The sequence below is a fragment of the Eucyclogobius newberryi genome, unplaced genomic scaffold (assembly GCF_026437365.1).
Source record: "Eucyclogobius newberryi isolate DKJ021-1_F unplaced genomic scaffold, fEucNew1.0.hap1 SCAF_16, whole genome shotgun sequence".
Taxonomy (NCBI): domain Eukaryota; kingdom Metazoa; phylum Chordata; class Actinopteri; order Gobiiformes; family Gobiidae; genus Eucyclogobius; species Eucyclogobius newberryi.
The window spans coordinates 14,253,186-14,510,501 of NW_027315790.1; the positions used below are offsets into that span (position 1 = coordinate 14,253,186).

The following is a 257,316-nucleotide window of genomic DNA, read 5'->3' on the forward strand; positions in this document are numbered from 1 at the left end:
AAAGTGCTGATACCTGCTTTCAACAGTACATTTTTGTGCTTCAACTTTTAGTGAAGTACAAAATGTAAAAAGTATCCACTCTAAAAAATATATTAAAGTAAACAGACACCTACATAGTTTAGTACATAACCTTTACTTGTGTAATAGGATAACTTTATGCTTCTAGGTTTCTTTGATGGGTAAAACATCCATTGCATTCCATTAAACACGGTGATGATCCCATTCTAGTGTTAAAACATTGAACAGTAACATTTCTGCCACTTGTCTTCATGTAGGTCACACAGTGAGTGCAGGAAATCCTACAATCCCCTGTCAGGAAGTGGTAATGATTTTAGATAATTGTTTGGACAAGTGCTTCTTGATGGTGTTGAGGTCACTTCAGCAGTGCCTCACTACAATATTTCGAGCTCACGTTACACAATGCCCACAGGCTAATTTTGGTGGACTTCATTCCCATTATAGCCTATCTGTACCCTTCCATTTTCTGTCCGGGGGGCGGTGAGTGACATGCCTCTGGATCACAGGAGCGCTCAGCAGTTCTCACGTCACACTTTCCGTTCCAAACATAAACACTGTGCATGCCTCCTCCTGACAGCAGGGCCATACACAGAACAGAACACATACCAGGACACTGCAATGGACACACCAGCTGCTGCAGCCCAACACTGTCACACCAGCACACATAGGTCCAAAGACCACCTGATGCATGCTGGGCACAAATTAACCTGCACTTAATGATCAATAGGTGACAATGGTAGTAGTTAAAGCATCAGTGTACACAGTTTGACCTGTAAGGCAGTCCCAATAACCTTCAGAAGTCATTGGTGTGTGGCATTACAAAGCTCCACCGTGTACACTCATTCACTACTATATTGTGAACCAAAATAAACAATCTAATCTCATTTTAAGTAGATAAAGGCGTAATTAAAATCGCTTTTATTGCTGGTGATAAGATAAGCGAGTGTTTGATGACAAGACTGACTTTTGCACCAGATTTGAGAAACTAATTCGAAATGTTCCGTATTCCTAACATACGAGTGGACTTTGGTCATTTAGTCGTAAGTGATTACAATTTAACTTGTGAAGAAGTGGTACATTTCCACCACGTGTGTTGAAATTTGAATTGAGCATTTTAGTACCAATAATAATTCCACGCCTTAATTAACCTTATTAATGCATGAACAAAGACTTAATATGTAATGAAAAAATGATTCAGGCTTAGTAACTACTTAATTAGGGTTAGGTTTTTTTTTTCATTATGAATTCAGTTTTTCATAATGAATTCAGTTTTTGTTCATGCTGAACTGTAAGCTTACATGAAATATAAGGTTAATTATGACGTGGTATTATTATTATTATTATCATTATTATTATTATTATTATTATTACCAAACAGTCAAACTTTATTACGGTTAATTAGATGTAGTTATTATAAAATGGTGCCAAACATTATTATTTAATGTAAGGCTCAGGATCACATTCAGAAGATTTTGTCCTCAAAAGCACAGTTACAGTGTCAACATTCGCACTAAGAACTAAGTCCCTACAACCCCCCAGTCTTTGTTCATGCTTTATTAAGGCTAATAACATGTATTAAGTTATTAAGCGTGTTATTTTCTATTACACTTGAGAGAAAACATAGTTGAACTGTAAGCTCACATGAAATATTACAGTTTTGTTACATTTTTATTCATAGCACTTCAGGCTTAGTGAAGTTTTTGGTTATGGGAAGTTTTGTATCAAATTGTATGTTTGAATTTAGTTAATTATATGCTACAGTATCTTGTGTTGCCTTTTGCCTGTTTGTTCCACACATGAGAATACAAACAGTGATAGGAGCCACTTGTCCTCGTCCCAGACAGTCCCTCATAAAGACACACTCAGGTACAGTCTGGATTGGGTAAATAGGTAAATATAACATGTTTAAGATAATGACTGTAACTACTACAAGCAATTATGAATGAAAATAAATGTGATACTTTGTAAGAGAAAGTGCCTTTGATATTCTCCCATGTCAGTGAGATGTTGTTTAAGGATTCTCTAATTTGAAACATCAAGAACATTTTGATAAAATAAAATCGTTATGGAGTTTTTATCACTTTGATCCACGAGCCAAACATGGACCACAACAAACCAATAAACAATTCAATCAGATACATTTGGAAATGAAAGCTAAATTAAATAAACATTTACTGTTGAATATTTAAAGGGAAATTGTAATTGCAGATGTGGGTGAAATGTCTTATTTGTTTTTCTTGCTTCTACACGTTATATTGTTCTGTGCCAAATAATGGGCTGTGCAAAGATTTGTTTTTTGTATTTCCACTTTTGTTGCTATGCCGTTTTGTGCGTTCCCTTGGGCGTAGTGAATGTTGTTCAACGAAGCAACAATGTTTCTCACAATTCTCCTGTTCTCATTCTTTTCCCACTGCAAATCTCCCGAGCATTCAGATCTAGAGACACTGTACTGTTGATGATAAGAATACATGGCTTGTGTTACACATATCACGCTGTCTCTGTGCAACCTGCAGAGGCTGACCCTGTTCCCCTGTGCTCAACTTTACTGTACATTTCTGTCCACCATCAATTGAGTTAAGATGACTTAAGTTAAAGTCTAGATACAAGAGCAAGAATTACTCAAGTAAAAGTACGACCAAAAAAATCAAATTAAGTAGATGTGTGTACTTTTAGAGTACAAAGTAAAAGTATCGCACACAGATTTAAAAACTACTTTTATGCCCATTTTTGTTTAACAGAAAGAACACAATCCATTACCTTATTGTTCTTGCTGTTTCCATCTGTACCATAATGTTTTTGCTTGTGTTTTCAGACCTGTTAAAAATGTATTGGAGTAGAAATAGAGATACCTGCTCTCAAATGTAGTGACGTTGAAGTGAAAAATATCCACTGTAAAAATAAAACACAAATACTTAAAATTCTACTTAAGTACATATAATTCTTTTATTTTGTACTTAATTACTTCCCACCACTAGAATTAAGGCATATCAAACAGCCACTATAAAATGATGTGCAAAAATGATGTAGTATTAATACTTGATCATTTATTTCAGTTCACAAAGCACTTTCACCCCACATAATACATAATTAACATTTTGAGATTGAAATATGAACAGTAAAACATTACAAGAAGTGCACATTTCACAAACTGTTTGTACCGGTCTAAACTTGGTCAAAAAGTTACAGGACATTTTGTATTTTGTATTTTGAGGACAAACCATAATTTGAACAACTTAAATATTTGTGATTTTACGATTTCAAATATTAAAACTGCATGATTAATTGTGCAACTGCAGTTTTCTGAGTCATAGCAAAGGAGTTCTAGTGTGACACTCCCACATTTACCTGAACTTTAAAAATGAATGGAAGATTTATTTCTTATGGATACAGTTCAAGGCCACCTTTACCCAGAAATAAAACATGAAATATAACTGATCAGTCGTTATTCCAGATAAGTATAGTCATTTGCTGGTTAAAGGTTGTGGAGATCAATTTAACGCAGGTCTTCTCAATGTTAGTATGAGCAGACAACATAAACACAGTGACATCATCAGTCTGTCTGGACCAAAAGTCACTGGGCCAACAAAGTCAGTTCAATCTGATCTGATCGGTCAGGTTCAATGTGCCCCACATTCCGCCACACAGACAGGAAACGTGGACTTTGAACTCATGGCCCCAGCTTCATACACAGAGCGCACTATGTGACTTTTCTGGTGTTATTCAATGTTATTACTTGGCCTGTAACATTACACAGTATCACATCTATTTCTCTGGAGACAAGCAGCATCACCAGCAGTCTTGTCACAATTGTTACTTCGTCAACTTTTTGCTCAAAAGTTGGAAGCTGAAACAATCACTTTTTATATTTCTTATATTTCTTTGCGTTTCCGTTTTTCTCTGTTTTGTAGTACAATTAGATTTAGTTTTTTAAGTAAATGGCCCATTATCAACACTACTCTATTTGCTACTTGTGTGTTTTATTATGCTATTTATTTATTGCAGCTCTTTTTAACCGTAATGAACATTTGAAAATGGCTTATTGGGAGTGTCCTTCTTTTGGGTGAATAGATGACTGGACGAGTGACTTTGTACATATTGGCTATATTGTATTTTATAGGCTTCATGTACACTATTTCATGTTTTTCATTACATGAACCTGTCCAGGGTCTGTAGGTGGAATGAGAAATGTGGCTATAATCTGGCACAAGCATATATCCTCTTTTATAGATAAATAAAATAAATAAACTAAACTATTGTGTCAGTGGCATCAAGCAGTTTCTTTAAGTGTTCAAATTTTGTTTAAAAGAAACTGTAAATGAATTGTCTAAGTCTGAATTAGAATATAGTATAGGTTTAATGCCTAACTTTGGAACATTCCAGCTTCAATAAGCTTCTGCAATATTAAAATATTTATTTCCATCCAATGTTGCATTATTTTTCACCAGTTGATCTTGTATTGATGATGTGAGAGTGTGACCACTGCACAAAGCCTTCTCCAGCTTGTCCCAAACACTTCTCCTTAGATGTTTTCTCTGCTTGAGGCCAATGATTTGACCCTTCTCAAACACACTGACATCTTTTCCATGACCACTGGATTTGTCTTTGCACCTGGTTGTTTCAGAAATGAGAAGCCGCTCACTGCATGAGTTGGGTTTAAATACTGTGTTGCAGCTGAAAGTTCATCAACTCAGCAGTTCTCCAGTATGAGGAGAGGACCTACTGTACTTGCTTTGTTGAATCCAAATGACCTATGTTTGGGCAGGCAGTAGGTGTCTTCAGTGCGTGTGACTGGCTGCTGCACACACCAATATTAGATGTGTACAATACTGCACTGTGCAAATATTTATTTGCCAGTACATAAAGGTGTATCAGGATATGTGCTCATTTTATAATTGGTCCTTTAGGCTGTAAGGCTCAGTGACAGGTGACAGTCGATACAATGCCAAATTCAAGTGGCACCAAACATAATGATAGATGGAAGAATGGAAGAACATAATAATGCAACATTAATAAGTGTGTGAGTAGACCTTTTATCGACATTTTTCCTGATAGCATATGCAAATTTACTGATATTAAATAGTTGGATGATAACTTTATGCTTAACTTTATACTTAACTGGACTGAAGCCATAACACAGAAGAGCCATACAGAAATAGCCAGAGTAGGCTCTACCTCCTGAGGAGACTCAGGTCTTTTGGAGTGACAGGGCCACTCCTGAAGACCTTCTATGACTCTGTGGTGGCATCAGCTCCTGTAGGTGTGGCCTGCTGGAGCAGCAGCATCACAGAGAGGGAGAGGAAGAGGCTGGACAAAGTCATCAAGAGGTCCAGCTTCGTCCTGGGCTGTGCTCTGGACTCGGTGCAGGAGGTGGGGGACAGAAGGGTCCTGGTTAAACTCACATCTATGCTGGACCATGAGTGCCACCCCCTGCAGGACACTGTCCGCTCTGGAGAGCAGCTTCAGTCATCCACCCTCGCTGTGTGAAGGAGAGGTTTCGCAGGTCTTTTCTTCCTGCTGCTGTCAGACTCTACAGCGAACACTGTTAGCCCTGAACATGTGTAACTGTCATACCCATGTGCAATACTGACTTTAACCATGTGCAATACTGTAACATTCATGTGCAATTACTGTCATACTTTACGCAATAATGTCACACTCATGTGTGTGAGTGTGACATTATTGCGTATTGCATCTGTTCCTTTCTTCTGTATGTACTTGAGTTGCAGCACCGAAATTTCCCCATGTGTGGACAAATAAAGCCATATCTTATCTTATCTTAAGTGCATACTTTCGGCCTATGACTTCATTTCACTTCACCACTGATTTTTCTGACAGGCATTAGATTGGTAACTTGTGTTTTAATAGTAGTAGGGTTCTGTTAACTTCACATTTACATTCCAGGGGCATTACATTTGAGAGAACACTCAAATATGAACTATTAAACTAAGAAGAAATGTGTTAAGTTAAGAAAAGACACGTACATGTCAGAACAGGTTAGTGAAAGTTAGCAACAGGTTTTAAACAGGCTCACGATTCAGGACTCTTCTTGCCTCATGTACCTTTATGTATTTGGCATGTATATTGAAAATGTATTATGCATGAGTTAAAATATCTTACTGAAGGCTAATTATTCCCTCCCCTTCAGAATTTCCATGCCACCTGAAGCTGTACAGTATGTATCCTAAAGCTCAGATGACGCAGACAAACCTGGACCATGTGAACACCCGCGGCATTCATGGCATTGCAGTACTCTCTGCACCTTTCACACCAGCTCTGTTTGGAAACAAACACTCTGCTGTGACCTTATGTAGTCTGTAGACGCGAACGCAACGGCACAATTCCATATTTTATAGTCAGCCATTCATCAGCTTGTCAGGTGATATTTGACAACAACTCAAGGAGATTCAGGGTCGCATAGTGCCAGCACGGTCAGGTGGAACTATAAAGACAACACAGGCAAATGCAACTTTTAAAGCCTGTCTTTTCCACTGTCGCTGTGACCCATTTGTTTTTACTAAGACTGGAAAGCACTGATGAGTTAAATAAAGGCAAAATATCAGTCACATGCACGTTGCTTAAAAGCTCTGTTTGTAGAGTGTCCTTGAGTATTTTGTACAACAGCAATGCAAACCTTAACATTACAAGGAAACTACAATTGTTTTACTTCCTTGAGTACTACAGTTGCCACTATTGTAGCTATTACGACTACTACTACTGCTTATAATTAATTTATAGCAAAGATTCCACCTGGAAGACTACTCCCCGTGCAAAATATATCCACTGCTGAACTAAGAGAAGGCTAAGCTCGGCCTTTCATCGCTCAGCCAACTTGTTTTCAAATCAGTCCTCAGCTTCTCCATTCAGCAGTTGAGCTCTCGCAGCCCTCCTCCACCCCAACACCACTTTTGCAGACTTTTTATTTCATTTTCTTGCAGGGTTTTGCCACCAGTTCGCTCGTTCTGCACTTCCACTGTATACACATTGTTTATTATTCATTATCTGTAATGCTTTATGTCTTCATTTCAGTCTCTCCAGGTTGAACTAGTACTACTACGTAAAATATATTTCCTTCCGACAAATGTATTCCTTAAGTTAAAGTATCTTGGAACTTTTCTCTAAATTCTAAATACAACAATTACTTATATATAATTATATGTATTTAGAATTTAGAGAAAAGTTCCAAGTCAAGACTTCAACTTCAAGTCAAGACTAAAAGCCACATCCAGGGCATTTTATCACAAAATTAGGGAGCTCATTCACTCTCCACTCAAGCACTCCATAACATTTGCGCCGCCCTTAAAGGGGTCCAAAGTAGGACAGGTAAAGTGATCCATGAGAAATCTCATTCACTGATTGTTTGGGATCAAGGTTGAGTCTCCAGAGAATCTCATGCAGAAAGATTGGATTTCTGTGCTAGGACAAGGGTCTTCTATTTGAATCGGCTTTGGACAGTGTAGAGACGATTTAACCTTGGAATGGTTATCTAGCTCAACATGTAAAAGTTGTGGGTTTGATTTCTTGATTAGTCTTCAATGGTGTGTCCACCTGAGGGGAATCTACATATCCATCTGTGTTAAGTCTTCCAGTCATTCTAAGTGTACTCCAAGAGGTAAAAAATACCTCTAAGTATTTCTTCCTGTGTGGATCCTGTGAGCAGTGACATTTCTGTGACTTGCTCTCCTTTGTTCAGGAAGTATCCCAAAGCCATCAGAGGCCCAGACAAAGAATCCCATCACATAGAAATGAATAAGGAATAGATTGAAAAGCAAAACACACATTTTGTTTCTATAAACCAATGCATAAAAATACATAAACAATACAACCTTACCAACTATATATTAATGAATTGCTCTACTGTCTACTGCCTATGTGCATCCATGGGAAAGAAATTTCCAAAATATAAACTCACAAACGTTGAAACTTCTCATTATTCATTAGGGATTGGCTCCACAAACCTACAATATTCTCATGTCTTAAAATGAATTTCAACTGACAACAGCCACCACGCCTTTGGAATATTTGAATACTGTAGTTGTGGAACAATGGTGCCAAAACATTATTTAACTTTGGTTTATTTAAGCTGACAGAAGCTATTGAACTTTGTCCCAGTTTGTGTTTCCTGTGAATAGGCCCAGGACCACAGAGATATTGCCTTCCAGCTCAATGTTATGAGATTATCTTCTGTAGTGTTGTTTTTAGTAGTTTAGTGTCATTCACATTAAAAGACCCAAAACTTGGGTCATGAATCATATCTAATCCAAGACCTATTGACACATTGATTTGTTTAAACTATTCAAAATGTTCAGGTCGTACAGTCGGAACATGATAAGACTGCACAGTTCAAAAGAAGGTTAATTGTTATGAATATAATGAAAAAAATTCTTATCAAAGGTAGGATGATTGGGCATGACAGTTTGAACTTGACAAATTGTTAATAATAAACTTAATTTTCTTTGGGAGTGTAGAATAATTTGCGTAGTTTAAACATATTTTCATTATCATCATTATCATGTGTTATTGGACTACTTTATTGTTCATAAATACTGGACTTGGATTAATGAGACACTGCAGACTGTCTTCAATGCCGATATTCCATTGTATGTATCTCGGATGTAAATCGCCTACAATGGAGATGATTGATGGATACCAGGGGAATGTACTGCACTTTTGGCTGCAGCTAAAAAGGAATAACAAGGAACTGGATGACAGGGATGGAGCTGACTGTCAAGGACTTGAACAACACTGAAACAACATCAGGTGTTTATCAAATGGAAAGACATACTTTGCATAGGATTTGAAAATTGACGAATGTGTCGGACATTGGCACAAACGGGAGAGGCATGTTTTTGTCATGTGGCTCTCTGTGTCTTGTTCTTATTTTGTTTGTATGATTTTAAAACCATTAAAAGGAAACAAAAAACCGTGTTTTCCAACTCTGAAAATAGGAAGTAGATACATAAGTCTGTCTAAAAACGTCTAAACTTTCACAAACGTACACGGCTTTTTCTAAGTTAGTGTTAATACAATGTTGGGGAAAACTTAATTTACCTATTAACAAGAAAAAGCAAGTTGGGTAATACAGTGTTTACTTTGGACAGTTGAAGGTACTGTTCATGTCCCGACAAACATTAGTAGATCGATGTAGAGGGAACTCCACATGTGTACACAGCCCGGGGTGGTGTGTATGCTTAACTTAATAAAGAACTTATACATTCCCAACCGGGCTAAAAAGGATCACAGATGTAGAAAAACATCAATGAGTCAACAGTCGCAGGCAAAACATGTAAGAAAAACTATTTGATTTACAAACCATGATGGATATTCTGTTTGCTGCAATTAACCAGAGAAGTTAAATATTGTGGCTAAATAAAAGTAAAATCAAGTTGTCTCACTTTGAAGGCCAGGACGGGAGGACTGGTCACTCTGAGAATGCAGGATCTGTGAAGATGTTTGATAAAAAACACAACAAATATTTAGAACTATTTACTTGGACCTCAAAACTCCAGCCATGGACACAACGTATAACCATCGTTAACGTATATCTTTGGAATATACTTTTGGCTGCAGGAAAAAAGGGCATCACCACGAAATGGCTGATACAAACCTCACCAACAACTAAGGACTGGACTGACATTGTGACAGACGTTACACAATGTAAAAAATTACATTCAGACTTGAATTGGAAATGGACAAATTTGACTATGGACCGAGTGGGATTTTTATTATAATGAATCTGTTCTATGATTATGTTTCTTATGTTGGTTGATGTCTAATTGTAATTGTATTTTTTCATTCTTAATTTCGCTCTCTGGTCTTGTTTTATATCTGTTATTTGTTTTATGTTTTAATCTTAAAAAAGAAAAATAAGAACATTTAAAAAAACAAAACACAACGTTTATCTCGCTTTTTTTCCTATTCAAAAGCCAGCCAGTCAGGAGTGTCAGCCAAAGACCACTGTTACCCGGACTTTTTTCGGTGAGGATGACCCCATGATGTTGTCACGCCTTGGCTCTGGTCAGAGAGTAGTGTGTAGTGCTCGTCAGGAAATTATGACACTGAACAGATACATATTATGAAGGTTAGTTTCACCTTTCCCAATAGTTCTTGTTGCATTTTGTCATTATGACTCATACAGTATTTCACATTTGCCAATGCCACATTCTTTTTGTCTGATAAACCAACTGACTTATTTCTCCTAGCATTTCTTGTGATTTTTGTATGGAATAGAAGAAGAATATAATTTTGCTGGCCTGGCAAACATTCTTTTGGTCAGTCAGTGAAATGAGTTGTATCTATAATCTGGCTGCAGATTTGAAAAGTCTGATGTGTAAGATCTGGCTGCAGATTTGAAAAGTCTGATGTGTAAGATTAGGCAGAGGGAAAATCTGGTAGACTTGAACTCTCGTTGCCTCCTACAATTACAAGCCCGGGGCATGCCAAACAGTTTAGAGGCAGTTTAGAGGCCACCTCTTTTTTTACCCTTTGTGAAATTGTGACAGACGTTTCACAAATGTAAAAAATTACATTCAGACTTAAATTGGCCTTCACTAAACCGCCTTCACGGCGTCTATGTTTTCTGCTGCGTTTTGTGGCATACCAAACGAAGCTCAGTAATTCACTGTTGATGATTGCGTAGTTTGTGATTCAAACTGTAGTTTGTCCTGACAAATTGCAAGATTGTGCTGAACGCAGACCTGAGCAGGGAGAAAGGTAGAGAACCTCGGTGACCCGTGACTTTTCATTTATGTTCAGGGGGTCAAAAATACCCGAGTTGTGGCAGAAAGAATAAAGTCTAAAGAATAAAGTCAAAATAATTAAGTCTAAAGAATAAAGAGGTAGATACAGAAGAAAAGAACAGGTAACTTACAGGAAGTCTGAAAAACACTCTCAGTAGAAGATCTCTTATAAACAAAAACTCCTATAGACAAAACCTCCCATTTCCCCACAAGGGATGGAGGGGAAAAACAACAAAGATAAAAATACATAAATAAATAAATACCATTGCATGTGATCACGACAGTAATTGCACATGAATATGTGTCCCGACAGTAATTGGGTAAGTCCAGAGCTCAGCCCAGGACGGAGCTCGACTTCTTGATGACTTTGTCCAGCCTCTTCCTCTCCCTCTCTGTGATGCTGCTGCTCCAGCAGGCCACACCATACAGGAGGGCCGATGCCACCACAGAGTCGTAGAAGGTCTTCAGGAGTGGCCTTGTCACTCCAAAAGACCTGAGTCTCCTCAGGAGGTAGAGCCGACTCTGGCTCTTCCTGTACAGTGCGTCTGTGTTATGAGTCCAGTCCAGTTTGTGGTTCAGATGAACACCCAGGTACTTGTATGAGTCACTCTCTCAATGTCCCGTCCCTGGATGTTCACTGGTGAGGGGGCAGTGGGGTGGCGTCTGCGGAAATCCACCACCATCTCCTTGGTCTTCCCCGCGTTGATGAGGAGGTGGTTCCGCTGACACCAGTCCACAAAGTCCTGCGCCAGTCCTCTGTACTCCGCGTCATTGTCGTCCGTGATGAGTCCGATGATGGCAGAGTCGTTATGCAGAGACCGTAAAGAATATCAACATTCTTTTGAATATTTATTAAATTTCAATGTCTTTAGATGCAAAAGGTGTGGTTTTGAGCTCGATCGGACAAAAAACCTAGGACAAGTACGATTTTGAAAAAAAAAAGTCAAGCGTGGCCACTTTGATTCGACATGGCTGACTTCCTGTTTATCATAGAGCGATGCTGCCAGGGGCGTTTTACTCCTCAAAGGTAGCTCTATCACTGTCCCAAGTCTCATGTGCCTAGGCCAAAGATTAAGAGTTTCATGTTTTTTCTTTTTTAACTAGTCGGCACTGTTGCGACGGGCGTTCTCGCAACCTCCATTTTATTGGATTTCGGGCCGAGCCGATCGCATCTATGTCCCCATGTGTGACATTCATCAATGTTCAGGGGGTCAAAAATGCCCGAGTTGTGGCAAAATTTTACCATGCAAAACTATAATAATAAGAAACCTGGCGAGAACAATGTCGAGCCAAAAATACGTTTAAAATTTTTGGGAACACACTGAAAATGTTTATCTCGCTTTTTTTCCTATTCGAATTTAAAAATGGGCCATTTGTCTTAAAAAAAAAAAGAGTGAATGCTCATCTTAAATGTACATGTACACATGAATGAAATTGAATAATATTGATATGCTATTTTAAAATTTTCAACGTTAGTAAATATTAGGCCTATCAAAACGGAAATGTATTAAAGGTCTCATCAGTAATTAACATGCCCTATATTTTTTGGATTGGATTGGATTCAACTTTATTGTCATTGCACAGAGTACAGGTACTAAGACAACGAAATGCAGTTAGCATCAACCAGAAGTGCAAAACAGCAGTTAAAAGTGCAGAGTATGTAAAGTGAATCAGTACAGAATGTACAGTAGGGGGCAGTATGGGGTATGAGCAGTTGTCCACAATCACTGTGTGTGTGTGTGGCAGTCTACAGTCTCTGTATGTGCATGTCTGTGTGTGTGTGTGTGTGTGTGTGTGTGTGGGGGGGGGGGGGGGGGGGGGGGGCATTGAGGTAGAGAGTTCAGCAGGATGACCGCTGCAGGGAGGAAGCTTTTCCTGAACCTACTGGTCCGGGAACGGAGCACCCTGTAGCGCCTCCCGGAGGGGAGGAGGGCAAACAGTTGGTGGCTGGGGTGAGAGCTGTCTCTGACGATGCTGCGCGCCCTCCGCAGACACCTCTTGCTCTGGACAGTCTCAATGGAGGGGAGCGAGGAACCTGTCATGCGTTGGGCGGTTTTCAGAGCAGCTGCCATACCATACTGAGACACAGTTGGTAAGGATGCTCTCGATGGTGCAGCGGTAAAAGTTCACCAAGATCAGAGGAGACAGGTGGGCCTTCTTCAACCTCCTCAGGAAGAATAGACGCTGGTGTGCCTTCTTGACCAGGGTTGAGGTGTTGAGAGACCAAGAGAGATCCTCGGAGATGTGGACACCCAGGAACTTGAAGCTGGTGACACGCTCGACCTCCGTCCCGTCGATAAGGATGGGGGTGTGTGTGCCACTCTTCTTCCTGAAGTCCACGATGAGCTCTTTGGTCTTCTTGGTATTGAGAGCCAGGTTGTTGGCGGCGCACCACACTGCCAGATGCTGAACCTCTTCTCTATACGCCGTCTCATCGTTGTTGCTGATGAGGCCACCACCGTTGTGTCGTCTGCAAACTTGACAATGGTGTTAGAACCATGTACAGGTGTGCAGTCGTGGGTGAAGAGGGAGTAGAGGAGAGGACTCAGCACACAGCCCTGTGGGACACCGGTGTTCAGGATGAGTGTAGAGGAGGTGTGGTTTTCCAGCTTAACAAACTGGGGTCTGTTGGTTAGGAAGTCCAGAACCCAGTTGCAGAGGGAAGCATCGATACCCAGGTCACTGAGTTTGGTCATCAGTTTGGAGGGGATGATGGTGTTGAATGCTGAGCTAAAGTCAATGAACAGCATTCTCACATAGGTGTTGTTATTGTCCAGGTGAGCAAGGGCGGAGTGTAATGCCGTAGAGATGGCATCCTCCGTGCTCCTATTCTGGCGGTAGGCAAATTGGAAGGGGTCCAGTGTGGGTGGTAGGCAGGTTTTGAGGTGAGCCAGGACCAGCCTCTCGAAGGACCAGCCTATATGCTAATTGCAGCATTTTGATATTCAATAAACATAAAAATAAAAAGAGATACTCTACATCTGAGCTAATCTAAGACATGTTTAGGCTGTGTGTACCATGGATTTATTAAAAGGAGCTGTGGGTGATTTCAGATATTAATTAGCATTGTCAAACTTCCTCTCGTTCCCATCCTTCACTCACACTGCTGTTTACATCATCCATGGCAGACTACGCTGCTACTGCATTTAAACCGTCAACATTGGCTACTTTATTCCATGGATCTATTTATTATCGCTTTATTCCACATCACGAGGCGTTATCTGACCACGCCACCGGCAGGGCTCACGTGACAGGGGGAGGGGGGCGGGGCCTATATGGTCTCAATGCACGTTGGGAAAAAGGGGCGGGCACCTCTCAAAATTACTACAACCCTTTTCCTCTCCATCGCATCCTCTCAGTTTTCGGATCGGAGACTACCGCGATTCATCCAGGACGTGTTCACCCGAGGCCATTCAGTCACATCGTCATCTTCCTTTTTTACAAATCGATTTCTATATCAAGTTCAAGAAGCCTCAGACGTGATATGGCCAAAGGAGAAGGAGGAGAACAATACTCCAACGCCAGTTTGTTGGATAAACCGAGCTCAGATGGCGTTCAGCTGGCGAGGAAGGTACGTTCATTCAAAAACCCACAGACTAGACGAAACTATATCTGCTTGAAATGCACAAAGACCTTCGTTTCATTAAAACTTGAAATGAAGTGTATTTTTTTGGGTTTAAAATACTTGAATGCAGCTGAATGAATGAGACACGACGACGCCGGTTAAGTGACATTTGTACAACGTGAATCACTGGGGATGAGCGCGCGCCTTGTTACCATCGTGTTTATTTATAACACGCAAGGCTAAATGAATGATCATGTATAATCCGCAGTAGTACACGTAAGCACAGTTAAATATAATGAAACACGCAGCCAAGTTTCTGTTTTAACACAGCATATCATTTTGGACCAAAATATTATGTTACTTGTAAATCAGCAGATGCTCATACATTTTCAAACGTGATAAAAATGAAACACGTTGGTAAAGCCTGTTGCCGCCAAGTGACTCAAGACGACGGTCAATATTCGAATCTATTTTAAAAACGGACTGTCGCAAAACGGGCATCTCGTTTTTTGTGGCATTCAACGCGAGCTTCCTTTTTTGAGGCGTGTCGCACCGTGAACTGTCGGCACGTTATTAAAAAAAAAAAAAACAACCACAGCCTTCAATGTCGTGTTCATTCAAGACTATCATTAAGATTCGTTGTATTTGATTTGTCAGGGAATGTGGATTATTATTTTTTTGTGGTCCTTTTTCAATTGCATGGCGCGACACCCAAATTTCCCGCAGACGTGAACGCAGCAATCAGCAACACCCAGGGCGAAGGCGACGTGTCCAAAAAGCCGGGTGCACGCGTGATGGATCGTAACCACTGTTCGGTTTTACGCACCCCAAACATGACACAAACGCGTGCATTTGAACGAGCCGAGAAAGCACAGGCTGTATCTGTATCGGATGCGCCTTATCAGTTCACAGCGCGGGTCAAGTCCTCTCTGGCGGTGATGATAGTCCCGTACTCTGTCTGGACTATCATCGTGCCAGGGCCAGTGTTTCGTGTTCGCGAGATCAAACTGCTGGGTGTTTGCCTGAACACGCGTCTCTGACATGTAAAAATAACACCGGACTTTCTCATAACGCTCAAGTGCAAAGAGACAGTGATCCTAAAGTCCATTTTTTTTTTAGACAGAGAACGTCCGTGTATGTTGTCTAATCCACTGGCACAGGCATTTTTTTTAATCGGATACAAATGAAGGCTATTCATTACTGCAGTATTGATATAACTGCAATGTTGGAGTGTACTTTTTAACATACAAGTTTGTATTTCAAATTGGTTCATGCCTGCTTAATATATTTGTCAATATCTGTCATAACCAATACATAATCGAGGCTAATTTAGATGATAACGATTTGTCTGTTTCAACAAATTATTGCAATATAGCATACATATATCTATCTTTCCATCTCAGTTATAGAGATATTGATACTTAGTATAGTTATGATGATACATCAAGCAAAAACTTGTCAATGTCAATTTCTTGCTCAACTTGTTTGATAAGGAAGGCAAAATGTACATGTGGGGCCACCATAGTTCAGTCTATTAACAGGAGAAACTGTGGAGTGTGTTGTTGAAACATGTATTAAACATTTCTATGGTGACTGATTTGTAGTCACTACTCTCACACACTCTCAACTTCTGGGAACTCGTTGTAAGGTTTGGTTAGGTGCAGATGTAAGCACAAGTACACCAGGTACTTGCATCATAATGGCTACTATTGTGTGGGTCAGTTGTTTGAATGATTGCGGTTCTGTGTACAACCACAGAGCTGTTGTGTCACCTAAACAAAGAGTAGGTTGGGTCTATCAACAAGACAGTGGTTGCTTTATTCTCTGTTTTGCATCCAGTCTGTGGTGGCATGCATGTCATTTGGGGATGAAAAATAAATAAATGGGTTAAATAACAATAATAAGCTAATTGCCAGAAGTGCTGTTTTTTCTTCTTCTGGCCATAGGATGTAAAACAAATGAGGCCAGTGTTGAATGCAGTGTATTGATTGGTCAGGAGTAAGGGTGGGGAGTTAAGACTTTCTGGTCAGAGTTTCTATCTGACCGCAGCCAGTCAGGAGTGTCAGCCAAAGACCACTGTCACCCTGGCTTTTTTCGGTGAGGATGACCCCATGGTGTTGGCTCTGGTCAGAGAGTAGTGTGTAGTGCTCATCAGGAAATTATGAGCAGATAAAAATTATGAAGGTTAGTTTCCTTGTTGCATTTTTTCATTATGACTCATACAGTATTTCACATTTGCCAATGCCACATTCTTTTTGTCTGATAAACCAACTGACTTATTTCTCCTTGCATTTCTTGTGATTTTTGTATGGAATAGAAGAAGAATATAATTTTGCTGGCCTGGCAAACATTCTTTTGGTCACTCAGTGAAATGAGTTGTATCTATAATCTGGCTGCAGATTTGAAAAGTCTGATGTGTAAGATTAGGCAGAGGGAAAATCTGGTAGACTTGAACTCTCGTTGCCTCCTACAATTACAAGCCTGGAGCATGCCAAACAGTTTAGAGGCAAGCGGCCACCTCAGCAAAAAAAAGTAATGAAACTGTTGAATATCGTTTGTTAGTGTTGTTTAGTTATGTTTGGATGTCAATACTAATGCTGTCTTTTTTCCCCTCTTCAGCGTGACCGGAATAGATTGTCCATCTGCAGCAAGTTGTGCTATGCAGTTGGAGGTGCGCCCTACCAGATCACAGGATGTGCCCTGGGCTTCTTTCTGCAGATCTATCTCCTGGACGTGGCTCAGGTGTGTTTTGGCTGACATTATCCATAAACCTGTTTATGATCACACACCTGTCTGCACATTCATTCACTGTCACTCTCTGCCTAATTATAGTGTGCCCTACCCAAACTGCCAAAGGGCAGCGGGGACATGTTGCACATATCACCTTTGCGCTTTACTCCCTCGTGCCTCTGCATTGTCAATGTGCGAGCAGACTAGTGGAACACCTCACCTAAAGACCCCCAACGTACCTCCCCAAAAGCGGTCAAAAAGAAGTGAAAGCTTAGCTACTATACTGGCTGCTTTTTCGTAGTAGGGGCTCGCTTTAATTGGATTTGACTGTAAGCTCATGGTCATGACCATGAAAAGGTTGTAAGTCGGGGGCTTCCGAGGGTTCAGCTTTGTCCAGTTTCTTTGAATCTTGATTAAGTGACACAGCATGAAGCAGATTGTACAGTCAGAAGCATTCAACAGGCTTGGTGTCCATTCAGGCGTGCCCCCTTCACACAAAACACAGAGAAATGAGGGCTCCATCTAAAGTAGCTTTAACAGGCTGAAATAGTCCTTTTGTCAGTCAGAATGTTGATTTAAAGCTGATTACATCAGTGCTATTGTCTTTATTAACAATGCTGAGTTTCATTTTTTGTTATGTTTTGTTTTTTGCATTTTAATTAAATTTTTTTATAATTACAGCTAATATCCTCAATTTTTGCTTCTACAGTTGGACCCATTCTATGCATCTATCATTCTATTTGTGGGACGAGCTTGGGATGCAGTAACTGACCCCACAGTGGGGTTTCTGGTCTCTAGAAGCCCCTGGACCCGTTTTGGACGCATGCTGCCATGGTAGGTCTTTTAAAACAATGTCCATGTTCGAATAAAATTAATATACCTTGTTCTGTCAGTATTGAAAAGTTCATGGTAGCAACTGTCACATACAGTAAGTGACTCATCACTGATGCGGGAGTGTAGGGACACGTAATTGTTTGGGGGAGGGGCCTTGTGGTGACATCACTGGAGGTTTACCTAGGGTCAGTCTGATGCAATTGGTGCCATAACTCCATTGACTATTCAGCCACGGGACTCAACTGTCTGTGTGTGATATTTTCCTCATAACAAAACTGTTAGAGCTAGAAGTGCTGCTGCTCTGCACCGTTCCCACAGCATGGCATTTGGCAGGGCACTGATAAATGTGACTTGAGCCTGTGAACTGCCCGTACAGTAGACTTGGCAACGGGTTGTACTCCTTTTTCTGAACTTTATTTTCCTAAACTGAACAATCACATTTTTATTTTATAATATTCTATTTTATAATTCACTACTCTCTGTGAAAGACTTCTTAAGTCTTAAAATAATGTCAATATCAGATATACAAGGCTGGCTTTGTTCCTGTAGCAGTCGAAGGGTCTTTTTCTTCACACAAAGGTGAATGGCTTTTCTGAAGGACCATTCTGTCCTTTCCCATGATGCTCTATTCATATTATAATTGCAGTATTTATGTATAATGGCTGTGATAAATATGAGTAATTAATGTTTGTTGAGGATCAAATCTATATGGATAGTTTACAGTAAGACGTCCCTTTTGGTTTGACAATCTCTTATCAACATTAGAGCTTCAGTTTAAAACAATGTATACTTTGAATAAAATGTAGTAAGTTGCCGTGTGTTAAGTGCTGCAGGGGAGTCTGTTAGCCTCAGGACTTTTGGAACCAGCACCACAGGGAGCTACAGGTTGTTGACTGCCAATCCTCATTTAAATCCATTATTTAAAATATGAAATCCCTGTAGAAGAGCTTGCAGCCATCAGGAGAGTGTAAGCCCCTGTTGGGTTCTCCATCTGTTAATATACCCTCAGGTGCATGTGGAAATTATGTGATTAATTTAGAGAAGAAAACATTTTGCTGCATCAACGTTTTGAGTCGAAGTAAAGGTGTGGTCCATGAAAATGTATAACAAAGCTCTATGAAAGCATTTGGCAGGAGGGAGCGGTTAGTATTTTAATTGAATCCAGGGCTGGGATGAAGAGTGCCGACTTCAAATATAGAGCTCAGTCTTGGTGCAAAATGTTTCTTGATAAGTCGTAGTTTGGGGCATATTATGATATTTCCGGGACAATGGTGAAAGAAAAGAATGCTAGGCATGTTTGGTCACATTCACACTCAAAGAGACATTAAGATTTGAAGGAGCCCCAGGAGCCCCAGAAGTCCTTCATCTCAAACTATGTGTGTAGGGGATGGGGGAGGGCCCAGTGCGCTGTGATTGGTCCAGCCTACAACACACCACTAGCGCGAGCCAATAGAAAGGCTGCTCTCAGCTATGAACACTCAAATGGGCGGTGAACACTTTAAAGGGTTTACTCCAGGCTTTGTAACACCAAAGCAATGGAAGGAGTACTTTTACGGACTACGACAGAGTCTGAGGACTACGACGACAGAGTCTGAGGACTACGACAAAGTCTGAGGAATAAAGTCTGGCGGTAATGCAACACTTGGATGCCAACCGCCATAAAACAACAACAACAACAACAAGCTGTGAGAAGCAGCAGAATGACTTTGACTTTGTCTAGAGGAGTCACACAAGATTGGGCCGGTCCCAAACCTTCTCTCATAAGGACTCTTGTTTCCAGTGAAAATGGCTTTATAATTTGATATGCATACTAAAAACAAAAATGTTTAAGAAGTTGTACATTTTATAAAACTCTAGAAAAAAAACTTCTATAACAGTTTTTCCTTCTAGACCAGATTATGTTTGTTATAGTTACTTCAAATGGATAAATATAATATAAATAATACTAGAATAGAATATGTTTTAATATTTACATATTTCTGATAAGCTCTAAATCAGGGGTGGGCAAACTACGGCCCGAGGACCACATCCGGCCCGCCCCTGCTCTAAATCCTTTATATGTAACTTTGCCTATAACCTGAAGAACCAGTACATTTGTCATAGTAGCTCAGCTGTCACAGGCTTGCTGGATATAAGCTCTGCTCCCTTGTCAGCAGTTTTATTTTAGACTGTTTAAATATGATTCCAGTGGGTCATCAGCAGTGTATAAGAACCAATAGCACTTGTATAGCCACCGTCAGAGCTGAAGGACTCGACCAGTGCCTAATGTGTCCAGAATCAAGACCCTTAGTCAATTGCCAATAAAATGCATATTGTGACTTCCATGTTACTAATTCATTAATATCATTTATATTTATTAAAAAAATACTACTACTGTGCATTTATATAGCACGTTTCCACCTTCAAGGCACTCAAAGCACTTTATCAGGCAGTGCTGGTGAGCAATAATGCTGGTTGCCTAAGAACACAACGGCATTTCCTTCAGCCGCTCCCACTGTGTTCTGATGGTGGCCAATATTACATCTTCACATTGAAGATGCAATACAGCCTTAATGCAAAAAGTGATATGGCACATAAAACATTATAAAACATTGTGTTAATACTACTTCAGACCTCCCAGACTAAACTTTTCACTTTTCATTGAAGTCTTTCTAGATAAAGAAATGTTCATAAATTCCGGACTAACTAACTAACTAACTGTAACTGTTATTTAAATATTGAACTCTAGATACACTTTTAATGTACGTATGATTCATTGGCCCCATGATGTGTTTGACCTGGTTTTCCCTAAGCTCGTGTTTATATTGTGCAGGATACACTGACATGACTTGCATCCTGCCTTCCGTCACAGGCGTGGTTGTTTTAAAGGCTCTGATTGGCTTAAGGGAATCTGACCATGGTAGAAAGCGGACAGTTAGAGGAAGTGTACTAATGCTTCCCATCACTGCATGATGTCACCCAGTGATCACCTGATGTTGAATATGTAAACAAGTGAACTGGTGTGTAGGAAAAGGGTTTGTTGAGATGATTAAAATAAGAATGAGGTTTTGTATTCAAATACAAACATTTATAGGTACATAGGCCTTATATACTGGGTCTGTGCAGTACAGTAGACATTCTAGACGGGTTTCATTCTGGCTTTACCAAAGTCCTGCAAATATTAAAATATATTACATTTGTATATTCAAGTTGGACAATCCATGTTAGACTAGTAACATATTAAACCTGAAACTGTTTAGTACACATTATTTATCAGTCGAGTCCTAGTGATACATTTTTGTAATGTCTATATTAAAAGTAAAAGTCACATAAAACTGAAAAATCTCACTCCTAACCAAGAAGACTCTAGAGGCACCCTTTTCATGCATGCATGCTCACACTCGGAACATTGTGCTCCAGTTGCTGCACGTTTAAACTTGGCAACAACAAACAACCAGGGTCCTGAAAATTGGCCTGACATAAATGAAAGCCAGTCACATTAATTGGTGTGTGGTGCACCTTGCATAACGACCGGTGCCTCTCTTCATAACGACTGTTTACAACTTCACACTGGTGAGCTCACGTTGTCCGTCCGCTCATGCTTGGGTCTGTTCCTTGTGTCCACCTGCAGGATCCTGTTCTCCACCCCTTTAGCCGTGCTCGCCTATTTCCTCATCTGGTTCGTGCCCCCCTTCGAGAACGGCAAAGTCATCTGGTACCTGTTCTTCTACTGTCTGTTCCAGTCCCTCCAAACAGTGAGTGTGGCAAAAGCATATGTGCAAGCTACTAACAGTCTTTGGTGCAGATTTGTTGAATTAAATGGATTTTTAATTGTATCCATGCATTGGAACTGAAAACCTTCTTCTCCAGATGACTTTAAAATGGCTTTCTCTATTTGCAGTGTTTCCATGTGCCATATTCTGCCCTCACAATGTTCATCAGCTCAGAACAAAGAGAAAGGGACTCCGCTACTGCATACAGTGAGTATTGTGTAATGTCTAGTTGAAATCTAACCATGTAATAAGACTTACATTATTTAAAACGCACAATCCCGTACAAACATAAGATGGAATGTTATAAAAGGTGTCTTTTCTTTTCTTTTAAAAATGTAAAATTCTGGCAAACTACCATTGAAGCACAATTTGACAAACTGACCCCTTGTCCTCTTTCAGGGATGACTGTGGAGGTCTTGGGCACCGTGGTTGGCACAGCGATCCAGGGTCAGATAGTGGGGATGGCCAATGCACCCTGCCTCCCGGGACCTAATGACATTTTGGCAGACTTCGGCAACAACTCGGTCAATTCTTCAGACTCCGGCATCTCTATTGAGCACACGGTATGAACACACGCACACAAAGAATCACTCCTACAAAGTTTGGTTGTATAAATTATAATTGTGATTGTCGTTTTTATAGAAAATTGCATACATGATTTCCTCTGGAATCATCTGCGTAATCTACGTCCTCTGTGCCGTGGTTCTCTTCTTTGGTGTAAAAGAGCAGAAAGGTAAGAACATATTGAATAAAACTTTTAGTTCTTAATGTTGAGCTGCATATTGGATGCAGATGAATGGCTGTTTCTGGCGTGTTAGGCTCAGTCTTTGCTGGTGTCGAGTGGCATGACTGTGGGCTGACAGTCTGCCTGGGACAACAGAGGCTACTGTTAAGTCTTCTTCGAAGTCTTATGATCGGTCCCTTTTTTAATTGACAAGATAACAAAGTTCAAGCTCACACTGTTGAACCAAAAAGCAAAACAAATTAATATATCTACGTTCTATTTGCTTTCAGATTCATGTCGTCCAAAGTCCGAGCCAATGTCGTTTTTCCAAGGAATCCGGCTGGTGATGGGCTATGGGCCCTATGCAAAACTGGTCATGGTTTTCCTCTTTACCTCACTGGGGTTTATGGTGAGTTATGAAAATATTCAGACATATTATACACAGTTACAGGACCATTCATATACATTTCTATATTAACACAGACCATGGTAAAAGTATTTCCTATTGTCAGAATTTGTACTTGACACAATCATGTTTTTTAGTTAAAATACTAAATCAGAAATGGTTTGTTGCCATGAACAGACTTCACAAACATAACTTGATTTGGTGAGTATGTCAAAAAAAGGGTTAGACATTGTTTTTTTATATAGATATAATATATATATCTGTTCATGAGATACATTTGTTTATTTAAGTTTCCAAATTTACAATTTTGATAACACACCACACTCTATAGTATATATGAAATATAGATGAACTCACCCACCTTGTTTGTTGTGTGTGGCTTTTCCGTGGTATGTGCCATGTGTACTTGAAATGTGTCTTTGCTACCGTTTAATTAAATTGATTCCTGATGCTCTCGTTTACAGCTCCTGGAAGGAAACTTTGCCCTTTTCTGCAGCTACACGTTGGGTTTCAGAAACGACTTCCAGAATATCCTGCTAGTCATTATGGTGAGCACACAATACTGTATACTGTAACTAGCCCTCCATTGGCTCTTGAAACGACTCCTGGCTTGTTTATGGGAAATAATTTAGGCAATGAGACAATGGAGCTTGCACATAAATTCACTGTAGCTTCAAGACTCCACTGTTCTCAATTGAAATACAGTCTCTCCTCTGCCAACTGGAATGATATGTGTCCATTCTTGCGAGACAATTTAAATGCCACCCCATTCCCTCTGACAACACTAGAGACAGTGTAAGTTGGCCATAGTTTGGTCGACATTTATTGAATTGGCTGTAGCCTGTACATCAAAGTAACAGCCAAGCTACTGTTGCAGGTGAAGCATGACCACTGAAGAATTCTCCGTTAAGTTAAAAAAGATTACAAACTATAATCCTGTGCGTCATGGAAAGAATTAAATAACCAAGTCAACACTAAGCCTGTACAGAAGTAAAATTATATCGGACGGTAAATGATCCTAATCTGTAATTTAAGGGATTTATCTCAGAGCTTTTAAGATGTTTTTCAGAAAGACACTTGGCTTAGACTGTATGTTATATAATCTCTTCAGATGTATGTTACATCATGTGAAAGGCCAAATTACAAGAAACATTGTCTCAGAGCAGCAGGGAGTTAATTAACAGAACATAGAGGATCTTTATGTGACTTCTTACTCTGGGAGGAGTGTCTGTGATCCACGGTTACACTTTCACTGCTCACTAGCTTGAGCTGGAAAGCTCACTGAAAACTAATCTTTTAGTTTATGCAGTTCAATCCAATTTCTAGCATAAATGCAATTTGCTGAATGTAGTTGAGGATATGTGATCAATGTTTCGAGTTATCTTATTGTTTGTTTCTTATGATGAATTTAAAGAACTCTGTCACATATCAATCTAGGGTCAGCCAAATTTATTTTTATTATTCATATTATTCTCTCTCTCTTTTCAAAGTAAACTCTATGTTGAAATCTTACGTACTGTTTGTCAGTTCCCACCATGAATACATCGAAAGTAATTAGTCAGAAACTCATTTAAACCAATATTAAATGCTTGGAGGTAGACAATATACTGTGGTAGCCTGTTTGCTTGACCACATTTTTACTGTATCGGAGCAGGTGGGAAAAGCACTGTTCTTCTCAATATTTATGTATCCTTTTAGCTTGGTCAAACAGAGAGAGGTTAAGGGCCACGCTCATACCAGTGAGTGAGCAAGGCCTCGGCCCTGCTCTATTGAGCCACAGAAACCCGCTGGACTTTTCAATAACATTAGTAGGATCAAGTTTGTTTTGGGAAGAGCCTTGAAGCCACACGTAGACTTGTGCAATGTTGTGCTTGGCCAATGTGCTTCTGCATCACTACACTTAACGTCACGCCAAAGCCAAGAGCACCCACTCTTCATCCACTGTTATGTAGTATCAAAGCATTTTGTTTCTCACAAAAATTCTATTAAAATGTAGGAAGAGAATGTGATCACTTTCACTGAGCATTTAATACCCTCAAAATAAAACCGCTTCTTGACCACATCCTTATTTTGCCCACAGCTCTCTGCAACACTGACCATCCCCTTCTGGCAGTGGTTCCTCAGTCGCTTTGGAAAAAAGACTGCGGTTTATGTCGGAACCTTGGTAAGACCACTTGAGCCTGTTTAAAAATGCATGATTGACAACTGAGTGAATGTGTTTTTGGAAACCAATCTCTCCTCCGTGTTCTAGTACTAATGTGTTTCTGCTCTTTACAGTCTGTGGTTCCTTTCCTCATCCTCGTGGCACTTGTGAAGAGCAACCTGATTATCACTTATGTTGTGTCGTTTGCTGCTGGAGTGTCTGTTGCCGCGGCCTTCCTTTTGCCATGGTAAGAAACAAACCAAGCTGTCACGTCTCTATTTGCTTATATTGCAAGATTTTTTATTCATTTATTGTCGGTTGCATACTTAAAGGTTGAATGGACGATTTTTTTGGCACAAATCTAAGTCTTATTTCCTCGTGGCGTGGACTGCCGATTAGTCCTGCCACGTATCAATCATAAAACGCACCTACCGCTCACCTGCAGCCGCGTGTGGCTCGTCCCCACGTTTCCGCGTGCCTAAGCGCATGGATCTATCATAATATAGTTCCCTCAGTGTACGGGGCAAAATGAAGACTGTTCGAGCTGACGCAGAAGTGGACGGAAATCTACCGGAGACGAGAGATGCGATTCGTTTCGCTAATAAACAAACGCACGTGTGTGTTGTATCAGTCCGCACGGGGGAGTGTGCATGCTCAAATCGCCGAAAAATCGTCCATTGCGCCTTTAATATCTACTTATATCTGCACACTAATACTGACCTTTTTAAAATGAAATTATCATTATTTTTTTTCTTAATTCCGTCACAATTTTAGGTTTGATTTTAGCCCAGATGTTTACGAAAGCGGTATCTTAACAGGCGTAAGTAACAAGAATATAAAGACTTTGCTTTTTTTCCCTGTAGGTCTATGCTTCCTGATGTCGTGGACGATTTCCAAGTGCACAATCCCGACTCCACCGGCCACGAGGCTCTTTTCTACTCCTTCTACGTCTTCTTCACAAAGTTTGCATCCGGGATTTCACTAGGCGTCTCCACTCTCAGTTTAGAGTAAGTTGTTCCACTAAACGCTTTCTTTTTAGACTGCAGAGCTGAACTAGTTTAGTAGGACGGAGTTTAAAAACGTCAAAACGTGGGTAAGCCAAATCTCATCGAAAGCAAATCCTGCTTCAAAGGGAGACATTCTTTGAGTCGTTCCTTCATTAGGTGCTGTGTGGCGTCTACATCACATGACTGGGCTGATGTCGCTGCACTGACTCATGTGACCGGCTGCGAAGCAAGATTTTATTAGCATATAGCATTATTTCTACCAAGCTCGATACAAACGACCATCACTCTTGTCAAATCATTGCTGAACTTTTTTAGTTAAATGTGTGTATTTGGTTTTAGTTTTGCTGGCTACGTGACGAGGGGATGCTCTCAACCTGCTGCGGTGGATTTAACCCTGAAAGTCCTGGTCTCCGCTGCGCCCATCGTTCTCATCGCAATCGGGCTTTGCATACTGTACACTTACCCAATCGACGAGGAGAGGAGGCAAGGCAACCGCAAACTGTTGCAGGAGCAGAGGTGAGAGTGCTAATCTATAATTGTTCATCGTAATTGCTGTAATGTTCCTGGCTTGTAATTGACACACTTTTTTTTTTTTTTTTTTTTTTTTTTTTAACTACAGGGACAATGAGAGTGATTCAGAAACGGACTCCACAGAACTGGTCAATATGGTGTAGCAACGTGCCAACCCTTGGACAAAGTGGCTGGTATTCTGCGCTGGGTGGGACCAACATACCTGGGCCTGTTGCGTAAGACGTGCACTGCCTTGTCCAATCACAATGCTGCTGTTTGAAGTCTACAAAACTTGAGTGTCAGCCACTTGAGGCCTTTTCTTAAAAAAAAAAAAACCCTAAAAAAGTTAAATCTACCATCGATACATTCTATAAGCATGTTGTTCATCCTCTCCTTTTGTCAGTCACACCTCAAAAGCCTTAGTTTACCAGCATGTTACTTTTGAGTACTGTGGAAATTTCCTAACGGTTTCTATGTGAGAAATTGCACAAAGTATTGACATGTGTCGCCAAAGGATGCGTTTCCAATGCTGCCATTCATGGTGCTACAAACCCTACCTTGAGTTTCCATTTACAGTATGTCCTTTTTAAACTGTGCAAAAAACAAACTTTTTCCTCAGTTCCGCAGACACCAATAGAACCCTGTATATACTTGCTTGCAACTAAGGGACATTTCACCTAAAAACACTGGAAAAGCTGCTCTCAAGTCATTGACAGTGCTTTATAAAGCACATTTATGTGTGATGTACAGAAATCACATTGTCTCTTCAAAGTTTACAAACATCTGTCAGTTTGTCCCATCTCAGCCACCTTGTCCCATCTCGGCCACCTTTGGCCTTTCTACGTAAGATAGTCACGTGATGGTGGTGTGTTTTCCAGCAGCAGAATAAGTCCCTCGTCATAGTATTTAAACCACTACAACAGTAAAGAAAAGCTGTTTGCACAATTAAAGGCCAAAAAGGCCAGTATTCAACATTATACTATTGGTCAAGACTGGAGAAATTATTTTCTCTAATAAACTAACTTGGTTTATATCAATTTACTTATTTAAATATTTATTTCTTATTGAAATCCTGTTTGCCATAGTTTTGCAGTATTTAACGTCTGTATGCATGTTCTGGCTGAATGGTGAAAGTTTCAAAGTCCTGAATGGGGAAAAAAAGCCAAGGTGACTGTAAATTCGGTCACGTCACAACAGCTGTTTTTGTTCCAGAGGGCATTCTAAAGGGAAATTACCTTGAAAGTTGAAGATGTGAATGTGGTAAAGCCTCGCGTGTTGATTTTTGTTGTAAATATCTTGTGAAGGAACAGAATGCTTTGTGTCCTTGTCATTTAAAAATGACAAAAGGCATCATTCATATCCATTGATATGAAAATTTATAGGATCATATGTTATACATACTGCTCCATCTGCAACGTGTTATTTTTGATAACTAGGTTGCCAGATTTCATATTTATTCCCCTTTTTGTTTATTTATAAAACAGAATGAATTCCATTCAGAGGGGGATACTGCACAATGAACACTGTGCCATTTCTACTTAAAGCCCTAAATGAGTTGTATATCATGTAAATGTCTTGTTTTATTTTGTTAAGTGTATTAACTTCCCAAATGACCGAGGCTGTAGCCAAATGTGTGACCCACAAATGCCTTGTGTACAAGCCTCTTGTATATACTGTATGTTTACCTGTAAATATTTTTGCTATTTGGTGATGTCAACTATGTGTATTCTACTGTATTGTAGTTATTTAAAGAAAAAGAAGACATTGTGAATAAACATTAATTTTACTGTGAACCGATGTGTCGTGTTGTGTAGTGCATTACATTTTCCATACAAAACAAGTTCTGGATCTTTTTTACAACACAAGTTCAATTGTATCGTTGCATTATTCAAGATGTGAAAAGCCAACTCTGGAAAATGTCTTGCCACTTGTAAGATACTTTTTCCAGCACAGTATCATTGCATTTTTGGTTCATTTGCTAATCCAAAGCGCCATCTAGTGGCTTATAGTGGTATAACTACTGCAGGCTACATTATTATGTTTTATTTTATAGCAGTGATGACTATTGGCAATTTTCGGAAAAGATTGTCCAGTTCCTCTTCCCTGAACTGGAAGAACGAGCTTCATAAAAGTTTTCGATTGTTTGTGCGAGTTCACTGGCTACTCCTGTGGCTCAGGGCCATGGTCAGGGCTCCAGAGCGACACCAACGCAATTCAGGAGGAGCTTCATAAAGGAAAAAAGCACTTGTTGCAGCGCATGTCTGTGACCAGTCCCGAGGCGAATACGATGCGATTATTTCATTTATTTCATGTAACCTCTATTAAGGACACAAGTGCAGACACAGATTACATAGCAGTTAAAGACAGTTAAAGACTAGAAACAAATCTTTAGGTGGGCCAAATCAAAACGGGCCGAGGGCCACATCTGGCCCCTGGGGCCACAGATGCCCAGGTAGATCCATGTACCAACCGCCACAAAACACCAAAGAAGAAGAAAAAATAAAAGACGTGTAAGTGGCGGTTGTTGGAGCTTTAGTTCGCCAGCCCTAATCCTAACCCAGTTTAATGTTAATAGTTTTGTGAAGAAAGTTTCATGTTTATTTTTATTAAAACCTGTAAAATCTCGGACCAGCCAAATACATGAAATATTACACTGATGTTAAAGATAAGATAAGATATTCCTTTATTGTCCCACATGGGGAGATTTCATTGATGCAACGCAGGTAGATACAGAGGTAGCGCCCCCTACTGGACACCCCACTAACTACAAGCGCATGGAAACAGGAGTTGCGGGGCCTTTTGTACAGATACATTACCCATGTCTATTTCTAATGCCAACGTCTATTCTCTGACAAAGAAAGCAAATCAGCGCAGCCAACCAAAAAGTACTGTGACTATAATTTAGTCGACTCCTTTTTCTAATAAAATGTCTGTGCTTCTCAGCGCGCTCCGATCAGTGGCCTTAGTGCTAAAATCACCTATTTATTATTTTCCGCAACATGCGTTCTTTACATTTATGCCATTATGATGCATTATCGACCCTGACTGTGCTGGGAATCACTGCTGTAAAGACAAATGTCTCTGGGTTACAATTAATGTGCGTGTGAGACGGTTTTAATCAAGGCTCATTCAAACTGCATCGGTGGTTGTAAAATGTGACTAATACTGCTGGGTGTATTGAGCCTTGTCCACTGCAGTGACTACCCATGGACAGTGTGACCGCCGACGGGGCAGGGCTGGCACACTCGCTCCTACTTTGCCAATAAAAAAAGAGGCCTATTGTGACTTGGAAGAGGACAAAGATCCAATATCAAATTTAAATGATTTACAATTGTCTGTTTGGTTTTCTTTTCTTTATTTATTTATATAAAGCATAACATTTGTAAAACATATATTGAATTAATCAGACAGAAAAACGTAAACACCATTATATTATTTGTAGTCGTCTGAAACAGTAACAAGTTCCATGTAGCGCTGGGCGGTTGACAGATATTATAGATCACAATATTCTTGACAGTAACATATTAGGTCAGTCCAACAGAAATGTGTTAAAACTTGTCTTCAAACGTATTAGTTGACGTTTAATTTTCAGACCAATGGAAAATGTCTGTAAAATGCATCTCAAAAGCGCAGAAATAGAACATAAACAACAAACAAACAACATAATTTTTTTCATATTTTAACATTTATTTTTGTAGTAACAATAACCAGAGTAAGGCCTGGATCCATGCTGAGAATATATCCGACTCTCTTCAATCTGGGACGCCCTCCACAGGTTCTGCAGCTGATTGATGATTGCATCAGCGCCTAAACCTGGGCTTGGGCAGGGGTCCGGTCCCTCCTGATGCGGTTCATCCTGGTACACAGAAACTGGGATGGAGTCCGGTTCCGCCTTGATCTCAACGAGTCCTGGAGGGGGTGGTGACCGGTTCTCTTCCTCTGCCGTAGGATCTGGGTGGGGGGAGATGAGCAGCCGGCTCTCCTGGAGGTGGAGTAGTTGCAGCATTCGGACTTCCCAGTCAGCCAATCTTGCTGTCACGGGTTCCTGGGACTGCTGCGACCGGCACATTTTCTGCTGTAGTTCTTGCTCCGCTCTCAACGTTGCAGTGTAATCCTCATCGCGGGGTCGAAGTCCATGACTCTGAGGGCGTGAGTTCCGGATATCATCCATCTATATTGAACCTCACAGGTACAAGCTGACTGCTTTCTGATTCGGAACCCTGGCAAAGAAGAAGTAAATCTGGAGGACTCGTACAGCCTCTTATATACCTGATGCACATGTGATGTCACAAAGCACACGTGATGTCACAAAGCACACGTGATGTCACGAAGCACACGTGATGTCATGAAACACACGTGATGTCATGAAGCACACGTGATGTCATGAAGCGCACTTTCATGCAAAGGCGGAAGCGCCCTTGAACAACGGAAAGGAGACTTATAGGAAGTTTGAAAAAAAACACTCTCACTAGAAGATCTCTTATAAACAAAAACTCCTAATTTCAATCCAAGGTTCTTTTTGTTCGGGTTTATTAGCGGTTAAATATTTGTGTTTTCGGCGTTTTAATATGAAATTCACATGATAAAAGTCATATTTAGCGCGTTGGATGTAGTTTGTCCACCTGCGTGTTGCCGTAGTAAAAGAGTTGGAGTTGCACATGCGCAGAAGCATCTGGGCGGCGCAGATTTCATTTTGATGCAAATTTGGCACTGACTCATATAGATCCATGAATCACACGCCTCGTAACTTACGAGTCGTATGTAGCCTAGATCCACGATACATGCTCGAGCCAAGCGTGTAGTCTGCCGGGAATAATTAGAAGAAGAAGAAGAAGAAGAAGAAGAAGAAGAAGAAGAAGAAGGAGGTCTGTGTAGTCGAGTGCAGAGCTGAGCTAATGCTGATGCAACACTGACAGTTCAACCCAGCCGGCTTTTTACAGCTCATAACAGCTCATTCTGTTTGCCTTAAGTAAGTATTTACATTATACGCTGTTATTCTATTTGCGTGGTTTCTTATCATATCCTTACAGTAAATACAAAACGAAGGGAGGATTATTTATAATGACGTGAAGCCAGGAGGCATTAGCCACATAGTTTTGGAGCTAATGCTAAGTGCTGTGTTTTAGCTGACGCTTCCGTTCATCCTGAACACAAACTGGACAGATCACTGCTCCTTACTTATCCGACATATCTGTTGTACCGGTTGGTTAGCTTTAATCTGTTCTTGTTAATGCTGCCATCTGTTACTAGAATATAAGCCTTCCAGACAGGTGACAATAGCAGTGTGTAACTATTTATACATATGAGCAAAACATACTGAAGCAAAACTCAACTATTTGTTGTCAATTATTTCCTCGTCAAATAATGCAAAAGTGCCTTTCCTTTTAAACTCGTAGGTCAATTGTAATGGCAGGCCAGTTAAGTCCAGAGGAGAAGATTAATCTCATCACCAGAAACCTTCAGGTAAGAGATATTTACAAGTACACCTAAAAACACATAATTTAGCTCAGTGTAAAACTGGTCCGTGTAAACTTTGCAGGAGGTTCTTGGTGAAGAGAAGGTGAAGCAGGTCTTACAAGAGAGGGAGCTCCGAGTTTACTGGGGCACAGCAACTACAGGCAAACCACATGTGGCATACTTTGTACCCATGTCGAAAATTGCAGACTTCCTGAAGGCTGGCTGTGAGGTGAGTAGAAGTCTTTGGAGTATTTCTTTACAAAGGGAAAGTACTTTCATTACTGCTGCCACATCATCTGGTTACAATATAGCAAGTCTTCTGTTCATCTATAGAAAAAAACATGTTGTGCTTTCTCTTTTTACTAGGTCACAATTTTGTTTGCTGACCTGCATGCCTTCCTAGACAACATGAAGGCCCCCTGGGAGCTGCTAGAGCTCAGGGTGAAATATTATGAACAAATCATCAAGGCTATGTTGGAGAGCATTGGTGTTCCTCTTGACAAACTCAAGTTTGTCAAGGGCACAGACTTCCAGCTAAGCAGGTTAGACGTTTGGGCAGTGTGCCTTTACATGAAGTATGCAGTTTATAACGGTTATTATTATATCTTGTAACAGGGAGTACACACTGGATGTGTACCGGCTGTCCTCTATGGTCACCGAACATGATGCTAAAAAAGCTGGAGCGGAGGTGGTCAAACAGGTGGAGCATCCTCTTCTTAGTGGTCTGCTGTATCCTGGACTGCAGGTATTTAAGAGAAGATATTCCTTTATTGTCCCACATGGGGAAATTTCATCCCCCAGTGAGAGTTTACTACTGATAATGAGACATTTGTTTATGATGTAAAAATGTATGTGACTAGTTACTATACTTGTACTAATAATAATTGAAAAAGAAGGTTAAATAATGTACCATCAACAGGCTCTGGATGAGGAGTACCTGAAGGTGGATGCTCAGTTTGGAGGAGTTGACCAAAGGAAGATATTTACTCTTGCAGAAAAGGTTTTTTTTGTACAACATATGTCATTCATATCTCATGTGGTTTCTATGTTGAGAAAGTATAAGGAAGTTTTTAATTTGCCCAGTACCTGCCTTCTCTTGGCTATGCTAAACGTGCCCATCTAATGAACCCTATGGTGCCAGGGCTGACCGGAGCAAAGATGAGCTCCTCGGAAGAGGTAGGTTTTCAACTATTGAGATGGGAGAAAAACAAAATATTAAAGTTTATAATTTTGTCCTCACCATTTTACTTCACAGGAGTCCAAGATTGATTTGCTGGACTCAAAAGAGGATGTGAAAAAGAAGTTAAAGAAAGCTTTCTGCGAGCCTGGAAATATTCAGAATAATGGTGTCCTCTCCTTTGTCAGATATGTCCTGTTCCCTTTGCATGGAGGTAAGGTTGTAGGATGTAGCATGTAATTTTCACCTGGATTGTGAATTTCAGATATAAATGTGTATTTGTCCCAGACTTCTGCGTCAAAAGAGACTCTAAATGGGGCGGCGACAAAGTGTATTCTGTGTTTGAAGAAGTGGAAGAAGACTTTGCGGCTGAGGTAACGGCATCTTGAAAGTTATCTAATGAATTCCATACATATTTTAAACTTTTCTCTTTGTTTAAAAACCCTTAGAAAATTCATCCTGGAGATTTGAAGGCCTCTGTGGAAGTTGCACTAAACAAACTGATGGAGCCAATCAGAAAAAAGTTTGAGACCCCTGAGCTTCGCAAACTTACCAACTCGGCCTACCCAAACCCTTCAAAGAACAGTCTGTATTTAAATGTGGGTTTAGTTCCAGATACAAGGATCAAATCTGATGGACATGTTTGTTTTGCAGAATCGGGAGGAAAGGGAGCCAAGGCTGGAGGAGGAGGAGAGGATGACGAACTAGCCCCATCCAGGCTGGACATACGAGTGGGAAAGGTCGTCAGTGTGGAAAAAGTATGTTTCGATTGATTCAATTCAATACATGAAAGTACAAAATAATGCTGCCTTTTGAGTAGTTATGAAATGGTGCTCCGGTTTGTCAGCACCCAGATGCAGATTCACTCTTCCTGGAGAAGATTGATGTGGGAGAGCCAGAGCCAAGAACGGTAGTGAGTGGCCTTGTAGCGTATGTTGCACAAGAAGACCTTCAAGACCGAATGGTGTTGGTACTGTGCAATCTTAAACCACAGAAGATGAGAGGAATCGAGTCACAAGCCATGCTGTTGTGTTCTTCTATGTAAGTTTCCTTTATATTCATACCACTTCATTGATGTCTTGTTACAAAGAAATGTAACATTTCAGTGAAGGGGATCCCAGGCGAGTTGAACCTCTGGATCCTCCTGAGGGTTCGTCAACAGGGGAAAGAGTCTTTGTAGAAGGCTACGAGTCAGGCAAACCAGATGACAGACTCAACCCAAAAAAGAAAGTGTGGGAGAAACTACAGGTGGGGATTGCTCAAACTGATATTTCGAAATAAGTTTCTGTCATCGTGCTCTGGTAGTAAATAAAATGTGTTCTCTTTTTCCACCTCAGGTTGATTTGAAGGTCTCAGACGAGTGTGTAGCCCAGTGGAAAGACAAGCGACTATCAACCAAATTAGGACAAATCACATGTAAGACACTGAAAGGAGGCAACATCAGTTAACTGCACACACCAGGACGGGTGCCTCTAAACATCTCATCTACTACCATGACATCAAAAGCAGCAGAAGTCAAAGAATCTATGGACAATGAAAAGAAAACCAGTTATGTGAAGATCATCTTTGGTTGCGGTATCATGCTTGTCATATAAAAGTAATTTTCCATATTATTCCAGATTACTAATGTAAAACATTTTTAACTACATAGCACACAGTACTGAATTCTTTCAAAGGAAATTAATCTTGATACATGAAATCAATTCATTGTCTTGGTGGCCAAATGATCAGTGAGAGGTTTTATCTATATTTGCTGGGTGAATCTATAAAATGCATTACATGTTAAATAAATGTACAAAAAGCTTGCCAGGTTTGTTCTTTCTTCAATACACTGATTTTTATTTAAAGTAATAACTGTACATATGAATACTTTGACTTGACAGTCTGAATATTCCACTCAGCTTTCTTGAAGAGGAAAAACATTTGTGCAAATGGGTATAAGCTAGATTTTTCTTTATTCACCCCATCTTCTCTTCTCCAAAGATACTATTTGCACATGGTTTACTTGTATAAAAACAAATTTCTGCTGATTTATCTCCCTTGTGTTTAACACATATTAAACATTTTTATATATTTTAGCTCTGCTGTAAATGCACTTTTTAAAAATCTACTAACCATTAAAACCATTAACTGATTTATGTTACAAAATAATTACACAACACAGATATTTCACAGGAAGTCCTTGTCAGAGCTAGAGGATTACCTACTACTTAACTCGGCCACAAGAGGGCAACAAAGAGCAAGCCACATACAGCGTTTACAGTCCCAAGCCTCTCTGGGATAGGCTTTAATAGAGATAAATAATATAGAAAAATACTCCAGAATAAAGCTGTCATAAGAAAAAGGGAGGCTTACTTTTTGCATAAATATGTAAGGCCATTACAGGCTAAGGCTTTTGGAATACTTAAAATACTTGTTACGCAGCAATATCCAATCATACTGTCCGTAGAAGTATTTGCTTGCATGTCGGCTTTGCGTGTTCTTCTGGCTCTTCGGTTTGTCACCAGAATGTCGCTCAGAACAGTGTCTCAATTGTGTCTGGTGTCACTCTTGTAGCTGGAGGGGAAAGATGAGCGCAGGTTAGACATAATGACATCACAATAATACAGTTACTTATGAGTGCGCAGTAATTGGATTTAGCTGCAGAGACATGATCATGAGCTTTAGGTTAGGCAGGCACATGCTTACACATTCATCTAAAACCCTTTGTAAGCAGGCATGGTTCCTATTGTATATTGTACAATGCTCTGCTCTATGTTAGTGTCAAGAGAGTACAAAATATGCTTGCTCCAGTATTACTGACTAGATATTTCTTAGCTCTTTGTAACAGAAACTATGTTCGGTTGAATGTCAGATTTGGTGGTAGATGCTGTTTAAGTCAATGAGGTCTTTGTTAATTAAACTGAATGCAAATGTGGTCCACTGCTCACACACTGTCAAATGTCAATAATTCATTTGTTTTATGGTAATGAAGGCCTGAAAAGTCTATTTTCAAAAACAATTACGTGCCATTTGTTGACGGCAACATAATTTACAGTGTTTTCAAAAGCCAAATCTATTTTAGTGCTATAAAATATGATTCCACCCCTTCTTTAGCAATTATACTATTAATATGAATAATAATTAACATTATTAATTTTTTTTTGAGATATCAGTTTTGGAAAATTAACTTCATCTGATTATGATATATTTCACTATAATCACTCTGATCTAGTCTAGAATCTAGATCTCTAATTAGGCATAACACTTTAAAAATCCTGTTAATTTGTTTTATTTATATCAAGCTTATTACAAAAAATTAACTAAACAGAAAACAGGGCGGAAAATAAACTAATCAGAGGGGGAAAAAAATGCTTACTTTTTGTTTCAAGTGGAGCGATTTGATGCTGAATGCCAACATTTCCTGGAAACGTCTGCAAAGGTCCCCCACTGTCATAGCTTGGTTTTCTGGCGACTGGTGGAGGAACAGACTTGATCCCACCGTTGGAGCAGGCAATGCTCTTGGACTTTTCTGACAAATGCACAAGTTCTGCTGCCAAGTTCTGTGTCAGGGTTATCTGGGCTTCAGGAGATGGACCCACAGTGTCAATGATCACCTTTTTGTTGCTCCGCGAGAACACAAAGCTGGCTGTGGAGGCTGTGGACTTGTGTGTGTCGCCTCCTGGTTCACCTGTAGCATTGTAAGGAGGTAATCTTGCTACCGGTCTGGCCAGAAGACTCTCCTTTCTGGACATTGCAGCGGTTTTCATGCGGATAGCTTCATGTAGCCGCAGAGAAGGTTGAACCACTGTTACAGAACGTTGTGGAGATGACGATTTAACAGATAGTGACTTGCGAATTGGCTTTTGTGGTATGTTTTGTGCAGTTTGGACAGCTACAGGACAGCTTTCTTGCAATAAACCTTCCCCATTTGCTGATTTCTCCTCTGAAGATGCGTCGTCTTCTCCTTCCGCCATGCTGACTGACCTGAGCCGCACCATTTGAAGCAAGGAGGGAGTGACTAGCGGTATGTTGGCATCCTCTTTGGGAATAGGCACGCTTTTGTGGCGGGTATGGAACTCTTTGGCCCTGCTTGCGCTGGGCTGTCTTCGGAAATTAACAGACGAGGATTGGTTCTCTACGGTTTGGAGGGCGGCGACGTGGATGGGATCTTCAGCTTTCAGAGAGTCTTGCCTTGAAGAAGTTGATAATAACGATCCTGTGCTTACGGTTGCTAAAATATCAGCTTGTGTGCCTTTCTGTAGAGTAATATCTTCGCCCGAAACCGATGTTGAGGAGCTCTCTTGCTTTTGCCTCTGCAGTACATGCTTGGTTAAATTAGTAGGGTTGTTTTGATCAGTTTTGTCGCGTTTTGTGTCTACGGCGTTATCTACCGGCAGAGGAGGAGGTGGCGGGAGAGGGAAGTCCGTCTCGTCCTCTGCCTCGTAAGCTTCTTCCAGTGGTGGTGGAGGAGGCGGCCAACAAGATTCTGGAACTTTACTCTCTTCTTGTACCTTCTGTAATTCGACAGAAGGCAGGAACAAAGTGGATGGAGGTGGTTTTCTGGACAGGGGAGGTGTTGGGTGGTAGGTGGGCGGAGGAGTGGCCGGGGGAGAGTCTTTTGGAAACTGAGGCAGCTCTATCGTAAGCGTGTCTGTTCGTGGACATCCATTTTCTTCTGAGTCGGTGTTGTTTTCTGCGTCGCAACATTCAATGGTTTTTGGTTCGTCTTCTAAAGGTTTCGTTGGAAGTTGTTCTTCTGTCGTTGTTACCGTTACAACTGGAAGATTATCATGTCGTTTTCCCTCACCAACTTGGTCTAATCCCTCATTCGTCCTCATTCCTTCGCCAACATTATCTTGAATTATAAGATTTTCTTTCCCCAATGCCATCTTATTTGGATCATCAACATCACGTTTCTCGCTCTCTGATAATTCCACCTCATTTTTCATCATGTTTTCTTCCACCGGCCGCTCATTCTCTTCAGCTTCTTGCTTCAGCGTCCTCGCCTGCTTCACCGTGTCCTCCAGCGGTTGCGACAACTGCACGTTTCCATAAGATCCGAAAAGAAGTTCCACAGTGTGCCTATTGTGAGCCCAAACCTCTGGAGGAGGCGGACACGGCGCTCGGACGTTAGGGTACGGCGGTATGTTAATAAGACTTTTGATTTCTATTGAAAGTTCTGATGAGAGGGCGTGAGACGTTGTGCAGTCCTTGAAAGAAAGGTCGTTATGGACAGGTTCAGATGCACCAGAGGACAGCGACGTGAGCGAGGAAGATGGGGAACCCGCGGAAGTCGACATGCGGGATATCGACCTCTCCGGTTTGACTGGTGACTTCTTCTGTTTTTCCGGGGACGTTGGGGAGAACTCTTTTGGGGACAGCGTTGGAGTGCCGCTTTGACTGGAGTAACCACTAGATGGAGAGATGGTGCGTTCCATTTTGTCCCTTTGCATAAAAGAGGCCTCAGACTTGGTTGGTGTCCCTCCATTCTCCATGACAGAATTGGGCGTGGATAACGTAACTGTTGTTCTGCTGGCATCAGCCGTAGTCGGGCTAACATCATTCTCTAGCACAGTTTCCTGACATTTAACTAAAACTGCAGAGCTATTTCTGATCTTATTACTATGAAGCGAGTTTGTTCTACGTGGTGGTGCCGGCGGTTGCTTTGTTTTTGTAACCGACAAACTTCTCCTTTTGAGGTTTTTGTCCTCCTCAACTCGTGATATGTCCGTCTCGGAGCCATCTCCTGCAAGCAAATCCTCGTTTGGACTCGTAGGACAGCTAATAATGCTAACAGAGCTATGAATGCTAACGAGATCTTCTCCAGAATAGTCTTGCTGGTTCTCTCGCCCGCTCACGCTCAGTCTTTGTGAATCTGAGCCGCACGTGCTCCTTTTGGACGAAGCAGGGGACGAGATTAAAACAATGGTCTTTGAAGACTGGGACTCGCTCAAAGTTGATGCTGAAGTTGAGTCAGACAGGAGCGTGGAGTTGTTCAGAGATGTGTCATTTTGGGAGCTCGCCGTGTCAGATCTTCTGGAGAACAAAGGGCTGATGGGTGAATCTCTAGATCCAAGGCTGCTTTTGCTCACAGTGCGAACGCTGCTGCCTCGAGTGCGGCTCAAACCGTGGTCGATCTCTATGACGTCCACAGAGGCGAGCAGCACAGCGTTAGGGATGATCGTGGACATGTAGGTGGCCTGAGGAGACATGGACATCACTGGACCCTAGAACCATCAAGAAAAGTCACAGTTTAATAAAACAACATAATCATCAAAAAGGAAATGAGTCCAAGAAAATTATAGTATTAACCATAATCCTAGGACACCACATTTTACTACACAAAAGGTAAATAGACAAAAGATTGTGCTAGTGAACAGTTATGTATTCTATTTGTATTTTTGTTGTTGTTCAAAGGAATAAATGACCACAAATGTTCATTGTGTCTCTGGTCATATTTAAATATCAAAATGATTGTCCCTTTTAACAATGTTTTAAAATAATGAAATGGAGAAAATGTACTACTCTTCTGAAGAAGCCAAGTACAAACATCCACCAGAACTATTTTATAATACAAGTAATATATACTTTTCAACAAATGCATTGCTTCACATTCTGTTAAGATTAATATGATCTAAAAATATTCACATAAGTAACATGCAGGCATTTGCAGCTGAGAGTTGGGCTAACCTGCGGCTCCTGTAGAAAGCTAAACATTGTGGCTGGAGAGGAGAGCGACGATGTCATCCCAGGAACTGCGACAGATTTGGGTCTCAGCGTGGAGGTGGGGCCCATGTGATGTCCAAAACCCTGGAAGCTAAAGTGCTGCTCATCTTGGTACATTGCCTGGAGATGCTTCTGCAATAGCTTATCCTCTCTGGAAACCTGCTTTGAATAGCAAATAATATATCGATATAGAACTGTACTAGTAATGTATTAGTGATTGATTCAGTGGTGATTACCTCGAGCTCAGAAAGGTGCACTCGTGCTCCTTCCTTGTTTGCGACTGGGGTCCCTCCGTCGACAGTAGGGATGATAACTACCCCTGACTGGCTGTCACTAGTATCGTTATTTTCTGGAAGCTGTTGAAACGTTGAATGTCGACGTAAGGCTGTAAAACAATTCATATTTAAATAATTTCAAAATAGAGCTATGCTAACATTTATATGTGGTCTGTGGTTCATTTAGCATACCAAGCTCTTTTTGGACCTGGCTGGGAATGCCCATGATGGTCGTCCGTCTGCTCCTCTTCTTATTCCGGTCTATGCTTTTCACGGGATTCAAGGGTTTAAATGTGGTCCCTAAGGTATAATTCAAAAATATAATAACATTTTATGAAAAAAATACTTGGTTTGACTTTTAAATTAAGTTGAATCAAGAGAAGAAACATTCATATACTACACTGAATACAAATGGGAGTTAATGCATGCAAGTCTGTGGGTGCTCCCTCACATACTCCACTTTGTACTGATATGCAGACAGCCGCATTGCTTCTAATAAAAGTGAAAAAGTTCTCCTGTCTATATTAAGAGTAGGTAGTGTGTGTATGGGTCTTCCTGTTTGATTTCACACCAGAACTGTGGCACGTAGCAGCTGCATAGAGGCTCAATGTGCATGACAAGGACTCATAACACTGGTTTAAAACAACAAATATAGGCCCAAGAGTTTTTTTGTTGTTGTTGGCAACATTCTCTCCAAAACATGATGCATATTCCAAGTATGAATGCTGGAAGAAGTTTTGTGTTTTTGTGTGTGTCTCTTTCTGTCTGGCCTGAAGCATAAATCAATTCTAATACAAAATTTCTTACCGGTACTAACCAATCCGTAATTCTTTAAAATTAATTATTACTGGATATTTAGATGAGATACTATTAGTGTAGTTTCATCGTCTATAGTTCCTGTCCTAAAACAAACACAGGCCCTGAAGAAGCTTACCTTGGCGTGTTAGCCCATGTTTTGTTGACCCAGCAGAGAGGACACTGATGTCAGAATTCCCTGTGGAGGATCTGGACTCCGGACAGCCATCTTGGTCCTTAGAGCTGACGTCCTGCTCCTGCTGCAGAGTGTTGGTGGACTGCACACACAGCATTGCATTAGACTTGTGCTTTGTCTATGTCTCCGGCAGTAAAAGGTTCAGAGACAATTTAAAAGTACTTACGGCAATGCTCTCATCATCAGGGAAGGACACTTCACTTCTGTGTTCTGTGGACGACAAATGGGGAAACGCTTTAATATATAGTAAGTAACTCTGACCCCCAAGAAATATTTATCAACTAAAGTACTGTAAGAAGAAGAAGCATGCATCATAGTTATTGAATGATTTGAGCAGACATTGCCGTTGGAAAAGTATAAACATTTTTACTCAAGTAAAAGTACAGTTACATGGCTAAAACAAAAATTGAATTAAAAGTGTAAGAACTGCTTTCAAAATTGTACTTAAAAAGGTACACTATGTAACTTTCAGGAAACCATATTTTGGTACATTCTCCATGCAGATAGATAGATTTTATGCCATACTGTGGAACATTATAGATAAAGGAGCAACATCTCCATGGAAACCAGAAGGAGGAGGCTCTCCCAGGCCAAGTAAAAGTACATTTTGTGGAGCTGCAAGCAGACTCACAATAAGGCCACAGTTATTTTATTACTTGGTTTACGGATCCGCCGCACTTAGATTATTGATTTCTACAATATAAATAAAATAATTTATTATATCATGTTTTTTTATAAAGTTCCGCCGACAATGCAAAATAGCTTTAAATGAAATATAAAAAGCGGTATTAAGTCAAAAGATAAGAGCGCGTGAAGCTATTTTTCGTCAAAATCCTGCGTGAGTCTGTGACAAAGGCGCCGTCCCGGCCGAAGTACTTTTTTTTACACATTTCTAATGCAATAAAACTACAGGGTTGAAAAGGAGGTCTCAATTGGTTCTACCTGGTTAAATAAAGGTTACTAAATAAATAAATAAATAAATATATATATGAGTGTTTTACCCAATATCTTCATATGCATTGAGTTTTGGCCAGTCAGAGTAGGTTAAGCTGTTCTGTATTATGTATTTGTGGGTAAAGTAAGGAGCAGAGACAGTGATGAGACAACTAATGATGTTAATTATACACAAGCACATGTTTAAAAATCAACTCAAAAAAGTGAAATCACCCAAACGCTCTACTCAATTACAGCAATGTCAGCGTTTGTGTTTGGTTACTTTCCACTTTGCTTCTACTTTTGGGATTGACTGGAAGTTGTTATTGTGATCATCTGAATCACACACAATATCTTTAACATTCTACGTCGTCGCACATCACATCTGACCTTCCTGTAGTATTTTGAGTCCCTCCTGCGCCTCGGTGTGCAGGTCCTCCAGGTACTGTGGTCTGCTGCCTTCAATGAACACATTCTCCTGGTGATGCTGAGAGGCCGAGTAGTGCACCGACAACCTCTTCTGCTCCTCTGTCCGCTTCGGCCCAGCTGTGAAGACAAAAAACACACTAAATGTACACGTAGTAACAGAAAACAGGAGAGTAACTAGTTCAACTTCCCACATGTTATCAAAGGTAAACAAAGTGGACAGGTGTTTCAGTCCTAAATCTTTTATCGGCTTGGAGTGAGGCCCTTAGCGTAAAAAGTGCTTATTTTAATTAACTCAACACACTCTCCCAATCTCTCCAGAGCAGTTCGGTCGGGCACTCGTCCAATCCTGTCAGGTGCCCCACACAAAACCTATGGCTAGTCTGCGGGGGGTGGGATAATCACATTGACCACATGTGAAGATATTGGTGACTCTACCACATGAGAACTAGAGTAGAGTTTCCCTAAAATTTGTTATTTTCAAAGTGGGCTAAATAATCCGATACGACATTGACCAAAAGAAGGGACATTTTCAGATTTAAGTGGGTGTAGCTAATTAAAAAGCAGCCCTGAGGTGTCCGTTTCTCTTCCTTTGTTGTTTGTAACACAGTGGCTTTGAGTAGCAGCTGGTTAGGTAATCTTGTGTGCCAGTGAATAGCGGCACACTGGATGCAAGTGTTCTCAACAGGTGTTCAAATACAATCCTGCCCCTGTCTGAGTAAGTCACAACCTTGTCTTCACTCTTTAATATGTTCTTAACCTGGAGCATCCACACATCTGGAGTATGGAAAGACGGATTTGTAAGGTTTCTACATCGATGTAAACAACCAGATTGTATGGGGGGGTCACAGGGGTCACAAGACTTTACTGTGGTGGGTCAAAGCTTGGTTAAATGGGGATTATTCTCAATAATAAAGAAAAAATGAATGAAAGAAACATGCAAAATTCTAGATACTTTGACATACGTGATCACCATACTGCATTTCTTATCAGATTTGTCAACAATTAGCTGTTAAAACGTGACTCCTGATGCTTGAATATGACATCTTTTCCATAATCTATTCAGCATCAACAAATATACTTCACATCATAAGAATGCCAAATTAGAAATCTATAATACCAGCATAAGAAGCAGGTACAGGCAGATTACTGCGGGAAGTTATAGGCTTTAGCTTAATCGTCAAAAAAGTCAGATAAGCTCTTTATGTCATTAGCGGGGTCCAATCAAAGAGTAATGTGCCAATTGGTTGAACATTGCTTAAATATAGAAGATCGAACATGGGTTACAATCAGGGACAATGAATAATACAAACACTACATACACTTTGTGAAAAATTATGGTGTAAAAGGTGCATACTATTCCCAAAGCAATGCAGCACTCACCCTTCTTTTTGAAGACAGACAGCAGAGAGTGGATGCTTTTCCTCAAGTATACAACCATGCCTAAACAACATGACAAGCACCAAACTCAGAGCAAAGAGCAGCAAGTCCCTGTTGTATTCCTCCAGATGAAATATGAAGTGTAACCCTATGCACAGAAGTGTTGCTCTGTCGCCTATTGACGTGTGGAGTAAGTGACTTGGTATAAAACGAGTGCACAATGAGCTCTGCCTCCAGCCGGGCGTCCTGTCCCAGCTGCTTTATCCCCGACTCTGATACTCTGGTCCCTCCCCCCTCTGTGTCTACTTCATTCTGTGGCGTCTCAGTCTTCATTTGGATTCTCGGCGTGGAAAATCCTGTGCCTATTGTCGACTGTGGAACCCCCCCTTGTGCAAAACGGCTGTCAGAGTTTGCCTTTCAAGAGCAACCCAACCTCCACAGCACTTCAGGCACGTGTGGGATCATTCCTATATGCAACAGCCTGCTGAAGCTCTACTATGTAATTTCATGTAAAACTATGGTTCAAATTCACCCACACAAAGTTCAAACAATTCCTAAAACTATTCCTTTACCCAAACTGTTCTGCACAAGAGAACAAATGCTTTTCCTGCCATTTTTGTTTTAATGTTTAACAGCTCTTGAACTTTTAATTGAAAATAAAAAACAAAACCAGAGTGAAACAATTCATCATAGCAATAATTGTACTGAAAAAAGATCTTGAAAACGTCCTTGTCTTTTGTAAAAATGTAGAAGCCTTCAGCATCCGTCAAACTCATTATTTAAGGACTACATTGATTGCTTTTGACAGCAGAGGTTGAAAGCAGAAAATCGTAATGTAATTTGCCACATATAATCTATCTTTTATAGTTTGTTGCCACTATCTCTTTCCTGCCACTGTTGCCTCTGTATGCACTATGGCCTGCAGAAGTTTCAGTTATAAATAGCTGACGGCGTTTCATCATCGCGTCTCTAATAGTGCTGTACTTGGCGTTATCCCAGTCTACTAACGTTTCCTGAAGTACAGAGGCCGTGAAATCCGACACGCATCGGGACAACGGAATAGCTGATTTCATGGACAAAAAGTGAAAAACAATGCTGTGTTTTTCATGTATGAGGTAGAGCGTACTTAGAGCCACTTGCACTGTGAATGTGTGACTGTTTCCAATGACACAGGGCAGCGGGGGTCTACAGCTGCACCATACGCTCGGTCCAGCTGGAGGGACACGCGGCCAACACAATTACCTTCAAAACATGAGCCCACCATTAATGGCCGTGCTCTTGGTTAATAACTGCTCGATATTATTTAAAGTAGACATAGTGTGCTTTTTTACAGGTATTCAGTATTGAACTACAACAAAAGTAGATCATTTATTTACAAAAGTAGATCATCATTTTGCAAACTGTAATATTGCAATGAGCCATTCGCAGTTTCACTGTACCGGCCGTGTGTACTTAGACTTGCATGGCTTAATCTTTGAGACAAGCATATGCTACTGGCAGGATCAACCAGGTTGACTTCCTGTTCAAAACTGAGAACTGATTTAATGAGCCATTCGCAGTTTCACTGTACCGGCCGTGTGTACTTAGACTTGCATGGCTTAATCTTTGAGACAAGCATATGCTACTGGCAGGATCAACCAGGTTGACTTCCTGTTCAAAACTGAGAACAAGAACTGAGAGGCAGGCATGACATTTTAGAACTCTACATGTGTCCTTTAAGAGTCTCATTTTTCCAAATAATAAGAACTAAGCACAAGGATGTGGGCGGGGATAGGGGGTAGGTCAAAACAGGAATTTTCTGAGCACTTGAGCTTCAAATGCAGGATGATACAGAATTATTCAAACATGCAGGAATCAATTAAAATACAATTTTGAGTAAACTAATGATGAGGAAACACAAGGTTAAAAGCTCATTAAAGTTGATTTTGCATACTGTGTTCCCTTTAAAGTATACAATTTGACATTACACAATGAGTTTCAAAAGGGAGCAAACTTGTTCTGAATATAACTTTTGAGAGGCAAAGAGGGAGTGAACGACCGTCTAACTTCTGCGTCGGGCGCGAATTGGCCGCCGCGGTGTGTAAGTAGCTTAAGCTATTGGCTCCATCTTGCAACGCTCACAAAAGATAATGTGCAGACCAATTAATCCATAGAATAAACTGATTCCTTTAGTGACCATGAAACTACATAGTACATCCTTCCTTTGCTCATTTCCGTCTTAAAAATTGAGTTGACATGTAACGGCTTGCCAATGAAACCAACACAATAATTGACAAATGGACAACGCTGGCAATATGACAGGAGCTTGGAGACCGTCTGAAGACCACTTGTTGAGACATACAAACATTGCAGTGTTTCGTCTGGCTCAGAGGATGAAGAGCTTATCCTTGGCCTTTCCACAGACTGTAAACAGAGAAAAATGAATGAGCTGCTAGTTGCGGTACATGCGTTTATCTATTCAGAGCATAATTCTGTTGTGAACATGGGCTATCTCTGTGTTCAATCAAAGTGGGTCAGAATACAAATTGAACCCTCCGTGCAAAATTACAGTGTGTGTGTCTAACCCATTATTATTCAAATTGGGTTGTGATAAATTGCCGATCTTTCAAGCGTGCAGTTAGCATGGTCTGACGGGTCAAGGCTGCCAGCTCTATTTTTGACCATTAGTATCATCTTAAGTTTAATTTGTCCCTTTATTTTAGTAAATAAAATGAACGGGAACTGTTTTGGCGAATCGTTTTTCATCTATTCCTTCCACGCCCCACGTTTTCAATGCACACGTATACTATGCACGCACCCGCTCGTCTGGCCTGACTGTTGTTAAACCAAGACCCCGAGTATCAATATTCATTAGAAGGTCTAAAGAGACACCATCTGTTCTGGGGGGAGAGGGGAGAGGGGAGCGGAGCAGGACATGGCTTTGATTCCATACCAAACAGCACGCCATTCCTTCACACAAGCAACAGAAAAAAAAATACAAAAAAATAAGGAATTCATTTCACAATAAGCTTCAAATAAAAATGGAGGGCTCAATTATTGGAGTAGTCAGTTACGAGCTTATGTGTGTGATTTATTGTGGTCTTTGTGGTTCATGGCCATAAGTCAGTCACTTTTGTTAAAATGTCAAAAACTACAAAAGCCCGACTTCATTGAAACATCGTCAGGGTGAAGCTAAAATCAATACAGCTGGTAAAATGTTGTCTCTAGTTTAAATTAATGGGTTGGAAATATTGCGTTTATCAAGTGTTTCCTTGTAGTTTTACTTTAGTCAGCTTTAAAAGACCCTATTAAAAGAACTGACCTCTATGTTCTGTGAAGGTTAGTGAGTTAGTTTATGCTGTTAATGATCCCGAAAGGAGCAAGAGTTCATGATAAGGACATATATAAATCCAGATGTTGAGAGTCATTACCGTGGAACAAAACTGTTACATTAGCCATTTCTAGTAAACCATTAGCCTCGTACACACCCATGTATTAGCTCACTTCACCAGAAATCTTCTCCTCTCTGACTCTGCAAGCGCGAGACTGTAAAAACAGCCGTCATTCGATGAGGACAGTTACTGTAGATGCACAAAAACACTTTTCCCTCCGGACTGTCCAAGCCCTCGCGCCGACAAACATCACACACACACACACACACACACACTTATTGGAAAATGTAATGGCACATGGTGAGCAGCATTATCTCATCTTGTGGCCTCAGCTCACCCGCCCAACCGCTGCACAGGGGCGGGTCAGCAGAGAAACTAAGACCAAGGCAGAGGAGAGAGTGATGGGCCGCTTTTGTTATGAGCACAAAGTATCAGGTGAACATGGAGGTCACTGGGCCGTTACACTGCAGGTCAGGAAGAGTTGTGGGGTGAATGCGGCTATAAAAGAACGATGCACACATTTACACAGTCCAATGAATATGTCTTTATAAAGGAATTATTTGTTTTGCAATAAATGTTTTAATGAATTTTAATGAGAGAGAGAGGGAGAGAGTGGGAGGGGGAGAGAGGGCGGGGGAGGAGGAGGAGGGAGAGGGGGAGAGAGGGAGGGAGAGGGAGGGGGAGGGGGAGAGGGGGAGAGAGAGGGAGGAGGAGAGAGAGAGGAGGGAGGAGACATAGTCTCTCCAGCGTGTCCTGGGTCTTCCCCGGGGCCTCTTCCCGGTGGGACATGCCTGAAACACCTCCCCAGGGAGGCGCCCAGGAGGCATCCGAAACAGATGCCCGAGCCACCTCAGCTGGCTCCTCTCGACGTGGAGGAGCAGCGGCTCTACTCCGAGCTCCCCCCGTGTGACCGAGCTCCTCACCTTATCTCTAAGGGAGCGCCCAGCCACACGGCGGAGGAAACTCATTTAGACCACTTGTATCCGCGATCTTGTTCTTTCAGTCACTACCCAAAGCTCATGACCATAGGTGAGGGTAGGAACGTAGACCGACCGGTAAATAGAGAGCTTTGCCTTTCGGCTCAGCTCCCTCTTCACCACAACGGTCCGATGCAGCGACTGCATCACTGCAGCCGCTGCACCGATCCACCTGTCGATCTCACGCTCCATCCTTCCCTCACTCGTGAACAAGACCCCGAGATACTTGAACTCCTCCACTTGGGGCAAGGACACCCCACCCACCTGAAGAGGGCAAGACACCTTTCAGCTGATGTGGGGTCAGGAGCAGCAGGTGGGGTCAGGAGCAGCAGGTGGGGTCAGGAGCAGCAGGTGGGGTCAGGAGCAGCAGGTGGGGGCTTTTTGTCTGCGGACCCTCCTGGTACGCGGCCCACACCTTTACAATAAGCCAATGTTTAACTTTCTATAGACCCGTTTCTGCTTTTGCTTTAATAACTTGCTCAACATTTCTCAAAGCCTACATGTATAAAACACGTTAAGATAAGGTTCCTTTGTTAACTATTTATAAGGTGTTAATAAGCACTAATTATTTGAAGCACTTAGACAATTACGGTACTAGCATTTTTAGATAGCTTATAATAATGTTTATAAGTTATTAACCAAAAACAAATGTGTGTTAATAATAAAGTACAACATATTTGCAAGAGCATTAATAAGCTTTTTATTAAATAAGGGATATGTAATCTAATAAATGTGCTTATAAACAGATAACTAGAGCTTATTAATGCATTATAGAGAGTTAACTAATGACCCTTATTTACCTGTATAAAATGGTTGTATTATGTTATTTTTTTGCCATTATATTTTGATAATTATGATATTTAATTAAAACAAACCTTTTTTATACTTATAATGCTAATAGCTAATTTGTTGCACTTTTCTTATGAACAAAGTATATTTATGAGCTGTATCGGTCTACTTTAGACATTAGTACGTTTCCGCTCCTTTTTAAATCTAATTACACCTGTTTTAATGCATCTCTCACGCTGTTACAAGCCACGTACAGTTTCTAAATGATTTTACATGTAAGAACAGTACATATTTTGACACCCAAGTATATGGTATGGAGCATGTTTAACTGTGTTTTGCCCTGCTTTGTTTCCAACTCAACCTTGACACGTGAAAGTACCGGTAAGTGTTTTTGTGACAAAAAAAAAATCAACTTCAAAGACTAATTGCACCTTCAGACACTGTGTTCTCTTTATACAGACGTTTCCTTTCAACCTATATACTCCCTCTCTCTGTCTCTGTGTTCTTTCCTTGTATCCGCACCCAGAGGAATTCTCTCACACAGTGGCATCATGGGAAGTGACAGTCACATACCTGGTGATTTATTTCCTCCCCTCCTGCCCTCTGCCACACTGTCCTAAATTCCATCTCTGCTTTTGTAGGCTCTATCACATCTTACTCTAATTGAACTTGGAATTTATTCAGTGCATTTTTAAATTGTATATGTACTTACACTAGTTGTGTGCAAAAGGGGAGGGGGTTAGTCCTAGTTAATACAAGAGCAGTGGCTGTGGAAAAGCACATAACTCAGACTCCCCCGTGCTGCTTTAGAATACAGATCAGGGCAATATTCAGTAGGACCACGGTGAGTGTACCTGAAGGATTGGCTGTTACCGTGATAGAAGGCCATATTGCTGGTCACATTTTAACCCGAGCTTGTTGTGCACTGGCAGTTTCATTACCGTTCACGGACCGGCAGCAGTTATGGGCACAAAACTGTGTGGCAGCAGTGATAGGTTAGTTACGACACATGAAATTATGTCACAAGAATAATTTCACGTCTCAAAACATGCAAAACAAGACATTTTTACATAGAGCTTAAATACAGTAAGTAGTAAACAGTATGTCCAATTATGTCCTTATTGTAATAATGCCAACAAAAGATGGAGTTCACCATATCATCCAGATGCTAATTTGCATTCCTTTCAATTCTGACTTTAGAATCCCGCTGATGCTAACAGACTAGCACGCCAACAAAATTAACCTTATGCACCACAATATTGCAATACAACACTGGAAAGTCTTTTGGGAGAAACAAAGACAACTAGGTACTTTGTTGGTCGACTAAAAGACATGCCCAACACGCTGAATAGTTTAGACTAATATTTGGTCACTGAGCTAAATTATTAGAAACTCTTGCAAAAACAACTTTGTATAAAGAAAGGTACCAAGTTCAGGGTTGGAATTTTTCTTGCAAGAATCAATTGGTATCTTAAGTTAGATAAGGCATCTGGTACACTCTGTTTACTAACACTATATTACAGTATGAGTTTTACCGACATATTGTAATATAATTGTAATTATCTAAACCAAAATGTTATTGAATATAAGAATAGCAAGATATAAGAATGCAACAAATTCCAAACCGAAAGCACCTTTGTTTTTTTAAATGGAAGATTCTGAATGGCCTAAGCATTATTTTAAGTATAATTATCAGTTCCACCATTATGACACTAGACAGGCTCTAGCTGCATGTACTTTTTTCTAAGAGATGTTTCAAACCACTATGTTAATATTAATGTATAAAACTAGATTAAAACATAAGATGATGACATGATACTTGCATTGACCTTTTAAAATGATTTATGTAATACAGTGTAATATTCATTAAAAAAATATTCTTTGTTTTTTTTGCTTAACTTTTTGGGAGCGGTTTGATTAGATGATTAGACAGTTGTTTTATAGTTTGATTGTCACACTTGTTTCAGTTAATTGTACTTTTCCATACTTTCTATTTTCTACTGTGGTCCTTTTATCTTTTATTCTAATAAATAATTAGTCGACTAAGACACAATTGACTAATTCATTGACTAAATAACAAAAGGACAACAGCCCCTAGTCCTGAATGAAGATGCTTTGTTTGGATCTGGAGTAATTTGTCAGTATGCATTTAATAAAACCTTTGCTGGAATTCTAATATCATTATCATCTCCAATACATGGCTAGTCTATAAAGTAATTACATATAGCAGTGATACATCTTCCTGAACTGCGTGTTGTCTCTTTGTATTTGCCTGTGAAGTCATCATCTTAAATGGTGACTTAAAGCTTGAACTAAACCGGAGCAGAAGTGACTTTCCCTGCAGGACCCCACTGAAGAGCATCCAAACATGGCAACCCAAAATAGTAACTGTCACTCTATTCATGATGATTCCTTTGTCACTTTCCCTAAGAGGATTCTGGGTGTTTCTCCTGCAGGAGCTGTTTTCTTCTGCTTGTCAACATTAGAGTCTTTTAGAAGAGTATAAACACGCAGATATGGCTCACAGTCGACCCGCCGTAAGTAAGATAATAAATCTGTTTGTACCATTTAGTATAAGAGAGCGAACAGGTTTCTCACGGGTGACCTCAAGGCCGAGAAGCAACCAAATGAGAAAGAGCAAAAAGGTGGTGGATATTATTTCTTTATTATTTCTTCACCTCCTGCCTACTGCAGTGACTTCCTCCATCCATTCCAATCATGGAAGCAATGTTTTGATAAACATGAACTTGCCATTTCTTCTGTTCAGTAGCGTGCATGTATTTCCCTAAGAGACAAAATATGGAGATCAAAAAAAGCCATCACAGAAAAAATGGATGACACAAATTGCGCCAACGATCAAGGACCTGATATTATTGCTGACATCACATTTGACTAGACTTTGGACCAAATGGGATGCTTTATTTTGGACTTTGTGCGCCTCAATTTATCTATTTTTATCTTATTTTATGTTATGTTATTTATTTTATCATTATTTGTTTATGTCTGCTATCTTAAATACATATTTATCTCATGGGTTCTCTCTGGTCTTGTTCTTTTTCTTGTGTTTTTAAATTTTGAAAAATGAAAAAAGAAAAAAAACTGAAAAAAAAGAAAACTGTAAGAGTTCAAGTCAGCCACTTTAACAAGTCAGAGAGTAAAACATCAGGGATACCGGTTATGTCAGGTCACTGTGATGACGTACAAGTCCTTTTAGCATGATTGATGAGTTAATGCAAGCCCTACAACTTCCGCTGCACTTTAAAGCAATGACTCATTAGTCAACAGGACAGGACAGGTTCAGCATCTTCTAATCTTAGACATTTGAGCTTCGTCTTTTGTTGTATTTTTCTAATTAGTCAGCACAATTTGTTGGTTTGATAAACATAAAGTACTTCCTCTGTAGTGGGAGAAGTGGCCAGCATCTATGGTAAATACACTTTATGTCCATTCTGAACGCTCTGCAAACAACTCAAATAAAATATCTTTAAAATTAATGTATTTTCGTATCAATTTAAAGTGGGACAAAACACACATTATGTTCGCGAATAAACTGTTTACGTTGTGTATGGTTAGCATTTTCTACTGTTCCTAGTCTTTTTTTTTTTTTTTTTGCCATTTTCGTCTAAACTAGGCTAATTTCCTGCTTTTTGGTCTAAAATAGTAAAAACAATCGAGTGTGTGCTGCCAACTATGTTTGAACTGCATTTCAAAACTCCACAGCAAAGTGGACACTACTTTTTCTGTGACACTTTCTGCATTAAAATCAAGCCGTTCCCGTTCCCTTGAGTCTTCCAGGTATTTCCCCGTTTAACAGCTCATGTTTAGTTACATTTTAAACGCAATACATTTATGGTCGTATGCATCAAAGTATTTAGTGATATGATTCTGGTACATTTTAGACATTTTCAAACTAAACTAAATTGTGTGTAGTTGTAGCACAACATAGGCCTAGTCCAGAGTTGGTATTGTGTACCTTATTTATTTGACAAACTTTAACTTCTGCGTCCTGTGACAAGTCCGAACTAACCCAGACCAGAACGTGTGCCTCCAGTGGTTCTGTGTGTGAGAGCGTTAGAAACGTAGGGAATGACAGTGTTAACAAGTCTCTCCAGCGCTGACAAAACAACAAGTCATTCTGACAATCGTGAACTCTCAGTGTCACAGAAAGTCTCGGTCACTCTTGCTCACAGAAATCCCATTATGCACGCCCAATGAACTAAGCTGCTCCTCGGTAAACAAGTTCATACCGTTTTGACTGAATCCGTCTGAAAGCGTGGGTAAATCTCCATAAAAAGACGACAGCATGTTTGGGCAGCCCCTCTGCCAAAATGCCCCTGCACAAAGGCTGGAGCTGGCAGAAGACATGAGCCATATGTTTTTGACCACATATGATCCTCAGATGGAGCCTACACTTTATGTACATGTTCCATTTCATGTCAAGAGAATTAACCGAGCTGCTGCTACTTATCTGATTAGTCTAGGAGTGACATTGTGTCATCAAACTGCAAAAAAAAAACTCCTAGTGTTTATACATAACACATAATGACTCAGATTTTCCCTATTTCCATGCTTGTACTGTAGGCTTTTCCCCCGGTATATACTGTTACCTCTTAAAAAAGACAAAACCTGATTTCACGTGTTGTGTGCCACGAGAAACCAGAAACAGAAATGGAAAAGACCTTTCTGATTGAAGCGTGATTTCATTTGAGTTCATCAGTGGTTTAATCTCGGTTTGGCTCTCTGGAAGTACCGGGCAGGACACGCTTAGCCGTCACAAGTTTTACATTATAAAATCAGATTCTGTCAGTACAAGTTTGCTTACCTCACAGTGATAGCCATCTTTTTACCCTCAGCACATCATAAGCAGAAACGATGCCCTTAGACTTTTGTAATTGTAACTGGTAGGCAGAATAACACAGCTTCAAACAATATCACCAACGCACACATACATTATTGTACGTGTTTATACATTAATAACAACACCTATTACCTATTTATTAAAAAAGTGCACAGGTCTAATACAGAAAAAGCATTATTTTATTTAACAGGATGGTATTAGAATTAGTTAAATGTGAAAATTAATGGTAAAACTGAGATAGTCCATCAACCATGTGTGTCTCAAAAACTGTGTGTTGAGAACGCAATATGTTTTCAAATCTCACAACTGCGCAGGCCTTTTTGAATAATAATGCAGCACTGTCATAGGCCTAGTATCTACTTATCCTCCCTTATGGCCTTGGTCACTCTCACTGCAGAATCCAAAACGGAAGGATTCAGTTTCTTGCCCAAGGACACTAGCAGAGTGAACAGAGCCTGGATCAAACCACAAACTTAGGTCTTACTGCTGATAGTGCCAGTTTGCGTGATAGTTAGTCAGTACAGGGTCTAAAGTGCTGGGATGATCTCTTAAACTTAATATGGGCTTATAACACAAGCGATTAATTAACATGTGGAAGGTAAATCACCCTATTCTTACTGATCATTTAGGTCGGATTACAGAGAATTAGCGACCAAACGTGTCATTCAAAACCAGACTCCCTGACGTTCCCATAGTCATTGCTAAAGGCTAAGGCGGTACAGAGGGACAGAGGGAGGCAATGAAGTGCTTTCAAGTGTATAGGCCCATGACACCTGGCTGTAGCAGGTCAGAAAACAAGGCTACAGGTGTTGAAGGTGACAAAACAGGCAGAGCTGAGAAGGGAAGATACCGCCTTTGAGGCCTGCAGCCGCTAATGTCACACGAGGGAGGAGAGGTGTCTTGAATGACAAGGCAAAGGCTTTCACTGCACTTTTAACACTCTGACAGATTTGGGTGTAGTTGTAAATGTGGATTATTCTGGAAGATGGATGTATCGTATGACTCAAAATGTGTGCAAAAGTAAAAGTATTGCTTCTTTAAAGTTGTGGAACTAAAAACTTTCCCCTTTAACTGTTCTTTCAGCTACTACTTGTATCGGGTCAGGCTATTTACTGACCACTGTAGATGCTCAACATATTTTCACTTATGTTATTTTAAGTATAACAAATAATTTAACCCCATTAACATGGCATTTTCACTTAAATGGCAAAGATGTAGAGTTGTTGATGCAAAAGTATTCTGAATATAATTAGATTAGTCGGGATCAAAATACGTTCACTTTGTAAATAAGGTTTCTGCTTTGGTATTGATTTGTCTCAGGTTATTATTATGACAGATACATATAAAACAATATTATTGTAATGATATTGGAACTGAAAAAGGTCGGTATAAACTATAAGGAACAATATTTCTTGGGTTATGCACTCAGACAATTCCAAATTTAATCCAATAAATGACCTGCGTCAGGTTACTTTCTAGCTCTGTACAGAAGAGGTAAAGCAGTCACTTAAAGGTACATTGTGTTCAGCATGTTAACACTCCTAACAAGGCGAAAACACGAGCTTAAGGAGGGCTAAATGACATAAATGGAAAGTCACTACACTCTTCTGATCTCACTGCAGGGAATCAGGGACAGTGTAACTAAATGGGATCTTCAAAGGAGACCTAGACAAGATCATCTTAACCCAGCTTACAGAATTCAAAAGGTTTAGCGCAGAAGTAGGATAATACGATTCAGAATTTTACATCCTGCACCTGATATCTCCAATAGAAATGAAGAAAATGAAATCACGTTGCGAGTACACTGCTATGAACAACCTAATTCTGCATTGAAGCAGCATGCTGTCACCTTTACGTGTCTGCACCATAGCATTTTTTAGTTCAGCTTTGGAGGGCAGCTTTCTATTCCAATAGTTCTGCGCCTACATTTTTTTTAACAGAGTGAGAGATGAAACTGCCAGCGATCCAAGGTCAAAGGAAATGGTGAGTAAAGTAAATGCAGCAGATAGAAAGTGAACATTTATAGTCTCTAGACACAAGCATCATTACTAAAAAAATACATAAATTGAACAAACTGTGACCTTTCCCGAATAGATTCACAACTAGAATAAGACTAATATGTATTTGCGTTGAAAATGACCTTTTGTGGTCTAAAAAAGTAATGTTTTTAATTAACCTCAAGTATCGAGCCTTTCCCTCTGCATTGAATTTGAGAATTATAATAATACATTTCTCAGAGACTCTCACAATCGAGCTATAAATTACTTCAAATCCCATGCAATCCACAAACCTGCAGCAACTCCAGCAAAGCATATAGTATTTTCCCTAATCTCGACATAATTACATTTATTATGATATTCTACTTTGGGTAACAGTATTTTTACAGCACAAAACACGAGTCACTGAGTTCACCACCTGCTCTTTAGAAGTGGCTAGTACAAGCACAAGCGGCTCTAAAAACAGTACACTGTGGTCTGCTTTTCAGAGAATCGCAATTTATAGGACATAATTAACTGGGACCAAAGTCAAGTAAACAGCAGTAAAACAATATGATGCTAAAATCAACTGTTGCCTCTTGATTATAATAAATGAATATGCCAATAATAACAGAACATTTTCTTTTTAATACTAGTGTTTGTGGATGTCTGCCCATGCGTAAGACATGGTCTGGTATGTAGGAATGCATTCACACCCCGAGTTTCTAAATAAACCCGGGCCAGACAAGTCACACATCCACACTATAACAAACTAGCCTAAATGGCAGGTTCATCATCAGTGTGTGACTATTCTTGTCCAGTTTTGTGTACACCAAAGCCATCTTGATGTTTTGGTGGCTCCTTTCTTAACGCAGAGGGGTCAGCGGTATCCAAGGAAACAAGCCAGGACCAAAGAAGACAGATCAGAGCTTCAGTAAGGACACAAGGCCATCAAAACATCAAGGAAGACAACAATCTGAATTATCAAAGCTTCAAAACACATGAAAGTTGATGAAGCACAAAGAAGCAGAACCCATTTGATAAAAGTAAAAACTAAGACTTGTTCACATGCGTCTGCTATTTGTCCCAATGTAAACAAAGTAACTACCAAACTTGCGTGGGAATGTATTTTAAGTGCGCACGGAAATTTCTGGGGACTCTCCAGCAGACATTATCAGTCAATCAGTCTGTGTCACCCATGAGCATGTGTTAAGCCTGTTTGTCTGGAGTATTCAGTTGTTTCAGTGATAACCATCAGTGACTCACATTATTTTGGTAAGCCTCGTTTTCCTTAATGCTACACTCTGGGAATTAAAGCACCACAGTTCATTTGACTTGACGTTTGAATTGCGCTTGTAGAATTGAGCCCTAAAACACTAATTAGCCCATAAAGAAAGAAAAGAGTCATGGCCTCGGCTGGTACACACTTCTGCGCACACGGGCAGAAAGCGAGAAACCATGAAGCTGACTAAGGTCAAGTCAGCATGGGAATATTGCACCTCTGAGCTCCCAAACACACAGCAGGATAAATAAAGTCATGACTAAACAAACTTATTTCTCTAACCTGAGAGAAAGTGAGAGTGTCCTGTTCCCGTATTGACTTTGTCTGGGCGCACAAACAGCCACAACTCCTTTTGATTGTCTTTGCTCGACTTTGGCGAAGCAAGGAGGATCTTCTCAGCCTGGAGCTTCTTCTTCTTCTGGTTGCTGTTGCCCATTTTCGTTGGTCCTTATTAAGAATCTTCCATCTTGTCTCACATTACAGCCTGCACTTCGCCCTCTTCCACGTCCTCGCTCTGTATCCTGCACATGCAAGTCAATAATGCACTTCACTCCCTTCTTCAGTCCCTGTGGTCAGATCCGTCCTGCTGATTCACATGCTGGCCAATACTGGATGTGCCAAAGACCCACTGACACCATTTCTAGCAAGTGTGCCCGCACGCCAAAAGCAGGGATACAAAAAGAGCAGAACAAAAGCTATCCATTCAGGGATATTCTACGAGATGACACACTTCTTGTCGTCCAGCTGCTGAAGCCGCACGCCATCCAAATGCTGTCAGGCTCACTACTCGTGTGTGTATCTTCTGTGGCTGAGAGTGGAAGAGCCCCTCCCCTCTTCGCTCCTCTCTTCCTCTAAGCGGCCACATACATGCACACACTAGTATACAACACCTTTGCTTCTCAGCTAATAGCACGCTCCACTTAGTCCCGCCCTAATCCCATCTTTCGGCAAAATGCGATCATTATTTGTTTTTATGTGAGTGATTCCACCAGGATGACATCAAGGTGGAGTGATGGTGGAGCACAGAGCACATTATCAGTCGTGGTTATGAGCAGGAAACAGAGGCAATAAATCGTATGATAAAGAAAACAGAGGGATGCGGGGTAATTCACAGGAGCTGCGTCTCGTGTCAGACACATCAGGAATTCCTCACGTGTTTAAATGCGCGTACAAAGAGAGAGAAACGGAGAGTAAAAAGGGTGAAATGTGGATGAATGCAAAGTGGTCTCAAACTTCAAAGCTTGTTGCGTGATGAAACATTTCAATGCCCTGGCTGCGTGGTGCGAGATGTGAGGGAAATGGAAGGCGAGGGTCGTGGTTTTTCAACAGGTAAGCAATCGCAGGCATTTTGGAGGTTATTGTAAGTTAAGAAAAAAAAACATTTAACCCAAAGTCAGATCTATGCACCATCCAATCACTGATCTTTACAGTGTGCTTTTTATATAACATTCTGTACAGTCTAGCCATACAAACCAGAGTGATATGTGTCATAGAGAATAATCCCTCACAATACAATATCTGCCAAAATAAAAATGCCACTTAATGCATGTACGGGGGAAGATTACATTTACTATGAATAACTCAAAAGAGATTATGCAAACAGTTCATATCTTTAAAGGCAATATTGGCACTGTCTTCATGGTAATGCTATCCAGCCTGACCACACTAAAATCTCTTGTGTCACTTAATGCTAATAAATGGGCTCCAAGTTTCACCAGCGGATCAAGGTCTGAAATGAGGTCACAACCGACACTAGGAGATGAAAGATGAAATGTGCGTGGAATAATGTCAAGTCAAAATTGCTCCTATAGAAACAAAAATACTATATAGAGACCGAAACAGCACAGCAGTGATTGCTATAGTCACGGTGATCACGTTTCCTGCACGCCCTTCATCTTCTACTACCCTTCAAATGAAAGAGAGAGAAAGAGAGAGAGAGAAGGGGAGAAAAAACTTCAATAAAAAGCAGATTTACTGACTAGGGTTGGAGAGGGAGCCACAGGGCTGACAGGAAGGATATTTACAACTCTCATTTTTCTGTACAAGAAGAATCGATTTGGAGGCAGGTTGTTGGGAAGATTGCGATATTTTTCTTAATATGAATAAAGATTACCAGCGCCCTGTCTCTGCAGTGTAAAATGATCTGTTACATAGAGGGATGGAGAGAGCGAGCCACTGCCTCCTCCTGATGCAGCCCCAGCACAACCACACCCTGTTCATTTGACCAGACTCAGATCAGTTCCATCACATCTTCCATCAAATCAAGCCTTAGATCAAGTTCAACTCCATCTTTGTGTAGGAAGCAGCCTTCACTTTATGAGCTGTGAAGTGTCAACTCCAAATGCCCTAGATAAACTTAAATAGGTTAAAAAAAGGTCATCAAAGTCATGTCACTGTCATACCAGGGTTAAAAGTGTTGACAACTGCAGGAAACGGAAGAGGAAAACACTGAAATAATGTGGTGAATGCAGAGAATTGCCATTGTCAGTGGTTGTCACGGTGACCATTACAGGGGATTTCAACAGAATAACAGTAGGCAAAGCACATTCCCCTCAAAGGAGGGATTCAAAGGTAGTGAGAACACGCTGTGGGGTAGTGTGGGTGGCTGACCTATATAACCTTGTCTTTATTTCTCTGCTCTATTATGTGTCCAAATGTAGAGATGCAATGCCAAGCACTCCCACTTGTGGCAGAAGGGTGGTATCACAATTAATTTAACTTAACAAAATTACTCTAATTATGGTTTGATGCTTGCCAATGGTCAAGGTCAATTTAGTTTATTTCTTGAGGTAATTCTTGGATGAAAGCTGAAATTAATACTAATACTTAAGAACTGTCAATTATTCTACTGCTCTCCTGTACAGCACAAAGCAGAAACCTGCTGAAGATAAACTACTTTGATCATATAATCCAAACATGGCCCTTTATACGACTGTGAACAGCCAGAATTCCTTGGCTGGATGCTTTGTCTTGTCCTGCTCCATGATCCACTTTGAAATACATTTGTCCAAAAGGAGAACACACAGCTCGCTCAGGTAAACAGTCTCCACAGGTGTATCCATTACTGCAGTTACATAATGAACGTGTATAAAAGCTAAATGTGTTGTACGCCTGTGCACACCCGCAACCCGTCTGCCCTGATGTTTTCCAGCTGCGCCTTCGCCACATCAAACCCACGGCACATTCAGTAAAACTACCAGTGCTGCTAAGTCTTTAAACAATAACCACAAAAATTAAGTTTCAGAAGGATACTTTGTAAAAGAGGCATGAGGGTTAGACACGCTTTTGTGAGATCAGCTTATCTCAAACAAACACAATCTCATATATTGAATTATTAAGCTTCTGTATACGTGTTGCTGTCAGCTGCTTTGTGCTTATGTACTGTATAATTCTATATGAAGACACGAGGCTTGAATAATGTAGTTGTCTCTGTTGTAAGCTCAGTATTGCTGCCACACAAAGGGCAGTGTTGCCTTGGTGACTTTCAGGAGCGTTGCTTTAGGCCCACGGCTGATGGATGGGGTAAGAGGAATCTGCTTACCAGGTAAAATGACCTCGCATCGAAGTGTATACAGGTGGTGAAGGATGTTTTCTGGAACAATGTGTGTTTTCATTAAACTTTCACACTCTTTCCACCCATCTCTCTGTGCCTTTCACTCCCAGGCAGGCTGCATTTGAATTGTATTTAGTGGCCTGTAATCGAACAGAACCTGTATATGAAAGGCTGTCAGTATAATGAGATGTTAGCTCTCCAATTACTCTGCCAAGTCTGTAATCTACATTATAGTTTGTGAATACCCACCCATACCCACTGAACATGATGTGGCATCCACACATGATTTACAACACCTACCGTATTTTCCAGACTATAAGTCGCACCTTTTTTCATAGTTTTGACTGCGGTGCGTCTTATACTTATATTTTTACTTATATACTAATACTTATACTCCGGAGCAACTTCTATGTGATATTATTTGTTATTTTCACACTTGCAACTGCATTTTCATACTCAAGTGCAACTTATATGTTTTTTTCTTCTCTATTATGCATTTTTTGGCTGGTGCGACTTATGGTCCGGAAAACACGTAAATATAACAGGAAAAACTGTGTAAAAATTCTAAATAGGATTTCATTCTCTCAAAATGATAAAAAAAAATATTTAAAAATCCTGAACAAAAACAACACACAGTTTTAATCATTTCCATTTAAAACTACACATGCAATGTCCATGTCTAAAATGTAGTTATGTTGTCTTTTATCTGACCCTTTTCAAAACCTTTCCAGACCTCATTTAGAACAGGCAATAGCAAGAGACACATCCCATCCATTATTCAACTAGCACCAAAGCTAAATAAACTCATACCATGACAAAACACTAACATATCACAGAGAGGCATTCATCATTATTTCTGTGCTTTCATTGCAAAGCTCACAGTTCCCTCGTGTTGAGTGGACCACATGGCTGGATGGATGTATGAACAAAGACAGTACATGGACACTCTGATGGAATCCCGGGGCCTATCCACAATGACCTCAGCGCTCAAACAGTCCAATGGAGCACACTGGACAAAGCAGGTAGTCGCAGCCTCTATGCTCGGTGTTGTTTGGTATAGAGGTGATGTAATGAGCCTGGTGTTAGGATGGCGCCGTGCTAAGCCAAGCAACACTCCGCTGACAACACACACACCCTTTGATACAGGCGAGCACTGTGTCACACTAACATGACTTTAAATAAGGAGAACTGATTACACAACAGGCACTGCAGGGATCACACCCAATGGAAGATGTTAGGCAATCTGGTGAAGAAATCTGAAGAATAGCATGTAAGAACAAAGACAGTTTTGTCCAGTTTTAGTAAAGGATTTTCAGTATTAATTGTAAGTGCGAGTAAAGAAGACTTAACATTTGATTGACAGGTAGTCCACATGCGATTACATTTTTGCCGTGCCCTGGCTGTCTCCTACAATTCGAGGACATCAAAGTGCTAGCTTATAGTAATGGAAAAATACCAAAAAGTAACATAACAACGATCAAATTTAAAATGACATTTTCACACTTTCGAATAAACTGTTCAAAAAGCATTTCTGCCACATTCTAATTTAGACTAGAATGGAACCATGTTTTGCATTTGCTATTGTGGAAAAGTTGCTTTAATTAAACGGCAAAAAGAGTTCCCTCAGAGCGCTCTCGAGGCTGAATAGGGCTTTGTGATTTGTTGTAATCTCTGCTCTCCATCACATAACTCTAGACCCAATCTGGCAACCAGGCTGCCACGCACACACACGCACGCGCACGCACACGCACACGCACACGCACAGACACAGACACAGACACAGACACACAGACACACACACAGACAGACACACAGACACACAGACACAGACACACACACAGACACAGACACAGACACACAGACACACAGACACACAGACACACGCGCACGCACACGCACAGACACAGACACAGACACAGACACACAGACACACGCACGGGCACACGCACACGCACACAGACACAGACACACACACACAAACCTGAACACATGCACTTCAAGTTCCCATGAAATACTTAAATTAGAGGGTACAATTCTGGCCGTATTGCTCAACTACCGATCTGAATCACAACAGAAGTAAATAAATAAAAAAAAATACACCAAGAACAACTAATTCTTTGTCTTGCAGGGAGAGTTAAGTGACTCATCTGGTTCATAAAGGCCAAAGTGAAGCCAGAAATGTCATTATTTAAAGGTGCGCAACGTCTGTTTTCTGGGGGAGGGTCCGCTACATTCTTGTCGCCATGGAGATATTATTGTTTTGCCTTGAATATTCCAATGTATGTCATTAAACCTTTATTCAATGATGGTGTTTTTATTGCTCAAAAAGGTTTTTACAGACACAAGCAGAAAAGTGACATAGTAAAGTGCTCCCTTACAGGTACTTTCACCTGCCAATAACGACACAGGTAATGACAAACGTATTGTTGTTCCCACATGTGAGCACCATCTGTTTTCTCCAATCCAAACTAATCATTGTTTCTTTTGATCTTACCTCCATTAGTTACTTACTGCTGTGTTTAAGCCATTCTTCTGAACTAAAGCCTCAGAGTGGGTGTTAATGCTGACACTAGTTTTGGACTGCACATGATCTGAATAACACATAAACATATTCAAACTATATCTTCAAACCGAAAATAAGTTCTAACGGTTCAGTGGTAAAAGTCACATCCTCAAAACTTTTAAATAATAATCAGTCTGGCTACAGTTCGTCTTTTTTATCCAATCTCGTAATCAAAGAGAATGTCAACCAAATGGCATTGATTTTTATACCAAAAGCCAGTTAATTTAGTTTCCGAATTAAAAATGAGCTTGATTCTGACTTTTTGACCATTACAACTTCAATGTGTTCAAAGCTTTCAGGAAAAAAATACTTAATGTATCTAGAAAGTGTCCGTACAAAGACATGAGTTGCACCACAGTTATAACAAAGGCAAAACACAGTGACAAAAGCCAATGGAAAGGCTTTAGAAATGGAACAAAAACAGGAAATGTGGAGAGTGGGTAATCTCTGCAGGGGAGCAGGCAGACGCATCAGTAAACAGAAAAAGGGATTAGACCCCAGAGCCTCCCTGTCTCTGTGTGTGGGTTAATGTATAAACTGATGGCCCCATGATAACTCTAAACTATTTCTTCATCTTAATCCACGGTGAAGAGAAGCTCCAACTTTCTATCATTGGCAAACAGACATGTGACATGCTGTATCTACTGTACAGTGTACTAGAGATACAGAAAGTTTCTAAATGATACAGCAGTGGTCAGCTCTAGTCATAAATCGCTGTTTTATTTAGTGAAAGTAGATTACTAATCCAAATATGATCCAGTTTTAGTTATAGCCTCTGGGGTCAGAAGGGGTCTAACATAACTTTCTGTCTTCAAGTGACAAAACTCCTAGTGTCGGTGTAATCCCTCATTCGTCCAGGCGTGTTCCATAGTAGAAAAAGCTTCAGTTGTAGTCATCTGGACTCAGTTTGAAAAAAATAGACGTTTCGACTCTCATCCAAGAGTCATTGTCAATAACAGAATATGATCCTAGTGTAAAAGTGCAAGGTCTCTCAGAAAACAGCACTTACTTTTTGAGACAATTCTGTTGCATTTTAAAAACATGCATGTTATCAGATCACGGACCAGGCCAAGTGCTCCTCCACGTCAGCTATTAACGAAATCAATCAAATGCAGGACAGTACTTTCAACTTCAAACAATAGGGACTACACCAGGTCTGATGAGAAAAAGGACGTCAGAAACTACAACTAGTCACTCATAGCAAATAAGAATATAAATGCATTTGCCTTATGTGACAGCGCAGTTGTAGTTTTTGTCCTTTTTTTATATATATATTACACAATTCATGGCTTGATACAACATTTTTCCTGTTTCCCCCTCCTTTGGTCTATTGAAGGTCAACACAACCCTCCACCACATACTGCACTGTTCAACACAATGCAACAGGTATTACACATCTGAACAACCCACTCATGACCCAAATCAAATTCCACCAAGGAAGACATTGTGTAAAATGATTACGGTATCATTATTGCTGTTAGTTTTACTGTTTTGTTTTTATTTAAACATTTACTTTTCTTTCATCCAACAAAATGTGTGCCAAAGTGTACTCACCGTTGGCAGAATCGTGAACGTGCCCCTCCCCTTTGTTGTCTTTCACACCAACCGCAGTTAGATTGAGCCCATTGCCAACGCTCTTCTTCCTCTTGCCCCGCTTTAACCAGCTGAAGGCTTGACCCAGGGAGCTGCCCGGTTTTCTGTATCCACGATGAACCCTCGCCTCTCGGGCCAAGATCTCGGTAATGTCCTTGGGCACCAGATCTCCCGTGGACCTCCTCCTGGACATTCTGCAGAGTAGCCCTGGATGTCCAAGTTTTCAAATCAAATCCACAGTCGCTGCATCTAGATAAAAGGCCGAGTCAGTCCCCTCTTTGGCCTTTGTCAGGGTCATAGGTTGTTAGTTCTTCAGCACCTGGGACAACAGTGAGAGCAGCAGGATGAGAACGATGGAGCGAGATGTAAGAGTATGACATAACAGACAGATAAACCACTGCAAATCAAGAGCGACATTAATTAGAATAGGGAGATTAGCTGGGATGAAACTTTGCTTAAGAAGGCTTATTGCACAATATGGGGATAAGAAGTAATCATCAAAGCAAATGTGTTTGAAGTGAATAAGCCTGAGGTAGACTGCAGCATTTTTACATTGTCGTACTAAAGCAGTTTCTTAGACTGCTTGTTCCATTTTCCGTCTATGTGGAAGATAATCCCGGGAGAATACGGCCTGGACCACTGCAGCATAAACAATAGGTGTGTGTCATGTGTAGTTTACATTTGCAAAACTGCATGTGTCATTTGTCTGTGTCTTTATATCAGCTGGTATATTAAAGCCCTCCCGAAAAGCTGTACATCCAGAGTTACACATAAAAGCGCTGAAACAAAGTGTGTGCAACTTACTGTGGTAGCGCTGTCCAGTCCACTGTTCCCCTGCTCGCTCCCGCTCCCTGTCCGGGCATTGCAGACCATGCGTGTGTGTTTAGTTGTGTGTGTGTATGAGGTGCTCCATGCTCAGTGTGCAGTCAGTCCCTCCCTCTGCACAAGAACCAGCCTCTCCTCCCACCGTGTCCTGTAAGAGCTTAGTCACACAATTTCAAATATGGGACGTAAAGTTTGCAGCTAAAAAGCATTACAACAACGATCACAATGGAATTTTAAGGACATTATATAAGCACACCTACCAGACATTTTTTTATTCAGCCTCCTTTGCGTGGATCAGGTGCAGTCATTTCAGAATCTCTCGGGAAAGCTGCCCAAAGGCCTGGAAGCAGGAAGGCAGACGAGGAGAAAAGGCAGAATAAAACAGCCATGTTTGAGTCTCTGAACAACAACAACAAGTTACAAACACGTCAAAATACTACAACAGGCTGTAGCGGTTGACCGTTGCAAGGCACACAACAGTTTGAACTACAGTAAAAGGGGGAGTGTCGCTTCTACTGTTGGACGGTCAAGACAAAATCTGATGCTTCGAAAGAAAGACATACATTTTTCAGACAGACAGGTAGAACAGGTCAAAAAGAATACCTACAGTACGTGTTTATCAAGTCCGGTTGTACTCACTAAACTGGAAGCTTTAACCCTCACACATACTCGCAAGCAACTAAGCATTTAAAACATGCATTGCACTATAAACAAAGCGGCGACATCTGGAAGCACTTTTTGGGGGGGGATTTCTTGTCTGCCTAGAAAGTTACGTAATGCAGCGCAAGCATGTCGTTCAAAATGAAATATAATGCTGACTGCTGTATAGATCTGTTGGTAGCATTGTGGGTGTGACTGCAAAAGGATGATTGATGTACTCAGTGGAGGCGTCCTAATGCCCGTTTGAATACAGTAGAGCCAAAAAGTACCAGTAATGTGTGGTTTTAAATTAAATATTAACACTTATACACAATATTAACACTTCATACTTAAGTTCAAAATGACAAATATATCCGACTGGTTTTCTGGTACTCTACTCTACTCTAATTTAGTTTAACTTCAAGCACTTTTACTTTTTAAAGAATATGTTGGCAGCAAGGAATCGTATGAATGCCAAAATATATAAAATATCCAAAAACTTGAATATAATTTTAGTAGCAGTGCAGTGGGAGACCCTCTGTTTGTGCTGAGGAACTAGGAGGGGTCTAAATGAGTCACTTTTGCGGCGCAGACTGAACAGTTTGGGTGTTTCTATGACAATGTAATAAAAACATTGCTTTAAGCGTGTCCACTCGGCGCACGCAAGGAACAAAACCATTACAAGCTAAAAATTCAGATTGTGTCAATACTTCAATACTGAGAGAACATGATCCAGTAAAGGCGTATGAAAGAAAGAAAAGAAAAGAGAAAAGAAACATATACTTTTAATTTGAGATTACGTTTAAATATTGTTTTTGTTCTGTGGCTCAATGTGTGTGGCAATGGTAATGATCTAAACATCATTAGTCCCACTTGATTTAATCACCTCCAGGCATACAGTATGTAGCTTGTTAGAAAGTACCATATAGCATAGAGTAATTGAGGAATGAGGGCAGAGTCAAATTTAAAGTGTTTAATAATAGATTTGGAGCATAGGGAGAAGTTTAAGGCTTTATATACTGAGCGATGAAATGCAAGGTTTCCTCTGCACAACTCAGAGCTGCTTTGCCTCACTAGACACAACTAGAGCAGGTAGTACTTTATGAACAATTAATATACTCATCACGTTTTTTATATTGTTGTGTGGTAATGATAACTGGTTAATCATATTATAATATAGTAGTAGTAGAGATGGGTAATATTGACTGAACTTAATGTATTAGTTGATATTTTGGGGAAAATGTGCTAAAATGTGTATATTTTACTATTTTTAACAGTATTCATTGATTTATGTTGCACTACATCGCCAAAGTACATTTCTAATTTGTGAAAGCTTTTCTGATTCTAATTCAGAATAACCATAAAAGGCATAAATATCACTTTGCTCTGGTTTGATTACACTTCACCTTTTAAGGCATTTTTTTTAAAAATTGTAATTACAATACACTTGATATTCTAATTTTGGATATCTTCAAAACAACAGTTGCAATATATTTTGATATATCTCTCACTAGTGGTGGTAGTACCATTATCAATATACTCACCATTCAATGTTGTTATATAGTCAAAAACAACCATAGTAAACATCTTAAAACTATATACATCTCAATTGTATATCTGAAGATAACACATGGCACAAAATTCTAAAAAATAATGGGGGTTTGTCAGAGTTCATTGTGTAGATGTATACAATACAATACCCTCAATAGATATTATTACACCCAAGGCTCCAAAAATGGGTATTTGCAAAAATGATCAGTGTTGGAAAAGCGAAAATGCCACAGATTTTCCCAATTTGAATACAAGTGCTGTACTTCATGCAGGGCTGGTTATCACGTGATTTAACAAAGTCTCCAAAGCTGTGTTTCCTGACAGGCAAAGGACAACTTACAGTAAGTGCCCCATTTGACATTTGAGCAAACATATTTTATGAGTGCTGAGTACTGGTCTGGTAGTGCTTGGTTCATTTAGGTGTTTTTTTCTTCAGATTTATAACAAAAGAATAAACACATAAGCAAAAAAACAAAAAAAGAGAAAAATCATGGCACACAAAACCCAAAGAAAATGTCTTTTAATCCACAGTCTGTCCAATTTGGCCATTTTTAAATTAAGCCCGAATGTAATCTTTTCCATTTTATGAATGTCCAATGTAATAATAGTTTTATGTCATCAGTTTTTAGTGAGGGCCTTTTTTTCTCTGCGGCCAGGAGGATGTGCCTGGTTTATTTTGATTTTAGTTTAGTTTAGTCTTTATTTGTCAGGGACCTTGAACAAAAACATTAATCTTCAAGAGAAAAGATGATCTGCACCAGATTTAGCTACTGCTACTTTCCCTCTGCAGTCCCTGGGCAGGTGAATACATCACAATAATAAAAGTACACATTTCATTACAATTACAACACAACACGTTACATTTCATTATTAACATTAGCTCAGTAAAATACACTATAAAACAAATTAATTTCTAAGAGTTACAGAATTAATACAGACAGACTAAAAAATACAGTTGAAAACTAGGTTGGCTGATGTTGGCACTGTTGATTATCCAGGATGTGCTGAGGTGATGCTGTGGAAAGAGCCACAGACAATTGTGTACGTACGTCTACAGCTGTTGAGTCATCGCTGCAGTCATTTTTTAAGTTAATTTTATAATTTTAAAGAAGAGAAGAAGAGAAAAGAAATAGTGTCACTGTCCTCAAGAGGCAATTTGTCTTGGGCAAATTCAATTTTTGTTTTGTTAAATTTGATAAAAAACAATGTATTTTTTAATTTAAATTATTAAAACATATATATTGCTATACAGTGTTTGCGTGAGTGCAGATCTGGAGAACATGGCCTGAGTAAGAATGGGTTTACAAACTGGCATTTAAACAGAGGTAAAAGAAAACACACTGACCTTAAGTGCCCTCTGCTGTTTCCCGTCCGGACGTGTCGGTACCTGCATCTTTGCCGTGACAATCACATTCCTCCAAACTGCCCCTGTGGAAGGTACACAAAAGACTTCAGTCACAACACTTAATGTCAACACATTATTTGATCGTGAAAGTCATTATGCTCCAGTTAGTATCAGGCGTTCAAAATGAAAAGTGGATGGGAAAAGGAGAGGAAATGTGTGAATATATGGGGAACTTTATCAACTCAATGAAGCTGTTGGTGCAGACTGTGTTTAATGGTGCCTCTAGGAAATATTTACTTCCAGCAGCCAGACAACAACTCTAAGAGGGCAGCGTTTTACAAGCTTGGTTGAGTCCTAAAACAAGGCAATATCCTTAGTCACGGAGGTCTCAGCTGCAAACATGAGACACACTCCATCAAAATTTTTTAGCATTCTGGTATTTGAACATAAAAGCAGTGATGTCATGGAGAAACAGGGCTGCGCTGCTGACCCTGGATTAGCTTTTCCCGATGTCTATCTTTGTTCCGCTATCTTCAGAAGAGGACATGGGAGGGATCTTTACGCATTTAACCTTTCACCGTCCATCTTTTTTATTGCTCAGTGTGTCATTGTGCTCCATGGGCAAGTTGAATCTGGCACTGATTTGGCTGTAGCGTCTGGTAACGACCAAGCAAGCCCGGGTCTACAGGGGTGCAAAAGGGTGAATTGCAACCTCATTTAAATGTGTTTGCGAGCCTCATTTCAGGTCAGTTAAATAATGACAATTAATGGAAGAGTATCATCTTTGCACTCCTTTGAAACTTGGATGCTCTCTCAGTCAGTTTAGACCCGGGCCTGCTATCAAAATGTGTTGGTAGCAGGTTATTAAAAACAGAAACTTATAATCTTGATTATTTGGCATGTCATCTGATAGAGACACACTGATACAAGATCTCTGTATGCATATTTTAGGCTTGGATTAATAAAGTACTGATTTATATCAAGAGTAAGATCCAAGTATGTTCAAAATAAATTACAATCAAACAATAAAAATGCCTAAATTCTGAATGCATTTCATAAATCCATTACTAATTATGAATAAACATTCATTTCAAATCTGACAACAATGGCATTGTTTTTATTGTAAGTATCTTTAAATCAATATGCTTGTTAAATCCAATGCGGTGAGGGTTGAAAAAACCCTGTTTAGATAAGAGTGACGCACTCATTTAAAAACAGTGCATGAAATATTTGTGCAGCAGGAATTCATGAGGGCGTGGTGGTGGCGGCTGGTCTGTTTTGGCTCAGGCTCAGTGGACACAACTTTCCATTCATCCATCTGTCTCCTCTTGGGGTCTTTGTCTGTCTATATAGTAACTCTCTCCAGGGGTTAGTTTAGAGCTGAAAAACCAAAATTAACCCCAGCATTAGTCACACGAACACGGCCTAGTAAGACAGTGTCTGCAAGTTATCAATGTCTGATTCAATACACTAAACTGATTATTTTTTTTTTGTCAAATACAGATCCATACTTGTGCAAAGTTTGTGTTTTAAATTGAATGCACTTCATGATGCATCCCACGCCATTTATACAGGCTCAGAACCACTCTTATGACTCTAAAACAGATTTACAATATGCAGACAGAGACATGCACATCCAAGACAATTGAACCTGCTGAGTCCAAAAGGTCAAAAATGTAGAGAGAATGTAGATCCACACAGCAGCTCTTTGGAGAGATGACATGTCAGGTGCATCTAAAACAGTTCAGTGCTGTAATTGAAAATAACATTTTGAACTGCAGTGCGGATCTACTTTGTTCATTCTGTATTAAAGCAGGAGTTTAAATGTGTCAGTTGAGGTTTAGTTGTAAAGTGTGAAATATCTGTAAACTTAATCACAAATGCAAAAATACATAACCAGCTCTTTTTACAAAAAAATATCGATTTTTTTGTATATCAATATCAATTTAATTAACCGATATGGATCTCGATGTGGGAAATCATTGGAAAATTGCTGTCTTTAAATACTATCAAACATGATCACAGTAGCTTTGATATTCTCTTCCCAACTGTTCATATCTGATGATCTTTCATGGGAACATACAGCACCAATGTTTTCTCTTCATTTAGAAGGGGTTAGAATCAGGGCATGATGTGTACAATTATGTAGGCTTCTCCACTAGAAAAAATACTACAATTAACTCCCTGCACTAACTGCTGACCCCTTGTGGTTGAACAGATCCTTGCTGGACGCTATATTACTTTATTTCTTCATGCCCATTTCAGCTATTGAAGGCAATGTTCATACATGTTTAATATGCTTACTCTGTGAGATCTAAACAAACACTCTCAAGGCTATGCATGTACATTATCTTTAAATGCAATTCCAGTGGAAAAAACATAACAATAAAACACAAGTCCAGATACAGTACCTGTTTATCTGTGTTGATCTGTTAAGACCATAAACAGGGGCCTGGTACAAACACTATCACGCTGATGACATGGCAGCTGACGGCTCTGGCCTCACCACTGTAATATAAACATCACATGAGGCAGTTGTCATTAAACCTCACTTAACCAGGGTGAGAGAAAATGGTATGATGAACTGTCCGACAGGCTGGAGTCAACAAGAACAAGTATAGTAACAATTATTAATGGGAAAAGGAAAGAGCAATGAAAATACTAAGGCAAGATTAATGTGTAGACTACATTTGCAAGAGCATCGGTTTAACGTGCTGTAGCAACCATGTGCAGACATCCCAAGCATGAAACATAAAATGGGATTTGTCCAGTCTGTGTGCGAGTAAGGATTTGTCTGTTTTTATCTTTTAATGTTTTTACACTCGATTGATGACATAAATTACACTTTTAGAAGCATTTATAGTCCAGCTTTCTACAGAAGACACGTAAAATTCAACACTGTCGCCCTCTTCTGGCTTTTGTCCCCTTATAGCTGATACTGTACCCTGTTTTTGCCTGTCGACTCCGCCAACAAAAGACAAGACCACCTGCTTTATGGTTGAGGTCAACAGTTTAAGTGAAACCCAATCCTCCCATAGGAAGCAACCAGAAGTACAGGAGTTATTTAAAGACAATAATGAGAAGGCAAAGACAAGTTTACCATAGGAACCTAGACTGTTGTGACAAAGTTACACACCAATAATTAATATGTAATAATACAATTCAATTTAATTAATGACACAATTGTGAACATTTTAGAGATCATAAGATACCGTAATCAACTGTATATCTTCAAAGCTTCTTGGTTTAATTTGGTATTCATGGCTGATCCCTGTCCAAGCCCAATGGTTATTAATAAACCTAAACGGACTTGGGGTAGTCATGAACACACATAGCAGCCCCGTAAGAGAGCGACAAGGCCGGGCCAACTGTTCAAACCTCCTCCTACTTTACTCACAGCACAATATTACCGCTCAGGCTCCACTTTGCTGTTTGAATTACAGCTTCTACTGACCTGAGTTACACCAGCGATGACACACGGGCAAGTAAGTTCTGCTTACTTTTACCACTTCATCATGTTACTACTTTGATTACAAGGATAGGTAAAGGTGCTAGAACAAAACAATTGATAGTCTCTAATAATTGAAAATACATTTAAAGAAATACAGTGTTCTAGTTTAAAAGTTTAAAAGTTACAAACCTTTTCTGGTTGGTGCAAGGTCTATAAATGTGCTTTGTCCACAACTTTCTGCCACAAGGAGACAGCTGCTCATATCTTCTCTTAGAGTTTAGTTCTGGTGCTCCGGGTCTTGATCTAAATAGAATGAAAACAACATTCTGTTTATCAGTGGTGCATTTGAAATTCCTGAGTTCAATTTTGAAGTGGTAACACATCAATACTAGGTGTTTTGATTAATGTTGACAGACAGCTAAAATGATAAGGATACTGCTCTTTTACAACCATTAGTACTTATCCTTTAACATATCAGTTTTTTTATTATTTCTGGGTAAATCTATGCATGCTAGCTTCAGAATTTTACAGTATGTGCTTATGTTACAGTTGTGTGCGCAATGCACAGTCCCATGGGCATCTAAGCTAGGCCACCAGCTGCTGCTGCAAAAGTATCTGCTAATTTTGCACAGCTCAACATAGTTTTGTACGTGATAATGACATGGGCATAGCTTGAACAGAAGTTTGGCAGGAGCACTAACTCAACTCATCTGTTGTAGTGGCATAAACACAGACTTGTATTCATGACATGCAACAGGCTGCCAACAGCTAACACAGGCAGTTAAAATGGGTCACTTGGAATGACAAAGGACTCCTGCAGCTAAGAGCAAATGTAAAATACCAATTTGTGGAGTGAAAGTATATTAATCTATATCTGAATAATTTGCTCCTTGCTAGGCTTGAAGACCACAACAATGGAAAACCACAGTGATAATGTTACTTATAGTGCCCCCCTCTTCATCAAAGAAGGGGATGCTGAGCCAAGTGAAGCATCTGGTGGAAACTTGCTACAGAGGAGTCTGGCTCAGTCTGACCACACCTTCATGGGAATGCATTTGGGACAAACTTTGTCGATTGGACCATACTTAAAAGAAATGGATGATCTTCTTAACAATTGTGAATCACTTACAGGTATAAACAAAAGCACTTGGAATGAAACAAATGTTTCTTCTCAAGAGTACATGTCCACACACTGCATGGAGACAGAAGACGATTCAAGAGCGGTCCAGCCAGAAGACTTTGGCTTTGACAAATGTGGAGCAGAAGCACGTGTTTCCTCATCAATGCCCTTGATGTCAGCAGGTAACAAACTCAGTGAGAGCATGTCTGAATATGAAAGCCAGCTTGTGGACATGTTAACCAAGTTGGAGAGCTGTGAGGAAGACAGCAGCATGGATTATAGACCGCAGGACTGGAGTCAAAACGAGGAATATGTACACATCCCCAAACTCTTCAAGGAAACTGCAAAGACACCGTTGGAATCAAGTAAATCCGCTATACTGGAAGCCCAAGCAGTAGCAATTAACTTCAGCAAACAGCAAGACAACACAAGTGAAGTTTATTCAAGAAAGAGAGCTGCAAGACCACAAACACAAAATGTTCACAACTGTGAAAATGCCAGAATGATGACGATGCAAAGTCCAGAAAAAAGCTATGTTGGTGACAATATTGTAAAAGTCCAAGTCGAACTTAAGCCTCTATTGTGGACAAACACAAAACAAATGATGTGTGAGGAAACACGGACTGATGAAGAATGCAATGATAAGGCTGCTGACAACAGTGACCCCTTTAATGAAGCTAAAGTGGACATGACTGCTTTAAATTGTACTGTGTCTGAAATAGAATCTCTGAGGCCTAAACTAGATGAGTGCATAGATGAAGTCCAAAGCCTAGTGCAGAAAAGGAAGGAACTGCAGGCTGAGGTGATGAATCTATGTGGCTACTTCAAACCGCATACTACAGAAACAAATGAGGAGGAGGAAGAACCAACCAGCGTCAAAGAACTGATTCTGAAACTAAAAGCGGTGGAGCTTCTTCAAAGAAAAAAAAGCACGAGTGAAATTGAAAACTTGAGGATTGAGCTTGCAGAGGAAGAGAGAAAACTGTGGCGTGTAAATGTAGAGAGACAAGGGCTACACGGTGAACTATGGAGACTAAAGAAGAAACTATTTGTTGTTGCAAGGGAGTGTGCCCAGAGCCAGTCAATGCTAAGGGCACAACAACAACATGTGGACCTACTTAAGAAAGGAGAGGTAATAAAAATATACTTTTAATTAAGTTACATTTTTGCCACAGATTTTTTTTTCAATTATACATATGTTTTAGGAGAAGCAACAAGCTGCAGAGGTCCAGCTGAGGGAGGACTACAACAAACTGCAACTAGAACATGAACAACAACTTTTAAACCTTCAAGAAAAGCTTAATCTGGTGACTTCCAGACATTTAAGTAGCACTCAAGAAGAGCTAGGACAGTGCAGGAAGGAGACTTGCAGCGATGTACAACAATATCTGCAGGAAAGCCTTAAAGCAGTGGAAGAACGGTCAGTGTGATGCATCAATAAGATGTTTTTGGAACAGCAGACAGACAGACAGACACAGACACAGACACAGACACAGAGAGAATGTAGACTACTATATAAGGAATAACAAATAGGAAATAGTGTAAGTATGTTCAACTTTTCACATGAAAAACTATAGTTATAATATTACAGTTTTTCTTAAAAGAAAACATGTACCCTAATTAGTACCCTAACCTAATATTTGTTTCCTTTGGGACAGATATGGGCCTATTCTGATGGCACTTCTGAAGAGGAGAGACACAGCTGTAGATGCTTTGGCAAAGGTGAAAGAGCAGGCCCAGGAGCTCAGAGCTCAGATAACACCTCTGAGAGAAGAGACACAGAGACTGATGCTTCAGAAAGTTTGTTTGGAAGAAAAACTCAGGCTAATCTGTTTCAAAAGAAAAGAGGAGATGGGACAATACAAGGTATAATGCACACTTTATAACCAAATCTCTGATACAACTTATAATATTGATGTCAATAACAAGTAAAACTACAATAAACATTAATCTGTTTTGCAGGAAAGGGTAAACTCATTGGAAGAGCGTTGTAGAGAGATAAAGAGGGAGCTGAGAATTCAAAACAGAAAAACAAACGAGATGAAGGAACTAAAAGAAATACTGGATAAAGAGCTGACAGCATTCAGGTGAGCGCTCAATCACATGTTTAAAGAAGACATTTAAATTATGGATAAACAATACATTTTCCATACAGGTCTGCAGTTGAAGACCACGTCGACTGTGACAAGGAAACTACATAAATCTTGATCCTTAATATAGGCTACTAGATAAAACTATTGTAGTGTGAAACTTTGTAACTGATAAATTTATGCACTTTATTCCACGTTTTATTTCAAATTAAACTTTTACACAGATATGCAAACTGCAGTGTTGTGTGTAATGTTTCAGAACAATAAGTCTACTGTCATATACTGACGATCATGATTATATTATCATAAGTTATTATGCTAGAAAGCCAATGGATAGATTTTGTATCTCCTAAGAGGGCGCACCAGAAAAAGTTTGAATGGACCTGGATTAGCCTTATGTTAAACCAATGGAGAATTTAAGATCTTTAAGTTCATAAAAACGTATTTGAACATTGAAAATGTATAAATGTATTTACCAGCAGTGGCTCAGCTTTTTATCAGGTTGTTTCAAGGCATTTTTGTTTACTGGCGATTTTTTACATCTAATACAAAATTGTCCATCCACGGAAAATAATTGACTTCAAGCATGCTGCTTTGTCCGCTAATATTAGCTCATTTGCAAATAAAAGACAACACAGATGTTCTAGTTTCTATTGGGCCGCTGTCAGTGGGTGCCTGAGTATAGGAGAATCTGATTGGACATTTCCAATGAACTCACTTTCTACAGGCTGTGCCACACACATGGCGCTAAAGTCTGACTGCAGCGTTGACGCGTAGCAGTCACTTTTACAGTTGTTGGCATGACTTCTACTGACTTCTCCTGTGTGCTGAAGATCCTACACTCACTTTACCTGAAAGTGGAGACTTTAGAGGACTTTGCCGATGGCATCGTGTTCAAAGAGGGTCAGAAACCCCGGGTCATTGAAGAGTCCGACACAACACGTTTCTCCTCATTCGTCCGCGGCGTTTACGTCTGCTCTGACAAGGAGCTGCAGCAGGTACCAAGCAGCACTCAGGTGAGGGCTAATGGTAAATGCATTTGATTCCAAAGATGAAACATTTATCTATTGTCGCGCTGGCTTTCTGTGATGTTTTTGCGGAATTAGCTTATTAATGAAATTTAATTCAAAATTATAGTTACTTCCTCACAACCACTGTCAAATGAGATCCCAATATTTACTGTTTAAGCTAGATCTACATTGCAGGTTTTCAGATGACATCACATCCTTATGGTCTTGTATTTAAATTTTTTTTATGGAGGATTTAGCGAGGATTTAGCCCGTATTGTAGTTTTCATTGGGATGGTTTTAGTTAATCATTTTGGGAATGGATAACTCTAATGGATGATTTTGCACAAAATTAAATATAAAATAAAAATAATCCCATCTTGGAGAGGGGCATCATCAGCACACTTGCTTAGCTGATGTATCCATTTATCATTTTAAAGTTACAAAAAAAAGTCCAATAAATCAGAGTAAAGCCAGTGTATTCTACTGTTAAATTTTGATTTAAAACATGACTTTATGCCGTAGTGTCTCATTTTTTTTTAAAATACAATTCACAGATCTGCACTTTACCTGAACTGCTGGCTTTTGTCCTCAACAATCTGAAGCGCAAGAGGAAGAAAAATGTCTTAATTCATGGCTATAACTTCTTGTCTCACAACGAGCAGCAGAGGAACGCAGACCTATTCAAATTCCAAGGGGACGTTACTCAAAGTGCTGCCTACATCCATGGCAGTGATCTGTGGAAGAAAATCACCAAACGCCTCGGCACTGACATTACTCGCTACCTTCTGGAGAACTGCTCTCTGTTTGTGGTAGTTCCTCCATCTTGTTTTTTACAGGTGTGTGGTCTGCCAATTTATGACCGGATTTCCCTGACTTCCAAGGTTACAGGAATTACTCTTCACTCCCAGCACAATGCCAGAAAGGCCAGAAAGACCAGAAAAGCTAAATTCACATTAAAAAAAGGGGACAAGAGTAAAATGGATTGTGGAAACCAGAAAAGAAAAAGAGAAATGAATGCCTGCGATGATGAAGTAGGAGCACTACCACCAGCAAAAAGACTACTTCTGGACAATCAAAACATAGCAGAAGAGCAGCCAATGTTGCTTGAACCAACACAATGTACAAAGTCTTTGGAAAACAGAAGCGGCCCTGGTTTGAAGGAGCAAGGGGAACCTAGTTGGAGATCAGGGACCTACCCTCCTTTGCCTCCATCACAATGTTTTATCCGCACTTTAGGATTTCTCTATGGAGGCAGGGGCATGCGTGGCTTCCTCCTCAACAGAAAGAAGAAGGCCAAAGAGGAGATTAAACGCTTACAAGGGAAGGATTTGATCAGAATCATCTTCTTCGAGGGTGTTGGTTATTTAAATGGGGTACAAAGAAAACCAAAGAAACTACCTCAAAGATTTTTCAACATGGTGCCAGTGTTTAATCAGCTGCTGAGACGTCACAGAAGATTTCTTTATGGACGTATTTTGCAGAAGCTGTGCCCCTCTCTACAGCAGGGAGATCCCAGGCAAGGGGAGCTCACCTCTCTCTTGTCCCAACATTGTGCAGCTCACCGGGTCTACCTGTTTGTCAGGGAGTGCCTCACTGCTGTCATCCCTCCAGACTTGTGGGGCTCGGACCAAAACCGTGTGCATATTCTGGCCCGTGTCAGAGGTTTTCTGTCGGCTGGAAAGTCAGATAAGCTTTCCCTCGCTGATCTGCTGTGGAAGATGAAGGTGAATGACTGTGACTGGATAAAGTTAAGCAAAACTGGTAATATATTTCTAGCAACATTTTTTTTTTTTAAATTACAGTTTTTTTGCAATAAGAGTTTTTTGTTTTCTGTAGGTCGTGTTCCTCCAAGTGAGCTTGCATATCGAACACAGATTTTGGGTCAGTTCCTGGCATGGCTTTTAGATGGATATGTGGTGGGTCTTGTCAGGGCCTGCTTTTACGTCACTGAGAGTGTGGGACAAAAGAATGCATTGAGATTCTACAGACAGGAAGTCTGGGCCCAACTGCAAGACTTGGCTTTTAGGTAAGTTAATATGAACTGAACCAATACCAGTTATAAATATACCATTTACATTTAATAAATTACAAAAACTTAAATAAAATCTCTTGTGATTAAGAGGCCATCTGTCAAAAGGTCAGATGAAAGAGTTGACCGCTGCTCAGGTGGCCTTACTCCCCAAATCCACAGTCATCTCCCGCCTCCGCTTCATTCCCAAGAGCGAGGGCATGAGGCCAATCACGAGGGTCATTGGAGCTGACATCAAAACAAGAGTACTAGCCGCTACCCCTTTTATTACATGTGTGTGGTGTATCATAATCGGCTTAATAACGGTACTTTGCTCTTCAGCTGCACAGAGGCCGTGTCCGTGACCTGTTGGATATGTTGAACGCTTGTGTGCGCTCCTCTCCATCCTTACTGGGCTCCACAGTTTGGGGAATGACTGACATTCACAAAGTGATGAGTTCTCTGGCATCTCAACAAAAAGAAAAAACACAACCACTGTACTTTGTTAAGGTTTGATAGCAATTTTATCTCTCTGTATCTATTGTAACTAGGGCTGGGCAACAATTCAAATTTTTAATCGCGATTAATCGCATTATTTCCCTGATTAATCACGATTAATCGCATTTTTACGTGCAAAATTCAAAATGAATTCAAAAGAAGTGTAAAGTGCATCAGCATTTTTATTCAGTAGCAGTTAAATAAAATATTAAGTATTCACTAGCCACAAAATCCTGAGCCACAATCATTAAAGATGAACAGGCCACTTCAGAGGTAACGTCAGAAACATTGTAATCTCATTAAACATTAGACACTCAAAACACATTTTAGGAGCAGCAGAACCAGAAAACTCTTCAGTACAGTTTGTACATTCTTAGAACTTGACACTAAAGCGCCATAACATTAGTTGTGCAAACAAACACTTAACCAGTCAAATAAAAATAAATACATTGTGTACATTTTAACTTAAACAATGTTATCAAACACAAAACTAAAGCTTATTGCCACTGCCAGGGCATTGAAAAGAACCAGAAAAGTTTGTACAATTCTAAAACTGGGTGTTTTTTACTTCTCTGCACTAAGCCAGTTGCTAAGGCACCAGATTATTCACGTTTTCAGCTGATAAAGACGCGCGCCGGGCCCTTCTCGCGGATCTCCCAAGCTACTGCATGTCCCGACGGGCCCCCGACGGGACCTGCTCACGCGGGCCCCCAGCGAGTTGCCTCGGCTGGCGCCTAGCAGCTGACTTTGTAAAGTTAATAAACCAAAGCCATGGTCCAACATTAAAATCCATTTACACCACGAGAAAAGCAGCACAGCACAACTCCTCCACTGCGCATGTGCAGGACGACTCAGACGCACATCTGCTGCTGAGTGTATTCTACGGACAGAACGCGCGTCCGGTGCGTTTGTCTTTCTAATGTACACACAATCAAATTCTGCGTCGGGCGCCATTCGGCCGCAGCGGTTTGTACGAGGCTTTAGAACTGGTGCGAACCAGGGGAATCCCACCTGCCTTAATGTGCGTTAAAATAATTGATCGCGTTAAATAAGTGATGAGTTAACGCGATAATAACACGTTAACTTGCCCAGCCCTAATTGTAACACACTTTAACATCAACTCCTTGTCAGGTGGATGTGAGTGGAGCTTATGAAAGTCTGCCACATGACAAACTCATTGAGGTCATTACTCAGGCTCTGACACCTTTTCTGGATGAACTATTCACTTTACGACGTTATGCCAAGGTCTGGTCGGATTCCCATGAGGGTCTGAAAAAAGCATTTTTGAGACAGGTGCTGCAGTTAATACACACACAAGGATTTTATAAAAAAAAAAAAAAAATTCTAATGTACATGTTCTTCCAAATTATAGGCCAATTTGCTTGAAGATAACATGGGCTCTAGCAATATGAAGAGCTTTGTTTCTTCTCTGCAAAAGTCTGGAAAAATCCGTCATTCCATACTAGTAGAGCAGGTATTTTTTTTATTATTTATTATTACATTAGATTATTCACATTAATCACATCTATATATTATTTATCATACATTTATTTTATTTCAGTTCTTCTGCTCAGATCTTCATGGCAAGGATGCATTACAGTTCTTTACCCAAATGCTCACTGGAAGCATTGTTCAGTTTGGCCAAAAGTGAGTATTCAGTGGTTTGCGTTATACATTGTTACATTTATCCAACAATTGTTCCCGTCTTGCAGGACATACCGCCAGTACAGAGGAATTCCCCAGGGGTCCGTTGTCTCTAGTCTGCTGTGTTGTCTGTGCTATGGTCATATGGAGAACACACTGTTTGAAAACAACGGCAGAAGCAAAGGGTAAAAAGTGGTATCATAACTGTAATACTTTATTGCCAGCAGCAGAGTGCAGTATTTCAACACTGCAACATGTTTCTCTCTAATAGACGTTTACTGAGATTCGTGGATGATTTTCTTCTCATCACGCCAGAGCTTCTTGAAGCACAAGCATTTCTGAAGTATTAATTAAATTGCCTTTATACAGTAATCATTTTGATAGGCAAACACGTTCTAATAATTGACATAACATCAAAGGGTTTTGCTGCCTGGAGTGCCCCAGTATGGTCTGGTCATAAACCCACAGAAGGTAGCGGTCAACTTCAAAGTTTCAGAAAGTGTGGCTGTTTGCCCTGAAATCAGAGTTCTGCCCCCTCGCTGCATGTTCCCCTGGTGTGGTCTGCTGCTGGACACTCACTCTCTGGATGTCTACAAAGATTACTCCAGGTAAATACAGACTCTTTTTTTTTTTTTAATTGTTAATTTTTTTTTTTTTTTTATAACACACACTTATACCTTGCGTGAGAAGTCGCACAAACTTTATAGATCTATATAAAGTGACAAAAACCTTAATGATACTTTGAACGGTCACATAAGCATGGGTTAGACTATCAATCAACCTTTTATTTACAGAGCCCTTTACAACACTCAAACTAGTGACCAAAGTGCTTCACAATAAAAATCAAGGCAATACAACATAAACATAAAAACTAAGTGAAAACAAACTGTACAAAATAAAGCCTCACTACATTACAGAGTGTTAAAAGCCAGTCTGAATAAATATGTTTTAAGCCTGGATTTAAAAAGGTTAAAGTCTGTGATGATGCGCATGTCGAGGGCAGTTTGTTCCAGAGTCTAGGACCAGCGACAGAAGGCTCGATCCCCCCAGTGTGAGTCTGGCTCTAGGGACGTCCAGCAGAAGCTGATTTGTTGACCTTAGAGCCCTGCTTGGGTTTCGGGCTGACAGAAGCTCAGCTAGATAAGGAGGTGCCAGGTCATTTAGAGCTAATAAGCCCCTTCCTGGACACGTAATTCCTGGAAGGATTAAAATGTTTAATTTTTAATGTGCATCCAAAATCATTACTTATACTTCCATATTGTCTTCCTTACAGTTATGCTGGCTTATCACTGCGTTACAGCCTCACTTTGGGCTCATTCCATTCAGCAGGACAACAAATGAAGAGGAAACTGATGGTGATACTCCGACTGAAGTGTCATGCTCTGTTCTTAGACCTAAAGGTTTTAGTATATCCCATATTTTAGTGTGTGTGTGTGTGTGTGTGTGCCTGTGTGCTTTTCTTGTTTTAGAATAGTCTTGCATTTAATACACTATTTTGTACTGAAATGTCATTCTATTGTCAAGAAATATCACAATTTGTACCAAGTATACCTTTTCCTTTGTATTGAAATCATTGTAGCCAATCTGCCATGGGCTCCTCCGACTCTCATTCCTTGCACACAACACTCATGTGGGTTATGTCAGCCTCGTGGCATATAGTTTACTGTATATTTTTCTTTGGCCATACTGAGATTCCTTTGCTCTCTCTGTGGTGCTGCACCTCATTGATTATTGTTTAATGTTTTTACCATCATCTTCCTATCAAATATGGTAAAATAACATTATTGGACTGGTCAAAATCAATTGTACAACATCCTTTTGCCATGCAATGTTTTCATTCTACAATTGTTGTGCATTAGCTTTTTGATACTTGTACATTACCATTTTATTGAACCTGAATCATATTTTGCTAAGTTATCTTGACTGCTAATATTTTGTAGCCTGCAAACATGTAATTTACACAACATTTTAAATTAAATGTTTATTTTATTTTTATGCTTTACAGACAAATTCTGTTGAGGCAGTTTATCAGAACATCTACAAGCTGGTCCTTCTTCATGCGTGCAGGTAAACGGTATAATGAGTGTTAGAAGGTACTATTTATTGACCAGTGTGTTATCAGTTTTGTGTCAGTTGTGCATTTATTAATAAATATATTTGTCAAGATAACCCCCCCATAAAAAGGCTGACCCATAGTGTTCAATATCAGCACTGAGCTGCTAGCAATGCAATTACTCTGCCTTTTATCTCTAAATGTAAATAATTCAGCGGCTCCCTTGCTTTTATTTCCATCATGGAATTTTTTAGGTTCCACGTGTGTGCTCAGAGTTTGCCCTTTGGTCAAACGGTTGCTAAGAACCCCAACTACTTCCTGCTTATGATCTGGGACATGGCAGACTATGCAAATCAGATCATCCGGAAAAGCAACAAAGGCAAAACAAAATGGCAATTGTAACAATAATTAACATTTTCATTTCAACCCATTTCTAGATTTAACGGTTTTTGCTTTTTCTCCAGGCCAGATTCTGGGCTGTAAAGCACAAACGGGCATCATTCAATACGAAGCAGTGGAGCTGATTTTCTGCCTTTGCTTTCTGCTCGTCTTGTCTCGACACCGGAGTGTGTACAAGGCTGTGCTTCCTAAGCTCCAGCAGAGTATGTTTACAACACACTCATTACAAATTGGCCTCAATATGACTGAAAGGGCATTAAAAAAAATTTAATCCACTTTTGAAAGGAAAGCGCAGTTTGCAGCAGCGCCTTGGTGATCTGAGAGTGGCCAGAGTCAGACAAGCTGTTGGTTGTAGGATTCCTGAGGACTTTTTAGTGATTCAGACTTAAAGACTTTTCCAAGTATATTTTCATTCTGTTGGGCAATGGTTTGCAGTTTTAGATCCTCACTCTCCAAAAGTAATTGAGTTTCCATTTTTAACCAAACGTTAAGATATAGTTATATTTATGCTAAGTAAATTAACTACTATTTCTTCTGTTTACAGATTGTGTGTGCAAAAAAAAAAGCAGGGGCCGGGACATAAACCAATTAGATGATCAACCTTGGTTGTAAACACACCTTGCCAAAGGACGACCTGTGTAACATATTTGAATTACAATAGTTGTACTTTTCCACACATTTCTTATTGCTGTTGTACTTGGTGCAGTTGTCTCTGTGAGACATCCTTGATGATCACATGTTTCTGGATGATAAAAAGTTTGCTATGTAAACCTGTTTACTTCTCTGTTTTAATATGGTGTTTAGATTCCTTTTGTATTTGCCACATACAAGCATTTTTAATGCACTTGTAATGGCTAATACATTACTTATTTCTTGAAACGAGGATAAATGCAAATACAATTTTATCAAATCTATCTAATATAGCAAGCCCTCATTTACAAGAGCGCCCTCTTGGCACATACAAACATTTACACAATTACAAATAAACAAACGCAAGATATACAGATAAAATGCCAATAAAATATTCAATAAAAACAATGACATTAATTTATAGAAACACAAAATGGAATAAAATAATTTAAAACACTTGCACTGGAAATGGTAGATTATTATTCAATAAAAACGTTCCATAGGTCGGGACCAAAGTTTCTGAAAGCTTTTTTCCCTTGCTCCATATTGATTCAGTGAGACTAATGTCTAAATTGTCCTATGATTTTAATCAGCAAACACCTGAGCTGGTCTGGTCAGTAAACTTGATAGATAATCAGGCAATATCGCAATGAGAGCTTTATAAACAAATACAATGCAGTGCTGTTGTCTTCTTGCATCCAATGATCGCCATCCTACTATAGAGTGTTTGACAGTATGAATCACTTGTGCCACATCATTTGCACACAAGTGGAGACTAATGTGATTTAGATTATGACTAATAGAGTTTATATAAATTGTAAATGGAAGTGGTCCAAGGACAGACCCTTGAGGAAACCCTTTGTTGAGAATTCCTATTCAAAGCCATCAGCAGAAACATCTTGAGATCTATTTGTGAGGTTATCCTCACGGTACTGATCAGGTCAATAACGCATTATGTAGCGTATAATGTAGAAATCACCATCAGCCCTCATGCAGGATGGTCTGTCCATTGACACGCCATAATGGTGTGCAAGGGCTACATGCTGTTCTGCCTGACCCGCTTCAAAGCCACCACTGGTCTAGGCACCGAGTTGGAGGACCTCCTTATTCCACTGCGGATTAGTCCATATAAAGCCACTATGGGAATGGGAATGACAGGTACTGCACAGAGGAGGATGATTATGGCAAACACCCAGTCAGGATACTGCAGAGTTTTGGTTTGAGGGAACAATTCCTGTTAAAAAAATATTGTAAAGTAAATATAATGGGAAAAGTATGTGATCAATTGCAGTACAATTTCTTATCCTTGTTTACTGTGGTGTAGTGTAATAGCTACTTAGTTGGAGTGAACATATTGCAGTAGTACAGCACATTTCATAGTTTGGCTAATGCACTATTATTGTTCCAGTACTTACATATGATGGGTTCCACGTGGGGTAGGTGGGGCGTGTCTGTGCTTGGACGCCCACATAGGCGATGAGCACAGAAAAAAGCATGACTGGACTGATCACCATCCAGCACACCTTCCAGAAAATGTTGGGTCTTTTTCCAGTCATGAACAAGATATCATCACTAAACCTAAATGGAAGACAACAGTCAAAAAATCTCACCATCCTTTGTCTTTTCAGATTTTCATTCAACCAATGAGAAATTGGAGGTAGCCACCTTTTAATCCCACGAACATAGATGACTCCAATAATTTCAAATAATGCAATAATAAGTAGAGGTACTGAGCCGACATAGGCGTTAAAAACTTCCAACCAGTAATTCCCCGATCCCAATGAAAATATGAGCGCTATCACAAAGCAGATTATACATAAAATACCTAGAAAGAAAGAAAACATTTGCGAAAAAGGTTATTTAGTAACTACCACCATGCCTGAGGACAACAAGACAGACATGTGTACCTGTTACAAGTTCATCTGGGATCCACTTTGGCACTATGTTGAAGTCTTTGATGGGAGTAAGGACGCCTTGTAGGTTACCGAACATCGAGGACAGACCTAAGCTAAAGAGCATGACGAAAAAAAGCACTGCCCATATCTGTGAACCTTGCATCTCCTTCACTGCTTCAGTAAACACGATGAATGCCAGGCCAGTCCCGGAGGCACTCTAGTGGAAAAACAGAACATTCATCAAAGTTACATTGTGACTGGTACATGATCAAATGTTTTCTTCAAGAGAAAAGGGCAGCACAAAATTTGGGCTCAAAGTAAAAATGTAGATAATAAACTTCTTTCAAAATGATGGTACCTGGTCAAGAAATACTTTTAGGTCACATCTTTGTAGATTTAAAGCAGAGATTGTGTCTGGATGTGTGTTGTTTAAATAGTTTAACCAGTGGTTGTAGCTTTCGCGTGTGATGTTTTGTTCAGCAAAATCAAAGGTGTTGGTAAGGGCCAAAATGTTGCTGCAGAGTAAAAGCAATAGATGAAACGATTAACTCTAACCAACTATAATGATTGAAATTATGTGCATACTTACTCATCTTGACAGTTGTTTAAAGCACTTGTCGCTTTGAAACCCAGGATTGAGAAGATTGGAATGGAAGCATAGAGGGATGTGGCACTGTTGATTATGCCAACCAAAATAGTGTCCCTCTCGCAATTGTTTCTTTTTGAAAAATATATTCCAGTCAGACTTTCAGGAATATTAAAAACTTGTTTTATAATGACTATACAATCATTTTTGAAAAATGAATATGTGCAAATGTATTTTAAGAAATGTATTTCTATATTATTGCCTACTTGCTATAATTTATGCCAGCATAACATGCTTTATATGCCCACACATGTCTACTGCCCTTATTAATTTATCTAGACATGAAACTGACACATAAACATGCCAAGTTTCTGAAATAATAACTTCAGGGCTGTTGTTGTTGTTGTTGTTAATTATTAAGATTTTAACAAAAATATATTGTCCTTGTCCAAATGGGCTGCTATAAAGTCCTTTGAGAAACCTGTGCAATGTATAAATATGAGCAGAATTGAATGTACCAGTTTACAATACACTGAACAGCATGTGCTTACTTTTCATCATTATAGCTAGCAAAGGCAATGAGTCCACCGAAGGCCACTGAAAGAGAAAAGAAAATCTGTGTGGCAGCGTCAAGCCACACCTGAGGTTTCATCAGGATTTCCCACTGTCACAAGCATAAACATGTCATTTTAGTGAAAGGTTTATTGTAAAGACTGCGCTATAAACCTGGCCAACCTCAGGGGTAAAGAGATACTTTATTCCATCCACGGACCCTGGTAACGTAAGAGCCTGTATTAGGAAAATGGTCAGGACCAGATACGGGAATGTTGCTGTCACATACACCGCCTGAAAATATATTTATTACAATGTAATTTCATGAAACTAGTGTAATAACAAAATGATTGGTTGTTTTCTGTTTTCAAACCTTGCCCATTGACTGGATCCCTTTGATCATGCAAATATACACAATGCACCAAGAACTCGCCAGACAGATTACCATTGTCCACTGTATGTCGCCACTGCTCTCAATATCAGTACTAATGTTCAGCGTCTCACGGTACCAGAAGTAATTCACTGAGGTGCTTTTCTCACACTCAACATTGTAGCCTGGAACAAAAAGGTTGTCTTTTATTTTTCATTTATCCTTTATGTAACAAAGGGTGATAATAAAACTATTACTTTTTATTGACATGCCTTTTGTGTTTTAAAATATTTTTTCAAGAATTACCTGTGCGGTTTGCATTGAGTGGACATGTGCTCCATGGCAGTGGATCTTGAAAAGAGTTAAAGAAGTACCAAATGACCCAGGCCAGAAGAGTGTTGTAGAATATGGATATGAGGAATGAAACAATCATTGATGCAATTCCTGAACATAAAAAGTCCAAAGCAGATCTGGTGTTTATGAAACAAAATATTTTCAAATCTTACCAAAGTTTCTGGTCAAAGGCTACCCACCGACCCCTCCAAGAAGTGGTGAGATAGAGAACCACACTCCAGTGCTCCCCAGGCGTAGTCTCTGTCCTATCGCCAACTCCAGGTAGAGCAGCGGGAGGCCTTCAAACACCAGCGCTATCAGGTACGGGATAAGGAAAGCGCCTGAAAACAACACGCAGAAATATTTCACTTCCAAATGCCACTCATTAGGGTGTATGTTCAGGGGGACTTAAAAGTTCATGAAGCAAGATCAGATTAGTACTCTATTCTATGAAGTCACATCATGCTGATAAATCTGTGTGTTCGTATGTAAAGCTGAATATGAAAAGCACATATACTGAACTGGCTATTTGCTTAAGCCTTGACCCCGGGTTGGGGTATGAGGAAGTCAACAGATGCATTGTTCTGTCTTTAATAAAAATATTACCTAATGAACACCATTGTGTCAAGTATATCATACACTGATTCCATCTACATCACTATTGAAATGGTCTTTTAACTTTGTTAATACATAATTAACATTGATTGGGATTCCAGAATGTACAACAATGTACTTAGTGTTAGTAGTGTTAGTAGTACTTAGTGTTAGTAGTGTTAGTAGTACTTAGTGTTAGTAGTGTTAGTAGTACTTAGTGTTAGTAGTGTTAGTAGTACTTAGTGTTGTCAAAGTATCACTACCCACATCCATGCTAATTTTGATACAAAAACTAGAATTCAATTAGATAATTGTCGATAATGAAAAAACACAAAACACAAACAAGATCAAATTTACCCTTTTGAGAATAGTTTTAGAATAGTCTATAAAATAATTGCATGCTAATATTAAAGAAACTACTCTTAATCCTGTTTTTAAAACTAAATTATATTATATAAATTTAATTTTATCAGTTAAATTTGATGACCATCCTGATGCAACTCAATCCCTTTGGCACAAAGCCCAATGACCTACAGTTAACATACAGTAACGTACAGTTTCAACCATATGAGTTCTTACCCCCGCCATATATTTGGCAAAGATACGGAAATCGCCAAACATTTCCCACTCCCACGGCAAATCCAATGCAGGTGAGCAGGTACTGTATCTTGTTGTCCCATTGTGGTCTATCTTCCGCTTGAGATTCCTTAGCTTTGTCCATTTTCACAGTATCAGTTCTTCCAGCAAGATGCAGAACAGTAAAAACAACAATATATTTTTAGTCCAGCCTTTGTTCTGTCTTTTGGTGGTTGAAGAGCATAGTTAACTTTCCTTCAGCAGGAGTGTTGAGGAATGGATGAAGTATTTCCTTTTCATGCAGAAAGCAGAGGATCAGGAAGGACGTGAAAACGATAGGTACGATTTAACAGCCAAACCTCCCTCTTGGCCAAAATATGTGAAAGGATTAATGGTTAACCAAGTCTGTTGATGCTTTTTAATGACGGACTGAAACTTGTAAAATATACGTTGTCATTTTATGAGGTTTGGAATATTACAACTTTTGAAACAGTTGGATAATGGATTAAAATGAAGATGCAGTGCCGTACAGATGCTTGGGTCATTTACCTTTGTTTGAATCAATAGCAATTTGTATGTTTTTAATTTATTGTAGAAATAATACAACGAATTCACACAAACACATTCTATCTCTAGCTTTTTTGTGTGTTAACCAATGTAATGGGTGTTGACTACACACAGTAACAAATAATAAACAAAAGTAGTTTTCAAAGGTATAAATTATTAACGTAGGCATTGAAACAATGGCAGCAGATTATATTCTGCCGTATTGATCCATGAGTAACCCATAAGTTAATGCATTTTAGCTGTTTGATGTGATTGATGGGCCTTTAATTTCTGGTAGGGGGTATTCATTTTATTTTTTGTATTAGCGTGAATAGTATAGTAAAATAAGATATATAATAGTACACAAATTAACAAAACTAAGACAAAACAAGAATTGAATAATATTAATAATTTTGTGCAAAATTATCCAGAAAACTCCACATTTATGCAGCCCTTGTCAACTGATTATGACCCAAAGTCAGCACATGCTTCTAGCTGAAACTGTAACACCATCATTTCTTTAACACATGTTTAAAACTCTAACTATGGTATGGATTTTTATTATTAATATTATTTATTATTTTGATGTATTATGAATACTTTTCTTCTTCATGTTGACATAAAGTAACATACACAAAGCATATACAGGCATTGTCAGACTGGGGACTCCTGCCAATAAAAAGATGACAGCATTGACCCATGATGGATAGGGGACTGAATCCAGGACTGGAAATCTTTCCTGTGAATCATGAGAGATTATGAAAATCATATTTTACAAAATCCTAAATTACTTTTTATCAAATGTTTATTTTTACTTACCGAGTTGGGATCCCACACTAAATAAGTAAGTTGTTCTTGGGCTTGTATGACTAAGTAGAAAATTAAAATGACCAATATAATAAGAGGACTTATAAATCTCCATGTAACCTGCCAGTATATGCCGGGCTTGGATCCAATCATAAACTTTACGTCTTCATTGAACCTGATTTAACATAACAAACAAATCATGTTTACAAATGAAATATTTGCAGATGCAGTATTTTCCGGAAAGACTGAACGTGTTGTTGATCCTAGTTCATCATACAAACCTGTCTATTCCATAAATGTAAACAACCGATATCATCTCAAACAGCCCAATACACAGAAGTGGAACAGATCCAGCAAAATTGTCAAATAGCGTCACCCAATAGAAGCCAGAATGTTGAGCAAATATAAGAGAGATGATAAATGCAATGCCACAAGTTACAACTGAAATAGAAGCATTCAACAACATGAGTTTAGTTTTATTTTAGTATTTAGAATAACTATGTAGGTTTATGGATAGTTACCACTCAATGCTTCCTGAGGCCATGTTGTAGGAAATATTCCTAGATCTTTTATTGGAACAAGCACACCTTCAATGTTACCAATAAGTGTGGAAACCCCCAAACAGAGAAGCATGACAAAGAATAGGACGGACCAGATCGGAGATCCAGGCATCTTGGTGATGGCTTCTGTGAAAACAATGAAGGCCAAACCTGTTCCCTCAACTCCCTATAAAATGTGTTAAAACAGTCATTAAAAAAAATCTTAATATAGACGTTAATCACAAATGATACCTCACTGAGAAGTGTCTGCATGTCACATGGGAGGATGTCTAGTGCCATAACAGTATCTGTAAATGTGCTGTTTAAATACTTGAAGGCGTCCTCATAGTTGTCTGTAGTTATGCTGATCTCAGGTAGCTCAAATGCATTTACAAGAGTTTGAATATTACTAGAAAAACAAATGGAAATAGAACTTAGTTTGGTAAAATTTTCATCTAGATATACATAAACATTTTTACTCACTCACTGATACATTGCAATGGTATTTATGTATTTATTTGTCTATGGGAGTTTTTATTTATTTATAGGAGATCTTCTACTGAAAGTGTTTTTCAGACTTCCTATAAGTGATCTGTTCTTCTGTATCTACCTCTGTTTCTACCTGCGTTGCACCAATGAAATTTCCCCATGTGGGACAATAAAGGATTATCTTATCTTATCTTATCTTATTGTTCATATTTTTCTGTAGCTCTGAAGCCGATGATGGTGTAGGTTACCATGGCGGCATAGACTGATGTGCAGCCCGTGATTACAGAAAGGATCATAGCGTCCTGTTTGCAGTTGTTGCTGGGATTATGAAGTAAAAATGTAATGTCACACTTTATAAAACAAACATTGTTTGCCACAAATGTAATGCAATATTAAGGATTGTCTCATACTGCACAGGGTTGTAGCTTGAGAATGAGATGAGTCCACCCCAGGCCAAACTAAAGGCATAAAAGACCTGAGCCCCTGCATCAAGCCAAGTTGTTGGTTTGACCAACTCATTCAGCTGCAAAAAAAGACTCATTTATGTTGCACATTTGACAGTATGTTACTCTATTACAATTACAGTTCACAGATATATAAAATACAGTATTTTTGACTTGCATCTGGTGTGAAGAGGTACTTAATTCCAGTCAGAGCACCTTTAAGAGTCAGTCCACGAACCAGGAAGATGGCTAGAACAACATACGGTAGTATTGCTGTGACATACACTGCCTGAGGCCACATTAAGAAAAAAATTACAATATGATTCAAAAATCACATCTTTCTTCAGTAAAAACAGAAATTACCAAACCTTTCCAGAACTGCTTATTCCTCTGATGTAGCAAATCCCAATTACTGTCCAGGCCACTAACAGGCATACTACTATAGGCCAGTGGATCCCCCCAGAGTCGGCTATTGAGGTGGACGTGTTCAGCGTGACTCTGTAATAGAAGTATTCCACCGTGGAGCTCTTCTGGCACTCAGCTATGTAACCTACAACAAACAATAATGACTGCATGAAATACTTGTTATAGGCCTTCTTTGTACAATTTGGACAATGTATTTTGGTTTAATTCAAGTTCCATCCATGCTGCATGAATAGAATGATGCATTAATAGGTTATGATTTGATTTTACCTGTTTTGTTTTCATTGAGAGGGCACTGTGTCCAGGGAAGAGGACTTTGAAAGGAATTAAAGAGATACCAGAAGATCCAGGCCATTAATGTGTTGTAGTAAAGCCCGATTAACAAGGATACCAGCATTGAGGCGATTCCTAAGAAGACAGATTTATACAGTTTTCAGCGGCGGTAGTGGGGATGCCTTTAATGGACTTTATCTTGACTTACCAATACCAGTCAGATAAGGGTTAATGGACCGCCACACTCCAACGCTGCCTTTTCTCAGGCGATGACCAAGAGCAAACTCCATAAAAAGAAGAGGCATTCCCTCAAGAACCAGCAGGATTAAATATGGAATCAGAAAGGCACCTAGAAATGTATTTATATGTAGACATGAAAAACTGTAAGGTGGTGCTACATGGAGATGCCCTATAACATTACTGGTTAGGGGTTTGCCAGGTGCTTGTCTCAGTGGAGACAACCTGCTTTACCTGGATTTCATTTATTCATCATACATTTAATCAATGACATATAAAAAGGTCTCCCCTTGACAGATCTACATAACTTGGCCTAGTTTCATCACCTGCTTGTCTCAATGGAGATGGAAGTTTAATGTTATAATGTGGAACATTCCAAATAAAGTACCGGTAATCTGTGTGGAAACAAGCAGTTGAACCCTTCACCACAACATGTGAATCGCCTTGATGAATTGCCACGGATATTATTTTGAATGTGAGGACAATTTTCAATAAAATCGTCTGTGACATAAATGGTCACATTTATATAGTGCTTTTCTACCAGTCACCCATTCACTCACACATTCACACCCCAGATGTAGGCAGACACTGGGGGGCGTGTTGGGTTAAGTGTCTTGCCCAAGGACACAACGGCAGTATTCACATGAGGCAGCTGCGATCGCACCGCCGACCTTTGGATCAGAAGACGAGCACTCTACCACTGAGCTACTGCCGCCCGACATAGTATTAGTGACATCTTCAAAATGTTCAAAATGTGACATCTTCAAATGTGACATCTTCAAAATGTTATTTGCGGTTATGCGCTAAACTTTCCAGTTAAATGGCTGATATAGAGTTCACCTGATAAGCTTGAATGTTGTAAGTTATTCAATACTGCTGATAGCTACATCTTTAATGAATTACTTCATACCAATTATCATAGATCTGGAAATGACAGATGTGAATCAATTAAATTTCAATTCAATATATTTTTTTAATGCCCAAAATCACAACAGCAGTTGCCTTTGTGTCACATAGTCAAAGCTTCACCACATAAATATACATAACTTGTAGTTGATCAAGGAATTACCAGATAGTTCTTAGTTAATTAGTATGATTTTATCCAAATACCTCCTCCATGGCTCTGGCACAAGTACGGGAAGCGCCACACATTACCAATTCCAATGCAGAAGCCCACACATGTCAGAATGTACTGGGCCTTGTTGTCCCACTTGGGCCGGTCATCAGCCTGCTCTTTGTCCATCCTCTCCAGCGCCTCATATGTGTGGATCCGTTTGTCCAGTCCAGGGTTTGGGAGAAGCACTTTCATTGTGGATACCCTGAAGAAGAACCCAACACTGGCACTCCCACAGACAGATCCTTGGTGTAGTCCTCAAATCAAAGACACCTAACAACAGCTTTATTTTTTGACTCCCATTGATTGGCCAGAGGACACACTCCAAATGATCTCTATACAGCTTAGCAAATGTTAATCATATAAAGAAAGGTCCATGAGTACACTATGTGCAAGGCAGTTGGGCTGTCAGTGAAGCAGTGAGGTCGAGTAGTGTGCACATGTTACTGTCACCTGATAACAACCGAGATAAAAATGTCTATGTTGTTCGGGCAACCAGGAATCAGCCGAAAACCTTTACTCTGTGGAGTGGAAAACTACCTTTAAATACTGTTTGTATTTCAACAGGAAATATAATGTATTCCATTGCTTATTATCTATTTACAAGTACAATGTTAATGATTAAGACTATATGATACTATATTTGTCATTTACAATTACCTATTATCATGCATTGATTGCATTTACTTCCCAGTGTTATAAATGTTCATGACTGTATAGTTATTGATTAATTATTGACACTTCAATTGAAACTTAAGTTGTTTATCATGTTGCAGGACAGTTATCTTTCTTTCACTGTGGTTTAAAATTATGTGTTGATTAAAATTATGTGTTGTTGAGTAAGTAAATCTACTGTAAAAAATGCTAAAATGTTCATAATAAATAATTAATAAGCCCAGCAATTATTTTCTGTTGGAATTTATTTTGTCTGTTGTTGTTGTTGTTGTTGTTGTTGTTGTTGTTGTTGTTGGATGTGAATTCTCACAACATCAGAAATTGGTGACACAATTTGAATAGCTGTGCACGCTGGCCTCTATGAAGTGGGCATTCCATAAATACATGTGATCACATAAACAGTTTGATCTTGTTTGCAGTGTTGACATGAACATGACATTCCCCAGATCCCATCCAAGCCCCAATGTCCCAATCTAAGCCTCGGCTCACTCTACCAACATTCACATTGATGGGGGCCATAGTTGAACTAATTGTAATAGAGTGGTGGCGGCCTCTGCTGTTCCACACTTTTTACCAGACATGACATTGTTTTTAAATACTGATTTCCATACAAGCATTCCAAGTGCAATATTGATTTTTATTTCTTTCTTTAATGCCCACTTTGCTGCTATGTCTGCGTTTTCATTTCCTACCACCCCTACATAGGAAAGGCACCCAGACAGTAACCCCACTGTTCCACCAAACCTTTCAATTCTGTGTACTATTGAGAGTAATTTAGTAATTAGATCCAGCCTGGCTTTGCCTTCCACACTCTCCAAAGACTCCAACACTGACGCTGAGTGAGAACACACAACCATCAGCTCTTGTATAGTTTCCTCAACCCAGTGCAACACGCATATTATAAAATTTTCTATAGCTTAATCTTCTATATAAATCTTCTACTTTGCACTGTATCAAACTCTGGTACATTAAATACCAGTTTTCCATGCATACATACATACATACATACATAACTATATATATATATATATATATATATATATATATATATATATATATATATATATATATATTATATATGACTGATTTGTTGATTTTTACTTATTAATGTATTTATTTGTATAGGGACAACATATTATCTTTACATATTTACATGCATAAAGTTACTTATGTAAATATGTCAAGATTATAGCCACGTCAGAGAATCTGCAGATGTCATCCAAAGCTGCAGGCCCTGGATATGTGAGCCCTAGTGTCCTGATAGCCTGTGTACCCCACCTCTGGAGTGTTCTGAATCTTGAGAGAGTCCCCCTGAGATGGAAGACGTTCTGCCTTGTTCCTGCCCCAAAGACGCTGCACCTCATTGGGCTAAAGGACTACAGGCCCGTGACACTGTCCTCCCATATCATGAAGATTCTAGTGACTTGTCATGGAGCAGCTGCGGCCCATGGTACAACATCTGCAGGAGCTACTCCAGGTTTGCTTACCCGCCCCGCCTCGGAGTGGACAATGGCATCATCTACCTCAGAGGTGTCCGAATATTTTTCACTCAGAGCCGCATTTTGAACCATATACAACGTGGAGAGCCACATTATGATATGACAATGAAATTAATCATTGGAAACGTTGCATTTGATGTAATTTTTAAAAGCCTCCACACCTTTAATAAGGCTTTGAACATTAATATTAGGTCTGTTTCTCATTAAAATGTGTGTTATTCTTGTTAATATAGCAGAAAGCTTCAAATTTTATGGTAAAAAGTTCTATTTTTTTGTTATTAGGGTCAATTTAGCAGGGAAAAAAATTGGTCTGAGTAATGCATTTAGTCCCCGGGCCATAGTTTGGACACCCCTGATCTACCTGCTCCACAGAGTACACACCTGGAAAAGTGGGCCACCACTGTGAGAATTGTGTTCTTTGACTTCTCCTGCACATTCAACACTCTGATGAAGACTTCAACTGTGAACAGTAGCTACTGCACAGAGTCGAGCCACCCGCAGTGGTGGGAATGGATGCATCAGACGAGAGGAAGTGCAGGACTGTAGTGGACAACTTTGTCCCCTGGAGCAAATTACCTACAGCTCATTGTGACCAAGACCTAGAAACTGGTGGTGGACCTGAGGAGGATCAAAGCTGCTGTGACCCCCACCTCCATCCAGGAGGGAAGTGTTGATGCAGTGGGGGACTGCTGATTGTAAACAATATTGTCTGATTATGGGTATAGGGACAAACCTAATTCATTAGTTGTCAGTAGCCCCACGTATAATCAGAATAGGAACTTTGTGTCCCTCTGCTGGACAATTTCTTGCTTTGTGTTTATCATCAACCATACTTGTCTTTTTTCTGTCAGTACTGTACTGCCATTGTGCCAAAACCTTCAACTTATACTCAAATTCGACACGACTTTAGGTTGCATTACTACCTACTTACAAATACTGTGAAAAGGTTTTTATTAAGCAATAGTGACACCCAGTGGTTCATCATAAGTACTGCTCTTTATGGGTTTCAATTGAAAACCAGTAGAAGAGATACAAATATTATATATACATATACCTACAACAAAGTTACACAGCCATTGTACAGAAATTAACAAACAATACTTTGGATATTTAATATATTTTTTCTCAGTTATTTTATGTGTCTTCCTTTTTCTTGCATCTGATATAGATCACCCTGCACAAAGCATAAAAGGGCAGTGACAAACTGGGGACTCCTACCAATAGAACGATCACTGTATAAATCCATCCGGGGTAAGGGACTGATGTCAGAGAGGGGAAATTCTCCTGGAAAAAATACAGATACATTGAGTAAGCATTGTCAAATTACTACAGGTCATCAATGTTTTCGCTTACAGAACTGGGATCCCAGACTAAATAGGTCAGTTCTTCTTGTGCTTGTTTTATTATATAAGCAATTATAATGACCAGTAATATAAGTGGGCTGATGAACCTCCATGTGACTTGCCAAAAAATGTTTGGCTTGTGTCCAATCAAAAACATAATATCTTCATTGAACCTGGGAGTGAGATTTATTTAACCATTAGTATACATACTTAAACATCTGAATAAAACTGCGGTTATTAGTTGAGCCTACCTATCTATCCCATAAACGTAGACCACGATTATACTTTCAAACAAGCCAATCAAAAGCGAAGGAATTGATCCAGCAAACATATCAAAGAGTGATACCCAATACATCCCAGAACACTGAGCAAACAGCAACGCGATGAAAAATGCAGCAAGAAATGTTATGCCTAAAACACAATGGGTTTAGCTTAACTAGGGTTTAGTTATTCAAAAAGTAATAAGTGCATATTTTCTTACCAGTTACTGCTTCTTGGGGCCACCTTTTAGGAAAGACGTTTAGGTCTCTTAAAGGAACAAGCACTCCTTCAAAAGTGCCTATCAGGCTTGAGAGACCCAAACAGAGGAGTGTGATGAAAAAAAGTATGGACCAAACTGGAGAGGCGGGCATGTTGTTAATGGCATCTGTGAAGACAATGAAAGCCAGACCAGGCCCCGCCACACCCTAGAAAATGTAGAAACGCTTGTTGATCTAGTTCTTTTTATTGCAATACAAACTCTTCTGTCTCTTTCTTTTTTATACTAATCATTAGAATATTAACAATTACCTCTCTGAGAAATGCCTGCATGTCACAAGAAAACATGTCCAGTCCCATAATAGTTGTAGGATATGTGCTGTTTAAAATGTTCAAGGCTTCTTCGTAGTTGTCTGGTGTGATGGACTTCTCAGGAAATTGAAATGCATTCATTAAAGACTCGATGTTACTATGACAAGAACATAATATTTAGAAAAACAATAACCACTTTTACAGGCACATCTTTATGATGTGGGATGGGTTCGTTGCACATTCAGGGTAGTTCTGTAGTTTGTCATTATCTCTGTGTTGTCACTGTTTCTAGTTGACTCAAATAATTCAGATTCAGAATACAGTACCACCTACTCATTTATACATTGCTCATATTTCTCTGTTGCTCTGAAGCCGATGATGGTGTAGGTCACAGTGGCTACATACACTGAAGTTACAGCAGTAACAACTGAGAGGATAAAAGCATCATTCCTGCAATTGTTGCTGGAAACAGAAGGAAGACCAAATATTAATTTCCATAATGCATTTAAAACTCTGACATGTAGTAAAGTTAGTTTCTCACTGAAGTGGGTTGTAGCTTGAGAAATAAATCAGTCCTCCCCATCCTATTCCTAGAGAAAAGAACACCTGTGCTCCTGCATCCAGCCAGGTGATTGGGTTGTACAACTCTTCAACCTACAAAGTGAGTCTCAAATCAAGATTCTGGGGTTGAATTTGGACAATCGTGTAACACATTTAATGTCATCTTCAGTTAATGCAAATGGTGACTCACTACTGGTGTAAAAAGAAACTTGACTCCAGTCAGAGCACCTTTAAGGGTCACCCCACGAACCAGGAAAATGGCTAGAACAACATAAGGCAATATGGTTGTGACGTACACAACCTAGATTAATTTCATCACAAAGTAACAATATAACGTAATAATATTGTGATCATATGAGAAATGTAAGTGAACAAACTTTTCCAGAACTGCTTATTCCTCTGATGTAGCAAATCCCAATTACTGTCCAGGCCACTAACAGGCATACTACTATAGGCCAGTGGATCCCCCCAGAGTCGGCTATTGAGGTGGACGTGTTCAGCGTGACTCTGTAATAGAAGTATTCCACCGTGGAGCTCTTCTGGCACTCAGCTATGTAACCTACAACAAACAATAATGACTGCATGAAATACTTGTTATAGGCCTTCTTTGTACAATTTGGACAATGTATTTTGGTTTAATTCAAGTTCCATCCATGCTGCATGAATAGAATGATGCATTAATAGGTTATGATTTGATTTTACCTGTTTTGTTTTCATTGAGAGGGCACTGTGTCCAGGGAAGAGGACTTTGAAAGGAATTAAAGAGATACCAGAAGATCCAGGCCATTAATGTGTTGTAGTAAAGCCCGACGAACAAGCATACCAGCATTGAGGCGATTCCTAAGAAGACAGATTTATACAGTTTTCAGCGGCGGTAGTGGGGATGCCTTTAATGGACTTTATCTTGACTTACCAATACCAGTCAGATAAGGGTTAATGGACCGCCACACTCCAACGCTGCCTTTTCTCAGGCGCTGACCAAGAGCAAACTCCATAAAAAGAAGAGGCATTCCCTCAAGAACCAGCAGGATTAAATATGGAATCAGAAAGGCACCTAGAAATGTATGCAATTACTCAGAACAAACTATTGTAATATTTAGGTGATGATGTTGTGTGAACGTTTCAAGTGTGTGATCCATTGTAATCATTGCTGCTTAGAAAACCAGGGAACATGTGACATGGTGCAAGCTTTATTATAATTATCATTGCAACAAGTGACATAACAAAAAAACAACTTGAAATTAAAGTAAATAATATATAGTTCCTTAATTTTTTTATTTTACTTAAAAGTTTTAAAACTTTTGCAAACTTTTATTTAATTTTACAAGTTGACATGCTAATAGTAATGATTGATCTGATTGGTTATTACCTCCTCCATGGCTCTGGCACAAGTACGGGAAGCGCCACACATTACCAATTCCAATGCAGAAGCCCACACATGTCAGAATGTACTGGGCCTTGTTGTCCCACTTGGGCCGGTCCTCAGCCTGCTCTTTGTCCATCCTCTCCAGCGCCTCATATGTGTGGATCCGTTTGTCCAGTCCAGGGTTTGGGAGAAGCACTTTCATTGTGGATACCCTGAAGAAGAACCCAACACTGGTAGTCCCACAGACAGATCCTTGGTGTAGTCCTCAAATCAAAGACACGTAACAACAGCTGTGAATATGATCCTTTTCGGTTATGTCGCCCTGATTTACCAGCGGAGACATGGACTGCTGTACAGCTGATATCTCATGAGAGTAGAGGAAAGAGAAATGTACAAAGGGGAATTGCATAACATGGCACAGTTTATGATGATGATTACCTGACAATAATTAATGTTGTAATCCCTAGTGTTGTAATGCTATTCAATTTTTATTACTATACTCCAATACATTTTTAGTAGAAGACAATGAGTAACCTCCCAGGCAGTAGCTCAAAGCTCTGTGCTGAGTTAATGTACAACAACCTTCTATATACCGTATATAGTGAGGAATACTCAAGAGATCATCATCCTAATACATTATATTGTTTGGGAAATTATTACTCAACATGATTATTGTTGATTCATCTTTTATTATATAATTCGCATAATAAAATGTTTATTTTAATAAATGCATATGTGATAAAGGAATGTGCCTTTAAGTGGTGGTTGTAAATACTCCTATGTAGTAAATAAAATAAATATTTTTTATGTGAATGGTGATTAGGAGTTCAACCCAACAAAGCATTTTGACAGCCCTTTTTTGTAAGCAGGAGTAGCATCTGATACAAATCTTTATTTATTAAATATTTTCTTATATGACAACATGCAGTATTTTAAATAAATATACACTATATTGGTCGTTAACTTTCATTTCTCTCAGTTGTTTTGTGTGTCTTCCTTTTTCTTGCATCTGATATAGATCAACCTGCACAAAGCATAAAAGGGCAGTGCCAAACTGGGCACTCCTGCCAATAGAAAGATCACTGCGTAAATCCATCCGGGGTAAGGGACTGATGTCAGAGAGGGGAAGTTCTCCTGGAAAAAATACAGATAAAAATGAGTACCTCTTTTTTTTCTTACCACTGTAGGTCCTCAATGTTTTCTCTTACAGAACTGGGATCCCAGACTAAATAAGTCGGTTCTTCTTGTGCTTGGGTAATCAGGTAGAAAATTAAAATGACCAGTATTATAAGTGGACTGACGAACCTCCATGTGACTTGCCAGAATATGCCAGGCTTATAACCAATCATAAACTTGATATCTTCATTGAACCTGTGGGAATTTTTAGTTCAGGCTTTTTCTCAGTTATAGCTGTAGTCATGATTAATCATACCTACCTATCCACACCGTAAACGTAGACCACGATTACAATTTCAAACAAGCCAATGCAAAGGAGAGGGACTGATCCGGCAAAGTTATCGAAAAGAGTTACCCAATAAAACCCAGAATGTTGGGCAAACAGCAAGGTGATGGTGAAGGCAGTGAGAAATGTTATACCTGTTAAACACACACAGTCAAATACGCATTAGCTTGAAGTAAAAATGTAATAGATACCTAAAAGCATACAAATTTACCTGTTACTACTTCCTGGGGCCATGATTTTGGGAATACGTTTAGGTCTCTTAAAGGAACAATCACGCCCTCGAAGGTACCAATGAGAGTTGAGAGACCCAAACAGAGAAGCATGATAAAAAACAGTATAGACCAGACTGGAGACGCAGGCATGTTGATAATAGCCTCCGTGAAGACAATGAAAGCCAGGCCAGGTCCCTCCACTCCCTACAAAAGTCATGAAAACTGTAGTTCATATGGCTGTACTTGAATACAGTTACTCAAAACAACATTGGAGTATTGAATAATTACCTGACTAAGAAATGTTTGCATGTCACAGGGGGCAATATCCAACACCATGACCTTATCTGGGTCTGTGCTATTCAAATGCTTATAGGCTTCCTCATAGTTGTCTGGCGTGATGCTGTTTTCTACCAAATTAAAGGCGTTCAATAAGGTCATGATGTTACTGTGAGAAAATAGATGGCAAGAAGGGTTAATATGTTACATGTATTGCACATACGGCACAGAAATCCTCACCAAGGCGATGTCATAAAGCTGTTAAAATAATCAAACAGAACAGAACGAGCAGTACTTACTCAGTGATGCATTGATCGTATTTCTCCGTAGCTCTGAACCCTATAATGGTGTAGGTTACCATGGCTGCATAAACTGAGGTGGCAGCAGTAACAACCGACAAGATGATGGCATCATTCTTGCAATTGTTGCTGAAAATAAGAATCCATATTGCCAAATGCTCACATAAGGGGGTGTCCTGTCAGTGATTGACTTTGTTTCTTACTGAAGTGGGTTGTAGCTCGAGAAAGAAATGAGTCCTCCCCACGCTAATCCAAAAGAAAAGAACACCTGAGCGCCAGCGTCCAGCCAGGTGGACGGCGTCAACAATTCGTCAACCTACAAAATGTGTCTGAAGTTAACAGCAGTCTTATGTCCACAGTGGATTATGATTTGATTTGTAATTGATGTGTTGTTGTTGTTGTTGTTGTTGTTGTTGTTGTTGTTGTTGTTGTTGTTGTTTTTGCCAGACTCACTCACCACTGGTGTGAAGAGGAACTTAACTCCACTCAGAGCACCTTTAAGAGTCAGTCCACGGATCAGGAAAATGGCCAGAACAATGTAAGGTAGGACGGCAGTCACGTACACCGCCTTAAACATCAAATAGACAATTTATTTATACTTTTCCTGGTTCTTGTTATAATTCAACACTGTGTAAAACTGAACACTCTTTTCAACAATTGTAAGAATACAATGTATATACAAACGTGCACTTGTGGTACAGTATGTAACTGTTCTGGTAAAGGGTTCACCACCTGCTTTTTCTCCGTAGCGATGTTATTGCTTTGCCTGGAATGTTCCACACTATGGTATTAAACTTCTATTTATCTACTGTATTTCCTGTACTGTATTTCCATAGAGACAAGCCACCAGGCCAAGTAAAAGATCAGATCGGTGTTTTTAATGTATTTTTTTCAGTATCAAAAACACATTACCACACTGCCTTTCCTCAAACGCTGACCAATCGCAAACTCCAAAAGGAGCAGCGGCGTTCCCTCCAGCACCAGTAAGATTAGATAAGGGATCAAGAAAGCGCCTGAAAATGTTTATTGTAATATTTATGTTCTCGACCCACAAGGCACAATTTTAGATTTTAGTTTTGAAGAGTAAAAATCCCAAATCATATTTCAATTAATTGAATGAATACATTTGGAATTTGTGTGCGTGCATGTGTGCGCTTGTTTGCGTGTGTGTGTGTGTGTGTGTGTGTGTATGTGTGTGTGTGTGTGAGTGTGTGTGTATGCGTGTGTGTGTGTTTACATGTTTAAGTGTGTGTGTGTGTGCGTGCGTGTGTGTTTACATGTTTAAGTGTGTGTGTGTGTATGCGTGTGTGTGTGTGTGTGTGCGTGTGTGTGTGTTTACATGTTTAAGTGTGTGTGTGTGTATGCGTGTGTGTGTGTGTGTGTGTGCGTGTGTGTGTGTTTACATGTTTAAGTGTGTGTGTGTGTATGCGTGTGTGTGTGTTTGTGTGTGTGCGTGCATGTGTGTTTACATGTTTAAGTGTGTGTGTGTGTGTGCGTGTGTGTTTACATGTTTAAGTGTGTGTGTGTGTGTGTGTGTGTGTGCGTGCGTGTGTGTTTACATGTTTAAGTGTGTGTGTGTGTGTGCGTGTGTGTGTGTGTGTGCGTGCGTGTGTGTTTACATGTTTAAGTGTGTGTGTGTGTGTGTGTGTGTGTATGTGCGTGTGTGTGTGTGTGTGCGTGTGTGTGTGTGTGTATGTGTGTGTGTGTGTGAGTGTGTGTGTATGCGTGTGTGTGTGTTTACATGTTTAAGTGTGTGTGTGTGTGCGTGCGTGTGTGTTTACATGTTTAAGTGTGTGTGTGTGTGTATGCGTGTGTGTGTGTGTGTGCGTGCGTGTGTGTTTACATGTTTAAGTGTGTGTGTGTGTGTGTGTATGCGTGTGTGTGTGTTTGTGTGTGTGCGTGCATGTGTGTTTACATGTTTAAGTGTGTGTGTGTGTGTGCGTGTGTGTTTACATGTTTAAGTGTGTGTGTGTGTGTGTGTGTGCGTGCGTGTGTGTTTACATGTTTAAGTGTGTGTGTGTGTATGCGTGTGTGTGTGTGTGTGTGTGTGTGCGTGCGTGTGTGTTTACATGTTTAAGTGTGTGTGTGTGTGTGTGTGTGTGTGTGTGCATGTGTGCATGTGTGCGTGTGTGCATGTGTGTGTGTGTGTGTGTGTGTGTATGTGCGTGTGTGTGTGTGTGTGTGCGTGTGTGTGTGTGTGTGTATGTGTGTGTGTGTGTGTGTGTGTGCGTGTGTGTGTGTATGTGTGTGTGTGTGTGTATGTGCGTGTGTGTGTGTGTGTGTGTGCGTGTGTGTGTGTGTGTATGTGTGTGTGTGTGTGTGTATGTGTGTGTGTGTGTGTGTGTGTCTTCTATTGTGGGTGACAAATGGATGAGTCATCAAAGCAGTTCTTTAATCATTTGCTGAATTGGAGATTATTTAACAATTCATCTTGAACACCTCAACCATCTTTATGCAAACCTGTTAACTTAGTTAACTTGTTCCAGGAATGTTTTTCAATGATTTATTTTCAGTGCTTTACAGTTTTGCTGTTTCGTTGTTACAGTAACCAGAGTAACAATGTAACACTTTCTTTAATTTTATAGTGCTTTCACAGACTATGGAACCGACTGACTTACGCCATAGAATCAAGTACTCTATACATACAAAAAAAACTTAAAAGCAACAAGACATTACTATGGATCATTTGGCACATGATACTGGCTGGAAATGAGCTGGTTCTGGTGGTGAGGTGATCTGCAGTTGTGTCTTTTTCCTACATTTCATCCTTTGTGTCGGTACATTTCTGGTTTAAATTTATTGCAATGGTCTAATCCTATTTTCAGACCAGGTTTGGATTTAGTAGTGCTCATTAAGCCAAATCATATAAATCAGGGGTTCTCAACCTTGGGGTGCCAGCGGGTCCCCAGATGATATGAGAGTGAAATATAACACTGACACAATAGTGTTAAACAAGGCTTGACACCCTTCAATGCAGTGGTAAATGTAGATTATTATTTGTCTCCCAAAGTCCTTTAACTAGCTCTATATTCTCAAAATAAAATCAGACATTAGACATGGGGCTACTTTATCACTTTGGGGGTAGCCAACCCTTTTTGAGGTTGGGGTTTGCAAATTCCAATTATTGTTACTGAACCATTGATCTAAGTCATTACATTCAGTCACTTACCTCCGCCATGGCTTTGACACAGGTAGGGAAACCGCCACACATTTCCCAATCCTATACAAAATCCCACACATGTGAGGATGTACTGGGCTTTGTTGTCCCACTTGGGCCTGTCCTGGAGCGCCTCTTGTTCCAGTTTCTCCACTTGATTATAGTCCGGTATCCGCTGCTCCAGCCCGGGGTTTGGGAGCACTAACCTCATGGTGGGATTAATGTTCACTCACAGAAGCGCTGTCTGTTTGACTACTCATGTACTATATTGTACAGCGCTATTATCTGCTTACAGATTAGATCTGCACCTTTGCCTTTTACAGCCTTTTAAATATTCTTGTGAAATGTACTGTTAGAGCTTTTTTTAATAATGGACTTGTGATGTGAGAGAAGAGAAGTATTTCTGTAACCTGATATTTACTTTGAATTGTTTAATAGTTTTAGAACTCTCTTTCAGCCTACGATTATACCAATACCAAATAGCAAATTCTGTAATAACTAATGTTTAATCAAATCCAATATAAATAATTTTTATTTTTGTACAGACACATGACATAAAAGGAAAACAGCAGTAATATAAATGCACGCTTTATATCATAATAATTCAGAAAGTCAATTACTGTATCTGACAAACAGAGAAATTAAAGCAATAGCGAAGCAACATATTGTATAGTTCAGGTAAAAGAAGAAAAGAGCAGCATAATACACAAATTGTATGAATTTATCGTACTTACAACTAGACTAGTCTTACAACTAAACTCATATTTTCCCATTCTTCTCTACTTTAGCTGAGATAGAGTCCACTGAGTCAGGATGCTCATCCTTGTGCTTACAGCATTTCATCCGGATAAATTTGTAAAGAGCAAATACTGGGATGCTTAAACTGGGAATTCCGGCCAAGATGAAAATGATACCATAGACAAAAGTAGGATAGAGTTGTTCATCTAGCGTTGGAAAAACCGCCTATAGCAAAAGAAACAAAAAGGCCTTAGGTTAAAGGAAATAATACAATATAGATTGTAAAATACCGAATTGTGCTCACCGACGCAGTGTCCCAGACCAGATATGAGGGACTCTTGGAGACTTGGGTGACAAAATAGAAGATCAAGATGACAACCATGATGAGGGGGCTCACCACTCTCCACGTGGCCTGCCAGAAAATGTTGGGCTTGTGGCCAATCATAAACTCAATGTCCTTGTTAAATCTGATTGAACATAGAAGAGGAAGTGCAAAGGTTAAGTGCCGGTAAAATTGTGCTGAAAGCAAACATCAAAATGACCTTATCCTTTTATTAGTACATGTCCAGTAAATATCAAATGGAGTCAGTTATGACTCCAATTTAGATACAGTGCTGTTAAAAGGACGTGTTAAAACGTGTTTATTGAACACGAGAGAAAAATATGAAATATATGTTGTTATTTTAGTTGTGATGGTTGAACTTAACACATCATTGCAGTTAAAATATAATACAGTGTCTCCAGTAAGTATTCACTTTTTTCCCCAACATTTTTTTACAGCCTTATTCCAAAATGTATCAAATTAATTTAATTAATTATCAGTCTTAAAAACAGTACCGCATAATGACAATGTGAAAGACGGTTGTTATCATTCTTTGCCAAAGCATGTGTACATAAGTAGGGAAGGAGGAGGAGAAGGAGAACCTTCCAGAAGAATAACCATCTCTGCAGCACTACACCAATCAGGTCTGTGTGGTAGAGTGGCCAGATGGAAGCCACTCCTCAGTAAAAGGCACATTGACAGCCCTGGAGTTTGCAAAAAGACACTTGTCTGGTCTGATGAAAGATGGAACTCTTTGGCTTGAGTAAACCAGACACTGCTCATCATCTGGAGACTAGTCAGGATCAATGGAAAGATGAATTCAGCAGTGTACTGAAGGTTCATCTTCCAACAAGTCAACGACCCTAAGCACACCGGATATAAAAGGAGTGGCTACAGGACAACTCTGTGAATGTCCTTGAGTGACCCAGAGCCCAGACTTGAACCCAATTGAGCATTATACTCAAAACCATTTGAGGTAGTAATTAGTGCAAAAGGTGCTTCAACAAAGTGTTGAGCAACGGTTGTGACTTGTACACATGTGCACATTTTTGTTTGTTAAAAAAAACAACAACCTTCTTTAATGTTGTCATTATGGGGTATTGTTTGAGGCAAATGATGAATTTAATCAATTCATAATAATAAAGCTGTAACATAACAAATGGGGGGGAGTGAATACTTTCCACGTGCACTGAATATGGAACTCTGTGTGGAGTGAACTGAATAACACATTTAGCATAGCTCACTATTCAATAATGAGCTTAGTTACAGAAAGCGTCTTATGATAAGAAGGTTATAGGATACGGGAACCTACAGGAAATGTTATTTGTTTCCTTGTTATATCATGCCGCCTCAGAATCAGTTATTAGTAGACATTGTTTAACTCCTGACAAACTTACCGGTCTATTCCATAAACGTAAACAACTGCAATCATTTCACAGAATCCAATGACCAGCAGAGGAATTGATCCTGCATAGTTATCAAACAGTGCCAGCCAGTAGTTTCCAGAGCGCAGTGCAAAAATAAGTCCAAGCCCAAACGAGACGAAGCAGACCAAGCCTAGATCACAAAATTCAGTTTAAAAGAATCATCATATTTATGTATTTTTTGACTAGACATAACATCAGTATTTCAGGATATCATATACAGTAATATTTAGCACATTGTTTTTCTCTAATCTTTGCCAAGACATCACATTTGTCCTTGTCATTCTTCATATTGTCACACTTTTTTTTTCACATGTCTAATATTGAGGACAATGTGCAGCTGGAGGATAATATGACCCACTCATTCTATACTGACAAAATGGCCGCTTCACCAGTTAGCAGCCATATTGTGCACATTTACCACAAAGTACTTCTTTTGGCCAGCTTTTGGGTAGAATATTGAGGTCCTGCAGAGGGGCCACCACTCCCTCAATATTTCCAAACATTGTGGAGAGACCAAGGCAGAAGAGCATGACGAAGAATAACACAGCCCACAGAGGGGAGATTGGCATCCGGATGATGGCTTCTGTAAACACAATGAAGGCCAGACCTGTTCCCTCCACTCCCTGGACAACACATCCAGGTTAATTATCTATTCCAATAAAATACACTGTCCATGTTACGAGCTCTACTTACCTGGCTGAGGAAAAACTTGATGTCACATGTGGCTAAGTCCAAGTTTCCAACCAAAGCAGGGTTGGTCTGATTGAAGAAATTCAAAGCCTCATTGTAGTTACTATCAGTGATGTTGTTCTCAGGCACGTCAAAGGCATTCATCAACTTCAGTATATTACTATGAAAAATAAATATAAATATCAATTGCCTGTGACATGAAATCTCCACTTCCACTTACTCTGACACGCAGTCGTCGAAGTTCTGTGTGGCCCTGAAGCCGATGATGGAGTAGATAACTGTGGCTGAGTACACTGACGTACAGCCATTGATGATGGAGATGAGTACTGCGTCTTGTTCACAGTTGTTGCTGCAAAAATATGCTAAATCTGGTCAACTGTTTTGGTAAACTGTTCAACTCAACAAGATTTTGACTCACTGAACGGAGTTGTAGCTGGAAAAGGAGATGAGACCTCCAAAAGCCAGGGAAAACGAATAGAAAACTTGTGCCCCTGCGTCTAGCCATGTTGTTGGGTTCATCAACTCATTCACCTGGATAAGAACAGTTAAATGTTAAAATCTTATCATCTTCATTAGAGCTGTTACTGTTCTCATGTGAAATTATCTCTTCAATGTTTTGGCTCATAAATGCACTATTACTCATTCACTCCATACTTGGCAGTGGTGAGCACACTCAGGTGCCCTGGGGCAGACTGACCACTTGCGCCATTGGCTCTTCTGATCACTACCAATCATTCATGCACTGTGACGCACACACCGCTTCATTCTAGTCAAGGTGGATGCAGTGTCCCGCCTCCTTTTCAGGTGAAAATCCCTCCTTTGCGTACATATAGTACATATTTTATTACTGTTTCTAACAACCCATGCACTTTCATCTTATTGCAAGATCAGTAGTCTGACATCATGAAGCCCTTTGAACACCTTGATGAAGTCTGTATATAAAGATTCCCTGGTCCCATGATAGTAAATCTAAGCTTCTGCTAAAACAACTTTAACCATGCTATAATATAAGATCATTGTCATAAGCTGCTTCCTTGAGAAATGTATTTGGCTGAGCTCTGAAACAACATCTCGAGCCACTCAATCGACAAGAGCAGGATCCTTAAAGACTGTACAATATTTCGAAATTCTGTTTTTTCTTACCAACAGAGCTGATCACATATACAATCTATCACACATTTTCACACCTGGCAAAATAGTGTCTCCTTTTAAACCAAATGTTCCCATAATGTGGACTGATTCTGAAAAATTCAGACTCCGGGTCATACACAAATGTTTTAAAACATTGTGCAGCTATTTTTCAAATATAGAAAAACTGTCAATTTAAATCTGCTGCTGCTTGCTGTATATAAATATAAATGTATGGTCTATGTATGCAATTCTGATTTTTATTACTGTACTAAAATATGTAAAATGTATAAAATATGTAAAATGTATAATGTTATAGTCACACAATTGATCACACTTACATCTGGTGTGAAGAGGAACTTGATTCCTTCAAAAGAGCCTTTAAGTGTTAGCCCTCGGACGAGGAAGATGGTTAGGACCAGATAGGGTAGAGTGGATGTGATGTACACAGCCTATGAACAGACAGGAGATAATGATACCGCACAAGATCACTGACGCATTGAATAATAAGATATAACATTTGACTGTAATTTGACCTTTCCCGTGGTCTCGATTCCTCGGATGGTACAGACATACAGCAGTGTCCAGGCAGCCACCAGGGACAACACCATCCACCACTGTAAATCTCCGGTTTCTTCAATGGCAGTGGAGGTGTTCAGAGTCTCCCTGTACCAAAAGTAGTCCACTGTGCTGCTGCGGGCACACTCCTCCACCAAACCTGTAGCATGGACAGACTACTGGTCAAAATGTTTCAAATGTCAGCCTAAGATTTACAATTTCCATAGAGACAAACCGGTCTTGTTGGCATTAAGGGGGCATTGACTCCAAGGCAGTGGGTTCTGGAATGAGTTGAAGAGATACCACATGATCCAAGCCATGATGGTGTTGTAGTACGTCCCCACCAAGAAGGAAACCAGCATAGAAGCAATTCCTATTTTAAAAAAGTATAGCTTATTTTCGATAATATGTTAATACATGATAAATCATTATGTGTATACTCACCTACTCCAGTGAGACATGGGTTTATTGACCTCCACACCCCCACACTGCCCTTCCTGAGCCTCTGGCCGATAGCAAACTCAAGGTGCAGCAGTGGGATTCCCTCCAGCACCAAAAGAATCAAGAATGGGATCATAAAGGCACCTGGAAAAGCAACATTTTATGTTACTGTAATTATAATGTCATTGTAATGACTTTATTTCATATACTACTGAATAATTTACATTACAAAACAAGCAAACAATGTCAGTCATTTAACATTTGCTATTTTTCCACTATGAAATTCAGATTTAGCATAAAATAAAGGTTCTTAACAAAATCCCAATAAGCTCCAGAGAAATAAAATAAAACAAGAATCTCCTTCATTTGCATAATCATATTTGTCTTGTATTTTATCAATATGGAATTAGATGCTAGCCACGCAAAATAGCATAAAACAGACCCATAAGTCTTTTGAATATTTCAGTTAATGGGGATATTGGTTGGATTTCAACACTAGTATAGTATTTGAACTATTTTGAAGTAAACTCTTTGACTTTGTATTTCTTTGTTAACTATGCAAGTTAATAAATACACAGAGGCTTGTAAATTCTGTTGTTAATGTTTTAGGCTGTCAAATACATACAAAACTGCAACTCACCTCCTCCATGGCTCTGACATAAGTAGGGGAACCTCCAGACGTTCCCCAGTCCCACACAGAAGCCCACACAGGTGAGCAGGTACTGGGCCTTGTTGTCCCACTTGGGCCTATCTCCTGCCTCTTCCTTCTCCATCCTCTCCAGATCTCCATGAGTGGCAATCCTTCTGTCCAAACCTGGATTTGGTAACTTGAACTTCATTGTATCTTTTTAATCTAGGCTAAAAAGAGCATGTAAAAAAGAAAAAAGTATCCTCCTTTACTGTATATTATCCCTCTTGTTTCATGCCCAGTCTTCTGTTACTGATTGCCTCTGGACTGTCCCTTGCTGCGTGTTTCAGCAGCGAAATGTTCACTTTGACCCTTGGCATTGAAACCACGCTTATCAGTGTTGCTTATTAAAGTCTTAAAGTGTCTGTCAAGTCAGCACGTGGAAACTGAATAGACGCAACCACTTTTGTAGCGGTACGTCACTTGACATTATAAACAGTTTACACCTCATGGCTTATTTCAGTATTTATACATTTTATACAAAACATTTTTTTATTTTATTTGTTCAACCTTTATTTAACCAGAACCTCATTGAAATGTAGGGGATTCTTACTAGTACAAGTACTGTAGTGTTAGTCATGTTCAAAGTTGATATAGGTTTTCAAACAGTTTTCAAACATGACGGTATCAAACATATGTTTGATATCATATTTTAAGAGTAACTTGGGGCACCAGCCATTGATTAGGCATTTAACAAATTTATAATCAAATATCTAAATTAATTGATTTATTAAAAATGTATTTTGCTCACTTCTCTTCAGCTCTTGATCTGAACCTCTACAAAGACACACCAGGCGGTAGACCCCAGGGGCCCCTCCCCCATCAGGGAGAGGGCCCATTGGCTCTAAAACTCTGCTTTCAGCAATGGCTGAAGCGGACATCTTCATCAAAGACAGCACATGTTAACGGACTTTGGACTCGTCAAAAATCTCGGAACGCTAATCCCTGAATAAACGCTAAACCCCCTAGAATTAATCAAAACTTAATCCTTAATACCAGCATTTCTTTTAACTAAATTGAGCCCAGGCACAGCCTGTGTAACCAAATGTGTAATTAATTGCTTTGATATTTTACCCACACAAAATCATTCTGGTTTATAGACCCTTTGTATTGATCTTTTAGAGTTATAATTATCAGTCAATGAATCGAGTAATCCCCTTCAGAGTTAATGTTTTGCTGAACAAGCTTCAGTTAGTGCCCTTTTTAAATATAAATATGAACATTAACTACCTAAAATCCTACAAATGTTGTCTACAATGCAATGGCTGGTCCCAGGGAATACACCTTGGTGCAACTGTGAGAGGAGAAAACGAGAGAAAGACCCTTCAGAGATATAAAATAATAAAGAAATAAATGGTCGATTACTATCAAAGCGACTCAAGGGTCCCTGCCACTGTTTTCTCAGTCTTTGTAAATGGGATTAGCAAATTTTATCTTCTGTCCTTGAAAGGGAAGTGGATCTATTGAAAGGGGGCATAGGCTAATCCATAACAATAACAAGTACATTTCTATTGCTACTGTGCACACATCATACGAATTTGAGTGTACACAAAATACATTTTAATGAATAGAAGAGTCTAACATATAATGAATATAATATGTGTCGACACCTTTCAGATACACAGAAACAAACCTTGAGTGCAGTCAGATGGATCATTGGTTTGTTTGGCCCTTGTAGTTTTTCCTGGCCGAGAAGGAGAGTCTAAGGACAGAGGACCCTGGGACATCGTCCCTCGCCACCACAGACATTGTCTGACTCCATCGCAACCACAGACATTGTTGATTCATTTCTCCCTGTGGCCCTCAGAGGCAACTGTTGTTGTGATTTTGGGCCTTACAAAAATAAATTGATTTGATTTGATTTGATTTGTAGGGAGGTAAGGCTATAAGTGCTCAAGTATAGGTTAAATTATATTCATTTCTAAGTGTCTCTTGTGTTCCGTCATATTATCGTTGGACCAGTTGTAAAGATTATTCTCAGAGACAGATCATAAACCTTTGCATGAGTAAAGACCTATTGACATGTTTGACTGATAAGAGCAACATGAAAACAACTCAAGGCTGAAACCTGACACAATAAATCTATTTACACATGACATTGGCAAATAAAAAATATTTGACAAACAGTTTAACCGGTCAATTACTGTCAAACGAATGCTAATGATATATTTTCAACTCAAGTCATAAAAAAAAGATAAATTGTGTTTTATTGTCATTTATTCATGCCATTTTTACATCAGCTGCACATAGAAATTAGTATATAAATTGGCTCAAGCATATTTCCTGTAGGTCAATGTTTCATGTGCACTGTCCCTGATAAATAAACTCATAAACAAAAAAAAACAAAACAAAAAAAAAGACACAAAAGGGGCACAAAAAGGTGCAACTATTATTAATTACATGGGTACATAAACATTGCGATACATCTGATCACATTAAAAGCTGAGTTTGTGCGTGTTCTTTTTGCAGACACGTGTTTGGAAACACTTGTAGACAACAAATATCGGAATTATCAGACTTGGCACTCCAGAAAGTAGGAAAATGACACCATAGACCCAGTCAGGGTAGGACAGCATCTCCAGCTTTGGGAAGTTTTCCTGTAGACAAGACGAAAAGAAAAAAAAACACCTATAATCAGAAAAAATATCATCTGGTCAATCTGGTCGACGGAGATGGTTCCACTCACCGAAGTAGGATTCCATGTAATGTAAGTCAATTTGGAACTAATTTTACTGACGAGGTAAAACACAAAAATGACCAGCACAATCAGAGGGCTGACCACTCTCCACGTGGCCTGCCAGAAGAAGTTTGGCTTGTGCCCAATCATGAATTCAATGTCTTTGTTAAACCTATCAAGGACAGAAATAACCATTAGAAGGACACATTTTGAAATAGGTGGCAAAATACTAGGTTTAACATTGCAATAACAGATTTAACAATACCATTATTTATTTCAGTGCATTGTTTGTTCACCTTTTGGCCTTTATTAAGTAACATAGGTGTAAGTAAGGAGGGACACAGGGTCTGACTCAAAAGTGTGTGGAATGAGTTTGGAAGGAGGAAAAGTACACTGAAGTACAGCAATGTATATTTGACCGAGATTTGTACATTTTAGTGTGTCGGCTGTCGGCTTTACATCTCCAAAATAGAAAGATATGGAGATGGCACTTCTCAAAATGTGAGTATTCAAGTTTCTAATGGGTTTCCAGGGAAATTGGGTCATGGTTAAGTTGTTTTCAAGTTCAATGTGAGGGAAATTATCAAAATTGGCCAAAAATATATATTGGCAGAGCTTATTGGCCATTGACAGCTCTCGTTTCTAGACAATCAGCATCGGCCATGGAAAAAACAACAACATAATAATTCAGCACTTTTTCCCTCTGTATGTCAGTATTTTTTCACTCTTTTTACAAAACAGATGCTGTGTTGCCCATTGCTGACACTTATAAACACATGCCGTACCTGTCGATTCCATAGATGTAGGACACAGCCATCATTTCACAGAAAGCAATAATGAGTAAAGGGACAGATCCTGCATAACTGTCGAATAGAGCTAGCCAGTAGTCCCCTGAGCGCTGAGAGAAGATCAGTGCAATCAGGAAAGATACCACACACACAATGCCTGCAGTACATCAAATATACAACTGTTAGTGTTTTGATTGGAAAATGCGTGTTCTATTTAGTTTAGTTGACCTACCTGTTAGTGCTTCTTTAGGGAAACTTTTAGGGAAAATCTGAAGGTCTTGCAAAGGCACGACTACTCCTTCTATACTGCCGAACATAGTTGAAAGCCCGAGGCAGAATAACATAATGAAGAAAAGTACAGACCAAAGTGGAGAAATTGGCATTTTTGTGATGGCCTCTGTGAACACGATGAAGGCCAAACCTGTTCCCTCCACTCCCTGAATAAAACATGTGAATAAATACATGTTTTAGGTCTACTGCTGATGGGTAGAACATAGTAATATGAAGATGAATGCAGATACATGCCTCACTTAGAAATGTTCTGAGGTCACAGGTGGATAGGTCGAGCCCTTGGATAATGCCTTGGTTTGGGTCTGAACTGGTGAGGTTCTGCAACATTTCATTGTAGTTGCTCTGTGTTATGGTCCCTTCTGCCAGATCCAGTGCATTCATCAGCGTCAAAATGTTTCTGTCAAATTTAATTCAAATGATTTGACATTTGTCCATGTTTTTAATGTTTATTCATGTGTTTGTTCTCACCCATTGAGGCAAGCGTTGAACTGTCCTGTGGCTCTGAAACCGATAATGGAGTAGATCACTGTAGCAGCATAGACAGATGTGCAGCCGTTGATTATGGAGATAATGACTGCATCCTGCTCACAGTTATTGCTGAAATATTTGAAACATGACACACTGAATACAAATCTACACCTAAATGAATCAGATGTGTATAAGCAAGATTTGTTAAAAAAATCTACAATAACAGAGTATTACCGGCATTTATTGTTATATTATCAGATAGGGCAGAAGTGACTCACTGTACAGAGTTATAACTAGAGAAGGAGATGAGCCCTCCAAAGGCCAAAGAGAAGGAGTAGAAAACCTGAGCCCCAGCATCAAGCCATGTCGTGGGATTCATCAGTTCCTCCAGCTGTGGACAGACAAACAAAGGATTTTTCCTAGTACAGTATATATTATGTATTAACTTTTTGAATTGTTAGAATAGTTTCTCCACTAACATCAGGTGTGAAGAGAAACTTGATTCCTTCCAAAGATCCTTCAAGGGTCAGGCCTCTGATGAGGAAGATGGTGAGGACGACATAGGGTAGTGTGGATGTGACGTACACTGCCTAAATGAAGATCAATGATAGCCTTTTCCAAATGACAATGAAAATATAGTGATTTATGTCTCGAACCTTCCCTGTCGTCTCGATGCCCCTGATGCAGCAGACATAAAGAACTGTCCAGGCCGCAACTAAACCCAGCACCATTGGCCACTGCAGCCCGCCTGACTCCTCTATCGTCGAGGTGATGTTCAGTGTTTCTCTGTACCAGAAATAGTCTACTGAACTGCTGCGTGCGCACTCAGATACCTGAGCTGTAGAAACAAAAAACAAATGTCAGCTTCTGTCTTGAGTCACAAAAAGAAGGGTATAAATTGTATCCTGCCTGTTTGATTGTCATTGAGTGGACATTGGCTCCATGGTAGTGGGCTCTGGAAAGAGTTAAAGAAGTACCATAACACCCAGGCAATAATTGTGTTGTAGTACATTCCCACTAAGAACGACACTATCATGGATGCGATTCCTACAAGAGAGATACAAGACAGACCAACCAAACGTTAGGTGACTATACCGTACACTAATATACTACAATCCCTCAGAGTTTACTCACCGACACCAGTAAGGTAGGGGTTAATACTCCTCCAGACCCCAACGCTTCCCTTTCGGAGGCGTTGGCCAATAGCAAATTCTAGATGCAATAATGGGATTCCCTCCAGAACAAGTAGAATCAGAAAAGGGATCATGAATGCACCTAAAGAGGAGGCAGTAGTCACGTGAATATTTGGCATCGGTTACCTTCAATTGTATTAAGAGTTTCACTGTGACACGTCCCATAGCTCACAGCCCTCCATTTTGCCCAACAGGACTAAAATAAAAGCAATTTAATCAGTGTATAGTCTGCTCTGCTTCTCGGACAGATTGCCCATGTCTTCCCACTTCAGCTTAAATAATAAATCTTAAATTATTAGCAGGCGCATGAACAGTTATGAAATATTTTGTTTGATAAATATACTTCATTATAAGGTTGTCAATAGAAACTAAGCAGATATGTTTTGTTTTTTATTGTGCTCCTTATCACTGATGCGGGTGGAGTGAGTTGAAAGTTCACTATGTTGCCATCACCTGTAGACAAGGTGATTCAAAAGTGATTAAAAAGAGCTGAATCATAGATTGATTATCATTGGAATTTGATCAGTTTGAGTTGATTTTTGAGCTATAAGCATATGAGAAATTGAAAATAATTTTAATTACTTGACATTTCTCACAAATGACAAGTGACAAATCACGGGTGCACGGTGGCAAAGGCGGTTAGCGCTCTTGCCTCCCAAGAAGGAGATCATGGGTTCGATTCCCGGACCAGACCAACATCACATGAGGGGTGGAGTTTGCATGTTCTCCCCGTGTTACCGTGGGTTCTCTCCGGGTTCTCCGGCTCTTCCCACCGTCCAAAGACATGCATGTGTTAGGCAAAATTGGTGACTCTAAATTGGCCCTAGTGAATGAATGTGAGCGTGAACTGTCTGTAATGTCTATGTCTCTGTGTTGGCCCTGCGACAAGTTGGCCACTGTCCAGGGTGTACCCCGCCTAAGGCCCGAAGTCACTGGGATAGGCTCCAGTCACCCGCGACCCCGAAAGGGAACAAGCGGTAGAAAATGGATGGATGGACATTTCTCACTTAAGCTACACTTTTAACTGGGCTAATTATTATTGTTGATTTTCTTGATTAATCTATTAACTTCTGAATAAATGGTTTGCCCCAGTGACCCAACCGTGTATCTCAACTATTTCAACAGATGTGCTGGGTTTTGACTCTCCTGACGTAAAGCCAGTTCCTCTTTACGACAGTTACATAACATGATATTTGCAAGTCAGGCCTGTCTTTTCATAATCTGTAATGCATCCGTGCATTCAATATGATCATTTTTTGTTGGTATTATAGTCATTGTTTAGATTCTTTTCACTATTCACCTACTTTCTGATAGCTTTTAAATCACAACTGTTGACATACCTATTGGAATTGTCATATACTCTTTGAAGATCCTACAGCAATCAATATGTCACCCAGTATAACATACGAAACCAAAAGTGACCATGTTTTATGTGTAATTTATTTGTCATTTGTAGGACAGGGGACATTGCCAAGTCCCTATGAACATGGTTTCATCTGTTCTCACTGTCGCCCTTCGAGGAGTTGTGATTTTTGGTGTTACAAAAATAAATAGCATAGAATTTGAATTTGGTTATTTTGTTTTTGCTGATATTACATTTGATTATAAAACAGGCCTACCTCCTCCATGGCTCTGACATAAGTAGGGGAACCTCCAGACGTTCCCCAGTCCCACACAGAAGCCCACACAGGTGAGCAGGTACTGGGCCTTGTTGTCCCATTTGGGCCTATCTCCTGCCTCTTCCTTCTCCAGATTCTCCAGATTCTCATAGGAGGGAATCCTGTCCTCAATCCCTGGGTTGGGAAAAGTCAACCTCATGTCGTTCTGCCCCAGCGGTGTAGTGAATGGTTGTTGTCTATCTCTGGGTTTATGTCAAAATTGTTTCCAGGCCATCTACTAAGCTGGTCTTGCACCATGTGTCCGGTCATAAATGTAATGGTGTGTGTGTGTTTGTGTGTGTGTGTTTGTGTGTGTGTGTGTGTGTGTGTGTCATTCAAAAACATCAACTTTTGCCTAGACCTCTGTGAATATATAACACTGGTGTCATCAGCAACGCCTGAACAATGATTTGCTAATTCAAACAAAAAATATATATATATTTGCATAGATTTTTTTGGGGTAAATGTTGTCAGCAACATTATTATCAAAATAAATGTAATTAGTTACCCCGCTCTATGGTGTACCTGCCTAAGGTCCAGAGTTACTCCTGTTATCTACAACCCCAAACAGGAACGGTTTCATTATTCTCACGCAAGCAGACGTCTGTGTACAGTAGAGCATAACTAAGTCACTATAAGGTCTCAACTTAGGCTACTGTAAAAACGTGAAGAAAGGGTCAGGAGTGTATTCACATTTTTGGCTCATCAGCAGTCACAATCAAAACAGAAATGCAGAAATAGCACTTTTATTTTCTGCCTAAATGTTATAGGCCTTTGAGTAGTTTAGCTATAGATACTGTTTAACGACATAAGAAAATATGTTTGCACTTTTTAAACACTAGAGGGCGCCACCGGAGCGTTTCGAGTGAGACTCAACGGTCGAGTTGACTTCACAGACAAATGAACACGCACTTGCCGGACACAGGCCATGGGATGTTAGAGTAGACTACATGCCTCAGTTCCAGCACTTCTGTTGGGCCTTGTCATTCTTGATTGATACAACAATGCCCAGGTCTACATGTCCATCAACAGTTAGCCACGTTGGATTGATACAAACAGCCCACAAAGTATTTCTGTTCTTGTCCAATGATACCAACAATAAGAGGCGTGTTAATAGTGATGGGCTATTGTTTGCTGTGTGATGGTGTTTATTTCCATGCTGGAATCCGGTGCTAAGCCGGGACAGTGATTTGAAAGGAGGGGGAGGAGGAGATGAGGCTGAGAGGAAAATAGATATGGGGCTGGATTTAGTGGGACTAGACAGACAGCAGACCGGCTGTCCCAAGCTGCTCTGATCCTTCACAGTCCGGCTCTGCTCTGGTCGGCTGCCACCTGCCTCCACAGAAAAGCAGCGGGATCCTCTGGAAGGAAGAGTCCACGGAAGACTCCCCACGCCTCCCCACGCGCCCCTGACCCCCCCCCCCCTGTCCCGGGACACGGGCCATTCGCTGCTGGGCGCACTAGGCGACCTGGGTTTGTTGTCGTTACCAGGAGGGGACTCCGTGCTGCCTCCGCGACAGACGCAGGGCTCCGCAGAGACAGTGCATGGATGAAACATGGCCACGTTTGTTTGCAGGGTTCAATTCTTAGATGATACTGATCCTTTCAACAGCACAAACTTCCCGGAACCGACCAGACCTCCGCTGTACACTTTCAGAGAGGACATCCCGCTCATCAACCAACTCGCCGGCATCCACCGACTCCTCAAAGCCCCCCACAAGGTACTTCACACTTTAGAGAGAAGTTAGATGTTGGGAACACGTTTATGTTATTCTAAATATTCTAGTTGATTCACATTAGATCTTTTTAAAGGTGCACTGTGTAGGCTAGCTTTATTCTTCTGAGTGGAGGTCCGCCACCTGCTTGTTTCCATGGAGATATTATTTTTTTTGCCTAGAATGTTCCACAGCACGTCATTAAAGTTCTCTATCATGCATTTATTACATGACAGGTTTGTGCATATGCTAACTAAAACCTTAAAAACATGTATTCTTCATTACTATGTGTGGGCTCCCTCTTCACCCGCACCTTGGCTTGTTTCCATGGAGATAGATACGTTTAATGCTATACTGGGGAACATTCTTGGCCAAGCAATGATGACTCCATGGGGACAAAGCGGGTGGCGGACCCTCCACCAGAACAGTTATATATAGTGCATCCTTAGATGAAATAGCAACAGACTGAATAATAACATTGAACTAATGCTGCCTTGACCCAGCCAACATTTTAACTTCAGTCTTGCTGTTTTTCACATCAGCCCCTCAAATAAACTTCCATGGCCACCGATGCTATATTTAACACTTGCCAACACAAGTGATTGGCTTTCCACCTCCAGGAATGCAACAAGGTTGCAAATGTTAGAGCCTGTAAGACCTCAGCAATATCTAACCCTGTGTGCTTCAAAATAGCTTCAGATTAATCTGACACAATAATCTCATAATGTTACTGTGTGAAATGATGAACAGGTGTGGGCCGCTGCATGTGCGTCTCTGTAATATTCACACAGAGTGACATCAGAGGATTTGAGTGGTTCTGCTGTTCAAGTTGAGGAAGTTCTCTAATGGGAAACATTTATGTTCAATTCTTAGTTTCTGATATGGCACAATCTCTGCGATAACAAAAATCATTTGTTAATTCTAACGTGTATTCATTGAAGTCCCGTTGATAAATGACTCAAACATAATTTCTTATCATATCATAAGAATATGACACCAAGACAAAGTTTGACCACGTGGGCCATTGGGCCGGTCCTCTCATTCATTATATCCCAAAAGTAAGGTCACTTCCACTGCCAAGATATGACATCATGATTTGTATTGTATTGTACAGAAATGACAATGTCAAATATTTAGCATTATACCTTAGAACAGCCCTCTGTTAAATCTATAGCCGTTGTGAGTAAAACTGAGATTTGTTGAAAGCCAAGATGGATTTGAAGTTTGTAAAACTTTCAACAGCAAAGCACTTTTCCAGCCCAATGTATTTTGCCTCATCTCAGAAAGCCACAACACACATGAAAAATTTCCTGAGGAGCAGAAAAGCCTATGATTACTACCTATACAGGGACACATGGCACAGGCCCTTGTTCTTGTTAGCAATTTTGTTCCCATCAGACGTGTGCAAAGGACACAGCCAAACGTATTGCTTTTTGAGTGTGGACTAGACCTAAAGCCAAACTGTGCTAAAGATGCTCAGCGAACATCTTGAAATATGTCTGATTTGACCTATTTATTCAGGTGAACACATGGCTGCTCCTGTCTTTGTTTTCCTCTTCTCTCAAAAAGTCATGGTCTCCCACAGTATGTGATTATATTGCGATGATAGCAGAGTGCATGCATGGCTAACTAAAGTATAGGCCACTTGTCCCAGAATTCTTGTGGCCACCGTCTGGATACTTTGTTCTCTCTCTGGCTGCAGCGCTTTTCCTAACGTCTCCCTGCTGCTTCCAGATCCATTCCACCTTGCTAGGTCTGCATACTCACCACATAGTTTCAATAAAAAGGGAATTATCAGCGTCTTCTTGTGCTAACAGAGCTTTAACCTGTTTTAGTTTACAGTATTTTGCTTGTCCAAAGATGTGCCATCTTCAAAAAAATCTATAAAAGTTTTAGTTTTGATTCATATTTTTCTCACAACTTTTCATCTGTAGTTGAATTTATGACAGAACGTTTAATTTTGATTAACTTTCATGCCTGCAACCTTTGAATTTTCTTGAATTATCTGTCTTCAATATAAAGTAAATGTGGCAGAATGTGTTGAATCAAGTCCGAGGCAAAACGTTACACTGAAAATGTTTACTGTGTTTTATCACAAAAGTTTAAAAGCACCGAGCAAAAGCTAAAATGTGTATATTATAGTACATTAACGGTGCATCATGTAACTTTTATTGCCACCTGCTTTCCTCCATAGATATGTTAATGATTTGTTTGGATTGTTCCAGAGTATGACATTAATATGATCTGTCTCCAATCATATCTGCAGGTAACGCCACAGAGCAAAGTAACAGGTCAGGGTCATTTATTAAGTGTGCCTACGTACTAAAAAATCAAGTTTTACATGTTTAGTTTGTGATTTATAAAAAGACAACTTGGAAATTAGTGCTCAGCTTCAAAAAGGTTCAAAAACATTGCGTGTCGGGGTTTCAGAGATTAGATAAAAGGCGATCTGTGCTCAAGAAGTGAACAAGTCTGAGGAAGTTTGTGTTTAAATCCATCCGTACGTACACTTTAAGTTAAACTGTGGAACATTCCAGGCAAAGCATTGACATCTCTATGGAAACATGCAGCTGGTGGACCCCCCACCTGAAAAGTTACATAGAGCACCTTTAAGCACCCTCAATCGGCTGGATAAGTTGTAAAGAAATACCTCCAAAGTTTAGTCCCTTCCCTATTAAAGTTTTCCCCCCAAACAGTCCAACATTTATAGAATTATTTAGTGGCCTCATTAAACCTATATTGGCGTATTTTGCTGCAGCCCTGAGCACGCCCTCATCTGTCTTCAAAGCGCGTTATGCCTTTGTGACTTTTAATGGTAAAATGCACCAATTCCTAAAGTTCCCAGTTACGTAAAAGCATCGTTAACAGTTTGCCAGCCTCTGTGTTGTTTTAACATGTTAGTAATTACTCCCGTTGCCCCTTTCCCTGTTACACTCTGCTGACGAGTTTTGATGAAACCAGTACAAAATATACTGCTGTGTGGTTGTTCTGGAGCTGCCACTCAGCGTGATGTATTTTGTTATGTTGTTCCTCCTATTACCGAAATGAAGTGTTTTAGGAAAGAGACACCCTTTGGAGAGCTCGCCATTAAAATCTTGTGTTACAAAGCTTCTAGCCGTCCAAGCAGTATTTATCATTGAGTCATATTTGTTGTTATAGCAATATGCTGGAGATGGATGGTAAGGACGGAGTTTGACAAAGCACCGAAGCTTATTCGTTGATAGACATCATGTCAAATAGTGGAACGCAAATATTATTGCTGAATAATGGTAACAGATTGTGCTCTTGGTGGAAAGTGCGAGTAGAGAAGTGGGGCACTGGGACAGGCCGTGATTAAGCCCTCCACATGGGAACCCCCCCTTCACTTTGATCTGTCCTTTGTCTTAAGATTATCCAAGAACCATCATGGCCTGGAAAAATAAGAGTTGACGATGGATAGTTCATTTTTAAATTAAGCAACTAGTCATCTTCATTTATGTTACAATATCCCTCATATGTTAAAGGGGGGAAAAAGAAGTTTATAAATCAGATTAGGTGAGTTTTAGCTTCATTTTTGTGCCTGACAAACAATGCTTTGGATAAATAGACTCTTCAACTTCAAGATCTCTGTAGGTTTCGCTGGCACAGACACACCCACCCTGAGCTGCCGTTAGCATGCTGCTGCCTCAGAGCCTGGTAAATATAGCAGGGTTATATTTAAGCCCTGAGTCCATCCAGCGGGGCCGCGTCTCACTTACCAAAAGAGAGGAAAAGACCAGGAGCAGCGCAGGCCTTGTGATCTGCACCCAAGTGTCGTCATGTAGCTTGACTGGATCGCCATATGTCCATTTCAAAAGTCCAGCTCCAGTTTGACTCGACGGTGGAAACATAACATGGAGTTACTTATTCATTTATGCACTGACAGAATCCACATCGGTTCATTCCAGCTCATCAAAACAATGTCGCCTATTGTTTTACAAACTCAGAAACTCTTTTTGCACCTGTGATGATTGCATGACTTCACTTAAATGTGTGCCCATTTGACCCTTGAAAGTGATCGCTCTGAGAACCATCTCCAGAGCTCTGTGAAACATTGAGGAAAAGGAGGAGGAGATGGAGAGGCTGAGGAGGTGGATCATTCTGATGCTGCGGAAGAAAATAAAATCAATAATAATAATGATATGAAGAGACATGATTGTTACAGAGGGAATGCTGGTTAGAAATGCATTTTGCTGGTTTAATTTGCTTTACTTTTACCCAAATAATGAAGTATTTTGAAATGACTGTACTTTTATTCAAGTACACATAATGAGTGCTTGTGCCTCGTCCAAAAGAATCTTGTAATTTTGGCAAAAGCGCATGTTTAAAGCATTACAAATCAAAATGTCTTTCTCATGTCTTCTTCTGGATTTGGTCTTGCAGGCTTAACAGCTTCATCGACCTAATCCCTTTAACAGTAATGCGGAAAACAGAGCCACCGCACAACATTGAAAAACAGCTTCTTTTTCTGGACCATTGTGCTTGTTCAAACGACAGGGCTCATACAGAAACTTTATTTGACAAGACAGTGGTTTTAGGAACAGAGTGTGACTCGCATGCAGAGGCAGAGACACTTGAAAAGACTGTCTCAACATCCAGTTTCATTCCTGCGGGCTCGAGTCACACCTCTGCCGGGACATCGTTCATGCCATTCCTCTGCGTTAATATGCACAATCATATTTTCCAAAGCCTATTTATGTTTGTGTGTCAATGTACCTAAATCGGGGTTGAATGTGTTAACTAAGTATGTTTAAAATCAAAGCGCTTTACTCTCAAAATACCACAGGATTACTGGAGTCAGAGCGAGAGCATTCAACAAGATCAATAAAAGTACTGACTGAAAAGTTTCCTCACTTAAAAAGTACATTGTGTGTCTGGTAGAGCGGCAGGATGTATCGCAATCAAATCCAAATTGCAATTTCAATGATCAAATTTTCCAAATCACACCAACTTCAATGGCTAAACCCCAGTTTATACCTCTACAAACATGCTCTGAAATGTATACTTCTGTTTTCTTGCAAAGCCCCTGGACGTGTTTAAAATGTGATACCATGATTAACTATTAAAACGTAAATAGCAAATCTAATTGTTTATCCAAAGAAAAAAATCACAATTAGATTTTTTTTTTAAACCAGTCAGCCCTTCTGTGTTTTTATTTCTTAATTTGAAGTCCCTATAAAAGCATATTCTGTTTGTTCTATCTCGTTGCCCATCTTTACTTGGAGGCATTAATGTTTTTGCATATGATTGTGTGTTTCCAGCTCGATGACTGTGCACTCCAGCTCTCTCACAATGGCACCTATCTGGATTTGGAGTCATCTCTGGCCGAGCAAAGAGACGAACTGGAGGGATTTCAGCAGGATGACACAGGGTAGGAATAGTTCCACTCACAGTTCCACACGCCAAGTCTTCACTGTCAAAACACCTTTACCTATCCGGGGCGTCCCGACTCGTGCCATGGCTCTCAAACACGCACATATCTTGCATGATTGGTCGCTTTTCAAATGGGAAGAATCATAAGCTGCTGGATGAGGAGTTCTTGGAAGCGAGTGTCCACGGAAAATATGAAGCGCTGTGGAAACCCTACTGATATACCCTCAGTTTCTCCAGCTACTGCAATTTTACAGTCTACAGCTTTATACTGTTTAATTTTCCTCTCAAATGAACCAGTTTTAAACCAGTAAATCAAATACCTTGTTTAATAGAGGAGGTCAGATGTAAACGTCTCTAGGATTTCCACCCATCAAACCATTGCATCAGTGATAAACCATGAACAGCTACATTCACTCTGTAATTTTGCACATACCACTGTCCAGAGTTCAGTAAGTAAAGTCAGATTTAACATTTAGTGAATAAATCAGTTGCTTTGGTAACCTAGGAGACGTTTTCTGTTGTCACCTGTTGCACGGACACTGCCCAAAACAGAGCTTTGTCATTTATAACAGCCCCAGACAGTAGCTGTGAATTACTATAGTTTTAGACTGTATGCAAATGTAAAGAAGTACTTGTGGGAGTAATGGTAATGCTGATGTGTTTGGCACTTAGGGACGGACAGAGTGCAAGTCACGGCTGCTCTAGAGAGTGGTTTCTATGTGAGCGTTTATGTTTGCGTGGGGATAACTTAGTACTGTATGTGACATAAGACATTTGGTGCTTTGGGTTTGATGGGACCAGTCAGTCGGTCAGTCAATGCCGGAAAATACTCAACAGGTAGTTAAATCTGTAAAGTCTGTGAGAAAACTAATAATTGTGACTATTTTAAAAGCAAAATTATGTCATTTCTATTCAATCTGGACCCCAACAAGTACAGCCAAGTGTATAGTGAGTTTTATGTGGTCACAATAACTGTTCTTTTGCATTCAGAAAGTTTGATTTCATAAAACTGGTCAAGTATTAATGGAACAGTGATGTATTGGCATGAAAGGAAATAAAGGATTTTGCTTTTATTTTGGCACGATCCAATAATTGTGAATAATCGTTAAATTGTGATGTTTCTTCTCACAATAATCGTACCAGTCAAACTTTTGTCAAGTTTTAAAGTCTTATTGCATTTTTTTTCTTTAAGTAAATTCAACTATTCACATTTAGAAGTGATGGAAGTTATAACTTCCCAAATGTGTCTGATGTCGTCAACTGTAAATTAAAGCTGTGCAATTAAAACATTTTTATTTCAATTTAGTTTTTTATTCAAATTGTTGATGATACGCTTTGGGCTTTTTAATAGAGAGATCTACAGCCAATCCTCTGTCCCTAAATACATTTGATTTAGTTTGTGTTAAAATGTCTTTTTTTGTCTATTTATGTTCATTAAATAAAGACTGAAAGCAATATTTGTTATTAAAATGAACTGAAAAATTGATTTGACAAATACAATAATTTATTTTTGATCATTTAAGACAAAAAATAAGGAAAGAAAATATACTAGTGTTAGTTATTTCTCATCAGATGCAACAATGTGGTCAGGAGGACTAATGTTTTGACAGAATCCTGTGTCGTTTGTCGTGTTACTCATTCATTATCAGCGTTACGATCAGACTCCAGAGTATTTGTTTGGACTGGACGCTGCGAGTATGAACAGATATTCAGACTGGAGACTAATCTGTCATATTTACATGCATGTTTTCTACAGTGAAGTGAATGTGTGTGTATTTCCATGCTGGTATATGGAGGCGAGTGTCTAAGTGTGTGTTGTGTCTACTCGGGCCCTCAGCTGCCTCTCCTCGGGGGCCCAGGAGATGTGTATCAGTGCAGGGGAACACAAACTCTCCTCGTGCAACGATTTATGGAAACTCAATGTTTGTCATTTGGATCTCTATGGCAACAGTTTAATAAACATCTACATATGCCAACCATCCTGACAATATGATGTCCAGTTGTAATAATTGTACAGTAGTAATATGTGAATGAATAATGGTGTTTATTTATTCATGTTATCTACTAGAAACAAAGGGTCTGGGCATCTATATCTGACCGTTTGTGGACCCTAAATAAATCAAATGCGTGTGATAATAAAGTGGTGACGGTGTATCAATATTACAATATCAATATGTGGGTTAGTTATTATACACTCATTTTCATTTTGTTTCTTATTATTAGTCCTCATTTATTCCTGATAAAGCTCGAAAATGTTTTATAAATGTCATGTTTCACCTGTATCAGAGGCTAGGGCTGTGTAACTAATCAGATTTGAATCAAGATTGAGATTTTGTCATTTCAAATCGTCAATGTCAAGTCGCAAATGTTTGTGTTCAGGAAATTAATCATGACAGACATTTGTTTTTAATGAGACAAAATAAAATTGAGATTGATCAGAAGGTAGGAAGAGATTTTTGCCATATCGCTCAGCTCTAATCAGAATTTGCATTTTTTTTTATATATATACTGTATTATTCTGTTGTGTAATATGAAGTGCTTTAACTAAATCTTAACACTTTTCATGTGTGTCCTCACCAGGTCAAGAGGGAAGAAGCACAGTGTTGTTTTACGGACCCAGCTGACCGTCCGTGTCCACGCTTGCATTGGTGAGTGCTTCACAGACACACACAGACTCATGTGCATGTAGTTTTGTACCTCCTCCAGCAGGTCCCACTTGTGCCAAAAGACATTTATTGTGTGATGCGGGTGAAATGTAAATAGTGGTTGAGTAAAGCTCCATTGTCCATTGTTTTATTCAGAAGAAAATACACTCTTTCGACAATAATAAATAGCAGTATTAGAGTCGAACTGTGTCGAAAATGTAACTGGTAATTTGGTCAGTGTCAGAAATGTGCTGTGTAAGTGTGAAAACAGTATGACTTTAGTTGCTAGGTCAACGTTCATAGCTTAAATTTGTCTCACGGTGAAGGAGAAATGGACAAGTTTAACTCCTGACCTGGATCATTGGCACCTGCTGCGTACATGTAGGCTAAACGTATATATAGCCACACAGCTCATATGTTCACGTGTGCGCTACAGTCCACACTTACAATGGGTGTGAGTGGCTTGTTTTAGTGCAATAGCGGTGAATATTTTACATGTATTTTTACTTTACAAACTGTCTTGGGTCTGAAGAGCTGAACAGTGATTTTACTGTGCTCATTATAATTTATAATTTGAATTTAATGATGATATATTTTATACCCATGCTATGACGTGACTGTTGTCGATTGTGAAAAACGAGTCAATGAAAGCTCCGAGTCTGTCTGGATTATATGAATTACATAAATACAACACATGGATGATTTTCAAATACTATTACCGTGAATGTTCTGCAGCTTGAAGGTTTTTACTCTGTAGCTATAGTTAGTTGTGGAATACCAGGACTGGAAATCACACGCTGTCTCTCGTATTATATAAATTTCAAGCAATATCACTACATCGTGGTAATCTTAATATTGTTTTAGATGTTTGATTTTAAGTAGATCAATTTCATTAAGGCATTTTTACAGACTTTACATATGTTTCTACTCAGAAAATCTTCATTTCCTGTTCTGTTTAGCGTTGCCTCAATGAGCTCTTCTCGTCGCCCTCGATTAACGCGCTCTAATCTTCTGGAGCCTTGACCTTAAAATCGCCCTGGTGGTGGTCAGCAGCATACTCGCCACTAAATGACGAATCTGCTTCATTTAACAGCGAAGCTTTCAGTGTAAAATGTATATTTCTTGGAGTCAGCCATTGTTGTTTTTACTTTACTTTAGGATTTACTGAAGCTCTTGAAATGCAACTTACTTACTGAATATGCGATGGTTCTTGCTCTATCTGCTACTTTCTGATGATTGCTGGGGATTTGATTGTATTATTGGGGATGAATATCATGCATTATCATTAATTATTTAATTGGGTGCTTCAATATTAAGTGGAGCACTCGTCGAATATGTCAAGCTGATTGAGCGAACACAAAAAGCTGACAAATCACACGTTTTCCAAATCTAGATGAGACAATGTCACACCTATGTTTCTAGACCACGTGCACAAAGCCCGACGCGCTGCTATATTTCTGCGAACATTGAGTCCACTTCCATCTGCGCCGCCATGTTTGTTTTGGTTTGTTTTGGGGCTTCGCTTTTGGCTTCCGCCTCAGCCACAACCCTGCCCTGTGATTGGTCAGATGAGTCCCATTCACCAATAGATTTGAGCTCAAACGCAGCAGTTGGAGCGGGTCAAGATCTTTGTATACAGTCAATGGTCAGAATAGAAAGAGTCTTGTGAGTTTGTGAATTCAGCTGTCTGTGTAAAGTCAGCCTAAAAGCCCTTCTTCTTATCGTTTTTGGGAATTCATATAATAAATAATCAGATAACATAAAAAAGTGTTTAGATTATCGTCCTGTGGTGTCAAGTAGTGTGTGTGAGGCAAATAGTTTAGTCAAATGCGTAGCTAGTGCAGAATGTGTAGGGGAAAAGACATTCTGACTCTATGTATCTCTTGGCTTCATGGCAGGTTCGGTCTGTGTATTGGGGTTACATTTAGCCCCAGGAGTGAGTTTGATGTAGACTAGCCTGCAGCCGAGGGGCGGAGACAGGAGGTGGTGCAGGCGCGGAGCAGAGGTGGAGGTGTTATCTTTAGAAAGTGTTGACAGCACAGAAACATGTGAGGAAGAGCTGTGCCAAGCTGTGGCTCGGCTCATTAGAAGTGAGTTACAGGAAGGAAAACGCTGGAAATAAAGGAAATAAATTACCTCATAAAGAAATTATCCAGAATGGTGTTCTTTAAAATACAAAGTGCAAACAGTTGAAACAGTCCAGGACCACACAGAGTAACTTGAGGGGAACGTATTATGCACTGTTTTTGTAAGATGCATATTCTACTTTACATGTATTCGCTTGTTATGGATATAATAATACTGTTTCAAATAATGTTGTCACGATACTAAACTTTCCAACTTAATTTTGATACTAAGGAATATACTGTTTTTTAGGTCAAGGTTTTAGACAATAGGTTGACATTTTCATCCCAGAAATCCCTGTGGTCTTATTCTAGTTCTGATAAGGCTCAATCCAAAACTAAAATGAAAGGTCAAAGTTTGTCCTTTTTATGGGATTTAATTAGTATTGTTACTTTAATGCTTCTACTATCGATACTATGGCTATAAATCTAGTGTAATGAAGGAGGGTGCATTACAAGTTAGATTTTTGTGTAGCCCATAAAAGGCATTGTATTGAGCAGTTTCATTTTAGAGATTTTCACACTGAGGCTGGAGTGGACAATGAGGAAAACACAATAGTAGCAATATATGTGCTTGGTGCGAAAGAATCCATCATAGACAATACGCCCTACCCTCTAATATCCCTGATTGTATCATATTTTAAGGAAATCACTTTGAGAAATCTATTCTAAATGATTAAGTGTGAGTAGAACAGAAAACACATCCTGTTTAGTCCCTTTTAACCATGCTACATAATGTTTTGGCTTGTGCCCTTGTGCGTCTTCACACTGGCTGACTGCAGTCACCAGCGTATGTTACTCTACCAATCGTGTATTGTTGCTAACATTGTTTCCTGAAGCAGCAGCACAAGAGGAGAGCCCAGCTGGTCGTAGCAGCGCTTTACTGTGAGCTGCCCTGGCCTGTGGGAGATAAGGCCTGGTAATGGCATGGTGTGACACAGAGATAATGCTCACTAATGGTCGAGTTCAGAACGACATCTGTGGCTTGTAGCTGTAAAAGTAGACGAATCAGAGGCTTTATCTGACACACTGCAGTCAAATTTGCACCACTCACAAACAAGACAGATTTTCTCTATTTTGGCCAAAGAAACAACAATATATTCCTCTCTTTATTGTTGGCAGGTATCAAAGTGGTCAAAAACCGGGTCAAATTAATGGTTTTGGATACATTTGCAGGGATATGGGACACAGAGCTCAAAATCCGACCCTATGAAGATAGCAACTGTATATTTATGGGACATAGGACTTTTTTTTTTTGCTATGGCTGCTATTACAAATACTTTCAAACATTCAAAAGGTAGAATAGGTTATCCAAAGGCCATCACAGATTTTGTAAGAAGCCATCATGTTTATTTAGTCTTGGTGTAGCAGACACACACAGCCATTGTTTTCTACACTATATTGTGTTCAGAAGTGTTCTTGACCAACAACAAGAATGATGCTCCGGGAACAACAACGACACAGGGAAATCAGCAGAGCACATTTTTAGAAGATTTTTTTGTTGTTGTTGCTGATTTCATTTTTGGTTATAACAATATTTAATTTGCAGATAAATGTGTGTGTTTGTGCAACCCTAAAAGCACTGAAACATTTTGTAACAACCTGCTAAACCCATTATACTAACACTTGTTAAAATGTTTGTTTTCACTCTAACTGTACTTAATGTGGATAATCACATTTAGTGTAAAATAATCCATAATCCATTGTCTGAGTTGAGATTCTACACATCTATTTTGCGTCTTCACCTACTGTAGTTTGTACGTGATTGACAACAGTGGCCTGGGCTCAAAGCTGGACCCTCGGATCCTCATGAGTCACACACATTTGTCTCTCTGCATCACTGCTCAGGACAAGCTTAGAACTGTCACTCATCTACTTTTATCTGCCTAGCTGTGATATCTTTAGTGTATCTGGGTTCAGTGTTGACGCTTTGTAGTGTTTGTTTTACTTAAAATTGGCAGTTGTACATCCCAAACAAACAAACCGTGTTCCTTATTTTGTTCTTGGAGTAATGTGAAAAAGAAAAAAAAGGTGAAGTGAAATAGTTTCCTCTCCGTCTGACCAGCACAGAGACCCTGAGGAGTGACTGTGCATTGTACCCACATGAGTCATGGCTCAAGGGCTGCTGACATTGGGCTGATGGGGCTTTGGGGAAGGAAGTACAGAGCGAGGAAAGTGGGGGAATAACTTAACGGCACAAGCTGCTGCTGCTACTGCTCTACAGGAGCTCGTAACACGCATCGATCTCGCAGCTGTTCCCATGTCCTTCTGCTGCAGAGGACACAGCCTGGAGAAAAGGGCTCGGTGACTTTGAGGTGAAATAGCTTTGGCTGTTGAGATTCAGACTTCCATGTTATCCTGTTGCATTAAAGTCCATCATTCCTTGGTGTCCGGGTACTTTAATATATGATATGCAGAATGCAGAATTATATTTGCTGGGATTACCTCATGGTCAAACAACTGAGAAACCATTAATTCAGTTTAATTCACAGTGTCTCGTTGATCACTATTGTAAATCAAACTGAAGTTCATAATAAAGTAAATACCATAAAATCATATACAGCCAGATAATGGAAAAAATGATGTACCTTTTTGGAGTCGCATATGAATATAATGGAAATTAAATTGAATTGAAATGTATTGTTAATGTATTTAAATGAATTGTAGCTTTAAATATTGCCACTATTGGTATGTTTCAGTTCTAACAATTATATAGGTGAGACATGAATAATAATTTAATCGATGAACCAAATTAATCTTAACATCCCTATTCAATTCAGGACTATCTCGCTGTGAAATGAATGGGCCACTTTGCGACTGAGCAGCGAGCTATGTACTGTATGCAAACAGAAAAGGCAGAATGACACTATATAATATTGTAGTGTCAGTTCTGTTGAGATCGTTTGCAGTGAATGACACATGGCTTAAAGTGTGTCAATGTGGATGTGGCAGCTTTTTCGCAAAGCTGTAGTTTCTCTCACAAACAGGAGCAGCCAGCTGTTGTGATCTGGCTCCGCACACTGCTGTTTGGGGTTAGCTGTCCCAAGACATGCTTCATTTACTGGAATCAAGCACAAAATACATCACGACAGGTCTGCGTATGAGAGCATAACGGCTGACTTGTCCACGTGCACCCCTCTGTGCCGACACAAACCCTGCACGGGTCTGTTTGAGTACTTTTCATTCCTGTGACATAACATAATAAAACATTACAGTCACTCAAAGGTAAACATGCCAAATGTGCAGGCTTGGCATCGGCCGTGAGGTTAGAGGCATGATGGCTTTAGGAGATGTGTGGAATGGGACAGGCACAAGGAGAGTTTCCAGTGAGCTGCTCCATCGCTTTAGTGAGAAACACAAGGGAAAACAAAGCGGGAGGAAATGCACCTGCCAGATTAAGAGAGGAGTTTCAGGTTGTCACTCATGTACAGGTGCAAAATGTAGACCACATACTGATTCCGATAAATCAACTGGCATAGAGGTGTCAATTTGTCGGAGCTGCTAGAAATGGTCACAGTTGCATTAAATAGATGCCCAAGAGTTGACAAACATGGGCTGATGAAAATAAAAAGCATGGCCATGATTTAGTTTTGCACAATATTTAGAGCAAAACAAAATATCCATAAGATCTTTCTGTGTATTGACAAAAGCCTGCACACAGTTCTATTTGCGTGTTAAGTGGTGCTGATTTTAGGCAGTAGAAGAGTGAGAAGGAACAGGTGATTTTGGGCCTAAGGTCTCACAGTCTTCTCGGGCACATGTGCTGCTGCTGCACATGGGCATTGGTGCCAAACAATTAGTGACGACGCACCAGGAAGCGTGAGGAAAACAAAGGCGCGAGAAAGGGACGACGCACAAGAGAAACACTGGGCACTTGTTCTGCACGTGCTTTGCTGTATGTGGGAATAAACTCTACAATATTTCTCACAGACACCTTTTGTTTCTGGCAACGGGGTCTGGATCAAGTGTAGCATCAGCAATTTAAAGGTGAACTGTGTAAGTTTTCTGGTGGGGATCCTCCACCATGATGTTATTGCTTTGCCTAGAATGTTCCATTCCATGCTCATCCCGATCTTCTGATGTCATGAAGTGGTGCAGTCCTTAAACCTTCCATCACTATTCAACAGGTTAGCACAAAATGGGGAGGGAGAGGGCACTGACACTCGATAAATGGTCGAGGGGTGTAATCGAACTTTTATCCACTGCCAAGCACCTTTCTTGCTCATTTCTGTGCTCAAATAGTCTCCAAGCAATTATTTTCTAGTTGCTAGACACTTAAGCCTGCTTCACTCCTATTAAGCCTATTTTTTTAATTTTTTAATTTTTAATCTTATAGCTTATTGTTATTTTTATCCCATAGCAGATGTAAATAGTTTCTCTTTGGACTTATTCATTGTTTTATGTTGCACCGAATCACCAAGACAAGTTCCTATGTTTGTGAATTCTGTTCATTTCTGATTCTGATTCTGATTCTGATTCTGATTCTGATTCCTATTTGGGCACAGTATTCCTTTACATGTTCTATATGCTTTTAATTGTTTCAGCTGAAAACTATCAAGGGCCCATTATTTTTGAAAAAATGAAATCAGGCTCAGTCTCTAAAGCCTTTAGAGCCTTTAAAACAATTAAGTAAATTATTGACACATCAGCCAAAACCTCGAGAGTGTAGCTTTGTCAAATAATTTGTGCTAACCATAAGATGATAGTCTCAATTAAAATAGTTGGTATGAGTGCTCTGCTGCAGGTGGGCTGGGCCTGTCATCGCCATGGTAGCACATTGGAGCAGAGATTGACACTGGGTTTGTTTGTGTTGTGGGCGACTATTCCTGGAGGTGGCTTTGACTGGTGTAGAGATGCCAGGACCAAGTGAAGGGCACAGGCTTTTTCTCTTCTCTGCGGCTTGAACACATGTACAGGGATCAGTGTTTGTTTGTGCAGCTCCAAGTTCCTCCAGACAGTTGTCTGTGGTTTTCCTTCATCAGTTTGAGGACTTTGTAAGATTTCAGTTATGGCAAGGGTCATTTCTTCATTCGGTTGGTGAAATGCCACTTCCACCAGCTTTATTTAAATGTCCTAGTTTTCGAATACATGTTAGTATAAGTAAAATTTCCCCAGTAATTGGGACAATATTGTTTGGCAGATTTGGTCTTTTTCTAATGGAAATATAAGAGCAATGAAGAACTGGCTGTATTTCAAGATCATAAAAAGTACTCACATTTTTACGAAAGGGAAAAGTTAATTTGTGGACTTATCTTCAACTTTACTTCATTTGGGCCTTGCATGAATTTTTAAAAAAGCGATTTTGGTATCTAACCACAATATTGGTATTGATAATATCGATCACTAGCCACAACAGTAAGACAATTATGGGATATTGGTATCGACTGAAAGAATTCATCACACATTTTTTTGTTCATCTAAATGAGAGCTAATTCTGTCTGTGGATCTGTTATTATTTTACAAAAGGCTAAATGATGATGTAGTTTGCGTACATTTTGTTACGCAAACCTTGGTTCCTACGGTCTGCAAACACTTAAATGATCATCTTGAGTTATACAACTAGTTGCTAACTCAATTGCTTTGACACAAACTACATTTGTCTCATGTCTGGTGCTAGTGTCATCTCTGCCATAGAAGATTTCCATTCTCTCATGGATCTACTATTGATACTTTGTAGTTGTCGCTCTGCCTTTTCCTCTGTTACCGCGCTGCTATCGTCATCTCTGCAGCCTTCACTGTCCTCGCCAAGAGCAACAGACTCAAAATATACAGTGAGTGAATATCCAAGTTGCCTTCTGCAGTCTTGGCTTTGTGGCTTGACTATTACTTTTCCAATCACTTGACCCAAGATTCAAATTTTCTGAACAACAGCTGTTCATGAGCAATAATATTTATGTTGAAACAAAAAAAATGCCTTCAGAAGCTACAGAAACTTAAAAACAAGATTATTTGTTCAGTCATTGTGTATTTATATAGCACTTTCTCTTCAAAACCCTCAAAGCGCTTTACTAGGCAATGTGGGTGAAGTGTCCTGCCAAAGGACTCAACATTTCCTCCGCTGTGGAACCTGGTGTTCCACCGGTCTCCCATCCAAGTACTAACCAGGTCCTCTTAGCTTTCGAGAGCTGAAGGTGATTTAATATCAACATTGTTAGCCCTGAGTTGATTATGTCATCAAATCAGAACTAAAACAATAACAAGAACAATACATCAAAACAATAATAGGACAGTATATCAAAATTAAAATTGTGTCATTTATAATCACTGTAGTTTGAAGTATTATTTCTTCATATCAATGTAGAATAATTAATTATTTGTGTGGTACAATGTGCTTTATTTTTGTTGGCAGAACTATAATTTCTCAGTTCAGTTTCTAATGCACTGTGTGACTTGATCATTGGCTGAACTCTGAGTATAACACATTGCTCCTATATTTAGAGTGACACTGACACTCACAGACTTCCTAGGATCAGATCAGCTCCACACTGTGTCATTGCCACTTCTTTATTTTAGATCCCACTAAAGACCTAGTTCTAAGCCTGATCGGCCTAGACAGCCGCACTGCCATGCTTTTTTGAAGGGGGCATCTACAAATACTTGTAAATGCAAGTCAGCAATTCTAAGTGATTATAAAAGCTGGCCCCCAACTGTGACATTACCTTTGTGTGACACCCATAGACACTTTACTGTGCTTGCACCAGAGAACAGAACATGTGCAATAAGGAATTATCCATTATGTGAGATAAATATGTGAGTAAAAGATCAAACAAAAGATTTTCCAAAATAGAAGGAAAAATGATTTGGTATAATTTGCAGTATTAACAAAAGTAAAAAGTACTGTACTGTACTGTCTAATACTATTACTTATTATTAATTGCAAAAAAGAATAAAACATTTCAGATTTTGATTCACGTTGTTTGTAAAGAAACTCTATTCAGTCACCTTATTTGGTTGCTATTGGATTTAAAATGTCTCATTGTTCTATATAAATAATTGTTTGACCAGTCGACTACTAAAATAATTGTTAATGACAGCTCTAACTTTTACTATATTCTAATTGTACCAATTATTGTCCTAAATGAACAGTGTCTGTCACAAGATCGAATAAACATCTGCTAGCTGCCTTTTATTGGATGTGAGAATGAACTTTTTTTTTCATTAAAATGTACTGCCTGATGTTGCAATGTTGTTTATAAATGAGGAAGGTTCAGTAAATGTTGGATTAGTCCGAGCTGAAGGCTAATCTCATTATGGCAGGAGCACAGCAGCAGTGGGTCTAAGCACAGGCTGCATGGGGAATCCCTGTGTTACACTTGAGCTCACACGTGAACTCAAGTCTATACGGTCTATTTTCTTCTGAAACCAACTGTATGCTATAGAAACACGTCTATTAAACAACCCTGTGTCCTTTGGTGGGACACATGAAGATAACCTGATTATTGTTTCTATATAAATGCATCTGGCTTTAACTAAAACACCACTGATAATGCTTGCTTAATGGATCACAGTTCTTAGACAAGTTTGATTACAATTTAATAATCGCTTAAGCCATTGTTTACTATTATTTAGGACCATTAGGATATACCTACTCTTTATTTTTATGCATGTGAGTCTTATCCGTGCTGACAAGCTGCTGACACTGAGCAGACATGACTGTAAAGGTTATTGTGACAAGCCCATGACCGTGACCCTGAATGGAGCTGGTAAGTGTTCCCTGCATCAAGAGGACACCTCATTTCCAGGGAGGCGTTTGCTTTAACAGAGACAATAGCAAGAACTGGATGTTGCTGTAATAGGAATAGCTAGTTTTGTATCTTTCTGTTTGACTAGTTTTAAAAGTAAAAGGAATGGCTGTGTTTATAGTCTTTTCCGTCCTGCCCTCATGCAAAACCAAAATATTGTAGAACTGATTTGTTTTTTCTTTGATGATCTCACTGAGGGCTGCACAGATGGAGAGAGCTTGGCAAATGAGTTTTTAGGGAATAGTAGTTATCGTTTTAACCTTGGTCTGGGGTTAGATTTGGGCTTTTCTCTCTAGGCCTGACAGTGCTGAACGAGCTCTAGCTCTCATCAGGGGGTTTGCTGCTGTCCTGTGCTGCCCTCACCTACAGTATAACCTCCTGTCCACCAGCTAAAGGATTTGTCCGTAACATGCAAACAAGGGATTTGTGCATGCAGGAGGTCAGAACCCACTGCTGACCCACTCAAAGGAACAACAGTTTACATGCACAAAAGGGCCACTAAAATGCCACTGTTATTGCACTTATGTGTTTTGTTTTTGGCATCTATCAAGGCTACTACATTGTATTGGTTTGTTTCTGAATCGGTTGCTAATCAGATTGTAGTCCACTGCGGATCAATGACATTACGCATTCACATTATGTCATTGTCGTTGTGTATTTCTGTTATGTAATTCTGGGCCACATATGATGCACGGGCTTAACAATAAACAATGACATTCAAATGACAGAGAATGATTATTCATACGTCTGTGTCCCTGCATTGGAATAATAGGGCTCATATCTGGTGCAGTGGTTTATGAGATCTTTCCGTGTCGTGACCTGAATACCTCACTGTTGAAGCCCAGCCAGCCGCTCATTAACATTCCTATACAGCTCTAATCACTGTTACTGTGTGTGTGTGAGAGAGAGAGCGTGCATGTACATTTGTGTGTACGTCTGAGAGAGCGTGCACGTACATTTGTGTGTGCGTCTGAGAGAGCGTGCACATACATTTGTGTGTGTGTGAACATTTATGCGTCATACAGTGTCGCAGCTGAAAGTGCGATCAAGTGCCTGCTGCAGGTGATTGCGTTTCCAAATACATTTGCGTCCAGTCTGCTTCCATTTCCAAATGTACAAAACAACTGCAAAAGTGCAAATTCAGGAAAGAAAATGTATATTACCTAATCTTTAATATTTCATTCTTGTTTACCCCTTTTTCATCAGTAGTAGATTTCACCTTGATTATGTTTCCCTACTTTGTTTAAAGATGCACTATGCCACTTTCTCATGTCCATGAATATGATATTGCTCTGCCTGGAATGTCCCACCATGTGGCATTAAACTTATCTGACATTTATTGAATTGCAGATTTTTTTATTTCTTAAAAAAATGTATCTTACTGTTGTACAGATGTGGGATTGCCTTGCCACAGAGCTGACTTCTAATTTTGTGTGATAGCATCAATTAAATTAAATTTATTTTTGTAATTCCCAAAATCACAGCAGCAGTTGCCTCAAGGAGATAGATAAGTTCAATGCCACATTGTGGAACATTCCAGAGAAAACAATAGCATCTCCATGGAGACAAGCAGATGATGGGCCCTTCATCAGAAAAGTTATTAAGGCTGTAATATACACAGATTTAAGTAATACAAAGTGTATAATAAGAGTAATGGTATTTGTGTCTTACAGAAAAGCTGTATAACTCCAATGGCCGTGACTTGAGACGAGCGCTTTTCTCCCTGAAGCAGATTTTTCAGGTAACATTCTCTCACTTGTTGCGGTGCAGTAACTGATGCTACTCTGTGTGTCGGACAGCTTTGACTGCTGTGTGCTTCCATGATGACAGGGATGTCCATCAACGTGGCATTTCTGTGTGACCTCTTGTGTGGGCGTTGGCAGTTGTTTTTGTGTCACATTTCAAAATCTAGCTACTGTATTATACTAAAGCAAAATAAAAACACAACTGAGAATATACTGTGTGTAAAATCAGTGTTCAGAGCAACAACAACAACATGTGAAGAAGAGAAGAGAAAACATATTGTAGTGAGAAAGAAATGTAGTCATGTTAAATTGAACTATAGCTGTTAACAAAAACTGCACATTGCTGCCACCACATGGTTAACAATCACCAAATGTTAAATGTTAATGAAAAAAATCACTCTGTAATGACATATACTGTTTGGTATTGTTTTAAGGATGACAAAGACCTGGTGCATGAGTTTGTGATTGCTGAGGGTCTGACATGTTTAATCAAAGTGGGAGCAGAGGCCGACCAGAACTACCAGAACTACATCCTCAGAGGTATGACACTGTATTTTCATTGTATTTGTCTTGTAGGGACTACCCACAATGAATAAATACAATATTTGTTTTATTAGGCCCGAGCGCCACAAGCTGGCGAGAGGCCTATTAATCTCGTAAGGCCGTGCGAAGCACGGCTGCGAAAGTGCGCACGTAGTGCGCACGAAATCGAGCGCGATACGCTCGCCCACTTCCAAGCACTCACTAACGCACTCCTCCACTCATGCACGCCCCGTGCATACTAATTAGTTGTAGGAAAATGGAACATTACCGTTGTAAACGGGCGAAGCCCGTGCAAAAGTTCGCACTAATATAAAGCACTCATTTGCGCTAAGTAGCTCACGAATACGTTCCCCATCTCTTGCATGTTCCGTGCATATAAGCATGTAATGCAAAAATTGAACATTATTACTGTATAGAGGGCCAAAAACACAAAGTGGGCGGAGCCCACTCAAAATTATCGAAAGTACCCGTCAGTGACCAGGGACCCACACCATGAGGTAGGAAAGCGCGAGCGCTTTCCGAAAATGTATAGTTTATGATATTTGAAAAATGGGAAACATTGTTTTCGCATCGGAATATTATTCTTTCTTTCTTTCTTTCTTTCTTCTTCTTCTTCTTCTCGGGACCAACCCCCCTATTTTTCACCCAGTGAACATTGACGAAAAGTCACAAAAATTTGCACGCCTCTAAAAATCGTGCCTCTCTACATTCTGGCTATTTCCCTTTTCTAAAATTAAAAAAATTGGCGCGTCAGCGCCCCCAAATGTACCAAAAATGCATTGAGAGATGGGAAATGACCCAAAAAAAATCTGATCGTAGAATCATGAAATTTGGCGCAGAGGTAGATGGTGACAAGAGAAGTAAAAAATATTATTACGGCAACGCCGTCCGCCCAACCAAATGTCGGCCATATTGCTTCAAAAATGGCTAAACATGACTTCGGAGTTTTTCCAAACGTCGTACTTTTACGAACTCCTCCCAGGGCGTTGGCCCTAAAAAGCTGAAATTTGGTGAAAATGCTACTGAGGAGTGGGACATCAAAAGTTATCCAAATTACATTGATACCTCTCACGGTCTCTGTGCGGCGAAGCCGCAAACTGTAGCTAGAATTTCAGAAATCTCCCATATTTAAAATTTCTGCCGTTTGCGCAGATAAAGTCCGAATTGCGTCAAATTAGAATCAGTTGTTAAACTCTTTGCCCTAAACCTACTTGAAGTGAAATAAATTCATTTGGCGCCACAGCGCCCCCTACAGATTTTATATGGAGGTTAAATGTTTAGTTTTGCGAAATTATATGAAATTTGACACACAACTCAATTTTAGCATCCCCATCAAAAAAGTCAATGAGACCCATGTCATAATTGTTATGGCGTTGCCGTAACGATGACCGAAACCTCCCATGTTATTCCAATGGGGCCAGAACATGTTTACACTTTAGACTTTCACAAACTCCTCCCAGGGCGTCAGCCCTATTAACCTGAAATTTGGTGAGACTCATCTTCAAGACCATCAAAAGTTATCCACATTTTCATTCAAAGAGTCACGGTGTCTGTGCGGCAAAGCCGCACATTTTGCCAAGAATTCAAAATAAAATTGCTTTTTGATGGTAAAACAAAGGGGAGAAGATGTGACAGCGTCACAGATTCAGCAGTAGGCGTAATAAAAGGACAATTGGGGCGCGTTAGCGCCCCCTCCTCTTGCGGCGTGGCGGCGGTGTGGCGGCGGCGTGGCGGCGGCGTGGCGAGGGCCGATCATTGCCGCTTGCGGCTATATTTTTGTTTATGATTATTATTAGTAGTAGTATTAGTAGTATTTTTTAATTTATTATTATATATTTTTGGTGATTATTACTTTTTCACATATTGATAGTGGGTGGCTTTTATTTATTTATTTTGTCTTGCAACAAGAATAGAATTACTTTTTACTATTTAGTTACCACCAATGACTGAGTAAACCTGAATTCATACCAATACTAACAACAAAAATCAAACTAAAAACAAAAATAATATCCCCAACTCTCAGAAAGGGCCACCGTTCCAAACTGTGTCTTTGTTTACAGTTTGAAGCAGAGGCAAAACCTCAGCCCCAGAGGACTTTCCCTGTTATTTATAGCTGTAAACACATCCACAGTTGCTGCACAGTTGTCATTTAGTGCAATGGTTTTGTGTGTTTAGTCATCTTTCTAAATTAGCTCTCGGTCTTCGCCCCTTTTCTCAGCGCTGGGACAGATCATGCTGTATGTGGACGGGATGAACGGTGTCATTGGTCACACAGACACAATTGAGTGGCTCTACACGCTGGTTGGCTCTAAGGTAGAGCTTTGTGTGCTATAAAACCTCAAACAAACCACACACAGGATATTTTAAGTCACTTTGTGCTTTTCTCCCTCAGTTTCGTTTAGTGGTGAAGACAACCTTGAAGTTGTTACTGGTGTTTGTGGAGTACTCTGAGTCCAACGCCCCACTGCTCATAGAGGCCATTACCTCCGTGGACACTCAGAGAGGTACTGAATACTCAGGACCCTGAAGCGGAATGTGGTGGCAAACTATGTGTCTTAAACCACGAATGTTTTGAAATGACTTGATTATATTTATCCATACATACAGGAAGTAAACCATGGTCAAATTGTATGGAGATTTTGCATGAAAAAGATGGTGTGGATACAGAGCTACTGGTGTACGCCATGAGTCTTATCAACAAGGTATTGACAATAATCATTTCAATAATACAGTGGTCATGTCAACTTGATTGCTAATGTGCTGTACTTCAATTTCAGACTCTCGCAGCATTGCCGGATCAGGACTCCTTCTATGACATGGTTGATAGTTTGGAGGAACAGGGAATGGAGACTGTGACCCAGAGGCATTTGGCTCGCAAGGGCACAGATCTGGACTTAGTGGAGCAGCTCAATATCTATGAGGTTGAAAATGGTTTTCAGCGCGCATTTTTACAGTGTCTGATTCCCAGACTAATGCCGTGGCCTTCTATCACCAGATGACTCTGCGGCATGAAGATGGGGACGATGCCCAGCCTCCACCTGCAGGACGGCGAGACAGACGCAGGCCCAGTTTAGAAGTGGGAGAGAAGAGGCCTGGTTTACAGAGACGGAGGAGTCGGAGAGCGTCTCTGAACCGCTCTGGACACGCCTCCCCCTGCAGCCCAGCCTCCCCCCAGAGAGCCAGCCTTCCTCCTCTCAGCGGGCACAGGAGAGAGGACATGAGTGACAGGTGAGACAAGGACGTATTCAATCGTAAAATGATAAGTGCTTCCAGAACTTTGACTGTCCTGTACTTGAACTCTGCACCAGAGCACTTTCCGGGTCTCTACCGTCTATGTAAGTCCATTAAATTTGACCCAGAAAAGGTCTCACACTTACTTTGTTCGCTTTAATGCAGTCAGTTACAACCACTGCCCTCCCCTCTGTGCTGTAACATGGGACATTTAGCACTGGTTTCACTGTAAACACAAACTAAAACATTTACTCTTCTGATTTTAGCCTTATGCAAACAAGCATAAGATGAAAAAGTGTTGGCTTTTTTCATTGTTGTGTTCCTCCACACGTCTGGTTACCCTGGATGAATGTTACTTTTTATATAAGATTTCATGTCTTTATTTATTTTAACAATGCTAAGGTAACATTTAGGTTTACCGTTACTTTAGGTTACTTTTTACAACTACCGTTTAACTAGAATGAAATGTGCCCGGCCGTATGAAACCCAGTTACATGTCTACCCGGAGACATTTTGAGTTATTCACAGATTCTGAAAGTGTGAATTCAAAGCTTTCCAATGATGTCTCACTCATGTAGATCTGATAATATTTGAGTAAGTTGTGGTCATTTGAATGTAAACAACTCTCAAACCCATTCACTGAGAAAACGGCTTCCAAAGTTTCTCACCGGAGTGAGCCCAGAGTCACAGGGGGGCTCATTTGCATCTCATTGAGATAAGCCCTCCCCCCTGTCACACTGACACCACCTCCCCCTACAGCTGTCACTCAAGACTCAAGAGGAGTGTTGTTATTGATGGTAACTGGACTTGAATCAGAATTAGAAGTTACTGTATTAAAATGGAAATACTTGGATTACAAAAGGCCCTGAATAGAATCAAAGAATCAGAATGAGAATAGGGTTCATTGCATTTGTCGATAAACATAATTCACAGGTGATTCACCAACAATGGTGCACTGAATGATTCAACACAAACAACAAAAGATAAGATAAGAGCCTTTAATGTTACAACGCAGTAGATACAGGGGGAAAGGACAGATAATTTATAGGAAGTTTAAAAAACACCCTCAATAGAAGAACTCTTATAAACAGATGCCAGAGCCAGGTATACGAACTGCAACATATGAGATAATAGACATCATAGGTACACCATCAGAGTCCAATTACGTCCGCAGCCTCTTTTGCACATTCGTCTTCTGTGCTGTGACTCTCGGCGCTGGGCATGTGATGTCTTTTGCCTCGTCAGCACAGAAAGGCCTGATTTTTTCATGCAGGTAGGTCTGCCTGTCAATGTTCAATCCAGGTGGGACCAGGACATGGAGATTGTCAACCGGAGGCAGAACAGCTGTAGTGCGTAGTAGCTGATATTCCAACAGCACACCAAAACGTAACTTTCAAGCGTGTTTGTGATGCCATTTATTCTGCATTATTCACATTCTGACGATTACGTCGTATTTAAGACTTAAAACGCGGAGGAGCGGGTACGGCCGGGGCTAGCGGCGCTACGTGGCTAGCTAGCTTGTGATGGCTCAACAAAACAGGCACTCACAACACAAACACGACCACAACAGCACACCAAAACATAACTTTCAAGCGTGTTTGTGATGCCATTTATTCTGCATTATTCACATTCTGACGTTTACGTCGTATTTAAGACTTAAAACGCGGAAGAGCGGGTACGGCCGGGGCTAGCGGCGCTACGTGGCTAGCTAGCTTGTGATGGCTCAACAAAACAGGCACTCACAACACAAACACGACCACAACAGCACACTAAAACAGGCGTATTTAATATTAATCATTACTTACGCCATGAGGAACAGGAAAGTACTTCTGCAGACTTCCGTGCCTCCTATGAAAAAGCTTGTCCGGGCAAACTTGCGCTTCTTCTGGGGCTTTTTCGTGGACGTCGTCAGCTCAGAAGTGATGACAGAACGTCTGTTTGCTTCCATATGTCCGATAATCCTCATATCCTGCCACTCTCTTTCTGCTGCTAATGAGTCGCTCCGTAGCTTGTACATGAGTTCTGGAGTGAGTTTCCCGCTACACGATTTGCTTGAGAGTAGAGAATTTTCTTTTCTTCTTGAGTAACATTTGCAGTCAAAGTTACGGATCTTTTCCAACTCTTCGTTCTCTCCTGCAAAAGTAACCGTGGCTATAGCGTCTGTTATTTCACGCTGCAGCTCTTCGGCGTGACCGGGCGCTCCTTCCTCTGTCCAAAACCCATCTTCCTCCTCATCTAAGGTCAGCCGTAGACTAGGGATATTTTCCAGCTGGATGAAATCGCACTCTTCATCTGTGACCTCATCTTCAGATTCAGAACTTAGATAGTCATCTGGATAAGCGGACTTTTCGCAGAAATAATCCAAAAGCGTGGAGCTGTAACAACCTCTGTTAAGCTCCGAAGCGATAGCAGAAGGATCCATTTTTCAACTGATTTTACACAGCGTGTGTTGCGTGTCCCTGTGTTGCTGCTTATCAAGTAGCCATGCGGCTGGCGGCTCAGCCCATTGGCTGACTACAATAGCGCAGCTGTTCATATGGAAATGCGGTCACACCCCCTCTGCACGTCCAGAGAGCGCCCGAAAACACCACATTTTAAACGGCTTTATTTATGCTTTTAATGCTGCAAATACTGTTATCTGATACATCGAATGGCTGGTCCATATCTTCAACTAGCACATTCTGCAAAAAAACGAAAATCACAAATTTGGGGAAAAAAAAGTAAAATGCTGTTTTTCTCAGTTTCACCGAGGCCGACTTGGTCCGACAATTCCGATGGCGAGGCACAAATGGTTCAGTTCGTAGAGAAACATCCTTAGCATTAAATGTAGAGTGGGAAGACTTTTTAGTTTTATTCTTGTGCTGGACTTCCATGACACTAATAGACTGAACATTAGCCAGTTTCAGAGGATAGGAGTGTCTTTATTCACCCCATCCCAATGTCTCTCCTCTGTCTGTGTGTGCTTCACTTCATTCTTTCAGGCTTTACTAATTTCCCTCTGTTTCGATCTTTAATCCTTTTCCTTCTTTTTGTTTAGCGTTCTGTATTTTCCATATTTTCCATGCTTATTATGTTTCACAACGTTTTTACTTGAAACCACCTTTCTTTGTGCGTCTATTTTCTACTCTTCCTTCCTGTGTGTCTTTAGAGAGGAAGAAGGTGAGGATGAGGAGGAAGAGGAGTCTCCGGTCACTGAGTCAGACTCAGATGAGCAGGAAGTGGCTCAAACAGTGTGTAGTGAGACTTTGCTCAGGTATAGGAAGTAATAAGTCAACTTAAAATATACAACTACTAAAGTAACTATACTCTTCCTTACATACTAACTTGAAAATCAAGGACATAAACAAGTAGAAAAGTGTACTTTGCACTGTATTAATAGATGAGTCAACTGTCACTATGCAAGTCAATGTTGTGTTTAGCATCAAATACAGATAATAATGAACATGAACAAAATTATAATTGATTTGATTTGTTTTTTCTCCCATGCTGCATTGCTTTTTCCCATCCTGGTCAGACGTATTCCATCTATAGTCCAAACAACTTTTCAGTCCATCTCAATCACTTCCAGGAAAAACTGTATAAAAGAGGAAGTACAAAGCATCTCCAATGAACCAGAATCATCATCAACTGCATCTTCTCCAAGTTCTCCCTCTGTCACCAAGTCCCCCCTCAGTCCAGCAGCTCAGCCCTCTGTACTGGCCACCCTACTGGCCCGGAAGAAGTCTACAGTAACTGTCCCAGCCGCTAAGGAGGTCAGTCCGCCACAGAGAGGCACCAACCGGCCGTCTCCTGACCGCCTCCTGTACACTCCCCACTCACCCTTTCACCTCTTCTCCTACGACCTCGACGAGGAGCCGTCGCCGGGCAAACCGAAAGAAGATTCACCCAAAACCACGCCTCCCAGGTCAGATGGACTCCCAAAGCTTCTTCTCTCAAAGGATTCCTCGCTTTAACATCACACTTTTCTTTTTGATCCACTTCCTGTCTGTGCGCACCATGTTGGATAATGGATTCACTTTCACCACTTTCTTAAATTATCAACTCTTCCCCTGTCTGCCTTCATCACTTGCGTTTTTCTTTCCAAATTATTCTTGAATGCTGCTTCTTTTAACGTTCACTGCAAAACTCCCAGTGCAATGTTCTGTGCCTTGAGTTTAGGATCTACCTGTGTATTTTCTCTTATATCCTTTCTTTTCACTCCTGCAATCCAGTTTGATCAATCCCATAAAACTTTGCATGTTTTAATTGCTTTTTTACTTCGAGTGTAATTGATGAGATCTTGATCTGTGGCTTAAAATGTTGTATATTTAAGAAAATGTATCCTAAAAACACATGTTTCTTACTCGTTCCATTTTATAAAAACTATGAGTGAAAACTTACACTTACGCATACTTTAGCATCACACTCTGTGCACTATATTTATTCAAAACATCTTTCACATGATGACATCTTTACCAGGAAAGGTCCGCCAACATTTACTTATAAATATCCCTCCTGTTGCTAATTAGACTTACTCTCGTGTTGCTCTAACAGCATTCCTCTTACGTAACAAGGTGTCTCGTTTGCTTGACGCCACGCTGACCACCTCGCCAAAACAGCGACCTTTAGGTCAGGGGTCACTCACTTTCATCTATTCCTCTCTTCTCCAGGAATGGTGGTTTTACGTCTTACCCCTCTGTGAGCACCCCACCTACACCCACAAGGTCGGTCAAAGCAACAAAGACAAAAAAGCTGTATGCATAATAAATGAATAAATATTGAAGTTATAAACAACAATTTCATGCTTACAGTTAAGTCGATAAATATGTTTTGCAAATTTAAAAAGCATTACAGCTACAGTTATATAAGTGCAGACCCTCAACTTGTGTGCATCAATTACTCAGACTATGTTTTCAGGAATGACAGCTCAACATCAGGACACCTCGGTTTCAGGGGTCAAAAGTAGGACATTAGTAAAAAGAAACATATAAGTAATCTGCTGTATAGGTCTGAAACAACACTATAAAGAAGAAAACACAGTTCTTGGGGATTTCTGTGGGTTCCTATATTAGTCATTGCCTCCAAATCATTTGTTCTAAAGTATTAAAACTGTTAAATGCCTATGGACCTGACCTTGTATATATTTCAGAGGGATGAATGAATTCAAACAAAACACAAAGTTCACACGAAACATCATACGGTCCACATGAGGTTATATGCAGTAATTTGTGAGAATTTGTTTGTATTTTTCAAAGGCCGGCTTTGGGAGGCCTGCTGTCGTCATCGTACCGCCAGCACCAGGAGTCTCTGGCGGCCGAGAGAGAGAGGAGACGCGTGGAGAGAGAGGAGCGCCTGCAGAGGATCGAGCGAGAGGAGAGGAACAAGCACAGGTGACTTGTATAAATAGCTCCATAGCGCAATAAATTTCACAAAGGCCAACATGCGGTGCTTTGTGGCAGCTCTAAACTGTGCGCCCTAATGTCTACAGCACAACTATTGCACAAGTGTCACCCTGTCAAGTCAATAAAGACACACTTTATTTATCTTACGGTCTGATTATTGTTTTAAGAATATTTCTGTTGTTGTGTTTCGTACAGCCGCGACTATGTGGATAAAATGGAAGAGGCCCGACTTGCACGAGAGGAGAGGTGAGTGTGTGAACTGAATCCAAACAACACCCGCATTTATACCCAGGGGCAGAACATTTCACTGCGAGGTTTAGGAACCGCTGTAATAGGCTAATTGTTTTCAGGTTAAAAAGGGTCCCACTGCTGCCAAACTGAGAGGATACTGAATCGACTATATTTGTTCTGCTATGAGCTCTCCTCTCCAAGGATCTGCCAAAGCCTTGTTTGTATTCACGTTCTAAATCAGAATTGGTCAAGCTTTATACGTTCAATTCATATGCAAATGAATCCAAACAGCATAGTTTTACATGGGAAAATACTCTTCTTACTTCCAATACCTTTAACAAATACGTCTTTTTTATATTAAACACAATATAATACATTTCAACAAGCTATTATGATGATTAAAACTCACAATTCACATCTACTTTTGAGATAGAAATGCTATTCATGAAAAGTTAGTTGTCCTTTGTGTATGTGTGTGTAGACCTATACTTTTAATACTTTTAAAAGTGTTTTTACATAGGACATGTTGGTTTAATTTATGATAATGACTATAAAACCAGTACAATATCCCCAAAAAAGCTTGTTCAAGCAGCGAGTATCATATTTCTCAGGTCTCTGAAGTGGTCTGCTGCTAATGATCTCGGAACAGAAGCACCACACATTTAAGTTTGGATGAAAAAGAGGAGGGGTTTAAGAAAATACAGCCAGAGGGTCGACTCGGTGCTCACAATCTTGGCAAAGTTCAATGCAGGCAGTTTAAGTGCTTTGGGTGAATCAGAGAGATGGGACGACAGAAGAGGACAGAAGAGAAAGAACAAGTATGGAGAGCTGACATGGAATTTGATTTACTTTAGTTTCAGCGTTTTACTTCACTCATTGGTTGCTTCTATTTTGCTAAAATAGGTCAAATTCAAAATGGTCTTTGTTTTGTTATTTTGCAAGACCAACATTTTTTCTCTGTTGTTTTTTTCTTCCAAACTCAGGTTCAAAAACGTGGAGCGGGTCGCGGCAGAGGAGTTTGAGAGGGATCGCGTTAAGCCATCAAGAACTCATCCTAACTTTGACCTGACCTTTGAACCGTCGGAGGCCTGGCCCGCATCATCACGCAGCAGCACCCCATCATCCTTCACCTCCCAGGACGAGGGAGATGCGGACATCGAGACAGAAGCACCCGCCCCCTTCACCCCCCTCGAAGACACTGGTAGGATACTCATACCATTACAAGCATTAGCCTTCAATGTTTCTCTCTCTTCTCATAATCTTCTCAGTGGATAGTGTCATGCACAGTATGTGAAATCACAGTAAGTTTCAGAATCTATATATATTGAAATGTACTAATATGTGTCCCAATGTGTGGCTTTTGTTACGATATCAAGTGGTTATATTACAAAAATATATCTCAATTCATGCCATAAATGGTTTGCACTCAAGGGGTTTCCACATTTCCAAATTGTAACTTGAAAGAATTTGAATCAAAAGATGATGTCATAAGATATCGGGCTTTCAGAAAATAAAATGGTGAAAATATATATGGGCGGGAACCGCTGTCGACTTCTCCACCAATAGGCGATGTGGGTGAAAGGGTCAAGTGTGTATTTGAAAGAGCTTTTAAGAGGCGATGCCAAACATCTTGCGTAAGTAAACAGCCTTGTGTTGGACCTGAGTGCATGTGGAGCCACGAGCGAAGGTACTGCAGCTCAAACAGACCAGTGTGCAGGGGCCACAGTGTCATGTTATTTTAACCCCGCCTGCATCACTACACAGACTGTACTGCACTCACCTGTGTGTACCGTCAACCCCTGTGTGTTTTGACATAAACAGGAACTTAATTCTTCATTTCCTGTTCATTTCCTGCCGGTGACAACCCACCTTTCTATGTCCGTAGCATTGTTGATTTTAGTATGTCGGCTTGTATTTTTGTTTTTCATCATGTGCTAATGTTGAAAAGATGGTGTTACATGATCGTACAGAAGCACCATTTAAATCAAAAAAACGTTTGAAGTACTTTTGATCTTACACAAGTGACATACATGTTTATCAGACAGCAATCGTTTAGTTTCTTTAAGTTATATCTGTCCACTGTGTTATGCTAAATTAAGTCAATCCTGAAAATTCCTGTCTGTTTTGAAGGTGAAGACGATGACCATAGTGCCAGAGTAGAAGCCGAGGCAGAAGAACCCGAGGCCCCAACTGAAGAAGAAGAGGAGGAGCAGAAAGGAGAGGAGGAGGACGGTCGGGGGGACGAAGAGAAGCTGGTGGAGGTGCAGCCAGAACCAGAACAAGAGGAGGTAGAGCAGGAGGAGGCTGCAGAAGAAGAGAAGAAAGAAGATGTAGAGGTAAGGGAGGAGTGTGAGCACGAGCCACAGCCGGAGACGCAGGACCCGGGGGAGGACTCCGGGATCCTCAGCGACAAAGAGCGGCAGAATGAGGAAGTGAACGAAAAGGACAACTGCTCCGCCTCCAGCATCTCCTCAGCCAGCAGCACTTTGGAGAGAGAGGAGAGAGCCAGCAACGACGATGGTTGGTGTTCAAAACGATCAACAATGCTTCTTTTATGGTCCCTTGCCATTCTGTGTATTCACAATTTTTCTCTTCTAGGCTTTAAGGAGCCAGAAGTGAAGGAGCCTTGCAACAAACTTCTCGACAGCAAACTTTTCATGCTGGATATGCTTTACTCTCATAACAAAAAGGCCAGCGATGAGGAGGAAGAGGCGTTGGGACGGGAAAAGGGCGAAGAGGAGGATGAGGATGGCCGTGGCGACGCTGACAGTCATGTTGAAGAGGCTCAGGACAGCGACAACAGACTAGAGCAGTCTGAGCGTGGCAGCATTCGACAATTTGCTGAGCGTTTTGGGAACTTAGTGAAGGACTTGGGTTCATCTCACTTACTACAAGAGACAATGGATGAGCCGCCTCCCCCTCCACCACCCCCACCCAAAAAGGAATCGGACACTATCTGGGACCAGCTGCTGGCCAGCCCCCGTGAGCTGTGCATCGGCGACATCAGCTTCACCGACTTGACTGAGGACGATGACAAGAATGTCCTGGACGCTGCGTTGATGGGTGGCTGTGGGGACATGCCCCCTCCACCGCCTCCCCTACCTTTCATTCTACGCTTTCCCCCGCCTCCACCCATACTGGGCTGTGCTCCGCCGGCCCCTCCTCTGCTGGGAATGATGAGGCCTCCTCCACCTCCGTTGTTCAGTGCCCCAGCTCCTGTGCCCCCAAATGCAGAGCAGCCCCTCTTCAACAAGAAGAAGAAAACCATAAGGCTCTTCTGGAGTGAGGTGTGCAGCGTTCTTTTGTTTAATACATCTTTGTTGCTGTTGTGTACGATGACGATGTATAAACTAAACCCGCTAATTCCTGTGCTCTTCAGGTGCATCAGAACGACGCTCACTATAGCCACAAATGGAGGGGGGACTCTTTCTGGTCCAGGCTGGATAATGTAAAGGTTGATACTGGTAAACTGGAACATCTATTTGAGTCCAAGTCTAAGGAAATGGCAGTAACAAAAGTAAGTTACTCCAAACAAGGGATGTTAAGATTATTAGCTTAATCGATAATCGTGATTATTCAGAGCACATATATAGTCACAATATAATCGTAAGAATAAAATAATAATAATTGTGACCATTAGAAACAAAATTAAGGTTTTTTTTCAAAATGAAGCCCAAAAAATGTAAAGAATGTTTTTATCTGGTGGTTTTCTTCACATTTAACTTTATTAAGAAAGTTTGATTTTGTAAAGCTGGTTACAAACTTGAGGAACAGTAACATGTCACACCACAGGAATGAAAGAAAACTAGATATTTTACTATTGTTTGGTCACAGTCTCAATTATCGTGAATAATCGTGATCGTTTTCTCACAATTATAGTGACATCCCTACTCCAAACACAATTTACTGCATACTTTGCCCTAACAATAAGTTGAAAAAAAAACTTTTTATTTTTGCTTGTGTTGTAGAAAACAGCAGCTGATGGAAAGCGAACAGAAATAATTGTACTGGACTCAAAAAGAAGTAATGCCATCAACATTGGCCTCACAGTTTTGCCCCCACCTCGCACAATCAAAACAGCCATACTAAACTTTGACGAATATGCTCTTAACAAAGAAGGCATAGAGGTGAGTGGTGTACCCCGATGTTTTCTACGTGACATAACAGTCGTCTTCATGAATCTGTGTCCATTCCTGGCAGAAAATCCTGACCATGATCCCCACTGAGGAGGAGAAGCAGAGGATCCAGGAGGCCCAGCTGGCAAACCCGGATCTGCCTCTGGGTTCGGCAGAGCAGTTCCTCCTCACCTTGTCATCCATCAGTGAACTCTCTGCCAGGCTCCAGCTCTGGGCCTTTAAAATGGACTACGAGGCAACGGAGAAGGTTTGTGAAAACAGATTTGTAATATTTCAAGTTTTACAAAGACATAGTTTGCTTGTAAACATAATAACGGCGTACTAAAACGTCTTGACAGCAAGTGTTCCGCAGCTGGACATTAAAACCACCTGTAGCACATATGCAGAACATGTGTGCTTTTGTGTGAGGTGTGCAATGTCCATGTATCAACATCGCTGCACAGAAAACAAACAAAACATCTTCATGGTTACCTCATAACATCATAATAAATGCTTGTTCACGGCGCCTCGACTCGACTTTTACCACATTTTATACTTGTACACTTTTATACTTTTATGCGTGAGTCGGAAAAAGAATGAAACGTGTAAAGCCTGTCTGTTGCGATCTATTAAATTGGATAGATTTCTTCAGGAAATAATTGGCTTGAATCGCCTCATGTTAGACGTCTGTAAATAAGACAAGATAAGATAAGATATTCCTTTATTGTCCACACATGGGGAAATTTCGATGTTACAACGCAGTAGATACAGGAGGAAAGGACAGATTATAGGAAGTTTCAAAAAAACACTCTTAATAGAAGAACTCTTATAAACAAAACAAAAAACTCTTATTAACAAAACTCCTCTCATATCTTAATAGGGAATGGAGGGAGAAGAAAATAAAATAGATAAATAAAATAAAAAGATAAAGATAAAAATAAGATAATAAAATAAAATAAAGTAAGGTAAAAATAGCTAGCATAAGACATAAAATAATAACATAAAATAATACTAATAGTAAGTAAATAAACAAACTAAAACACTATAAAACACTCTTATTTACATCAGTTGTATGCACATGAATATGGCCTTAATTGCTTGTGAGTACGACAGTAATTGCGCATGAATATGACGGTATTGCACATGGTTAATTCAGTATTGCACATGAATATGACAGTATTGCACATGGTTAATTCAGTATTGCACATGAATATGACAGTATTGCACATGGTTAAATCAGTATTGCACGTGTTCAGGGCTAGCAGTGTTTATTATACAGTCTGACAGCAGCAGGAAGTGTAATATTAAACCAAGTAACAATCCCAGCACTTTAAATAGTTGTGGTTTGAGATGGACGGAAATTAGTATAATCTAACGTTCGAAATGATAACGATTTTTTTCATCAGTGAATCAAATCAAATCAAATCACTATACTACTACCACTACTACTACTGCTAATTGGTGACCACGGTAACAGTTTTGCCCAGGTCCTAGAGGTCTCAAACAAACACAGATGATTTTGGTTGAAGTTAAAACTGCACCTGCTCCCAATCACTGCAGCCTGAGTCATATGTTGGGTGTGTGGATGGACTAGGTTAATAAGGGCTGCGCGTTTCTTTATCCCAGGAAGTAGCTGAACCGCTGCAGGATCTAAAAGAAGGAATGGAGCAGCTGGAGAAAAACAAAACTCTGCGTTGCATCCTCTCCACCCTGCTTTCAATCGGAAACTTCCTGAATGGGAGCAATGTAAGTCACACTTTCATAATGTTAACAGTCTGATGAACATGCACCTTCTCTCTATGGCATAGTCTCTGAAATAGTAAATACAGGGCTTTTTTCACCATGTAATTTAACAATACCTGACAATATCCTGTTCTTAGTTTCTGCATTGAATCATTTAGTTTAGCACTTCCACTGTAATGTTATAGGTCTTATATATACCGCTAGTTTGTACATTTCTTCCTTTTTTCATTTAACTTTTTACCGTTTGAAACCAATTTCGACAAAACATAACAAATAAATAAGTAAAATAAAACTAAATAAATACTGTGTGGAATAAACAAGTAAAACCTTGAAAGAAACAAGTAAAAACCTAAATATTTGTACGCTGCAAACAATCCCATTGCTAAGTCACGGTTTCCCTTTCACCAGTTGTGTACATTTCTTAATCAAATATTGTGTGTTGTTTATGCTCACAGGCAAAAGGTTTTGAGCTGACATACTTGGAAAAGGTACCAGAAGTAAAGGATACGGTGCACAAGCAGTCGTTGCTGCATCACGCCTGCGCCATCGTGGTGGAGAACTTCCCGCAAAGCACCGATCTCTACTCCGAGATTGGCGCCATCACAAGGATAGCAAAAGTACGCATTAGCGCTACACATTAAACTCTAATTACAGGTCTATTTGTGGACAGTGTGGACGTATTTTGACATGCTTTGCTTCAGGTGGATTTTGATCAGCTGCAAGAGAATCTGTGCCAAATGGAGCGGCGTTGCAAGGCCTCATGGGACCATCTCAAGGTCATAGCCAAGCACGAGATGAAGCCTCAGCTCAAGCAAAAGATGTCTGACTTCCTAAAAGAATCTGCAGAGAGAATAATCATCCTCAAGATAGTGCACCGCAGAATCATTAACAGGTATGAACAGTTTAAATTGTCCCTGTTGTGTTTCTTGTGAGCTGTTTTGATGGTATTTTCCCCCTGTAGGTTCCATTCATTTCTGCTGTTCCTTGGTCAACCTGCTTACAGCGTTAGAGAAATCAGCGTTCATAGGTTTAGTAAAATATTGAGCGAGTTTGCACTAGAATATAGAACTACCAGAGAGCGCGTGTTGCAGCAGAAGCAGAAAAGAGCCGACCACCGCGAGCGCAACAAAACCAGAGGGAAGATGATCATGGACGTCACTGCTCCTGTGAGTGTCACGCATCCCCAATGTTTTTAAAAATATCACCCCTTTGTGTTGGAGTTACCTTTTTACATTTCCTCTGCAAATCCACCTTGGCCCTTGCTTACATTTCCATTTTCTTGGTTTTCACTGTTTCTTCCCTGTAGTCGGATGATGAAGAGGAGATCGAGGTATCACATGTGTGCTGCCTTTTTGCATGATTACCTGTCGCATGAGACACCAAACATACTCAAGGCTACGTTCACACTGCAGGTCAAATGTGAACAGCATGAACAGCCCCAGTCAGATTATTTTTGTGGTAACAAATCTGATTGGAATATGATTTTTTGCATAGTGGCTGCAGCCTGAACACACAGGTCACATTAATCGGACTTCTGCACTGATATGAAACAGGAACATTTGTTTTTTTTAATTGGAAGAGACAGGAATTAAACAGAATAAACCTTCAAAGCGTACCAGACAACCGCAGCAAAGCTAGAAAGTGCAAAAGTGAAGTTAAACTGAATTAGTTTTAGATAGAATATCAACTTTTGCTTTTTTAAGACAAAAAAAATTACTATATGATTGTATTAACAAATGGTGCTTCCTCATTTTAGTCTCAAAATGTGACAACAGCACGGCTCCTGGTTTTGTGGTGTTTTCTTCTCTACATCAGACATTTCAGGGCGGTTTGATTCACACATGAGAACTGGTTTGAGTCGCATTTTATCTGCCATGTGAACCGCCTCTGCAAACAAATCTGACTTGAGCATCAAGACTTGCAGTATGACCGTAGCCCTTGTTATTATCATTCTTCTTTAAACCTCATTCTTCAACTGGCTGCATCTTGAGCTTTTGCTGGGTTTTGTGTGAGTCGTAGAATCACGTCTAGATGAATTATACACTTCTAATATTGTTGTCTGCGCGTGTCTGTGTCCAGTGTGGTCGAAACAGCTCCAGCACCAGTAACGGTGGTCCCGGCCTCAGTCAGGACAGTGAGCAGCCTCAAGGCCTGGCTCACGCTGAAGACGCAGTAGAACACGAGCACATGAAGGCCGTGCTTAGAAACAGCGTTAGTGGAGGAGACAAGGAGGGAAGTGGAGTACCGGGACTACGAACACGCACACGCTCTCGACCAGGGCGCGGAGGTGAGTGAGAGACTGCACTTAAAGAACATACTGAAGATGCTTTTCACATAAGAGCAGTGCTGGGGGAAAGTGCAAATCAGGGCATAAAGTACTTGCCTTCAAAAGTATTTATATAACAGATAGACAACGATTTAATGAATATGTTACATTTACATTACTTGGGTAAAAATGTTTGCTGATAAGGATATTCAAATGACAGAACAGGAAATGTGTCAGACAGTGTTATCAGAGAAATGTCAAAAGTATCACAAAAGTGTAGAAACTCATAACATATTTCAGTTTTATTTTGAATCATTCTTTTACAATATTTTAGCAGCATTTTTACTGTAAGTGATGCCCACCTTATCACCTCCACTGATTACATTAGTAAAGGAAAGTGTTTTGGTTTCCTCTGTCTAAATCACTCATAATAGCGATGTATATAATTGATTGCCAACTCATCTGCCAAATGACACTACAAATCGAAAATTAGAGCAGCAGAACAGAGAACAATAATGAAATCATCTCTGCTTCGGCACAGAATTACAAGCCATTAAATGAAACGTTACACTTGACATTTATCTTTTTGCATTCCACCACTGCTAAATAAAAATGTTGTGATCATCATTTTTCATGCTCTGTCCAGGCCGCACCGTGCAGGCACCGACCCCTCCCATTGAAGATGTACAGATCACGGGAGAAGATGATGCTGACGAGATAATGGAGCGTATAGTGAGGTCGGCCACACAAGGTCCCTCTTCACGAGCCCAGCCCAGAGAGAGGAGGCGGTCCAGGGCCAACCGCAAATCTCGTAAGACACACCCTCCCCCCGCCCTTACTAAATATTATATTCAACATATTTATGCATACAGTTAAGTACAATTACATGTGTTCTTGTTTCAGTGCGACGGACGTTGAAAAGTGGTTTGACCCCAGAAGAGGCTCTAGCTTTAGGATTAGTGGATTCTCCAGAACCACCAGTGTGATCGGGCCCCGTCCTCCTGCTGGCCTCTCCAAACACATCCTTTTCTCCGTTGGTTTGCTTGCACACATCTATGCCTGCTGCTATAGTCTTCACAGCCTGAGAATAATGATACATTCAGTGGTGCAGATGTAATGGGAAAGCTTTGTTTAGATGTTCAAAATGTCAAATGAAGTACAGTCATTGAAATATTTATGAAATCTGTGTCATTTCTTTAATTAGGTTTGTCAGTACAATATTTATAACCTATTGCTACTTATTTTAGTTATTTTAAGCTGTGAATTTGTGTTACAAATTACAGGTTATTTCGGGCTATATAACAAATTCCAAAGGCGTAATAAGGGGCTCACTGAAAAGGATTTAAAAATCCTTAATATCTGTTTATTAGAATTTAAGACTTTTAAAAATGATGGTTTCTGGTCAAAGTGCCTTTGGACTACACAGTTCTTTAATCCTTCTCAAAATACTTCCCACTTACCAGAATCTGCTTTTACGTTTTCTGCTTTTGGTCAGTATATTTTGTCTCATTATGTATGATGAACACTTGCCTAATTGTTCTCAGTATTTATTTGCAATTTTAAGTCTTTTTGTATTCAAATGTTGGAATATTGCACCTTACACTCATTCTTGACGTACTCACAGTGAGTGATAGAATGGACTGAAAGACTAATTATGACATGACATGTTTTACATGAATTGTAAAGTGTAAAAAGTTAAAAATTAAATTGTTTAATGTCTAAAGTTTGAGGGACAACCAGAGTTCTGTAACATTGTACAAATGTCTGCAATAGCTGCGAGTAGCTGTATCACAGTGCAGTGAATGTTTAGAGTGTTCAGGTTGTGTATTATTTTTGTAATTTCTGTGGAAATTTGTATTATAGCCTGGTGGTCACGCTATTCTGTGAATTGTATTTAAAATGAAATACATTGAGAGTTTTTAATGAACTCGTTTGCTCCAATGACACAGCTGTATTTGTATTGAACATAGGGGTAACTTTGTACTTCGTATTGACTTGAACAGATTTTGGACATTTTGGATCACATGTCATATACACAACAGTGTGCTCATTATGCAGCCTGTTGCATACACACCTGTGTATACACTTTCTGCATTAAAAAATAAATAAATACAAAATATATTGTATCAAAGTGTTTCATTAGAAAAAAACAGCGTGGAAGTGTCACCACAGAGTAACCTTTGATCAATTAATGGCCATAAACAGCACCACAACAGACTTCTGTTTGAACAGAATTGTTGTACCTGTTGTTAGGCTGTAGTGAGGTTCTGCTCTGCCCCCTGCTGGAGGGTCATGATACAGCCACAAGCTGTTTCCTTTGAATGAGGAGAGCTCAAGAGTCAGTACAGGATCTTTGACAATAAGGTTCAAATTCACTGTAAGTTGTCAGCCTTCTACTTTTAAACTAATTTGGATTAATTAGACAATGCAAAAAAAGTCTCTGGGATAATTCATAATTCTGTAAATCCTGTATCTTAAAACCCAAACCAAGCCTATTAAATACAAGCCAATGAGGTATTGTTTTGTCAAATACATTTAAGACATTTATTTATTTTATTTTCTGCGCGCCATAGATTTTCTTGTGCGCGCACTATGTGTGAGCAGTGCACTGTGTGCGAGCAGTGCACCAGTGCAGGGAACAGTGGCCATCTCTTGGGGAAATGTGGGCATTACAGGCGAAAGGTAAAATGAAGTATTGTGAGTTTGAATCCCGACTCCGACATTTGCTGCATGTCCTCCTTTCTCTCTCATCATTCCCCTTCCTTTCTTTCTCATTCCATCTACTGTCTAATAAAGCCTGCGGCAAAATATATATATATATATATATTTGACATTTTTAAATATAACTTAGACGCTTGGCGGGCCGGATTGAAAGGCCCAACGGGCCGGATGTGGCCCGCGGGCCGTAGTTTGAGGACCACTGATGTAGAGGGTGTTCCAAGGGTTTCAGAGTGATGAAAGCAACATTACCCTAACAATAAACAGTTTAAAACTAATTTATATGTCCAGGACTAGAGCTGAATAATAAAATAAGATAATAATTTTGAATAAATAAATGAACACATTCTTACATCCCAAATCACAAATTAATGACGTGACATACTGGCTGCAGTTCCTTCTCTGGCCACTAAAGCACGCGTGCGGAAGTCACTTGTAAGTAAGACAGTAGAGGAAGACGCAGAGCTGCGCCTTGACCGAGCTTTAGCTTCACTGCTGCACATTTAGCTTCACTGCCGCAGCTGCGCCTCCTCCTCGCTGAGCTCTGACAGTTGTGGACCTGTTGTCTTTGGAAACTGTTTGAAAACCATGGCTAAAGACATGACTCTGTTCTGGGGCTCGGGCTCGGCGCCCTGCTGGAGGGTCATGATCGCTCTGGAGGAGAAGAAGCTGCAGGGCTACAACCAAAAACTGCTCTCCTTTGAGAAGATGGAGCACAAGTCTAAAGAGGTTTTAAACCTGAATCCCAGAGGACAGGTAGGTTTAAGATTCAACTTGCGGGGGAAAAACCTAATACGTTATTTAAATGCCTTTTCTTTTTAAAACTTTTTTTTCTTATCAATGTATCCAAAATGGATGACGAAGAATAAAATAAATATGAGCCTTTTCCTTTCTTACGACGGAGTATAAGGGCCAACCAAGAAAAAAAAATGTTACAAAGAATAAAGTCATTAATTAATCAGAAAAAAGTCGAAGTCAGAAAAAAGTCGTAAATTAACGACAATAAACTCATTAATAACGAGAAAAAAGTCATTAAATAACGAGAAAAAAGTCATTAAATAACGGGAAAAAAGTCATAGATTAGGGGCCGATTCAAAGTGACGTGAGCCGTTCACTTTCAGCACCACGGCCAGGACGCACAAGAACGGGCTTGGATGAGTTGACTGACAGTTTAGAACTACATAAAAGCCTGAAATAGATGTTAAAGTGTTTCCTGGCCTTTAAAACGATGTCTTACGTGTGTTTATTACAAGACAAGACACTGCGTTTAGCAGCACCTTTCCTGTTACGTATCATTCACAAACTGTTGGATAAACGCTTTACTTTCTCCATGACACATATTCATGTGCAATTACTGTCGTGATCACATGCAATGGTATTTATGTATTTATTTATTTATTTGTCTATGGGAGTTTTAATTTATTTATAGGAGATCTTCTACTGAAAGTGTTTTTCAGACTTCCTATAAGTGATCTGTTCTTTTCTTCTGTATCTACCTCTGTATCTACCTGCGTTGCACCAATGAAATTTCCCCATGTGGGACAATAAAGGAATATCTTATCTTATCTTATGATGCAGCTGTAGCGTATGATGGGCTCAACAGACAGGAGGAGCAGCCTCGGTGTTGTATTCACACGTTCTCTGCTCCTCTATAGTGTTGTTTCTCTACGTGGGCACTTTGAGCACAGTCACTATTCGTGCTCATTGTGTGCACTTAAGTTTTATACCCGGATTCTAACCTTTTGTGATCCCGTAGACAAACTCAGTAAAACATCCGTCTGCGCTTCCACTCAGCTCCTCCTGACGCCTGGATCGTGTTTGGCACAGCCAAAAAGCATACACCATACATCATCCATCCATCATCCATCCATCATCCATACATCATCCATACATCATCCATCCATCATCCATCCATCATCCATCCATCATCCATACAACATCCATACATCATTCATACATCATTCATACATCATTCATACGTCATTCATACGTCATTCATACATCATCCATACAACATCCATACATCATCCATACATCATCCATCCATCATCCATCCATCATCCATCCATCATCCATCCATCATCCATCCATCATCCATCCATCATCCATACAACATCCATCCATCATTCATACATCATTCATACATCATTCATACATCATTCATACGTCATTCATACATCATCCATACAACATCCATACATCATCCATACAACATCCATACATCATCCATACATCATCCATCCATCATCCATCCATCCATCATCCATACATCATCCATCCATCATCCATCCATCATCCATCCATCATCCATACATCATTCATACATCATTCATACGTCATTCATACATCATCCATACAACATCCATACATCATCCATACAACATCCATACATCATTCATACATCATTCATACATCATTCATACATCATCCATACAACATCCATACATCATCCATACATCATCCATACAACATCCATACATCATCCATACAACATCCATACATCATCCATACATCATCCATACAACATCCATACAACATCCATACATCATCCATACAACATCCATACAACATCCATACAACATCCATACAACATCCATACAACATCCATACATCATCCATACAACATCCATACATCATTCATACATCATTCATACATCATTCATACATCATTCATACATCATCCATACAACATCCATACAACATCCATACATCATCCATACAACATCCATACATCATCCATACAACATCCATACATCATCCATACAACATCCATACAACATCCATACAACATCCATACAACATCCATACAACATCCATACATCATCCATACATCATCCATACATCATTCATACATCATCCATACATCATCCATACATCATCCATACAACATCCATACAACATCCATACATCATTCATACATCATCCATACATCATCCATACATCATCCATACAACATGGCATGAGCTCCAACACACGCGATCACCCAATACACGAGTACGTCATTTTACAGGTCCAGGACCTGACATGGGGCACTGCACCAGGGAAATGATTGTTTGTGATGTCTAAAAAGACCCGCATTAAAAAGATCGACATCTATTGTGGGCTTTTGTATTCACTTTTAACCAAGCGCCATTTGCGTCCTGGCGGTGGTGTGTTTGTGTAATGAAGACTCCACAGATGCATCTGACTCGGTGCAGGTCGGCTTCATAGTTTTAAACACAGTTCATACAAAACAGAGCTGTTACTGGACTGTACCATTATGCAACACTGGGGGGGAGCCCGTAACATGGTGCTGAAAGTGAACCGCATATCTGACTTTATTCTCTTTAAATTATGAGATTTTCCTCGTTATTTAATGAGAAAAAAAGTAATTAGTTAATGACTTTATTCTCGTAGTGCCCCGCATTTTTTTTTTTTTTTTTTTTGGTTGGCCCTTATACTCCGTCGTACTTTCTCAACTTGAATACGCAAAAAAGTATTACTTACTGTATATTTTCACTAATATATATATTTTTATTTATCACTGCCTTTGTCGTCCACAGCTTCCCACTTTCAAACATGGAGACAACGTTGTGAATGACTCATATGCAGCTTGCTTGTACATTGAGGTAAGTTAACTTTATAATAATTACTGTGATGTTCATGACTATCACTATAAAATGTAATGTTTTTGTTATTGCAGAGTCAGTTCAAGTCTCAGGGAACTAAGCTGATCCCAGAAGGCCCTGCTGAGTTGGCCCTCATGTACCAGCGCATGTTTGAGGGTCTGGCCCTCAATGAGAAAACCAGTGAGACCTTTGTTATTATGTCACTGTCCAACACAGCTTCACAATGTGTATTTGTTTCTGGGAAAGACAAATCTTTTTTATCCAAGTGCTGAAAAAATAATTGATCGAACACTGCCCCCTTTTGTTGGTGCATAAGAGATGCCAATAACTGTGACGCACATTGTCTTAATACAATTATGACTAATTATTATTCAATTCAAGATTACACGTTTTTGTCACGTTCCACATACAATACATATTCCTCATGTACATGTGTAGAATCAAAGCACTTATTATTTTTGTGTTTGTACCTAGATGCGGTGATATATTATGAGTACTATGTTCCTGAGGCGGAGAGGCTTGCCTCTGCACTGAAGAGAAACAAAGATGAAGTGGCCTCTGAACTGAAGCTGTGGGAAGGATACTTGGAAAAGGTTTGCATTCATCCCCACACTTACATGCATGCCCCACATCTGCTGACATGGTCATTTCTGTGTCTTTTGCTTGTGGTTCAGTTGGGCCCAGGTTCCTGCTTGGCTGGTCAGCAATTTTCTCTGGCCGATGTGACCGTGTTCCCTGTTGTGGCTAACCTCTTTAGATATGGGTAAATAAGATCATTTTTAAAGATATTTTTTACAATTATGGCAACTAAGGTCCAATTAAAACTTTATTTTGTGTCTGGACTTTCTCAGGTTGTCTGCAGATCGTTATCCCAAACTGGCACAGTATCATGCTCTGCTAAAGGAGCGGCCCAGCATTAAAGCCAGCTGGCCCCCACACTGGCTGGAGAACCCAGAAGGAGGGTTGGGCACACTCAAAGACGTCTAAAATCAAAAGAAAACATGCAAGTCTTATGGAAAGTAACAATTTTACTACAACCATTGTGTCACTTGTCAATAAAATACTGTAACGCTTCACAGCATTTAATTTAGAGGTCAAAAAAATCACTTTTATAATTTCACTCTTGATGCTGCATTATTATAGCAGTTACTGCCTTTCTATGCTATTAAAAATGTTAGCTCACTATTTCAAAACTGTGTTCGTCTCATCTGTGGCCGGATAACCTTTTACATGCAGAAATACAACCAAGTGTTGCTATATATAACATAACTTTCTTTTTTGTAAAGGTAATACATAAACACTTTCATTTCATTTTGAATATATTGATACATTTATATTGATTTTATAAATAAATATATTTTAAATAGATTTTATGTATATATATTTATATATATATTCATATTCAAAACAAATTACATAATGAAACCAGTTTTAATAAAGGACACTTAGACATACGTATATTTATTATTGTGCAACTCATTACAGTAAAAACAAATACAGTGAAGAAAGGTTCAAAGGTAATAGGAAAACTTTCCAGTCTATGACATAGCAGCATATTATGGCACTCCTGGGAGTATGATTACTAGGTGTTGTAATTTACTCATTCAACTAGACAGTTAAATGAAAATGGCTCTAACACAATTGTTGTGATTGCGTTTTTAATCTTAAAGGTGCACTATGTAATTTTTCCGGAGGATGTTCCGCCACCTGCTCCATTATTATCATTATTATTATTACTTTGCCTATTTGGGGCATTAAACGTAACTTTCTCCCTGTAGAAAAGTAGGCAACGCCACCAGGCCGAGTAAGAATGCATCAATCAATGCAAGATGGATCATTTTAGTGCCATACTGCCGGACATTCCAGACAAAGTATAAAAAGGTCTCCATGGAGACGTCAAACTTACATAATGCACCTTTAAAGTACATTTACATTTATCCTAACTCTCATAAATACCACGGTTGTTCCTTAAAGCTAGTACAGGCACATTACATATTCACATTGCACAGCATCAGCCTTCAGCTTTCCCACTGAGTCTTTCCTGTAGCAGAGGTCATTCCTGCACCACACTGGCTGTACAAGTCTTCTGCTTTAAGCACTTTCACTTTGTGAATGGCTGGATCTCAGGTAGCATGAAGGTAGTAAAGTTACACAGGCACATTCACTGATTTTGTAGCCTGCTCCACCAGTGGTTCTGTGAACAGCGACGGGCACACGTAGTGTACTACTACAATGCTGTTCTCTAAGGCAACATGATTTTTGGACAAAATGTCTGATCCCTGAGAGCTGGGTGGGGTCAGGGCTACAATAGTGGTGCGTCCCGTTCTATCCTTTAGTCCGCGGGGTGCTCTGGACATGAGCGATTCACCTGAAACCATTCATCTATGCACCTGTGATGAAAGCACAACCTGTGACCACACTAAAGCAACAGAACAGCAGGACATGTGTCAATTTACCCTTTATGATAGATGCAGAGGCAGGGCAGCCGAGCGATTGTGTCCCCCTGCTCCATTTCATCTAAACATATGGCACACTCCCCCGAGTCTCTGGATAGAATGTCCTCTGCCAAACACAAAGCATATCACCCAAAATGTAACATTTTATTTCCCCCGTATAACATGTATTAATTACCACAGAACTTTATGAGTACTGTGTTACTTTGTGGCATAGTGGCTAAAATGTTATATTACTTGAAGAACTTGTATTGTAGCTTCTAATAATGTAATTTGTACTGCAATGGGCAGTATTACATTTATTTCCACCATTGTTAATAAATGTGACATTATTGTCACTTTTGTGATATGTGGAGATGTAATTGCACCAGTACTACCCTGTAATGACAACAATTCTGTGCCATCATCTTTCAGAGAATAGACAATAACATCTCCCCAGGCCTTACTGTTGTAGGTGAGGCGTGTCTTGCTGAAGCACATGAGCAGGTGCTTCTCTATCTCGTCTGTGGCCATAAATTTGGAGCACACGGGGCAGTGGAAGCCTGAAGGAATCAAACATAGGAAGAAATAAGCAGATGCTCTAACAACACTCAAAACACTTTTATTGATGTGTACACAGAGCAGTCATGGGACAGTGATCCCAAACCTCTCTTTTATCACTTGTTCTATAACTACAGTAAATTGTATGTAGCCATTTTTATGAACAATTGCCACTGTTAAAAATGTTCCAATACCAGCTAAGAGAACGTTTTGTCCTTTTGTCTTTGAATTCATCCACCAGAATATTTTTGTTACAAGAGTACTTTCTATTTAAAGTCAAGCTTGGTAGTCTGTAGTAGTTTAGCTAATGGATTTAATAATATAACAATTTGACAACAATAATAAAACTGTACTGCCTGTGGTTTGAAAAGATATTTTATGCTGTGTACTTTCACTATAACAACAAGAATGAAATAAATAACACCTCAACCTATTAAGAGACATATTTTAGCTAAAATTGTGATGGTGTTTTATTTTTTAATTCCAGATGATGTGATAATTCAGTGCATACATTTCAGACAGATACAAACATGTAAATGCTAAGTAAAGTAGTGTCTTAAAATTGATGCTAGTGTGTTTTAGGCACATTGTGGCCGGCCTCGCAGCAACAGGTCACGCTTTAGAGCTTTTAGAGCGAAAGAAGAGACAACATTCTGAGGTTGTCTGCTGAAAGCCGTGTGTGTGTGTGTGTGTGCGTGTGCGTGTGCGTGTGCGTGTGCGTGTCTGTGTGCGTGTGTGTGTGTGCGTGCTTTAAACTGTATCATGTACATAATGTAAATGCCGTTCATTGGCTGGAGGTTGCGAACTCAGTGGTTCGGTTGATCACGGAAATAGTGACACATTTTTGCCTCAAAGAGCAAAGGTTGTTAATGAAAGGAATAGGTCTAATTATACTTCCTCATTTTAAAATTACAACCTCTTGCTCGTCATTTAAATTGCTTATACTAGGAAATCACTTTTAGGATGAATTATCTTTTCGCTTTTAATATTAAACATTATTATTTGTCCAAACCAAAAATTACATCATCATAAAATAAGTGTAATTATACAAAATATTTCGCCCCATAGAGGTGCTGTACAAAGAAAATAACTCAAATTGTATTGAATGCTTTATTTATAGAATAAACATTTACCCTTGTATTAAAAGGTCTTCAGGTTTGTCTCCAGTCCTTTACCATTGCAAGATAAAGCCAGCACCTTAACAGAGTTCAATGCTCTGTAGATGTTTTCCAAATTGTTCACTTTCTTTGTTTTCATTGCACACATATTTTGATTACCTTTGATCCCACTTGGGCTAATTTGAGCTCTTTGCCTCTTGCCTAGTTGATAACAAACATGTGTCCTGAAAAAGCCTCAGGGCCAGAAGATGACTGTGTTGTTTCAACAGAATCTCCCAAAACATTTTTTTTTTTTTAAGTTTAAAAAGAGTGTGCGCTTGTGCCTGTGTCTATCTGGCAATGTGTAACCTGCAGGAAGCTCTTATCAGCTGACCTACATAATACTCTCTTCTCTGGCAGACAGAGTGAGTGAAAAACAAGTCAGTTTTATACAGCCCAACAAAGAGAGAAGTGCTAAAGAGCAGTCTGCACCACCTGTGGCTGCTCCCAGTAAAGCCCTGCACACACTACTGTGGGAGTCATTATTAATGTAATACACTGGCACAGAGAATAAGTAACAATTAATAAATGTCATTGTGTTGTTGACCAATAAAGCATCAAGTCACGTGTGATAATTATTATGACTGCTGTGAATATTCCAATTAAGAAAAAACAATAGACTTTGAGATATTGTGTTTTAATGATGAGTATGGAAAGCAAATGTAAAGCTGTCAAAACATCTTTGCGTCTGAACAGAATCTCATAATATCCACTAAAGTGCGTTACAAAGTACACTGTGTGTGTACACTGTGTTCTCTTATCAATAGCCCTATATTGGTTGTTTTTCCAGAAACCCCGTAATCCATGGGGCCTCGTGAAACTGTTTCGTTACGCCCTGGAGACATAATCAACATATGAAAAATAACTTGAGGCGTTATGCAGCGACAATCACACAATGTGATTACATTTCGAGCAGCCCACACAACTTGAATGGTAACTTGGATGTGTCGTTTGGAGCTCTGAGCTCCACTTTAGCCCCTCTTACCTCCCAGCAGGTGAGAGTTCAGTTGAGCCGGCAAAGAGCCAATGAACAGCCGGTGACCCTCGGGGGGGACCTCGTGGTCACCATCTGTGCCATCCACACTCTCAGTGAAGACGTGAGGGCCAGTCTGTATGCTGAGTCCAGAGCTCACGGGGCCTCCTCTCGTGTACCGGATCCGAGGGCCGTCTGGCCCGTTTGTGTATCTGAAACCCGCAATTCTGTCTCCGCCGCTGGAGTTTCCAGAAGGAAGATCGGAGCTGGAATAAGCCCGAGTCCTGCCATCAAACACTGGGCTGCTCTGTTTTGCCCCCATGTCGGCTCTTTGTCCTTCTTGATAAGTTTTAAACACGATGCATGACACTGGCGGCCAAAGCGCTCAACAACGCGCAACAAAGGGCCAAAGCAAACAATAGAAGTCCTGATACTTTACAGTATCATGGTGCGCGCTGTGCGTAAAGTGCGCACTCACGAACGCACAATTACCAAATGGAGGTTGTTTTCTAAGCCCAGCTCTACTGTGCGTGCAGGCAGATCATAATAAAGCTTTAGTCGATGGCCTCGCTCAAACGGTTCGTCTGGTTCAAGTTTGTTTTTCTAGTCAACTGTGTCTGCCTTGGAAGAAAAATATAAGCAATGGTTTCTCTCCTCCCCCAGCAAGCTCGACGCATGCACTACAATAACAGCAACAGGAAATGTGCCCTTCAAAGTAAAAGGTGTCTGCACACATAAAACACAAACTAAGACAAACATGGGAACCCAGACTTAATGTAGGTTGGGTTGACCACCATTTTTATCCGCACCACTTGATTTGCCATGAATTAATGTATGGAAATGTGTTATGGAGATGGTCTAAGGGAAACAGCGTTTTTATTTTGAAGTCCAGTTTCCACGTTATTTATCTGATCTTGACTTCTCTCCTCGAGGGTAGGTCAGGTGTGACGTCAGCCGTGCAGTGTTGCGCGCGCAACAGAGCGTGTGTCATTAACTTTAGTCTTCAAAGAAGACGCACAAACGTTGCATTTGAAACATTCTTATGACACGTTTATTGAACAATCTCACACGCACACGTCTATCAGGACAAACTGAAGATTCACTGCAGGAGGAACACATAATAATAAATAGAATTATACAGACAAAACATTTACAAGCGGGGGTAACAGGCCAAACAAAACTGCTAAAAACAGTCTTAAACGTTTAGGGCTGAGTGGTCAAAAAGGGATCTTTGCAGTACAGAAGTGATATACAATACATTGTGACCATAGAGAGACAGGGCAAACCCCACAGACTGTAGGATATATACAGTCCATATGGCATAACCTGATGACATGTTCCCCTAGACACCATTTAAAGCTCTACTCAACAACCCATGTTTTAGTATTGAGAGCGCTAACAACACTAGGTTGGAATTTAGTTGGACAAACTTTAGGGTCTACCCCCTAATAGATCTTAAAAAGAAGAAAAATAGGGCAAAGAGTTAACCACCAACCAGGAAGACTGCAGACAATAGCGCCGAGGTGTCAAGTGACAGAATGAGACACCCAAACTGGGAAGCACTTCAGCTGCTGCAGCGTGGGCCTTCTTCTTATTGACATATAATAGTCACTGTCTGAAACATCCTCTTTCCAGATGATTTAAGTGAATTTAAAAATTAAGAGGCACACCATACCTTATAAATGACCCATTCTACTGTTGAACTGCACACAAAAGGAGTTGCCAACAACCACCTGGAATTAGGTCATAACAAACCCCCCCTTTTCCTTGTTTCCTAAATGGAAAATGTTATTATCTCACTTGGGTGTCATTGCAGGTGACTCCAACCGTCACCTTTACACCCATTTCCCCCTCGATGCAGCCTCTGAGTCAACAGACAACCACAGAAACTAGGCCATCTCCCACACTGATCTCGAAATCCACACAGGAAAGCACGTATTGCTGTAACCATTTGACTGGCGTTCTGCACAACAAAGCCAGCTGATGTAATATCGCTGTGCCGTGTAACTTTAACTACCCGGATGGTGAATGATTACGATAAGTTGCTTTGTACATGGTTGCCGCTCACGTAGCCCACCTATGTGTGTTTGTCTAAAAAGGGGTCAACACAGAGCAACAAAGTGCGCCCATCATAGGAAGCAAAGCAGCACGGAACATTCAAGGGAGATATATTTAAATGTGTGTGTCTGTGTAAGATTGTTGAATGGTAATAATTGGGCCGATGAGCAGCTATCCGGACCGCGCCCTCCAGTTGGATCCCCCTCACTGCTGACTGACTCCCATCTGCTGGTGGTCGGGCCCCGGTTCACCCTCCATGTCAGCGTGGTAGTGCTCGAAACTGTCGTCATCTATGTCAGGGAGACCTAAGAGCTGGTGGAGACAAGAGAGAATATGTCTTACCATTTTATAAAATCATCATTTACTCCAGAAAAATGTTTTACAGGGGTTCTTTTTTTTTTGGCGCGTTATTTTCAAGGTTTATCTTAACCCGCAATACTATATTTGGTCGAATCTCTAAAATAAGGTTTAAAGACATATAAGTAAAATAAACTTTGGTAAAGATTTTCTTCTTCTTCTTCTTCTTCTTCTTCTGATGATGATGATGATTATGATGATGATGATGATTATTACAGTGTATTTATATAGTTCTTTTCCACCTTCAAGTCACTTAAAGCGCTTTTACTTGGCATTGTGGGTGAAGTGTCTTGCATAAGTACACAGTATATTTTCTGTCCTATCATACAAGTCCTTCAAGACTGTACAATACGAAGAAGTTAATAGTTGTCTTGGTTGCGCAGTTGAATGATAAATATTTTGCACAAAGGCTAATTAAGGGTGTGTTCACACTTGCCTTTGTTGGTTCCTAGTTTATTCCAGCTATAGAGTTGGTTTGGTCCTGTTCACGTCCAAGTTTTGTCCTTGTCTAATCCACAATTATTTCCGATATGGTCTAAGTGCAAATGTGAACGCACCCTGACTTTACCTTTGTGACTTATGTTTTCTTAATTCTTAATTCGGATTATTTTGATTGAAAGAGAAATGTAGAGAATGTGAGTACCTCGTTCCCTTCTGCATTCTGAACTTTGAATAGGAAATACTTTTCTAAGTCAAATATTTTACATCACCTAGTACCCCAGTACACAGTATAATCCCTAACTGATTACACTGAACGGGCACGTCCTGCAGCCATGTCCTGGGAGGACACAGGACATGATACCAAACAGAACATTACATCACTTCATTTGAGTGTCTGAAAATGCTTGAATATTGTGTCTTACTTACAGGCCTAAATGACATGAAGACCTTCTCCAGCACCTCAGGCAGAGTCTTCTTCCCACAGGACGAGATGTAGTCCTGGGCCATCTGCAGGAAGGGGAGACAGTCCTCGCTCTCACTCCACACATGCTGCAGAGGGACATGTACAGGGTAAATACAGAATCATCTGCCACACAGCACCGCGGCCTCCCCTAACTGTAACTGATTAAAGGTGCACTATGTAACTCTTGATGGAGGTTATTACATTGTTGGCAATAAACATGTCTATCAACATGAAAAAGCAGCTGATGCCCGATCAAGTTACCGGTCAGATCTGTGCACAGGCAATATGCAATATAGTTTAGTGCCATACTGTGGAGCATCCATGCAATACAATAACACAAGTAGAGAAGCAGGCGATGGAGCCTCTAATAAAAAGTTACATAGTGCACCTTTAACTTTGCCATTATTTAATCGTTAGGTTGTTCACACTGCAAACATAACAACATCTCTCGCTATATTTTAATAATATAATAAACATGAATATTGTAATTCAACCAAAGGGGATCATGTGGCCTTGTGTCAATCTCATGTCCTGAAAATAAAGTGTATTGAATTACCACAAGCATTTAGACATCCCTACAAAGAGCACATTTAGTGGCACATTTAGTAAAAAAGATATATCCACAAAAACCACATGCATTCAGTTGTAGAACACATATTAAAAAATATATATAACAACCCGTGAGACCCATTGCATCATAAAACTGAATTAGAAAAGTCTGATATGGTGTTTCCATGTCATTTTTAAGGCTGGCACTTGTATACTGCTGAGTAATATCAGAGCTGTGATGATTCTCTTGTCTGATTGAGTGTGGCCAATAAAAACCTTTATTTCCTTATTATGAGATGTTTGCCTGTTATAATATTGAACTTCCTTCTTACTTATTGCCAGTCATTTACGGTATATTGTGAAAGCCACTGTCTGCGGTGCACTGCTGGACCCACTCCAGCCATGCAGTCAATAGGCCCCACTCTCATGTTTCATTAATGCTTCCACTTGGATTTGGCAATTTACGTAATATGGTATTCTTTACTGCATACACAAGCTTGGTAGTGCCAAAATGTGCATCAGAAATTTGGTACACACTGGCTTTTAGGGAAATTTTTTGGAAGTCACATGAGAGTCTTGTGAGTGAGCCAGGGGTGAAAATAATGCTGCAATACAGGCAATACAATCCCTTTGCATTAATTTTGGGGAATAGCATTTACAGTAGAACATGAAGACAAAGGTGTGTCTATACAGCAATACCTTCCTCCTTGAATCAAAAAACGGAAAACAAGTTCTCCTGGCTGGTTATCTCATGTTCTGTTTTTTGGTATGAGGATTTCGTTTCAGGCGTTTGATATTGATGGACCGGAGCCAAATGCACCCTCTTGTGGACAAATAAGCACTGACACCTTCCTGCAGCTTTTTTTCTGAAAACAAAGCAATCGGAGATAAGCTGTGCAGAGCAGAGGAGCAGCATGTGAGGTTGCCTGCTGATAGCTGTATTGATCAGATGAAAGGAACCAGAACTCAACGTGCTTGAAGGGATACAGACAGTTATTCAGGCTAATCAGAAAGAGCAAGACTGTTAATGGGCATGTGCTCCAGACACAGTGATAACAAAATGGTGGTGGGAAAGAAAAGGACATGTGGTGGCTGTATGCACGTAGATATAGCCTGAATTAAGGGTTGATTATGCTGTGATGAATCTTGTAAGGAATAATAGATATAACTTGAATCCATTGCAAATGCAAGTGTGTCATTGGCAGCCCATAACAAGAAAGTCCTGGGTGGGATTCCTGAAATGTGTGGAGGCTTCTGTGTTGTTGAGTTTACACGTTCTGTCCATTTCTAGGGGGATTTTCTCAATATAACTCGGTTCAACCCACACATCCAAACAAGCACAGTATAATCCTTGTAAGATCCCAACTCAAGATCAAGAGAAGGCTGCATTTCATTCATCACATTTGTCTTAACATTTTCATCATTATATCACATTATTTGTTTGCTTTCAACATTCAAACTTAAACCTACCCATTCATTCAGAAATGGTTATTCCCCAAACTATAGTAAATTGTAAGGCTATTATTACTACTTATTATTCTTATTATTATAGTCTAGATATCATTAAAAAGACGACTGTATGTATGCCAGTCTGTCTCATAGCGTGCCTGAACTCAGCGCTCTCTTGTGCAGTTTTCTATGGCCCTGCAGAGTGATTATGTAATTTAGCTGCCATGGCTCCTTTCCTGGGACAATATTAAACTTTGAATCTGTACAGTTTTTTTTAATTAAATAGCTATAGACCTACTTATATCGCATGCACATAGCCACCTAGAATACATAGAGTGTATTATCCTATATTAATGCTACAGTATCTCCGTTGAGTTCCCTATGCTATTCACCTCCCTTTGCAAGACATGGCTCCTGTCCCGTACATGTATTATTCATCCGCACAGGGGAGCGTAATTGTTGAAGGGATCCTTAACCCCCTACTGCCGCCCTCTTATATAACATCCCTCCTGTAGTGTAAGCTCAGGGTTTGATTTGGATTTCAGACTTGGACTTATCATAGAGCTGCGTTTTTCATCAGTGCCAGTGGAAAGCCCCAGATTTTGACATTCATTCCCCCTCCCCATATTTCTGTGTGTGTTGTGTTGTGCGGAGCAGGGCTGGGCAGGCACAGAGGCAGGCAGCCAGTGGTCAGCGTGTGACATAATGTGTTATTGAGTGAGCAGAGTTCTGTCCCGAGTCATGTCCATCTGCTACAGCTGCTCTGCTCCACGCTGACAGAGAGAGAGAGCCAGTGCACAGGGTTAGCAGGTTAGCCAGTGGAAACAATGCAAGCTCCACTGCTCTCCAGATTAGTGAACAAAAATCATCTTACTATGTTTCACTATATGTGTATAATGTGACGGACATTTCCATTCATCCAAACAACAACATCTACATGATAGCGTTCAATTGGAGTTTCCTGTGCCACAACAGAAATGATAATAAAGCTATTTTGTGTGTCTTATTGTTTCCTTTACTTACACCAAATACCACGCCAGTCCCGCCACAACCAGCAACATATGTTTTGTCAAATATGTTTCGACGAGGAGTACAATAACCAGAAGTGTTTAGGCAAGGTCTAAACTGGTTACCCTTCAGTAAATGGGCAAACGCTCAATTACTCTGTGCCACTAGTGCTATTCCTGTCTTCAGCATATTGCAATATTTCCTTGGACTTGGATCTGTCCATTTTGAGTGTTGGGGGAAACCCACAGTACATTCCTGTGGTCGCTTTTTGGAAGAAAGTTATTGTATTTAACCGTGTCAAAATACACATTGCATTTGTTACAGGAGGTCTGTATATGTCTTTTTTTTAAGATTCTGGCCTAATACAGTACAATATTGAGCTATGGGCTGTTTGCTAGATCTAAGGATACTCTGAATATCTGCTTGAGTTTCCATATGAAATTAAATCTGCAACATTAGGCTTCAAGTGGCCTATAACAACGTGCTGTACTTGCATGTGCACCATCTTATTTTGTGGCTAATAGCCTACTTTGCTTTTAAAACATAAATAATTGAACTGTAGGCATCTTAAATCTGCCAAACGTTCTAAATTCACATAGGCTCATCTACAAAGCCTATTCTGACACTGGCCTGTTATCCATTATGATGGATGCGTGCGTCCTCTTGTAACCCGGATGGTTTGGCGTTGTTGTGGTTTCAGGGAGACATGTCAATGGGGTGAGATGGTACAACCCAGACCTCACCGCACTAAAACAAAAAAATGACATCATCACCTCAGCAACAGAACAGGGCCAACTACCATACCGGGACAGGAGGCCACGCGCAGCGCACCGCGACACGCCTATAGGCCATAATGATGACAACACTCAGGCGGGAGCGGGATGGTGCGCTATGGGCCCTAACTTACGAAGGTGTCGGTGCCTCCCGGACACAGCACGTAGAAGGAGACGCCGGGCTCCGCGTAGAAGTCCAGCCGCCTCTCGTCGTCCTCCTCGGCGAAGATCAGGTCGAAGGGGTTCCCGGTGCACCACTTCTCCGCCGCCTCCACCAGATGCTTGAAGTCCATGCTCCGCTCCGCGCTGCGCCTGGCTCCCGCTGGGCTTGACGTCACGGCTAAGATGCTCGAGACACAAATAAAAGGTGTGTGGACCCGCAGCATCAGCAGCAACTCCAAGACATGGCCCGGGACGCACGCACCGTCGTTGTTGTTTTTTGTTGGCGGTTGGATACGTTGGATTGGGTCCGGTGGCGATCGCGATTAGGCTACTGCCCCATCCCTCTGGTTCCGGCCGCGTTATGAAATCAGCCCGTCCCGTCGCTCCCGAACATGCACGCGCGGAAGGACGCAGCGTGGTGGAGCCGAGCGACGCGATGACGAAGTGCGGTGCCGGCGAAACGTGCGCACGGGGGAAAGAGGGAGACTGCAGGAGCGCGCCCGGAGAGTCACTGAGGAGAACTGAGTCATCAACATCGTTCCCCACAAGATATAACTACAACAAGAGGCATTTGGTGGTGTAGTAATTTAGAACTGAGCCTATTGAAATATTATAGTTATTGTGTTTGAAGAAACTACAGGTTATATTTGACCAAGCACTCTGCATCATCCCACCAATGGGCTCATGCACTGCCCCACTTTACCAATGCCAAGTGGGACAAGGTTATTTTAGAATTTTTTTTATTTATTATTTCATTAATAAACAGCCTATTATTGCCGGTGTAAGGTTTCACTGATAACAAAATTTAATAACTTGCAATTGTATCATATTACAGTATAATAGACTATTATAAGTATTGAAAATGTGAAATAAATGGATGTGGGCCTATATGTTTTAGGATTCTTAACTAGCAATGTTTACCAATCTGATCATTATCTGATTTGAGCTTTCAGATTATGGAAATATCCAGTAAACCATATTTTTAAAAATGATTATTTTGTTATTATTCCGACAAAATTGCAAAATGGAAAACTAATGTTAAATATTAAAAAAAAATGAATAGTTATTTTAACATTCTTTATGCTTATTATTGGTCATGTAAATATACCCAATGTGTAACACTACCTTTTCCGTGCGTTTTTACTCATTTCCAGCAGAGGGCGTATGAAACCCACACACTGAAGGACGTAAAGTCACAGGGGGGGAAACCCGGATGCGCATTTGTCTTCAAAAAATAAAACAAACTGAAAATCGGGGAACATACTGACTTATTTCTGCCATACCTTAAAACTATCATTTGTTCATTTTAGCATAAACGTGCAATTAATTTTGATGGTCAGCCTCATTTATTTCCTTTGTCCCTCTCATCGTTTGCGTTTTGGTGAAGTAGTACAGTTTTATTTTGAAGCCGTTGAGATGTGCGTGTTCTGGACGAGGTGGTGGAGTTCAGAGGAGTTTCATTGCGCCTCAGAGCTCTCAGTGGGTCGGAGCGGTCGGACTTTTCTTTTATTATTAACAATGCACGATGAAGCGTGACAAAAGACTCTGACAGCTGCGCATTATGCCCTGCCTACAACGATTCGACTGAAATAAACTAATTAAAATGGATCCTTTGCAGAGTGGGGAACACAATGAGGAGGACGCCCAGTGCGCTGAAGAAGAAGAAGAGGTGGATCCGAGAATTCAGGTGGGATTTTTGGCTCTATTCTATGTTATGTGATGGGCACTTCTATCTAAACATTCAAAGTTAAACCACGTTGGCTGTTCTTGTAATAAAGCCTGTTTTATGCATGCATCACCTGAATAAACTTGCTCCTAACTTCTGCGTGTTGTCTGTAAACAGGGAGAACTGGAGAAGTTAAACCAGTCCACAGATGACATTAACCGGTGGGAGAGTGAACTTGAGGTAAAAGAACATAATTGTCTTTCTTTCTTTTTTTCTTTTACAAGGGCAGGCGTTATGTTCCGTGTTTCTTAAATAGCTTTCGCAACCGAGACAGTGAAATGAAGTGGAAATGTTTCATAGTGGGTGTAGGCTGGCTGTGCATCATAATGTGGAAAAACTGAAGAGGACAAATTCTAGAAAAGTCTCAGCATTGGACTTTGCATACTGCCGTTTTGTCCTCAGGCATGACACAGGGAGTGGTCTTTGCAGCGGTGAACTTTCTTTAAATATTTTAGGATGTTGGCTTACTTGTGCATCAGTGATCTGGGTCTTCCCCAAAATAAATCTTGTATCAGCCCATCACCGAGTACTGGTAGTGTTTTTTAAGAGTATTTTCCCCCACATCTCTCAAAAGAATCTGCACACAATTCTATGACCTTTTCCCCTGCCTTTTGTTTCAGTCTTTCTCTTAAAACAATTGTAGCGGAGGGGTTTATAGCTGGCTGATGTACGATAAATGTGTGGCAATGAGGTTACTGTTACATTCCACCAGCAGCCCATGTATTTCTCCATAATGACGGCTCTTCTGGTTCTCATTAGGGCTCTTCCCCAGTCCAAAGCCCAGCAGAGTAACTGTTAAACCACAAACCAAGGACATGTGGATTTCTCAACCCTCCCTATCATGTCGAGATTGTTAGTTGTCGCCCATTTATCTTACTTTGACCAATTGCACAGCTTTTGTTAGACCAAAACATTTGATTTGCGCTGTGCAAAGAGTTAATATTGTTACACTGTGTTTTGAAGTTGATGACACTGGAATAACAGATGTGATAGTTACCAGAGTTTAGGTATTTCACCTACTCAAGCAAATAAGTAATTTGTTGTGCACTTCCATATTCATTTACAGAAGTCAAAATAATTATACTCAATTTGTCTAACTCTAAATGGACCTGCTTGGTTGTAAAGAGGGTTGTAAAAGTTTATTTAGCGGCAGAAATAATAATAGCAAGTAGTGTAGTAAGAAGGTTGTTGAATGGAGATATAGTGGTCATGTACAAAAGGATCAATCCCATTATGGTGTCTATTATGGTCACAATATAATGGTAATAACAAAAAATAATATAATCATGACTATTTTAGAAACAATCTAGCTTCCATAAAGCTGGTCACAGATTTGAGAAACAGTAATAATGTGTTCGACGAGATTTTACACAGTCTCAGTAATAATCAATCTTGAATATTTAATCATTAAATCGTGATGTTTTCTTTCTCACAATAACACTAAAATTTGACATTGTGACAACATGTGTCTTTACTTGCCCGTGCAGTGCATGAATGTAGTGTATAAGTGAGTTATAAGTGGTGGCCGTGGTAAAGATTGGCAGCCATAAGTGTAAGAAGTGAAAGAATAATGACATTGAGAAGCTTGTCAAACATGTAGTGCACAATATACTGTAACTGCATGATTATCATTGTTATGTCTATGTATATATTTATCTATTTGTTTGTTTAATACTACTATCACATTGATGTAAGTTAATGGTGTGATACATTAGGAAGTAGCTCCACTATATTAAGTTATCCCTTTTTTATTCCCAGTGTACTAGAAAACAATGTATGACAAATGAAGACAGTGTAAATAGGCCTACAATTAATAATGCACTTAAAACCATCAGTCATCATGACAAATGTTATCGTGACCTTAAGAATGTATGATTCCCTGGTTGTTTACGCCTGTCTGTGGTTGAGTATGGCTGATTAATGTTTGGATAATTACCAAACAAGAGCGGAGCAATCGTGACTTACACTTGTTTTCTGTGTCAAAGGGCACATGAGTCTTAGACAAGTGACAGCCTGTCTTCAGTATGAGCTAATTTCTGTAGGGATATGGCATTGAGTCTGTGTCACTATCGGAGTGGAGCCGTCAGTCAGGAACCACGATGATATCAGAGGAAACGTATGCTTCCCGCTGCGCCCTCTGTTTCGACTGCTCACGTAGTCTTCCTCAGCTTTTCCAACAGGATGCAGCTGCTGACCAGTCTAAAGTCGCTCCAAATTGTATACAGTGTTATAATTGTGTTTATTCTGTGGCGCAGCACTTTAACTTTAATCTGTGGTGCGTTTTGACGCCATATTGGGCATTCTGTCAAAAACTACACCTCCAGGCATTTTAACCAAGTGCAATCATACGACTAAACTTGTTATCACAAATTTCTACAGGGTTTAAGTCATTGTTATTATCGTAAAATTATTGGTTCGTTATTTTAACCTTGGAATGCCAAGAAGGTGAATTAATAAGTTAACCATGACCAGTGTAAACATGTCATTTTCAACAGTAAACAGTGAATAAATACGGAAAATATCAATTTACAGTATATGAATCAATCAATTATCGATCAAAATAGGTAAAGTATGTTCTCTTGTTCGTACAGGACTGTCGCCAGCGCTTTCGGGCAATTCTTGTGGAAGCGACAGTGAAGTTGGATGAGCAGATGAAGAGGATTGGGAGAGCTGTGGACGACTCCAAACCGTATTGGGAGGCCCGTAAGGTGGCTCGGCAGGTGAGGACCAGCCTGGCAACTCAAGCTCACACGTGCATCACGTTATCTGAGCTGCAGTGAGCCGTGTGAGGCCAGCGTCACTGTGCTGTGGGGATGACAGTTTAAAGAGGCGCTTAGATCTGCTTAAAAGGAGCACTGTCACGTGTGGTCTATTTTTAAGCTGCACCTCTTTTCACTGACACTAAACTCAATTTGAACTCATCAAGTTAGCTGAAGTGTCTGTGAGAGAGAGGATTATACTGGAACATATTTTGTTGTTGCCAAAAACATATACAAATGATCTAAATGCTGCATATTCCTCAAGATCTAGATTTTTTTAATCTACATCCTTGCCAAACTGGAGAGTCATTCTGGAGTGTAACATTGCATCCACTGTATTTATGATAAAGCTATAGCAAAAAGACTAATCCCTGCTGCCTCACCTGCAGTGGCTCCTCTAGGATTTCGAAACTGGGGTGCTCAAGGGGGTGGTCAGAAAAGTGTAATATAACAACACATTTATCGTCATTTGGTGCACTTTTGGGGTTCCTAGCAAGTCAGGGGAAATTTGGTTATTATAGTAAAGTTCTATTAAAATACTGAGCATAATCAAGGCCATGTATCTTAGCTTGCCCCTTTTCACTGTGACATTCATAAATACTCAGGTGCACATCGACCTCCACTGCCCTGCTCAGCTAAGGCCCAGCTCGGCCCATCATTGCTCTGCTGTTCAGCTCACGCAGCCCTCCTCCACCCCAGCACAAGTTTACTTTCATTTTCTTTCACATTTTTGTTTTCACTACTACTATAGATAGAGGATGTGTGTCATATCCTGCTCTGCACCTCCTCTTCTGCACCCATTATCATATTATGCATGTCTTTAGCTGAATCTCTCCATGGTACTAAATAAATACTCTTTTGGTTCCCTACTTAAAAAACCCATTGACTTCATTTACTATTTATTACCCTCCTCTACACTGCTCTTTGCCTGTATAAAGTAACAGCCCATTGCTTCAGATGGCACTCAAGTTATTGTTTCCAACGGTCTTGCCAATGCCCTGCACCTGCCTATTGATACATTGATTTGATTGGACAACCTCAGACCTTTAAATGTCCACCATCCCTAGATTTATGAGGAAGTAGAATGAATATCATCATTCATCGTGACATTTGTGTCATGAGCCATGGCAGAAGTGTCAAGTTCAAATAGCTTGTGCATTACCATGTGTTCCTCTGTATGTTTTCTATGCAGTTGTCATTTTCCTACTCTGAACGCAAGGGATTATGGGAAGGTTTTGAATAGCTATCATTGCAATTGGCTTTGTGAGAATGTGATATCAATGGACCCTGGCATATTGTATGGTTTATGACTTATGTATGAGTATTCAATTTTTAACACATGACCCACTTGAAAGCGATCCGATGCTTAGCCCCAGTGACCCCCAATGGATAAACAAACACAGTGGAGTCTACCCCCCACATATAAACCAGTCGCTCTCATCCCCAGCCCCCATTCCTCTCCTCTCTTTACATTCCTGCTCACACCGGGCGGCTCTGGTGCCAGGAATTTGCCCATATTGTCCAATGATTCCTCCTCTCAGCTTCCATTTTCTTCATGTGATACTTGTGATTCATGTTGAAATTACCGTAGTATTTAGTTTAAGTATCTATTTAACTCTCTAGAGACATGTTGAACCCCACTTCACGTTATATTTTGCACCAAAATTGTGTCTTCGAGGATGGAAATCTATGCTTCTCTGTTGTTACATGATATCACATATCCTTCCGTCGTTTAAGTAAAATGTGTAGTTTTCTGTGTTAGTGACTCACAAAATGCTGCAGTTTTATATTTTTCCACAGCAGAAAAACTAAGTGTACAGATATTTCAGCAATGTTTTTTACATTTTAATACCATCATTATGACAAATTTCAGGCTTTTTTGTTGTTGTTGTTGTTGTTATAAGGTAATTTCCATCGTCATGTTATTGTCCGAATGCAGAGCTAACGCTGCATAGCCACGGCGAGGTCTTTTGTTAGTTAAGTCTGTAAAACTACAGCTGCAGTCTTATACTTGTACAGTCTTGTACTCACATGCAATAATGTCACATTCATGTGCATAGAACTGATGAAAATAGAGTGTTTATTTTACCATTATTGGCTCGAGCCTTTCAGAATGGAATGGATCGAGACATTGTTCTTGCCATGGTTTCTTATTATTATTATAGTTTTTCATGGTAAAATTTGCCAAAACTCGGGCATTTTTGACCCCCTGAACATTGATGAATGTCACACATGGGGACATAGACGCAATCGGCTCGGCCCGAACTCCAATAAAATGGAGGTTGCGAGAACGCTTGTCGCAACAGTGCCGACTAGTTCAAAAAAGAAAAAACATGAAACGCTTAATCTTTGGCCTAGGCACATGAAACTTGGGACAGTGATAGAGCTACCTTTGAGGAGTAAAACGCCCCTGGCAGCATCGCTCTATGATAAACAGGAAGTCAGCCATGTCGAATCAAAGTGGCACCGCCACGCTTGACTTTTTTTTTTCAAAATCAAACTTGTCCTAGGTTTTTTGTTCGATTGAGCTCAAAACAACACCTTTTGCATCTAAAGACATTGAAATTTAAAGAATGTTGATATTCTTTACGGTCTCCGCGTAACACGCCCTCAGTGTTTTCAAGGACAAGTCTACGGAGCTCATATTTCACTCACTGGAGAGGGAGAGGGGGAGGGGGAGAGAGGGAGGGAGATTGTAGGATTTCTGACACGTTTCCTCTCTGTAGCCCGGGTCATTTTGTAGTCTCACTCCATTTTTGTAGTTCCTCCTCTTTATTTTCCTGCCTCTGGACAGGCAGTCGCGCAGGAAGGCGAGCCATCATCGCCGCTGCCGCGGCTTTAATTATTATTAGTATTTTCTTGTCTTACGCTAGTTGTTTTTATTTTATTTTATTATTATTTTTTATTATTATTTTATCTTTATTTTTCCCCTCTATTCCTTATTAGGAATTGAGAGGTTTTGTCTACAGGAGTTTTTGTTTATAAGAGTTTTGTTTATAAGAGTTCTTCTATGAAGAGTTATCTGTCCTTTTCCTCTGTATCTACCTGCGTTGCAACAATGAAATTTCCCCATGTGTGGACAATAAAGGAATATCTTATCTTATCTTATAGAAGTTATAATGCATGTCACACTATAATATAACATGCTCTATACTGCTTTATGCAAATGAGGTATCCCTCATTCCCAACTGCCTCCTGTGTACAGACTACAATAATGTGTTTTCTTGTCTGGACACACACACACACACACACAAACACACACACACACACACACAAACATTGCTCATTTTTACTCATGTTACCACATCATTGGCGTTTTAAATGCTTGGCTGGCATTGACAACTGCAACTTTAAGAATACACTCTGCAACTTGAGCTAAGAAGTGCCTTGGTTACAGTCAAGGCTACGGTTTACGGAAGGACAAGCAGATTTGTGCAACATAAATCTGTGATGGATGCCCCGGTTCAATTGTTTGTTTCTTGTGTAACTCATCAAATATCCATCATCATCCTTCTGTTTTTGTGGCACCCCCTCTGGTCTGGAGCATGGGAAGTGGTTCACACAAAAAAACTGACAAATGACAGGATTTTTCATTGCAGTTTGTTTGGATGGTGCTATCTAGAGTAGACTCTCCTCAAAGGGCTCGTTGATCTTTACAGTTACAGATATCCCAGTAAAATGCCAGCCTTTGTGTTGGGCTTGAGTGTTGTGAGAAGATGCAGAGGGGAGCTTGCTTGCGTCACTGCTTTAACCTTATCTTGACAGTGCTAGGAGGGTCTCGGTAAAAAGGTCAATAAATACACTGCCCTCAGAGGCCATGAGAAAAACGAAGTACTTGAAAGATACATAAGGACCACCGGGAGGCCCTTTTTGTACAGTAAAATGATGCTAAAACAAACACTGCACAATCTGCGAGGTTCACTATTGATTCTCTGATTTTATGGTTTTCGTGATAATGTTTTATTAATTTATTTACTTTTTGATATTCTAACAAATAGAATCAGAAGGGACATCTTTATAATCAATGCCACAGCAGATTTGAATCACATTTTAGAGATTTGAAGTGTACTGCGTATAAACAATATAATCCGCTCTTAGGGGTGGACAGATCCTCATAACATTGATAATATTTGAAATGTTGTTTTAAAGATCTGTAAAATGTTCACAGTTTTGAATGATAATGCTACAAAAAGAGCTGATTAAAAATTTAAATGTACCGTAAAAATGTGTCTTCTACTTAAAACTTCAACTAATACATTCAAAGACATTACTATTGAATTCCGTCTGAATACCGTTACAGGGATACTCTAAAATATCAGTGAGATATTCGTTTCTGTCCATATTGTCCACCCGTAAGTCGCTCTGCAGAGTGACTGGCTTGACCATCAAACTGCAGAACACACACGTTAAGTTAATCTTCAGGCGATGTCATTCAAGAGCTTTATTAGATTAGTATTCCCAAACATGTGACTCTGGTGCATTAATCATGGCCTGTGTGTCAACCGAGTGTGGGTTCAAATATGTTGACAATGATGAGAATAACTGCCCCATTGATTTGACTGTTGGCAAGAAGGGCCCACGGACGCTGTCTCAGAGTGACTTAATGACTTTCTTTCATCAGCCAAACCGCTCACAGTGTGTGTCTCCTCATCCTTCTACTGCTGTCATAAAGAATCAGCCACGCTACCTTCACAGTGAATATAGGTCATAAAATAGAGACGCTCAGAAAAGTTTGATTTTCTCTCTTAAAAAATCCTTTCTGTTTGTAGTTTTCTAGTGCAACTTCAAACATCTTCCTGTGTCACCATCAACACCAAAACTGAAAATGTGTAGAAATGTAAAAGAAGGCCACTATGAACCTAATTGTTGTTTTCTCTTCTGTATTTCATTCAGTTTACTGTAGATTTTTTCCCCCTTGACACATATCTCTGTCTAACTTGGCAGACACGTATTCAGTTATTGTGCAATGTCCGTGCATTTTGACCGATTGTGCATCTGTTCTTCTGTGTGCAGGCCCAGATTGAAGCCCAGAAGGCCACTCAGGAGTTCCAGCGGGCCGTGGAGTTCCTGAGAGCCGCTAAAGAGACTATAGCTCTGGCTGAAGAGAGACTGTTAGAGGAAGAGAGCCGCCAGTTCGACTCTGCCTGGCAAGAGATGCTAAACCATGCTACACAGAGGGTATGACACCATTATGTTGAATAGATCAAATAAAATATCATAGGGTATCATTATTCATCCAATAGATCCAATAGAGTGAAAGAAGCATATATATGGAGAGAAAATAAATATATTTAGGATTAACACAACGTGACTGATGAGTAGGGTTGAGTTTATTACATATTTTGCAGGTGGTTATAATGTTATAGTAAAACTGCTCTGTTAGTTCATACAAAACAATGTAGAGAAAAAAAACATACACTTGTCTATGCCAGTCTATGCCAGTCTGGGACAAGTTCACTATTTCTGAAGCGTTCAAAGCATTGCATGTGGTTGACGTTTCAAGCGCCTTAGGTAAACGCTAATCTCTCCTATTGCTCAGGTAATGGAAGCAGAGCAGGCAAGAACACGCAGCGAGGCCGATCACCGAAAAACCGCCGCCAATTACAACTCCTGCATCAGCCACATGAAGCAGCTAGAGAAGAAGCTCAAACGCTCCATCAACAAATCCAGGTTCGTGTTACGCCTTTCTCCAAAGTCCTGCGTCTACCCCTGCACTGGCCTCCGAGAGTGAGGAAATGGGAGAAAAGTGGCTGCGCCCTGATGAGGTCCAGATGTGGCTGGCCAGTTTTGGGGTGTGCTCACTTTGAGGAGCCAAGGAATGCTGCGTCTTACAGGGCAGGATCAGCCGACTCCTCCTGAGCAAGGGCCCTCCCATTCACGCACTCTCTCTTTCTCCCCCTGCAGGCCATACTTTGAACTGAAGTCTAAGTATTATCTCCAGCTTGAGGTATGTAATTGTTTTATCTGGCATCACATGTTCTGTTCCTGCTTAGCAATCTTATGTGCTAAATTATGTTGGATTAGTTTAAGACTGCTCTTCAGATAATGCAATGTACTACATTTTTACTTTTGTCACCACATACTCCCACATTTTGTCACCATATACTTTATACTATTATTATTATTACCGTAATATTATTATTAGGCCCGAGCGCCACAAGCTGGCGAGAGGCCTATTAATCTCGTAAGGCCGTGCGAAGCACGGCTGCGAAAGTGCGCACGTAGTGCGCACGAAATCGAGCGCGAAGCGCTCGCCCACTTCCAAACACTCACTAACGCACTCCTCCACTCATGCACGCCCCGTGCATACTAATTAGTTGTAGGAAAATGGAACATTACCGTTGTAAACGGGCGAAGCCCGTGCAAAAGTTCGCACTAAACGAGCACTTTACATTGGGATGACGACCGCGAAGCGGTCGTCATCCCCATATAAAGCACTCATTTGCGCTAAGTAGCTCACGAATACGTTCCCCATCTCTTGCATGTTCCGTGCATATAAGCATGTAATGCAAAAATTGAACATTATTACTGTATAGAGGGCCAAAAACACAAAGTGGGCGGAGCCCACTCAAAATTATCGAAAGTACCCGTCAGTGACCAGGGACCCACACCATGAGGTAGGAAAGCGCGAGCGCTTTCCGAAAATGTATAGTTTATGATATTTGAAAAATGGGAAACATTGTTTTCGCATCGGAATATTATTCTTTCTTTCTTTCTTCTTCTTCTTCTTCTCGGGACCAACCCCCCTATTTTTCACCCAGTGAACATTGACGAAAAGTCACAAAAATTTGCACACCTCTAAATATCGTGCCTCTCTACATTCTGGCTATTTCCCTTTTCTAAAATAAAAAAAATTGGCGCGTCAGCGCCCCCAAATGTACCAAAAATGCATTGAGAGATGGGAAATGACCCAAAAAAAATCTGATCGTAGAATCATGAAATTTGGCGCAGAGGTAGATGGTGACAAGAGAAGTAAAAAATATTATTACGGCAACGCCGTCCCCCGAACCAAATGTCGGCCATATTGCTTCAAAAATGGCTAAACATGACTTCGGAGTTTTTCCAAACGTCGTACTTTTACGAACTCCTCCCAGGGCGTTGGCCCTAAAAAGCTGAAATTTGGTGAAAATGCTACTGAGGAGTGGGACATCAAAAGTTATCCAAATTACATTGATACCTCTCACGGTCTCTGTGCGGCGAAGCCGCAAACTGTAACTAAAATTTCAGAAATCTCCCATATTTAAAATTTCTGCCGTTTGCGCAGATAAAGTCCGAATTGCGTCAAATTAGAATCAGTTGTTAAACTCTTTGCCCTAAACCTACTTGAAGTGAAATAAATTCATTTGGCGCCACAGCGCCCCCTACAGATTTTATATGGAGGTTAAATGTTTAGTTTTGCGAAATTATATGAAATTTGACACACAACTCAATTTTAGCATCCCCATCAAAAAAGTCAATGAGACCCATGTCATAATTGTTATGGCGTTGCCGTAACGATGACCGAAACCTCCCATGTTATTCCAATGGGGCCAGAACATGTTTACACTTTAGACTTTCACAAACTCCTCCCAGGGCGTCAGCCCTATTAACCTGAAATTTGGTGAGACTCATCTTCAGGACCATCAAAAGTTATCCACATTTTCATTCAAAGAGTCACGGTGTCTGTGCGGCAAAGCCGCACATTTTGCCAAGAATTCAAAATAAAATTGCTTTTTGATGGTAAAACAAAGGGGAGAACATGTGACAGCGTCACAGATTCAGCAGTAGGCGTGATAAAAGGACAATTGGGGCGCGTTAGCGCCCCCTCCTCTTGCGGCGTGGCGGCGGTGTGGCGGCGGCGTGGCGAGGGCCGATCATTGCCGCTTGCGGCTATATTTATTATTATTATTATTATTATACATTGTTTTATGTTGCACCTTAAAGCCGAAGCAAGTTCCTAGTTTATGAATTGTTCACTGACAATGGCAATAAAACTGATTCTGATTTCGACTGTGACAATAGATACTGTTACTTACAATAACCTTTAGTTACACCAACAAAAAAGTTCAACACCCAGTATGTCCACTGTTTGAATACTATACAGACAGAGTCAAAGATCATTTAGTGTTCCCAAAGCAACCACAAATATAAATGTACAACAATGTCCTTTTTCTTGTAGCAACTGAAGCACCAAGTGGATGACCGTCAGGCTAAGGTAGTGCTGGCAAAGGCAGAGTATCGCACAGCGCTACGTAATCTCGAAAGCATATCAGAGGAGATCCACGCTCAGAGACGCTCACACGCTCTGGGCACCAGGGAGCAGGGCGTGGGCGCGGAGAAGGACACCACACATGAAGACATTGACAACTTCAAGATGGAATCAGATGGCTTTTCAAGTAAGTGTGGATGAATCATCTTTAGCCATCAAAAGGCTTCAAATCAAATTAAAACAACCCCACTTCTATAAAGGCTGAGGAACTTTCAAATGTAAAATCCATCAATTTGAAGTTGGCAATATGTCTCAGAAGTGAGATAGGGGCAACAAGTAAATCAGTACTGAATACTTGTTATTATCTGAGTTAGCTGCATCAGTGGTTTTAAAATTTCTTTAGTGTAAGTGCTTTTAATTTTTCTCTGAACTGGGTTATAATGAGTGTGTCCAATATTACCCCCACATTTACCCTGTGTATTGTGTATGTGTTGTAGTGATGTCCATGTGCATTGATGAAGAGGGCAGTAGCTGCTCAGAGGAAGAGACAGACTCTTCCTCCACCCCTCCGTCCTCATCATCCTCCACCCCCTTGGACATGCCCTCCCCCCTCATGCCCCCTATGATCCCCATGTCCCCCATGTCCCCCATGTCCTCCTGTCCCAGCACAGTGGAGCTTGAGAGCCCCTGCAGCTCACACGGCCCAGACTCCCCTGTCCTGGGCCCTCGCAGCCAGTGCAGCGGAGCCTCGTCTCCAGACTGCGACCAGGAGAGAGGTGTGTGACCCTCATACCTCATGTCACTCTCCCAGTGTGTGTGTGTGTGTGTGTGTGTGTGTGTGTGTGTGTGTGAAACTGAAACGGCAATTAGAAACAACAAAATGACTGAATCGGAGGCTGCAGACCTGAGGCTACGTGTCACAGCGACCCTGAAGAGTGCCAAACCACCGCCTTCAAATATCACATCTGAAGAGAGAAAAGCACTTTCAGCACTGGAAAAAGATCATAGCATCAACATCCTCCCAGCAGACAAGGGACGTTGCACTGTGATTCTCAACGCAGCTGATTACGAAGCCAAAGTCCACACCCTCCTCGAGGACACGACCACATACGAGCGCTTGAAAAGAGATCCGACCAGTGGCTACAAGAAGAAAGTGATAGACTGTTTACAAAGGCTGGAAAAAGAGGAAGCGATAGACCGGCCTCTGTATTACAGACTGTATCCTGGTGAAGCCATGCCTTGCATTTATGGCCTTCCAAAAATACACAAAAAGGATGTTCCACTCAGACCCATAGTGTGCAGCACAGATTCCATCACTTACAATGTGGCCAAGCATTTAACAACTATATTGGCTCCACTTGTGGGGAATTCGGTACATCATGTGGAAAACACGCACAACTTTGTGGATAAAGTGAAACATCTCCAACTGGACCCAGATGACCTCATGGTTTCATATGATGTTGTGTCCCTGTTCACCTGCATCCCGACCTCTGATGCAGTAACAGCAGTGAGGATCAGACTGCAGGAAGACACCACCCTACAGGAAAGGACCAAACTGACACCTGAACACATATGTAAACTGTTGGACATCTGTCTGAACACCACTTACTTTCAATTCCGGGGACAATTTTACAGACAGATTCATGGCTGTGCCATGGGCTCGCTCGTCTCTCCCATAGTGGCCAACCTGTACATGGAGCACTTTGAGAAGAAGGCACTGTCCTCATTCTCAGGCATAGCCCCAAAACTGTGGCTCCGCTATGTCGATGATACTTTTGTAACAATCAAGAAACAAGAGCTGGAAACCTTCTCTGATCACATCAATGCTGTGGACCCACATATCAGGTTTACAAGAGAAGACGCTAAGGAGAATCGCTTGGCCTTTCTTGATTGTTCCACGATCAGAGGAGAGGACGGGAAACTTCAAATAGAAGTATATAGGAAACCTACACACACGGACCAGTATCTGCTCTTTGGTTCCAACCACCCACTACAGCACAAGCTGGGAGTGATCAGAACCTTACAACACAGAGCTCAAGGTGTGCCCACCAGCTCAGAGGGCAAGAAGAAAGAGGAAAAACATGTCAGAAATGCCCTCTCAGCCTGTGGTTACCCCGCTTGGGCTCTCAACAGAGTGAAGAGAACCAAGAAGTAGGACAAAAGGGAAACTGAACAGAGAAGGAAGGGTGTTTCTATCCCTTATGTGTCTGGCCTGTCGGAAAAACTGCAGAGAATTTTTAGACAACACGAAGTCCCTGTTTATTTTAAACCAGGAAACACTTTAAGACAAAAACTGGTTCACCCTAAGGACAAGTTGCCGACTCAAAAACAGAGCAATGTAGTTTATTCGATCCAATGCAGTGAAGAAAGCTGTAAAGAACGTTACATAGGTGAGACAAAACAGCCTCTACACAAGAGGCTTTATCAGCACAGAAGAAATACAAGTTCAGGACCTCAGAGTGCCGTGCATCTCCATCTTGAAGCCTCTAATCACTCGTTTGAAGACGGTGAGGTGAAGGTTTTAAGCAGGGAGAAAAGATGGTTTGAAAGAGGAGTCAAGGAAGCTATTTTTGTTAAAAAAAGAAAGACCTTCTTTAAACAGAAATGGAGGGCTAAGGTTTAATCTTCCTGTTATTTATAATGGGTTACTGAACCCCTGGAAAGGTAGAGGACCAGGACCAGGACATTTAGATGCTAATCAGGTACTCAGGGTGGTTGAGCCAGGGCCTCACAAAGACAAAGAGGTTTCTAATAGCCCATTAAGATTCTGAATAGGCTAGCTCGGTAGATACAAGGGGGGAGTTTCTGTTGAAACAAACAACTCTTGCTACTTCAGGAAGGCTCCGCCCAATGGGCGGGTCTTACCACAGAACAGTATTAATATCGGAGTTCTCGATCTAAATTCTGTTATTGACAATGACTCTTGGATGAGGACGAATGAGGGATTACACCGACATGTGTGTGTGTGTGTGTGTGTGTGTGTTACATGGTACATCTAGCATTGAGAAAGCGGTTGGCACCTGGTTGTATTTACAATTGTGATGGATATAACGAAGACATAGTTTTGTCATTTACCTTTACTTGTATATCTACAGTAGTAGCAATAGTAGTTGTACTAGTACAAGTAGTACTAACCCTCTATATTTCAGGCAGATGTACTGCAACTATTCTCAATCTTCTAAATAATTTTCACCATGAATACATTCAAATAATTACCATAGACTGTGCGATATAGACAGAATCTATTATAATTCACTGTGTTAAAAATTCCTTTTAAAATTATAGGACTGTTTTGGCCGTCCTAACTTTTATCTTTGTGTGTCTTCCAGGTGACAGAGCAGAGGGAGCTGAGGTGGCACTAGAGGCAGGTTTAAAGAAACTCACACTGACTGTTACACAGAAAGACTCACGAGACACTGAAGAACAAAGTGATGTTCCTGAGTATGAGAGCTCAGATGTTCCCCTGTCCAGCCCACCGACACCCATTCTGCTCCTCAACAGCGCCTGAAACCCAGCTATGAATGCTTTGGGTCAAAAATCTCTTAAAACTGTGACCCAGGTGTGCATTAAAGGTGCATGTCCTTTTATATTTTAAGTTAGTCGTACATTACGCTTCCAAAAGTGTTCAATAAAGAGATAAGATGGACATTACTTTGAAGGCCGTTCGTGGTGCTGCATTCAGTTGTTCATGATTTTTCATGATTTTGTTTTTGGACACGGCCACAAGTGTGTTAAGTGAACCAGATGTATTCAAAAAGCAATACAATTAATAATTACTCTAGTTTTTAAGAGTTTGTTGTGTGGTCATTGCACTGATTAGAATTTAACACTAATTTCTGTGCAAAAAAAAGCCATTTAGAATAGTAAACCATGTCTATAGCAATATACATGCAACTGTACTTTAAATGTGCCTATGGTTAATTGATGCAACACTAAGATTTTGTGTTATTGTATGTAGTTTATAGTTGTTTGTTGTACTACTCCGTTCAAGTTAACATGTTAGCTGAGATCTGAAGGAAGCTGAAGGTTAACATTCAGTATGCAGTCTAAATAAACATAGATTCACTGAGAGTAAATACCACGCATCTTCCACTAAGATTTGGATGTGTTAAAGAGATCAGTATCTGATTGCTCATTGATATTGTATGTCAAAAACCCTTTTGAACAAATAATCTATATTTATACATATATGATTTTGTATATGACATAGTTATAGTGTGATGAATGTTGTTAATACATTTTTTTTGTTATTTTAATAAAGTTTTGTAAAACATTTGGCCTTGCTCCTTTATCCACAGTTGAAATGGTAAATTATCCACAGTGCCTGCTGTGTGCTCAGGAAATTACCCAGCAAACAATGGGTCAAAACTCATCTAAGGCCATATTTGTCAAATTAAAGGCCATTATATTCTTTAATTTGACAAATACAAATATTACAGAGTGACTTAATTTTGTTTATGTTTAGTCTTTGTGTAAAGTATACATAAACTTTGACTGGAATGAATATACCTTGCATGATGTCTGGCAGTTTTCTCTGCAAATACCTACTTGATTGGTTTAAAACTATAATTTATATGTACAAAATATTTAAAATACACCAAATAAAGTCTAAATTAGAAAATCGACCTGTCATACACATTAAAGCTTGCAGACTGACAACATCAGACTCAGGCCTGCCCTGCTCCCAGTCTGCCTCTATTTTGCCTGTATGCTGATGCTCCATGAAACATGCTGTTGTAATTTACATTGTGCCTGGCTCAAAAGACCATCAAGCAGGAAATGCAACTTTTGTGATTACATTATAGGTAATGTTCAAGTGATTGCATTAACATTTACAGTAACCTATAAAGAAGCCGCGTGCTCTACTACAAAAACAAGTAAGTGAATAAACCTTTCTTTGTCCTACTCTTTTAGTTGCCAGGAAAGTCCAGAATAATTAAATAAATGGGCAGGTTTTAGGGGCCTGGATAACTAACGTGTTATCGGATAGTGACATTTAGTGGTGTCTATTCGTATTGCAACATATAAAAAGAGAAACGTAAACCTGCATTTAAATCAAACCTTAGGAAAATCTAGAGGGAAAAATATACTGCTCAATAAATGTACAGATTACGTGGCTTCACTTGTGTATGCAATGGTTTCTCTGGATATACAAACAAAATAAAGCAAATATAAATTATTAGTATTTGGAAATATGAATTGTTTATCTTATGTTCAAAACGTCAAAGTTGTCAGGGCATAACGATACTTTAAGAAATCCTTAGGACACAATCATTTTTTAAAGCTAATTGTGTCATATGACATTAATCACATGACTTCAATAGCAAGGAACTGTCTGCTTATCCCTGATTGGTTGAAACCTCTTGAAGTCTTGCTGTGATTGGTTAAACGAGGTTGTCAGTATCCTGGTTCCGCATATTCCCAATAAAGACCTGTTTACAGATGCCATAAGACTTGTATAACTGCCCCTGTCTATGGCGAGCCTCCTGGGTGTCACTCAGTCGTAGATTGGAGTTCATGGTTTAGTTTTGGCAGTGCTGTGGCCACTTTTAGTCAACAGAAATCATGCAGAGATGGAAGCATGTGGTGGTGTTTCTTTTGTGCACCGTCATAGGTAAGACCAGTTGTCATCTATATTTGATTTACTATAAATGTGTTTTCAGTCTGTCAGTCTATTCTTTGATAGTTATGTTGAGTGTTGTTCAGTGAAATTGCCACCCACAGTATGAAAAGTACAACAGTGTATGTATTTCAACTACTACCTGACTGTCTACCCCAAACACCTTGTCACATGACATCTGAGCACTGTTTTGATTTTGGGGGTTGTGGCCTATGTAGTGCACATTCATGTAGATTATATTCCTGCACTGTACTTTTTGTAGGTGTCAATGGGAAATCTGTCCCTCCACTTCCAGATTTTGGGAAAGCATATCATGTTAGAGGTAAGAATGGCTATTGTGAATTTAAATTAAACCTATTTTCTCATGTCTTCCACTTCTTATATTCTTCATCTTGCATTCACAGGTGTAATCTCCCTGCCTTATGCTGAGATCCGGGAGCCGTTTGAGGCCTGGTTGGACCTGGCCGCCAAGTCTAGCCGAATTGACTACTATCATGGTAAGCTTCAGCAGCGAATCCTTACTCAGGATTTCTCCTTTGATTACTGATGTGAAACTAAAAACCCCTTGTGTCAGACCAGTGTGACTAGACCATAAAGCCATTTAAAAACAGAAATGAAAAATGATGAGTAAGCACTAATGTTCCTTTTACTTGTGACTACATTGTTAAAAAAGTTTAAAAAAAATTTTTTTCAAAAAGGGCAAGTTTCAACCTACCAGCTGGGGGCAGATCAGCAGTATGGAACTGCCTACAAGATCAGTCCAGAGACCACTGAGGTGGAGCTCAATGTGATGAAGTGTTTTCAGATCAATGGAACCAAACAGGATCTCGTCACGCCGCAAACATCGTTACCTGATATACAGGGCTTCCAGGTGAGTGACAGAGAGCAGAATATTAACCATGACTTAAAACAAAATCCGTAGATTGGATTGCTCAAGATTTTCACTTATTAGTTATATTATTATGTTGAGTGATGTTGAATTTTAAGGTGCACTATGTAAGGTAGGGTGTCCACTAGGGGCTTGTGTCCATGGAGGTGTTATTTCTTTGCCTGGATGGTCCACAGTATGATATGAAATATTGCTCATTCTTACTGTGAGCAGGGTGTCCTCTCCACAGCTCTGACCTGTAACTTGTCCTGCTAGCATCTCCTGTGTGTTTATTGCACTCTGTAGAATAGTCCAAGCAATGCAACCCTTCTCCAGAAAAGTTATATTGTGCACCTTTTTAAGGGAAATGCTCTTCTTGTCTGTTTTGTAGTTTCTGAGGATGGAGTACTATGGAGGATCTCTGTGTGAGGTTTGGCAGAATGTCACAACAGTGGGTAATAAGAAAAATACGTACACACTGTGGGTGACCCGCTCTGAAAGTGGACCAGATGCCACACCTTTACATTATGAGATGATGGGATACAACACTTTGCTGGGGTCCCACTATGACAAATATCTGGTGGACTATAAAGAATATAGTTCTCATGTGGATCCCAAAGTATTTTCACTTCCTGAAGGTATCTAGAAATTACACTATAATGATGTTTTTATTTTATTTTTTAAGATGCCAAACTTTTAATGTATATTTATTTTAACTTTATAGGAATGACTTGTGGTGGATTCCCTGGGCCTGGTGTGGAACACCATATACTTGCCAATCCCATGAAAGAGCTTATTCACACGTCTGCAGTGGGTCATACACAGCACATCTTTAACTATTTCAAAGAGAAGTTTCAGCGGCAATACACCAGTGAAAGGGAGCACGATGAGAGAGAGCATGCTTTTGTCAGTAATCTCCGGTAAGTGAAACGACCACAGCAATATGAATATGTAGGCCTACACAAGAGTTTGATGCAAAAGAATCAAACTAAAACACAATATTCTCAATGACGTACATATTAAAACATTTAAATTGTAGATACGTCCACTCAAAGAACCGAGCAGGGTTGCCTTATTCTCTGGCCCTGAACTCCTTGTCTGATCGCACTATGTCAGAAATGGCCATGATGAGAGGAAGGAAAAAAAGCAAAACTCAAAATCGAGGGCTTCCATTCCCTACAGTTTTTAGTGGTGTGAAGGTGCCAGAGTCACTTGACTGGAGACTTTATGGTATGTATGCTACATAATCTGTAAATAATTTCCATCGCTAGACTGCATATTATATTTTCAGGTGCTGTAACCCCAGTGAAGGACCAGGCCATCTGTGGTTCTTGTTGGAGCTTTGCCACCACTGGAACAATAGAGGGCGCACTTTTTCTAAAGGTGAAGTGAAGTAGTAAGAAGTGTGAGGTATTATTTCCACATTCCCTAATGTTTTTGCTTTTCCACGTGTAAAAAGGATAAGTTAATTCTCCCTTATTATTCACATAGGGGCCCAATTTGTCTAATTTTCTCATTAACATGAGAATGACTTGGTACGGCACATAGCGGGATGACTACAACAGTGTGCTCTGTGGGCTTCCTACATCTATAGTAAAGAAATTCCTTTTCATGTGTTGCTGGGCAACACATTGAGCAAGTTTATTATGAGATTTGGTCACACCTAATTCAAGTGACAAATTCAACACTCTGTTCTGTTCTGGGTTTAAAACGCATGTTCCAAACAAGACCAAGTACAATCTTTGATTCAAAATCTTTTCGGCAAAATATCAGAAAATAAAGAAGAATAAAATGTTTTCTGGATGCCCCTTACAACCGAAGAGCAAAATAAAAAAATAGAGCTAACAGTTAAATTAAAATGTGCATTCAAAAGACTAACAATACATCTCCGGGAGTGACTGGTTCACCTCAGAGTTGTAGAAAGCTTAAAAAAACAACAACAACAACACTGCATTTATCTACATTTAACTGGGCACTTAAAAAAAGGTCAGATCCCTCCGAGTTGGAAGGAAGCCATCATATCCTTAAATAGCTAAATCTGGGAAGGATCGACTACTTTGCCAATCTCATTCTGAATGTGGACTATCATTTATACACTTCAATTATGTCCAAAAGAATGGAACGCATACACCCAAATTTAATTCACAACGGTGACAGGATTTATTAACAAACGACAAACACAAGACATCAAGTCATAATGCAATTTTTACACATAATTAATTGCATACAAAAGCAGCAAAACATCTAGAATTACTGTTGGAATATTGTAGAGACCCCCAACCTTCTATACATAATGTGATGCATTTTCTTCATAACATTGGTCCAATGCCTGGGTACAAACTGATACTTTCTTACTGGCAAATCGCTGTACTGGTTTGACACAGAACATCTTTTATAAATCAAATTGCACTGTCACAATATTTTATAAGAAAACATCAGAGTCGTTTTAAAGGTATTCTATTGTAGCCTTTAGTCTGTCGACTATTATACTTAAAGCTGCTTTTACAATTTTAGTCCTGAGCCCTGCTGTTAAAGGGGTCATAAGGCTGTACCCTTGAACTCATTGGGTGACCCCAAAGAGCCAGAGCGTATTGATGTATGATGTGTTTTTTCCAGACTGGCTCCTTGCAGGTCCTCTCCCAGCAGGCACTGGTGGATTGTTCCTGGGGTTTTGGCAATAATGGCTGTGATGGAGGTGAGGAATGGAGGGCGTACGAGTGGATCATGAAGCATGGAGGCATTGCCACAACTGAGACATATGGAGCTTATATGGGCATGGTAAGATGTTACTGGTGATTTAATTTACACAATTATGTAAAAATAATATGCAGTTGTTAATGTTTTTTCATACATTTTCGTGTGTTACTTAAACTTAAAATAATGCCTTATTCATATTGTCTTTTGCTATTAAACAGAATGGGTTTTGCCACCTGAATCAATCCCAGCTCACTGCTCGTATTCAGGGCTACACCAATGTGACTTCAGGCGATGCAGAAGCTCTCAAAGTTGCACTCTTCAAAAATGGACCAGTTGCTGTCAGTATTGATGCAGCCCACCGATCATTTGTTTTTTATAGCCACGGAGTCTATTATGAACCTGCTTGTGGTAAGATTTATTGCTCTTACATGTTTAGGGTTGATTTTGTTTCTCAGATTACTATTTATAAATATAATTTGTTTGTTTTTGTAGGAAATACCACAGAGTCTCTGGATCATGCTGTGCTGGCAGTTGGATATGGCAGTCTCGATGGGGAACCGTACTGGTTGATTAAGAACTCCTGGTCCACTTATTGGGGTAATGATGGCTACATCCTTATGTCTATGAAAGACAACAATTGTGGAGTGGCCACTGACGCCACATATGTGACTCTAGCCTAGGCACAGGAGAGTATGTGGGTTATGTCCTCATGGCGCTGTGGAGCTGTGTGAGAGTGGGCTGTTATACATGTTGGTTTCTCAGTTGCCTTGATGTGCTTAATTAGGGGTCATTTTTGTAACAAATTCTTATGGAAAAATTGCATAAAAAACAAATGAGTTTCAAAAGGTTTTAATCTGTATGGCACATGTCTTTATTTCCAAAAGCACATTACAGTTGTTTTTAAAAATGCAATGCATTCATCAATAAAGATTATTTTGTGAACTATGCAAGGTGTACTTGATTGCATACATTTCAACTCGTACTGACCGTTACCAAACTCACTTGTCTGGAGTGTCACAAAAGTGATGCATATTGGTATAAATTATAAGTCACAAATTGTGCTGTATGTAAACTTTACATGCTGTACAATTTTCACAATGTAAAATTGTCTTCGATGGATGTGCAGCTGTGCTTCCAAACTAAATCGAGGTTTATCTTGCATTATACGTTTAATCAAATGAATATCTAAAACAAGCAGCGCAGTAATTCATTGTAAACATTATACTGTAAGTGTATAAAAACCTCATTCAGTTACATGCCACAATAAAAATGCATTCAGTTGGCACTCAATGTAGAAACATTCCTCTGTAAAACATGCAAAAAGTCAAGGTACATGCTACTAAAATATTATACGTAATGTAACATTCACATTGCAAACAATGTTACAATTTAACAGTCATATGAAAAGCAATTGGCTTTTTTATTTGTGAAAGAATTGTGCGTTTAAGTTGCATCCGTTTCCCCTTCTAGCGTAATATGAATAACAATAGGTTCCGTTCACGTGACCTCGCTGTATTTTACAGTGCCTATAGTTTAAAATGAGCGGCAGCCCAGGTCCCACTTCTGTAGTGGAATTGACTGGTTAACTGATTTGTTGACCGGGTTTTATAGTTCATACATCTGTAATTACTTGGCCTATCCACATGAAACAAAAACTGGCACAAAGTTTTTTTTTTACACTAACCTGAGAAAGTGGTGTCATTATTCAACTTCAAAGACATGATAGTTGTCAATTGGAAGAACTTTAAGACATGAGATTAATATGACTGTGGGGCTGTGGGGACTGTTTGTTAATCCCCCATAGAGTTACATAGGCCTTCCCACCATCTGGAATGTGAACGTGACCTATTGGCATTAAAGGAACATAAACTAATATATCAACATAAATGGAGGAACATTGTAAAAAAGCACGTAAATTGTAAACAGCTGCGATGTGTATTTCCATCACAACAAGAATACTTTATAAAACCAGCTTGGCATCAGAAAAGACGTTCCTTGTACTTGCCCTTTCAGAGGGTGAAATGTATAAAAGTGAGGTCATTGCATACAATGTATTGCATAGTGCATTGTAATAAATGTTTGAATTTGGTTTAGCCTTTTTAAATGAACACAGGTTAAGAGGTTATGTATGGCTCACAAGCTGATGTTCTCCTGAGTTGTTTACTAATTCACACGCATCTGCTGGCACTAGTTGGTGACCTGCAGAAAAGAAAGACATGTTCTCAGTATAAGTGAATATTGGATTATATTGCAAACATTTGAGAGTTGCGTGTATATCAATGTCTCTCTAACCTTGTGTCCCAGTTCTCAACATCCTCCACAGTGTCAGGGAGAGGTCTGTCTGCAGTTTCAGGCAGCATCAGAGCCAGTACAGCCCCAAGCAAAGGCCCGGCCCCAAAAATAACCAGTGGTGTATTAGGACTGTGGTTGTGGACCATGTTAATCATAGGTGCCAAAACACCCCCGATCCTGGCAAACATACTGGACACACCCATCCCTGTTTGGCTGGGATTCATAGATGTAAGAAATCTATGTTACATTCCACACATACACAAGAAGCTCAAAAGATGGTTACACAGGCTTCCTACCGAAGGACAGTTGGGAATATCTCTGCTGTGTAGACATAGATAATAGCAAAAGAAGCGGTGATCCCAAATTTTCCCACCATGGCAAGACCAGTTAACACATTTTGTTGATCTTTGAAGAAAAATTACATATAAATACAGAGAAAGTAAAAAAGTCAAAGTGTGCACTCTGAACATGGGCCGACTCTACCTGCAGGAACAGCTAGCATGCAAAGACAGGCCAGTCCTCCAATAGCCAGGAAGCCACCCTGGGAAAGGCGGCGACTGAGTGGAAGGACAAACAGAACTATGGAGCGAGCTGGAATCTCAACCAGGCCAAACACAAGCTGGGTCAGATACAGGTTTGTGCCGAGCCTGGAGACTCCCAACGAGAGGCCATAATACACCATCACATTCACAAACCTGGAAAAGAAAAAAAGGAAGTGATTTTCAGGCCCAGCTCTTTACAGGGGCCCTTGTAAATGAATTTACCAGAGGTAGAACAGGATGAAGGCTTGTTTTCTCATCTGAGGTGTACGCACAAGGTCCAGTGCTGTGTGACGGCGCTGGCTTCCAATCTCACACTTTTCCATCTGTGCATTAACACCAGTCACTTACTTACACAACACATAATACATTTATTGCACCTACCTTTTTTTGCACAAATACAATTACACAATAATAACAACAATGGCAGCAAATATAAGAACTTTCAATGTTTTCAAATTGCTTATTAATGAGTGAGGAGTAGGGGTGTCAAGATTGTGGGTTAAGGTTAGAGTTTTATTAGGTGTCGAGAGCTGGATCACAGTACAAAACACGTCTGAAGCAGCAGTTCTCTGACAACAACAACCCTCTTTGTGGAGTGGGCTCCAGCTTCTCACCAACTGCAAGCCAAAATTCCCCCACTGCACACAACCGAAAACTGGATGTGAGCAGGCTCTTTCGGAAATCCAACCCCAGAAAAGCTGCTGGACCAGATGGTGTCTCTGCCGCCACCCTGAGACACTGCCGAAGAACTGACCCCCATCTTCACAGAGATTTTTAACACCTCCCTGGAGTCATGCCATGTCCCAGCCTGCTTCAAATCATCCATCATTGTCCCTGTCCCCAAGAAGCCCCGGATCACTGTTCTTAATAACTACAGGCCTGTGGCGCTGACGTCTGGAAGAATGTCTCAGACACTGTGACTATCAGCACAGGAGCTCCACAGGGCTGTGTACTTTCTCCCCTGCTCTTCTCCCTGTACACAAACTGCTGCACCTCCAGCCACGACTTCGTAAAACTGATCAAGTTTGCAGACGACACCACCCTCATCGGGCTCATCTCGGACAGGGATGAGTCTGTCTACAGGAGGGAGGTGGACCGGCTGGTGACCTGGTGCAGCGGTAACAACCTGGAGTTCAACGCCATCACCCAGGACCTCAAGTGGGAGCTCACCATCAGCTCCCTCATCAAGCAGACCTCACCTCCCCCATCACCGTGTGATACGCTGGAGCCACAGCCAGGGACAAACAGAGACTACAGCACATTGTGCGCTCTGCTGAGAAGGATTGGCTGCAGACTTCCATCTCTGCAGGACCTGTACGTCTCCAGGGCTCTGGGACGTGCAGGTCGGATCACAGCCGACCCTTCTCATCCTGGACATGGACTATTTGAACCACTCCTCTCAGTCAGGAGGCTACGCTCAATCCGGACCAGAACCTTCTGCCATAAGAACAGTTTCTTTGCCTCTGTTGTTGGACTCTTGTCACACCTGCCACTTTAACAAATACTCAATCATTACTCTTCACGCAATGTTCACTTTCTGCACGATTTCTTACCATCTGTACATTTTCGTGTACATATCTGTGTACATACCGAGACCAGTTTATTTTGTACCTTATTTTATTAGGAAATTCTTAATTTGCATGCCATATTTGACTCTATAGACTATTATTATTTTATGATTCATTGTTTTATGTTGCACCTTAAAGGTGCCATAACATGCTTTTTTTCCACGTTTCGTAGTCTATCCTAAGTGTATAATTGATAATAATAAGGGTTGTGCAACACCCTTAACATAATAGTTAAGAAATATCATCCAGACCTTGGACCCCCTCACCAACCCGGAAATGCAAACGGCTTGGTTTGATATTCGCCCCCACCCTTGCGAAGAACGATCTGGCTCCCCCGCCCAACCCGTGATGTAGTCTCAGAGAGAGCGTGTGTGCCCCGCCCACCCGTGAAGTAGTGTGTGCCCCACAGCTGTAAGCTCCGCTGTGCGTCGCTCCGCGCGAGTGAGTGAGAAAGTCTTATGTCCATCGCGCTCTTATTTCCTGTTTTTTCGGTATCGGATAGAACTTCTCTCCGTTTATTTTCCCGGTTGCTGAATCAACTGCCACATAAACCATTGTGATAATAGTAAAGAGTGCGATATCATGAATGAAGTTTTGGGCCTCTTTGAACCGTGTTTCGTCGTAAATAGAAGCAGAAAAACTCCGGGGCTTGTATGGTGAGACACGGGAGCCTGGAGCAGCGCGGAGCCGGGGGGAGGGGGCGGCAGGCGGGAGGCGGGAGGGGGGTGGAGAGGGGGGAGGGGGAGGGGAGATGGTGACGCATGCCTGTGGTTATGACGCGGTCTTGCATCCACCCCCTGTCAGTTTGGAGATTCGCGGAAAGGAGATGGTCTGTAATACTGTATAGCTAAAAACTGCGGGAATCAATCAAAAAAACACTCTGGGTACATATATGAAGAACAAATAGCAATGGGAGAGGGTTAAAAGCTCTGAAAAGTCGATTTTGCATGCTATGGGACCTTTAACGTCAAGCCAAGTTCCAATGTTTGGAACTGTGTTCAATGACAATGGCAATAAACCTTTTCTGATTCTGAGTCTGATTCTTATTAATCAATAATCATGTTTAATCAGGTCCGAATCTAATCGTGAAAAAAAATAATGATAATAAATGTGACAATTTTAGAAGCAGAATTAAGTATTTTTTGTTCAATATAGTAAAAAAAAAGACCTAAATGTAAATAACGTTTTTATCTGGCTCTTTTTGTCACATTTAACTTTATTTTGTCTTTCAGAAAGTTCAATTTTGTAAAACTACTCACAAACTTGAGGAATAGTAATTTTAAATTTAAGATTGTGTGAATTTAAGATTCACTGTTACAATCGCAGTAATCCTTGAGTAATCATTAAATCGTGATATTGTTTCTCGCAATAACCGTAACCCTAAAATGTTCTGATATAACAATATCATAATATTATAACACTATAGCAATATTATTGTGACACCCCTAGTGAGGAGTGGTTTCCAATCCAAGCCTTCGATCACTTGAACTCAAATCATTTGAACACATTCCCATGGTGAAGATTGGTGATGTTCCATGGCCAAGGTGAACTATGAAGTAGTAGAAATAGCACTGAATCAACTCAAAAGGGAAGGATTGGCGGCACTGTAGTTCAAAAGTATGCTCGTCGCCTCGTACTTCATCCAGTAGAAGAGCAGACCTTCCAGAACAGTGGGGGCTGGAGGCTTGTGCGATCCTTATTGTGCGTCTACTGTTTAAGCTGTGGCCGCCACGTGCGTTGATTGTAATTGTTAATGTGCTCCGTGAGGCGCCGTTTGTGCCCGGCTCATGTGTTGGTTTAGGACCTTTGTTGAAGGGTGGTTTCTCATCTGGGTTGTGCTTTTTGGTGCGGGTATAAATGTTAATGAAATAACCTGAATTGTGGTGCGATGTATTTGGCATTTATTTCAGTGGGCTTTTGTGTATTTAAGTAAATACTAAATCCAAGTACAGTAAATTGATTAATTGCTGCATTCATTAATTGGAGTTTGTATTTTGTAATTGTATTTGATTTGATTTGATTTTTTGGCTAGTGTTTAATGCTGCTTATGTGTTGTGTAAAATGGTTGTGTACACTTTTTTGATACTACTAAATTAATTGATTGATAATGTTTTGTATTTGTCTTTTATGCTAGTTGTTGTTACACAACAACTGAGCTGCAAAATTAAAGAATGGAAACATATTTAAAGGCTACGTCTGAGTAAATTCAGTACTGACTTCATAGTGTGGCTACACGCCTTTCAAATGTGGGGGCCAGCGCAGTCAAAACACTTGACACTTGTAGCAAATATAACGTAACTCTTTTGTGCCAAGTTCCCAAGAACTTGGAGTTCCTCCGTGCAAGAACTTGGACTTCTTGCATGCACCAGAAGAAAACAGTTTTGACCAGTGCCTTTACATCTGTTCAATCTGGATTCAACTACAACTCAAGTATGCGGTAATTATCAAGAACAGACTCGCATAAATCTGACTGTGCATGTTTATGGGAAATGCATACTTGCCGTTCATACTTGTTTCATGTCTGCTCAATTTTTTTTTTTTTGGGGGGGGGTTTCATTACTTTTTTCACCACCGAAATATTATATTGTGAATCTATTCACAATTACTATTTCTAAAACCAATGTTTGACCTAGTGACTTTTGTACTCACCTGCAGTGTGGGGGGTAAAACCCGGCCGTTCACCAGGGCAGCCTTACGGAGCAGTGCAATGGCCTCATCTTTTCTGTTGTTGGCCAACAACCACCTGGCGGATTTAGGAACTACCCTGAGAGTGGAGGAAGAGTAGAAACAGAGGTGGGGTGGAAAAGGGAAGGATGCCAGGAATGAGAGCAGAGGAGAACGCAAGCTTTACAAAGAGTGCCATTAAGCGGACCCAGAAAAAACATGAACACACAGTGAGTGTGATGTTTAGACACCATATATAGAAAATAAGCAGGAAGCCGGGGGCCGATATTGCCAGTTGTAACTTTCTCCAGTCTCGTATAAGGTAAGCTATGCCTGCTATCAGCATGTAGCCAAGGCCAAAGGCATAGTCGGTGATGATGCCAGCCAGCATGCGTCTTTTGGTGCATGTCCACTCAGTACCTTAAAAAACATAACAGATTGTGGGGTGGAGGGAGGAGGGAGGAGGGGAGAACAGGGGCATGGGACAGGATTAAACTGAGGTGGTGTAGAGCATTTGTGCCGTGGATGCAGTGGTAAAGGTATGTCGGGGCAGGGATGTGGCAGGCAACATGCAAAAGCAAAATGTCAACTTATAAATGTGTTATGTATTTCAACTTAAAATCAGAACCATTGTTTTCCCGTTAAGTGGATACCTTGATCCAGAAAATTGTGACAGCTACAACTTACAATTAGTGTGATACATGTGTTAAGCTAGAGATCAATGAATGTGCTGACAGCTTCTAAAAATATGAGACATGCATAAATAAACTATGCATTTATGTTTATGTCCACATGTTATTTGTGTGCCAGTACCAAGTACGAAAGCGTTTATGATGACTCCGGAAACTGTTGAACCGACAACAAAACGAAGTATGACGTAAACAATGAAGTTTGGTGCGAAGGCCACAGCCACTCCAAACACCGACTGGAGCGCGATAGACAGCAGCATTACGAAGCGCCTGCCATACCTTTGAGACAAAAATAAACTCTAGATTAGTGTTTTATGTACTGTAAGCGACGTCTGATTACCAACTTAAACTTCCAGAGGTCCAAACTATTCAGAGGGCACCAAAAACTGAAAATGACAGAGTCCGACGTTTATTTATTTTTTGTTACATTAATACACAATAATTCAAAGTAATTCATATTACCAAAATGGCAATGCAAATCTATTTATTTATTTTTTATTACGATTGAGAACATTTGCAATCTGTTACATATCAATGCTTCCATTATGGTGCAATACTTAAGGAATCAATAAATCCTCTCAGAATGGAATTTACCACCAAGTAACTGTGGGAAAGCCAGCTTGCCTTCGGGGTAATTAGGGGAATTAAGGCAACAAAGACAATGAGCCGCCCTTCATGCAGCTGTACTTTGGTATTGAGTTTTTTTTTAGGATAACATACCTGTCAGCAAGAGATCCAAATACCAGGGATCCTACCAACAACCCAAACATGTAGATGGATGAACCAACGTTGTTAAAGTGGGCACTGTCACACACCAGGTCCCACTAGTAAATGATAAAATTGTATCAGCATTACTGAAGTATAATGTGTAAAGATTACATAGCACAAAACAAAATCACTTCACGGTGAACACAACATTCTGCCCACTGATGTAGAATACTCTAAGTATGATAAAAGAAGTACTGACACAGTAGGTCTTTGTGCTACCACTGATGATGGTAATTAAGCTCCCTGTGAATGTCAGCTTGATGGCCATTTAGAGGCTCTTGTTCTTTACCATGTCAGACCAAATGTGATATGCAAATGATTAACAGTTTATCATGCTTTTAGTTTATCATTGCCCCTTTGCCATTCACAGACTGCACCATGTAATACTTGAATTATAAGTACACAGTCTTGCTTCTGTATGTGCCCGTCAGATCGATGTGGAGATACCATCATACAAAGATAAGACGCATGTAATGTGACCTTTTACCTCTGTGACTGTGGTGCTGAGGAATGTATCTTTGCTGTAAACCCATCCGTGGACGCACTGCAGGGGAGGTGAGCGGTTGTCCCGAAGCGCCTTTTGCGACCATGAGCAAGAATCTGCCGCGCTTGAGTTAAGAATAAGCGGAGTGTAGTCAAATGTCCCGTTGTGTACCTCGGGGTCAAGGCTGTCCTGACATAGATGTGGCGGCGTGGCTCCAGAGAAGATGCTCACCATCATATGGAAAGCAAGCAGTACATTTGGTAAACATATCCATACGTACAAAATCTTCTGGTATTTTCCGAAACCTCCAACAGCTGCAAGGATCTGGTCGAAATTCATTCTGGCTCTGGTCTGGATGAAAAGCTCGCCTGCTCTGCCTTCCGAGCGCTCGCTGTCCTGAGAAGAAGAGTAAACAAGGTAAATCAAAGCCCACGTGACGATTGGTCCACTCACAGGCTCCAATCGTGGGGCAGCGCTGGAGTTACAAAACACAACCCCCTGCGGCGCTCCACGCTCAAAGTCAAGACTGATGTGCGGACCGTGGATGGATTGTATTAGGACCCTTACCACAGGAGGCCGCACTACACTGTAGGTGCACGCAAAAGACTGTCCGAATAATTTATGAGCCAGTCTAACCATGAACATGTGTCCTGGGCAGGTTCAAAGCATCAGAAGCCACTGTGAAAACTGCAGATTTAAGAGTTGATTCTTCTTTGTCCAGAGCCCCTTGGATTTCTTGGATTTCTTCATTAGCTGTGTCAGACAAATCTAGACTAATCATTCCCCCCAAAGCCGATGGGGCGTTGTTTGTGTCAGCCCGTTTCATAAATGTTGCGCGCCTTTGTTATGGAAGAGACAATGCTGCCACCTGCTGCCCGTGGTTTGAACTCCACACAAAAGTGCATAAACGCAACCTCGGCCATGGCATAACCCAATCGGAATTGTCAATGTATTTCTTTGTCATTATCAAATGTATTTAGGTCTATAATACCAAGGACTATAGGCTAGGTGGGATAAGATAAAGATAGGACCCGTTTTACCACTGAAGCGCCTCTCTGGGAGTCTCAGAGCTGTTTATCCTTATGACATCGGATAGCATTGTCCTAACCAGGCCTAATTGCTAAATAGCAACCGTTATTGGTGCGTGAATCTAGTCTGTATCCAACTAACTGAGAACAATAAATTCAAATACGCTATTATTGTAGGCTGTTGATTTATTTTTGAGAGCCAGACCGGAAGTGTAAGCAGGTGTGATTGTAACACTGACTGAGGTGTTTGGCTGGAGACAGGAGCAGCCGACAGGATAACAGAGCCAAAGGGACATGTCTGTAGGACAACAGCAGTGGACCGGGCCACAAGCAACGTTCTACATCACGCTCAAGAGGACATAACACAGCCAAACATCCTTGGCTGGGGTCGAGTGCTCTTCGATCCACGATCAGCATCTCCGCCCTCCATCACCAGGCCTAGTGTCACCCATAGGGACAGAGGACTCTCGTTTACAGGACGGAAAGAGAACAGTCGATTGTCCACTCGGTCCCTTTCTGTGGCCCTCAGAGAGGTGAGTGTGTGAGGGAAGGGACGGCATCTGCTACTTTTGAAGCTACTAGCCTAAATGATTTCATCACTGTAATGACATAAGGTCAGCTGACTGTACAAGAGCATGTGTCAGTGAAGAGGCAAGTCCGCATCCCTGATGGAGCTCAGCCGCACCCTCTATCTGCCTGTCACACTTTATGGCAAATACAATTAGATTACTTTGGCTGAAGCCCTGTAATGGCCACATATGCTACATTATACTTAGGCCTTAGGCCGACTTTAGGATGATCCTATGTGCAGGCCTGTTGTGACCTTTGATTTAGTTCCATAACATTTGTGTGATCTTGATGAAGTCTTCCAAGTTCCAACAAACCTTTGATGATGATGATGATGATGATGATGAAGAAGATGATGATGATGGGAACACAAAAGGTTTCTTTTGCAGTCACATCCATCTGTGTGCATTTATATCCTGATCACAGGCAGTCTTTTGTTCAGCAGACTGAACCATGAGCAAGGCATACATAGGCTACAAATCCCTCAGTGTCATTTAAATATATTTCATAAGATTCATGCAGGTAACCAAGATGTTACTAAGTGCAAGTTGCTAGTAAAGTTTCCATTAGTGACCGTGTTTTTTGTAGGACTTCCAGTGTTGCGGGACAAGATGCTTCACTCACTTTGCTTATCATGAATATCATGTGTTTGTGAGAAATTATGGATGATCTCAGTCCCTAGTTACCGTATACAGCTAATGGAATTCCTGCAATATTTGGGAGTTCAGAAAGTTGCATATTGATCTAGCTTCAGAATCACTCCTCTGATGAATTCAATACTCCATTTGTCCTGGTGAAACACCAGTTTAAGCAGTGAAAGTGTTGGATTAATGTACTGCTCTGGCACACAATGAATAGTATTTAGTAGAGAAAATTATTTTGACAGCAGCATGCTTACAAAATAGCAGCAGAGAAAGTGTCATAAGTATAATAGCAGTTTGGTTCATTTACTTTTTTAGTTTTTTGATCAGTTTTCTCCATCAACATATTGCCTTTCATGTGGAAACTACAACATTTATTAGAGTTTTATGTCCAACAAAAGGAGGCAAAATTTAACTTTTTAGGCCAATTTTCAGTCAGGCAGTTAACCTGGTCAATTTTTCAGCTTTAATTTATGGCAGTTTTTACTCATAAAATACCTTATTTCTATATGAAATCATTATATGATGAAAAACGTGTATTAGATTCTTTGTCTTACATTTATGTCTGTTTTTCTCATTCACCTGCAGTGTCTCGCCGTATGTGAATTCATAAATGGAAAATGTATTTTTCTAACAAAAAGACTAGGACTCACATTTGTTGTGTTGTCTCTTGCAGGCTGCTGTTTTAACTTCCAGACTGGCTGTGCTGTCTAGTGGAGCTGCAGCTCCAGAGGCCTATGGCCCATGTCTTTCTAGTGCTGTGAGAGGTGAGCAAAGCTGGCCTCCTCCAGCCCCTCACTGCCCCCAGATCCAGACCCAGACTCTGAGGGGCAGCGGCTCACCAAAGAAGAGCATTATGTGAGTGAAGGGGAGCCCTGCCAGGTGGACTCACTCCCAGCAGTGCCTGGCTACAGGGATGCTGAGACCCTTACAGGTAACTAGACATTATTGTAATAACACGGATAACAAGTGTCAGACGTGATCTAGACCTGTTTTTCCTCTAGATGTGTGCAACAGCACTGACCTGCCTGAGTTTGAGATCATCAGTCTTCTGGAAGAGCAGCTCCCTGTCTATCGGCTTCGGGCTGACACCGTCTATGGATACGACCATGACGACTGGCTGCACACACCACTCGTGGCTCCAGAGGCCAGCCTGGACCTGACCTCCGAGCAGATCGAAGAAACTCTCAAATACTTCTGTAAGTCCCAAAGACTGTCTGTCAGCCATTTATAAATATGCTTTATGGATTGTCTTTTGTATGAAAACACGAGTTTGAGAATTGGCTTTGACAGTTTGTGCTTGTGTAACTTTCAAATGATCACATTATGCTATCTGTTATGTGATAGCATAATAAAACAAAAGCTATGTATGTAACTATTGTTCTATGAATCCCAGAACATATGCATGTGCACAGACGATCATTCAGTGCTTTGAGCACGATGAAACAGAACTCTTAACATTCATTCATCAAACAGATGTGTTCTAATCTGTTATGATAATGGATGTGCAGAAAACAAATACTGATTGAAGCTATGTTCCATTGTGGCTATATTCAATTAAATGGAAAATACTTTTGAATTATATCAAATAATAATCAGACAGCATTTTATATTGATGTAGCAATTTTATCTGTGTTAAATTGGTTTATCCTTTGACTGGTTAGGTTAGGATGTGAGTGCAGGCTCTTTGCAAAAGGGGGACCCAGTTTCTGATACTTGTTTGCTTTCTCTCTTTTTAAATTTGTTAAAAAAAAGTTTATTTTCTTTTTTGCAATCACCTGGTTTACACGCATACATATTTACATTTGTGCTACAAGGAATGGGAATTTTCAAGAACCAGAAGATATGATCACAAATACATGTGTGCGTGTGGTGAGACAGCTGGGTGATGGGTGGAAGGACTAAGAACACAGAGAGGAGAGAGGATGATGGTAATCAGAGGAGAGAGAGAGAAACAGGTTCTGAAGAGGTGATTTGGATGAACTGAACATGACTGATCAAAATACAGCTCCCTCTTCTCGATTGGCTGACCCCTGCTTTTCACAGCAAATCACATTATCCATTTGCAGCTCATCGACTGCTAGGGAACGGACCTATCTAGTAGTAATAACCACCCATGCATGGTTTGCAGGTCTGAAAGTGGGAGGCTGATGTGCTGTGTGTAGTAGACCTTGTGTTATAGTTCTGCACAGGAGAAAGGGCGTGCATGACATTTTGGCCTAGTTGTCATTTTTACAATCGGAGTGAAAGGAAATGGAAGAGATGGACAATGAGGTCAGTTTGGACTTGATAATGGAGTATGAAAGACGGCTGCATAACTGGGTTGATGATGGAGACAAGAAAGGTAACTAGGTGTGAATTGTGCTGTACTGGTTCAAATTTGGTTTGTAATTGTTACATTTGGATGCATTTTCAGCTGACTTTACTATATTTTGTAACTTACTTTTATTCAATTTAATTAAAACAGTTTTCGCATGCTCAGAAAATGTAAAACCAAAACAAAAAGTGTTTTGTTGTTATGCATTTAACTGGTAATATCTATTAGCCTTAGCTATTGGTGTTAGGTTGTTATAATAACAGGATTACTATGTATGTATTGATCATAATGTAGCCTTTCACAGAAAGTTATTGATGTGATCTGCCAATAAGCACTATCCCCTCAGGGAAACAAAGCCCAGTGCGTTGCGCCATGGAAACTTCATTTTGCCCTCTAACTTTGACCCTTTTGCGCTCAGTGGGAGATTGGTGATTGAAGCTTTATGTAAATATAAACCGTCAGTAACCTCTGCAAGTGACTTTATTTGAACTCTTTGTGTTGCATAATTGTATATTTTTGTATGTTGAGCCCCTGATTGTGAAGTGACCCGATTGTTTAGAGAATGTAACACTGAAATTGGTTTTGGCAAGAATGTATATGCTGAGAAATAATTGTTTTTGCACGTGTGACCATATTTGTTTGTGTTTTTACAGTGCTGTGTGCAGACAGAGTGGGGCAGATGACAAAGACCTACAATGACATTGATGCTGTTACCCGACTATTGGAGGAGGTAATTCATTCATTGTATCTGATATGCAATCAAATGAATTGTTAATTCTGTAAATATGTATCTACATTTAAGAAATGCATGGTCCATCTTTTGTGTCTGAAACATTGTTTGTGTCATGTGACCACAGAAAGAGAGAGATTTGGAACTGGCAGCTAAAATTGGGCAATCTCTCCTGAAGAAGAACCGAGCTCTGACTGAGCAAAATGACTATCTGGAGGAACAAGTGGCACAAATCACAGAGGAGGTGCTTTGTTTGTGTCTTCATGTTACTAATTCTGTGGTTAAAAAGTCTTAAATACATGTTTACATTTTCAGGTCGCCCAGTTACATCATGAACTCAATCTCAAGGATGAACTTCTGCAATTTTACACCAATGCCGCAGAGGAGAGTGAAGATGAACCAGGCAGCTCGCCAACGTCAGTTTCAGACAAACAAACTAACTAAATGTTCACACATTTGAGATTCTCAGGCTAAATGTTTTGGTGTCTTTAATCAGGGGCAGGAAGCGTAAGGGCGAGGCAGCATCAGGAGCCTTTGTAAGTGACACGCTGCAACAAAAACTCCAAGAGCTGGAGGAAGAGAACCTGTCTCTGCGCTCAGAGGTGAACAAACATACAGTTTCAGACACACATTAAAATAAGTGAACTAATGATTTATTGTTTCTATGTAGGCTTGCCACTTGAAGTCAGAGACTGAAACCTATGAAGAAAAGGAACAACAGCTGGTTAATGACTGTGTCAATGAACTCAGTAAGCACTTACTGTTTGATTTAATGATGCCATTTTATTTAGGCAGTCTTTTCACTTCCCATGATTTGTTTTAGGATTGTCCAGTCTCCAAATCTCTGCAATTGCTGAAGAATTGGCACGAAAGACTGACGATGCCTCTCGCCAGCAAGAGGAAATCACACACCTTCTGTCACAGATTGTTGATCTGCAAAAGAAAGCCAAATCTGTGAGTGTTGCATTTGAAGTTACTAAAATACTTTTGTCTTTGTGGCTAATGTGCATGGCTCTCTTTGTGTGTAGTACGCTGTGGAAAACGAAGAGCTCTCTCAGCACCTGATTGCAGCTAAGGATGCACAGAGGCAGCTCACACTAGAGGTATCTTGATTACACACTTTGATTAAGGAATGATTAGACCACAAGGGGTTCCACAGAATGTTTGACTGGAATAGTAAAACAAAATGTGTTTCCATGTTCCAGCTTCAGGAGCTTGAAGATAAATATTCTGAGTGTATTGAGATGCTGCATGAGGCTCAAGAGGAGCTCAAGAACTTGCGCAACAGAAACTACCAAGCAGGCACTCCACGCCGCTACCATCCTCTGGGACTGTACCCGATGGTCAGTGCTGAGAGCTGCAGTGCAAAGGCTTTTACAACACCATTCTAAATGTACTCTGTCTTCTTGTGTTGTTGCAGGACTCCCTGGCTGCTGAAATTGAAGGAACAATGAGGAAGGAGTTAAGCATGGATGATCCAGAGTGTGAGGAACAGAAGTAAGACTTTATCTGTTCTCATATTTTCTAAAGAGGTAAGGTAAAAATAGCGTTCTTTATAAAAAAAACCTTTTTCTAAAATTATTTACAAATGGCCAAACTTTCTATCCTTGAGGAAGTGATATTCAAGACAATGCTATATGAACAAATTACAAAATATACTTACTTAAATATTACATATATAGAAATACTGTATGTATGTAGATGTTGAATAAATAATATTCTGATTCTCTGTCTTTCGTGTGCAGGTGTCATCGTAAGCGAGTATTTGAGACTGTAAAGACGGTGAATCAGACAGTTCGACAGCGGTCCCTCACCCCAACCAGCAACATACCAGGATCCAACCAGTCTCTGTCAGCGCGCACATCCCCTCTGTCCAGTGGGCACACTACGCCACGCTCCACCATGTACAGCACTGACAGCAACGTCATGGACAACAGGACACAGAGTATCCTCATGGAGGTCGCAGAAAACCAGGACAGGTAAAACTCTAAGATTCAGTCACGTCTTCACACAATGCTCATAATAGTACTCATGCATTCATTCATCCATGTACTTTTCAGCAGTATACGTCAGGAGAAGAAGGCCAGTGGAGCAGATGAGCTCCGCTTGGCTCTGAGAAGACTGTCCCTGCGTCGGCAGAACAATCTGAGTGAGAGGTGTTACTTCGAGGATGAGCGAGAGCGCCGCAGAAGGGGGCATGGGGGGAGCAGTCTGGGGCACGAGACCCCAATCATACCCTCAGACAGCATCATGTCCCTGGGGAACCTTCAACTCTGGGCCTCTAGAGGGCCCTACCTCCCTGACAAACTACAGATTGTGAAACCTCTTGAAGGTGAGAGAAATGAGAGTGGGAGGAGCAGCAAGACAGACATGAAATGGGATGGGGAAAGACACAGAGGTGTTGGAACGAAAAAAGCCAGCAGGCACACAGGGGGGGCTGAGCGAGTAAGTAGAAGAGACAGTAGACACGGGCCTACAGTGGAAGGGGACAGGGCGCGAGTGTGGGGCTGGGTGAGGAAGACTGCAGCTGGCATAGAGCGGGAGAGAGGCAGACGCTGGGCCCGGGACAGAGCAGGGAGCAGGAAGAAGAAATGTCCTCAGGAGAAGAATGAGAGCCCCCTGTCACTCATGCTCTTTAACTCCTTCTGGTCTCTGATGCACCATCACAAGTCAGGCAGCTTCACCTCTCCTCACACTTATTACAGAGAAACACGGCCCAGAGGCTGGCTCTAGGCACCAACACCCCCAAGGCTTACAGTATTTAAGCTGCTCAGAAACGTTATGGATTTGTACTTGCTGTGGGCAGGAGAAGCTATTAGATTTAAAAACCAGAAATCATATTAATAAAGTATTTCACCCTGGGATTTATTGGCTATTTAACCAGTTACATAATTCTTAGGGTGCACGGTGGCAAAGGCGGTTAGCGCTCTTGCCTCCCAAGAAGGAGATCGATTCCTGGACCAGACCAACATCACATGATCTCTCTGGGTGGAGTCTGCATGTTCTCCCCGTGTTACCGTGGGTTCTCTCTGGGTTCTCCGGCTCCTCCCACCGTCCAAAGACATGCATGTGTTAGGTAAAATTGGTGACTCTAAATTGGCCCTAATGAATGAATGTGAGAGTGAACTGTCTGTTATGTCTATGTCTCTGTGTTGGCCCTGCGACAAGTTGGCCACTGTCCAGGGTGTACCCCGCCTAAGGCCCGAAGTCACTGGGATAGGATCCAGTCACCCGCGACCCCAAAAGGGAACAAGCGGTAGAAAAAATGGATGGATATAATTCTTATGTTTTACATTTTTACCACATCCTTTCCCCTATTTATTAGCATTTAAACAATTTTGACATTTTTGTCAAAATAGACTATTGTTAAGGAGTCAAATAACATAGTACTTTTAGCAGTACACCTAGGATAGTTAAAGTTTGGTGTTACAAGTCACTAGAACTGAGGTAGGCCTCTGCTGCCACCTGCTGGTAGTATTATGTACTGTACTGTATATAATCATTTTCATCCTGTTTTTATTGTTTGTTGATTTGTATTTACTTTTCCACATGTTAAAACATATTTTGCTGTGCATGTATTCTACTCATTCGCCTCATTCTATTTCACATTCTTATTTTCATGTGTCTGAACAATAAAACTCTTAATGCATTCTCTTTCCATTTCCCATACTTTATTTTATATCTTTCTGTTTTTGTGCTTTCACCTTTCTCAAACATTTCTCTGTCATTTTCATGTTCTGCTTGTACACACAATCATAATTGCCATGAAATAAACAATTGGAGGACACTATAATGAGTTGACCAGGTATATCAACATAACCTTTTCTTTGGATCAGACTTTTTTAATGTATGTTTCAATGAGGTGGTTGGATTGAGCTGTTTCACTGTTCCCCCACACAGGCTCTGCTACCCTGCATCATTGGCAGCAGCTGGCACAGCCTCATCTCGGGGTGATACTCGATGCCAGGCCAGGAGTGGTTCCTAAAGGATACCGGCCTCTGGAACTGGAGCTAGAACAGGTGTGAAGGATAACCATTATCATGTCTTGTTTGTTTTTCTTCATCAAATTTGTAATTCTTAAAGCCCTTTGCTCCTGGACTTTTGCAACATGGGTTAAAGCCGGGGTACCGTACCTGATTTTCACACCATGAAGCCGGCAGTTGGTTTATAAATCTGTGTAACTTTCTCTAATAAGATAAGATAAGGTAAGATATGCTTTTATTTGTCCACACATTGAGGAATTTTGGTGCTGCAACACAAGTAGATACAGAAGAAAGGAAGAATTTTTTTCTCTTAATAGAATTTTTTTTTTATAAACAAAACTAAACCTATGTACAGAACCTCTCATATTCTTAATAGGGAATAGAGAAAAAATAATCATAATTTAAAAAATAAAAAAAATAGAAAAATAAATAAAATAGAAATAAAAATAAGCTAACATAGGACAAAATTATACTAATCATAGTGGTAAGGTAAACACTCTTATTTACAGCAGTTCTATGCACATGACTATGACATTGCGTCGGAATATTGCACAAGAGTGTGACATTATTGCGTAAAGTATGACAGTAATTGCACATGAATGTTACAGTATTGCACATGGTTAAAGTATAATAATAAGCTCTCAAAACTCAAACTCTTTGGCACATTGTTAATATTCACATGCATTATTTTTCTGACATGTACACCCAAGCACACTCACTTCTATGTTGACAAGAAATAAGCTATTATGAGACCGCATGCAGCAGTTTCATTTTGACACAAAGATACTCTCCGGTGGAAAACACTAAATGTATTAATTTACTTCAGTCGGATCAGTCTGGATGGATCAAGTCAACCATGCATTTTCTTTATTGTTCTATTGCCATGTTGAATGTATCATTGGTGACAGAGTTTTTTCCCCCCTTTGAAACAATTATCAAGAGAACATGATGTACTGGCTGTGAGCGACCCCCTTAATGATAGTTCCCTGTACAGCAGGAGTCACTCACACCTGGTGCTCATGTATGCTGTGCTCTGTGCAGGCGTATCCATGGGGCGCCTTTGAAGAGGATGAGCCTGGGGAGCAGTACTTCCAGAACCTGCCCACCTCCTCAGCCGCTGCCTCTCCTGCTGTCCCCACCACCTCTGCTCCCTCCAGCAGCAGTGAGGCACCTTCGCCTGCCTCCAGCCTGGCTCCTCCGTCACCACCATCTCCATCACCGTCGCCACACCTTAGCAACACTGATGGTCTGGGTAAGGGTTTCTTTAAACATAATTCCAGTTGATTTAATGTTGTACTTGCCTGTGTTATGTGCTTTAACAAAGTGCTTTGTTAATCCTAATAATGTTGTGCCTGGGTTTGGATCTCCAGCTGTGTACTATCCGGGTAAATGCATGGCCCACACCAGTTCTACCTACACTTTCACGACTTGTCGGATCCTTCACCCAACTGATGAGCAAACCCGGGTCACACCAAGGTATTTCACTATTGGAAAAAAAAGATTAACCAACTAATTTGAATATTGAGGATTTAGTAACTGTATTATAGTACTAAAGCTAAAATAATATTTTTCCCCTCTTAGTTTGAATCCAGTCCCATCATCATCTTCATGTGTAATGACTAGTTCTTTGTTGGGGACTCCTGCTGTAACACCTTGCACCTCGCGCAGACTCGGTCTCAGGCCATCGGAATCCTCCACTAACCTCAGGTGACTAACTTATTTAGTAACATATCCAGTCACTGAGAGTCAGCAGCTATACCTATGTACTTTTTGTACTGATCCCAAGAATGAATGATTGTGGAAAGCTACATCAAGAAGGTCATCTGACATAAAGCTGATTGAATTTACTTTATGCTAAAACAGTGTTTCTCAGTGGTGTTTGCAAAGAAATAATCAAGAGGTTCAAAACAGTGTCCAGGGGAAAACCTTTCTACCTCTCGATTAACCTCGACTACTCGTGGACGAATGAGGGATTGTACCAAAGTATTCCAGTACATAAAATATACTATTAATACTATTTTAGTTATTATAGTTATTATAGTCAGTGTTGTTGTTCTCAAACGGTAGCACTGGTGGTTCATAGATTAAATGCAGTTGCTTAATATATTAACATCCACATTTTTGTCCTCCTTTTGTTTAGATGATGTTCTCCTATTGTACAGCTGGTTTATACCTGGAATTGTCCTGTTATGGTTTATATCTAGTAATGTCGGTGTAATCCCTCATTCGTCCAGGCGAGTTCCATAGTAGAAAAAGCTTCAGTTGTAGTCATCTGGACTCAGTTAGAAAAAATAGACGTTTCGACTCTCATCCAAGAGACATTGTCAATAACAGAATTTAGGTCGAGAACTCCGATATTAATACTCTTCTGTGGTAAGACCAGCCCATTGGGCGGAGCCTTCCTGAAGTAGAAAGAGTTGTTTGTTTCAACAGAAACTCCCCCCTTGTATCTACCGAGCTAGCCTATTCAGAATTTTAATGGGCTATTAGAATCCTCTTTGTCTTTGTGAGGCCCTGGCTCAACCACCCTGAGTACCTGATTAGCATCTAAATGTCCTGGTCCTGGTCCTCTACCTTTCCAGGGGTTCAGTAACCCATTATAAATAACAGGAAGATTAAACCTTAGCCCTCCATTTCTGTTTAAAGAAGGTCTTTCTTTTTTAACAAAAATAGCTTCCTTGACTCCTCTTTCAAACCATCTTTTCTCCCTGCTTAAAATCTTCACCTCACCGTCTTCAAACGAGTGATTAGAGGCTTCAAGATGGAGATGCACGGCACTCTGAGGTCCTGAACTTGTATTTCTTCTGTGCTGATAAAGCCTCTTGTGTAGAGGCTGTTTCGTCTCACCTATGTAACGTTCTTTACAGCTTTCTTCACTGCATTGGATCGAATAAACTACATTGCTCTGTTTTTGAGTCGGCAACTTGTCCTTAGGGTGAACCAGTTTTTGTCTTAAAGTGTTTCCTGGTTTAAAATAAACAGGGACTTTGTGTTGTCTAAAAATTCTCTGCAATTTTTCCGACAGGCCAGACACATAAGGGATAGAAACACCCTTCCTTCTCTGTTAAGTTTCCCTTTTGTCCTGCTTCTTGGTTCTCTTCACTCTGTTGAGAGCCCAAGCGGGGCTCACACACGGACCAGTATCTGCTCTTTGGTTCCAACCACCCACTACAGCACAAGCTGGGAGTGATCAGAACCTTACAACACAGAGCTCAAGGTGTGCCCACCAGCTCAGAGGGCAAGAAGAAAGAGGAAAAACATGTCCGAAATGCCCTCTCAGCCTGTGGTTACCCCGCTTGGGCTCTCAACAGAGTGAAGAGAACCAAGAAGTAGGACAAAAGGGAAACTGAACAGAGAAGGAAGGGTGTTTCTATCCCTTATGTGTCTGGCCTGTCGGAAAAACTGCAGAGAATTTTTAGACAACACTAAGTCCCTGTTTATTTTAAACCAGGAAACACTTTAAGGCAAAAACTGGTTCACCCTAAGGACAAGTTGCCGACTCAAAAACAGAGCAATGTAGTTTATTCGATCCAATGCAGTGAAGAAAGCTGTAAAGAACGTTACATAGGTGAGACAAAACAGCCTCTACACAAGAGGCTCTATCAGCACAGAAGAAATACAAGTTCAGGACCTCAGAGTGCCGTGCATCTCCATCTTGAAGCCTCTAATCACTCGTTTGAAGACGGTGAGGTGAAGGTTTTAAGCAGGGAGAAAAGATGGTTTGAAAGAGGAGTCAAGGAAGCTATTTTTGTTAAAAAAGAAAGACCTTCTTTATACAGGAATGGAGGACTAAGATTCAATCTCCCTGGTATCTATAATGTTATACTGAACCCCTGGAAAGGTAGAGGACCAGGACCAGGACATTTAGATGCTAATCAGGTACTCAGGGTGGTTGAGCCAGGGTCTCACAAAGACAAAGAGGATTCTAATAGCCCATTAAGATTCTGAATAGCCTAGCTCGGTAGATACAAGGGGGGAGTTTCTGTTGAAACAAACAACTCTTTCTACTTCAGGAAGGCTCCGCCCAATGGGCGGGTCTTACCACAGAAGAGTATTAATATCGGAGTTCTCGACCTAAATTCTGTTATTGACAATGTCTCTTGGATGAGAGTCGAAACATCTATTTTTTCTAACTGAGTCCAGATGACTACAACTGAAGCTTTTTCTACTAGATCTAGTAATACTCGGAAGGCCACATGTTTTTTAAGTGGAACAACTGGTGGTATATTCAAGGGAGTTGTAATAAGTTTCCTTTTTTTTCTAATTGGATGCTCCCACTCTTTTTCATGGGGGTTATCTCTTTTATTATCTCTACAGAGAGGCCACTCGCACCACCAGCATGTCCTTGGGGTTAGTGCGTTTACTCCAGGAACGAGGGATCTCAGCAGCTATGTACCATCATAACCAGGGTCTGGAGTATGGCCAAGGAGGGGTCTTATTCAGTACCTCTGTCGCTCCAAACAGAACAGCCACGCCTAATTCTCTGCAGCCTTCTACACCTCCCAACTCCCTCACGCCACAGGCAGCTTTAACCACCTCCACATCCACGGGATTTGACTTAAAGAGCCCATCCTACGACAACTTCCTGGCATCCAAACCGGCGCGGTCCATTCTGAAGGAGGTGACTGGAGGATTGAGAGGGAGGCAGAGAGGCAGAGACTGTGAAAGCCAGACTGATGTCAGTGTAATTCACAATCTAAACCTATTGGACAAAGTGAAGCGGCTTGGTGTGTCTGGTGCTCCAGGAGGCAGAGCCATTAGTTCTGGTCCTATCCTGGGACCTCTCGGCGGGCTGCGCAGATCCGGCTCTCCTTTTGGACCTGATGGGATGAGGAAGAACCGAAGTTATCCAGCTATGGTTGGAGCCAGCATGGCCATGAAGGCCCCAGGGCCCCAGGAGTAGTCTTGGCTGTTCAGGTCGTCTGGAGCTCAGGCACAATAAAGCCATCACTCTTCATAATGTTTGCTAAAACACGGCATTATCAAACAAATGTTGACTCTAGCTCTACTTAATGAGCATCTTAAAAGCTCATATTTATGCAGATCAATCCATGCATACCTTTGCACTATTATTTGTAGTAGAGCCACGTTATTAAAGTTCAATTTAACATACAAGATGTAGGTTAGTAAAGATATGCCTCGCATTTCACAAAGCTTTGAATATGAACATTCTTGCATGGTACAAACATGGTAGCCTGACCAGCCAGGGTAGATTTGGTCATAATTGACAACCTAATGTCATCAGCCCATGCATTGTGCTTGTGATGCACTGATTGAGGTAAGGCCTTCAGAAAGTAGAGGTAAACTATATTTAATTCCCTTTATATCCCTTAAGTCGAGCATGTGACGTTTTCAAGAGTCCGACTCTGCTGGTTAGATGTAGTACTCCCATTCCTTTTTTACTTACGGTAATTAAAAACTCTACTCTCTGTCGTCCAGGCACATCCGTCCCCTTTATGGAGCATTCATTAAATATTATATATGACAGAAAAAGATGAAATGTTAAGAAAAAAACAAGAATATGTCCTCCATATGGTTTTATTTATTCCCTAGTCTATTTGCCGATGCTTTGTCTTATTAGACAAATTCATCTGAGTTTAGAGGGTTGGCGACTATGTGGAGTATAATAGTGCCTGAACCATTTGTTCATGTTCTGAGTTGGGTATGTGCAGGTAAAGACTGCAAACATGTTGCACTTTTCTCCTTAATTTATTTTATTCTATTAGTTAGGTTAAGTTTTCTATTGTTTCACACATTGTATATTTGTATATATTGACCAATGTAATCCTGGCAGGAACAAATTCTGCTATTGTAACGATCTGTAATTTCAAGACAGAGAGCCTGTTGTCACTTTTTTCCAAAAATAAATAACATCTATAAACATACTTATGTGTAATGTCCATGACTTACTTGTTATAGCCCACAACATTGATATAGTATATATAGAGTACACACATATGGGTTTTGTGTCTATTTTGGGAATAGATTTCTTGGAAACTGATCCAAACTTTCACCATAGTCACTACTTGCCTAACCTAAATCCTAATCTGATTTTATTTTAATTTATATCTGAACTTTAAACTATGTTGTTTATCTAGTAATCATTTATTTAGCCTGCGTCACGGGGACCTGGTTATGTCCCGATGAGTGGAGTGTGTATAGCCTATGAATTTAGTCCCCACAAAGTAATCAAGCCTTTCATAGCATCGCCTAACAGTTATGATTACAAAGTAGGCCTATAATTAGATTACAATTTAGAACCAGGAGCAGTCGAAAGGTTAGTGTCTAGTTGACATGCTGCTAAATTATCATTTCAACATGCAACACTTCCTTCTGTTGCCGGCAGAGGGCGTCAGACACATACAATTTGACTACATTTTCTATACCTATACTGTTTATAGTACTGGTTCACATATTCATATGAAAATACACATATTATGTATTATTTGTATTAATTGACTTTAAATATGCTTCTAAAAACATTGTATATATAACTAAAGGCTAAAATAATGCATCTATTCAAACTCATTACCTTCTATCAGAATTAGTGTTAATGCGCCATCTAGTGGCAGCAGAGAGACTTATCAAGGGGAAATTAAAAAAAAATAGCTAGCACATACTAATGTAAGCATGCAGTTTTAATGAATGTGATTTGAGGTGTAAATGCTCAGAACTAATGAGTATTGTGGTGATTTAAAAGCACAGATCTCCGGAGATGTCACTAATCTGACAAACTTGGATCAGTGTTTTGTGATGCTCAGAGGGGAGAGAAACAAAACAGGATTCATCAAACAAGCGTGATTGAAGCTAAATGCAATGAGATATAGTTTTTATGAGGAAACAATGTTATAATATTATTGAAAGCTCAAAAAATAAAATGTTGCATTTATGACCTTTAATATGCATTAATAAGTGCTTTATAAATACTAGGATCTGAATAACCATAAACTAACAAAGTGTTACACCAAATTCACTATGGCAACTCCTGATGAAAAAAGCAGTAACAAAAAACAAGAATAATTCAACATACTATAAATCTAATATAATGCTGGTTTCTTTATTTGCACTTCAGTGGAGCAAACTAGACACAGCTCGTTCCCTCTCGTTCTTTCTCTCTGTATTTAGTACAGAACAGTGAACCAAAGCTCTCTTTATTCTTTTTCAATAGCCCATGTCATCTCCCAAGTGGCCTGGACCGCTTTCACCTCAACTGCTGGTGTCTTCTGGTCGTCTTCACAAGTGGCAGTTTTGGTTTGGGAGGTTTGGGAGGTATAGGAGGTTGGTTTGGGAGGTTTGGGAGGTTTGGGAGGTTTGGGAGGTTTGGGAGGTTTGGGAGGTGATGTTCAAAGGTTCACCTCTTTGGCCTGCACGCACTGTATTTTCCGGTAGTCAGCAGTTTTTTCCTCTGATGACTTCTTCCAAGCGGTCTGGGCCTCATTTACCTCTGCTACTGTTGTTTCTTCCTCAGTCTCAGAAAGACCCCTCAAAACCTCCTCCAGTGGAGAAAACCTTCCCACTGTGACGTGACAACACTGTGGTAGTTGCTGTCTCCAGGTTGTACTCATTTGGCTGGTGTCCCAAGCTCAATCTGAGTCACCTGGTCATTGAGGTGAGGGACTTTTGGGTCCAGACCTGAAATGCTGGATCTGTTTTCGATGTAAATTTCAATGCCAGGCTTTTCCCTCTCTTTGAGCAGATTCAACAGGAGCTGCTCCCTGTACCTCCTGAGTAGCTTTAGCAAACTCCCCCTGCTGCTGTTCATATAAGAGCTTCCACTTCCAGGCTTCTTCTCTCTCCTGGACTTGCTCTGTGGACAAACCCTTGTCTTCCTCAGCCTAAAGGCCTCAGTGCACAGGTTTTGTTTTATTGTGTCTCAAGTTTATTTAAAACACACACAGCTGAATTTCAAATGTTAAATATGATCGTATAAGAGTGTCTTAGTTGTCGACTGGTTTGGTGTGAGTGAACTCTGAACTAATGAGACTAAGAACTCTATGTGATTGTCATGGATCGTGACATAATGTTTACTGTTGCTACTTGACATCTTCTATGACAACATTACTATTGTTATTATTTTATTCATGTTAAATCAATATTGGACACAGGTAAAAGAGTTCAGGGATTGATTGTCAAATAAAATGTTCCGCAGATGTTTGTAGGGAGAAGGGAAAAACACATTTTATAACACAAACTAAATAATAAGAGGAAAAAATAGCCGCAAGCGGCAATGATCGGCCCTCGCCACGCCGCCGCCACGCCGCAAGAGGAGGGGGCGCTAACGCTTGTGTAGATGATTTTCCCCAAATATGAGTTTGATCAGACAATCGCCCTAGGAGGAGTTCGTTAAAGTGTGAAGCGTAAAAATGTGGTGATTTGAGCAATTTCGCGAATTTCCCATAAGGATATCATGGGATGTTTCTGTCATCGTTACGGTTACGCCGTACAAAATATGACTTTGGCTCTCATACTTTTATGATCAGGATTGCAAATTAGAATTTTGTGCAAAATATAACGTCATTTGGAAAAACTCTATTGTTTATAGGCCACTCTGAAGGCCAAATAGTCAGAATTCAGGGAAAAGTTTGCGGCTCCGTCGCACAGAGACCGTAAAAGTTATCCTTAAAATTTGGATAACTTTAGATGCCCCACTTGTCTAGGGGACGTACACCGATTTTGAGGTTTGTGGGCAAAACGCCCTAGGAGGAGTTCGTTAAAGTGTGAAACAGAAAAATGTGGATATTCGAGAGATTTAGCAATTTTCCCATAGGGATAACATGGGAGGTTTCCGTCATGGCTACGACTACGCCGTAAAAATTGAGGCATAAGTTTGATTGGCCTTTTGCTCGGGACCCCAAATTAGAATTTTGGGCAAAGTTTAGAACATTTGTGTGAAACCAGTTTTTGTCCATCAATGTTCACTCAAAGGCAACTCTGTAGGGGGCGCTATCGCACCCATTTCAATTTTGTCATCATAAACTGGTCCAAACTTGAAAGTTTAACAACTGATTCAAATTTGGTCCTAATCGGACTCGTTTTGATCAAATGGGAGCAATTTTTAGATCTGCAATATTCCAAAATAAGTTGTCCAACTTTGCGGCTGCGCCGCACACAGACCGGTAAAGGTATCTCAAAAAATTGGATAACTTTAGATGCCCCACTTGTCCAGAGGACGTCCGCCGATTTTGAGGTTGGTGGGCAAAACGCCCTAGGAGGAGTTCGTCAAAGTTTGACGTGAACAAAATGGCTAACACCGCGTGTTTTCATTTTCAAAGGAAGATGGCGGCCATAGGGTAAGTCTGGGGGCGTGGCCACAATAATATTTTTTTTTGTCCTCACGAGAGGAATGCGTGTCCCGAATTTCGTAGCTTTACGCCAAAGTTGACCTCGGGGCGTCTCCCATAGGCGCAATGTATTTTGACTTTTGTCGGTGGCGCTGTCGCGCCATTTTTTAACTGAAAAAAAATGGCCCAGAAAAAATCTAATTTTTCGCCGATTCTGAATTTTGGGCAAAGTTTGGTGAGTTTTTGAGCATGTTCAGGGGGTCAAATTAGAGCTCAAAAAGCAGAAGAACAATAAAAATAATAAAAATAAAAATAAATATAGCCGCAAGCGGCAATGATCGGCCCTCGCCACGCCGCCGCCACGCCGCAAGAGGAGGGGGCGCTAACGCGCCCCAATTGTCCTTTTATTACGCCTACTGCTGAATCTGTGAAGCTGTCACATCTTCTCACTTTGTTTTACCATCAAAAAGCAATTTTATTTTGAATTCTTGGCAAAATGTGCGGCTTTGCCGCACAGACACCGTGACTCTTTGAATAAAAATGTGGATAACTTTTGATGGTCCACCCCTGAAGATGAGCCTCACCAAATTTCAGGTTAATAGGGCTAATGCCCTGGGAGGAGTTTGTGAAAGTCTAAAGTGTAAACATGTTCTGGCGATTTCCCCATTGGAATAACAAGGGAGGTTTTGGTCATTGCTACGGCAACGCCATAACAATTATGACATGGGTCTCATTGACTTTTTTGATGGGGAGGCCAAAATTGAGTTGTGTGTCAAATTTCATAAAATTTCGCAAAACTAAACATTTAACCTCCATATAAAATCTGTAGGGGGCGCTGTGGCTCCAAATTAATTTATTTCACTTCAAGTAGGTTTAGGGCAAAGAGTTTAACAACTGATTCTAATTTGACGCAATTCGGACTTTATCTGCGCAAACGGCAGAAATTTTAAATATGGGAGATTTCTGAAATTCTAGCTACAGTTTGCGGCTTCGCCGCACAGAGACCGTGAGAGGTATCAATGTAATTTGGATAACTTTTGATGTCCCACTCCTCAGTAGCATTTTCACCAAATTTCAGCTTTTTAGGGCCAACGCCCTGGGAGGAGTTCGTAAAAGTACGACGTTTGGAAAAACTCCGAAGTCATGTTTAGCCATTTTTGAAGCAATATGGCCGACATTTGGTTGGGCGGACGGCGTTGCCGTAATAATATTTTTTACTTCTCTTGTCACCATCTACCTCTGCGCCAAATTTCATGATTCTACGATCAGATTTTTTTTGGGTCATTTCCCATCTCTCAATGCATTTTTGGTACATTTGGGGGCGCTGACGCGCCAATTTTTTTTATTTTAGAAAAGGGAAATAGCCAGAATGTAGAGAGGCACGATTTTTAGAGGTGTGCAAATTTTTGTGACTTTTCGTCAATGTTCACTGGGTGAAAAATAGGGGGGTTGGTCCCGAGAAGAAGAAAGAAAGAATAATATTCCGATGCGAAAACAACGTTTCCCATTTTTCAAATATCATAAACTATACATTTTCGGAAAACGCTCGCGCTTTCCTACCTCATGGTGTGGGTCCCTGGTCACTGACGGGTACTTTCGTTAATTTTGAGTGGGCTCCGCCCACTTTGTGTTTTTGGCCCTCTATACAGTAATAATGTTCAATTTTTGCATTACATGCTTATATGCACGGAACATGCAAGAGATGGGGAACGTATTCGTGAGGTACTTAGCGCAAATGAGTGCTTTATATGGGGATGACGACCGCTTCGCGGTCGTCATCCCAATGTAAGGTGCTCGTTTAGTGCGCACTTTTGCACGGGCTTCGCCCGTTTACAACGGTAATGTTCCATTTTCCTACTACTAATTAGTATGCACGGGGCGTGCATGAGTGAAGGAGTGCGTTAGTGAGTGTTTGGAAGTGGGCGAGCGCTTCGCGCTCGATTTCGTGCGCACTACGTGCGCACTTTCGCAGCCGTGCTTCGCACGGCCTTACGAGATTAATAGGCCTCTCGCCAGCTTGTGGCGCTCGGGCCTAATAATATTTTTAGCAAAAACAATATCGCCGTTTCCACTATAACAACAAATTATACATCGTTTGAAAGCTCTAAGCCTTCCCCATGCCGCCATGGGGTGGAATCATCATTACGAGCGCTTACGCGCTCGTCACTCCCCATTCCGTCGGGATGCCCCGCCCACTCCCCATAGACTTCCATTGATTTGAGCAGAAACAAGCATGGCCCATGCCTGCGGCATGGACTCTCGCGTACAGGACGATGCCAGGAGGGTTTTTGGAGGAATGCAGCGCTTCGCGCTGCTGTTGTCAACAATTTGTGAATAGGGCGTAGCCCTATTTCTGTCATAGCAGGAGTAAGTATGCATGATCCATGCCTTCGGCATGGGCTAGTTCACTGTACTTGCCAGGGGCGACGGGGTACCAAACATGCGGGCTGCGCCTGCATGTTTGGTCAGACAGTTGCAACGCTGCCTTGCGGGAGCAATAGGCCCTCCGCCCTGCTTGGGCTCGGGCCTAATAATAATATTTTTAGCAAAAACAATATAGCCGTTTTCACTATAACAACAAATTATACATCGTTTGAAAGCTCTAAGCCTTCCCCATGCCGCCATGGGGTGGAATCATCATTACGAGCGCTCGTCACTCCCTATTTCGTCGGGATGCCCCGCCCACTCCCCATAGACTTCCATTGATTTGAGCAGAAACAAGCATGGCCCATGCCTGCGGCATGGACTCTCGCGTACAGGACGATGCCAGGAGGGTTTTTGGAGGAATGCAGCGCTTCGCGCTGCTGTTGTCAACAATGAGTGAATGGGCTACGCCCATTCACTCATTGTTGACTATTTCTGTCATAGCAGGAGTAAGTATGCATGATCCATGCCTTCGGCATGGGCTAGTTCACTGTACTTGCCAGGGGCGACGGGGCACCAAACATGCGGGCTATGCCCGCATGTTTGGCTATGCCCGCATGTTTGGTGCCCGCATGTTTGGTCGCCCACTTCAAAACACTCACTAACGCACTCCTTCACTCATGCACGCCCCGTGCATACTAATTAGTAGTAGGAAAATGGAACATTACCGTTGTAAACGGGCGAAGCCCGTGCAAAAGTGCGCACTAAACGAGCACTTTACATTGAGATGACGACCGCGAAGCGGTCGTCATCCCCATATAAAGCACTCATTTGCGCTAAGTAGCTCACGAATACGTTCCCCATCTCTTGCATGTTCCGCGCATATAAGCATGTAATGCAAAAATTGAACATTATTACTGTATAGAGGGCCAAAAACACAAAGTGGGCGGAGCCCACTCAAAATTAACGAAAGTACCCGTCAGTGACCAGGGACCCACACCATGAGGTAGGAAAGCGCGAGCGCTTTCCGAAAATATATAGTTTATGATATTTGAAAAATGGGAAACAAAAATATGGCTCACAAAAATTTGCACACCTCTAAAAATCGTGCCTCTCTACATTCTGGCTATTTCCCTTTTCTAAAATAAAAAAAATTGGCGCGTCAGCGCCACCAAATGTACCAAAAATGCATTGAGAGATGGGAAATGACCCAAAAAAAATCTGATCGTAGAATCATGAAATTTGGCGCCGAGGTAGATGGTGACAAGAGAAGTAAAAAATATTATTACGGCAACGCCGTCCGCCCAACCAAATGTCGGCCATATTGCTTCAAAAATGGCTAAACATGACTTCGGAGTTTTTCCAAACGTCGTACTTTTACGAACTCCTCCCAGGGCGTTGGCCCTAAAAAGCTGAAATTTGGTGAAAATGCTACTGAGGAGTGGGACATCAAAATTTATCCAAATTACATTGATACCTCTCACGGTCTCTGTGCGGCGAAGCCGCAAACTGTAGCTAGAATTTCAGAAATCTCCCATATTTAAAATTTCTGCCGTTTGCGCAGATAAAGTCCGAATTGCGTCAAATTAGAATCAGTTGTTAAACTCTTTGCCCTAAACCTACTTGAAGTGAAATAAATTAATTTGGAGCCACAGCGCCCCCTACAGATTTTATATGGAGGTTAAATGTTTAGTTTTGCGAAATTATATGAAATTTGACACACAACTCAATTTTGGCATCCCCATCAAAAAAGTCAATGAGACCCATGTCATAATTGTTATGGCGTTGCCGTGACAATGACCGAAACCTTTCATGTTATTCCAATGGGGAAATCGCCAGAACATGTTTACACTTTAGACTTTCACAAACTCCTCCCAGGGCGTTAGACATATTAACCTGAAATTTGGTGAGACTCATCTTCAGGACCATCAAAAGTTATCCACATTTTCATTCAAAGAGTCACGGTGTCTGTGCGGCAAAGCCGCACATTTTGCCAAGAATTCAAAATAAAATAGCTTTTTGATGGTAAAACAAAGGGGAGAAGATGTGACAGCGTCACAGATTCAGCAGTAGGCGTAATAAAAGGACAATTGGGGCGCGTTAGCGCCCCCTCCTCTTGCGGCGTGGCGGCGGTGTGGCGGCGGCGTGGCGAGGGCCGATCATTGCCGCTTGCGGCTATATTTGTTATTATTTTTTCCATTTGGTTTTGCATGTAACAGTTTATGTTGATCATATAGAGGCAAAACTGTCTTTTTATTTTTTCTTTCTTGTTTGTACTTTTTGCGGTTGTACCTTTTACGCTTTAGCTCTACTTTACCTATTGTCATAAAGAGGAGAAGGTTTATCTGTTGCATCAGACACTTTCCTTTTCAAAATCAGTTTCGTGTCAAGGACACATGTCTTTTATGCTTCAAGTTGCATTCTTTGAAGTCAAATTACATAGTGTTGCTTCACCTCATTCCAGACAGGGGCCTTCATTTGCATGGCAGAGGACCACGTAGATCACCTAACAGTCCTAACAGTCCTAACAGTCCTAACAGTCCGCTTGGTATTAGTGCAGAAAGCCTCGAACCAAATCTTTTTATGTCCAAAAATAATTCATAACATTGTTGACGTCAAACAAAACACTTCCTTCTTTACCAGTGACACCACATGTTCCATTTTGTACTGCACAAATTAAATTTTGATTTGGAATAGTAACTGAATAACAATTTTTAGAAAACTAATTACAAACTTGGAAATGATGCAGACTTTCTCCAATGTTCCCCGTGCCCTAAAATGTCACATTGAACTGTAAAATTGTTTATTTATTATTTACAAAGTCCTTTCTATGTCTGAAATGCAGAATGGATCAGTATTTGCCATACACTTGGTTTTGTGCCAGTACGAGCTTCAAAGTGAACAACAGGCTATAGATGAAGTAGTGGTGCCAGAATGAAGATATTCCACCATCTGCTCATTACAATGTCACCACTTTTCAGTCACACTCGTGTTGTTTTCATGAGTGTGTTGTGGCTGCACTCCATTAGCACACAAAACCACAGCACTTAGCCATGTATAGCCACTTCAATCGCTCCAGAGCAGCATTGTGACCTTCTGACCTTTTGCATCGTCGACTGCTCTCATCTCTGGGCCAACCTCCATAGGAACACCTTGTGCTACCCTCAACTTCACACTCTGCCTGGACACAAAGTTTGCATTCATCTCCACGGCTCTTTTTGAACACAAAGTTTGCATTCGTCTCCACGGCTCTTTCTCAAAATGGGCATCTTGGTTTATTCCCGATTCGAGAGAGCTACATACAACAGGGAGCGAACCCTTCTCCCCCGAGGTAGCCGCACCACTTGATTGAATAATTCACCCGGGTCGTCTTTGTTCATCGATTCCCTCCTCTCTCTGCACAGCGCACACATACAGACACATCACACATCTTTCACTTAACTCAAGTGGCCTGAAGCTGCATAATGGCCACTTCATCATTATTCTCTCCACCACTGTGACTCTCACATCTTTGGCTTTTGCAACTAACTTGACCTTTGCACTGATATCACACAATTACACATATACTGCACGTTCTTAACCGTTTTTATTTATTGTGGTGATCAATGTTAAGGGAAGGGTCAAAATGATAAATGTATGGATTTGTGTTCTCTTTCAAGATGCGGATGAGATTATACTGAATATAAACAAAGTGTTCCTTTTATTTTTTTGTAAAACTTAAAAATCGCATGAAAAGTTCAGCCAAAAATAAGTTCCTAAATTGTATGAACAGTATATAACAGGGTTTTTTTTTTCATAATTTGTACTGTTTCAATAAAGTTCACCTTGGTCTATTTTTATACAAAGGACACATTGAACACCCATAGTTCACCAGTTTTGCAATAGCCTAGTTTCCAGTGCTCACGTCAAACCAGCATTTTTAGCAGCATTTTTTGTGTCTTAATCAATAATTCAGTGACATCTGTTTCTACAAAACCGTCAACTTTTTCAGCGTTTAGCTCAGAAAAAGTGCTCACAACGATCTTGCCGCTTGTTTGAACACACGCTCTAGCTTCCCTTTGATGGAGCGTTCACTGTCTTTGATCTTCTCCTTATTGCAACATCACAACATCTCACAGAGTTTATCCGGCGTCTGAAACCACCAACTTTCCCTATGACTCTCTCTGGTCCAGTCCTTTGAGTCTGTGCCTTGTCTCCTTACAAGACCTGTTGTAAATGTAACTTTGGACCCATACGGCTACACTAAGAACTCACATAATTGAAGTGTTTTGCATTAACATATCTCTTATCATGTCCAATTATAGCAGTGATAATTGTACATACAGGTGAGTAATGGGTAATACACATGTTGCATTAATGACAGGTCCATTTGTTCCTGATCTGTCTTGAGTCAAAAGGTGTTTTTCTGGTGGTTTTAATCTTTTGCAATACAACAAGTGAATTGTATATTGCAGTGTGTGATAGAGATGATTGAAGTATGATTGCTTAATATAGCCGTGAAGTTTGAATCAGGTGTTGCATTAAATTAACTAAAGAGGCCTATCTGATAATGAGTCAAGAAAACAGAATTGTCAATGAACCAAATGACCCCATCATCTTTAGATTGATGAGTAAAAAAGGAGTTTAAATTGATGCTAAAAGGTTAAACTGCTGTGTTTATTTGTCACTGTCAACCTGTAGAACGACGTAAGGGTCAGTTTAAAGACACATTAAAGCAAGTTTGTCCTTTGAGTTAGTCTTAATGAAATATAGGAGTGTAATGTATACATTTTAGTTGTTTTAATAATAGTGTATATGTTTGCCTAAAATGCTCTTTCATCCACGGGTGCGTTTGGCAAAGAAGTGTCTTTAAATAGTGAATGAATGCACTTGAATCATATTAGTGCGTGCATTATGAACACCATGGAAATACTGTATACACATTTTCCTCTTTTATTGAGTCCAGTGAAACTCAACAGACACACTGCCACCAGCACAATAATCTCACCACCCAAAATCATAAAGAAACTAGAAACAAACAGACAAACCGTGGAGTTTTCTGCAAAATTTGGCATATGTATATTGTATCATTACAGTTTTACAAACCCATGTACAACAAAAAAATACATATTGTGAGACAGTGAAGAGCCAGCATGATTTTACGTATTATATTTTCCTTTCTTCTCTTGCTTTACGATGGGTATTCATATTCCTCTGCACTGCGGCGCCCGAAGTCCATCCAGCCCAAGTAGTCTCTGTCTGCTATCCGGTGGTTGGCACTGAGCGCACTGCTTCTGCTGTTGGCTGTGGAGTTCCTGCGCACGGACCCTGAGACGAAGAGGAAGGGCACGAGGAGAAGCACGATAAGACAGATTCGTGTTACTAAGCACAAAATGTATCTTTCCTCACAAAGCGGCAACTGAAAATCTCATGTTTCCCGTCCTTGTACCGTTTTTACATTCGACGCAAACAGCCTTTCAATTCTTCTGCCTCACTGCTTTTTGACATTTTAATTACCAAGTGTTAGATCCACCCCATTCACACGTGTTTCATTGTAAAAGAGCAGCAGCCGGACCTTAGGCTGACAACGTACTATCAACACATATTCATTGTTTTTTCAGGTTTTCCAGTCCCAAATCGCAGTGCATCGAAAAGTTTGTACCGCTTATGCATTGGTAATCAATTTCATGCTCACACACACAAGATTTTGATGTGCAGCCCACCCACAGCCGCCCCCGCACACATGCACGCGTATAAACAGAGCTCCCTGGCGAGCGGAGGAGCCTGGCTGCAGAAGGCTCGACGATGACACCTCCCACTATGAAACATGGAAGTGAACAGCAAGCAAATCAACACCCACTGCCACCACAGACACAGATTTAGAGATTATTATCATCATGTGGCAGTGTGCCCTTTGACTCTTTTTATCACTTCATATTTGCCACATAACCACTTTAGGAAACCTTTTGTTGGATTTCCTTTGCTTTTATATTACATTTTTATCTACACCACTTTCAAATTCTATTGTTTGTCTTCTTCTTGTTGAATAAATTTGCTGTGTATTTATGATTGTTTGGTTATTTTGCATGGATTTGTCCCAAAAATGTGCTAAAATTAGTTTGAAATGTTTCTAGACTCGCTTCAAATCATAAAAACTCACCACACTTTATGCTCTTCAAAAGAAAGATGTGATCAACTTGGGGGTAAGATGGAAGTAAGATAAGTAAAGAGCCAGTTGCCCGGAAGCCAGTACAACTAATACACGCACTTTCAAACCACAAAAGCTCTCCACCACCACTAATTCATTTTACAAAGCACCACTGTAGTGATTGCAAGTAATTAGCACCAGTGTGGAAGGCATCAGGAAAAGCACTAATGCAGCCAATGAGAGTGCGGCCACATGTTAACCACAGAAAAACACAAGCAACAATTGCAGTCAAAAATCAAACACGATGTGAGAAATTATACCTTTTCTGGATGAGATTATTCTAGCCAGCAGCTCGCTCAGGTTGGCTCTGGAGTCGTCTTCCTCCTCAGTGGCGGGCAGAGATTTGAGCTGCGAGAGGGAGCGCTTGTGTCTAGAGTGGGGCTCCTCCAGAGTGTGCATGGCAGTCTCGGGGCGGGCTGTGGCACATTGTAAAGCAGGGTTATGAAGAGGAGAATATCGAGTACAGAGGGGTTTTGGTTAGTGTTGTATTGGACGTACCCTTAACTGGAGTAGAGACGGAGCGGTGTCCATGTTCATGGGGAGGTGTGGAGATGGGGAGCCCCAAACAGCTCGTGCATAAGACCGCGAGTAGGACGCACACACACGGAGCCGCAGTCATCTGGAGGAGAGGGGAAAAGGCTGTCGCTGGTTTCGATTTGGAGCTCATATATCCACTCATCAACTTATTTTGTCCGCCAGTTCATTCTAGCATTGTACTTCAGTTTTTTCCCTTTCAAAAACAGTGTAATAACACTGGACTTTCTCCTCTTTGGATGCATTTAAGCGTCTTTAAAATGTCCTAGATAATTAGTCCTAATATACTATTCAACTGTTACTACAAGTATTGCATTTGAATGTGTCTCAATGCACCAAAAAATGCAAACAATACATAAAGAATGCAAACTTTTTTTTTTTTTTTTTAAGAACTACATTTCGATCCAAACGATTTATAAAAGTAAAATACACAAACTAAGCAGACATTCATTCAAAACCGTCTAATAACTTAGTGAAATTGTAGATGTCATAATGCAAACAATTTCTAAGATAAAGGCGAACATTCTTAAGCAGAATTATGTTTTATAATGATATACCTGCTTACCTTGAGAATAGGCGTAGTGTCTGTAGGAGCAGTGAGAGCCGTGAGAACACTTGTGCGCTCATTGGAAGACTGGCCCCTTTTATACTGGGCTCCGACTGTGTGTGTGCTCCGTGTGTGCAGCTTGCATCGTGTGTATTGGCTTTGTGCATCTCCGAGTCAGTGTGCATTATGGTTACAACCTCATTACAGGGAAGGGCTTCATTATCTATTTGTTGTTTTGAAGAAACATGTTTAATGTAAATGTTTAATTTAATTAAAATATACTTTTATTGTTTACTTTTTCCACCTCAATCTAAGTCATGTGAAGTCACGTCCTATGTAGAACTGCGTCAGACGAGGGGGCTACGTCAATTGTACGTAGTGCACACGTCTTCAGTGCATCTATGTCATCGTGCATTGCCCAGAAAAATGCATCTGCTTTTAGACTATAGCAGAGTTCTAGACTCATTTTATACATTTAATAAAGTGTTATTGAAATAACAATGAGCTGTACGGTATGGGCTATAGAGATACATCTACAAATTACAGAAAAAAGAAAGAAATTCATGAGCATTAGTACTACTACTAGTTATAGGATTTGTATGGAGATTTGACAAGCCGGATGCCCTTCCTGTTGCAACAGTTCATTGTGGCTGATTAGCAAAATTACCAATTAACCAATTAATTTAATGTTTTAGTTGTTTTACAATTCCAAAACTGGTATACCTGATGTATGAGTGAGTAAATCACAAGGCATGTTAATAGAAATTCTAAAAAGTTTCAAAAAGATTGGATAAATCTCCAGATCTCCTGTTAAGAGTGGGTCGTTGTGTGGGTGGCTGGGTGAATGGGGAGGTTGAGCACCCGCACACACCCACTCAGGCAGGAGATGTCAGTGGAGGCAGGAAGAGGACCAGTGGGCGGAAGCTGAAAAAAAAAAAAGAATAACTAGGATCATGAGATTTCTTTGTTTAACAGGGGAATGGAATCCTCCCTCCTTTCCTCAGTCCCTCGGCGTCCTCCGTCTCTCTAACCACACACACAAGATTAACCCCGCCTCATTGATAATGCATGCAGGTGAAGCCGATCAATCAGCTGTGGTCAATAACCATCGATCGGCCGCTCAGACCTAGTGTGAGTTTTAACGAGGCTGACTGTCCGGTGCGGCGTGACAGGTTAAGCTGCCTGTTACCTCATTGGAGCAGCTTTTTTCCCCTCCTGAGACAGCTCATTTGAATATGTGCAAAAAAAAATGGAGCATAGAAAAATCCAATTAAACTCACACACTTCCTTAAGGGGTTTGAGGCAAGGTTTAAGCAGCACACACCTTTTAAATAACAAACATGTTGCAAAATTGAATAGTGAAGACACATACCTCGGATGCTCTTCAGAAGTGACACTGAAAAATGTATCCAATGCATTTTTAGGTGGATGAGTTCAACTTGAAAATGACACTTGCTCCCTCACAGCCAAACAGCTCCCTCTCTTTACTTGTCATGTTGTTTTATTCATTCAACCATGCCATTATTCATTCCTTCACTGTAAGACGAGCCCGGAACTAAAAAGGGGACAACTTTGAACTTGTGACAGAGGCTGTTGGCGACGTCACTTCTTCTCATTATGGCAATGTGCCCACTCTACCACACTGTAAAATGGGTGTGAGTCTGGAAATCAGCACCACATCTGACAATATGAAGACCTGTGAGTGAGAGACAGCCCCTTTTAACGAAGTGGGTTTGCGGAACGGAGCTAGCACCAGCAGGACACCAGTCAAACCATGCCGTGGGTGTTGTATTGTCTAATATAAAAAGGCTGAGTGGCAGTTATAGAGATTTGTAAGAAACTGTAATGAAAAAATTGATGAATCAACCGTTCAGAATTATATGGGCGCTCATTCTGCAAAACCAGGAGCACTTGTCTCATCTGAAGTGACTTTGAAAACAAAAGTGTCACAAAACATCACTGATAAATCATATTCAGCCTATACTGACTTACTTACAGGTGCACTTGGACAGTATGGATAGTAATACTTGTTTGAAATAATCAGGATTTTAATTATGAGACAAATAATCGTGATTATCATTGTCAAGCAGCCCTTGAAGTAACTACAGTAGTATGTGAAACTATTTCCTGTTTGATTTTCTTTTCAATGTCGGTCAGCTTAAATCCTGTTGAAATCACTCCCAAGAAGTCTCTCTCTGAATAAGATATGTACTACAGCATCTCCATGGTTACTTTTGGTTGAAGATGGACTTAAACACCTAAATAAAGTCCAGTTCACATTGCCATTGCACTAGTTTCTACATCGAGGGTTCACATTTTAAAGTCATGCCTTTCTCATTCCTATTGATAGAAATGAAAGTACCAAAGTTCTCCCCGATGTCACACAGACGTGATGAGTGCACCTGGACACTCACATCATCCCACTCTGTCTATAGACTTTTCATTTTCACATTCTCTGTACCTTTTTCTCCCTCTCCCTTATTCCATGTCTGTGGAGTTGTCTCCGGGCTCCATCACAAGGCACGTGTGTGGGAGGTGAAGCCATGGGCGTTCAAATTAGAATTAATTAAGCGTGTGGTGTGGGAGGCGGGCATGTGCGCCAAATGTGTGTGTCCCCACGAGTCTGCAACTTTTTCTGCTTGAGCTGCGGACTCCTATACATGAAGGTATCCGAAATAGAGATGGCTTTAGTTCGCAGCCTCGGGGCAACCTGTTGTATCTGCTCATTCTCTCACTTCCCCGAGTGGGCGAGCGGGCAATCTGTTCCCATCGAGTTTGAGCTTTTCTTTTCACATCTGGACTCTCACAGAAGCTGAAATATTCAATAGTTTACAGGCCTCGCAGATATTAGACTATTCACAAGTGGAGCGTTGTAATGAGGCAAAGTAATGGATCACTTACTTTGCGTGGTAAAAAAACATGTACATATTAAATGGAAGTAAAAAGTAGTGCATAATAAATACTGCTCATTGTTCATTGTTTCTTAGCTTTTACGTTATATTCTTATCAGTATAAAGAGAATCTGGTATTTAACTGATATTCAATTGGATGTTCTTTTTCTCTAAAGAACAAAAGGGAACAAAATGAACCACTGAGTATAGTAAAAAGGGAAATGACCAGGCACATTGACATTCAAACTATATGTGGGTACTTGATGTAACATCAATCACTTTAAATAACTTTCTAAATATATTATATTTCAAAATACACCTTAACAGTGCACGATAATGTTTTCTTTGAATCACACAGTTTATTTTAGAATTAAGCCGTGTTAGATTTCTTTGTTCATTCATTCATTTTCTACCGCTTTTGCATTTGAGGGTGGTGGGCGAATGGAGCCTTTCCCAGTGACTTTGGGCCTCAGGCGGGGTCACTCTGGACCAGCTTGTCATTCACTTCTTTTTTACTATTTTTACAAAAAACACTCTTGACTGTTACACTTTTGTTCCACAAAAGTTGAGTCACTTGTGCCAGAGAAAGTTGGTGTTGGCATAAAGATAAGTTCTTTACTAAAATCACACGGTTGAGTCTTAAAAATGATATAAGAAGTTTTATGCTGTAATCTTTCTAAATGTTGTCCACATATTTACACTTTATTTTTTTATTATTTTTTTTGTACCGTATATTGTTACACCACCCTAAACAGGGCGTTACATCCCAAATGTGCTTTTCTCTAGTATTTGTAATTTAACCTTTTTTTTAATCTTTATTAACATTATTGGATTGAGTAAGAATGAACCGTTCTAAATATCCAACTATATACATATATCAAACTTCATAAACAGGAGCATCATTATTATAGCAATGATATGGTTAAATGTTGATCAAAACGTTTAATTGCTGGCAACGTAAGAGCAAACAATGTCAAAAGTGAATAAAAGAGCCGTGGAACAACCCGATATGCTGCTGGTTCCCTAAATCCATTGCTTTAAAACTGTAAACTATTTGAGATGTGACGACTGACACAACCCTGAGCACTATTTTCATAACATATGTTTGTCATACAATCTGTATTTCTGCGTCGCTTTGGCACAAATCTTCAAAACAAAGTCATACATGTGAATTTGGAGCATTTCTTTCTAACCTGTCAATTTCACATTCAGATCAAATGACAATGGATGTTTCAATGACAAGTCTGAGAATCCCCTGCTGTGCCCTGGTAGCCCCACCTGCTGTGCCCTGGTAGCCCCACCTGCTGTGCCCTGGTAGCCCCCCCCCCTGCTGTGCCCTGGTAGCCCCCCCTGCTGTGCCCTGGTAGCCCCCCCCCCTGCTGTGCCCTGGTAGCCCCCCCTGCTGTGCCCTGGTAGCCCCCCCTGCTGTGCCCTGGTAGCCCCCCCCTGCTGTGAGGGCTATTACACACAGTGCTATCTTACTATCAATTGTTCTGACATGGTCCAATGAGAATGACCTCGCTCCAGTGCTGCCATGGCTCCCTGACGATGAGGGCAGTCACACATATTATCATGTGCAAATTGCTCAAAGCTTCTTCTTCTCAAGATTTTTTACCACATTTCCCCCCACTTTCTAGTGATACATGTACAACCAGTAATGCACAATACAGCACATCCAACTTCTCACAACTGAGCCAATTCCTTTTATTTCAAACACGATGGGAAGGATCCTGGAAGCTTCTTATGCCCGATTCTTCATACACCGTCCTTCAAGTCTGGTCACCTCTCGCTCCGTTGCGCTTCCAGTCAAACTCAAACAGACAGATTAGTTTATTTGCGTCCGAATCTGAGGTTTGAGTTTTCACCCACCCCCTATCTCCGCCCTGTACTTGCAAATATTTTTGAAATTCAGACTCAAAAACAAGTGAAAATCTGCTGCTTGTTAAAGTATTATGATGTCACTAGTAAAAGGCGGCCAGTGTTCCTGTTTCTATGATTAATCTGTCTTATGTGATGAATGCTGCAGTTTATAAGTAAGAAAATGTAAAATATGATACCAGATAACGTGTGACATGTCATCAAAAGACCCATATAAATTGTAGTCATATTTTGAGTGTAATAAAGACACAGAGGATGTCTGAAGTGCTCTCAGGTGACCGCTTTAATTGGGTTTTGTTGGCGTGACAGAGGCTTTATTGCTTGTTCAAGGTGTTGGAAGCTCGCAGTCTCCTAAGTGTTTGTAAAGAACCATCTGGGACCTGGGCGGCTTGGCTCCGCTCGTCTCATCTGTCGTCTTCATGCAGCCTTTCGCGTTTGGAAGCATCATGAAATTCTCTGTAGATTCAGGTAGAGTTTTCTTGCTGTTGTTCCAAGCCGATCACATGGGCCATTAATTGGAAGCCTTTATCTCTGCTCATGAAACCAGTAACATCACAGACGACTTAACTTTTCTTCATTCACTGTTGAGTCGTGTAATGGCTTGTTCAAAGTAAAATGATTGTGGATTTGGGTTGATTTCAAAGTGGATTACTGCTTTCGTTCGTGAGCACTGATCTTATACCATGCTAATGTGTGTCTGGCACTCTCAGTGTTACCTACCACCTTTGCTAAACGAAGACTGTGTGAAGAATGACTCAAGCTACAAGGGTTTTATGGGAAAATAAATGATGGCTTTTTGGATTTTAGTATGTACTAAGACACGCATATATTTGATCTAAAGTAGACAGGGGCAAACAGGGTTGTTTTATAGTTTGAATGGAAATGTGTGTTTGGTTTGCTTAAACATATGTCCATGACCCAACAGTGCTAAAGATAAATATATTTAATAAAGAGGAGTTATTGGATCATTTCACATGATACTTCTGAATTCCTCAAAAAATGAATACAGCACAAAGCCTGTTCAACTTAAAGCAGCATTGCATGAGATTTCTACAATCTCTTGCTTTTATTTTAGTTTATTTTCATGGCTGAAGTTTTGCACATGTGGCAATTGTTGCAATAATAGGCTTTTTATAATGTTTACAGGGTAATATACAATAGGATACTTAAAATTCCTCTTTTTTGTATTGAAATGTTTTCATTTCTGAGTTATAAACGTACACCGTGGGAGATCTTAAATTGTCTGTCCTCATCTACTTTTCCCCTCTAATCAGACCCGTCCTGAAGCGTGCATACCAGATCTTAGCCAGAGAAGGGACGCAGTGAGTGGTTGCTAAATGCTAAATGGTAAAAGGGTCCAGGTGCTTTGGAGAGAGCAGCAGAGGTAGCATCTGCTTATCCACACCAGGTATTCCAAATATGAAATATTCATTATGAATCCTGGGAGCACACGGGCATTGGAGAGTGTCCCGAGGCTGTGTACATCTATATGCAGTTGGAGCTCCGCGTGTGCGCCTACATAAACGACTATTTGAGTTCCAGTGTGGCTGTTGTCAAGGCAGTGTGACTAATTCCTGCAAGTCAGCTCAGATTAGTGTTGCTCAGTGTATGGCAGCCAGACAAAAATAATGATTTAGCTGGCTATAAACTCTGTGAATGAATATATTTTAGGATTGGGACTTGTATTGCGTTTGTTGAACCCTCACAAAATGTCCCAAATGTATGTATTGCCATGACACAAAGGTAACATAATGCAAATACAGGCAATTCAGGGTACTCTAATACTGTGCCAGACCAAGGAATAGATTATTACTATTATTCTGATATAATACTAACCATTTTGAGCATGAATTCACTAAGCTTGTCCTGTTTAGAGTGATGAAGCTCACCATGGAACATATTTAAGAGTGTTTTCTGCAGTTGATGATTTTGGAAACTGGATCAAAGAGGTGCAAGTTGCAAAAATGTCCTGTACTGAAGAGGAAGGACTCAAAATATGTCTGCCAGCAAACTCTGGATCCAAAATCAAAAACAAAATTCTAACTTTCTGATGTTATTTTTGCAATTACTTGATGGTGAAAGTTGGAACATCTTGACGTAGACCAACTAAACCATTCGTGTATCACACTTTCCATAGAAGTACAGCTTAGGCCACTGTCAGGGGGAGAGAATTTGCAAATGGCGTCGAGTACATCCCCGACAACAGTAATGTGGGCTGGAAATCACTCAAATCTGTTTCAAATGAATGGAGCGAAAACTTGAATCAGACAGGATACTCGTCTTTCAAGTAACTGCCAAATTTGTGTCACATTACAGCTCCGAACTTGGCTGTCAAACTCCACTAATGATTCATGCGTGCGCTGACACAAACTGTACAGTATGTTTGGATCAGTAGTTCACTTGTCTTGTTAAAATCAGACAGACTTAGAAGACGCTCATGTAATTGCATCAAAGAGTGTTATTTTATGAGACATGTAAAAAAAAAAAAAAACACACACACACAAAAACATGTCATTGCTGTGGATCTGTTCGCTGTCTGCTGTCTCAGATGAACTGGCAGGACAACAACAGTGACACGGCAGCTGGTGTATACTGAACCGTTTATTTGTGGGCTCCAGTTTGAGTTGGTTCTCTGACTTGGGCACAGTTTGTACGCGAACATGGCACTACATTTAGTAAAAAAAAGTTGTGTTGGCATCCAAAATATTTGAAAAACGGAATTCATGCGAGTTTCATCCCCTATCCATGTTGATATGTGTGAAATAACACGAAGCAAAACGTATTCGTACTTACAACAGGGTTTGTTACAGCAGCAAATTATAAGTGTAGACTCATTTTTACTGTAATTATCACCCAAATGCCCATTTTCAGCAAGCATGTGTGCCATCATGGGGCAGTCAGGGGCCCATCTTCATATCTTGAGCTGTTTGGTGTCTTAGATGGAGGATTTTTACGTTTCACTGTGACTGGAGCAGCGTCAGGTGCACATACTCCTGCCAGTGATTCATTTTTGTATCTCAGAAATCCCATATTGAGACTCGAGCTGTTATTTGGCATTTACCTGTGTTTGGAAAAAAGTCACTGTAAACACTTCGGATCCAAACAAATCAGATCATGTGATCAGGAAGGCCCTCTACACATTCATTCATCCAACTCATTGAAAACACAATATTTATGAATGAAAATCAATAGTCGTTTCTATGTTATGGGTGTTTTTTACTGCAGGTAAAATCAATAAAAGGGCACGTTCATATCTCTTTAATGAATGATAAGAAAAAATCATGGCTGTTTATCTGCTTGAATTAGCTCATTGATTCCTATAAAGCGGCCACAAACACGAGGACATGGCGCCACCTCCACTGGTGGTATCAGCTTAATATTTAATGAACTCTTAAGTCTAATGGATTTAGACTCTTTTACTTTACCAGCATTTCTCTTACACGTTATTGACTCACAATAACGTATAACATGTAAGAGTAAATTGCATGATGAAAGTCTTGAACAAACAATTACTGTACCACAAACATTAGCAGAGAAACATTCTTGCTATTATTAAAGAATGGTTAGTCTAATCGACTGGTGATCCATGAAAGTTCTCTCTGAAAGCTTGCATAACTTTTTGAATGCTGACTTGTAGAGTAAGCCTGTGTCCTCTTCCCACAGATGGCGTCTCGATTTGAGTCATAATGGATTGGATTTCTCTCTTGACCTTTGATCGAAAATTTTAAAATCATTACACTCAGTGTTTGGTGAGAAAAGAAAATGCTATTGCAATAGCACGGCTCCGAAGTGTGCAAGAGGCGCCATGAAAGTGTCAGAGATGAGCTCCACTGGGGTTCACGTGTAAGTTTGCTCAGTGGGAGTGACCTACATCCACATTTTTCAATCCACACAGTTATTTCATTTCATTTCAGAGCACAATGGCACATGGGTAGTTTTGCTAAATGCAGCCAATATCCTGTCCAACCTGTCACATAGATTTAAAAATATGTATATGTTCAATTTCCCACTAAAACTAAAGTCTGGTGGCATAAAAGTAATAACTACAGGAGCGATGCAGTAGTCAACTATATTGGGTTAGAATCCATCCATTTTCTACCGCTTGTTCCCTTTCGGGGTCACCTATCCCAGTGACTTCGGGCCTTAGGCGGGGTACACCCTGGACAGTGGCCAACTTGTCGCAGGGCCAACACAGAGACATAACAGACATTACATTCACTCTCCAGGGCCAATTTAGAGTCACCAATTTTACCTAACACATTCATGTCTTTGGACGGTGGGAGGAGCCGGAGAACCCGGAGAGAACCCACGGTAACACGGGGAGAACATGCAGACTCCACCCAGAGAGATCATGTGATGTTGGTCTGGTCCAGGAATCAAACCCATGATCTCCTTCTTGGGAGGCAAGAGCGCTAAACGCCTTTGCCACCGTCTACAATTTTTTTTCTTTTCCACTTTCCCCCAATTCAATTATTACCTGCTCAGAGCAGTGCTTTATTCATAATGTGAAACATATATTGAGGCCCTTTATGTTTCATGTTACAGTGATTTTCAATATACATAGTTATTTAGTGTAATAACGACTATATATATGGATTTGTACAGAATTGCATAGCAGACAATATTACCTGTAACTTAGCTTGAATCGGATATCATCAATCCGCATGATTCTGTTCAATTCAACATTTAGCGATTTACCTTTGATATACAGAACCTATTTGTTTGCAATTTGATTTAAAGGTACGCTTTTCAGGTCGGGGGTCTGCAACCTGCTTTACCCAGAATGTCCCACACTAAACTCTATATCCACGGAGCTGAGCAGGTGACGCAACCAGACCAAGTTACAGTCATGTTTTTCGAGTCGTTTGGGCCTATTTGAATAATTGCACGACAGATAAGTTACTGCTGTGGAACTCTAGTCTCCACACGTGACATGTTCATGTTCCTGTAGCATGTTCAGAAATCACCGCAAACCTTAAAACTGACCATGAGCTTTCCAGTTCTTATGTCTTCAATCTGCACTTCATCCAGGCTTTTAATTGCAGCGAGTTTAGAAATGTGTCTGATTAATGAACACTTGTCAAGTTAATTGGATGCAAATTATTCACACACAGATGCTTAATAGAGCTAGTGACTCTCATACACACACACACACACACATACACACACACACACACACACATACACACACACACACAGACACACACACTCACACACACACAGACACACACACACACACACACACAGACACACACACACACACACACACACACAGACACACACACACACACACAGACACACACACACACACACACACACAGACACACACACACACACACACACACAGACACAGGGTTACAGTTTTTTGAGGTCATGCCATTTAAAGAATAAAAACAGTTTATTAAATGGCTGGAAGCAGTATAAACTTAAAACAAAAGTTCAAAACATATGAAAGTCCTATTGCAGTGAGTTTTATTTTGGCTACAAAGCACTTTATCTTTACAATTGCGAGATAGGGCCAATGCCTGTTGTGTTATGTAAACGGCTGCGGCTCACAACACTTCATTATCGGTGGCATATGTGGAACAAGGTGCTGCACATTGACATGAGAGTCACAGTCAATGTGAGTGACAGCGTCTGCTAACGGGAAAGTGTGTGATAACATCTGTCTGGAGGAGACACTATGGAACAGATACAAGGACATGAGTTGCTCAATAAGGAATTTAAATTGTAAGTTTTACGTTTTAAGGACCCTGGGATGACAAGCTGAGAGTGGAGCAAATAAAGAATATAACATTTTATTTTGTCATTTCTACATTTTGGTCACGTTATTTTTGATGTGTGTAATTCAAAAACGAAACAGTTGGATCAGAGATGTCTAAGTGAATTGGTTCATCGATAATTGTAATTACTCTGGTCACAATAACTAAAAAGAACAACAACAACAACAACAACAACAACAACAACAACTGATACACAACATAAATTGAAGCAAAATTAAGTAATTTCAATTCAATCTATAATCTATATTAATCTATTAATCACAGTAATCTAAACCCCAAAATGTGCGTCAACCATAAAATGGATTTTATTTCAATTATCAGGAAAAACAAAGGATTTGAAAAACACGTTTAATGCAAAAAGGTGAAATATCCAAGTAAATTCAAGATTCTGCGGCTCAATTTTATGGAGTGAAAATTTCGCACTCTGAAGAGTTTCTTTCTTGACTATTGTGGGATGGAATGCATTGGTTTTGCGCACACATATTTCTATATAAACATCGCAGTCCTGACAAGTTAAATCCTGAAGTTTCCACTCTTCTCTGCTCATTCCTCATGTCCCAGTGTCACCAGTGCAGGGCTCTGTGGAGCTCCATCATAACTCAATAACCTCATTCATTCATTCAAGCACTTATCAGAATGACTGATTTACTGTCAGCTCTCAGCACTGAAGTTTATACCTCATCGTTCTGCAAAGTTTACCATTCATCACGTATAATTTCTCTCTCTTCTGATTTGATGATATTTACCTAGTGAATATCTCCTGGCTACTAGCAGAAGAATGCTCATTATTTCTAACCTCTAACTGAAAGGTGAACTCAAGTTCTTCCAATAAGGCACATGTGCTTTGGGAGAGTGGTATGTACATTTCTAGGAAAACGCCTGATTGGAAAGAAAACAAAAATACCATGCAGTCTGTACACTAGATCATACTTCCATTATGACGATTGTTTTTATATTTTTATTGTATGGGCTCAGGATAATGCCAAACTGGTAGAAATATACAAAAACAGACTAAAAGTTTGTGGTAGGAGTGCTACAAGTTACAAACTGAGACTTAGTCACCTGTTTTCTGGCTTGCAGACATTTGCTGTATTGATTATCAGGACTTGGAACTGACACAAATAGTCCACTGGCTTATGGCCTGGACTATGGGCTCAGTTATTAGCATACAGTCGACTTGTATGAATCAGTGAGTAACATGATTATACTGAAATTTGGGTCTCCTCCCTTGTTACTTTCCCACATCAAACGGAGTTTGACTTTGAAAAGGCAAAGCCAAATTGTCCCAGTCACAATGACGTGTATTGTGTCTCAAACTGTGTCTTCCTCCATGTGCCCACGGATTTTTAAAGCAGTGCGTGATTTCAAAGTCTCTGTGGTCTTCATTAGCTTCCGACTTCAAATAGCAAGAGAAAGGAGAATACAGTTGAGAGGAGAGGTGGGGATAGAAAAGGACGGAGAGATTAACACTTGGATGTCATGGTGAGGGGATCTCGCACATGACGCGGGTGAGAGGGGAACTGTTTGAGAGACGTCACCTGTTGGCACATAAATGCACAGAATTAATGAGGCGTGAGCTCTAAATATGGACAGCTATAATTACCATGCGGTTCAAACTGATAATCACCACAGCTTACAGTTCGGCTGAAATGGATATTCAAGTAAATGCAAAGGCTAAATGTTTAATGCTAACGCTCTTGTCTAATACAACGTTCAAATGCAGAAGTATCACCACGTTACAGGAACATTTCCTTGCCTGGCCCTTAAACATGATCTGTGGCAAAACGACCGCAAAACAACATGGTTTTGTTAACCTCATGCATTTTTAATTGGAAGAGGTTCAATATTTAATGGTTTTGGAGCTGCAAAACTATTATGGTTTCAATTTCGAGGAAGATCTAGCGTCTTAAAAGTTTCAATGTCTCGCCCTTATTTCCTATATCATTATATTGTACTGTTGAAATATATTGAGTAATGAATTCATAGAAGTCGATGTTTGTCCAAGTTTGTCCAATAATTGGTTGTTATTTATCTGTCACAAATATTTCCATATAGAAATCATGTAATATAAATGTAACAACAGTCCTGCAGGGGGGATTTTATTGTGTATAATGTTATTTGCCTCGCCCGTTCCTCATGCCATTCTCAAATCCTCCCTTGCCCACTGACAACACGTAATAGCACGTTGTCAGTCCCAAACCCGACTAGACACGGGCACTGCTGCTCCTTGTTTGCTTGAAATGAATGGCACATAATGACTTACTGTCCAATGTGTTGTTGTCACTTGAACTTGATTGATTTACATATTGTTGTTTGATGCATTGTGTTATAACTTGTGGGAAACACGCAATTCAACAATGACGAGCAACTTCTGAAGAAGATGAGTGGTAATGTAGGTATTAAAGGTGCACTAAGTAACTTTTCTGGTATAGAGGGACAGGCATGTCTCTATGGAAGTGTGGTGTTAAGATAAGATCACTTTTATCTGTGTCCCACAAAGGAGGAAATTCCAGTGTTACAATGCACAGTTCCCATCCATTCAACTCCAGGTGTTCTTATTGCTCAAAATACCTTCAAAAACATATATTCTTACTCGCCTCTCCACAGATCTGTCCTGTAACTGGCCTGGTGTCATCAAGATCTTTAAGTAAAGTGAGACATATTTTGCTTTTTTTAGTTACTTGCCGTAGTATTTGAAAGAGATATTTTCAAACATTTTGTTATTTGTAATCTGCAATATTGATCTAAGCTGCATAATAATAGATACAGCTCTAATGACTTCCTGTTCGAAACTGCAGAACTAATAAGCCCTTCAAACATGACATTTCCCTGTAGAAAACAGTGGATTGTGGCTATATGACATTTTAGAAACCGGAATTCTTAAATACTGTGGTATTTGAGAATACTTGAATATTTGAGAAAGATGAGGCAGCAGAATGGAGTTTCTGTGATAAAATGTGAATATATGATATATTTCTGTGATGTATTTTATCTGCATAATAGTGATATTTTATTTGCATCATTAGTCTAAGAGAAGAACGGGTGTGTGACAAACTGGATTTGTGAAGGGGTCGTAAAGATGGGCCAAAGGATGTTTACCCTAGGGGGGTGATAACCCAGAGGAGTCTGGGTAATGTTTACCCAAGGCTTGATCTCTACGGAAAAATACCAAGTGCCTTGATGTGAGGCTGACCAATGAGAAATGTGACCCGCCTATTCCAGAATATCTAATAAAACCAACCAGCATGGGAAAAAAGGGGGTGAGACGCGGGGGTGAGACGCAGGAGGGTCAGCCAGGCTCCTTACAACGGCCTGGCTGACACAGTCCCCGCGTTTTCTCCCATGCATGCCACACAAATGTCTGATGTTTCTGTGTCGTTTCATATTCTAAGTTGAATTGTGTTCTCGATGTGTTACGGAATAGCATCTGTGTATTGTTTGATTCCATGACATTTTCACAGTTTACCCTTTTTTTTTACGTGTTATTATCGCGTATTATCTCGTACCTACAACAACTCACTGTATGACACATTGCGTATTATCTCGTACAGTCCGTATAATCGCTTAACGTTACCGTAAACCCAATAACAAAGTACAGGAATGAGGGTGGAGATAGGGGGAAGGTGAAAACTGATTTTCGGGGAATTCTGGCCTCAGTTGCAGAACACTACTTGATTACTCAAACAAACACGAATCAATCAAAATACAACTTTGAGGAAACGAATGATGAATATAACATTAATTGGATTCTATACCTTTTGTGTTGATCTGAAATGGTTTTATCTGTCTCTTCTGGTCATTCTTGAGAGGAAAACTGGCTGATGACGCTGTTTGATTTGTGAATTGGTGTCATTAATCGATCAGTGATGTTTGCCATGTTTATTGTACTCAGTAAATATCCACAGAGTCATTATGTCAACACCTTTTATCTCTCTATCTGATGACTTTTAAATATCGGGCACACATTTAGCTTCATGACTTCTGCACTTTCTGCCCGTTAAGTAGAATATTAATGTACAGTAGTCTCATTATATTTCTTAACGCTTTTAAGAGAATTGCAGGAGATGTAAGAGAAGACATAATGAATAAGAACGTAATTGTCAGTGTGGTTATAAAAGTCGTACATTATTTATAGCTATCTCAGCAGGGGGACGTGTTTTGGCAGGGTTTCATTTTCTAAATCTTGGACATAATCCACACTTTATTCTATTGCAGTATTCTGAATTAGACAGTTTCCATTATGTTAAATTCAATTCACAGAGAATATGTTTCATTTTATTTTTCATTCGTAGGCAAGTGTAATATTATTTTTGTTAGGATTTATTATGTATCGGAGAAAAATGTACCTCAATCAGTTATCTACAATAAGCAAAGGATTTATGCCAGATACTTCTATGGGCTTCAGAGCATTTTGAGTTTTGGCTGCATGTGTCAAACTCATGATTTCCTGCACCAAAGACGTGGGCACAACCAACACTGTTTTAGTCATCCACTCCTCCGCACGTGCTACTAGTTATTGCTCTGGTTGGTGATTGTTTTTAGGGATTGACCGTGTCCGATATGGATTTTTTTTCAGCTGATACCAGTATCTAATATTTGTCCTGCTGTTGTGGGCGATAACCTTTATTTGCCAATTGATGTCCATCCATCCATTTTCTACCGCTTGTTCCCTTTCGGGGTCGCGTGTGACTGGAGCCTATCCCAGTGACTTTGGGCCTTAGGCGGGGTGCACCCTGGACAGTGGCCAACTCGTCGCAGGGCCAATTGATGTCAACGCCCTGAAATGAAAGTTGTACTAAAATTCTCAAATGACCTTTTCACATGTGATTTCTCAGATATTTTATTATTTGTTGCACGTTTTATGATGATTGTGTTTATGATGGTATCTGAAGCGCCAATGAACTTACTACATACTTATTACATACTAAATCTGTTGCCTGATCCAAATCCATCTCTGACCACTGCTTCATAGTCTTTGGCTCGCTTTAATACAACACTTTTAACACTCTTCTTTCATCCGTGTTTGAGTTCGCCACTTAAAGCAAATAGAGTGTCATAGTTATTTGCATATATTTTTGTTATAGTTCATGAATATTTCCTGTTTAGCTCGAAACATAGGCAAAGAGCATGTTTGACGAGTTCAACCGATTTGATACACGCTGAAGTACAAAGCAGCGTTGAATTATGTATTTCTCATGAATTAATCATTGGTTTCAGTCGTTAAAGATGTGGAAAAGCCCAGCACTTGTGACGTACTGGCCAAAAACTTAAAGAGTAAGATAGAAAAAGACAATGTTGAAAATATTTGTGGACAAGCTGTGGGTTTGACATTTGTGTTTTTCAGATGCCTGGACGTTTCGGGTCCTGAGAGCTTTATATTCTTCTTCAGTGTGTTCTGAGAGAGTGCTAATAAAAAGGCTGCCATTTGCACACACATGAAACAAACTTTGATGCACTTTACTGCCGTCAGAAAAGAAGGTCGGACTATTGTTCAAACGGAAAGCTCAAGGATGAAGATAAAGATAAAACTTGCAGGGCAGAGGAATAATGCGCTATAGACATATGTACTCCATCGTTCACACATGAGAGGTATGTTTCTCATTCGCTCATACAGAAAGCCCTGGGCTGATTCACACACTTAACAAATGTGTGTGAAAAGAATCCATAACTTAATCATACTGACAGAAACACACTTCGACAGGACTCTCAAAGTAAACAAAACAAGGAGAGGAAACAAGAAAATAAAAATAGGTGATACATGACGGAGGTATCGACAAAACATCGATACTAAGGTTTTCTGCATCTATATTTGTTTTTATACTGTATTAGTTCAAGCTGGAGTGGTGAGAACCAAGGTAAAGTTATTTATCAAATCAAATCAATTTATTTTTGTAAGGCCCAAAATCACAACAACAGTCGCCTCTGAGGGCCACAGGGAGAAATGAATCAACAATGTCTGTGGTGGCGATGGAGTCAGACAATGTCTGTGGTGGCGAGGGACAATGTCCCAGGGTCCTCTGTCCTTAGACTCTCCTTCTCGGCCAGGAAAAACTACAAAAAAAAACCTCTTTGGGAAAAAAGCGTAGAAACCTGGAGGAGTTCCAGTGAAGGAGAGATCCGACTCTCACAGACGGACAGACGGACACGAGGAGACTGGAGCTGGACCCACTCTTCAGGCAGATGAGGGACCGACTGAGGCGAACTGGACCCACTCTTCAGGCAGATGAGGGACCGACTGAGGCGAACTGGACCCACTCTTCAGGCAGATGAGGGACCGTCCACACAGGGCAGGGACCACTTCACCAGGGGAGGGACATCTGGGTCCACAGGTCCTCAGGAGTGAAAGAAAGAAAAAGAAGGCGGTGAACAGTTTGCAAGTGGAATTAAAAAATAAATATTGTTTGATAGCATAAGTAGTCAGAAGAAGAGGATAGTGCTCAAGCTGTCATACTTCCCTCAGGATAGTTACTCCTAGGGCAGCATAGCTAAAGCTGTGGGTTTATCTTTCTGTTCCTAACTACTCTGACCATAAGCGATTTCGAAGAGGAACGTTTTAAACCTGGACTTAAATGAAGAGACTGTGTCGGCATATTTAACATGGGTCGGGAGCTGATTCCATAACACAGGAGCTTGGTAGCTAAACGCTCTACCTCCTACAGTACTTTTAGAGACTCTTGGCACCACCAGAAGGCCAGCATTCTGAGAGCGAAGAGCTCTGTTTGGATGATATGGTTCTACAGCATCTTTGAGGTAGGATGGGGCCATGTCATTTATGGCTTTGTAGGTCAAGAGTAGAATTTTGAATTTGATTCTAAACTCGACAGGGAGCCAGTGAAGAGACTTCAGCACTGGCGTAATGTGCTCTCTTCTTTTTGTTCCTGTTAGTAATCTTGCTGCTGCATTTTGAACCAGTTGAAAGCGTTTTATGGAGCTTTTAGGACACGCTGCAAGCAGGGAGTTACAGTAGTCTAATCTAGTCGTTACAAATGCATGGATAAGTTTTTCGGCATCACTTTTAGGCAGGATTCTTCTGATTTTGGCGATGTTGCGCAAATGGAAATAGGCTGTTTTACAAGCTTGATTTATATGAGCTTTAAATGAGAGCTCCTGGTCAAATAAGACTCCAAGGTTTCTTGCAGTAGAACTGGAGGCTACACTGACATTGTCCAGTGTGATTATCTGCTCAGATAGAGCATCTCGTAGATGCTTAGGGCCAAGCACAATGACCTCGGTTTTTTCAGGGTTAAGAAGCAGGTAGTTTAGTGTCATCCAGGTTTTTATCTCCTTCACACAAGTACTAAGTCTGTCTACTTGATCGCTCTGATCAGGTTTCATTGATAAATACAGCTGAGTGTCGTCTGCATAGCAGTGGAAGTTAATGCCATGCTTTCTGATAATGTTGCCTAATGGCAGCATATAAAGAGTAAACAGAATTGGACCGAGTACCGAACCCTGTGGCACACCGTAAATTACTTTAGAGCTTGGTGAGGAGCTCTGGTTTACATTAACAAATTGGTACCTATCAGATAAATATGATTTAAACCAGCTGAGGGCTGTTCCTCCAACACCTACATCACATTCTAACCTCTGCAGTAGAAAGTTGTGGTCGATGGTGTCAAACGCTGCGCTGAGGTCCAACAGAACCAGGATTGAGACCAGTCCATCGTCAGCGGCTAATAACAAATCATTTGTGACTTTAACTAGTGCAGTTTCAGTGCTGTGGTGGGCTCTGAACCCTGACTGGAAAACTTCAAATAAGTTATCATCCTGCAGGTGGCGACAAAGCTGTTTTACTACAACTTTTTCAAGGATTTTAGAGACGAAGGGAAGATTTGAAATAGGTCTGTAGTTTACCAATAGGTCGGGATCTAGATTAGGCTTTTTCAGAAGAGGTTTAATGACTGCATGTTTGAAGGACTGTGGAACATAGCCACTTTCAAGTGAAGTATTTATTATATTAAGAATAGGGTCTATAATTAGGGGAGGAATGTCTTTGAGGAGTCTGCTTGGAATGGGGTCTAGGACACAAGTTGAGCTTTTAGAGGACATAATGGCTGAAGTTATCTCTGCTTGATCAACAGCTGTGAACCTTTCTAAGTTTACAGGTGGATTTATATGGGACGTTAGATTTACAGCTTGGGCTAGTTCAGGGCTAATAGCGGGGGTAAGTTCATCTAATTTATCTCTGATTGTTTTTATTTTATTGTTAAAAAATAGGAGGAAATCATCAGAGCTAAGTGTAGCTGGGATTGAGGGCTCTACTGCATTGTGACAGTTTGTTAGCCTAGCTACAGTGCTGAAAAGGAATTTAGTGTTACTTTTGTTGACTTCTATTAGATTTGAATAATATCTGGTTTGGGCCTTACGCAGAGCCTGCTTATAGGACAGCAGGCAACTTTTCCATGCTTTTAGGGATTCTTCGGTGTGAGAGCGACGAAATAATCCCTCTAACTTTCTAACTTTTTGTTTATGTGAACGCAGTTCTTGGTTGTACCATGGGCGCGCTTTGGCCTAATGACCTTCTGTTTTAACGGCGCGACAACGTCAAGAGCAGACTTCAGAGAATTCATGGTCAAGTCGACACATTGATCACTTAAACTGGGACTAAAACTGTTCTCAGCAGGATCACATGACATGTCACTGAATATTGGCTCTATTATTTCTTTGAATTTTGAGATAGATTTTTCAGATATTGTCCTTTTCATTATAACTTTATTTTGTGGGACTGGATGATCTTTAAGAATAAACTGAAAGGTAATTAGGAAATGATCTGACAATATAGGGGTTTGAGGGAGGACAATGAGGTCACTAATCTCTGTTCCATACGTTAGGACAAGATCCAGAGTGTTCTTGTGAGTGTGAGTCGGTTTATTTACATTCTGAGTGAAACCAATGCTGTCTAACAAGGCGCTGAAGGCATTACTGAGAGCGTCATCACTCATGTTCACGTGGATATTAAAGTCTCCAGCTATAACTATTATACACTAAGTTTGATATAAAGTCAGAAAACTCTGTTAAAAACTCTGAGTAGGGACCAGGAGGTCGGTAGATAACTGTGAACAAAACTCCTTTTTGGTTTTTCATATTTGGACATGTGATTGACAGCATAAGGCTTTCAAATGAGTGAAATGCATTGTTAGTTTTAGGGCTCATGAGTAGGCTTGAGTGTGAGATCACTGCCACACCACCACCTCGGCCTGTGCTCCTGGCAGTCTGAAAGTTAACATGGGTGGGTGGGGTGGACTCATTTAGTCTGACGTAGTCGTCTTGTTGAAGCCACGTTTCAGTTAGAGCTAGAAGATCTATGTTATAGTCACTAATTAATTCATTAACTAAGAGCGATTTGGAGGAAATTGCTCTAATGTTTAGCAGTCCACATTTTACGTGTTTATTCATTTGTGTATTTGTGTCATTTGTGATTGTTATTTTCCTTAAGTTATTTGGTCTGACGCCTGAAATATTTTTTCTGAGATGTGACTTTTTGGCATTATTTGTACGAGGGACACGAGGGACACACACAGTCTCTATCTGTCTTGAATCTGAACACTTCACATGTAACAGAACGGGCGAGAGTTCAGCGACAGAGGAGCGTCTTAAACTGCTGCTCTGCGCCCAGGGCTCATCCCTAGATGGTCACTTAACACGACTAAGACTATCGGTCAAATTCCGAACTAATAGGGATGTACCCTCCGAAGTCGGATGGATGCCATCCCTGCGTATGAGCCCGGGCTTTCCCCAAAACGCACTCCAGTTATCAATAAAGACAACGTTGTTTTGAGGGCACCATCTGGATAACCAGTTGTTGAATGCTGAGAGACGGCTGTACAATTCAGCATTGATCCGATTGGGCAGGGGACCAGAAAATATTACAGTGTCTGACATCGACTTCGCTAGGTCACACACCGCGGCTACTTGAACTTTTTAGTGGAGGAGTTTCAATGCATCTTAATACAACACTCAAATCTGCCATTGGATCGACATCTCGCAATACTCGGTATCGGATCGGATCAAAAATCGCTGGTATCGCCCATCATCACTAAAACTCAGTAGGTTTACCTTAGCTGTTAGCCAAGAGTGATGTGATGTTCTGTGCTGTTGATGTCTGATGACAATTTAAGTGCATAAAAAGTACAAAAATACTACGTATTTTATGGCTGCTTGTATTACATTCAATACACACAGTTCTCATAATATTTGCATGCGTTGGATTGACAAGTATACCAACCAAAACCTCTTCATTTTGTCAACTATAAAAGGATGTCTTAGCTTATTGTTATGAAAATGCATTGTGTCTACTCGCCCATGTTCTTTATAGTTTCCTTGATGCTTGACTGCACAGGTATTTTGTGTCAGGGAATGATGTGAGGGTCATTTACTTTGATGTACGTAAGCGCCCAGATAGGTCCAAGGTCCACAGTCTCTTCCATGACTCTAACTTGAATCTGTCACTTCAATCACTGTTATAATGGAATCCACAAGTGTATGTCTAATATGAGATGGCAAAGCATGTTTTATTCATTGAAATACTTAATACCAAATCCTTTCCTCTTCCTACATTTATCCTTTGGAAGGTTGCCACAGCGCCCAAACCGGACGGACATGGATGAAGATGTCAGGGTTAAATTAATGTGTTGATAAAATGACTAGTCTGCAAAAGGAAAGTACATGTTCCGGTACAGGGCATGTCAACAGTGTGTCATAGAGTCGTCCTGTCTCAATGGGCTCCACCAGCAGCTGTCTTCAAGACCAAAATGAGCCGGAGCATGAGTCAGCGTGTCACCTCGATCTGCTACAGACTAGAAGAGTTGGCCTCATCTTTTAAATGAAATCAGTGGTTGGCACGCCGTACCTAAAGGTCTGGACATGTCTGCAGTAGGATGGAATTAAATTCAGAAATTTAAATGGAAGATGTACAGAATTTCACCTTGACAGTGACCATATAACTTGGTTTTAAGTTATTCAAATGGCATTACAAGATGTAAATATGTTGTAGAAAGGCACTCACAATGTTATTTAACAAAACTGGACTCTTTTCCTCAACAGTCTTACAAACACTGTGAGTTACAACCAAATCCACTGTATTATCTAACTGACCACCAGGTCAGGTGGTCAATTAGACCATCTAGTGTAAATTATTCATGGAGAATTACTTTTTAGATCAATTACTTGCAAGAAAAGTTGTCAAAAACACATCATGGATGAAGTTCTTGATTTTTCTGTAAATGCAGCCAACAGCCACAGGCTACTGTGCCATAAGGCTCATTTTAGCACTTATCTCCAGCTCCCTGTAGAGCTGAATCTGCCTGTGCATGTGTCCACAGCTGACATGAGAGAGCCTGCAGACTTACACCAAAGACACAAGGGAAGAAGCCTCTCCGTCTTTTCTAAAAGTTCAACTCAGCTGCTTTGAAAAATGAAAGTGTGAGAAATAGAAGACAGACTCAATTCAGCTCCCCATTTCTCCCTCTGACAACTCTGGCCTTCCCTGCTGTGTGGAGGAGATCAAGTGGATATGGAACCTGTCCTCCTGCCCAGGGTAGGCTACAACTAAAACCAAAGAGACCATATATATAAATGTTGTATAATAGTTTTGTATTGGTTATAATTAAAGGTACCGTATGTAAGATTTTGGTTTTGAATTTCATAAACATTACCTATCT

General features: G+C 40.4%; 19 protein-coding genes and 1 pseudogene across 29 annotated transcripts; 9 read left to right on the plus strand and 11 right to left on the minus strand.

The window, feature by feature from the left end:
- Nucleotides 1-14,170: 14,170 nt before the first annotated feature.
- mfsd2ab (MFSD2 lysolipid transporter A, lysophospholipid b) lies at nucleotides 14,171-28,218 on the plus strand. The gene is made up of 14 exons (XM_072447643.1): nucleotides 14,171-14,325; nucleotides 16,939-17,061; nucleotides 17,759-17,883; nucleotides 21,494-21,617; nucleotides 21,764-21,842; nucleotides 22,035-22,198; nucleotides 22,278-22,368; nucleotides 22,650-22,768; nucleotides 23,230-23,313; nucleotides 24,846-24,929; nucleotides 25,043-25,155; nucleotides 25,772-25,915; nucleotides 26,255-26,431; nucleotides 26,535-28,218. The coding sequence occupies exons 1-14, from the start codon at nucleotides 14,239-14,241 to the stop codon at nucleotides 26,587-26,589; spliced, it is 1,569 nt and encodes a 522-aa protein (XP_072303744.1). The 5' UTR covers nucleotides 14,171-14,238; the 3' UTR covers nucleotides 26,590-28,218.
- A 2,953-nt stretch (nucleotides 28,219-31,171) lies between these two features.
- Nucleotides 31,172-34,815, plus strand: yars1 (tyrosyl-tRNA synthetase 1). The gene is made up of 14 exons (XM_072447648.1): nucleotides 31,172-31,394; nucleotides 31,822-31,888; nucleotides 31,965-32,111; nucleotides 32,249-32,424; nucleotides 32,498-32,627; nucleotides 32,802-32,882; nucleotides 32,966-33,058; nucleotides 33,138-33,273; nucleotides 33,348-33,433; nucleotides 33,509-33,644; nucleotides 33,714-33,817; nucleotides 33,907-34,100; nucleotides 34,166-34,307; nucleotides 34,397-34,815. Exons 2-14 carry the CDS (start codon nucleotides 31,832-31,834, stop codon nucleotides 34,505-34,507), a joined length of 1,593 nt encoding a protein of 530 aa, XP_072303749.1. The 5' UTR covers nucleotides 31,172-31,394; nucleotides 31,822-31,831; the 3' UTR covers nucleotides 34,508-34,815.
- A 280-nt stretch (nucleotides 34,816-35,095) lies between these two features.
- Nucleotides 35,096-65,917, minus strand: nhsl3 (NHS like 3). 3 transcript variants are annotated; one of them, XM_072447644.1, is made up of 11 exons: nucleotides 65,820-65,917; nucleotides 65,539-65,716; nucleotides 64,696-65,053; nucleotides 42,357-42,512; nucleotides 41,200-41,243; nucleotides 40,977-41,115; nucleotides 40,235-40,342; nucleotides 40,004-40,152; nucleotides 39,732-39,929; nucleotides 36,418-39,268; nucleotides 35,096-35,615 (listed from the first exon to the last, which is right to left on the minus strand). In XM_072447644.1, the coding sequence occupies exons 3-11, from the start codon at nucleotides 64,925-64,927 to the stop codon at nucleotides 35,575-35,577; spliced, it is 3,918 nt and encodes a 1,305-aa protein (XP_072303745.1). In that variant the 5' UTR covers nucleotides 64,928-65,053; nucleotides 65,539-65,716; nucleotides 65,820-65,917; the 3' UTR covers nucleotides 35,096-35,574. The 3 variants fall into 3 exon arrangements, with proteins under 3 accessions (XP_072303745.1, XP_072303746.1, XP_072303747.1); XM_072447645.1 differs by lacking the exons at nucleotides 64,696-65,053; nucleotides 65,539-65,716; nucleotides 65,820-65,917 and adding an exon at nucleotides 57,308-57,566; XM_072447646.1 differs by lacking the exons at nucleotides 64,696-65,053; nucleotides 65,539-65,716; nucleotides 65,820-65,917 and adding an exon at nucleotides 43,776-44,111.
- A 6,557-nt stretch (nucleotides 65,918-72,474) lies between these two features.
- sync (syncoilin, intermediate filament protein) lies at nucleotides 72,475-75,988 on the plus strand. The gene is made up of 6 exons (XM_072447649.1): nucleotides 72,475-72,579; nucleotides 73,443-74,797; nucleotides 74,871-75,085; nucleotides 75,324-75,531; nucleotides 75,628-75,752; nucleotides 75,821-75,988. The coding sequence occupies exons 2-6, from the start codon at nucleotides 73,460-73,462 to the stop codon at nucleotides 75,864-75,866; spliced, it is 1,932 nt and encodes a 643-aa protein (XP_072303750.1). The 5' UTR covers nucleotides 72,475-72,579; nucleotides 73,443-73,459; the 3' UTR covers nucleotides 75,867-75,988.
- A 532-nt stretch (nucleotides 75,989-76,520) lies between these two features.
- tert (telomerase reverse transcriptase) lies at nucleotides 76,521-83,581 on the plus strand. Of its 2 annotated transcripts, none has more exons than XM_072447650.1 (14): nucleotides 76,521-76,771; nucleotides 77,320-78,526; nucleotides 78,602-78,791; nucleotides 78,886-79,039; nucleotides 79,116-79,283; nucleotides 80,403-80,564; nucleotides 80,644-80,745; nucleotides 80,833-80,918; nucleotides 80,984-81,100; nucleotides 81,187-81,258; nucleotides 81,335-81,523; nucleotides 82,189-82,315; nucleotides 82,921-82,982; nucleotides 83,223-83,581. In XM_072447650.1, exons 1-14 carry the CDS (start codon nucleotides 76,556-76,558, stop codon nucleotides 83,368-83,370), a joined length of 3,000 nt encoding a protein of 999 aa, XP_072303751.1. In that variant the 5' UTR covers nucleotides 76,521-76,555; the 3' UTR covers nucleotides 83,371-83,581. The 2 variants fall into 2 exon arrangements, with proteins under 2 accessions (XP_072303751.1, XP_072303752.1); XM_072447651.1 differs by having other exon boundaries at nucleotides 82,189-82,270.
- Nucleotides 83,582-85,033: 1,452 nt separating this feature from the next.
- Nucleotides 85,034-89,144, minus strand: slc6a18 (solute carrier family 6 member 18). The gene is made up of 12 exons (XM_072448424.1): nucleotides 88,907-89,144; nucleotides 87,934-88,074; nucleotides 87,707-87,844; nucleotides 87,404-87,585; nucleotides 87,214-87,324; nucleotides 87,030-87,142; nucleotides 86,482-86,610; nucleotides 86,251-86,407; nucleotides 85,905-86,109; nucleotides 85,663-85,822; nucleotides 85,413-85,575; nucleotides 85,034-85,231 (listed from the first exon to the last, which is right to left on the minus strand). Exons 1-12 carry the CDS (start codon nucleotides 89,046-89,048, stop codon nucleotides 85,034-85,036), a joined length of 1,839 nt encoding a protein of 612 aa, XP_072304525.1. The 5' UTR covers nucleotides 89,049-89,144.
- An 882-nt stretch (nucleotides 89,145-90,026) lies between these two features.
- On the minus strand, nucleotides 90,027-94,113 carry LOC140362311 (sodium-dependent neutral amino acid transporter B(0)AT1-like). The gene is made up of 12 exons (XM_072448425.1): nucleotides 93,771-94,113; nucleotides 92,632-92,772; nucleotides 92,421-92,558; nucleotides 92,096-92,277; nucleotides 91,906-92,016; nucleotides 91,695-91,807; nucleotides 91,485-91,602; nucleotides 91,048-91,215; nucleotides 90,778-90,982; nucleotides 90,538-90,697; nucleotides 90,269-90,431; nucleotides 90,027-90,188 (listed from the first exon to the last, which is right to left on the minus strand). Exons 1-12 carry the CDS (start codon nucleotides 93,967-93,969, stop codon nucleotides 90,027-90,029), a joined length of 1,860 nt encoding a protein of 619 aa, XP_072304526.1. The 5' UTR covers nucleotides 93,970-94,113.
- Nucleotides 94,114-97,061: 2,948 nt separating this feature from the next.
- Nucleotides 97,062-100,307, minus strand: LOC140361801 (sodium-dependent neutral amino acid transporter B(0)AT1-like). The gene is made up of 12 exons (XM_072447653.1): nucleotides 100,011-100,307; nucleotides 99,555-99,695; nucleotides 99,344-99,481; nucleotides 99,019-99,200; nucleotides 98,832-98,942; nucleotides 98,622-98,734; nucleotides 98,414-98,542; nucleotides 98,081-98,237; nucleotides 97,773-97,977; nucleotides 97,543-97,702; nucleotides 97,302-97,464; nucleotides 97,062-97,232 (listed from the first exon to the last, which is right to left on the minus strand). The coding sequence occupies exons 1-12, from the start codon at nucleotides 100,207-100,209 to the stop codon at nucleotides 97,083-97,085; spliced, it is 1,848 nt and encodes a 615-aa protein (XP_072303754.1). The 5' UTR covers nucleotides 100,210-100,307; the 3' UTR covers nucleotides 97,062-97,082.
- Nucleotides 100,308-100,931: 624 nt separating this feature from the next.
- LOC140362312 (sodium-dependent neutral amino acid transporter B(0)AT1-like) lies at nucleotides 100,932-105,673 on the minus strand (annotated as a pseudogene).
- A 315-nt stretch (nucleotides 105,674-105,988) lies between these two features.
- Nucleotides 105,989-111,751, minus strand: LOC140361800 (sodium-dependent neutral amino acid transporter B(0)AT1-like). The gene is made up of 12 exons (XM_072447652.1): nucleotides 111,358-111,751; nucleotides 110,721-110,861; nucleotides 110,512-110,649; nucleotides 110,255-110,436; nucleotides 110,060-110,170; nucleotides 109,009-109,121; nucleotides 108,811-108,939; nucleotides 108,594-108,750; nucleotides 108,319-108,523; nucleotides 107,871-108,030; nucleotides 106,456-106,618; nucleotides 105,989-106,376 (listed from the first exon to the last, which is right to left on the minus strand). The coding sequence occupies exons 1-12, from the start codon at nucleotides 111,554-111,556 to the stop codon at nucleotides 106,173-106,175; spliced, it is 1,902 nt and encodes a 633-aa protein (XP_072303753.1). The 5' UTR covers nucleotides 111,557-111,751; the 3' UTR covers nucleotides 105,989-106,172.
- Nucleotides 111,752-113,802: 2,051 nt separating this feature from the next.
- On the minus strand, nucleotides 113,803-118,670 carry slc6a19a.2 (solute carrier family 6 member 19a, tandem duplicate 2). Of its 2 annotated transcripts, none has more exons than XM_072447659.1 (12): nucleotides 118,442-118,670; nucleotides 116,764-116,904; nucleotides 116,539-116,676; nucleotides 116,286-116,467; nucleotides 116,109-116,219; nucleotides 115,908-116,020; nucleotides 115,630-115,758; nucleotides 115,396-115,558; nucleotides 115,103-115,307; nucleotides 114,868-115,027; nucleotides 114,092-114,254; nucleotides 113,803-114,002 (listed from the first exon to the last, which is right to left on the minus strand). In XM_072447659.1, the coding sequence occupies exons 1-12, from the start codon at nucleotides 118,638-118,640 to the stop codon at nucleotides 113,841-113,843; spliced, it is 1,866 nt and encodes a 621-aa protein (XP_072303760.1). In that variant the 5' UTR covers nucleotides 118,641-118,670; the 3' UTR covers nucleotides 113,803-113,840. The 2 variants fall into 2 exon arrangements, with proteins under 2 accessions (XP_072303760.1, XP_072303761.1); XM_072447660.1 differs by having other exon boundaries at nucleotides 115,103-115,303; nucleotides 115,392-115,558.
- Nucleotides 118,671-119,747: 1,077 nt separating this feature from the next.
- On the plus strand, nucleotides 119,748-159,470 carry fhod3a (formin homology 2 domain containing 3a). 4 transcript variants are annotated; one of them, XM_072447654.1, is made up of 27 exons: nucleotides 119,748-120,201; nucleotides 125,475-125,584; nucleotides 128,167-128,234; nucleotides 139,770-139,837; nucleotides 140,276-140,381; nucleotides 142,603-142,697; nucleotides 142,777-142,888; nucleotides 142,992-143,086; nucleotides 143,162-143,305; nucleotides 143,380-143,612; nucleotides 148,265-148,318; nucleotides 148,850-148,984; nucleotides 149,192-149,242; nucleotides 150,211-150,428; nucleotides 151,358-151,747; nucleotides 151,826-152,514; nucleotides 152,607-152,744; nucleotides 153,196-153,354; nucleotides 153,428-153,610; nucleotides 154,969-155,088; nucleotides 155,541-155,702; nucleotides 155,787-155,977; nucleotides 156,047-156,251; nucleotides 156,392-156,415; nucleotides 157,165-157,372; nucleotides 157,998-158,162; nucleotides 158,255-159,470. In XM_072447654.1, the coding sequence occupies exons 1-27, from the start codon at nucleotides 120,037-120,039 to the stop codon at nucleotides 158,335-158,337; spliced, it is 4,371 nt and encodes a 1,456-aa protein (XP_072303755.1). In that variant the 5' UTR covers nucleotides 119,748-120,036; the 3' UTR covers nucleotides 158,338-159,470. The 4 variants fall into 4 exon arrangements, with proteins under 4 accessions (XP_072303755.1, XP_072303757.1, XP_072303758.1 ...); XM_072447656.1 differs by lacking the exon at nucleotides 156,392-156,415; XM_072447657.1 differs by lacking the exon at nucleotides 148,265-148,318.
- A 1,096-nt stretch (nucleotides 159,471-160,566) lies between these two features.
- On the plus strand, nucleotides 160,567-164,750 carry gstr (glutathione S-transferase rho). Its single transcript, XM_072447661.1, has 6 exons — nucleotides 160,567-160,825; nucleotides 163,612-163,677; nucleotides 163,752-163,857; nucleotides 164,152-164,270; nucleotides 164,352-164,440; nucleotides 164,529-164,750. The coding sequence occupies exons 1-6, from the start codon at nucleotides 160,658-160,660 to the stop codon at nucleotides 164,662-164,664; spliced, it is 684 nt and encodes a 227-aa protein (XP_072303762.1). The 5' UTR covers nucleotides 160,567-160,657; the 3' UTR covers nucleotides 164,665-164,750.
- A 712-nt stretch (nucleotides 164,751-165,462) lies between these two features.
- LOC140361805 (E3 ubiquitin-protein ligase znrf2-like) lies at nucleotides 165,463-169,469 on the minus strand. The gene is made up of 4 exons (XM_072447662.1): nucleotides 168,813-169,469; nucleotides 166,577-166,672; nucleotides 166,134-166,239; nucleotides 165,463-166,067 (listed from the first exon to the last, which is right to left on the minus strand). The coding sequence occupies exons 1-4, from the start codon at nucleotides 169,120-169,122 to the stop codon at nucleotides 166,010-166,012; spliced, it is 570 nt and encodes a 189-aa protein (XP_072303763.1). The 5' UTR covers nucleotides 169,123-169,469; the 3' UTR covers nucleotides 165,463-166,009.
- Nucleotides 169,470-169,823: 354 nt separating this feature from the next.
- On the minus strand, nucleotides 169,824-176,454 carry mturn (maturin, neural progenitor differentiation regulator homolog (Xenopus)). Its single transcript, XM_072447663.1, has 3 exons — nucleotides 176,033-176,454; nucleotides 172,083-172,205; nucleotides 169,824-171,170 (listed from the first exon to the last, which is right to left on the minus strand). Exons 1-3 carry the CDS (start codon nucleotides 176,282-176,284, stop codon nucleotides 171,063-171,065), a joined length of 483 nt encoding a protein of 160 aa, XP_072303764.1. The 5' UTR covers nucleotides 176,285-176,454; the 3' UTR covers nucleotides 169,824-171,062.
- Nucleotides 176,455-177,574: 1,120 nt separating this feature from the next.
- Nucleotides 177,575-192,981, plus strand: sh3bp5a (SH3-domain binding protein 5a (BTK-associated)). Its single transcript, XM_072447675.1, has 9 exons — nucleotides 177,575-177,747; nucleotides 177,904-177,966; nucleotides 180,378-180,506; nucleotides 185,559-185,723; nucleotides 186,085-186,215; nucleotides 186,450-186,492; nucleotides 188,704-188,920; nucleotides 189,231-189,509; nucleotides 192,063-192,981. The coding sequence occupies exons 1-9, from the start codon at nucleotides 177,664-177,666 to the stop codon at nucleotides 192,239-192,241; spliced, it is 1,290 nt and encodes a 429-aa protein (XP_072303776.1). The 5' UTR covers nucleotides 177,575-177,663; the 3' UTR covers nucleotides 192,242-192,981.
- Nucleotides 192,982-194,117: 1,136 nt separating this feature from the next.
- LOC140361808 (digestive cysteine proteinase 1) lies at nucleotides 194,118-198,863 on the plus strand. The gene is made up of 11 exons (XM_072447664.1): nucleotides 194,118-194,347; nucleotides 194,616-194,675; nucleotides 194,758-194,850; nucleotides 195,052-195,224; nucleotides 195,613-195,859; nucleotides 195,946-196,141; nucleotides 196,261-196,451; nucleotides 196,513-196,604; nucleotides 197,838-197,999; nucleotides 198,137-198,326; nucleotides 198,411-198,863. Exons 1-11 carry the CDS (start codon nucleotides 194,299-194,301, stop codon nucleotides 198,596-198,598), a joined length of 1,641 nt encoding a protein of 546 aa, XP_072303765.1. The 5' UTR covers nucleotides 194,118-194,298; the 3' UTR covers nucleotides 198,599-198,863.
- On the minus strand, nucleotides 198,766-207,353 carry LOC140361809 (solute carrier family 22 member 13). The gene is made up of 10 exons (XM_072447665.1): nucleotides 206,929-207,353; nucleotides 206,394-206,497; nucleotides 205,798-205,952; nucleotides 205,236-205,404; nucleotides 204,970-205,084; nucleotides 200,975-201,075; nucleotides 200,694-200,905; nucleotides 200,507-200,615; nucleotides 200,211-200,423; nucleotides 198,766-200,117 (listed from the first exon to the last, which is right to left on the minus strand). The coding sequence occupies exons 1-10, from the start codon at nucleotides 207,262-207,264 to the stop codon at nucleotides 200,087-200,089; spliced, it is 1,545 nt and encodes a 514-aa protein (XP_072303766.1). The 5' UTR covers nucleotides 207,265-207,353; the 3' UTR covers nucleotides 198,766-200,086.
- A 2,470-nt stretch (nucleotides 207,354-209,823) lies between these two features.
- On the plus strand, nucleotides 209,824-222,076 carry LOC140361810 (trafficking kinesin-binding protein 1-like). Of its 4 annotated transcripts, XM_072447669.1 has the most exons (18): nucleotides 209,824-210,095; nucleotides 210,166-210,360; nucleotides 212,132-212,208; nucleotides 212,336-212,452; nucleotides 212,524-212,624; nucleotides 212,705-212,810; nucleotides 212,879-212,957; nucleotides 213,032-213,162; nucleotides 213,237-213,311; nucleotides 213,414-213,551; nucleotides 213,629-213,705; nucleotides 213,954-214,187; nucleotides 214,269-214,540; nucleotides 216,109-216,227; nucleotides 217,233-217,443; nucleotides 217,562-217,667; nucleotides 217,773-217,898; nucleotides 220,509-222,076. In XM_072447669.1, exons 3-18 carry the CDS (start codon nucleotides 212,158-212,160, stop codon nucleotides 221,092-221,094), a joined length of 2,529 nt encoding a protein of 842 aa, XP_072303770.1. In that variant the 5' UTR covers nucleotides 209,824-210,095; nucleotides 210,166-210,360; nucleotides 212,132-212,157; the 3' UTR covers nucleotides 221,095-222,076. The 4 variants fall into 4 exon arrangements, with proteins under 4 accessions (XP_072303770.1, XP_072303771.1, XP_072303767.1 ...); XM_072447670.1 differs by lacking the exon at nucleotides 209,824-210,095 and having other exon boundaries at nucleotides 214,272-214,540; XM_072447666.1 differs by lacking the exons at nucleotides 209,824-210,095; nucleotides 210,166-210,360 and adding an exon at nucleotides 211,280-211,505.
- A 10,676-nt stretch (nucleotides 222,077-232,752) lies between these two features.
- Nucleotides 232,753-235,351, minus strand: cckb (cholecystokinin b). The gene is made up of 4 exons (XM_072447683.1): nucleotides 235,123-235,351; nucleotides 234,522-234,642; nucleotides 234,284-234,439; nucleotides 232,753-233,143 (listed from the first exon to the last, which is right to left on the minus strand). Exons 2-4 carry the CDS (start codon nucleotides 234,640-234,642, stop codon nucleotides 233,007-233,009), a joined length of 414 nt encoding a protein of 137 aa, XP_072303784.1. The 5' UTR covers nucleotides 235,123-235,351; the 3' UTR covers nucleotides 232,753-233,006.
- Between the last annotated feature and the right edge of the window lie 21,965 nt (nucleotides 235,352-257,316).

Coding starts and splice junctions, on each gene's coding strand:
- mfsd2ab (XM_072447643.1), top strand. CDS start 14,239: ATGGCCAAAGGAGAAGGAGGAGAACAATACTCCAACGCCAGTTTGTTG. Junction 22,369..22,649: donor TGGTGTAAAAGAGCAGAAAG/GTAAGAACATAT, acceptor ATTTGCTTTCAG/ATTCATGTCGTCCAAAGTCC. Junction 23,314..24,845: donor ATATCCTGCTAGTCATTATG/GTGAGCACACAA, acceptor TTTTGCCCACAG/CTCTCTGCAACACTGACCAT.
- LOC140361809 (XM_072447665.1), bottom strand. CDS start 207,264: ATGAATTTCGACCAGATCCTTGCAGCTGTTGGAGGTTTCGGAAAATAC. Junction 206,498..206,928: donor TCAGCACCACAGTCACAGAG/GTAAAAGGTCAC, acceptor ATCATTTACTAG/TGGGACCTGGTGTGTGACAG. Junction 200,906..200,974: donor TTCATCCTGTTCTACCTCTG/GTAAATTCATTT, acceptor TTTCTTTTCCAG/GTTTGTGAATGTGATGGTGT.
- slc6a18 (XM_072448424.1), bottom strand. CDS start 89,048: ATGGACAAAGCTAAGGAATCTCAAGCGGAAGATAGACCACAATGGGAC. Junction 88,075..88,906: donor TTGCCAAATATATGGCGGGG/GTAAGAACTCAT, acceptor TGTTGTTTTCAG/GCGCTTTCCTTATCCCGTAC. Junction 86,408..86,481: donor TTAAACAACTGTCAAGATGA/GTAAGTATGCAC, acceptor TTTACTCTGCAG/CAACATTTTGGCCCTTACCA.
- cckb (XM_072447683.1), bottom strand. CDS start 234,642: ATGACTGCGGCTCCGTGTGTGTGCGTCCTACTCGCGGTCTTATGCACG. Junction 234,440..234,521: donor CGTCTCTACTCCAGTTAAGG/GTACGTCCAATA, acceptor AATGTGCCACAG/CCCGCCCCGAGACTGCCATG. Junction 233,144..234,283: donor AATAATCTCATCCAGAAAAG/GTATAATTTCTC, acceptor TCTTCGTCTCAG/GGTCCGTGCGCAGGAACTCC.
- yars1 (XM_072447648.1), top strand. CDS start 31,832: ATGGCAGGCCAGTTAAGTCCAGAGGAGAAGATTAATCTCATCACCAGA. Junction 31,889..31,964: donor TCATCACCAGAAACCTTCAG/GTAAGAGATATT, acceptor TAAACTTTGCAG/GAGGTTCTTGGTGAAGAGAA. Junction 33,434..33,508: donor AAGAAGACTTTGCGGCTGAG/GTAACGGCATCT, acceptor AAAAACCCTTAG/AAAATTCATCCTGGAGATTT.
- sh3bp5a (XM_072447675.1), top strand. CDS start 177,664: ATGGATCCTTTGCAGAGTGGGGAACACAATGAGGAGGACGCCCAGTGC. Junction 180,507..185,558: donor CCCGTAAGGTGGCTCGGCAG/GTGAGGACCAGC, acceptor TTCTGTGTGCAG/GCCCAGATTGAAGCCCAGAA. Junction 186,216..186,449: donor CGCTCCATCAACAAATCCAG/GTTCGTGTTACG, acceptor CTCCCCCTGCAG/GCCATACTTTGAACTGAAGT.
- fhod3a (XM_072447654.1), top strand. CDS start 120,037: ATGGCCACGTTTGTTTGCAGGGTTCAATTCTTAGATGATACTGATCCT. Junction 143,613..148,264: donor AGAGAGGACATGAGTGACAG/GTGAGACAAGGA, acceptor TCTCTTCTCCAG/GAATGGTGGTTTTACGTCTT. Junction 152,745..153,195: donor AGGAAATGGCAGTAACAAAA/GTAAGTTACTCC, acceptor CTTGTGTTGTAG/AAAACAGCAGCTGATGGAAA.
- sync (XM_072447649.1), top strand. CDS start 73,460: ATGGAAAACCACAGTGATAATGTTACTTATAGTGCCCCCCTCTTCATC. Junction 75,086..75,323: donor CTTAAAGCAGTGGAAGAACG/GTCAGTGTGATG, acceptor CCTTTGGGACAG/ATATGGGCCTATTCTGATGG. Junction 75,532..75,627: donor AGGAGATGGGACAATACAAG/GTATAATGCACA, acceptor TCTGTTTTGCAG/GAAAGGGTAAACTCATTGGA.
- LOC140361810 (XM_072447666.1), top strand. CDS start 211,415: ATGGAAGAGATGGACAATGAGGTCAGTTTGGACTTGATAATGGAGTAT. Junction 212,625..212,704: donor GAACCAGGCAGCTCGCCAAC/GTCAGTTTCAGA, acceptor GTCTTTAATCAG/GGGCAGGAAGCGTAAGGGCG. Junction 214,541..216,108: donor GATTGTGAAACCTCTTGAAG/GTGAGAGAAATG, acceptor TCCCCCACACAG/GCTCTGCTACCCTGCATCAT.
- LOC140361801 (XM_072447653.1), bottom strand. CDS start 100,209: ATGAAAGTGCTTCTCCCAAACCCTGGACTGGACAAACGGATCCACACA. Junction 99,696..100,010: donor GTGCCAGAGCCATGGAGGAG/GTAATAACCAAT, acceptor ATACATTTCTAG/GTGCCTTTCTGATTCCATAT. Junction 98,238..98,413: donor TATGAGCAATGTATAAATGA/GTAGGTGGTACT, acceptor TTCTTGTCATAG/TAACATCGAGTCTTTAATGA.
- LOC140361808 (XM_072447664.1), top strand. CDS start 194,299: ATGCAGAGATGGAAGCATGTGGTGGTGTTTCTTTTGTGCACCGTCATA. Junction 196,142..196,260: donor GCTTTTGTCAGTAATCTCCG/GTAAGTGAAACG, acceptor TTTAAATTGTAG/ATACGTCCACTCAAAGAACC. Junction 198,327..198,410: donor CTATTATGAACCTGCTTGTG/GTAAGATTTATT, acceptor TTGTTTTTGTAG/GAAATACCACAGAGTCTCTG.
- gstr (XM_072447661.1), top strand. CDS start 160,658: ATGGCTAAAGACATGACTCTGTTCTGGGGCTCGGGCTCGGCGCCCTGC. Junction 163,858..164,151: donor GGCCCTCAATGAGAAAACCA/GTGAGACCTTTG, acceptor GTTTGTACCTAG/ATGCGGTGATATATTATGAG. Junction 164,271..164,351: donor GGGAAGGATACTTGGAAAAG/GTTTGCATTCAT, acceptor CTTGTGGTTCAG/TTGGGCCCAGGTTCCTGCTT.
- LOC140361805 (XM_072447662.1), bottom strand. CDS start 169,122: ATGGGGGCAAAACAGAGCAGCCCAGTGTTTGATGGCAGGACTCGGGCT. Junction 166,673..168,812: donor GAACTCTCACCTGCTGGGAG/GTAAGAGGGGCT, acceptor TGATTCCTTCAG/GCTTCCACTGCCCCGTGTGC. Junction 166,240..166,576: donor GACACGCCTCACCTACAACA/GTAAGGCCTGGG, acceptor TGTGTTTGGCAG/AGGACATTCTATCCAGAGAC.
- mturn (XM_072447663.1), bottom strand. CDS start 176,284: ATGCTGCGGGTCCACACACCTTTTATTTGTGTCTCGAGCATCTTAGCC. Junction 172,206..176,032: donor CGGGAGGCACCGACACCTTC/GTAAGTTAGGGC, acceptor GTCCCTCTGCAG/CATGTGTGGAGTGAGAGCGA. Junction 171,171..172,082: donor TCTTCATGTCATTTAGGCCT/GTAAGTAAGACA, acceptor TGTCTCCACCAG/CTCTTAGGTCTCCCTGACAT.
- LOC140361800 (XM_072447652.1), bottom strand. CDS start 111,556: ATGAAGTTCAAGTTACCAAATCCAGGTTTGGACAGAAGGATTGCCACT. Junction 108,751..108,810: donor TTCGACGACTGCGTGTCAGA/GTAAGTGGAAGT, acceptor TATTTTTCATAG/TAATATACTGAAGTTGATGA. Junction 108,524..108,593: donor TCAAGTTTTTCCTCAGCCAG/GTAAGTAGAGCT, acceptor TGTGTTGTCCAG/GGAGTGGAGGGAACAGGTCT.
- nhsl3 (XM_072447644.1), bottom strand. CDS start 64,927: ATGTCCAGGAGGAGGTCCACGGGAGATCTGGTGCCCAAGGACATTACC. Junction 40,343..40,976: donor ACATGGGCTAACACGCCAAG/GTAAGCTTCTTC, acceptor ATTATACCTTAG/GGACCACATTTAAACCCTTG. Junction 39,930..40,003: donor TGCACCTTTCTGAGCTCGAG/GTAATCACCACT, acceptor TGCTATTCAAAG/CAGGTTTCCAGAGAGGATAA.
- LOC140362311 (XM_072448425.1), bottom strand. CDS start 93,969: ATGAAAGTGCTTCTCCCAAACCCTGGACTGGACAAACGGATCCACACA. Junction 92,773..93,770: donor GTGCCAGAGCCATGGAGGAG/GTATTTGGATAA, acceptor ATACATTTCTAG/GTGCCTTTCTGATTCCATAT. Junction 90,983..91,047: donor TGCAGACACTTCTCAGTGAG/GTATCATTTGTG, acceptor CACATTTTATAG/GGAGTTGAGGGAACAGGTTT.
- slc6a19a.2 (XM_072447659.1), bottom strand. CDS start 118,640: ATGAGGTTGACTTTTCCCAACCCAGGGATTGAGGACAGGATTCCCTCC. Junction 116,468..116,538: donor ACTCAATGACAATCAAACAG/GCAGGATACAAT, acceptor TTGTTTCTACAG/CTCAGGTATCTGAGTGCGCA. Junction 115,028..115,102: donor CCCTAAAGAAGCACTAACAG/GTAGGTCAACTA, acceptor GATGTACTGCAG/GCATTGTGTGTGTGGTATCT.
- tert (XM_072447650.1), top strand. CDS start 76,556: ATGACTTCTACTGACTTCTCCTGTGTGCTGAAGATCCTACACTCACTT. Junction 78,792..78,885: donor CTGCAAGACTTGGCTTTTAG/GTAAGTTAATAT, acceptor CTTGTGATTAAG/AGGCCATCTGTCAAAAGGTC. Junction 80,919..80,983: donor ATTGTTCAGTTTGGCCAAAA/GTGAGTATTCAG, acceptor CCCGTCTTGCAG/GACATACCGCCAGTACAGAG.